We start from the raw sequence: 285,583 nt of genomic DNA, 5'->3' as shown, positions 1-285,583 counted from the left end.
GTACAGCTTCCCATATTAGGTGTAATACCACCATTGATTTTCCCCTATTAGTCTTTGTTAAATTTGCACTTTTCAAAAAATTGTGCAGAATTTATCTTTGTTTCAAATAAAGAAATACTTGGCATGAGTAAAGTTTGATCCTGTCCAGTACTATAGAAAAAATTTCACATAACATTTCATTGCATATAAGAAAATAACCATCACTGGAAGTTAACCAATCAAATTTTCCCCCTTTTTTAACCTGTGTACAAGCTTTAGTAACCATGTAACCTCAAGTTTCCAAAATATTCTATAGAAACCCCAAATAAAAAAAAAAATGGTGCTTTGAAATTCCCAAGATATATGTTTATGACCCAGAAATGTTTTACTGCAATGAAATGTAGGATCAATTATCTACAACTGTCAAATTCAAGGGAATATTTTTTTTCGACCTATTTTCGTATGCAACCGGATGTGACGTACTATGATTTGGTGGTATTACACCTAAAGAAGACTTTTTTGTTAAATAAACTGAATGTGACTTTTTTCCTTTGTAATACTGGTTATTTCAAGCATTCCTGTCAAGTTTTGTCATAATTAGTTCAATAGTTTGAGAAAAATCTAGTATAATGTAAGACGACATCTACAGCGATTCGAGCTAAATTTCTTCGAAAAATCCAAACCAAGCCGCATCATGATAGAATATAGTGTGGACCAATAAATGATCAAATATTTATCTCATCTGCCTACAAACAGTTGAATATGATACAAAAGATGACTTTAGGATGATAAATACTACTAATGGACCTCTTTGTCTTCTTTATAAGGTCTCTTTTGGTCCATTTATACCTCTCATTTCCTCAAAATTTCTACTTTATAGGCCAATAAATAAAAATTTTGGGGTAACTTTCACTCATTTATGATAGAAATGTTATAATAAATGATTAATTGAAGTATTCAAGCTGAATGAACTATCCGTATAAAAGTTTACTGTCTCCAAGGAGGTTTCCATAAGTCCTTACGTAAAACTTAAATTTACGCCGCGTTCCAGAGAGGGACATAAAAAGCTTCTCTTTTGGTGAATAATTTGTTGTTACTGCTTTAAAAATAATTTCATTTACTTAAAACTATATATTTATTAAAGTATTTCTTAGGAAAAATTTTCTAGTATAGCAGAATATAAGAAAAAAGGAGAAAAAGCTCCCCAAAACTCTAAGTATGGCTTATTCTGTCAACTAATATTCATGGTAAAGTCCTATTTCAAGGAAATTTTCTCATAAAATGTGTTTTGGAGACTCAATCCACTCAGAATATTTCATTATTAGTAATATTTCACTTAAATAGCAAGAAATTTTAACACATGAGAGTACTCACAAGGTCAAAGGTGCATGTACAGCTTCCCATATTAGGTGTAATACCACCATTGATTTTCCCCTATTAGTCTTTGTTAAATTTGCACTTTTCAAAAAATTGTGCAGAATTTATCTTTGTTTCAAATAAAGAAATACTTGGCATGAGTAAAGTTTGATCCTGTCCAGTACTATAGAAAAAATTTCACATAACATTTCATTGCATATAAGAAAATAACCATCACTGGAAGTTAACCAATCAAATTTTCCCCCTTTTTTAACCTGTGTACAAGCTTTAGTAACCATGTAACCTCAAGTTTCCAAAATATTCTATAGAAACCCCAAATAAAAAAAAAAATGGTGCTTTGAAATTCCCAAGATATATGTTTATGACCCAGAAATGTTTTACTGCAATGAAATGTAGGATCAATTATCTACAACTGTCAAATTCAAGGGAATATTTTTTTTCGACCTATTTTCGTATGCAACCGGATGTGACGTACTATGATTTGGTGGTATTACACCTAAAGAAGACTTTTTTGTTAAATAAACTGAATGTGACTTTTTTCCTTTGTAATACTGGTTATTTCAAGCATTCCTGTCAAGTTTTGTCATAATTAGTTCAATAGTTTGAGAAAAATCTAGTATAATGTAAGACGACATCTACAGCGATTCGAGCTAAATTTCTTCGAAAAATCCAAACCAAGCCGCATCATGATAGAATATAGTGTGGACCAATAAATGATCAAATATTTATCTCATCTGCCTACAAACAGTTGAATATGATACAAAAGATGACTTTAGGATGATAAATACTACTAATGGACCTCTTTGTCTTCTTTATAAGGTCTCTTTTGGTCCATTTATACCTCTCATTTCCTCAAAATTTCTACTTTATAGGCCAATAAATAAAAATTTTGGGGTAACTTTCACTCATTTATGATAGAAATGTTATAATAAATGATTAATTGAAGTATTCAAGCTGAATGAACTATCCGTATAAAAGTTTACTGTCTCCAAGGAGGTTTCCATAAGTCCTTACGTAAAACTTAAATTTACGCCGCGTTCCAGAGAGGGACATAAAAAGCTTCTCTTTTGGTGAATAATTTGTTGTTACTGCTTTAAAAATAATTTCATTTACTTAAAACTATATATTTATTAAAGTATTTCTTAGGAAAAATTTTCTAGTATAGCAGAATATAAGAAAAAAGGAGAAAAAGCTCCCCAAAACTCTAAGTATGGCTTATTCTGTCAACTAATATTCATGGTAAAGTCCTATTTCAAGGAAATTTTCTCATAAAATGTGTTTTGGAGACTCAATCCACTCAGAATATTTCATTATTAGTAATATTTCACTTAAATAGCAAGAAATTTTAACACATGAGAGTACTCACAAGGTCAAAGGTGCATGTACAGCTTCCCATATTAGGTGTAATACCACCATTGATTTTCCCCTATTAGTCTTTGTTAAATTTGCACTTTTCAAAAAATTGTGCAGAATTTATCTTTGTTTCAAATAAAGAAATACTTGGCATGAGTAAAGTTTGATCCTGTCCAGTACTATAGAAAAAATTTCACATAACATTTCATTGCATATAAGAAAATAACCATCACTGGAAGTTAACCAATCAAATTTTCCCCCTTTTTTAACCTGTGTACAAGCTTTAGTAACCATGTAACCTCAAGTTTCCAAAATATTCTATAGAAACCCCAAATAAAAAAAAAAATGGTGCTTTGAAATTCCCAAGATATATGTTTATGACCCAGAAATGTTTTACTGCAATGAAATGTAGGATCAATTATCTACAACTGTCAAATTCAAGGGAATATTTTTTTTCGACCTATTTTCGTATGCAACCGGATGTGACGTACTATGATTTGGTGGTATTACACCTTAAGAAAAACTGAATTCAATTCTCTAGTAAGTAAAACTGATAATTAAATTCCATGCCCCCCCCCCCCCCTTTAAAAAGCGATTCGGACGCACTAAATTTATCAGTGGTTATTTCTTTTTTAATTCACAAACAAGCAATAGTACTCAAATAGATAAATAAGCTTTAATGGGCTATCTGTGTATAATTCATTAAATAAAAATGGATGTTTTTCTCTGACAAAATCGTGTAAATGTAGCCATTATTCTATTTGACAAAATTAAACATATACCAGTATTGCTAATTTGTCTCAAATACTCCAGGTTATATAAAAATCCGGTATCTTAGAACCAAAATGTTTACCAATATTTTCTTCAGAGTACCAATATACCGTATACAGAAAAAACTTTTTTAATGAAACCCACCAGGTGTGGGGTTACATGGACAATAATATTGCCGGGCTCCTTTTTAAAAAAATTGCCTTTTTTAGTAGAGTCCTCTCCTTTCCTACCACTCCCATCTGTATAAGTTACATTCCAATCAAACAAGGGAAACTCAAGTTTACATCTGGAAACTTATCATTTTCAAAAGTAACATAGTTTTAAAAAGTATAATAGACCTTGCACTTTGATCTATTGTTCCACAAATCAAAAGGCGTCTTCCCCTCCCATATATCTTCCATGTGTATAAGTTTTAATCCAAACAGAAACTTAAGTTTGCTTCTGGAAACCATTTTTCAATAATAATTCTTTTTTTTAGTTATGACCTTGAATTCGATAGGCTCCTTCTCCTTCTCTATATCTTCCATCTGTGCAAGTTTCATTACAATAATGCAAGAAAATGTCATGTTACCATCAGGAACGCACAGACGGACGGACAAAGCGATGCCTATGTGATCTCGACATGTTTTCGGTGCATCAAAAAGGAAATTTGGGCTATTCGTTTTTGACACCAGTACAAATCGACAAAAAAGAAAACACATATAGAGGTCAGCATATAGTCTTAAAAAATACAATGGATAACTGGGGGTCAAGATAAACAGAGAGCAACTCTTCAAGTAACCGAGGTAAAAGACGATATGTTGTTTACATCGGTAACCACAACTAGAGGCTCTAAAGAGCCTGTGTCGCTCACCTTGGTCTATGTGCATATTAAACAAAGGACACAGATGGATTCATGACAAAATTGTGTTTTGGTGATGGTGATGTGTTTTGGTGATGGTGATGTGTTTGTAGATCTTACTTTACTGAACATTCTTGCTCCTTACTATTATCTCTATCTATAATGAACTTGGCCCAGTAGATACAGTGGAAAATACTTTGTAAAAATTTACAAAAATTTACAAAATTTATGAAAATTGTAAAAAATTGACTATAAAGGGCAATAACTCCTTAAGGGGTCAATTAACAATTTTGGTCATGTTGCCTTATTTGTAGATCTAACTTTGCTCTACATTATTGCTGTTTACAGTTTATCTCTATCTATAATAATATTCAAGATAATAACCAAAAGCTGCAAAATTTTCTTAAAATTACCAATTCAGGGGCAGCAACCCAACAATGTGTTGCCTGATTGGTCTGAAAATTTCAGGGCAGATAGATCTTGACCTAATGAACAATTTTACCCCCATGTCAGATTTGCTCTAAATGCTTTGGTTTCAGAGATATGAGCCAAAAACTGCATTTTACCCTATGTACTATTTTTTAGCCATGTCGGCCATCTTGGTTCGCAGGCGGGGTCATCGGACACATTTTTTAAACTAGATACCCTAATGATGATTGTGGACAATTTTGGTTAAATTTGTCTTAGTAGTTTCAGAGGAGAAGATTTTTGTAAAAAATTACAAAAATTTACGAAAAATGGTTAAAAATTGACTATAAAGGGCAATAACTCCTTAAGGGGTCAACTGACAATTTTGGTCAAGTTGACTTATTTGTAGATCTTACTTTGCTGAACATTATTGCTGTTTACAGTTTATCTCTATCTATAATAATATTCAAGATGATAACCAAAAACGGCAAAATTTCCTTAAAATTACCAATTCAGGGGCAGCAACCCAACAATGTGTTGCCTGATTGGTCTGAAAATTTCAGGGCAGATAGATCTTGACCTAATGAACAATTTTACCCCCATGTCAGATTTGCTCTAAATGCTTTGGTTTCAGAGATATGAGCCAAAAACTGCATTTTACCCTATGTACTATTTTTTAGCCATGTCGGCCATCTTGGTTCGCAGGCGGGGTCATCGGACACATTTTTTAAACTAGATACCCTAATGATGATTGTGGACAATTTTGGTTAAATTTGTCTTAGTAGTTTCAGAGGAGAAGATTTTTGTAAAAAATTACAAAAATTTACGAAAAATGGTTAAAAATTGACTATAAAGGGCAATAACTCCTTAAGGGGTCAACTGACAATTTTGGTCAAGTTGACTTATTTGTAGATCTTACTTTGCTGAACATTATTGCTGTTTACAGTTTATCTCTATCTATAATAATATTCAAGATGATAACCAAAAACGGCAAAATTTCCTTAAAATTACCAATTCAGGGGCAGCAACCCAACAACAGGTTGTCCGATTCATCTGAAAATTTCAGGGCAGATAGATCTTGACCTAATAAACAATTTTACCCCATGTCAGATTTGCTCTAAATGCTTTGGTTTCAGAGATATAAGCCAAAATCTACATTTTACCCCTATGTTCTATTTTTAGCCATGGCGGCCATCTTGGTTGGTTGGCCGGGTCACCGGACACATTTTTAAAACTAAATACCCCAATGATGATTGTGGCCAAGTTTGGTCAAATTTGGCCCAGTAGTTTCAGAGGAGAAGATTTTTGTAAAAGTTTACGGACGACGGACGACGGACGCAAAGTGATGAGAAAAGCTCACTTGACCTTTCAGGTCAGGTGAGCTAAAAAATAAAGTAATTTCGACACTTCAGTTGAATATTATTTATTATGTTGTTTGAAATATGATGCACTGCATTGTTTCACTTTCAATATTAATTAAGAAAACTGACACAATACTATTTGTTGCATTTAGATAAATGAAAGCGCATCCGCATGAGTTTCTATCAAAAGGATTTGTAAAAGGTTCTGTGGTGTCTCGACTTGAACTGGTGTTATATATACAATATATGGACATTGTCGGGAAATATCATATGTATTTGTATGAGCTTTAGAAACAGGACGGAAAGCGAGGCTCGCCGAGCGTAGCGAATAATTTTGTTTATTTCCGACAATGTACATTTATTGTTTTAATCCTGTTATTTATACCTATATATTGCTTGTATCCTGTAATTTAAACCTATATGTTGTTTTTATCCTGTAATTTAAACCTATATATTGTTTTTATCCTGTAATTTAAACCTGGCGTTTTAAGGTTAAGTTGTTGAAATTCAAATAGTTGTTTCTGATTTTTCAAAGAAATTGACATAGTTTAAACGCGCACCGCGAAGAGAACTCCAAAATGAACTGTTATCCAAAAAGAAAAATTCACATAACCGTTTGCTCAAGACAAAAGCGGAGCAAGTTGACAACAGGAGACTTTATTTGTACAAGTACAAGTACAAATAAAGCAAACATTTATTTGTGTACATGTTATGTGTACAATAGATGGCTGATTGCAGGATAAAATTATGGTTGGTTTCCTCAATATAGAAGCGGAGTAACAGGAGACTTTATTTCTACAAGAACAAATAAAGCAAAATATTATTTGTGTACCTGTTATTTGTACAATAGTTGGCTGATTGCAGGATAAAATTAATAAACAAATACAAAATTTGCTCATGGAGCTATTTCTTGATTTGATCAAGAAGACGGAGAGGCGACACAAAAAAAAAGCCAGATCTCCTCATTTAGTATCATAGATGTTTTAATAAAGCTTTACATAAATAAAGCTAATACTAACAATGAACACAGCCCTTTCATGGATCTTGATTCGGGAAGCTTAATACCAAAATTTATGATAAAAGAGATGCAATCTAATTAAAATATAGAACTCGGATTTCGTTATACTGCAGCAGTATAACGAAATCCGAGTTCTATATTTTAATTAGATTGAAAGAGATGATTTTTTCATTTCCTATTGTTAATTATCCATTTTTAGATGGTGACGTTCCCTTGTCACCATCTTATGGTGTTTATATATCTCAACTTGTTCGATTCGCTCGTGTACCTAACAACGTATTTGATTTCAACGAAAGAAATCTCTGTATTACTGAAAAATTATTACACCAGGGTTTTCGATATCACAAACTAGTCAAAACATTTACTAAATTTTATCATCGGTACAAGGACATCATTCGTAAATATAAATCAACATGCAGACATCTTATACGTTCAGGTATTTCGGATCCAATATTTTATGGTAATATTCTTTACAAAGCACAAAAATGTCGGCAATCACCTCAAAAGCTAACCAAACCTTTAAACAGACTTATTCGGAAGGGATATAGTTACGATACTGTTGTCAGGTCATTAAGAATTGCATATTTTGGTATTAATATTGATTCACTCATAGAGTCTTTGCGTCGGAAAACACATTTATTCTAAAACCAGTTGTTGGCATGATACGGGTTATTAGATATCGGAAAGTGTGGTATGAGTGCCAATGAGACAACTCTCCATCCAAGTTACAATTTATAAAAGTAAACCATTAAAGGTCAATGTACGGCCTTCAACACGGAGCACTGGCTCACACCGAACAGCAAGCCCCAAAAAATTACTAGTGTAAAACCATTCAAACGGAAAAACAAACGGTCTAATCTATATAAAAACGAGAAACGAGAAACACGTATGAACTACATAAACAGACGACAACTACTGTAATCAGATTCCTGACTTAGGACAGGTGCAAACATTTGCAGCGGGATTAAACGTTTTAATGGTACCAAACCTTCTCGCTTTTCTGAAACAATAGTATAACATCACAACATAGAAAAACACACTATAAAATATCAATTGGAAGGCTTAACTCAATCAAAAAACGTAAATTAACACACAATGATTTATATGAACGAATAAATTTGACCTGTGACACCTGAATGCAAATACACAGTTAATAACAAATTACAAGGGATAAATAATTAAAGTCAAAAGTAAATAAACAGGTTTAAACAAAGTTAAAGTATGATATCACTGTGAAATTTCAAACAATTATAGAAAATCATCACTTTTGAAGAAACCTGCGTCATATTATACACAGGTAAATGAAAATAATTTTGTTGTTAAGTATACTTCTTCTTCTGTGTGTATAAAATCTTCCGTTTAGGAATACCAAGAAATTTCTTTAATATCAATAAAACTAATCTATCACTTGGTACATATGGGGTGAATATCAACAATAAAAATATACAATTAGTGCTAGATAAAACTTCCTGTACAGGTCCAAGAACAGCATCTAAGGAAAAATGAAATAATTTTGATGTTCATAGTACGAAGAAGTGAAAATTTGTAGTAATTAAATACCAAATAATCAAAGCTGGTATATAGACAAGATCCATGTTAACATTAAATAAAAAAAAAGCATTACAAATAGTATCAACAAGTCAAATTGAAAGAAAGTACGATTTAAGAGTACTCGCAGTTACTGACAGCTAGTTAAAAGCCAAAACAATTAATAATAAAAACATCATGCATCAGATGTTCTTCTCATATATTTTATGATGGTATGATACTAAACCCCTAATGGGAGGGATTGTACCTGATTTTCATAAGATGAAGACATAATCTTTCAACATTTTAATTGAGGTCTGGAGCTGGCATGTCAGTAACTGCGAGTAGTACTTTGTTAATTTATGTATCATTGTCATTTTGCTTAGTTTCTTTTGTTACCTATTCCGACATCGGACTCGGACTTCTTTTAAACTGAGTTTTACTGTGCGTATTGCTATGTGTTTCTTTATTCAACATTGGCTAGAGGTATAGGGGGAGGGAGGAGATCTCACAAAACATGTTTAACCCCGCCCCATTTTTGCGCCTGTCCCAAGTCAGGAGCCTCTGGCCTTTGTTATTCTTGTATGTTTTTTTTTTTTATTTTAGTTCCTTTATATATTTTGGAGTTTAGTGTGACGTCCATTTTCACTGAACCAGTACATTATTTTATTTAGGGGCCAGCTGAGGACCACCTCCGGGTGCGGGATTTTCTCGCTGCGTTGGAGACCCATTGGTGGCCTTCGGCTGTTGTCTGCTCTTTGGCCGGGTTGTTATATTCCCTATTTCTATTCTCAATTCTATTAGACACTTACATCCGTATATAAAAAAATTCCGATTTAGGGAATTGGATGACTTATATATTTCGTATAAAAGTGTCAGATTTATGGAATTGGTTTCCTTTTTATAAATATATCTATGTGTACTTATAAAGAACGTGTTAAGATATTCAAAACATGCGGTAAGATCAAAGAAACCTATTTGCTGTCAAATTTTGCGCAATTTTTTTTATTAGTATATAATAAAGGTTTGCTTCGACTTACCTCTATACAAACTCGAGATAAATGTTTGAAAGAAAGTATCAGTATGGTTGTGTATACTGAAATATAATATTACTATTTATCCACACTAATTAATCCATTAATGCACGGTCATGGTTATTACTATATGACCCGCTATTGCTGACGGTGCAATAAAATGAACAAACAATTCATAATTATGGTCAGACATATATTCCCATTATTATATCTCTGAATTTTCTTAAGAAACTTAAGGGATAATAATTTGCAAACATGCACCAAAATAAAAAGGATAGCGATTTCTGCTCCTCTCTGACTCTCGTCCAGCTACTAAAGGTAAAAGTGCGATAGTAAGGAAACAGACATGGGTTCAGAGAGAAAGCTAATGCAAGCAGAGAAAACTGTCCATCTTATTCACTGCGTGACTTCATCAGATGACAACACAAGTACTTAAAATCTCGGCTTAAAAAGGCGTACTAATTCAATTGAGTCACGGAATCGCGGACATTTGAATCGACTACTGGTTATGAACCCAAGCTACTCCATTAATATTTTAATGCGCTCAAAATACTAGCATCGAGGTATATCCTTATATAAAAACAAAGATATACATGAAAAATCGTAAGCTATTTTCAAAACACCAATTTTCAAAGTATTCCTCGTATCTATTAAAAGTCCCAGGTTAATACCATTTTCCGAAATGTAACAACTACGTTTTTAAGCCGTTTATTATCATGGGAATATCAATCTAAAATACCGTTTCTTCATGAACATAACGATTTCAAAGTTATCAATTATATCCAACCATTGAAGTGGATGATAAAGCTTCAATTCTGTCTGGAATGAGAATTTCAGTTGTGTTGACCATCTGGTTGATCTTATCTTGCCCGGTTTTTCTTGCTGTTTACTATTTCTCTTAAGTTCTCCAAAAGATAGCCAAAAAAGCAAAATCGGTGAAAATTTTCATAAATGCCAATATAGGAATCGATTGTTGTTTTCGGTCATGTTGCCTTAGCTGTTGTTTTTCACATCGCGATGACCATGAGGTCATTCCGATGTATTGTTGCCACAGAGATTTGACTGGTAACCGATCGTATAAATACGCGGACATCATCGAGTGCAAAATAACATTCCTTATCGCTTGTTATAAATTAATTTCTTCAATGAATACTCATAAAAATATTTCTTTTAGAACATTAATTAATAATATGAAAATGTTTTGTCGTTAGAAATATATATATAAGTAAAAAATCATTTATATCTTTGCACAAGTACAGAAAAATTGTGTTAACGCATGCGAAAGAATATCACATTCCAAGAACGTTTTGCGGGAAAATATGAATGACTACTCAAATCCAATCTATTAGAAAAATCGAATTATTACAGAAGAGTGTCCATCCTGCACTTGCACTGCACTATAGTTAGAATAGCAGAATAGAATGATATACAAATGGATGAAAATTACATATACATGTACCTGTTATATACAAATATTAATATAATATATAACAACAAACCAGAGTATACTGATTTGTATCACTACAATATAATAGTTATTACGGTGAGGTTGAATTCCCTGTCATTTATTCATCATCCACGCACGAACTTGATCTGAAAAAATATATCTCTGTACATTAACCTCACTTTCAGGTATAGATTTGAGATTTTTTTCTGAGACAAGTGCTTGTGAACATCCACAAGAACTTGCGGTCATCCGATGTTCAGTACTTCAGTACTTTGATTTTTTTTTGCTGTTGGCAGTATCTCTCTATCTAATATAATAAAAACAAATCGTAAGGGGTTCTGCGGAACCCTGTCTCTCGACTACGATTGCTGCTGTCTGTGTCAAAGTGTAAGGTTGACTTAAAATGTGAGTCCATTTATCAGTAAAATACAGATTTTTAAAAAAAATCAAATTTTTTCTTCAAATGCTATTTCTTGGTCTTGAAGATTAGCTTCTGTCCAAGTTTCAAAACAATCCATGAAGGTTTACAAACTTATGTCAAAATAATTGAATCCCAGACTGTCTTTAAATGTTAACCGTAAAAAACTAAGTCCATCTATCAGGCAAATACTAAAAATAAAAATGTATTTTCAAAAGCTTGCTTCAGACATTATCTCTTAATCATAAAAAAGCGTCTGCCAAAGTTTCATAAAATTCTATGAAGGTTTCACAAAGTATTTGATGTGTAACAAACTTTAACCCGAGACTGTATCTACTTGTTAACTGTAAAATAAACTAAGTCCATTTATCAGTAAAATACGGAAAAAAGAAAATAAATATTTTCAAAATTTTGCTCTGGATACTGTATTTTGGTCATAAACAAGCTTCTGTCCAAATTTCATAAAATTCCATGAAGGTTTGACAAAGTAATTGATAACTGAAAACCTTAACCCCTAGACTGAATTTGAGTTTTAACTGTAAAAGCAACTAAGTCCATTTATCAGTAAAATATGGAAAAATGAAAATAAATATTTTCAAAATTTTGCTCTGGATACTGTATTTTGGTCATAAACAAGCTTCTGTCCAAATTTCATAAAATTCCATGAAGGTTTGACAAAGTAATTGATAACTGAAAACTTTAACTCCTAGACTGAATTTGAGTTTTAACTGTAAAAGCAACTAAGTCCATTTATCAGTAAAATATGGAAAAATGAAAATAAATATTTTCAAAATTTTGCTCTGGATACTGTATTTTGGTCATAAACAAGCTTCTGTCCAAATTTCATAAAATTCCATGAAGGTTTGACAAAGTTATTGATGTATAAAAAACTTGAACCTCAGACTGAACCTAAATGTTGACGCCGCCGACGGAATCTAAGATCGCTATGTCTCGCTTTCGCGACATAAATGTCGCAGGCTCGACAATAAGAGGCTTCTAAGAGCTTGAATCGCTCACATGTCTTGAATTGAAACAATAGGCAAAAACTCAAATGTTCGTAAATACTACTAGAAGAGGCCAGCCAATGGTTTCTCTCATACTGGCATTCTTAAAGATCTTGTATACTGATCATTTTGCTGTAAACAGATTAACCATATCAATTGTATTTTTTCACGATTAGAGGCAAATCCTTGAAAATTGGTTAAAAATAGTATTTTAAGGTCAAAAACTCCGTTAAGGAGTCATTTGATAGTTACGGTCATATTGACATTTTTGTACATCTTTTAGATCTGATCATTTTGCTGTTCACATGTCCTACTTATATCTATTATAGTTTTTAAGATAATATTCAAAACTTGTCAAAATTCAAAATTTAAGAGCGATAACTCTAATAAGGAGTAATCCAATGTTTTCGGACATTGCAAATTTTTAAAGGTCTTGTATAATAACATTAAGTTAACGGTACCAATTTTTTCTACCTATCTTATATGTATATATATAAGTGCAATAACTCCTGTAATGAGTTATCTGGTAATGTGTTCTATTTTTAGCCATGGCGGTCAGTTTGTTGACTGACTAGGGAAAACCCAAATTTATACTTCATACCCTAAGAACCATTCATCCCAAGTTTAGTTGAAATTGGATCACTAATTTCAGAGGGGAAAATTTTCAAAAAAGAATATGAAAGAGAAATAAATCAGTAAAAAATCGTCATTAAGGTACAACTCCTAAAGGTGTCATCAAATTGTTTCGATTGGACTGGGACTATTATACTAACGTTAGTATAATAGTCCCAGGATTGGATCAGCATTTTTGTAGATCTTGTATTTCTGATTATTTATGCTGAATATCGTCTTAACATATCTGTTATATGAAAGACCAAAACAAATGAATTAGTTAAAATTGTCAAAGCTCTATCTCCAAAACTGTAGGAGGTGATAGCCGGACAAACCTTGATCTCTTCATGCAGCTAGTACCCAAAAAATGACATAGTCCAACTACCTGACATTTTCAGAATATTTAAAAGAAATCAAAATCCTGTGGCCATGCACACCTCCATTATGTGTATGAACATCCTACAAAATATTAAAGCTGTACCTCCAAAACTGCAGGAGGAGATAGCCGGAAAAACATGATCTCTTTATGCAGCTAGTACCAAAATAAAATGACTAAGTCCAACTACCTGTCACTTTCAGAATATTTGAAAAAAAAATCAAAATCCTGTGACCATGCACACCTTCATTATGTGTATGAACATCCCACAAAATATTAAAGTTGTACCTCCAAAACTGTAGGAGGAGATATCCGGACAAACAATGTATCCTAATCCGGACGGACGGACGGACGGACGAACGGACAGGGGTAAATTAATATGCCCCTCGACATTTTGTCGCGGGGGCATCAAAATCTAAATACATGTTTAGATTCAGCATATCAAAGAACCTCTTGAATTCATTTTTTGTTTAAATCCAACTAAGTTTAATTCTTGACTCTTTGGACCTTAATGTGACCCTATTTGAAAACAGGCCCTAAAATTAAAAATCTAAATACACGGTTAGATTCGGCATATCAAAGAACCACAAAAATTCTATTTTTGATAATATCAAATAACGATTTGGACCTCAATGTGGACCAATTCAAAAAACGTGACCAATGAAAAAAATTTTATGTGGATATCCACATCTATATATTATATCCTTATTAACTATTAAGTTTCATGAAATTTTGTTGTGTGGTTTCAGAGGAGTTGCAATGAAAGTGTTGCAGTAGTATATTTCGGCCAAAATTCTAAGTTCAAAGGGGAATACCTACTAGAAAAAAAATTGAATCATAATTGCCTGTTGATTGCACATCTACATAGCATGTTCTTATTATCTACAAAGTTTCATGAAATTCTGTTGTGTGGTTTAAGAGGAGTTGCAATGACAAGAACAGGACTGACGAACAGACGGACGGACTGGCGGGTCAAAAAAATTATACCCTACGCATTTCGTTGCGTGGGGTATAATTATATCTTTGAGGATGGTGATTTGAAGATGTCGCCTTTTTCAATATAAGCAAATATAATTGGGTAACTTTTAACCCAAATTCAAATTCGATCTGTATTTTGTGGTAATAAGCATTGTATATAAGTTTTATAACATTTGGTTGAGGCAAATGTGGCGTGGTCAATTACATCAAAGAGTTAATGGTCAATACTTAATCAGTTTAATGATCTTTCATCTTGATTAATGTGACAGTGTATACGGTATACGAGTTGCACAGTAGAGTTGCAATAACATTTATAAGTTTATCAAAATACTTTAAGACCATAAAGCAATGTTTAATCTAAACTTAGAACAGATGTTTATAGCACGATCTTGTGAGAAATATTATATTGGTCAGTAGTAGCTTGAAGTACCAAGTTGTATGTACGAACTTTAATTGGAAATTATAATTGTGAATATTTGTTATACATGTACTGTTATATGAAGATTATATATATGATTAAACATGTGAACATTAAACGGACTTCGTTATATAGACAGTTCTTAGTGAGCTTACGGAGAAACTTTACATTAGCTAGTTCCCTATGTTAACAGGAACATGGATTACGATCCCGGATACATAGATCTGAAATAATGACTAGGTACAAAATACAAAGAAGAAAGCCCCGTTACATAAACTAAAATTAGAGAACGGAAACCATTTTTGGGACGTACGGACAAGGGTAACACTTAATTTCCCACTTCCAATTATCTGATTGAGAGTTTTTGTCATCAAATTTAATAAGAAGTTTTTTTTTTTAAATGTGGATAGTGTCCACAAGTGGACACAGATGATGCCCCCGCTTGCATATCATATAGTTATAAAGGGACATAACTGAAGAACGGTAAAAGTGACGCTACCCAAATTTGAACTTGATCTGAGTTTTGTGGTAATAAGCACTGTGTGTAAGTCTCATAACATTTGGTTGAGGCTAACTTAAGTAGAGAACAGAAACCAAAAATTCAGCAATTTTTCTATTTGTAAACACGCATAACTCTAGAACGGTTGTGTATAAGTTTTATAACATTTGGTTGAGACAAACTAAAGTTAGAGAACGGAAACGAAAAATTCAGCAATTTTTATGTTTATAAAGGGACATAAAATGCTCCGCTGGGGCGCAGCTTGATACAACCGCAGAGGTCGAACCCTGAACAGTTGGGGCAAGTATGGACACAACATTCAAGCTTGATACAGCTCTGAATTTGGATTGTGATTAAATATTTGACAAAACATAGGTTTCTGACACAGAATGAATGTGGTCTAAGAACTTAAAAAATTTCAAACTTACCTATTCAAACCATGTCATTATTATTTGCTTTTATATATAAATCAGAAATAACCAATTTAAAATGGAAAATTTTAAAGAAAAAAAAAGGAAAAAAACGAAAAAAAAATCCCCCCCCCGAATTTTTTTGAACCCCCTTATGATTCATCACCCCCAAACTCAATAACAGCCTTCCCTTTGTGGTATGGTACCTTGCAGTACAATTTCAGAGAGATCCATACACTTGAACACAAGTTATTGTCTGGAAACTAGAAAAATGCTTGTTTTTGGCCCCAAATTCCTAAACGTTTTGGGCAATTACCCCCAAACTCAAACCCAGCTTTCCCTTTGTGATATGGAACCTTGTAGTACAATTTCATAAAGATCCATACACTTACACACAAGTTATTGTCCTGAAACTAGAAAAATGCTTGTTTTTTGCCCCTTTTTGGCCCCTTGTTCCTAAAATGTTGAGGCAATTACCCCCAAAATCAAGCCCATCCTTCCCTAGTGGAATGGTACCTTGCAGTACAATTTCAGAGAGATCCATACACTTGAACACAAGTTATTGTCTGGAAACTAGAAAAATGCTTATTTTTGGCCCCTTTTTCCTAAACGTTTTGGGCAGTTACCCCCAAACTCAATTCCAGCTTTCCCTTTGTGATATGGAACCTTGTAGTACAATTTCAGAAAGATCCAAACACTTACACACAAGTTATTGTCATGAAACTAGAAAAATGCTTGTTTTTTGCCCCTTTTTTGGCCCCTAATTCCTAAAATTTTGAGGCAATTACCCCCAAAATCAATCCCAGCATTCCCTTTGTGATATGGAACCTTGTGGTACAATGTCAGAGAGATCCATACACTAACACACAAGTTATGTCTGGAAGTTACAAAAATGCTTATTTTGGGCCCCTTTTTGGCCCCTAATTCCTTATCTGTTGGTACCATAACCTCCAAAATCAATCCCAACCTTCCTTTTGTGGTATTGAACCTTATGGTAAAATTTCATAGAGATCCATTCACTTAAACTAAAGTTAGAGTGCGAAAACCAATGTGTCTTCGGAAGACGACGCCAACGTCATACCAATATACGACCGCAAAATTTTTTTGCGGTCGTATAATAACTCAAGAATGGTAAAAGTGTTGCCACCAAATTTCGTACTTAATCTGTATTATGTAGTAATAAGCATTGTGTATAAGTTTCATAACATTTGGTTGAGGCAAACTAAAGTTAGAAAACGGAAACAAAAAATTTGTACTTGATCTTAGTTTTGTGGTAATGAATATTGTGTATAGGTTTCATAATGTTTGGTTGGGGCAAACTTAAGTTACAGAATGGAAACTAAAAATTTTGCAATCTTTCGATTTATAAAGGGGCATAACTCAATAATGGTTAAAGTGACACTACCCAAATTCAACTTGATCTGTGTTTTATCGGTGGAAGTCAAAATTAAACATTGCATTATATAAAGCATTGATTGTAGTTGATTCAACTATAATCATGGAAAAAGAAAGATAACTCCAATTTTAAAAATAACTTGATATTTAGAAAAAAATAAAAATTTAGCAATTTTTCCATTTCTAAAGGGCATAACTCTAGAACGATTAAAGTGACGCCACCAAAATTCAAACTTGATCTGTGTTTTGTGATAATGAGCATTGTGTATAAGTTTCATAACATTTGGTTAAGGCAAACTAAAGAAACAGAACGGAAACGAAAAATTCAGCAATTTTTCCATTTGTAAAGGGGCATAACTCTAGAACGGTAAAAGTGACGCCACCAAATTTCAAACTTGATCTGTGTTTTGTGGTAATAAGCATTGTGTATAAGTTTCATAACATTTGGTTGGGGTAAACTAAAGTTAGAGAACGGAAACGATAAATTCAGCAATTTTTCATTTGTAAAGGGGCATAACTCTAGAACGGTAAAAGTGACGCCACCAAATTCAAACTTAATCTGTGTTTTGTGGTAATAAGCATTGTGTTTAAGTTTCATAACATTTGGTTGAGACAAACTAAAGTAAGAGAACGGAAACCAATTTTGGGACGTACGTACAGACGGACAAGGGTAAAACTTAATGCCCCCTCCGCTACGGCGGGGGCATAAAAATAATTTGATGCTTGCATGGTATGAACCCCCCCCCCTTTTTCCCCCACACACAAGGTTAAATGGTCGTTCCTAACCAACATTTGAAAGGCCATGTGAACTCTTTTAGATCTCCGTCATACACATACAGTCTGAGATTGCTAATTTCACAACAGTAGACTCGGATACAGTGAATAAAGATAGAACTTAAGGTTTGTTGAATACAAGGATTAAAATCTAGTTACTTTAGTCACAAAAAATGTGTATAGTGAAGCAGCATGGAAGTTTCCACTCAACTATGAAAAACTTAAGGGTGCCTTATGTGTAGTGAACGAGCATTGATTATGGTGGATTGGTGTTAAACGTCAAGTGGCGGATATTAGACGCATATCAAAACATGTTGATGTGATATAAATATAAACCCTGCTTGGTAGGATTTTAAACGTGCTAGTTCACAATTTAAGACATGTCACCTTACACGGACACGTAATTCATTCTACTAATACTTCCAATTGTCGCCGTTTGACAAATTGTCATGCGTCAATTTGAAACGCCTTTCAATTCAAAATAATGAAAAAGTATTGGGGTCAATAATTGTCAGACACGCATATACTTCCAAAACCAGTCTTCCCACCAAATGTTGTTGACCATCATCTTGAACTTACGGTCCTGCATTCTGTCGATACTTATGTTTAGGCATTGCACAAGGTCTTGTTTTTCCACTGTTTAAGGCGTTTTAAACTAAACTCATTGGCTGTGTACTGATTGATATTTTAGTCTGGGAAATATTTTAGTTTTATTTGGCTTTGAACTAGCTTTTAGTAACTGTGAATACTCATAGACCGATACTTTGTGTCAGCCGTATTGTTAGAAGTGTTTTTGTGGTAAGTGTCGATCAGATATTAAAGGTCATTCCTTTTTTTTTTACTAATTTTTAAAGTTTATTCTTATGTTGTGTAATTACACCACTGTCCCATGTTAGGGGAGGGTTGAACGCTCGCAAACATGTTTAATCCTGTTCTATATGTGTCTGACCCAAATCAGGAGCATGTAAATTGGTTGATATCTATCACATTTCTCTTCGTTTATAGTTTTGTACATACATGTACATTATTGTTTTTTTTCTTATTTGCACATAAGCTGTTTGTTTTCTCGTTTTAATGGTTTTACATTTTGTCGTGTCGAGGCCTTTTATAGCTAATATTCATTGTTATAGGTCGTATCGTGAACTATAGTTGTTTACATCTATGTCATTTGGTCTCTGGTGGAAAGTTTCATTGGCGATCATATCACACCTTCTTATTTGTGTACTAATCGGAAACAACAAGGATGAAAATGGGGTCAATTAAAACATATTGTTTGGTGTCTAGTGGCAAATATCACATGCATATCAGGATTAGAACATGTCATAGCAATATCAATTAAAAACATTAATTTCTGAAATACAAATGAAAATTGTCCCATAGGGTAATTAAGTTGATCTAGTACTTAGTTTAAAAGTAGCAATCTATATTCAGATAAGATAGGATGATACATAGAAGTGATGTGTGTGACTTATAACAACAAATATACTTATATGCAAAGGGAATTAACTGTTATGTGTCTTACTTGGCTATCATACAGGCATTTCTAATCTTTCCTGTAATTCGTTTATCTCATTAAAAAGCTTCATATTTGAGTTACAGTTATTTTTTCTAGATATTATCTTATTCTTCAATGTTGTATATTGTAAATAAAAATGTTCCAGTTCTGATGACACAAAATACGCTCTGGTCCGTTTTTTATGCAATCAAAATAATTTCTTCCATATATTGATATACAGTTGAATAGTTCGTAAAATTAAGCAATGTTAAGAATACTTAATTTTCTCACGTACCTATGTAAACTTAAATCTCATTACGAATTCACATGCTTTTCAATGTTTCCAAAATGATTTCTTCAACGTTTTGCATCAAAATCTCCTATTATGTAGCTTAATAGTCGTGTATAATTCCCCCTTGCACATATAACCTGCCTAAACGACGGTTCGTTTAAGACTTTTTATGTGACCTAATGAAAATCAGCTTGAGAACAGGCCGTGCATCTGAGAGGCGGATTTAGGGAGGGTGCAGGATGGGCAGGATCCTACCCCCTGCTCATGGAGCTATATCTATAGTCAATGCATAGGCTTTTTACAGGTTCTAATAATGTTGTCTAGATTGGGGCACCCTCTTTTTCAAAATTCGCATGGAGTCCTAAATGCAGCATGCTAAAGCAACAAATAACAAGTTTTGGTTCAGCTAGGGACCTAACCCATAAACTCCCGTACTTGAAAACAAGACCACCGAGTCTTTTTGGTGTGTACTAAGGAACAGACCTAAGTGAAAGTAAAATATTGTATAGTCACTTGTCTATTGTTCAAGACCGTATATTGACTTCTTGATGAAAACTAGAGGCTCTAAAGAGCCTGTGTCGCTCACCTTGGTCTTTGTGCATATTAAACAAAGGACACAGATGGATTCATGACAAAATTGTGTTTTGGTGATGGTGATGTGTTTGTAGATCTTACTTTACTGAACATTCTTGCTCCTTACTATTATCTCTATCTATAATGAACTTGGCCCGGTAGTTACAGTGGAAAATACTTTGTAAAAAATTGACTATAAAGGGCAATAACTCCTTAAGGGGTCAATTGACAATTTTGGTCATGTTGCCTTATTTGTAGATCTAACTTTGCTGTACATTATTGCTGTTAACAGTTTATCTCTATCTATAACAATATTCAAGATAATAACCAAAAGCTGCAAAATTTTCTTAAAATTACCAATTCAGGGGCAGCAACCCAACAACGGGTTGCCTGATTGGTCTGAAAATTTCAGGGCAGATAGATCTTGACCTAATGAACAATTTTATCCTCATCAGATTTGCTCAAAATGCTTTGATTTCAGAGATATGAGCCAAAAACTGCATTTTATCCTATGTACTATTTTTTAGCCATGTCGGCCATCTTGGTTCGCGGGCGGGGTCATCGGACACATTTTTTAAACTAGATACCCTAATGATGATTGTGGACAAGTTTGGTTAAATTTGTCTTAGAAGTTTCAGAGAAGATTTTTGTAAAAAATTACAAAAAATGGTTAAAAATTGACTATAAAGGGCAATAACTCCTTAAGGGGTCAACTGACCATTTTGGTCAAGTTGACTTATTTGTAGATCTTACTTTGCTGAACATTATTGCTGTTTACAGTTTATCTCTATCTATAATAATGTTCAAGATAATAACCAATAAAATGCTTCGCTGGGCGCAGCTTGATACGACCGCAGAGGTCGAACCCTGAACAGTTGGGGCAAGTATGGACACAACATTCAAGCTTGATACAGCTCTGAATTTGGATTGTGATTAAATATTTGACACAGCATAGGTTTCTGACACAGAAAGAATGTGGTCTAAGAACTTCAATTTTTTTAACTTACCTTTTATGGTCCAATGCCCAAAATCAAAATACATGGCTAGATTCAGCATATCAAAGAACCCCATATATTCAATTTTTGTTGAAATCAAACAAAGTTTAATTTTGGACCCCAACTTGGACAAACTTGAAAACTGGTCCCATAATCAAAAATCTTAACACATGTTTAGATTCAGCATATCAAAGTACCCCAAGAATTCAATTTTTGTTAAAATCAAACTAAGTTTAATTTTGGACCCTTTGGACCTTAATGTAGACCAATTTAAAAAACGGGACCCAAAATTAAAAATCTAAAAACACGGTTAGATTTGGCATATCAAAGAACCCCAATAATTCAATTTTTGATGAAATCAAACAAAGTTTAATTTTGGACCCTTTTGACCTCAATATGAACCAATTTGATAGCGGGCCCACAAAATAAAAATCTAAATACATGGTAAGATTCAGCATATCAAAGAACCCCATATATTCAATTTTTGTTGAAATCAAACAAAGTTTAATTTTGGACCCCAATTTGGACCAACTTGAAAACTGGGCCAAAAATCTAAAATCTAAATACATGTTTAGATTCAGCATATCAAAGAACCCCATATATTCAATTTTTGTTGAAATCAAACAAAGTTTAATTTTGGACCCCAACTTGGACCAACTTGAAAACTGGTCCCATAATCAAAAATCTAAACACATGTTTAGATTCAGCATATCAAAGAACCCCAAAAATTCAATTTTTGTTAAAATCAAACTAAGTTTAATTTTGGACCCTTTGGACCTTAATGTAGACCAATTTAAAAAACGGGACCCAAAATTAAAAATCTAAAAACACGGTTAGATTTGGCATATCAAAGAACCCCAATAATTCAATTTTTGATGAAATCAAACAAAGTTTAATTTTGGACCCTTTTGACCTCAATATGAACCAATTTGATAGCGGGCCCACAAAATAAAAATCTAAATACATGGTAAGATTCAGCATATCAAAGAACCCCATATATTCAATTTTTGTTGAAATCAAACAAATTTAATTTTGGACCCCAATTTGGACCAACTTGAAAACTGGGCCAAAAATCTAAAATCTAAATACATGTTTAGATTCAGCATATCAAAGAACCCCATATATTCAATTTTTGTTGAAATCAAACAAAGTTTAATTTTGGACCCCAACTTGGACCAACTTGAAAACTGGTCCCATAATCAAAAATCTAAACACATGTTTAGATTCAGCATATCAAAGAACCCCAAAAATTCAATTTTTGTTAAAATCAAACTAAGTTTAATTTTGGACCCTTTGGACCTTAATGTAGACCAATTTAAAAAACGGGACCCAAAATTAAAAATCTAAATACACGGTTAGATTTGGCATATCAAAGAACCCCAATAATTCAATTTTTGATGAAATCAAACAAAGTTTAATTTTGCACCCTTTTGACCTCAATATGAACCAATTTGATAGCGGGCCCACAAATAAAAAATCTAAATACATGGTAAGATTCAGCATATCAAAGAACCCCATATATTCAATTTTTGTTGAAATCAAACAAATTTAATTTTGGACCCCAATTTGGACCAACTTGAAAACTGGGCCAAAAATCTAAAATCTAAATACATGTTTAGATTCAGCATATCAAAGAACCCCATATATTCAATTTTTGTTGAAATCAAACAAAGTTTAATTTTGGACCCCAACTTGGACCAACTTGAAAACTGGTCCCATAATCAAAAATCTAAACACATGTTTAGATTCAGCATATCAAAGAACCCCAAAAATTCAATTTTTGTTAAAATCAAACTAAGTTTAATTTTGGACCCTTTGGACCTTAATGTAGACCAATTTAAAAAACGGGACCCAAAATTAAAAATCTAAATACACGGTTAGATTTGGCATATCAAAGAACCCCAATAATTAAATTTTTGATGAAATCAAACAAAGTTTAATTTTGCACCCTTTTGACCTCAATATGAACCAATTTGATAGCGGGCCCACAAATAAAAAATCTAAATACATGGTAAGATTCAGCATATCAAAGAACCCCATATATTCAATTTTTGTTGAAATCAAACAAAGTTTAATTTTGGACCCCAATTTGGACCAACTTGAAAACTGGGCCAAAAATCTAAAATCTAAATACATGTTTAGATTCAGCATATCAAAGAACCCCATATATTCAATTTTTGTTGAAATCAAACAAAGTTTAATTTTGGACCCCAACTTGGACCAACTTGAAAACTGGGCCCATAATCAAAAATCTAAACACATGTTTAGATTCAGCATATCAAAGAACCCCAAGAATTCATTTTTTGTTAAAATCAAACTAAGTTTAATTTTGGACCCTTTGGACCTTAATGTAGACCAATTTAAAAACGGGACCCAAAATTAAAAATCTAAATACATGGTTAGATTTGGCATATCAAAGAACCCCAATAATTCAATTTTTGATGAAATCAAACAAAGTTTAATTTTGGACCCTTTTGACCTCAATATGAACCAATTTGATAGCGGGTCCACAAATAAAAAATCTAAATACATGGTTAGATTCAGCATATCAAAGAACCCCAAGAATTCAATTTTTGATGAAATCAAACAAAGTTTAATTTTGGACCCTTTTGACCTCAATGTGGACAAAGTTGATAACGGGGCCCAAAAATCAAAAATCTAAATACATGGTTAGATTCAGCATATCAAAGAAACCCATATATTCAATTTTTGTTGAAATCAAACAAAGTTTAATTTTGGACCCCGATTTGGACCAACTTGAAAAATGGGCCCATAATCAAAAATCTAAATACATGTTTAGATTCAGCATATCAAAGAACCCTAAAAATTCAATTTTTGTTAAAATCAAACTAAGTTTAATTTTGGACCCTTTTGACCTTAATGTAGACCAATTTGAAAACAGAACCAAAAATTAAGAATCTAAATACACGGTTAGATTCGGCATATCAAAGAACCCCAATAATTCAATTTTTGATGAAATCAAACAAAGTTAAATTTTGGACCCTTTGGACCTCAATGTGGACGAATTTAAAAACGGGGCCCAAAATCCAAAAACTTAATACACGGTTAGATTCAGCATATTAAAGAACCCCAAGAATTCAAGAATAAAACCCCATTGAAATTGATCAAGAAATAAGCAATTTATACAAGTATCTTCTTTTGCACAATACTGTGCAATTGAATATTTCTTGCTATTGTGCAATACTGTACAATTGACAATTTCTTGCTATTGCGCAATATTGTGCTATTGGATATTTCTTGCTATTGCGCAATACTGTGCAATTGAAGATTTCTTGCTATTGCGCAATACTGTACAATTGAAGATTTCTTGCAATTGTGCAATACTGTGCAATTGAAAATTTCTTGCTATTGCACAATACTTATTATATAATAATTTACACATCCTGTTTGGTGTGTATCTCCAACCATATCATTATTATTTGCTTTTAAATATTAATCAGAAATAACCAACTTAAAATGGAAAATTTTAAAAGAAAAAAAAAGGAAAAAAAGAAAAAAAAAGAAAAAAAAAAAATCCCCCCCCCCAATTTTTTGAACCCCCTTATGATTCATCACCCCCAAACTCAATCCCAGCCTTCCCTTTGTGGTATGGTACCTTGCAGTACAATTTCAGAGAGATCCATACACTTGAACACAAGTTATTGTCTGGAAACTAGAAAAATGCTTATTTTTGGCCCCTTTTTGGCCCCCAATTCCTAAACGTTTCGGGCAATTACCCCCAAACTCAATTCCAGCTTTCCCTTTGTGGTATGGAACCTTGTAGTACAATTTCAGAAATATCCAAACACTTACACACAAGTTATTGTCATGAAACTAGAAAAATGCTTGTTTTTTGCCCCTTTTTTTGCCCCTAATTCCTAAAATGTTGAGGCAATTACCCCCAAAATCAATTACAGCCTTCCCTTTGTGATATGGAACCTTGTGGTACAATGTCAGAGAGATCCATACACTTACACACAAGTTATTGTCTGGAAGTTACAAAAATGCTTATTTTTGGCCCCTTTTTGGCCCCTAATTCCTTAACTGTTGGTACCATAACCCCCAAAATCAATCCCAACCTTCCTTTCATGGTATTGAACCTTATGGTAAAATTTCATCGAGATCCATTCACTTAAACTAAAGTTAGAGTGCGAAAACCAATGTGTCTTCGGACGACGCCAGACGACGACGACGACGACGACAACGTCATACCAATATACGACCAAAAAATTTTCAATTTTTGCAGTCGTATAAAAACTGCAAAATTTCCTTAAAATTACCAATTCAGGGGCAGCAACCCAACAACGGGTTGCCTGATTGGTCTGAAAATTTCAGGGCAGATAGATCTTGACCTAATGAACAATTTTATTCTCATCAGATTTGCTCTTAATGCTTTGGTTTCAGAGATATGAGCCAAAAACTGCATTTTACCCTATGTACTATTTTTTAGCCATGTCGGCCATCTTGGTTCGCGGGCAGGGTCATCGGACACATTTTTTAAACTAGATACCCTAATGATGATTGTGGACAAGTTTGGTTAAATTTGTCTTAGTAGTTTCAGAAGAGAAGATTTTTGTAAAAGATTACAATAAAATGCTTCGCTGGGCGCAGCTTGATACGACCGCAGAGGTCGAACCCTGAACAGTTGGGGCAAGTATGGACACAACATTCAAGCTTGATACAGCTCTGAATTTGGATTGTGATTAAATATTTGACACAGCATAGGTTTCTGACACAGAAAGAATGTGGTCTAAGAACTTCAATTTTTTTAATTTACCTATTATGGTCCAATGTCCAAAATCAAAATACATGGTTAGATTCAGCATATCAAAGAACCCCATATATTCAATTTTTGTTGAAATCAAACAAAGTTTAATTTTGGACCCCAACTTGGACAAACTTGAAAACTGGTCCCATAATCAAAAATCTAAACACATGTTTAGATTCAGCATATCAAAGTACCCCAAGAATTCAATTTTTGTTAAAATCAAACTAAGTTTAATTTTGGACCCTTTGGACCTTAATGTAGACCAATTTAAAAAACGGGACCCAAAATTAAAAATCTAAAAACACGTTTAGATTTGGCATATCAAAGAACCCCAATAATTCAATTTTTGATGAAATCAAACAAAGTTTAATTTTGGACCCTTTTGACCACAATATGAACCAATTTGATAGCGGGCCTACAAAATAAAAATCTAAATACATGGTAAGATTCAGCATATCAAAGAACCCCAATAATTCAATTTTTGTTGAAATCAAACAAAGTTTAATTTTGGACCCCAATTTGGACCAACTTGAAAACTGGGCCAAAAATCAAAAATCTAAATACATGTTTAGATTCAGCATATCAAAGAACCCCATATATTCAATTTTTGTTGAAATCAAACAAAGTTTAATTATGGACCCCAACTTGGACCAACTTGAAAACTGGTCCCATAATCAAAAATCTAAACACATGTTTAGATTCAGCATATCAAAGAACCCCAAAAATTCAATTTTTGTTAAAATCAAACTAAGTTTAATTTTGGACCCTTTGGACCTTAATGTAGACCAATTTAAAAAACAGGACCCAAAATTAAAAATCTAAATATACGGTTAGATTTGGCATATCAAAGAACCCCAATAATTAAATTTTTGATGAAATCAAACAAAGTTTAATTTTGGACCCTTTTGACCTCAATATGAACCAATTTGATAGCGGGCCCACAAATAAAAAATCTAAATACATGGTAAGATTCAGCATATCAAAGAACCCCATATATTCAATTTTTGTTGAAATCAAACAAAGTTTAATTTTGGACCCCAATTTGGACCAACTTGAAAACTGGGCCAAAAATCTAAAATCTAAATACATGTTTAGATTCAGCATATCAAAGAACCCCATATATTAAATTTTTGTTGAAATCAAACAAAGTTTAATTTTGGACCCCAACTTGGACCAACTTGAAAACTGGGCCCATAATCAAAATTCTAAACACATGTTTAGATTCAGCATATCAAAGAACCCCAAGAATTCAATTTTTGTTAAAATCAAACTAAGTTTAATTTTGGACTCTTTGGACCTTAATGTAGACCAATTTATAAACGGGACCCAAAATTAAAAATCTAAATACACGGTTAGATTTGGCATATCAAAGAACCCCAATAATTCAATTTTTGATGAAATCAAACAAAGTTTAATTTTGGACCCTTTTGACCTCAATATGAACCAATCTGACAGCGGGTCCACAAATAAAAAATCTAAATACATGGTTAGATTCAGCATATCAAAGAACCCCAAGAATTCAATTTTTGATGAAATCAAACAAAGTTTAATTTTGGACCCTTTTGACCTCAATGTGGACAAAGTTGATAACGGGGCCCAAAAATCAAAAATCTAAATACATGGTTAGATTCAGCATATCAAAGAACCCCATATATTCAATTTTTGTTGAAATCAAACAAAGTTTAATTTTGGACCCCGATTTGGACCAACTTGAAAACTGGGCCCATAATCAAGAATCTAAATACACGGTTAGATTCGGCATATCAAAGAACCCCAATAATTCATTTTTGTTAAAATCAAACTAAGTTTAATTTTGGACCCTTTTGACCTTAATGTAGACCAATTTAAAAACGGGGCCCAAAATCCAAAAACTTAATACACGGTTAGATTCAGCATATTAAAGAACCCCAAGAATTCAAGAATAAAACCCCATTGAAATTGATCAAGAAATAAGCAATTTATACGAAGTATCTTCTTTTGCACAATACTGTGCAATTGAATATTTCTTGCTATTGTGCAATACTGTACAATTGACAATTTCTTGCTATTGCGCAATATTGTGCTATTGGATATTTCTTGCTATTGCGCAATACTGTGCAATTGAAGATTTCTTGCTATTGCGCAATACTGTGCAATTGAAGATTTCTTGCAATTGTGCAATACTGTGCAATTGAAAATTTCTTGCTATTGCACAATACTTATTATATAATAATTTACACATCCTGTTTGGTGTGTAACTCCTACCATATCATTATTATTTGCTTTTAAATATTAATCAGGAATAACCAACTTAAAATGGAAAATTTTAAAAGAAAAAAAAAAGGAAAAAAAGAAAAAAAAAGAAAAAAAAAAAATCCCCCCCCCAAATTTTTTGAACCCCCTTATGATTCATCACCCCCAAACTCAATCCCAGCCTTCCCTTTGTGGTATGGTACCTTGCAGTACAATTTCAGAGAGATCCATACACTTGAACACAAGTTATTGTCTGGAAACTAGAAAAATGCTTATTTTTGGCCCTTTTTTGGCCCCCAATTCCTAAACGTTTCAGGCAATTACCCCCAAACTCAATTCCAGCTTTCCCTTTGTGATATGGAACCTTGTAGTACAATTTCAGAAATATCCAAACACTTACACACAAGTTATTGTCATGAAACTAGAAAAATGCTTGTTTTTTGCCCCTTTTTTGGCCCCTAATTCCTAAAATTTTGAAGCAATTACCCCCAAAATCAATTACAGCCTTCCCTTTGTGATATGGAACCTTGTGGTACAATGTCAGAGAGATCCATACACTTACACACAAGTTATTGTCTGGAATTACAAAAATGCTTATTTTTGGCCCCTTTTTGGCCCCTAATTCCTTAACTGTTGGTACCATAACCCCCAAAATCAATCCCAACCTTCCTTTCGTGGTATTGAACCTTATGGTAAAATTTCATGGAGATCCATTCACTTAAACTAAAGTTAGAGTGCGAAAACCAATGTGTCTTCGGACGACGCCGGACGACGCCAGACGACGACGACGACGACGATGACGACGACGACGACGACGACGACGACGACGACGACGACGACGCCAACGTCATACCAATATACGACCAAAAAATTTTCAATTTTTGCGGTCGTATAAAAATTTACGAAAAATGGTTAAAAATTGACTATAAAGGGCAATAACTCCTATAGGGGTCAAATGACCATTTTGGTCAAGTTGACTTATTTGTAGATCTTACTTTGCTGAACATTATTGCTGTTTACAGTTTATCTCTATCTATAATAATGTTCAAGATAATAACCAAAAACGGCAAAATTTCCTTAAAATTACCAATTCAGGGGCAGCAACCCAACAACGGGTTGTCCGATTCATCTGAAAATTTCAGGGCAGATAGATCTTGACCGGATAAACAATTTTACCCCTGTCAGATTTGCTCTAAATGCTTTGGTTTCAGAGATATAAGCCAAAATCTACATTTTACCCCTATGTTCTATTTTTAGCCATGGCGGCCATCTTGGTTGGTTGGCCGGGTCACCGGACACATTTTTTTAAACTAGATACCCCAATGATGATTGTGGCCAAGTTTGGTCAAATTTGGCCCAGTAGTTTCAGAGGAGAAGATTTTTGTAAAAGTTTACGGACGACGGACGACGGACGACAAGTGATGAGAAAAGCTCACTTGACCTTTCAGGTCAGGTGAGCTAACAAGAAGCTAAGATGACAACCGATATGTCAGACAGATATATACAAAATGTATCACAACCACTCTCCTTTATACCAGAATTTGATACTCATATACTTACGATCTGGCATGTGTCATGTATATATACTGATTGATTGATTGGTATTTAATGCCAATTTCAGCACTATTGTGATATTTCGTGGCGGTAATTTTTATTTGTGACAGAAGCCGCAGTGCCCGGAGAGAACCACCGACCTTCGGAAGGAAAACTGACAATCCTAGTCAATTAAGATTGGAGTCGAGCGCACCTGCCACTTGTCGGATTCGGACTCGCAACCTCAGAAAACGAGGCACCTGTATATATACCTGAGAAAGTGTCCTCAACATGTAGGGCCGGGGGAAATAGCGCCAATATTTTATTTCAGATAAAAAGACATTAAAAATATATTGTCATTAGTATATTTGAACATCAGATTTTCGATCAGCAATAAATTTTAATTGCATGCTTTCAAATATCCCTATGGCCCATTTCAATTTAATACAAAATCGTGATGACTTTCAGATATGCAGTGGTGATTCTTCATAAATGTTTTTTTTTCCACCAAGGCGACATAAAGTGTTATAAACTATACATGTATGTATTAGATACATGTTGAGGGTGTTAGCCCGAATGGGTGTATCTCATTTACACCAAGATAATTATTGTCAATGCAGAATGATAGTTTTCAATAATTTAGGAGGGGGTCTTTCAGCGATTTGACCATGTGTTATTAAAAAGCATGATGAATGCAGGGTATCCAATTTCATTTAACGAAGTATCATGGTCAGTCTTTTATTATTTGAACATTTGCATCTTCCATGAATTGAGATCAATGCATCACTTTGATTATCTTTTTTGTAACAAAATTTACTTATGTTAGGTTTACATTTTTCCTTAATTTTATCAATTGTTTTGATATTTTTTTTTATTTTTCCTTGCAAAAAAAAATTGTTCCATTCTTAGGAATTTTATTTTCAGGTTTAAAGAACATGTGCTATACCTTCATAGCTCAGCATCTTTTATCTTCAGTAATACATGAATAGAGCGAAGAAATTATTAATTCCTTCTACTAAAGAAATTTTACGATTCAACTCCAACAACTTAGAAATACTGTTAGTCCAACTATTCATCACATTTTCACAGCTAATCAATTATTTTATTTTAAATACCTTTTCTCTGTCAAATAATTAACCCTGTCTAATCACATATGATATGATTGGATTTTTCAACTGTAAAAATAACTTGTGACCTCCAAATTCAATAAAATGCTCCGCTGGGCTTAGCTTGATACGACCGCAGAGGTCGAAACCCTGAACAGTTGGGGCAAGTATGGACACAACATTCAAGCTTGATACATCACTGAATTTGGATTGTGATTAAATATTTGACACAGCATAGGTTTCTGACACAGAATGAATGTGGTCTAAGAACTTAGAAAATCTTTAATTTACCTATTCAAACCATATCATTATTATTTGCTTTTATACCGGGTATATAAATCAGAAATAACCAATTTAAAATGGAAAATTTTAAAGAAAAAAAAATGAAAAAAAAATCCCTCCCCCAAATTTTTTGAACCCCCTTATGATTCATCACCCCCAAACTCAATCCCAGCCTTCCCTTTGTGGTATGGTACCTTGCAGTACAATTTCAGAGCGATCCATACACTTGAACACAAGTTATTGTCTGGAAACTAGAAAAATGCTTGTTTTAGGCCCCTTTTTGGCCCCAAATTCCTAAATGTTTTGGGCAATTACTGTGGATTCATTATTATTTGTTGGATACCAATTTTCGTGGGTTTCGTGGGTACAGGTGAACCACGAATTCAAATGTTCAACGAATTACAAATGCTAATTTGGCTTTGTATGCAGAGATTGGCAAAACCACGAAATCAAATATCCACGAAAATGCAAGTGTTCCTCAATCCACGAAAATTGATACCCACGAAAACAAATGAATCCACAGTACCCCCCAAACTCATTTCCAGCTTTCCCTTTGTGATATGGAACTTTGTAGTACAATTTCAGAAAGATCCATACACTGACACACAAGTTATTGTCATAAAACTAGAAAAATGCTTGTATTTGCCCCTTTTTTTGCCCCTAATTCCTAAAATTTTGAGGTAATTACCCCCAAAATCAAGCCCAGCATTCCCTTTGTAATATGGAACCTTGTGGTACAATGTCAGAGAGATCCATACACTAACACACAAGTTATGTCTGGAAGTTACAAAAATGCTTATTTTTGGCCCCTAACTCCTTAACTGTTGGTACCATAACCCCCATAATCAATCCAAACCTTCCTTTTGTGGTATTGAACCTTATGGTAAAATTTCATAGAGATCCATTCACTTAAACTAAAGTTAGAGTGCGAAAACCAATGTGTCTTCGGACGACGACGACGTTGCCAACGTCATACCAATATAGTATATACGACCGCAAAATTTTTTTGCGGTTGTATAAAACGGGGTTCTCAGTTTTTGGATAAGTCATGACATACATTACTTACCCAAGTTAGATATGCATCACTTATCAATACAAGTTCTTTCATAGAATATGTTGAAATGCTTGAATCAATTGTCTTGCAAAAAATGGATATATACAGAAATTTAACTACAGGTATTAAGTGTTTTCTCTACAAAGTTTTTAAAAGAAAGGACAAAAATTAAGGCATGCATCATTATCAAAAATCACAAAACTGACATTAAATTGCAAAAATAATTCTCCAACTAATTTATGACTAATCCCTCAGTGGCAGAAAAGTTGGCAACAACCATTTCAAGTATCATTAAAATTATTCAGGACTTTTAAACTGGAAAATCCCCCCTTTTTTAAAGAATAAAACCCAAAAACTCGGAAATGTAAAATCTAAAATTTATAAAATTCTAAAGGGACCTTACATCAATAGATATCAACAATTCATCAAAGTTTCATGAGTACTGCTGAAAGCATTTTTGAGTTATTGTCCGAAAACTGGAAAATCCCCCTTTTTTTTATGAATAAAACCCTGTAACTTGGAAACATAAAATCTAAAATTTATAAAAATCAAAAGGGAGCTCATGTCAATAGATATAAATAATTAACCAACATTTCTTGCAAGTTGGGGAAAGCATTCTTGAGTTATTGTCCGAAAACTGGAAAATCCCCCTTTTTTTAATGAATAAAACCCCATAACTTGGAAATGTAAAATCTAAAATTTATAAAAAATGAAAGGGAGCTCACATCAATAGATATAAACAATTCACCAAAGTTTTATGCAAATTGGTTAAAGCGTTTTTGAGTTAATGTCCGACATGTTGACAAGGGACGGACATCAGTATACCATAATACGTCCCATAAACGGGCGTATAAAAATTCAGCAATTTTTCTATTTGTAAACACGCATAACTCTAGAACGTTGTGTATAAGTTTTATAACATTTGGTTGAGACAAACTAAAGTTAGAGAACGGAAACACAAATTTCAGCACTTTTTATGTTTATAAAGGGACATAACTCAAGAATGGAAAAAAGTGTTGCCACCAAATTTCCTACTTAATCTGTATTATGTAGTAATAAGCATTGTGTATAAATTTCATAACATTTGGTTGAGGCAAACTAAAGTTAGAAAACAGAAACAAACAATTTGTACTTGATCTTAGTTTTGTGGTAATGAATATTGTGTATAGGTTTCATAATGTTTGGTTGGGGCAAACTTAAGTTACAGAATGGAAACTAAAAATTTTGCAATCTTTCGATTTATAAAGGGGCATAACTCAATAATGGTTAAAGTGACACTACCCAAATTCAACTTGATCTGTGTTTTATCAGTGGAAGTCAAAATTAAACATTGCATTGTATTAAGCATTGATTGTAGTTGATTCAACTATAATCATGGACAAAGGAAGAAAACTCCAATTTTAAAAATAACTTGAAATTTAGAAGATATAAAAATTTTGCAATTTTTCCATTTATAAAGGGGCATAACTTTAGAACGGTTAAAGTGACGCCACCAAAATAAACATGATCTGTGTTTTGTGGTAATAAGCATTGTGTATAAGTTTCATAACATTTGGTTGAGGCAAACTTAAGGTAGAGAACTGAAACTAAAAATTTTGCAATTTTTCCAATTATAAAGGGGCATAACTCTAGAGCGGTTAAAGTGACGCCACCAAAATTCAAACTTGATCTGTGTTTTGTGGTAATAAGCATTGTGTATAAGTTTCATAACATTTGGTTGAGGCAAACTTAAGGTAGAGAACTGAAACTAAAAATTTTGCAATTTTTCCATTTATAAAGGGGCATAACTCTAGAACGGTTAAAGTGACGCCACCAAAATTCAAACTTGATCTGTGTTTTGTGGTAATAAGCATTGTGTATAAGTTTCATAACATTTGGTTGAGGCAAACTTAAGTAATAGAACGGAAACTAAAAATTTTGCAATTTTTCCATTTGTAAAGGGTCATAACTCTAGAACGGTAAAAGTGACGCCACCAAAATTCAAACTTGATCTGTGTTTTGTGGTAATAAGCATTGTGTATAAGTTTCATAACATTTGGTTGAGGCAAACTGAAGTTAGAGAAAGGAAACCAACTTTGGGACATACGTACGTACAGAGGGACAAGGGTACAGCGGGGGCATAAAAATAATTCCTATATACATGTACATCCCTTAACTTCATTCAAAGGGGAAGGGAGCACATGCACTTGTTTCTATCCATGGGAAGAACCACTATCAACGTATATTTAGGAGCAAATATAAGTTGATAGTGGTTCTTCCCATGGATAGAAACAAGTGCCTGTGGACAAACAAATGGTGGAAGGGAGTGCGAAATACATGATTTTCTAATAATTGTGTTGTGAGCAACAGTGAACGGGAAAACTCAACAATCCAGAAAATATACACTCTCTTTATTCAATTCTTATATACAAATAATGTGCATAATTCCCTTATATATCCTGGAAGACAATTAATTACACTGACGTATAAATTTAAGTATCTTAAAGGTGTGAACCTTCAACATGGAAGATAATAAGCAGAATATTGACTATCAGAACATAAATAATAATACAGGTTAATTACACACATATTACAAGATTACTTTTATGGTACTGAGTCAATATTATTGATTTTATTCTGACAATATATCTGAAAACAACAATAATATGGTATCTATTAGTCTTCCAAGTTTTACCTCATAAACTAATAAAACAGCCAGGTTTACAAAATATCCTAATTGAACAGCACCAATGTTTTAATGGATAGAAAGACATTAATAATATATTGTCACCAGTGTACTTGAAAATCTGATTTTTGATCAGCAATAAATTTTAATTGCATGCTTTCAAATATCCCTATGGCCCATGTCAATTTGATACAAAATCTTGACGACTGTCAGATATAGGTAGTGATGGTTCTTAAAAATTGTATTTTCCCAATCAAGGTGACATAAATTGGTATAAACTATATATGTATGTATCATTGTAAGTCTTTTATTGTTTGAACATTTGCATCTGGCTGAATTGAGATCTATGCATCATCACTTTGAGCATCTGTTTTGTAACAGAAATAAAACAACCTTAAACCTTTCTGCAAACTTAACAAATAACTTTGAAAAACTCAAACTTTATCAGTATGAATTAACTTCTTTCCAGTCTATAATTTCCCTGAATTGTATTTGCATTGCATTGTTATTTCAAAAATCTTTAAAGTGTTTTTTAATTACCTTTTCCCATTTTGTAACAACCAAAGAATATGATGTATATGCTGATGCAGACAAATATAAGTATCTGTATACAAAGGTAATCCACTACATTCAAAGACAACTAATTAAAATGAACAAAATATTCTTTAAACGAAAAAACAAATATTCTTCAAAAAATTAAAATATAATTTTTCATGCTAATGGAAAACACCAAAAAAAAAAAATTTGCATGTAAAGAGACACCTTAATGTATCTTTATAGATGTAACCATGTCCTTCAAACTAATTTTAAATTACAATAAGGCTTAAACAATCTGTATGATAAAATCCAAAAGCTTGAAATTAATATCTTCTGGCTTGAGTTTATTTACAAGATAAGTACCCTAGAAAATTAAGTTCTCATTTTTTCAATTACCTAAATGGAATTTTTTTAAATCAATATGTTTGGGTAGTTATGCAATTGTATATGATTTCTTTACATGCAAATGCATACCGGTATTGTAATATACTAGTATCTAAGATGGAATATGTGTTTATTTCAAATTGAAGCAAGATTGCTAAAATTTTATTATGGTTTGGAGACTTTTCAACTTTCTTCCAGTACAAATATTGCCAAAGAACAATATCAAACTATAACGTCAAATTATACATTAACCAACCAAATCTTAAAACTTTTCCTGAATGCTATTTTTTTCTTTCTTTTTATTTGGGTGGTTGGTAGTGGGGGCATCAATCCTTGTAGAATCATATAGAAATGCCTTCAGAAATTGTCAATATTATTTGAGGAACACATATTTCATCTTACAGATATTACTGGTGATCATCTGTGGATAGGATATGTAAATCAAAATCATACAATTACAACAAGTATGAACATGCAAACTAAATCCATGTAGACTCTTAAAATCATCTTGTAATTCTTATTTGAAAAGTTAATGAAACATGAAATTGCATGTAACTTTATGAAGAAACATATCAAAACACATGTAATGAAGTAACTTTTTAAATATTCACTATACCTATTATTTTTTGGCCATGTGGCTATAGATATTTATGAACTAGTAACTGCCAGAAATTACAAAAATTTTAACAATTCTTTTTTTCTTCTTTCCAATCAACTGTTGATATTTTTTCTTAATATCTTTTTGATAAGACAATAATGACTGAATTGACAGTATGGTGAATAAATATAAAAGCTATTTAGTACATTATAAAAATTAACAGTGTAATATACAGGGCAGGTAAATCCCAATCAGATCTTCCATGACAACAAAATTCACTATGTCTACCATGTGCACCATTTAAATGTTGATACATTTTTAAATTCATTGAAGTCATAATATTGTACATGTTTTCTTGTCCTTGAAAGGGTTATCTTTCACAGGATGAATCAATGGGTCATCTGCCATTCTTTGATTACAAAAATGTATCATTTCTGGTAAAGTTTTTGTCATTCTGACTCTATCGATTTTGAGGTGGTATGTCATTTGTTCCCGTTGATTTTTCAGCTTGATAATTTGATCATTCTTTGATTGGAAAGGCATGGTGTTAGGAGTCACAGTTCCAAAACCTGTACAGGAAAAACAACATCAAATATCATGCAAACAGAAAAATTACAACACACATAACAGTAAACTTCAGTAACAATGGGTTTTAAAATTTTTTTTTATTTTAAGAACCCATTTGAATACACACTACCCCCCCCCCTGAATATGAAGTAAAATATGTTCGTTTTATTTTCTGTAATTCATATTGAACTGTTTAAAGATGTCAAAATTTTGCTTTATGTAAAAACTAATTGTAGCCAAATACCGAACATATAAATAGTTGCTTTAGAAGATAATTCTCAACACCAGGAATTACTGAAGTTTTGGAAATAAAACTAAATAAGTACAGAAGGTATATTTCTAAAAACCAAGAAGACCTGGGTTCATGGTAGCATGCTTGACTCAAATGCAGGTTATTGGTTCTATCCTCAGATGGGTAAATGCTTGGTACTTGCTGCTTCTCACACTTACATTAAAAATACAGCAAACATTGATGTTTTTATTCAGAATGAAAAAATTTGAGAATGCTGATTTGTATTCCAGAACTTACTCTGTACAAACACATTTAAAACCCACCCTGTATGTTTGCTTGGTACATACCATGTCATATGTCTAAATAAACATTTAATAATTGCCGATGGACATACAAGTCATAATCAGCAATATATTTTGACCACAGATAGTCAGCTTTTGAAAAAAACAAAAGTAGAACAGAAACAAAATGAATCACAATGATGATTTAGCGATTGTGCTCTTCGGTGGATGGCACATTGCTCATCTCAACTGCATGCTAAACTGTAGTGGTATGTAACCACAAGTCAATATTTTCTCATGAAACAAAATAAAATCCTCCATAAGGTGCAGCTTGATACGACCACCGATTTTGAACCCTGAACAGTTGAGGCAAGTATGGACACAACATTCAAGCTTGATACAGCTCCGAATTTGGATTGTGATTAGATATTCGATACAGCATAGGTTTCTGACACAGAATGAAAGTGGTCTAAGAAATTAAAAATTTGAAAATGGACATTTACCTATTATGGTCCAATATCCCATATCTAAATACATGGTTGATTCAGCATACCAAAGAACCCCATGAATTCCAATTTTTTTGAATTCAAACAAAGTTTAATTTTGGACCCTTTGGACCTGAATGTGGATCAATTTAAAAAAGGGGCCGAAAATCCAAAATCTAAATACACGTTAGATTCAATATTTTAAAGAACCCCAAGAATTCAAAACTTTGAAAATAAACCCCATTGAAATTGGTCAAGAATTTATACAAAGTATTAGAAAAGTATTGCTTTTGGTCCCTATATATAGCTAATCCCTAAAATTCAATTCCAACCTTCCTTTTGTGGTATGGGACCTTGTGGTACAATTTAATAGAGATCCATACACTTATACTCAAGTTATTGTCTGAAAACCAAATGGAGTCATACCATTATATGACCGCAAAAATTTTGTGCCAAAAGTCGCATAAAAAAATCAACAACCGGGTCAACTGTGATTATATATTGTTATATATAAATGTCTATAATAACTGAGAGTCTGAAAAATTAAACCTCACTGTATCTTGAAGTTCTTATTCTAAATGTGGACCACAAAATCACTTTAACCACAGACTGAACCTTATTGTTGACAACTTCAGAATGTATGATTGATTGTATGTCTTGATTCAGCGACAATAAATACCTATCACTGTTCTCTGATAAAAACCACAAAAAAAAAGAAAAACAATTATGCTAAGTATTATTTCCATGTATGCTAATGCACATAGTTTTTTAGATACTGTTAGAATTTTATTTATAGGGTACATAAAATATATTTTTAACACATGTCCACTCTTTAAAAGAATCTTTGCAAAAATGATATTATTAAAAGACGACTGTTTAATTCATAAAGGATAGAAATTAAAACCTTTTCATTACAATTGTTAACCATGCTATTTGTCTTTGTCATTCTATCTTGCATGTGTCATGCATTTACCGAAGCTATCTAAAAACACTAATGCATGTAAAGCATTTACATACATGACATATACATGTACATGTATAACAATGCATGTCAGAGACAATACAAAAATAGTGAGTTGTGTAAACATTTGTACACATGCTTTCAAAGTTGCTCCTGTTTTACTCTTCTTATATTTACTTGGCTTTGACACCCTTTACTGCTTTAAGCCAGTTTTGAAATCACAAAAGATTTTGCTATAAATAGGATCAGACCGCTTTTTAATAAACTGTTTCGCTGAGCACAGCTGGATACGCCCGCAGAGGTCCAACCCTGGACAGTTGGGGCAAAAATGGACACAATATTCAAGCTTGATACAAGTCTGAATTTGGATTGTAATTAAATATTTGACATATTATAGGTTTCTGAATAAATGTAGTCAAAGAACTTGAAATTGGATGTATGGATTGAATTTATATTCAATTAAAGATTTCTTGCTGTTGTGCAATACACTGTGCTGTTGCGCAATACCTAGTACATGTAAATCTGTTGTCAGACTATAAACAAATAAAGTTCAATTTCTTCTCAATGTCATATTTGAAATTTATGAAAATCAATAGGGAGATTACATTTATAGCTATAAATAATTCACCAAAGTTTCATGAGAACTGCTGAAAGCATTTTTGAGTTATTGTCCAAAAACTAGAAAATCCCCCCTTTTTTAATGAATAAAACCCCATAACTCAGAAATGTAAAATCTAAAATTTATAAAATTCAAAAGGGAGCTTACATCAACAGATATAAACAATTCACCAAAATTTCTTGCAAATTGGTGAAAGCATTCTCGAGTTATTGTCGGAAAACTGTAAAATCCCACCTTTTTTAATGAATAAAACCCCAAAACTCAGAAACGGTAAATCTGAAATTTATAAAAAATGAAAGGGATCTCACGTCAATAGATATAAACAATTCACCAAAGTTTCATGCATATTGGTTAAAGCTTTTTTGAGCTAATGTCTGACATGTTGACGATGGACAGTCGGACAACGGTATACCATAATACGTCCCGTAAACGGGTGTATAAAAAATCCAGAACCTGCACACATGCAAATACAATGTATTGTATGTACTACACAAAATTGTGAACTACTTACCGGTACCTAGACTATCTAGATGTTACCACACAGTTTGGACTAGATCCTCTACCTGAAATGTAAATCTAACTTATTAGTTGTTGAATGGAATCATTCCCTGAATGTAAAAGTTTCCTCTAAGGAGGTACATATATGTTCTCCTTTAGACTCAATGTTACTTGATATGATATTAACTAATTCTTCTCAAACAAACATTTAGGGGGGTTAAAGTGTTAGCAGAAAAACTGGTTAGATGACAGCATTGTGGTCGTCACTGTTAACAAATATTCTATATGAAAGAAATGAAATAGTTGAAAGGATTTTCATTTGTTGGTACTATTATCATCCAAGTAAATTAAAGGTACATCACTATATAAGGACAATTTCAAATTTAAACTTATTATGGTTAAAGTTATATATTAATAGTTAACATCTCAATTCTTGTTTGAGAAACAACAAAAATTCTTTTAAATACAATAGACTCTTGTCTTAATTTAAAGGTGGACTTCACTTTTAGGGCACCCTTTAATTTGTACAGATATAAACAAGGCACTGTTCAATGTGGATAGGGATTTAATCAAAATATACCATCTTTTCATATTTACTGTTAAGAAATAAAGATACATATATGTGTATAATGTTACTAATTAAATTCCTTTTGTAATAAAATTATTACTGCTAGACTCAATTAATAGAATCTTGATAGTGCAACTACCTCATTAATCTTTTTCAGTCGAGTTTTTTCTTCTTTTTGATCAAATAGGTGTTGATTTTAGGTACAAAAAAACATGATCAGTTAACATGTCTAATTATCTATTATGAAAAATAGAGAATACCACACAGCTGTTCATGCATGTGGTGGTGTTGTAGATGCAATCAAAACTATATCAGCTATTCTCTTTTAACTTTAATTTTATTAAGATAACAACAGTAAGAAAGCTATCGGAAATTCACAATCAATCTGACATCTCATCCGAACGATTAGTTGAAGTGGTCACACTTAAAATGAAAATATAAACAAACAGCTGATTGGTTATGTAATGTTTATCCTACATGTATGCATTTAAAATTAGAATTCAAACCATTGCCCAGTTCCCCTTTAATCGTCTACATTTCAAAATTTGAAGAGGTACAGTAGTGTTTCCTGCAGCTTTTTTCTCAGAAGGCACTCTTAGCACAATTGGCTACACTTTTAAGGGCACGCTTCGCGCGGAGGACTACACTTATAGGGCACTAGTACTCTTTACATAGACTTAAAGGCACTGTAATAGATAGGGATTTAATGGAACATACAATTGTTTCATATTTATTGGTAAGAAATAAAGATATGTATATTCATGATATTAGGTTGTTAACTTAATCCCTTTTTGTAATAAAATTATCACTTCTAGACTCAGCTAATAGGATGTTTATCATGTTCATTGTGCAACTGCCTCATTTCAATCAATAACTCCAGTTATAAACTTTAATACTGGATCACTGAGACTGATTGTCTAAGGATGTGTCGTGAAAGTGGACTTTGCATGACCAAGAGAATATGCACAAAAGATGTGCCAAATACCTTTTGGATCTCGCATGTTTATACCAATCAAAGCTACCTTGGCTCATAACTGTACAAACAGTTTTAGAATATTCAAAGATTGTATAGCAAGACTGACTATACATACAATGTACATGTATTCTTCTGCTTTTCATCTTTTTTCCATCTGTGTTTTTTTGTGTGTTTTTTTTTTTTTTGAAAGGTTGTTGATTTTTTTGTACTATTCAAAACTATATGAGCTATATTCTTAACTCTAATTTTATTAAGATAACAAAAGTATTATGTCGGTTAAAAGCTCATTAGAGCTTATGTTATGTCCTTGTTTGTATACTATGCCGACTCTAAATAAAGCTTATTTATATGAAAGCCGTCGTAAATTCACACCCAATCCGACATCTCGACCGACGGAATAGTATATATAGAAAATATAAACAAACTGTGGTAATGTTCATCCCATTCATCGTAAAATTATAATACAAACAATCGCCTGGTTCCCTTTTAAATTGTCTACATTTTGATATTGTAGAGGTACAAATCGATGTTTCCTATTAGATACAATCATCAATCGTATTTGTACTCTGTCGCTTCAAAACTGTTCAAACATTACGAAATTCAATAAAGTGTTGGCCATTGAAATTTTGATTTTGGTTCCAAGGGAAATAACTCGAAATGGTCTTGCTAAAAGATGAATTGCGGAACCGATATTAAATCACGACGGGGCGTTCTAAAATACGATGGAAAAGGGACATGGCGCCAAATTTTTTTCCTTAAAAGGGCAGGGCGTCAAGAAAACAAGGCATGGCGCCATACCAAGCCAAAACATCCTGCAGGAAACACTATACAGAGTCGATATTGTCCTTATTTGATTTAATCATCAACCATATTTGTATTCAGTTGCTTACCAAATTCAATAAAATGTCTGCTATATAAATTTTGATTTCCTCCAGAGGGAAATAACTTGAAATGATCATATTAAAGGATGAAAGACAGAACCGATTTTAAATTTGGCAGGGCATTATAAAATACGACACAAAAGGGGCATGGTGCCAAATGTTTCACAAAGAAGTACAGGGTGTCAAGAAAACACAACAGGACATGGTGCCCTCCTGAAACACCCTGTAAGAAACACTTTCTTAAAATAACATAGTCATATATATGCATAGACTTTTATGCAAGTAACCTTATGAAAATAAGCAACATCTAAAATACACAAGAAAATGTTTATAAATGTATGTTGCTGTCAGTACGTCTTTTCTGTTTTCGTTGTGTGTTAGGATTGGTCTCTCACTGACGAATAACCTACATCCTTTATATCTTATACATGTACAGACCAAATATGCATGTTGGATCATCGGAATATCCATGATATTTTGGCCACTGGACATTGAGCAAGTAACAACCAATCAATGTTTAAGAGTTTCACAAGTTTGTTCCAAAATGTTCATATTATTACACTGAATTTTTGCTGTCCCATGGACAATGCCTTGGAAATGAAATATGTGCACAGAAATAAACCCAATTAACTGTTTATTGGTGTATTATCTATATGTACATTTACACCGGTAGTATTGCTTTGAAAAATGCTCTCAAATGTCTGCCATGCACCACATAATTACCTAGTGAAAAAAAACACTGGTAAAAATGGAAATTGTAAAATCTTGTTAAACATGTTTACATAATGTATATTTGTGTGACAAAATTTCCACATATTATGACATTGTTGTTTATAATGTCATGTATCATGTATATGTTGTTTATCCACAATATCAGTAACCTAGTTGACAAAATGGATATCTTTCAAGCATCAAATAAGGTAATTAAACATTATTTAAACTACAGTTTTTGACATTTCTACCTCTTAAAAGATTATTAAGATGCATATTAGATCAAGTCTATTCAAAGCCCCACCCAGATGTTCACTTTCTACCAAGTATAAATTGTTGAAGTCTTACTCTTTGACGAATAAACAATAAAGATCATAGTTTGCGATCGTAAACGATATGGTTAACGCAGAAACCTATGCTACCATTTTAGCAGTTCAAACATCATTATTTTTGACAGTTGTGTGCATAAATTTGTAAATATTCAATGTTGACAACGGATAAAATCATACTATTATAATCACCTTTACACCCTACAAATACCGAAATCTCTCGCTTTTTGAGTCTGCTTTACTGACTAAAACAAACATTAAATGACATAAAGCTAGAATGAATTTCGGTCGCCGACAGGTGCTTGCTTTCTTTCCAAACCAAGTCAAAATGGCGACGTATTGATTTCGATAAACCTATAGTCTGTTTCCAACTTTGAGACTGGTTCCGATCTTTACCTCTTAAATATAGCACCCAATTTACCACCTTTAGCATCTGGAATATCTATCTTCCCTACCTAAGTGTGCTCTGAATTGTATGACAATGTGTAAAAAATACATTGGAAATTATTCATCTTAATCACATTTTCATGATTTTAGTCAAAGAACGGCATTTTTTGCTGTAACTTTACTTGTTATACTTATCTAATCTAAATAAATTTCGTCGGTGATTTGTTTATAAAAACTGGCACAAATTAAAGAATCTTCATACATATTCAAGCCAAATGTCATTTTAACGAGCATTCTGAGAGTATTGCATGATAATACATATCGCCCCATACCGGTTAAAAATTCATTGTAATGGAACAAAATGCTAACTTGATCTATAACTTGTCATGGTGTAAACTATATAACAAATATCAAGTCAATATCTTCAAGTATGACGAAAAAAAGTATGGAAAAACTGATTATTTAAGTGAATTTTCTTAGTCCAAGGACAATAACTCTGCATAAAATTATCAGACCGGAACAAAATTCGAACTTGATCTGTAACTTGTCATGAACAAACTATAAATTAATTATCAAATCAATATCTTCATGCATGACGAAAAAAAGTGCGGAAAACTGATTATTTGAGTGATTTTTTTTAGTCCAAGGACCATAAATCTGCACAAAATCATCAGACCGGAACAAAATTCGAACTTGATCTGTAACTCGTCATGATAAAACAATACATCATATATCAAATCAATATCTTCAAGCACGAAGAAAAAAAGTGCGGAAAACTGATTTGCCGGACTGTCGGATGGACAGATAGGCGGACGGAATGCAAACCTAAAGTCCCCTTCGACTACGTCGGTAGGGGACTAAAAAGAGGGGTCCATGAACTCGTTTTCAAGCCGATGATAAATCAGTCTGAATGATAAAAATCAGTCGAAAATGCATCTTTTCCCGATATGTGACAGTTTTGTACGTCGTGAAAAATAACATTTTACGTTAGCAACGTCATAACCTTCCCTGTAACTGTATCGTATGTCCTTTTTAAACTGTATACCTACCTAAAATATATTTTTCTACTAGCTGTATACCGTAACTTGAAAATAATGAGATTATGTCATTATGTATAACGCGGGACATATCAGAGATTGATTTGAACAACTTGAGTGAAAATAGGTTGAAATATGAACGAATATTTACAATATGTAACATGAATCAAAATTTAAGCATAAATGAATATATATATGGTATTCATCACAACAAGCGCCTTGTATGCAACTACAACTGAGCTTGGGCACAGTGTCTATATGAGCGGCAAAATATTGTCCCCAAGACAATATTTCATGACTTTGTATCATGAAATTTTGTCCCCTATCTATGAAATATTGTCCAGAGAATGACAAATTTTCATATGAAATTTTGTCCATATGTAGACAATATTTCATAGATGAATAGCAGAAATTTTGTCTTGTTAAAGGGAGGTTATCAACAATTACGTTTTGTAAATATTAAGACATTATTTCATAGATGGGTTGTCATGAAATTTTGTCTCAATATTTCATTGGGAACAAATGTTACATATACAGCCATACCTGATAAGGATTTGAAATCTGAAATAGATCAAGGATTTGTATAGTAAGATTGTACGACTATTGTAAAAAAAAAAGTCCCATATTTTTATTAATGTATAAGTTTTATCGTTACTGTAATTTATCGCTTGCGCTTATACCTAAACATGAGACTTGTATTTGTTAATCCTGTAGCATTTATAGCAGTCTCAGCGTACCCACAGGCTCTTTTATTTTCCTTTTATTTTTTGTGTTTAGTTTTTTAGTAAACATTCGTTAATTTTTAAACTTATTTTCACTTAATTGATGCTCTTATCCAAGCGATATTTCAATAACAGTATAGTTGATATTATTTAACGACTTATACTAAGTCATGGTATTTAAATCTGAGATTACTCCGAGATTACTATACCACATATGTTAAAGTAATCTCAGTTTTGGTTAAAGAAATTAAGGAAATAAATTTTACAGAACTGATTATTTATTCAAAAGATTTTTCGAGTTTTTTTTTTTGTCGAGCCTGCGACTTCTGTCGCAGAAAGCTCGACATAGGGATAGTGATCCGGCGGCGGCGGCGACTAACTACTTAAAAGCTTTCTATTTTAGAAGGTGGAAGACCTGGATACTTTATACTTTGTATATAGATGCCTTATGTTATGAAGTTTCCGTCTGTCATATGTCCATTGTCCTTTACCCCATTTTCATGTTTCAGCGACTACTAGAAAAAAAAGTTAAGATTTTTTGTTATGTTAATTTCTCTCTTATAATGAGTAATATGATAACTTTATTTAGTATGTGCGTACCTTGCCTGTCAGACAGTTTTCATCTGACCTCCACCTCATTTCATGGATCAGTGAACAAGGTTAAGTTTTCCTGGTCAGTCCATATATCAGATACTATAAGCTATAGCGTCTACTATATTTGGTGAATGAAATGATTGTAAGGTGTACATGTCCAACTGGCAGGTGTCATCTGACCTTGACCTCATCTTCATGGTTCAGTGGTTAAAGTTAAGTTTTTTGTTTTGATCTTTTTTTCTCATATTATAGGCAATAGGTCAACTATATTTGCTGTATGGAAATATTTTACGATGTACATATCAGTCTGGCACGTTTTATTTGACCTTAGCCTGATTTTCAAGGTTCATTGCTCAGTGTTAAGTTTTTGTGTTTTGGTCTGGTTTTTAAAAAAACTATATGCAATAGGTCAACTATATTAAGTGTATGGAATTATGTCTGTCTGGCAGGTATCATCTTACCTTGACCTCATTTTCGTGGTTCATTGGTCAATGTTAAGTTTTCATGGTTAAGTTTGTTTCTTAGATACTATAAGCAATAGGTCAACTATATTTGGTGTATGGAATGATTGTAAGGTGTTTATATGTCTGTCTGGTAGGTATCATCTGACCTTGAAATCGTACTTTCTTGTTAATTTGACCTGTTGACACAATTAGTAATGCATTTCTGTTATTCAATGTTTACTTATTTTGTGTTATATCTCGTCTCACTATTCAAAAGTTTTAATATATACCACCTTTGATAAGTATGTAGTATGACGATAAATTTTCACTTCTGTTCTCGTACTCCTAATTACAAAATTATTATATCTAAATTACCTGTGTACGTTATTTTATTGAACGCCATTTTGTCCCAGGTTAGCGTTGTCTTTTTGACATTGTTCCTACATCTTTTTTTTATTAATATTGTATCTTTATTGTGTCATAGGTCAAACTTATTCGTTCAGTGTATGTTTACTTGTTTTTGTTTATATGTCTTTTTGATGGAGTTAAGCCATTTCAATTGGTATTTTATATTGGTTCTTTTTATGTTGTAATGTTACACTACTGTTTCAAGTTAGGGTGAAGGTTGGCGTCTGTTAAAACGTTTAAACCCGCTGCATTCGTATGCACCTGTCCTAAGTCAGGCCCCTTTTGTTAAGTGGTTGTCGTTTTTTGGTGTGGTTCATAAGTGTTTCTCGTTTCTCCTTTTATATATAGATTAGACCGGTGCGTTCCCTGTTTGAATTGTTTTACACTAGTCATTTTGGGGCCCTTTATAGCTGTTCGGTTTGAGCCAAGGCTCCGTGTTGATTGCCGTACTTTGACCTATAATTGTTTACTTTTTATACATTGTGACTTGGATGGAGAGTTGTCTCATTGGCACTCATACCACATCTTCTTATTAATATTGACCTCATTTTCATGGTTAAGTTTGTTTCTTAGATACTATAAGCAATCGGTCAACAATATTTAATGCATAGATTGATTGTAAGGTGAATGTGACTGTCTGGTAGGTATCATCTGCCCTTGACCTCATTTTCATGGTAAATTAGTCAGTGTTAAGTTTTCATGGTTTAGTTTGTTTCTTAGAAACTATAAGCAATTATTATAGGTCAACTATATTAATTTGATGTATGTAATGATTGTAAGTTGTACATGTATTTCCGGTTTGGTTTATCTGACCTTCACCTCATTTTCTTGGATCATGTCAGATTTATGTGATACTTGTAGTAAAGCTTTATATTTATAGGACTATCAACATAAAGCCAATTGTTAGTAAAGCAGGCGAGACATTTCAGCGTGTGCACTCTTGTTAAAACTCTTACTAGGGTTGTCTAGATTTTTGCAAATATATTATGTGAGGTCTTCTTTGTGCATTTACACTAAATGTTCATATCAGAATAGGGTCCGTTTGAATTTGCCTATTAACTTAAATCATGTATTTGTTTAGTAAGATATCAAACATCTGGACACACATAACATACTAGTGGACAATCAACATGGCTTCAGAGCAAAACGCAGCTGTGAAACAAAACTTCTTATATTAAGTCATGAACTACTCAGTTACCTTCATAACGGCATACAAACAGACCTTATAATTTTAGACTTCTCCAAGACATTTGACAAGGTACCTCACAAAAAAATTATTGAGGAAGATGGATAATTATGGCATAAGGGGAAATACCTGGAATTGGGTATCAGCCTTCCTTAATAATAGAACGCAACAGGTTGCCTTAGATGGGGAGGTATCTGGTCAAATGCCTGTGGTCAGTGGGGTGCCTCATGGCTCAGTCTTGGGTCCTCTTCTTTTCCTGATTTTCATAAATGATCTTCCTGCAACAGTAACATCAAAAACACGCTTGGGAACAGACTTGGGGTATGCAATTTCACCCAGAAAAATGCAATTCACTTACTGTAACAAGATCACAGTCACCTTACAAACATAACTATATACTTAAAGGCCACATGTTTTTGAATCCGACAACACAGCAAAATATTTATCTTGGTATCACCTTATCCAACAACATGTCTTGGGATACTCATACAAACAACATTACAGCTAAAGCAAATAAGATCTTGGGCTTTTTAAAAAGAAACCTAAAAATAAACCAAGAAGAAACAAAAAGTTTGGCTTATAAATCTATGGTACGTTCAAACCTAGAATATTGCTCTTCAGTTTGGTCTCCTTACACCCAAAAACAAAAAAAAAACAACATCGAAAAAGTACAGAGAAGGACAGCACGCTACGTCACCAACAGGTACCACAACACCTCACAACACTTCCATGATTGACCATCTTAAATGGAAGTCACTAGAAATTCATAGAAACATCAACCGAGTAACAATGATGTATAAAATCACACACCACCGTATAGCAGTAGACCCAAACCTTTACCTTTCACCACAGCCAGTCAAAAACACCAGATTCACAAATTCACTACAATATCAAACATTCAGCACCAGAGAACAGATTACTTTAAGTACAGCTTTTTCCCATACACAATTGTACTTTGGAATTCACTTCCACAAAACATCATCAGTGTCAACTCTTTGGATCAGTTTAAAATACTGATCCAAAGTCAGTATGTTTAAATATCTACCCTGTTTGTATATATATGTAAATGTGTTTATTTTTATTTTTGCACAAAATTATTTTTGATTATTGCACTCTTCAAATTGTTATCTTTTAATTAGTGTCTGTTGTCGATGCGCCGACGTATAGTCATCAATGTGCTGATGGATCATCGTACGATGTATATACAAATTGCATAAAAATCCTTGCTCAAATCAAAATTGAAACTCTGTGCTACATATTAATCGATTCTGTTGATATTTCAGCATACAGATTTGTAGACGGTAAATTGCACATTGCTAGAAAACAAAGAAATATTGATGTCAACCTGAGACTCGAGACTACTACAACACAGTAGTCTATACGTGCCAACGGTAAATTTGGTAATAATTTAATACAAATAGACTGGGACTATTATAGTCCCAGAAATAGACGGGTCCCGGTAAAGTGAGAAACGGAACAGAAACGAAACAGAGCGAAACGAAACGAAACATGGCGAAACGAAACGAAACACAGCGAAACGAAACGAAACACGACGAAACGGAACGAAACATGTAAATTGAGAAACGAAACACAACGAAACGAAACAAAATCTGTATTTTGAGGAACGACCTATAGAAAATCTTCCTGACATAGCCGAATATCAATGTGGGTTTAGAGGGCCCTTTTGATTGATATCATCTAATCGTTTGCTTAAAAATCGTCAAAAAACAACATTGGTGGTATGTTTATCTTTTCGGACAATTGTGCCTCACCCTTTCCTTAAACTCTGGATCTGTCTCTGCTTTTTTTATACATGTATATGTATACAAAAGATCTCGTTTAATCCAAAGAGAACGTGTGATTAACGGTTTATTCGAACACACTTAACACACTGTGATTAACTTCACTGATTGCCGCACTAGAAAGAACGCATTACATACCAGTTCTATTGTGCTTTGTATTTTTCTATGCTTTATAGTCCCACACATTGTTATCATTAATAATATTATGATATATTAGTATGTATAACTTTTCATTCGATCACGTCTGTTAATATCATTGTATATGCAATAATCTTCAATAGGTTTTTATCATTTATTGTTTATGAGTTTGTGCCAAGAAAGGTATTTGATTCATGAATGAAACACTTACATGTACGTATCCCAAGTGAAATAACCATAGCCAAAATATGGAAATGGTATGGACACTTTGCCATACATAACTTTAGGTAGTAGGATCCAAATGTTCAAGTTGGATGCATTCACCCTATATGTGGCTACAACATTGTCAAGTCCGACCTGGGACGTCAAAGGGGGGATTGACCATGTTGCGACCTGACGTCTCTTTTGAAAGTACATGTGACCTTTAAAATGTTTAAACCGGGAATCAAATCAGTTTAGAACTGAATAGTTTGCTTAAAAGTGACCTGGTGACCCGAGGCAATTTTTAATCGTGACCTTGTGATCTAAAGTGGTACTGGAGCACAGTCACTTTTCTCCTTTTATTCATACAATATTGTATGTTCGACTCGTCATGTTCTACTTTCTTTTTTAAACTTACGGTACCGAATATTGTGTTTTATTATTCGCCATTTATCTTGACAGACGCGTGTTACTAGGTATAGTATCTACCACATTTTCAAAAGATAAGCTACGAAGTACATACGGCATCTACATACAGTTGAAGTCGATGGTACCTGTTGTAAGTAGTTTAAAAGGTTAATATGAATTGAACTTGTATTGAACGAGATTATGTCTTGCCTGATTTGCAACAAAATGAAAGAAGAAGAATGTCATCATGGTCATGGACTGCCATAATAAAAAATCTTTGAAACTTAAAAACAAAAGAAGAAACGAATACAAACTAGAATATGTTTTAGTGACGAATTAGAAATGGACATATTGTGTAGACACCTATCTATTGTTGAAATTATACTATATGTTGCCTTCTAGATGTCCTTAGTTTGTTCTTGTCGTTTGGTTGCTGTCTTATTGACGTGTGACCTACATTTCATACAGTTTCAGTTCCGTTGAGTGTACTTTTGAATCGGTGCATGAAAAATCATAACTAAACTGGTTATTGTGTATAGATTAATTGTGAACCAAAGAGAGATGTACACAGACACTTGTTTCTATCAATATGTAATACACATGAATAGTCGACCTTCCCATTTGGAGATGTACCTAAATTAAAAATATTAATATGTAAACAGAAAATAATGTTACACTTTTCAATCTCTAACTTCCCCTCCCTCCATTTTTTTTTTTTACTGTATCAATATTAAAGACATGTCGCTTCTAAACAAAATCTGATTGATCTGTAGCTTATCCCCCAAACCTGCTTTGATACAAACTTAAATATGTTCCTCGATCATTAAATTCGATCCCAAAACTTAAAAGACATACATATCTAAATAGTCGTAATTAATTCCATTGAGCACGAAACTATAATCCAAATCAAATTTTATTTATTTGGATATTCTAAAATACATTTCTTTTTCCGCAGAAATTACAAAAAAAAAAAATATTATTATCTGGTTTGACTGGGAAATACTGATTTAAGATGATACATTGTACACAAAATATTATAAAATATTATGTCCCACCCTTTGAGTGGAAAACATATCATGTTTTAGCATAAAATCGTCTATTTTGGAGTGAAAAAAATTGGATGATTTAAATAAATTAGATGTTTTTGATGGTCTTTTGGATTCTGTTGACAGTTTTGACTTTTCTACTCTAATTAAATGGTCGTTTGGAAGATCTGAATGCGAATTTTCTACTCTTTACACTACACCTCCACACAATCTTATCAAACAAAAGTTTTCTTATTTAATTAAATGGTCGTTTGGTAAATCTGAATGCAAATATATTTGCTGCCATTCATTTAAAGCCTTCTTCTTTAATGTGAAAGGTAAATATGCTAGATATACTTACTGGAGGTGGAATGAGATGATTGAAGCTGTTAATTTCCCCTTGATAATATTTATGTACGTTTTGGCAACAAAGTTTATCGACAGGTTGTAGGTATTCCAATGGGCACTAATTGCGCCCCTTTAATAGCAGACTTGTTTTTGTACTGTTATGAATCATAGTTTATGACCACACTAATTAAAGACCCGTCAAAATTGCATTTAACTGATAAATTCAACAACACTTACCTTTATCTTGATGATATTTTTTCGTTAAAAAATCAAGAATTTTCTAAATATACTGCCGAAATTTACGACAAAAGGGACGATTTTTCGTTCCCGATTGTTATTTTTCCCTTTTTGGATGGTGATGTTCCATTGGCACCATCTTATGGTGTTTTAATTTCACAACTCGTTCGCTATGCCCGTGTCTGTTGTGACGTTTTTGATTTTAACGAACGTAATCTATGTATTACTGGTAAATTATTAAGCCAGGGATTTCGTTACCACAAATTACTTAAAACCTTTACTAAATTCTTCCATAGATATAAAGATTTGGTTTTGAAGTTCAAATGGGATAGCACATCCTAATTTTTATGGAAATGTTGTTTACCGTGCCCGGAAATTTAGAAACGATCCTGGTAAACTTGTCGATCCGTTAAATAAACTTATTCTAAAAGGTTACCAATTCAACACTGTAATTAGATCATTGAAAACTGTTTTATTGGTATCAATATTGATTTTGTTGTCAGTAAATTAAAAGCAAACTAAATATTATTGTTATATAATTCATATACACATTCATGGATCTACAATCTGTCGATACCTGTATCTTGGCATTACACAAGGTCGTGTTTTTCCTCTGACTGTTTATGACGTCTGTGCACTAAATCCATTGGATGTTGGATGCGTACAGATTGATAATTAAGTCTTAGATGCATGATTTTTTTATTACTTGTTAGTGGCTTTGAACTAGCTGTCAGTAACTTCGAGTACTCTCAGATCAGTACTTAGTGTCTTTTTGTTGTTGGGATATACAAGTACCCAGCCACGTCCACTCTGTGTTTTTGTTAGATGAATGTTATTTGTATCCATCTGATGAGTTAAGCCTTTTTCAACTGATTTTTATAGTTCGTTCTTATGTTGTACTGTTACACCACTGTCCCAGGTTAGGGGGGGGGGGGGGATCCCGCTTACATGTTTAACCCCGCCACATTCTGTATGAATGTGCCTGTCCCAAGTCAAGAGCCTGTAATTCAGTGGTAGTCAATTGTTGAAGTGTTACATATTTGTTTTTTGTTCATTTTTTGTATATAAATTAGGCCGATAGTTTTCTCGTTTGAATTGATTTACATTTGTACGTCATTTCGGGGCCTTTTATAGCTGACTATGCGATATGGGCTTTGCTTATTGTTGAAGGCCGTACGGTGACCTATAGTTGTTAATTACTATGTCATTTGGTCACTTGTGGAGAGTTGCCTCAATGACAATCATATCACATCTTCTTTTTTATATTCGCTACATGTACACTCGGTGATATTTTTTAAATTAAATATATGGAGTTACACTCCTTTCAAAATCGAGGGTCCGCCCCTAAAGGTAAGAGTACTTTTGAACTGTGCAGTATATCTGAGGTAGTAAATGCATACCTTTGCTGTGCATTATCCAGATTATAGCACAGTAAGAACAAAGAGATTTTACTCATGTCATGTGTTAAGTATCCATATGACAATATGACTCGCTTAAAATATCAAATTTTCATGTTCATTGAATTGCAAATTATGGTTCAAATTCCTAATTTGGCATACATTTCAAAAAGAACATGTCATAATGAACATGTGAATAGGATCAAGTTGACATAAACACAACTCCATTGTAATTTAATCTATCTTAACAAACAGAATAAACCTAGTATCGGACGGACTGACGGACGGCAGCACAGACCAGAAAAGATTATGCCCCACTACCGTAGGCGGTACATACAAATCCTAGTCACAAAGGTAAGAATGGCCAATTTTGTTTGAGGCTGATATTCAGACGATCCCCAGTAACAGCTATTTTAATTTCAATGTTCCCTCATTGTTGCACGTGACAAGAAGCCTTGATATTAGAACAGGCTCTGTAGCATAGCTGACGCACCTAAGCCTCACATTTAACAAAACAAGTTGACTAATTGCAACTAATGCACGAAGATACCAATGTAAATGACGAGTAATTTTTTCAAAGTTGAGTGGAATATTCGGTGTCTTCGGCTATGCACATATCTCGTCAGGAAGATTTTCTATATGTCGTTCCTCAAAATACAGATTTTGTTTCGTTTCGTAGTGTTTCGTTTCTCAATTTACATGTTTCGTTTCGTTTCGTCGTGTTTCGTTTCGTTTCGCCATGTTTCGTTTCGTTTCGCTCTGTTTCGTTTCTGTTCCGTTTCTCACTTTACCGGGACCCGAAATAGACAGTAAATACGAAACACAAAAATTTAAAAACATTGATAAACAAAATTTTAATCTGCTAACCGAGTCTCTGTGGTCCCAGCTGATATCCTAGCTTCTACTGCCTGGGACTATATTATACTAATAATAGTCTCAGTCCTCTATCGAAATCTTATTGTTAAAAATAAATGGGAAAAAATCTGCGTCCATGACCAAAGCGCATGCGTCCCTGGTTCGCGTTATTAGTGTCTACTTGGGCCAGGAATTACAGGGCTAGAAGAGGCGCACTTTGCAATTTGGTCTAGATAACATGCCAAATTGATCGGGATTGGTTTCAGATGGCCGGAATGTTTCAGAAAATATAGTACTAGACTGATTCCCTGTCCCTATCTGTTTCTCTCATATACCCGTATGTTGCAAGGGAGAGAACCAGCCTAATATAGTACTTCCGGTTTAAAAACTTACTTCCTGTGATGAAAAATTGGTACGAACTTTTGAACAGTTTGACTAAAATTCAAAGAAACTATTAGTGCTTGTTGTTTGTGTTATACAATTAATTTCATTTCTGTGATGATAAAATAATTTTAATGACACACACTCCGTATATATACCCAATTACCTTTTATATTCGTAAACGCAAGCAATGTTTCAACTTTCATTTTTCATTTTTATCATCACGCGTGAAAGTCAGCGAAAAATAATGAATAATAGAAAATCCGTTACTCCAGATAATTTTAATATGACAATATAACTTTTTATATGCCTTCATTACTAAAGAAGATAGTCTGTAATAAATTTTTATACAGATAAAGGAAGGACATCCAACACCTGAAATTAAATCACGTCATAATTTTCTTAAGAATAATCTGGATGCAAGTTAACTGTATTATGTATATCATTGAAAACTTGTATTATGTCAATCGCACCAAAATTTACAAACTCAGAGTCACACCATTGTCAATTTTTACAAATCTAAAGTCGTATCTATCCAAACTCATATTGGCTAGAGGTATAGGGGGAGGGTTGAGATCTCATAAACATGTTTAACCCCGCCGCATTTTTTGCGCCTGTCCCAAGTCAGGAGCCTCTAGCCTTTGTTAGTCTTGTATTATTTTTAATTTTAGTTTCTTGTGTACAATTTGGATTTTAGTATGGCGTTCATTATCACTGAACTAGTATATATATTTGTTTAGGGGCCAGCTGAAGGACGCCTCCGGGTGGGGGAATTTCTTGCTGCATTGAAGACCTGTTGGTGACCTTCTGCTGTTGTCTGTTCTATGGTCGGGTTGTTGTCTCTTTGACACATTCCCCATTTCCATTCTCAATTTTATCATACATTGTTTCGTCATAATCATCCTTAAAATGTACCATAGGCATAGTCATAGATGACTTTCGAACTCGTGCACTATCCCATAAATTTCCTATATGTATGTCACAATGCTAATGTTATTATGTCACAGTAAGAACCTTTTCATTACATAACCAATCAACATAAATATGCTGTGTATGTGCTTGAAAACATTTTGATTACAAAATGTATATGTGTAAATAAATTATCAGGTTGGGGTGGATCCTCATAAATGGGTACTTCCAGCAGACAGTATCCTCATTTATGGGTATTATACATGTACCCTAAAGCGGGTATCAATTTTCAGTGATTAAAATATAAACTTTGGATTTACAGATATTTTCTGTCCTGGCGCAAATATTCGGGTAAAGGACAACATTTTGCCTATTGATGACTGAAATAATCGGAAATATCATCAGGATAAAAGTTAACAGCCTGCAAAAAGTAGGATTTTTGGAGGCCATTATATTTTTATTCAGTTCTCATTTGAACTATTGTCTTAAAGGAATTATTTATATGAATATTTGCGCCATGACAGCTATCATGATGAAATTCAAAATTTGATTTTTTGTCACTGTAAATTGATACTCGATTTTGGGTATAATACCCATAAATAAGGATAGTACCCATTTATTAGGATCTCACCAACCTGTTTACATGTTGTATGTTGATGAAATTGTCAACAATAAAACATATATATATATATAAAATGTATGCTGTGTATGTGCTTGATATGGACTTTGCTCATTGTTGTAGGCCGTACGGTGACCTATAGTTGTTAATTTCTGTGTCATTTGGTCTCTTGTTGAGAGATGTCTCATTGGCAATCATACCACATCTTCTTTTTATATTGAAACCATTTAGATACTATGTGATTTGTTGTTGATGTTAGATGTTATGAATACATTAATAAAAGATCACTCTTTGTTTTCATGATCCCATTATACCTATATATATATATATAGCTACTAGTCAGGTAATAATCAGATGAACATCATATACTACACACATATAAACAAAGCTTACTTTAGGGTTACAATTTGGTCAGATTACATTCAAATTATTCAATTTCAAAGATGCTCCACTACAAATGAACTTTTGATTTATTCAGTTGTATTTGAAAATATATTTTCAAGTTTTAACAGTTTCATACCAACACATGATCAATGCGGGTGCATTTAAATGAGTTCTTACAAATTGTAGTGGCATGAGTTTGCAGATGTACAAATGTACGAGTTGCCTGTTGGTCGTACAGGTTGACATTGGTACAAATTTACAATGGTACACCTTTCATGAGTTAAATATACAGTTAACTCTTGTTAATCTCGAACTCGGTGGAGTCGAAATTTAAGATGAGTCGAAGTTTTCCCATCGTCCCGAACTTTGTTCCCCATAAATATAGGTGTTTTGACTCCTGGTGAGTCGAAATTTTTTGACTCTAACCAAATTTACGGTCCCAAAGTTTAACAAAAGCATTCAAACTGCATTTATTATCTCGAACTATAAAGACACATATGTTAAAACAAGACCTTGAGGATTTAAATGGATTGAAGAGTTCATCTGACAATACACTTGTAATTAAATTTCTGGTCACTGACCACTGTATATTGATTTATAACATTCTTTTTAACAAGCGTTTACCTAAGATTATCTTTGCTCACCATGAAAAATATTTAGTGATAAATTTAATGAAAAATTATTTAAAATGTTCTAAAAACAATTAACTGTAATCATATTATATTAATGAGCTCGGTTGTGCATTAAGGAAGGATTAAGACTTGGTGATTAACTCAAAACTACTCAATCTGTGTCTTTCATCGTTTTGTATTTTCTCTTGCAGAAAAAGATTGAAATAAAAGAAAATGAAAAGAAATCTAAATTTTCTAAAATATCTTGTATACGAAAATGAACAATTTTGTCAACTTTAAATCATGCTAAGATTGCTTAGAAAATTACTCTTTAGGCTAAAAACGTCACGAAAAAATTGTAACTTTACAGAAATAAATAATAAAAAAATCATGTAATTTTCATAAAATTATTAAGATAAAAGACTAACATATAGATCCATTTATCTCAGTCCAGAATATTGGTCCCCTACCCTTATTCATCTAGATTTATTTTAGCCTTACCAAGCTAAGCAAGAGATGTGTCCATTGGTCTTTCAAACTTCTGGTGTTTGTTTGAGTTGAACTACGGGTATCTCGAAATATTTCTCTGGTCTGGCTGACTTAGAGGAAACGAGAGTCAACTGTACTATAAATAAATAATTCCAATCCAATTTTGATTATTAAAAAAAAATGTTTTTTAAATGATTCAAGTCATACCTGTCAAATGTGACAGTAAACATGTACCCATGAATTTTATTGCATTGAGGAAAACAGTATCTTGTCAAAATGTGTTCAGATATTTTAAGTTTTTAAAGAACATGCTTCTTTAGGAGAGTAAATCTCCCTCAAATGAAGGATTTTTGCAGTGTAAAAAAATCATTTGATTGTGAATAAATACATTATACATTATATTTAAGATATCACAATGACATACTAAAGAAAAATACAAATAATAAAAAAATTACTTGTATCCTTCAAGGGAATATGTCTGTAATAGTAAATATTTTGGTGAGAGAATTTTTATGCCCCATTTATGGGCATTATGTTTTTCTGTCTGTGCATCCGTTCGTTCGTTCATTCGTTCGTCCGTCCGTTCTTCCGTCTGTCCCGTTAAAGTTTTTAGTCCAGGTAGTTTTTGATGAACATGATGAAGTTGAAGTCCAATCAACTTGAAACTTAGTACACATAGTCTCTATGATATGATCTTTCTAATTTTAATGCCAAATTAGAGTTTTGACCCCAATTTCACGGTCCACTGAACATAGAAAATGATAGTGCTAGTGTGGCATCCATGTACTATGGACACATTCTTGTTTTGGGATAATTTTATGCAAAAAAATAAAAGAAATTCATCAATTTAAGGGGTAAGAAGACAACTATAATAAAATTTTCAATACTTTGAAAATATCCGTCACTCGAGGAATATTTACTCATTTTGGTAGCTATTCTCTTTTTTGAGATGGGGTGCTGAATTTAAAGATTAGTGTGAAATTTATTCAATGGTAAAAATGTGCACATTTCTTCAAAATATTCACAAAAATGTGAACTACATGTACTGGTATGTAATGAAAAATATTTTCTATCATTTCTTTTTTAAGTGTATACCGGCTCATTGAATGGAGCTGATGTTGTATGGTGATCTGTTCTCAATGAAACTTTCTCAGGTTAGAATCTAGTACTCCTCCCCAAAATCAAATCAATTAACACCAAAAGAACTGAAAACCAGATTAAAAGATACTGTTATTCTCTATGCTTAATGGCAGCTACATGTACCTTGTCACAGAAGTGCACAAACCATGTTCAGGTAAGGCTTTGGTTACAGATACAAGCAGTAATTTTGATGAATGAATTGTATAGTGTTGCTCTCTTTTATTTTTTGTAAGCAGATAATTTAAAGAAAGATGTTTGGTGGAACCTCAGCATTCAGCACAACAGCAAGTACCAATGCTAATGCAATGAAAGATGTGGAGGTATGGTTATACATGTACAAAGACATTCAAATTATGTTGTTACATAAAACAACCACTTATTTATCATGTTTATCATTCCATTGAATTATGTGTTGGAAAATAGTAGAATGAAAAAGTACAGCATTTAAACTTATAGAACTTATCAAAGTAACACATGTAAATATTCTTTTTATCCAGAACGGATAATTTTATTAATCAGATCTGCGGGATATGTATCTGGTAACAGATAACAGCCAGAAAGCTACAAAAGTAGCACCAAACTTGCATGACATCATTTTGCCGTGGAAGAAGAACGTCCATGAAGGACGGAACTAGTCGGGCAATAATATTATTTCAGGCATTGTTAATATTCTTACTGCACAGTTACCTAACTGATTAAAGTAATATATTATACTTTTGACAAATTAATAGTATAGGTTATGTCGAAAACACATAATTAGCAGCGCAGCAGGCGCTGTTAATTATGTGTTTACGGCATTACCTAAATGCTTTTATTTGTCATAAATTTATTTGCACTGAAACACATAATCAATAAAGAAAGCTCTATTAGAGCTATTGTGTTATTATTCATATAATATACATATTGTATTATATTATATAATGCTAAAAATGTTTTGTTATATGGCATGGAGCATATATTTTGAGATTATTTTTTAACAGGTTCAGAGTCCTCCAGATGATAGTGTGAGCTGTATTAAGTTCTCTCCAACATCAACAGGGACATCCAGTTTTTTTATTGCTGGGAGTTGGGATAATAATGTAAGCTAAATGATATACATGATTCAATTGAAGGTTTAAGAGGATGGATACAATTGTACTTTTACAATTTACATAGAACCTTTAAGGCTTGTTGTGTTCACAGTAGCATTGTTATACACATATTCAAAGTTCCTGAGTCAACATGCTTCACCCAGTGTAGTCTTGTATTTCTATTATATTTTGTTATAATGTGCCTTAGGGGCCAATATCATACCTGTACTTTTGATTTCTAAACTGTTAAAATCTCACTTCAGAAATATTTGTAGTCCTACTTGTTTTTTATCTGTAAGATTGGAATTTCCGAATTATATTTAGTCAACACCCTGAATAATGACTTTTCCAAACTGATTTTAGCCAACCTTATATGCTATCATAGAATAATTCCATTTATACAAGAAAACATGAATTGAATTTAGTTCCTTGTTACCTTTTTGGTTTAATATTTCAATGTTTTTAGTTTTAATTACCAAAAATATTGGACAGTAGAACAGATCACACCAACAACATAAGCTTGTTATGTCCAAACCAAGTTTTCTTCCTTAAAATTAGAATATTACAAACTGAATTAGGTGCATCTTTCCTGTCAACATTTTAAAAACTTGTATATATGATAATAAATTTTACCCTCACTCTAGAAGTGTGGGCTATAATGTAATAAGGGCCCTGCCGAATGGCGGCCGCCCTATAGTCATCAGTCTGTCCGTCCGTCCGTAACAAATCGTGTCTGCTCTATATCTAGAGAACCGTTATGATTTCAAAGTTTATACTTGACATGTATATTAACCAACACCAGAGGGTGTGTCATAATGTATGTTCAACTTCCTAGGTCAAAGGTCAAGGTCAAAAACTGGTTTTAGTTGACAACCCCATGTTCTATGGTAATATCGTGTCCGCTCTATATCTTGAAAACCGCGTCCGTCCGTCCGTAACAAATCGTGTCCGCTCTATATCTAGAGAACCGTTATGATTTCAAAGTTTATACTTGACATGTATATTAACCAACACCAGAGGGTGTGTCATAATGTATGTTCAACTTCCTAGGTCAAAGGTCAAGGTCAAAAACTGGTTTTAGTTGACAACCCCATGTCCTATGGTAAAGATCGTGTCCACTCTATATCTTGAGAACCGGTATGATTTCAAAGTTTATACTTGATATGTATATAAACCAACACCAGAGGGTGTGTCATAATTTATGTACAACTTCCTAGGTCAAAGGTCAAGGTCAAAAACTTTGGTTTCAGTTGACAACCCCATTTTCAATGATAAAGATACAAATTTTTTACCACACATTATTCACAGCGGGGCCCAGAGAGATGGCTCCCATCTCAATGATATCTAGTTACCTTGTTCATCCTTCCATTCATCCTACAAATATTTTCGTCACATTTTTCTCAGAGACTACTGAACAGAATGACTTCATATTTGGTCAGCAGCTTGAAATTGATGAGTTGTAAAGTGTGAGCACCTTTCAAATATTTCAGATAACTACTTTCTGTATGCCAATACTTTTGAATTTTTCAATATTTTGAATGACTTCATATTTGTTCAGCAGTTAAACAGCAGTTAAACAGTGAATAGTTGTTATGGTGTGCACTTTTCAGATTTGACAGACACCTCCTTCCTGTATTGGGGTACTTTGAATTAAGAAGGGGGTATGCTTATCACAACATCACACATATTCTTGTTATTTCTGACATTAGTAACTTAAAAATCAGTTTTCCAAATTTTTTGATGCATTGAATATTTCTTTTAAACCTTTGACTTGAAAGGAATGATATTTTTATATTTCTTCAATTGTTGAAAGATTTTTATAGTCGTATATTGGTATGATGTTGGCGTCGTCGTCGTTGTCGTCGTCCGAAGACACATTGGTTTTCGCACTCTAACTTAAGTTGAAGTGAATGGATCTCTATGAAATTTTACCATAAGGTTCAATACCACAAAAGGAAGGTTGGGATTGATTTTGGGGGTTATGGTACCAAAAGTTAAGGAATATGGGGCCAAAAATAAGCATTTTTGTAACTTCCAGACATAACTTGTGTGTTAGTGTATGGATCTCTCTGACATTGTACCACAAGGTTCCATATCACAAAGGGAATGCTGGGATTGATTTTGGGGGTAATTGCCTCAAAATTTTAGGAATTAGGGGCCAAAAAAGGGCAAAAACAAGCATTTTTCTAGTTTCATGATAATAATTTGTGTGTTAGTGTATGGATCTTTCTGAAATTGTACTACAAGGTTCCATATCACAAAAGAAAAGCGGGAATAGAGTTTGGGGATAATTGCCCAAAACGTTTAGGAATAAGGGGCCAAAAATAAGCATTTTTCTAGTTTCCAGACAATAACTTGTGTTCAAGTGTATGGATCTCTCTGAAATTGTACTGCAATGTACCATACCACAAAGGGAAGGCTGGGATTGATTTTTGGGGTAATTGCCTCAAAATATTAGGAATAAGGGGCCAAAAAGGGGCAAAAAACAAGCATTTTTCTAGTTTCAGGACAATAACTTGTGTGTAAGTGTAGGGATCTTTATGAAATTGTACTACAAGGTTCCATATCACAAAGGGAAAGCTGGGTTTGAGTTTGGGGGTAATTGTCCTAAATGTTTAGGAATTTGGGGCCAAAAAGGCGCCTAAAAACAAGCATTTTCTAGTTTCCAGACAATAACTTGTGTTCAAGTGTATGGATCTCTCTGAAATTGTACTGCAAGGTACCATACCACAAAGGGAAGGCTGAGATTTAGTTTGGGGGTGATGAATCATAAGGGGGTTAAAAAAATTTGGGGGAGGGATTTTTTTTTCTTTAAAATTTTCCATTTTAAATTGGTTATTTCTGATTTATATATAAAAGCAAATAATAATGATATGGTTTGAAAAGGTAAATTAAAATTTTTTAAGTTCTTGGACCAAATTCATTCTGTGTCAGAAACCTATGCTGTGTCAAATATTTAATCACAATCCAAATTCAGTGCTGTATCAAGCTTGAATGTTGTGTCCATACTTTCCCCAACTGTTCAGGGTTCGACCTCTGCGGTTGTATCAAGCTGCGCCCAGTGGAGCATTTTGTTGTGATTTATCTATATTAACGGAATAGGAATTTCTAGCTTGCTATTGTAAATTCAGAAATTATTGTGAGGTTTTTATAAAGCGAATAATGCAACTGGGTGAGTATTGCAATAATAAGAACTTGCATTCTGATAACTGAAACATAGACCTGTATGCAGATTTTTTCCAAATCCAAATAATTAAAGTCGCATATTGTCCGTTCTTGAAAAATCGCAATAATAAATGCATGCAATAATTTCTGAATATACAGTAGTTGATTTTAGCCCATTATGATTTTATTTTAAGTCCCATTTTGTGTAGCTTTAAGTTAAATGGTCTTGAAATTTTTTTCTGTTAGCTTGCTTCATGTATATTAAGTTGTTTTATTTGATCCCTTAACTACATGATATATCTTGTATATATGTCATCTTCTCATGTAATGAACTTCTCATGATACTTCAGGTCAGATGTTGGGAAGTAACACACCAAGGGCAGACAATACCTAAAGCTCAACAGACACATACAGGTCCTGTCTTAGACTGTGACTGGAGTGATGTAAGTACCTTAAGCTCAACAGACACATACAGGTCCTGTCTTAGACTGTGACTGGAGTGAGGTAAGTACCTTAAGCTCAACAGACACATACAGGTCCTGTCTTAGACTGTGACTGGAGTGATGTAAGTACCTTAAGCTCAACAGACACATACAAGTCCTGTCTAAGACTGTGACTGGAGTGAGGTAAGTAACTTAAGCTCAACAGACACATACAGGTCCTGTCTTAGACTGTGACTGGAGTGAGGTAAGTACCTTAAGCTCAACAGACACATACAGGTCCTGTCTTAGACTGTGACTGGAGTGAGGTAAGTACCTTAAGCTCAACAGACACATACAGGTCCTGTCTTAGACTGTGACTGGAATGATGTAAGTACCTTTAAAGAGAGGCGAAAGATACCAAAGGGACATTCAAAGTCGAAAATAAACTGACAACGCCATGGCTAAAAAAGAAAAAGACCAATAGACAAACAATAGTACACAAAACGCAACATAGAAAACTAAAGACTGAGCAACACGAACCCCACCAAACACTGGGGGTGATCTCAGGTGCTCCCAAAGGGTAAGCAGATCCTGCTCCACATGTGGCACCCATCCTTAAGCTCAACAGACACATATAGGTCCTGTCTTGTGAGGTAGACAAATGGTTATAATGAACTTTCTTGTAATAAAGCTTAAAGGTTTGCAGCAAAAGTTTTGTCTTGAATTGCCACAAAATTTATGTTTTCCATTAAATACAATGTTTCAATAAATATAATGTCTGTGAATGATGTTTCTTCATTGTATTGGTACAAAAAGACATTGTTGAAGGCAGTACCATGACCTTCTACATCATATGTTCTCATGAGAGTTGTCTCATTTGCAATCATACGACATTTTCTTATTTTCAGTTCCCTACCGACGAAGTCGAAGGAGACTAGGTTTGCACTCCATCTGTCTGTCTGTCCATCCGTCAGTCCGGCAAATCAGTTTTCCACACTTTTTTTCTGCTTGCTTGGAGATATTGATTTGATATTTGGTGTATTGTTTTATCATGACAAGTTACAAATTGAATACAAACTTTGTTGTGGTCTGATGATTTTGTGCAGAGTTATGGTCCTTGGACTTAGAAAATTCACTCAAATAATCAGTTTTCCACACTTTTTTTTCGTCATGCTTGAAGATATTGATTTGATAATTGGTATATAGTTTTATCATGACAAGTTACAGATTGAGTACGAATTTTGTTCTGGTCAGATGATTTTGTGCAGAGTTATGGTCCTTGGACTTAAAAAATTCATTTAAATAATCACTTTTTTTCGTCATGCTTGAAGATATTGACTTGATATTTGTTATATAGTTTACACCATGACAAGTTATAGATCAAGTTAGCATTTTGTTCCAATACAACGAATTTTTAACCAGTAGGGGACTATGTATTGCCAAGCAATACTCTCAGAATGCTTGTTATTTCTATTTTATGCATTTTCTTAGCTGGTTTGATATTATTGCATTTTGAAATTTCTTAATACATACCAATCTTTGGAAAAGGGGTGATAAACCTTAAACATAGGGCGAAAATGGAATAAATTTCAGGACATTTATTAACCTTACAATAAGTCTATCTACCTCTCTTTTTGCGTGAACCCCTGAGGGTTTCTTTCTATGGCCACCTTTCATATACATGCGCAATAGCTTATTATTTGACCTGTTGAATCGTTAGCATCTTAAAGTTGCTATAGAGATATGTTACATATGATGCGAAATTTATTATGACGCAAGCTACTTTAATAAGCATTTGAATACTTCCTTGCACGCAATTACAAGCTGCTAATATTTACCTTACAAATACGCGTAGTTATTCTTATTAGAGTCAAACGTTGAAACCAGCTGTGTTTAGATATGAGATAAGATTTCAAGTAAACAATGCGATTTATATTCGAAACGAGATTTGTTAAAACTAAAATCTATAAAAGAAGTATTACTAGCATTTCACTTAAGATTCCGAGTCTAGGGAAAAAGTTACATAATGTACTAAGCAGGCTATTTCATAATTTTCATACCTCAACGTCCTTGTGGGACTAACTAAAGGACAATACTGAAATTAAAATGAAGTCTTTCTTGCACTTTATTGAAATTTTACGTCTAGGATAGACCAAGGACGTATATAATCTAAATTGATATACGTCCTTGAATAGTTTTTATTATACGACCACAAAAAATTTTTGCGGTCGTATATTGGTATGACGTTGGCGTCGTCGTCGTCGTCGTTGTCCGGCGTCGTCGTCCGAAGACACATTGGTTTTCGCACTCTAACTTTAGTTTAAGTGAATGGATCTCTTTGAAATTTTACCATAAGGTTCAATACCACAAAAGGAAGGTGGGGATTGATTTTGGGGGTTATGGTACCAACAGTTAAGGAATTAGGGGCCAAAAATAAGCATTTTCTAGTTTCCAGACAATAACTGTGGAACGGTGTATGGATCTCTCTGAAATCATACTACAAGTTTCCATACCACAAAGGGATGGTTAGGATTTGCTTTGGGGGTTATGGCTCAAACCGTTTAGGAATTAGGGGCCAAAAAGGGGGAAAAACAAGGTTGTCCTGGTTAATGGACAAATACTTTAGTACAAAACATAATTTAAAGCAGTGTAAGGGAGATAAATCAAATACATCATTGAAATTATCTCCCTTACACTGCTTTTAAATTATGTATAAAGTAATGGTTAATGAACAATTAAGATAATTTAAAACAGTGTAAGGGAGGTAATCCAAATACAACGTTTTGGTTACTTCCCTTACACTGCTTTTAAATTATGTTTAAAGAAATGCATATTTATAAAGGAAGACCAGTAAAAATATCTGCAAATGTTGCATCTTTTTTTTTTACAAAAAAATCCATATGAAAGATTTGACACTATATTTTAAATTTTATTATAAAATAGATTAAGTTAGCACTATGGTAAATTTAAATGGGTAATTATGGTTGCAAACTCCATTGGAAATTTGAATTGGGATTATGACCATATCTTGAGGGAAAGAATTTTTTTGGGGGAAAAAAAAGGGGGGGGTGGTAAAAAGAAATTGGGGGGGTCAATTTTTTCTCATTTCAGATTTCAGAAATTAAAAAGAATTATTCTTCAAATATTATTTTTTTTTCTAATTTCAAATATTGAAAAATTTCAAGAAGTAATCTTTAATTGCACAGTATGGCGCATTAGATTTGTAAAATCTTTGACCACATTTATTTATTTGTTATGCTGAATCTAACCGTGTATTTAGATTTTTAATTTTGGGTCCAGTTTTTCAAATTGGTCTACATTAAGGTCCAAAGGGTCCAAAATTAAACTTTGTTTGATTTTAACAAAAATTGAATATATGGGTTCTTTGATATGCTGAATCTAAACATGTATTTAGATTTTTGATTTTTGGCCCAGTTTTCAAATTGGTCCAAATTGGGGTCCAAAATTAAACTTTGTTTGATTTCAACAAAAATTGAGTATATGGGGTTCTTTGATATGCTGAATCTAACCATGTATTTAGATTTTTTATTTGTGGACCCCGTTATCAAATTGGTTCATATTGAGGTCAAAAGGGTCCAAAATTAAACTTCGTTTGATTTCATCAAAAATTGAATTATTGGGGTTCTTTGATATGCCAAATATAACCGTGTATTTAGATTTTTAATTTTGGGTCCTGTTTTTTAAATTGGTCTACATTAAGGTCCAAAGGGTCCAAAATTAAACTTAGTTTGATTTTAACAAAAATTGAATTCTTGGGGTTCTATGATATGCTGAATCTAAACATGTGTTTAGATTTTTGATTATGGGCCCAGTTTTCAAGTTGGTCCAAGTTGGGGTCCAAAATTAAACTTTGTTTGATTTCAACAAAAATTGAATATATGGGGTTCTTTGATATGCTGAATCTAAACATGTATTTATATTTTAGATTTTTGGCCCAGTTTTCAAGTTGGTCCAAGTTGGGGTCCAAAATTAAACTTTGTTTGATTTCAACAAAAATTGAATATATTGGGTTCTTTGATATGCTGAATCTAACCATGTATTTAGATTTTTTATTTGTGGGCCCGCTATCAAATTGGTTCATATTTAGGTCAAAAGGGTCCAAAATTAAACTTTGTTTGATTTCATCAAAAATTGTCTTATTGGGGTTCTTTGATATGCCAAATCTAACCGTGTTTTTAGATTCTTAATTTTGGGTCCCGTTTTTTAAATTGGTCTACATTAAGGTCCAAGGGGTCCAAAATTAAACTTGGTTTGATTTTAACAAAAATTGAATTCTTGGGGTTCTTTGATATGCTGAATCTAAACATGTGTTTATATTTTTGATTATGGGCTCAGTTTTCAAGTTGGTCCAAGTTGGGGTTCAAAATTAAACTTTTTTTGATTTCAACAAAAATTGAATATATGGGGTTCTTTGATATGCTGAATCTAACCATGTATTTAGATTTTTTATTTGTGGGCCCTGCTATCAAATTGGTTCATATTGAGGTCAAAAGGGTCCAAAATTAAACTTTGTTTGATTTCATCAAAAATTGAATTATTGGGGTTCTTTGATATTCCAAATCTTACCATCTATTTAGATTTTTAATTTTGGGTCCCGTTTTTTTAAATTGGTCTACATTAAGGTCCAAAGGGTCAAAAATTGAACTTAGTTTGATTTTAACAAAAATTGAATTCTTGGGGTTCTTTGATATGCTGAATCTAAACATGTGTTTAGATTTTTTATTATGGGCCCAGTTTTCAAGTTGGTCCAAGTTGGGGTCCAAAATTAAACTTTGTTTGATTTCAACAAAAATTGAATATATGGGGTTCTTTGATATGCTGAATCTAACCATGTATTTTGATTTTGGACATTGGACCATAATAGGTAAATTAAAAAAATTCAAGTTCTTAGACCACATTCTTTCTGTGTCAGAAACCTATGCTGTGTCAAATATTTAATCACAATCCAAATTCAGAGCTGTATCAAGCTTGAATGTTGTGTCCATACTTGCCCCAACTGTTCAGGGTTCGACCTCTGCGGTCGTATCAAGCTGCGCCCAGCGAAGCATTTTATTTTCTTTTAAAATTGCAATTTTCTTTGTTTAAATATTGCAACGTTATTTCCTTATCAAATGTCTATTAATTAATAGACACCGAGTGTTGACAGATGCAGGCAGAGATAAGAAAAATTAATTTCTATTTATAGTTATCTTGGTCAGGGAACAGATTATCTAACTATATGTTCGGCCTGTAGTAATTAATGTTCTTCAAAATGTTCGTCAAAATAAAAATAAATAATTATTATTTCATAAATACGATCAGATGATAAATTTTGAGGTATGTCCAGTGCACGATGTAGTGACGATATCGCCGATATTGTCAACTTCGTTCATGATTTATACCTGCTCGCAACATTGTCTTACTTGTTGTCTACATCGTTGATATCGCAGATATCGCAATGTTAACAACATCGTGACGACATCGTCTACATCGTCCCCCTTTCCTGTCTACATCGTTGACATCGCCTACATCGTTTTCAATTTCAAATAATGTATTTATATTACGCCTGTGTCAATGTTCTTAATAGTAGAACTTATTTTGACAGTTTTTTAATGTTTGCAAATCTCTATCCTCCTCCTCCTCCTTCTCCTCCTCCTCCTTCTCCTCCTCCTCCTTCTCCTCCTCCTCCTTCTTCTCCTCCTCCTCCTCATCCTCCTCCTCCTCCTCCTCCTCAACATCTTTGCGATGTTGACATTATAGATAACGTAGTAATACAGTGTTTTGACATTGTCTTTTTCGCGATGTCGGCAATGCCAACCATGCAGAGACAAGATGATGAAAGGATATCGACAAAGTAGTACAACACAATGTCGACATCGTTGTATTCAAAATTAACAATGTAAACACGAGTAATGTGTTAGTGATATCGGCAATGTCAACGATGTAGACAAGAGTATGAAACGATATCGACAACGTTAACGTTGTACAACATCGTGTCGACATTGTCTACTTCGCGATATCGTCAAAGTCAACAATGTAGACAAGAGTATGAAACGATATCGACAACATTGTACAATATTGTGTCGACATTGTCTACTTCGCGATATCGTCAATGTCAACGATGTAGATTAGAGTATGAATCGATATCGACAACGTTGTACAATATTGTGTCGACATTGCCTACTTTGCGATGTCGACAATATCGGTACTACTTTGTACACTGGACATGAATGTGAATTTTCGGTTTTAATATATTAAGTACGAAAATGTAAAATAGTGTAAGAAGATTTTGAGCCATCTCACTGATCAGTAAGCTACACAGTGCCCCCAAATGACCAGTATAAAACTATTCAGCAAGAGAGAAAAAGGATAGCCGAGTCAATGTAAGAAACCTACTAGGCAACTTCAGTTCAATTTCAATATCTCAATTATTCTAATGGATTTGTCAAATGTCAGGGAATATCTTTTTAAATGTGGTAGGAAGACAACTCTCCATCAAAACACAGTGTAGTCAAAATTAGCAATTATAGGTTATAATTCAGCCTTCAGCACAAAAGCTTGGCTCACATTGGACAGCATCCTCCCGAGGGCCCCAAAACACTGTTATTAATTAATTTAAACAGGAAAAAACAAACAGATCTAATTTAACTTCAAACCAGAAACAAAAAGCAAATATGAACTGCACCAAAAAATAGACAACCACTAAACAACATGCTTCGGACTTGGGACATGTGCTTATGAATACACCTGGTTTAAAAGAATTTACATACATACCATAAGACAGTAGTGTAATGTTACCATGTAAAAGACACCCTTTAATATTTAATGAAAAAATCGTGTTCAGATAAAAAAAAATCGTAAGGGTTCCGCGGAACCCAGTGTCTCGCCTACTTTTGCTGTAAATCGCAGGCTCAACAAAAATGAGGAAAAACATCAATAAAAATATTCCTCTCAATACTATTTTTTTTTATTATAAGAAGCTTCTGTCCAAGTTTGGTAAAAATCCAGGATAGTTTATAAATCTAAAAAATTTAACTTCAGACTGCATGTAATGTTAACTGGAAGAAAAACTAAGTCCATTTATAAGTTAAATACAGATAAACAGGTACAAAATTTTAACAAAAAATTTCCTTCTAGATACTAGCTTTTAATCATAAACAAGCTTCTGTCCAAGTTTGGTACAAATCCAGGATAGTATAAGAAAGTTATTAAAATTCAAAAAAAACTTTAACCTCAGAGTGAATGTATTGTATCCCAGCAGAAAACTAAGTCCATTTATAAGTAAAATACAAAAAAAATTGAATTTATTTTTACAAAATTTACTTCTGGATACTATCTTATGATCATAAACAAGCTTCTGTCCAAGTTTGGTACAAATCCAGGATTGTTTAAGAAAGTTATAATTTTACAAACTTTAACCACAGAGTGAATGTATTGTTTCCCAGCAGAAAAAACTAAGTCCATATATAAGTAAAATACGGAAAAATGGAATTTTATTCTTACAAAATTTACTTCTGGATACTATCTTATGATCATAAACAAGCTTCTGTCCAAGTTTGGTACAAATCCAGAATAGTTTAAGAAAATTATTAAAATTTCAAAAACTTTAACCACAGAGTGAATATTTGTGGACGCCACCGCCAACGACACCGACGGAATGTAGAATCGCTTTGTCTCGCTTTTTCGACTAAAGTCGAAGGCTCGACAAAAAGGAACACCTTACAACAGTTCATAACTGTGACCTTTAAACAAACTCATATTTAGGTGATGGGTATACTGATCAGTGGTAATTTCAGGTTTGACCATGCTAGTTTTTTTGTTGTTTTCAATTTTGTTTGTTTGTTTATAAGTACAAGGTGCATAAGCTGTTTTGTCTAGGCTATAAATATCTTTTTTAATGAATTGGTTGCGGTCATCAAGGTGAAGAGGATACAGTGCGATTCAAATTGTATATATTTACAATTAAACTTGCAGGCCTTTTTTCATGACCCACAATTTAAAATATAGAAAACATCAAAATAAAAAGGGACATCTGGAAAATATCTTCAAAGCGAGTTAAAGGTTTTAAAAGTGTTTGTTTTTAACAAAAGAGGTTTATCATCTAAAACTTTTAAAAGCATACACAAAGCACAGAACTTAAAATTGCCAATGCTTGCTACCCTAAGCATACAAAAACCTTGAAGAGAAGGAGTAAGGATCTTAATAATGATCAATATCAAGCCATTGTTCAAATAACCATGAACATATCTCAAATTCCAATGAAAACGGCTATTTTACAGGTTCATGTATTGCATTTCTTAATCACATATAATCATTAATTGATTAAATTTCTTCACATTTGCATTTGAACTTTAGCCTAAAAACTAACTCTAATTTAAAAACAAAAGCATCTTAGAATGGAACATCAAGTGGGTGACTTAACATGATGTCTTTTGGGAGAGAGGAGAGAAAAAAATATTCCTTTAACAAGAATATTTCACCCCACATTGAACAGTATTTACTTTAAGTAAACAGTCACTGTCAGTTTCTAATTCTTATATAACAAATATGATATAAAACAATAAATCTTTTTTTTTAAACAATTATCTTATATCTAATGCCAAACAAGCATTTGGGTTTACGATTGCATTTCTTTTTTTAAAGAAAGCAACTTGTTAATTCTTTGATTGATATGTTTATGCATTTGGCACAGTAAATATAAGGTTGTGTGAATAATGCTCAGTAGATTTAGATCATTGACAGACTTTCAGAATTCATTTTGTTGCAAGTTGTAAAAACTGTTACGTTATATATTTTACAGGATGGAACCAAAGTGTTTACTGCATCTGTTGATAAAACAGTCAAAATGTGGGACTTAAACAGTAACCAGGCTGTACAAGTAGCACAGGTAATTACTTTCTATATATGTACCTTTATGACGATCATATTATGGTATATCTTTGCCAGCTGTTTGTATGTCCAGCTAAAAACATATTACACACTAACTAAAGTATGCATAACTTCTATGTAATTTGGTCTCTGGTAGAGAGTTGTTGCATTGGCAAGCCTACCAAATCATATTTTTAAAATAATGGGATTAACTAAAACTTTTCCAACTGAATAAAAATGTATAAGTTTTAATCTTTGAATAAAAGTAAAAAAAAATTTTAAATGTTGAAACTCGTGTATGCTGTCATCAATTTTAGTTACCTTGATGTTCAAGTGTTGTGTGACTTCAATCATCAAGAACCAGACAGTTTTCACATGTTTCAATTTTGTATTAACCAGATTTTGGAAAGAAAAATCGGTTATTGATTTGGGGATGTACGACGGGCGGACAGGCGGCTGCTAAACAGTGTCCGTTCATTAACATGAAAACGCTTTGACGAAATTTAGATATGTTGTTTCCTGTGACTAAATGAAGGTCAAGTTCAATTTTGATGATTTTAACTTTTCTCGTTGTTGAGTTATAGCCCTTTCCAAAGAATTCAATTTTTTATGAAATTCTTATTAATTACTCCATTCTGTTCAAAGGGAAATAACTTTTTAAAGATTTTTAAAAGACATTGTATGAATGATAAATGATATTTTGGATATTTTTTTTCTTTTCTTTTGTAAATTGTTTGAAGAATTTCGTGGTAGGTTTGTTTGTTTTTCTGTATAAACTAATTTTCTGAATGCTATATATATAATTTTTTTTTGATAAAATGAACTCCTTTAATTAGATAATAATCTATTTTTATTAAAGGATATAGTTCATTACATTACATTGTGTAGATAAAGTTGTTGACATTGGTAGATATCTATCAAAGTTGTAGATCTATATTAGTTTGTGACAAATGAAAGAAAAAATATTTGGAACTATTAATTATATTCGATTATAATTTGAAAATAGATATACATTGTATAACATCATATCTAATTTAAGAAAATAGTGGTTAAATCATATCTAATATTAGAGAACTATGTGTTTATAATTTATTCAGTTTGAGTTATTTCCCTTTGAACAGAAAATTATATGGATAAAATTAAATTGTGTTTCATTTCAACATAAATTAAATATATATAGGGTTCTTTCAAATGCTGAATCTAAACCTGTATTTAAATATTAGACTTTTGGGCCCAGTTTTCAAGTTGGTCCAAATCAGGGTCCAAAATTAAACTTTGTTTGATTCAACAAAAATTGAAATTATTGGGTTCTTTGAAGTGCTGAATCTAACCATGTATTTTGCATTGTGGGCTTTATCAAATTGGCCCACATTGAGGTCCAAAGGGTCCTAAATTAAACTTTTGTTTGATTGCATCAAAAATTGAATTCTTGGGGTTCTTTGATATGCTGATTCTAACAATGTACATTTGTACTAAGATTTTGGATATTGGACCATAATATGTAATTAGATACTATAAGCAATAGGGCCACTATATGAATGTCCAATTTCAAATTTTTCAGTTCTTTGACCACATTCATTTTGTGTCACAAACCTATACTGTGTCAAATATTCAATCACAATCCAAATTCAGAGCTGTTTTAAGCTTAAATGTAGTGTCCATACATGCTCAACTGTTCAGGTTTCGACCTCTGCAGGAAATCTGGTTTGCTGTCACTCTGACAGCCTATGGTTCAAGTATGCTTTCACAAATCATTATGAAATTTTTACGCACTGTATTGTTCATTCAATAACACTGTATTCATTTTACTCTCACTGATTTGTAGACAGGCATATCACATATTCCTGACACACCTATTTACTTAGGGTAAAATACAGGCTACTGTAAATTCAGAATAAAATGTGTGTTTTTTTTTCTGTCAATGTATTTAAGTGATTTTAAGTTTAAGCTTGTATGATTAAATTTAATTGATTATTTCAAACATTAATGTGATAGATATGTTAAAAATTATTTTACTCAAGGATGGAACTGTTTTACTTTCAAAGTTGTATTTGCGTGATATTTATTAAGTACAGATTTTCTGTACACTCTCACCGTTATTTATTTTCATTTACACATGCTATTCGAACGTTTGGTTTAAACATACACAAGTTTCTAAATTTTTTTTTTTTTTGTGATTTTGACCTATTTAAACACTCGTGAAGTGTTCTAAAATCATTTACAAGCATTTTCAACTTTTATATGATAATGGAAAACAGGTTTTTCCATGAAAATACGGCAAACGATCACACTGTATGCCTTTAAAAGAAATCTAAGTTGGTGTGCAGTATAAAATTAAGGAGATATGGTATGAAGATTGCCAATGAGACATATATCCACCAGAGTTCAAATGATGAAGATAAAAGCAACTCTAGGTCACTGTACAGCCTTCAACAATATTAATGAGAAAAACTCATAGGGTATAGTCAGCTATAAAAGGCAGACATGAAAAATGTGAAACAATTTAAATGAGAAAACTCACAGCCTAATTTATACAATAAAATTTACAAAAAAACAAATGTGACCGACATGAACCAGTGGTGGGGTTAAGCATGATTGTGAGCATATAACCTTTCCATATCCCAGGACACTGGTGGACAGAACTGCACACTTTTTATGCCCCAGCCGAATTGGAGGGGGCATTAAGTTTTTCCCTTGTCCGTATATACGTACGTACGTCAATCAGTCCGTATGTCCCAATCAGTCCGTATGTCCCAAAGTTGGTTTCCATTCTCTAACTTTAGTTTGCCTCAACCAAATGTTATGAAATGTCTACAATATGCCTATAACCACAAAACACAGATCAAGTTTGAATTTTGGTGGCATCATTTTAACCGTTCTAGAGTTATGCTTCTTTACAAATGGAAAAATTGCTTAACTTTTCGTTCTGTTCTCTAACTTTAGTTTGCCTCAACCAAATGTTATGAAACTTACACTCAATGCTTATTACCACAAAATACAGATCAAGTTTGAATTTTGGTGGTGTCACTTTAACCATTCTAGAGTTATGCCCCTTTACAAATTGAAAAATTGCTGAATATTTCGTTTCTGTTTCCTAATTTTAGTTTGCCTCAACCAAATGTTATGAAAATTATACACAATGCTTATTACAAAGAAACACAGATCAAGTTTGAATTTTGGTGGAGTCACTTTAACCGTTCTAGAGTTTTGGCCCTTTACAAATGGAAAAATTGCTGAATTTTCCGTTTCCGTTCTCTAACTTTAGTTTGCCTCAACCAATTGTTATGAAAATTATACACAATGCTTATTACTACAATATACAGATCAAGAATGAATGTTGGGGGTGTCACTTTAACCGTTCTAGAGTTATGCCTCTTTCAAATGGAAAAATTGCTGAATTTTTTTTTTCCGTTCTCCAACTTAAGTTAACCTCAACCAAATGTTATGAAACTTATACACAATACTTATTACCACAACACTCAGATCAAGTACAAATTTGGGTAGCCTCACTTTTACTTTCTTCAGTTATGTCCCTTTATTACTTCATATGACATGCAAGCGGGGGCATCATCTGTGTCCCATGGACACATTCCCCATTTTTTCACTTAGTACTTAACATTATGTTGAGATTTTTCCTGATCAAAAGTGTAATTGAAAAACATATTAATCAACTCACTAAAATCAAGTTATATACAGAAACAAAAAGCTAACAATATCTACATTTTTTTTAGCACGATGCTCCTATAAAGACAGTTCATTGGATAAAGGCACCAAATTATTCCTGTATAATGACTGGTGGCTGGGACAAATTACTAAAAGTAAGATAATTGATGTATGACATTTACAGACAATAGCATAACCACAGACAAATCTCTTTCAGAAACATGTAGAAGAATGTCGATACCAGTTATAAACATTTAATTCTGTTAGATATAGTTTCAATCAACAAAGTGAAAGGGGAGAAAAATAAGGAAAGCTTATTTAATGTGAAATTTCTCATCTCTTGTGAGCACTTACAGAAAGATCTATAAGTGTATGTCTGATAGTCAATGAATAAAAGTATCTAAAACTCAAATGGCTACAATATTTAAAAAACCTTTTTGTTCTATGCAAAGCACAAGTTGGAATTCTACAATCGTCAGTAAATTTTTGAGATGATAAAAACCGGTTTGTACATATTCCCTTGCATATGAACATTACAAAAATAACTTATTACACCTCCCTCAATGTAGGAATCTGTCTGTCTTGGATGTAAAAATTGCTAACTCGCTACAACTCAACATTATCAAGCTGCAGTCCAAATATTAAACCATTCCCTTCAATAAGAGCAAAGAAAATGCTGATGAAAGTTTGCTCTGTAAGTGCAACTTAAAAGCAAAACATGCTTGCAATCAAAGGCATGGAAAACAAACCAAATAGATATGAACATTTAAGCATAAAGGTAAAAAAAAATAACAGATTAATAAAATACAAACCCAAAAGTTGTCACCCAAGTTAGATTTAACATTTGATTTTTTTTATTCTTCATCCAAATTAAAAAAGAAAAGCCCAGTAAAATCTTTAATTAATATTAATATAAACCTATTTTATATGTTTAGTTTTGGGATACAAGATCACCTACACCCATGGACACAATCCAGTTACCTGAGAGATGTTACTGTGCAGATGTTGTAAGTTACAGAATTAATTAACAGTTTATATTTGCTCCTTATCAATGTACAGAAAATATTTGCATCAATCCAGATTATGAAGAATTAAGATACACATGTCTACAGTCTTTGTTACCTTCAAATAGTCTGTTTGTCATGAATTTATTTATGTTTTATGCTGTGACTTTTGACCTAATATTATCACTAGATCAGCCTGAATCCAGGTAGCTTATGTTTATGGTAAACTATGTACAGTCTTCAATCAAAGATGCTTTAAATGCAAGAACACCTGAAGTGTAACAAATTTTAATGCAAAGATTTTTATTAGTTCATAAATGTTATGGTTTATTTGTTTTTACTGAGACTCTAAAGAGAGTAATGTATACATGAATAAGACAGCAATCAGACATCACAAAAAAAACAAAATATCTAAAGTTCAACATAAAGTTTTTCAATTATAGACAGATGTGGATTAATTTTAACAGAAGCTATGAAGCTCTGACATCAACACCAAATTCTCCAAATAACAAAAACACATGCCAATGTTGTCTTACGTTATCATGTAACACATGTAACAATATTCATTTATTAAATATTAGCTGTAAAAACTATATACCAGAAAATTAAACTGCAGATTGCTAAGTAATTCCAGCAGACAATGATAATGATGTTTTGTTTGGAGTTAATTAAGTTTTTACATGTTGGATTTCATCAATTTAGTAGCAAGTTTATTATAACTGTTTCAGCGTTACCCAATGGCTGTTGTAGGAACAGCTGGCAGAGAACTCATTATATACCAGCTAGAGAACAGACCTCAAGAGTTCAGCAGAATAGAATCACCATTAAAATTTCAGGTTGCTAACAAGAATCTCTTATTTTGTTATTTAAAAATTCTCAGAATCAAATGAAGCATACATGCCTTTAATTCACTAAGTACTCCATGTAAATTGTTTTGTATAAGTTATGTTCCATGTACAGTAAAACCTGCATCATACATCTTTATCACTGCACACAAGATCAAAAAGACACAGAATTTAATTTTCAGTAGGACAAATTTGTTTCCTAAAAATTCATTTATTTGACATTAATGACTTAAAAATTTTATTAAACACACACATATGTAATTTCACTAGTTTTCAGTCTGAATTTTTAATGATTCAACACTCAATGCAGTTAGCACCCACAGAATTCTAAACAACTTTTAATACTTGCTGTTTCAGCATAGATGCATCAGTATATTCCTTGACAAGAAGATCAACTCACCAACAGGTTTCGCATTAGGAAGTATTGAAGGGAGAGTAGCAATACATTACGTCAACCCAACCAATCCTAAAGATAACTTTACGTTCAAATGTCACAGATCTAATGGTGCCACAAATGGCATGCAGGATATATATGCTGTAGGTTAAAATTATGACTTTGTACTTCAGAGATAAATAAAAATACACACTTTATGAATTTTGTTATGTCAAAAGCACTTTTCTGGATTTACAATCATCTGGAATGCTCAAACCTAAAAATTTGAAAGTCAGGGATGTATTATGATGTAAAAATGTTGGGAGCTATATGATTTAAGGGACCAAAAGATGATTTATGTTGTCCATAAAAATTGTTGTTTTCAGTCTTTGTATAGCATTGAAGCATTAATTGATCAAAAGCCTCATAAATAACTATGGCTAATTATGATACACATGCCTATTCAGGGAATAAGCTTTAAAATTTCACTCATGGGGCCCAACTGACAAAATGTAGAAAATTTGTATTGACCATATGGGAATATTCTGTAAAAAGTTAGGGGCCCAGTCAAATTTTCAGTAGCATTGGCAACTGCCCCTGCTATTATTATGATTAGGTTTTTAATACAAGGATCACTTTTTTTTGTGTTTTTTTTTTTGATCACCAGATTATGTCCAGAGAAAGAACACAATTTTTCTGATTGTTTGAAAGAACATCAAAACTACAAATAAATTTTCTAAAATCTATAGGAGAAACAGATTCTATCTCTGGATCTATTATGATACTACCTATATCTCACTGCTCAAATTTCAAATTTTAATAACTATCACTTTCTTAAATTTAAAATCATTCACTTCCTTTAATGGAAAATTCTTGTATCATTGCATTTGGTGGTAAAATCTATGAACGTGATATATATTCACACTTTAAAATTGTATCATTTATTTCGTTTAGGTGAATGACATATCATTCCACCCTGTTCATGGTACCTTGGCAACAGTGGGTTCTGATTGTAAGTTCAGTTTCTGGGACAAAGATGCCAGAACTAAACTGAAGACATCAGAACTATTTGATCAGCCAATTACAGCATGTAACTTCAATTCACAAGGAACTGTTTTTGCTTATGCAACCAGTTATGATTGGTCAAAGGTTTGTACAAATAGTATTTATTTATATTAGGAAAGATATTGTGTTCATATATTTATTGTTCATTTCTGCATTGTAAATTTTAAGTTCAAAGTATTAAAAGAAATATTCTTATATGGGGAATCAATAAGCTGAACATTCCACATTAAAATTTGTCAAAAGATGTTTGATCATGATCCTGTGATTTCATGGCTGGAAATTCAAACTTAGTATTATAATTTGTAAAAAAAAACATTTATTTAATCATGACATCAATCAGATATTGTTATGGGAGCGTCCTGATTCAGTTGTTTCCAGCTGATTTCGTCCTGATTACGGTATCCCTTTCTCAATATGATTTTCATCTTATATGTATCGTTCACATGTTAAAAAAATGACAGACTCTGTACAGATAAGCCAAAACAATAAGTCCAGCTGCTTGTAAGGATTTGCTAAAACTTCATAATTTTATTTGTAAAGACTTAATTCACATATTTGTTCATTCCTAAATGATGTTGTAATGTTAATTAAGTCATGGGATAAAGTTGTTTATTTATCTCTACCCAGAATGCATTAGAAAGTTTATGGTGACATGTTTTTATGCCCCCGCCGTAGCAGTGGGGGCATTAAGTTTTACCCTTGTCCGTCTGTACCTTCGTACGTACGTCCCAAAATTGGTTTCCGTTCTCTAACTTGAGTTTGCCTCAACCAAATGTTATGAAACTTATACACAATGCTTATTACCACAAAACACAGTTCAAGTTTGAATTTTGGTTGCGTCACTTTAACCATCCCTTTATAACTATATGATATGCAAGCAGGGGCATCATCTGTGTCCACATGTGGACACTATCCACATTTATTGTTGCTAACTATAGCAGGATCTCAGAAGCTTTGACCTCAGGTGAAAGTATTGTCTTACTGTATATGATTTTTTATTCTTTCCCATAAAAATATCAGTTATAACATATCTGACATTTATGTCTATTTCATCATCAATCATCACAATTTTTAAATATATTCAGAGTTGTCTTTAGTTATTTAACTTCAATGGTTTACAGTCAAATATGCTAAAAATTTGGTTAGCAGATTTTGTTTAAAAATAACAGCTTTTGAATTGAAAATGAAAACAAAATAAAATTTTCTAGATAAGAATAACTTTGACCTGGTTGAATTGATAAAAAAAATAAAGTACAAAACTATTACTCCTACAACTAAGAGAACTGCATTAAAACAAGTATTCTTTCATTGCAATTATTGTTTTCCATTTACTCACATTAACAATTAGCCATTCAATTTCAGGGCCATGAAGGATTTGATCCTCAGAAGAAACCACACATTTTCCTACGATCTTGTTTTGATGAACTGAAACCTAGTATGAAGAAGTCATAAACATAACTGGTCATGTCCAACAAAATTGTTGAGTGTGGAAATCAGTACTTAATGTTAAGTACAAGACATGCCAGATTCAGTCATATATTGACTTGTCAATGAAAAATGTTGTATTGTTTTAGTGATTGTCTTTCAAGTCTTTTTTTTTTTTATAAGAACCATACTAAAGGAAAAAAAAGGTTAAAGTCATTCAAAGAGGTTTTTGGACTGACCATAGATAGTACCAGTACATTTCTCTTGTAAATTATTTTCATGGAATAAACCAAGTATATTTCCTGGCAATATCTCTACAAAATGTTGATTATTGATTGTGATATTCTAAAATATTCTTTTGGTACATCTATGATATCTGTAAACATAATATGGTATTTACTACCGGTACTATTATATAGTATTCAATGTTTTCAAGGTTATAGTTAAAAAATCAGTGGTTAGTGGATGCAAAGTTATCTTGAATAGCATTTTATAAATTACATTTATTAAAATATTAAGGAGGTATTTTATTGAAACACATTTGTATTAAAGAAAAACTGTATTCATTTTATTGTCAATGAATGTGGTCTTTACTGTCAATATTGTGTATTTCAAATTTTGTTTACAATATTTCTTGGGAAAAAATCAATTGATATTACATTTCTTTGGACATGATACAAATTACTTTAACTGAAAAATTCTTATTTTTGTAATTTTGCATCATTGTCATTACATAGTCATTTATTAAATGTATTTTTTTTTTGACGGACTATATTACAAAAACGATTATTTATAGCTACATAAATCTCCCAAACATGTATATAGTCACTTGCATGAATTGTTTTGAGGATTTTGGTATATGTGTTATATTGATCTTTTTTAGATTTCATAATGAATTGATGTTGAAAAAAACATTATAGCATTTCCCATCAGTTAGATGAAAATGTGTATTGTTTACCATATGATTGGTTTAAAAAAAAATTATGTTGTCAAATTTATTCCTTTATACTTTAATATGCCTTTATTTAAAGATCTTTGCTGATGATGCAGTGATGAATAGCAAAATTACATCTGTATCTTGAATAAATGGTTAAGTCCATATATTGTATTGTCTTTTTTGCCCTTAAGTAGTTGTGAAGAAATTGATGTATTGGTTATTCATTGTTTTGAATGTTTCTCCAAGTCATTCTTTATGTCTACGTTCAGAATTTGGACTCCCCAGCAAAACTGTGATTCTGTAATATCAGAAATTATTGCAAGGTTTTTATTAATGTGAATAATGCGACATTGTGAGTATGGCAATAATAACAACTCACATTCTGATATCTGGTACATATATTTGTATGCAGCTTTTCGTAATATTGCAATGATAAAATTCATCTCTTTAGACGACCGCAAAATTTTTGCGTTCGTATTATGTCGTGGCGATGTCTGCGTCATCGTCCGAAGACATTTTGGTTTGCAGACAAAACATGAGTATAAGTGTATAGAGCTCTATGAAATTCTAGCCCTAGGCTCCAATCGTCAAAAGGAAGGTTGGAATTGATTTAGAGGGTTACTGAAGTAGCTATTTAGTAATTAATGGCCAAAAAGGGGCCAAAAACAAGCTTTTTTCTGGTTAGCAGACAATAACTTGAGTATAAGTGTATGGATCTCTATAAAATTAAAGCACAAGGTTTCATACCAAAAAAGAAAGGTTGGAATTGATTTTGGGGGTTATTGTTGTAGCTGTTTAGTAATTAGGGGCTACAAAGGGGCCAAAAACAAGTATTTTTCTTGTTTCACTCAGGACTATAACTTGTGTATAAGTGTATGGATCTCTATGAAATTTTACCACAAGGTTCCATACCTCAAAAATGAAGGTTGGGATTGATTTTTGGGGTCATGGCCTAAATCCTTTAGGAATTAGGGGCCGAAAGGGGCCAAAGATATTTTGGTTCACAGACTATAACTAGGGTATTGGTGTATGGATCTCTATGAAATTTTAGCACTAGGTTCCATACCACAATAGGAAGGTTGGGGTTGATTTTGGGGGTTATTGTCGTAGCTGTTTAGTAATTAAGAGCCAAAAATAGGCCAAAAACAAGCATTTTTCTTGTATGCAGAAAATAACAAGTATAAAGGTATGGATCTCCATGAAATTTTAGCACAAGGTTCCATACCACAAAAAGAAGGTTGGGATTGATTTTGAGGGTTATTGTAGTAGCTGTTTGGTAATTAGGGGCTATAAAGGGGCCAAAAACAAGTATTTTTCTTCTTTCACTCAGGACTATAACTTGTGTATAAGTTTATGGATCTCTATGAAATTTTACCACAAGGTTCCATCACTCAAAAGGAAGGTTGGGATTGATTTTTGTGGTCATTTAGGAATTTGAGGCCAAAAAACTAGGATTTTCTGGACAATAACTTGAGTGTAAGTCTATTGAGGTCTGAAGGGTCCAAAATTAAACTTTGTTTAATTTCATCAAAAATTGAATTATTGGCGTTCTTTGATATGCTGAATATGATCATGTATTTAGATTTTTTGTCCCACGTGCAACCTGTTGCTGGGGACATTGAAATACCGGGTGTCCATCTGTCCTGCCTTGTTAGCGCTCTCACATGTACAATTCTTATCAGATTTTTATGAAACTTATATAATAGGTTTATATTAGAAATGTTTTGGATAGGTTTGAAAATCAGTGCCGATCAATTATTTTAAAAAGAGTTATGTCCCTTGGAAACATTAATTATATGGAAAATTGCATTGTTAGCGCTCTCATATGTACAATTTTTGTCAGAATTTTATGAAACTTATATCATGGGTTTATATAAGCAATGTTTTTGACACTTACGAAAACAAGTGCTGGGCAAATATTTTTAATGAGTTATGCCCCTTGGAAATATTAATTATGACGGAAATCGCATTGCATTGGCTCTGAAGCCTTCATTTCTCTTTAAAAGTTTTAAAGAAAGAAAAAAATGTGTTTATTTTAGTTATTGCCCTTGTACCTTAGATAGATAAAATATGTGCAACGTGGGAGACATTGTAACTCTGTTCTTTTATAAATTTGGGGTCTGTCTTCAAATTGGTTCATATTAAGGTCTAAAGGGTCCAAAATCAAACTTTGTTTGATTTCATCAAAAATTTAATTATTAGTGTTCTTTGATATGGCCAATCTTATAGTGTATTTAGATTTTTGATTTTGTGCGTGGTTGGTCCACCTTAAGGTCCAAAGTATCAACAATTAAACTAAGTTTGATTTTAACAAAAAATTGAATTTTTGTGGTTCTTTGATGTGCTGAATCTAAGAATATATTTAGATTTTTGATTTTGGGCACATTTTCAAGTTGGTCCAAATTGGGGTCCAAACTTTGTTTGAATTCATCAAAAATTGAATTATTGGTGTTCTTTGATATGCTGAATCTAACAGAATATTCTGATTTTTGATTTTGGGCCGGCTTTCAAACTGGTTTAGATTAAGGTCCAAAGGTTCAAAATTTGAATTATTGTGTTTCTTTGATATGTTGATTCTAACCATGTATTTAGATTTTGGATATTGGACCATAAAAGGTATATGTCCAATTTTAAATTTTTATGTTCTTAGTCCCTTTTTTATTCTGTGTAAGAAACTTATGCTATGTCAAATAATTAATCACAATCCAATTCAGTGATGCATTGCACAATTTATAGAAATTGAAAGTAGAATCATAGTTAAAAAAAGATCAGTATCATATTCTAATTTTAGAAATTATGTATAAATATTATAGTTTGAAATTTACTGTTAATTACTAGATATTTTGAAAAATAAAGGTTAGTTGTATAGATTTTTTAAGCGAACCCCTTTAAAAACTTAGCTAATTTTGTCCATCAAAAATAAATAAATTGAATTCTTGATGTACATGGATATGCTGAATCTAACTGTATTTTGATATTTGACCATAAAAGGTATAAGTCAATTTCAAATTTTTCAGTTCTTTGACCACATTCATTCTGTGTCAGAAACCTATACTGTGTCAAATATTTAATCACAATCCAAATTCAGTGCTGTATCAAGCTTGAATGTAGTGTCCATACTTGCTCCAACTATTCAGGGTTCGACCTCTGCGGTCGTATCCAGCTGCCCTCATTGGAGCATTTTATTGTTCATCCTTCAAAAATCGCAATAATAAATGCACACAATAATTTCTGAATACAGTAATTCATAGAGAAATTGTATTATGTCAGGATAATGAAGATATATGCAAATGTTGGGTCCTTGACCCTCAGTTTCTGTTTTGGAAAGTTGAAATATCTCTTAGGTCCTATATGGCTGTTAAAACACAGAAGTTTAAAGGGTGTCAAGTATTGTTAAATTACCAATTTAGTATGGTAAATGATTTTTAACTGCTTTAACTCTTTATATTGTTGTGTCTTATGTGCCTTATGTGTCCTTCTCTGTTTTTATTGTTGTGACAAGATCATGAAAGTTATAATGGATATATGGTCACGTTGAGACTTGGCTTTGATGACTTAGTGAAATGATTTTAAAAAAAATGAGAGTTATATGGCCAGGGTTGCAAAGTATGTGCAAAATCAATGTAAAATGGTTTACAATGTAGTGACTAAGTTCCAAAGTTCAGAAAAATAAGAAAAATTCCTCAAACAATTCCATAATAACAGTTGCGCTAATTCAGTATTTGTGAAATCTTTCTGTGAAGTTTCAGGTATCTGGGTTAAAAACTGTAGTAGGAGTTGATAACACAAAACTGATAATATCTTTTGTAAATTTTGCTGAAAAATGTTCCCAAAGTGGAAAAATTAGAAAAAAAATGTGACACAAATTCTACAATAGCATGTGCACAACTCCAACGTGTGTGCAATATTTCTGTGAAGTTTAAGTTATCTGGGTTAAAAACTAGGTAATACGATTACACAAAATAGGTACCCACTTCTCTTTGATCTTCTTCCCAAAATCACCATACTATGGGCAGTGTTGAACTTTGTCCATCTCAGGTAAAAATGACATAAACTTGACAAAATGTGAAATTGATATGAAAACAGTTTATAGGGCAAAGGATAGACAAAGATAACACAATATACAACATAAAAACTAAAGCCAGACTAGCCCTTAAAAGCAAATCTAGGGGTGAACTCAAGTGCTGCAGAACGGTAAACAGATCCTACTTCACTAGTGGCACCTGTCTCATTAATTTACTGGTGGGGCCAGGTGAGTTAAAAATGAGATTCGGATGAATTTATCAAAAACTGCAAATACATCACTAGATTTTTCTCGACTGGCGGCGATGAATGTGAGACATAGTGATGATAATTAGACAGCAGTGGCGATGGCATTCGCTATTTGCATAAAGCTTTATATTCAGTCCTGGATATTTTAAATCTTGTATACAGATTCCTTATGTTACGAGGTTTCTATATGTATATCTTTATTTCTCAAATACGAAATGGTACATGTATAGAGATAAGTTTTCCGTCTGACATATAACTGTTGTCCTAAATCTCATTTTCAGGTTTAGCGAATGCTTTAAAACACGAGTTTTACTGTGAAGTGATTTTTTTTCAGTTATTATGAGAAGTAGGAAAACTATATTTGGTATACATGTATATATATAATCATGAAAGATATACATGTCGGTCAGATAGGATTAATCTGTTCACCTTACATTGATCAGTGATCACAACGTTAAATTTTCTTGAATTGGTTTATTTCTGAGATATTGGAAAACGTAGGTGAACTATATTTGATGTATTAAATGATTGTAAGTTACACATGTGTCTGGCAGTGTTCATCTTACCTCGTTTATTTGTGTGTTTCTCTGTCCTGTATGTTCTTCCATTTATTTGTATTGTAGTCCTGTCATGTAATGTTGTCATTTTAGTGTTATATTTAACATTGCCATTAAAGCGGGAGGTTTGGCTAGCCACAAAACCAGGTTCAACCCACCATTTTTTCTTACAATGTCCTGTACCAAGTCATGAAAATTACCATTGTTATCTTATAGTTCGTTTCTGTGTGTGTTGCATTTTAGTGTTTCTGTTGTGTCTTTGTTCTCCTTTTATATTTGATGTGTTTTCCTCAGTTTTAGTTTGTAACCCGGATTTGTTTTTTCTCAATCGATTTATGAATTTCGAACAGCGGTATACTACTGTTGCCTTTACTTGACCTCATGTTCACGGTTCATTGGTCAAAGTTACGTTTTCAATGATTCCCTGATGCTTTAAGCAATGGCCACCTATATGGCATCATGATAGATGACTACAATATACTGTAAACCAACTTATTTTCGCGAGCGATTTATTTTCGCGACTTTCGCGAGTAGTTAAATAACGCGAATATAAATCGTCGCGAATATGTAAAACTTGGAAGTTTCCTTATTTAACTGCATCAATCAAATTTGAAAATCGCAATTAAATCGCCGCGAAGTGGGCTCATAAGGACTAAACGCGAAATAAAGTATCCGGGAAAATAAGTTGGTTTACAGTATTCAGTATTACGTCCCACTGCAAACAAGTTTCCATCTTGGTCTACGGAGATACCTAGTGGGTCAACAGCGCACTTGTATTACGGAATATCCACAGAAGCGGTCACAGATCAATTATAAAACTGATTATAATCAGTGACCGCTGTGGATAGTAAACTATAGTATCCTCACCAATAAACTACCACATCAAATTCACGACCGATAATCTTTTAAACAGTCGTGTTTAAATACACTAGTGATTTTTCTCCGAATTAAAAAAACCAACATAAATTTATCATATTATCATAAGAAAAGCCTAACCCTATATCTCATAGATAGTCTTATCACTTCGGATCTTCACAGGAAGATCGCCCATATGTTGAAGTTGTGCACCTGCTATTATGGAAAAGTAGTTTAAAGAATTATTAAGGATATTGCAACCCATTTGAAACTTTGACCAATTTTTAATTGTTACGGATATTCTGAAGAATTGGTAATTTCATATTGCATTAAACCCATATTTCAAAGATTCGAAAATTTTATTTTTATCTAAATCCTTTAAATTTCAATTTGGTCTTGGGAGTCTAGGCATAGAAAATCAAAACCTCATCAGTATTGGTAATTTTGAAGTGTTTCTCTTCAGAGTTTTCCTTCGACTTTAGTGTTTTATGACTTCCCGAATTACAAAATGTATCTCTATTAGTCTATTACATTAATGTAAAACAATGCCCACATTCGCGCACCAGAAAATATTGTTTTTTTTTCTTTTTTAAAATTTATATTCAATACATTTTAGAGTGGCATATACATCTGCTGGCACCCACCAGAATCCACCAATGCACAAGTCATGATTAAAATTCACCAATCAGACAACACACGTCTATGTCCACACTTGTAAACAAACATATTTTTCAATTGTTTTTATAGCAATCAATATGAGTCAATAAAGCAAATTTTGCTGTCTGATGATCAGTGATCAAGTCAACCTACTTGGACTGGTGTATACAAACAAAACATTAACAATTTAGTACCTTGGTATCACAATTTTAACACAACATTAAACAGAACGTTCCATTATTTACAGAGAAAAAGTCAGCATCTTTAAGACATGTTTTTGTCTGAAAGCTTGAACAATCATAATTATGTATGTTTATAATATGTGTTAATTTGAGAACAATGTAACAGAGGTTTTCGTCGTTCCTGTTATATTAAGAATTCGGGGGGTAACTCACTGGCTAGAGTCAACAAACCTAAGTTAAGCTTTACTGCACAACAATTACAATAAAAGTTCAACGGTAAATATTCCAAAAAGATAAAACAAATAGTAATTCCAATAAAGGTTCTATACTAAATACAATGAATGTCACTGTACTGAAATGCACGGCGTCAGTACAGCTTGACCGCTGGTATCTTATGTAAATTGTAAGTAAAGTTAAGTCTTCAATCAAAGACATGTGCTTTTACATGCAAGAAAACCTGAAGTGTAACAAATTTTAATGCAAAGATTTTTATTTATTCATTAATGTTATGGTTTATTTGTTTTTTACTGTGACTCTAAAGAGAGTAATGCTTAAATGAATAAGACAGCAACCAAACATCACACAAAAACCAAGATATCTAAAGTTCAACATAATTAATTTTTTTTCAATTATAGACAGATGTGGATTAATTTTAACAGAAGCTATGAAGCTCTGACATCAACACCAAATTCCCCAAATGACAAAAACACATGCCAATTTTTCCAGAAAAAAGGTTGTCTTACGTTGTCATGTAACACATGTAACAATATTCATTTATTAAATATTAGCTGTAAAAACTATTGAAATTTCAGGTTGCTAACAAGAAACTCTTATTTTGTTATTTAAAAATTCTCAGAAGCAAATGAAGCATAATTGCCTTAAATTCACTAAGTACTCCATGTTTTGTATAAGTTTAAATATTAAAAGAATTTAATTTTCAGCAGGACAAATTTGGTTCATAAAAAATAATTATTTGACATTAATGACTTGAAAATTTTATTAAACACACACATATGTAATTCACTAGTTTTCAGTCTGAATTTTAATTATTCAACACTTAATGCAGTTAGCACCTACAGAATTCTGAACAACTTTTAATACTTGCTGTTTTAGCATAGATGCATCAGTATATTCCTTGACAAGAAGATCAACTCACCAACAGGTTTCGCATTAGGAAGTATTGAAGGGAGTAGCAATACATTACGTCAACCCAACAAATCCTAAAGATAACTTTACCTTCAAATGTCACAGATCTAATGGTGCCATAAATGCATGCAGGATATATATGCTGTAGGTTAAATTATGACTTTGTACATCAGAGATAAATAAAAATACACACTTTATAAATTTTGTTGCGTCCAAAGCACTTTTCTGGATTTACAATCAACCAGAATACTCAGACCTAAACATTTGAAACTCAGGGATGTATTATGATGTAAAAATGTTGGGAGCTATATGACCAAAAGGGACCAAAAGATAAATTATGTTGTCAATAAAAATTGTTGTTTTCAGTCTTTATATAGCATTGAAGCATTAATTGATCAAAAGCCTCATAAATAACTATGGCTGATTATGATACACATGCCTATTCAGGGAATAAGTCTTAAAATTTCACTCATTGGGCCCAACTGACAAAATGTGAAAAATTTGTATTGACCATATGGAAATATTCTGTAAAAAGTTAGGGGCCCAGTCAAATTTTCAGTAGCATTGGTAACGGCCATGTAAAGCTTATTCCCTGCTATTATTATGATTAGGTTTTTGATACAAGGATCACTTTTTTTTTGTGTTTCTTTTTAGACCACCAGATTATGTCCAGAGAAAGAACACAATGTTTCTGATTGTTTGAAAGAACATCAAAACTACAAATAAATTTTCTAAAATCCATAGGAGAAACAGATTCTATCTCTGGATCTATTATGATACTACCTATATCTTACTTCTCAAATTTCAAATTTTTATAACTATCACTTTCTTAACTTTAAAATCAATCACTTCCTTTAATGGAAAATTATTGTATCATTGCATTTGGTGGTAAAATCTATGAACATGATATATATAACACATTTAAAAAAGTTTCATTTATTTCGTTTAGGTGAATGACATATCATTCCACCCTGTTCATGGTACCTTGACAACAGTGGGTTCTGATTGTAAGTTCAGTTTCTGGGACAAAGATGCCAGAACTAAACTGAAGACATCAGCACTATTTGATCAGCCAATTACAGCATGTAACTTCAATTCACAAGGAACTGTTTTTGCTTACGCAACCAGTTATGATTGGTCAAAGGTTCGTAGGAAAAATAGTGTGTTCATGTATTTATTGTTCATTTCTGCGTTGTAAAAGTTCAGCTTTGCCTGTAGGGATTTGCTAAAACTTCATAATTTTATGATTTGGAAATTAACAGATGCAACATATTTTGAATATGAAATGTTGTTACCCTTTAGATGAACAACACTTCTGTAAAGACTTAATTCACATATTTGTTCATCCCTAAATGATGTTGTAATGTTAATTAAGTCATGTGATAAAGTTGTTTATTCATCTCTACCCAGCATGCATTAGAAAGTTTATGGTGACATGTTTTTGTTGCTAACTATAGCAGGATCTCAGAAGCTTTGACCTCAGTTGAAAGTATTGTCATACTGTTTATAAGATTTTATAAATTCCCATAAAATATCATAACATGTCTGACACTTATGTCTATTTCATCATCAATCATCACAATTTTTAAATATATTCAGAGTTGTCTTTAGTTATTTGACTTCAATGGTTTACAGTCAAATATGCTAAAAATTTGGTTTGAAGATTTTGTTTAAAATTAATAGCTTTTGGATTGTAAATGAAAACAAAACAAAATTTTCTAGATTAGAATAACTTTGATCTGGTTGATTTGATAAAAAAAAAAAAAAGTACAAAAACTATTACTCCTACAACTAAGAGAACTGCATTAAGATCAGTATTCTTTCATTGCAATTATTGTTTTCCATTTACTCACATTAACAATTAGCCATTCAATTTCAGGGCCATGAAGGATTTGATCCTCATAAGAAACCACACATTTTCCTACGATCTTGTTTTGATGAACTGAAACCTAGTATGAAGAAGTCATAAACATAACTGGTCATGTCCAACAAAATTGTTGAGTGTGGAAATCAGTACTTAATGTTAAGTACAAGACATGCCAGATTGAATCATATATTGACTTGTCAATGAAAAATGTTGTATTGTTTTAGTGATTGTCTTTCAAGTCTTTTTTTATAAGAACCATACTAAAGAGAAAAAAAAAGGTTGAAAATAAAGGCAACAGTAGTATACCGCTATTCGAAATATCGATTGAGAAAAAAACAAATCCAGAATACAAACTTAAACTGAGGGAAACACATCAAATATAAGAGTAGAACAACGACACAACAAAAACTCAACACTAAAATGCAACACACACAGAAACGAACTATAATATCGCAATGGCCATTTTCCTGACTTGGTACAGGACATTTTAAGAAAAAAATGGTGGGTTGAACCTGGTTTTAAAGTCATTCAAAGAGGTTTTTCGACTGACCATAAATAGTACCGGTACATTGCTCTAGGTTAATTATTCTCATAGAATAAACCAAGTATATTTCCTGGCAATATCTCTACAAAATTATTAATTGTGGAATTTTAAAATATTCTTTTGGTATATCTTTAATATCTGTATACATAAAGTGGTTTTTACTACCGGTACTATTATATAGTATTAGATGTTTTCAAGGTTATAGTTAAAAATTGAGTGGTTAGTTGATGCAAAGTTATCTTAAATAGCATTTTATAAATTACATTTATTAAAATATTAAGGAAGTTACTTATTGACACACATTTGTATTAAAGAAAAACTGAATTTATTTTATTTTCAATGATTGCTGTCTCTACACTCAAAATTGTGTATTTCAAATATTTTGGTTATATTTTTGGGGAAAAAAATCAATTGATAATATATTTCTTTGGACGGGATACAAAATACTTTTAACATAAAAATTCTTATTGTAGTAGTTTTGCATCATTTTCATTTCATATAGTCATTTATTAAATGTAATCTTGTTTTTGACAGACTTACTTACACAAACGATTATTTATAGCTATATAAATCTACCAAACATGTATGTAGTCACTTGCATGATTTGTTTTGGGGATTTTGTTATATGTATTATTTTGATCATTTTGAGATTTCTTCATGACTTGATGTTGAAAAATACATTATAGCATTTCCTAGCAGTAAGATGAAAATTTATATTGTTAACAATATGATTGGTTTAACAAAAAGATTTCGTGTAAAATTTATTCCTTTTTACTTTAATATGTCGTTATTAAAAGATCTTTGCTTATTATGCACCGATAAATAGAAAAATAACTTCTGGATCTTGAACAAATGGTTAAGTCCATATATTGTATTGTCTCTTTTGCCCTAAAGTAGTTGTGAAAAAAATTGATGCATTGGTTATTCATTGTTTTGAATGTCTCTCCAAGTCATTCTTTAGGTCTAGGCCCACGTATTAGCGTTTAACCAATAATATTCCTAGAAGTTTATTGGAGGTAAGATAAAATGCTTTATAGGTGCAAATTAAGATCGAATTCATTGATCGTCTTTTGTTAAACTGTGCCCTATTCATCCTGTTTGTTCTGATTTTTTACAGTTAGTATAATATTTACAAAAACAATGATAATATGATACAACAAAACACAATCATTTTAATGGTATGAAAAAATTTTCATAGTTTGTCTATTATCAAACGCCCACAAAAATCCACATTTATCAATAGCGATAGGATTAGTCTCATATATATTTCCACCATATCTATTAATCAACAAGTTTCGCAGAAAAACACCATTTTCAGAAAAAATATCGATTACACCATTGTTGCAGTCCGCTACTAAAATATGTCCGTAATTATCAACAGTTAAACCTCGGAATCTTGCATTGGATCGTGTAAATGTGTTCAGAATTATTCCATGCTTATCAGTAATTACAATGGTATCATTGCGCCATGACATAATAAGATTTGAGTTCTTAGTTTCAGCTATTATATCTGTACTAGTAAAACTGTGAGTGTTCTGCAGTTTATTTTTTGGATCAGTGATTTTTATTTTGTTTTGAACACCTTGTTGTTCGGATACTTCACAGAATACGTTTTCCTCTTGATCATACACAAGTAAATTCCCATTTTGAATGAAACAACCAACCGATCCGTTTTGAAATGGAACTTTGAACCCTTCTTGATATTTCGTGTTTACTCTCTTCACTGCCGACTGTCCAGTCCAGAACCATAATTCATCTGCAGACTTTCTGAGCATTCTTCTGCTTTTAGTTGGTGATGCACAAGTAGAACGCACAATCCCATCGCGATTATAGAGACTGACTGAATCCCCCAAGAGTATCCACGTATCATCGCTATTTGCGGCAACAATATCTGTGATATTTTGTGAAAGTTGAAAGCTATGTACATTTTCTACCTTTGTGAACAGTTCAGGAATAGGCAATGGTGTATATTTAGGTGTTACAACATTTACCTCCGAATAAGTATTAACCTTTCCAAGCAATTTTTCTACGGTAGCTTCAGTGAATTCCTCACAGTCGTATTTCAACTTATGCAAAGTCAAAGGATTAACAGTTTTGTTCAGGACTTTGTCGAGTTGACTACCGACTGTAAAAAAATCCTCCATGATTTGTTTATCTGGAGACCTGGTGATGAAATCCTCTGATGTCTTGATGAGACCAGCCAATGACAATTGTTCTCTTTCTATCTCATTCAAGTACGTGTCCATTACTTTAACATCTTTCTTTTTAATCTTGTCGATTGTAGCCAAACTTTTGTTTGTCAGTACATCAACGGTATTACAAAATACATCTTTCATACTTGAAGTGTGTGCTATAATATCCTTTTTCACTATGTTAATGTGTTTGTAATAGTTATTTTCTTCTTGTTTGACTAACTCTGCAGTGTTCCCAAGAACCGATATTCTCGATTTCAAGCTTGCTGTTCTAGCCAGTAGAATTTTCTTCCTAGTCTCAATCAACAGCGTCAGGTTCTGGGTATCGTGCAAACCATGTGCCTTTTCTGAACACTCGCTACACAACAAGATATTACAGGCTTTGCAAAATATGGTCAACTCTTTTCTATGTTCCTCGCATTCGTTTACTGAATCTTCATCATGTTTGTTCGATTGATCTAATTTCAAGTTTTCAAGCGAGTGATTCTGTGACGTTTTAAGTTTCTTGTGGTAGTCACGACAGTTCAAGCATAAGTTTATCCTACAATCTAGACATTTAGCAACCACAAAATTTTCTTCCGAACATAATTCGCAAATGTCCGTTAATTCATTGTCACTGTGAGTTAGTTCAACCTTGAATGGATAAGATTTTAAACCACTTACCCCTTTTTCTGGTATAGAAATTTGAGTCCTACATAAAGGACAAGTCAAACAGTTATCAAGAACATCCAGTTTTTCGAGACACGGTGTGCAAAAAGTATGGAAACAGTCCAAAAGTCGCGGTTCTGTATACGGAGACAAGCAGATCCCACATTTTGATTCAATATCAGAATAGTTTCCATGCGCCATGTTAAATCGTTGCTCCTTGGCAACAAAACCAAACAAGGAAGTTCAAGTATATCCGAGTATTGTCTGTTCAAAAAGTTTGACCTCGTATTTTAAAAATAAATATACAAATGTATAGCTATGAGGGTCTGGATTTGGAGTCCTTAATTTCTGTAATCTTTAATTTCTTATGTCGTTTTTCTCTATCCTTTATATGCTTTGCTCAATATACTCTTTATATTCTAGCACCCCATTATTCTCTATTCTTTATTTGTTTGGCCTATTTTTCTCTATTCTATAATGTGTTTGTCCTCATTCTGCACTTTTGTCCATTATTCTCTATTCTGTAAACCCCACCCAGACCCCCAGCTATTGGTATCTCGGGGGGGGGGGGGGGGGGAGGGGGGCACTTCAATACTTAATAGATAGGGGTGCCGCTAGGATTCTGTCACCCCACCCGTTTCATATAAATTAGATCTTAAAAATGTATACCTTTTCATATATTGCGTGAGTAAAAATGTAACCTTTTCCCATATTGGTTGGGTTTCGTGTGGTGTTGGAAAAGTGATATATTTGAGGCTTAGATTCTTTATGTAATGTTTACTTACGGCTGTTAAAAAAATGACAGGGCTTTTCATATACAAGTTATTGGAACTTTATTGATCTTATCATATATTTTTGATAGTTTCCCCCACTTATTCACATATTTTCAAGCTGGAAAATGTGACCTATTCCAGCGGTATATCCTATCACCTTTTATATAAGCTGTGACAGTTTATCCAAATAAGCGTTGCAGTTGGTTCCGATCATTGGTAATAGGGGAGAATAGTTTCAATATTTGTTACCAGTGATACTAGATCTACTAGTCTTGTTAGAGACTGAACTGGTCCTTTAATTAGGCTGAAACAGGTCCACGAAACATAATTTGCAGCTGGAATATTTGTAAAAAAATCCCACATATGTAGTCTTGTGTTTGCATTTGTATTGGTAATGTGAATTGAATCTCATTTCATTTCAAAAACATTAGAATTTAGTCTCTAACCTATTGAAGACTTTCTTTTTCTTTAAAAGTCCGATTAAAATACAATCTTCATGTAAAAACAGGAAAGTTACATATAATTCATTTCAAATCTCAACTAACCTAATACGTTTTTTGATTGATCATCTTTGACATTAGAGTTGACCTGTTTTTACTCCAAAAGAAAGAAGATTGTTATGTTCCCCAGAAACATATAATATTTATAGTGCAGTTATTTTCATGCCCCCGCTGTAGCGGAGGGGCATTAAGTTTTACCCTTGTCCGTCTGTACGTACGTACGTACGTCCCAAAATTGGTTTCCGTTCTCTAACTTTAGTTTGCCTCAACCAAATGTTATGAAACTTTTACACAATGCTTATTACTACAAAACACAGATCAAGTTTGAATTTTAGTGGCGTCACTTTTACCGTTCTATAGTTATGCCCCTTTACAAATAGAAAAATTGCCGAATTTATCGTTTCCGTTCTCTAACATGAGTTTGCCTCAACTAAATGGTTTGAAACTTATACACAATGCTTATTACCACAAAACACAGATCAAGTTTGAATTTTGGTGGTGTCACTTTTACCGTTCTAGAGTTATGCCCCTTTACAAATAGAAAAATTGCCGAATTTATCGTTTCCGTTCTCTAACATGAGTTTGCCTCAACTAAATGGTTTGAAACTTATACACAATGCTTATTATCACAAAACACAGATCAAGTTTGAATTTTGGTGGTGTCACTTTTACAGTTCTAGAGTTATTCCCCTTTACAAATGGAAAAATTGCTGAATTTTTAGTTTCCGTTCTCTTACTTTAGTTTGCCTCAACCAAATGTTATGAAACTTATACATAATGCTTATTACCACAAAACACAGATCAAGTTTGAATTTTTGTGGCGTCACTTATACTGTTCTAGAGTTATGCCCCTTTACAAATGGAAAAATTGCTGAATTTTTCGTTTCTGTAATCTAGTTTTAGTTTGCCTCAACCAAATGTTATGAAACTTATACACAATGCTTATTACCTCAAAACACAGATCAAGTTTGAATTTTGGTGGTGTCACTTTAACCGTTCTAGAGTTATGCCCCTTTATAAATGGAAAAATTGAAAAAATTTTATTTTCTTCTTAATATCAAGTTATTTTTAAAATTGGAGTTATCTTCCTTTGTCCATGATTATAGTTGAATCAACTACAATCAATGTTTTATACAATGCAATGTTTAATTTTGACTTCCACTGATAAAACACAGATCAAGTTGAATTTGGGTAGTGTCACTTTAACTATTATTGAGTTATGCCCCTTTATAAATCTCAAGATTGCAAAATATTTAGTTTCCATTCTGTAACTTAAGTTTGCTCCAACCAAACATTATAAAACCTATACACAATATTACCACAAAACTAAGATCCGTTTTCTAACTTTAGTTTGCCTCAACCAAATGTTATGAAACTTATACACAATGCATATTACTACATAATACAGATTAAGTACGAAATTTGGTGGCGACACTTTTACCATTCTTGAGTTATGTCCCTTTATAAACATAAAAATTGCTGAATTTTGCATTCCCGTTCTCTAACTTTAGTTTGTCTCAACCAAATGTTATTAAACTTATACACAACCGTTCTAGAGTTATGCGTGTTTACAAACAGAAAATTTGCTGAATTTTTAGTTTCTGTTCTCTACTTAAGTTAGCCTCAACCAAATGTTATGAGACTTACACACAATGCTTATTACCACAAACCTCAGATCAAGTTCAAATTAGGGTAGCGTCACTTTTACCGTTCTTCAGTTAGAACTATATGATATGCAAGCGGAGGCATCATCTGTGTCCACATGTGGACACTATCCACATTTATTAAATTAAAAGTCCACTCATGGTACAATATATCTTTATAAATATATAGTGAATGGATATGATAAAATGTACTACATCTACAAAATAATATAAAAATTAAATGTATTGTTTGTATTGTCCATGAGTTTTCTTCCAAGTTATAAACCACTGAAGTACATACGCAACCTGCAAATGTAAAAATTATAAAATAACTTTTGTGAAAAGTAGTCCAAATCTATATTATATATCACAATGACATAGACCTGCGTGAATCGCTTATTTACATGACGTTCTGTCGGATTCTGGTTTGTTTAATTACGTGTTTAAAGTAATATCAATGCCCTTTTAATTTTTCAAATCTCAAGCATAAGTCATCTGATTAGTCAGTTTTAATCGGTTGTACGAATTAATTTCTGATTGTACCCTAAAAACTTCTTAAGGTTTTCAATTATTTTATATTGTAGATAAATAAGTGTGGACACAGATCAGTGTGGATAGTATGTTTGGATGTTTGACAGTGTTTTCTTAGATAAACAATAGACTTCAACACACTATACACAGCAAACTAATGAAAGAGCAACACGAACCTCACCAAAAAGTGATCTCATATGCTCCGGAAGGGTTAACAGATCCTGTTACACTAGTGGCATTGATCATGTTGCTTGAATAGTAGTTATGTAAAAGTAACAAAAATGATTATGCGAGTCTGGAGAAAACGTTTGAAACATTGACTCTGTCAGTACTACTTACATGAATACAAATGTCATTAAAGTTGGCTTTGAGTTTCTGTTTCCGCGGTAATGCATTTACTGAAAATATATAGACTACAATATCAAATGAAGTAGTACAAAAGGGATTAATGTAACCCAACTTCTTAAAGTCCGTTTAACCACAAGGGTATATCGAGGGGGAAAATGTTGGTAATATATAACCTTTGACATGCAACAATCTACATTAATCTCTTAAGTTGGACAATAACATTGCTGCTAAACAGTTCTTTCCCGAGATGTTTATTTACTTTTCCAACGGCTTACAATTGTCCGTCTTGTATTACACATGTTCGTGCTTATGAAAGGTATATTTCAATCTTATTAAAATACAGACCCTGTGGGTCCAAGGTTCGCTTACACATTCTGAAAGCGAAGCATGGACATTTTGATGTATATTTATGTCAATATTTAGGGCCATATATGAATTGACATATCAACCAAGTGAATTTTACATTAACGGTATGTAGAGAGTAATCTTTAGTATGTATTGTGTATGAATACAAATTAAACTGTTTCAATCAAAGGCAAAGATACAATGCTATTTTATTACAATTTGTTGCATTCTTTGTACTACCGCGATGTGAAGAAACTTAATTACTAAACAATAGTTATATGAAGATGTGGTATGAGTGCCAATGAGACAACTCTCCATCCAAGTAAAAATTTATAAAAGTAAACCAATATAGGTCAAAAGACTATAGTATGGACAACACTGTATTGATTTGCTTTTATTTTAAAGTTTTTATTTATCTTATTTCTTGTTGGGGCAATCAAGTTATTTTATGCTTATATTTCAAACTACAACATTAAAAGACAATGTCTACATACAATGGTTGAAATGTAATTTTCACAGCTGAATATGTTTCATACCCTGTGCATATATATAGGAAGGAAAACCCTTTACTCAAAGCCCGATCACTTTGAATACAGATCCAGTTAGTGGAAACTTTTCCACATCTTCTTCAACACAACATGTAACGTATAGCTCGTCATTCTTTGTACCACCGAAACAACAAGATGTAATTCGTTGTGCAGGCATTTCAACTGTACTGATTTGTTTTCCTAAATATACAAACTGTATGCTTAATTGGCGTTTGATAAATCTGTGTACGTTGCATTCTGCTCAAAACAATAGTTCACATTATTAGTGACCACTGTGGATAGTAAACTAGCTAGTGATAGTAAATAGTAAACAAATGTTGTTTCTAGTATATTTATGTAAATCTAACACAGAAAAACACGAAAATACTCGGAAATTAAAATAAAATAAAAATAATAACAGATTTAGGAAAAAAGAGGACACACAAATGGTCTTGACCCCTAGTTCCTGTGACCCATATGAACTTAATCGAAGAGGCAACCTAAACTGATAAGTTACAACTTTCTTTTCAACAAGAAATGGGAATAAGGTGCATTAAACCTTCTAAATTAGATGGAAAACGGACAGAAGCAGAACTAGTGCACCTAATTTAATATAGATTTGCAATTCGTCAAAAAGAAAATTAGGAAAATTAACAACCATTTTTTTTTCATTTGCATCGATGAATAAAAAATCTACTTTTTAGATTGGAGTCGAGCTTTACCTGCTTTCGCCGTTGCCGATGCAGATAAAATATAACGGATAGTTTCTGCTAGAAATATCTTTCGATGGGGTAGTATAACCTTTGTTGAAACCTCAATGTAAAGAATTGAAGTTTGTCTGTGGTATCGACATTTTTACCCTTCATATCATTTTTTATTCATTTTTAGTCAAAATTTACTACACGTATTCCTATTCAAATATCATGTCTATATATTCTCAACTCATTTTGACCTGAATATGAATGAGATATTTGCCACAGGGCAGCAATTATCTTCTTTCAATCAATCGCATATCTATACTCGGTGGGGAATTTATTTGTATGTGCATGCTTATTTTAATGTAATATTGTTATCATTGTGTATACAGAAGATGATTTCATAAAATGATAAAATTTGTGTCTGATCCCATTTGTACCATTGATCAAATAAAATAATTATAAAATAACCAATTACACTAACAAACCTAAACTTAAGTCAGAATTTAGCAAGGACCATACAATATCATTGCAAAAGAGAGGCGAAAGATACCAAAGGGACATTCAAACTCATAAGTCAAAAATAAACTGACAACGCCATGGCAAAAAAAGAAAAAGACCAAAAGACAAACAACATTAAACAAAACACAACATAGAAAACTAAAAGACTGAGCAACACGAACCCCACCAAAAATCGGGGTGGATCTCATGTGCTCCGGAAGGGTAAGCAGATCCTGCTCCACATGTGGCACCTGTCGTGTTGCTAATGTAAGAACAAATCCGGTAATAAGACTAATTCGGTAGATCACATTCAAGGAAAAGAGGACGGGATTGTGGAAACGACAATTGGAACATATTCGTCATCATCTGTGAAACAGGTATTTCATGATGGTCAATAGTAATAGAATGTGACGAGTAAGATGGAAGACATACATGAAACAATCTTTAGAAATACTACAATGATGAAGCCAACATAAAACGATAAATTTTCATATTATTGCATAAAATAAAGATTCGATATCAATATTCTTAATTGAATTATTCAAATATAAATTAATTTAAACATAATCGAAAATTATGCGTATCAAAGGATATTTTTGAGGATTTCGGTAAATTTACAGTGGTTGATATCGACCTACGAGATATATAAATAAAATAAATTTATATTTGTACTTAAAACATATTTCAATGTTCCGTTCAAAACCTTATTTCGTCCCATTGGTATCCTCTATCTCTTTTGTTTTATATGTAATTAGGCATTTCTTATAGTTAGATTTCCATATTCCGAAATGAGTCTGTTTATGTACTGAACTGATTCTTTTAATATTAAAATAAGTCACTGAAAATAGCAAACCTGATTCAGGGTCAATTCTAATCACCCTTCCACCAAAGAAACATGCTATTCATAGCATACCGTCAGTGTCGATTGTCATACCGTCTGGAAATGGTGATCCGAATGGACCTTTTTCAAATTAAACTACAGTTCTTTGCCTACCTACATTGTAAAATAGAATTATTTAAATGTTTTTACACGACGAATAAGAACATATAAACAATTTATTACTCATCATGTTCCATATCAGGCTCAATATCATTCAAAGTCTCCAATGTCAATCAGCGTAAAAATGGAGGTCCAATGACGATACATACCGTTTTCGGGATTTATATGCAAAACTATGTGCAAAATCTTTTTTCAAACATTGCAATGCAAATCTTCTTTTTGCGGCAATAAAGGCATTTTACATCATTTCTCGCAAAATTTTTTAGTGTGTCTAGAGAATACAGTGATCCTTTTTCCTTTGGTATTAGAGCCAAATCTTTCCCGTTACCCATTGTACCTAAAACAGAAATATCCATTGTGTCTACAATAATTAAATAACAAATATCAAAGGAGAAGGATGGAACATATTATTGAAACGCTGATGTCCATCTGTTACAGTTATTTCAATGGTAAATAGTTTATGTTATTGTTAACATCAGAAACGGGTCAGAAACCCACTAGTCTAGGGTACTGAGATCTGTTACCATTGAAAGAAATGTGTGAGTGATTTGTTTATTTTACCAATATTATTGTTATACATTTAGCGTCATTTGTCCATAATGATTCCCCATTAAAAGATATGAATGTTAAATTTTGTTGCCTTATGGAATGGTTTATTTGTACACAATTTGTATACATTCGAATCCCAAATTATGCGATGTCATGACGTATTGGGCATTAGGAAAATATTGATATAAAAAATATCACTCGAGAGCCACAATGTGACCCTAATAGAACAAAATAGCTTTACATTATGTCGAGCGGCTGATATTTTACGATATCTATACGCAAAAGACTAGATAATCTGTTTGTCGTACCATTTCTTTTTTTCATTTATTGTTTTTTCCAAACGAAACTTCAAAAGTACTGTTTTCCTATTGTCACATCGCTGATAAATTCTCACGCACTTCACGTTGATAAGTTCTCGATCGTCAAGTCTCAAAGCCATTATAAAAAAAATACATAGCTACTGAGCAGGTTGACTCGATATTGAGCAGGAAAGTACGATAGCAGTGATTTTCATGTACATATCAAAACGCCATGCTTTTGGAACAATATACTATTAGGTATCAATTTCAATGAGCATGTTTACTTTCGGTCTTTTTATTTGGTCAAACGGGTAACTGTTTTAATGATTATTCCTAAATGTATGATAATAGATATAATATTCAACGATACCAATTTTATTTCATCTGTTGCTCATATCTACAAGTAATGCATCTTCCATGATGCTCGGGGTTAAAGCTGTAGAGCAAATTCAACCGAAAAGACCATGAGGATAGCAAAACTCGGAAAAAGAATCAGATCTTTGAAACTTTTCTTTATTCTTAAATAGGTTACCTAAGTTTTAAAACAGCATAATATGCCATGTTATAAAAGTATACTATTTTGTTTACATAATTTTTTACCAACCTGCCCATATCCTACCACGCGGATCGCATTTGCCATCATTGAATCTGTTGTCAAGTCCATCATCAACTTCATGTAATATTGTAGTATTCTCTGTGTTCCAATCCAAACGTGTAAGGGTCTTTCGAAGACCAATTATAACACCTCCTTTCGCCCATGGAACAACGAATCCGACGGTGTTATCTCAAATATAATAAGTAAAATTAAAAGCGAGAAATGAAACAGAGAGCATCATGGATTTCAAACACATGTGGGAAAATGATGCACTAATTTGTTCAATTTGTTTAGTAAAAGAAAAATCAAAAACAAGATTCCGACATATTCACAGAAAATACTTCCTTATAACGTCTTTAACGGTACAAATTTTACTTCATCAGGTGTGCATTTCAACAATTGTGTGATGGTGATGCTGGAGGTCAAATATTTGAAGGTCCGACACCTGATACAAACGTTGACGAGCCAATAAAAAATAAAAAAAGAAAAGACAAACTCAGACTTATAAATCTTGAAATTAGGACATCATATCCAATATATAAAATTGCGATATGGGTCTTACACATTGTCGAAGGCCGTACGGTGACCTATAGTTAAATTCTGTGTCATTTGGTCTCTTTTGGAGAGTTGTCTCATTGGCAATCATACCACATCTTCTTATTTTTATATTTACTATTTTTTTTAATGAAACCGTTCATAAATTCAACGAACACTGTGTTCAACGTTAGTTTTCTCGTTTGAATTGTTTTACACTGTCATTTCGGGGCCTTTAATAGGTGACTGTGCGGTATGGGCTTTGCTCATTGTTGAAGGCCGTACGGTGACCTATAGTTGTTAATTTCTGTGTCATTTGGTCTCTTGTGGAGAGTTGTCTCATTGGCAATCATACCACATCTTCTTTTTTATATTAAGTATAAAATTTGGTAACGTAAGGTAAATAGTAAAGGGACTAAAGTAATAAGATAAATAATACCTAGAACAATTTTTTGTTCATCACCAGTGACAGTGTTCCATCTGTGTATACAATAACTATTACTATTACTATCACAGATGTCAACAAAAAATAAGGACTGCGAATCTTCGTCCCAATGAGGTGCTTCACCTATTGTACTGCTTGCATTTTTTCTGACGACTTCAATCGGCATGGTCTACAGCTTTTATAACTTTAAAAAGACATTGATTCAGTATATACTCAACAACAATTAAACCTATATTTGTGTTGCATTAGACCTCCCACAAATGTGTTATATATAAATCAGTAACTGTCGTGATTTCCAGTGACCCTGTTTCTTAGAATTGTACATCTTATTCTGTATTCCATAGTTGTTTTTGACATGATATATTCCGAAGTATTTATTAATTATGTTAGGCTACTCTTTGTATTAGTATATACTATTAGTATAAAGCTTTATAACAGATAAAATATCGAATAATTCAACTTTACGCAAATCTTACTTTGTCAAAAACGCTCTTATTCTAAAAAATAGTGGACGGAAATTGACATCATCAAAATACTAATACTCGAATTTTTATTGAAATATTATCATTCTTTGCTAAACGAGTTGTTCTACACGGGCAGTCCTCGAGTAATCAATGGTTTTTAAATGAAAAATTTAAAAAAGATAGATCGATTTCACCTATCTCACTGAGCTTGAAGTAAAGGACACAACAGATACACATTGGCCTGTTTTATTTGGGACATGTACCTATAAAACGACCTCTTGAACACTTATGTTTAAGACATAAGATGGCCTCAGTTTTAAATTTGTGAATTTTCCAATTTTGTTGCCATATGCAGAAGATCTTGCATATGGACTTAGAACCTCTTTACTGTAAGTTGATACAATTCCTCCGAACTAAATTTCAATCAGATATTCATGACTAAGTAGTGCTGGCCTGAACTCGTTATTAAATACTATAAATATATGACAAAATGTTAATAGCGGTATTAACAATTTCTTGTGTGTGAAATATTCTTTGATAAGCTATAATCTTTGGAAGGTCAGTTTGTCTCAGTTGACAGTACATGGGTTTTCTACCCTTTTTACTGAACAACCACGCATTCTTATTTAAGACAAATGTTAATGAAATGGTCTTGAGACAAATTTTGGGTAATTATATCGGTTGCAGTCTTTACAATTCCCGTTTAATTATAAAACACAAATCGGACAGGCAAATAATTGAGTCAATTCATCAATTGATTACTTGATAGTTTTAGAAATGAAGTATATTGATAAGCGATTTTTATGGCGAAGGGAACTGACGTTGCCCCTCACATCGCAATGAATATGTTATGAATCCCAATTTATAGTAAAGATTCATACAAATTTATCAAAACAACACTGGATAGATATTTCATCAAAATAAGCAGATATTTAGCTATGTTGTCTGTAAACATTCCAGATCTTCAAAAACTTTCAATGAACTCATTACAGAATCAAACATTAACAGTGGCCGATCTCCTTTAATAGATATTGATTTTATAATTTCTCATAGTAGTATCCATATACCAACATATGTTATTAATATGATGACTTTTCTTTTCCAATTGTTAATTTTCCTTTCGTTGATAGTTCTATTTTCTCCTTCTTATTTATATTTTAACACGTTTACGGCCTGTATACAGATTCTAAGTCGATCAAAACTATTTTAAAAAATGCATTGCTTGTCTCGGGTAAAAAAACAATATTTAAGCTCGGCTTCAGAAAACAGGGAATTTTTGATGCACTCATTTGTACCTATCAATTCGCATAGTGTATTGCACAAAAGCAAAAAATTGAATATAAATTCAAATCATATAACCAATTTGAAGTTCTTCGACTACAGTTATTCTGTGTCAGAAACCTATTATGTGTCAAAAATTTAATTACAATCCAAATTCAGACCTGTATCAAGCGTGAATATTGTGTCCATTTTGGCCCCAACTTTTTAGGGTTGGACATCTGCGGTCGTATCCAGCTGCGCTTAGCGAAGCAATTTATTTTTTTTTTGCATTAAAATTGATATCGCACTTAATATTAAATGATAGCGTTAAAACTTATCAGTATACTCAAGGTCACTTTACGTGGATGGTGTTATCTCCAAATTGATACCGTTTTGTAAATACAGAATGTAATGTCTAGGCAGATTTAAATTAATATCATGTTTCTATTCAAATAAAATATTGAACGAAACAGCTTATTTACTTTTTTTAAATATGAAATAACTAGGACATTTAATTCACCGTAATAATTCCTATAAAGTTCCTTATGATTTTTTACAAAAAAATCTACTTGTTCAAATACTTTATCAAGTTCTAAATAAATAAACAAACTTTTAAAAATATCCGATTTAAATGGGTAGTATCATTCTTTATAAATTAGATTCGCTATGTAAACCGAACGAGAACAACAGTGATCGATGTTGCAGATAAGGAGAGAGACTTCTTATGTTATTATCAAGGTCTATAAACATGTGAAAACAATATGCAACAAATACTACCTTTTCTTCTTTGTACCCCTTTATATAATACTGCTCAATACTTTAATTATGTAGTTAGTTATATTAGGCGTTATTTAATCAAATATAAAAATATTGCAGTGATTTGTGATTTATACAATGAGCTGTCCAACCGATGTCGAAAACTAGTAAAGCCATTTGAATATATTTAAACAAATAAAGAGAAAAACATTTAGGAATCGCATGAATTTTAAACGGAGCGACACAATGTTCGTAGACATGATAAACATATTTATTCTGCTGATCCAGAGTGAATATAAATAAGATGTAGTATGAGTGCCAACAAGACAACTCTCCATCCAAGTCACAATGTATAAAAAGTTAACAATTATAGGTCAAAGTACGGCCTTCAACACGGAGCCTTGGCTCACACCGAACAGCAAGCTATAAAGGGCTCCAACATGACAAGTGTAAAACAATTCAAGCAGAAAAATCAACGGTCTTATCTATAAAAAACGAGAAACGAGAAACACCTATGAACCACACCAACAAACGACAACCACTGAACAACAGGCTCAAGACTTAGGACAGGCGCATAAAAATGCATCGAAATTTCAGTTGGATTTTACTGGTAATAAGTGACTCTTATTTGTTCACAATGCTCGAAGAAAAGAGGAGTATGAACATGTATCCATGCAAATATAAGGGCTAAACTAGACGACCATGAAGTCAGCCAGTGTTATCCCTAGGGCTTATTTGAAAGTAATGGGAAAAGTATTTTGAATCGAGGAGGATTTTTGAAGATTTTTCAGTGTCGATTTTGTCATGTGACAGATTGTGATTGTATTCAGATTGTATGAGATTATAACAGGGGTGGGGTTAAATAAATTGCATGTTTGAATCCAAATTTATTTGAAAAATAATAAATTCCTCACTGATGGCAAATGAAAATTAGTAAAAATAATAAAATCAACATTTTTTATGGAACAAAGAGAGGTGGATAATGGACGATCCTCTAAATACTTAAGCGATTAGAGGATGCCACACAGTCTATAGCAATACATGGCAAACTTTAAATACCCTTGTATTCCGATTCTAAATGTGCCTCCATTCTACCCTACACAGACAATCAAAGTAGTCACAGTAACAAAACAAGAATGGATTTTTAGGGTGCATCTGAGAGACCTGTTTTTTTCTGGGAAAATACGGTCATAATTTAGCCAACCATTGTGTCATTTTTTAATATGGAACTGATGTATAATTGTATAGTTTTCAAGGATAATGACTGTCATATATAAAAATATATTTTGCGAGACCTGCAGATATTTTTTTCTCAGACAAAAAGAAAAAAATAGAGTTTCATTATCAAGTAAACAAATTCTGGTTAACTTAAAATAAAACAAAAAAAGTAATCCTTTTTTTCTTACTTGAAATGCTTTCCGATAGTATCCAGGATATAGTTTTATAAGTCAACGAATTAATAGCGCACGCTATCAGAAACCTCTACATTTTTGTTTCTTTCAATGTTATACAATCCTCAGTTCTATGATTTTCCAAGAAGCGTCCTTTATCCACAATTTTTACAAACGACAGCAGACAACTCGCCAGATAAATGAAATATCTTGGTGATAATCCACGCATTGAACGCGCATCGCCTTTTCATCAACCTTTTTGAATCATTTTTGCTTTTGGTCTTGTTATTAACAAAATGTTCTTATTCATAATACTGTCCGGCAATAAAAAATATAATATTTTATCATATATTGGTTTGTGAGAAAAAACTAGGGTGGTGCGATACTTTTTTTCCAGGTGATTAAGGACGTTAAGCAACCAACAATCAATCAATCCAGGTGATTAAATTGAAACTATAGTGCATAACTAGTAGATGTAGTATCATTGTAAAGTCATTAAAAAGTCGAAATTGAGATATTTGACGTACTATGACCATTTAACTCGTAGCTTTTGGTAGAATTAATATGAGCCACAGCACAACCAAGAAGAATACTTATGGGCTTAGATGGTCCCTCTTGTATCACCTGTCTCTTTTTTTGAACACATTTACAACCTTGTATAATGATCTTGTACTTGCAGCAAAATGTTTCCTTTTAGTAAAGCTTTGGGTGCATATCGAAATGCTAATGAACAGAGCTCAAATTGAGGCTTTTTTTTTGCGGGGGGGGGGGGGGGGGGGGGGGGGGGGGATTCTTGCAGTTTTGCTTTAATGCAACAAGTTAGAAACACAAAAATATTAACCCTGATATCTAACGGACAAATTTCATGTGAACAACTGAAGAATTTATAGTACGTTTTGTCATTCGAATTCATGTTGGATAAAAGCTGACAAACATAAATTGTTTTGTTATAAATTAGGCCGTTAGTTTTCTAAATTGATTTGTTTCATATTTTTCATGTCGGGGCCTTTTACAGCCGACAATACGGTATGGATTTTTCTCATTGTTGAAGGCTGTAATAATTGCTTACATCCACTTCATTTGAACTTCGGTGGATAGTTGTCTGCTTGGCAATCATGCCACATCTCCGGCTTATTTTTATATACCATCACGTATTATACTTCCAAGGTCAAGAAATTTGATAGATTTAAGAATTTTGAAAATAAAATGCATTGCAAGTAAACTATAGAAATTCTACACCTCATGACCTTAAAGGCCAGACAAAATAAAAGTTAACTATTTCTTGTCATAAATGATATTTTGGTACAAATAAAATAAAATGATGTATTCTTGTCATAAATGATATTTTGGGTACAAATAAAACAAAATAATGCTATACTGTTCGATATTAAGGTCCATGCGATGTTTGCTTGATCATTTATCCCTCGTACATCACTGCTGGACAACCTTTAATGCCTAGTCCAGTTACTCTAAATATCGAACCAGACAAAGGAAACTTGGATAATTCGTCTAATGTACACCCATGTCGACTACATGTTACGTACATATCGTCATACTCTTTACCACCAAAACAAACTGATGTGGTCCTTAGTCCTGGTACCTCTACTGTCTGAATTTGCTTACCTTGAAAAAAATAAACAGCTTCTATATTCAAATTTGAACAGAAATTAGTATTTTTCGAAGAAAAACAACTAACATAACAATGAAATCACACGAATATCTAAGTGTTATCTGTTTTCAGTTTTACAAAATTATTTGGAGAAAATAATGTAAAAAAATGTTTAAACGCTGTACAAACAACACAAAAATGTTAACTTGAGTTGGATGTGTACGGATTGATACTTTAAAGTTTTGACTGTGAGAACACGATTATTTATAAGCCGATATAAAGTATTGTCTGTATTGATGAGTACACTTTCGAATACTTAAAAAAAACATGAAACCAGCTTGCCGTTTTTATATATTTATTTTATTTTTTACCTCAGTATGTATTATTTTATAAAATTATAGACGAATAACTATTTTTACGAAATCGTCTGAAAAAGACTATTTACCGGTTACTAGTTTCGAAAACTACTATTGAAATAACTTGGTATGAACTATTTACTGAAAGCAAACATTTTCCCGTAGAACGACTATTTACCGGTTTCAAAAACTATTTACAGAAGCAAATATTTTCCCGTTCTTTTTGTATTATAAAACACCTATTTCGCGGAGGGAAATTGTTTGTTTTGAGGGGGACAATAACCTTGCTATCATATAACAACTGAGCAGAAACATATGCGTGGTCGAAAATGGCCATAACCGGCTTATCAATAACTCTCATTGTTTTGCTTTTTTTTTTTAACTAATTATAAAATTATTTTGTAGTTAGAATTTGTTTATGCAGACCCTTTTAACTTGTTTCTTCTTTACTGTACGTGCATAAGAAGTCTTGCTATTCGAATTACAACAAATCTTTAATAATTTAAACACAAACCTGTCTCAGGATCGTATCGTGCTACCCTTCCACCATAAAAACATGCCACCCATAATTTCCCTTCACTATCAATTGCCATACCGTCCGGATATCCTAACGTGCGTTCTGTGTCTGGTGGCAACTGTACAACGATTCTTTGATTACCTTATAATAAAATGGCATATTTTAGCATGCATATGTTATCTCATAAATGTTTCATAACTATCTTCTGACTTAGTTAAGCAAATGCAATATACTAGTATCTTTTTATATTCGTCTCTGTTTTCTGTCAGTAAATTATTTCTTTTAACAGAAACAATTCGTTCATATTTTACTAAAAAAAATCAAATTTTCCAAAAAGTGCTGACACACGATTCTATGAAAAAATGGAAAAAATTATGAATGTAGGATGATACAACATTTTGAGGCACAGAAAGAACGACACTACCGAGGCTAAAGTAAGGGAAAATCAGACAGAAAACCCACATTTCACAATCATTACATAGAAAACTAGAGCGTTAGAAACAGGAACCGATTAATAACCAGTTGTGAACAATGACCCTCCGGTAGGGTGAGCAGTTCCCGTTCCTCTGTAGACTTATTCAGTGAGTGTCAATTTCAGTGGAAAAAAGACGGACCTGTCTACTTGGATATGACAAATGGAACTAATTTGTTTAAATTTATGATACCAATACCTCATTTGAAAGAGCTATATATGTCTTTGTCACTAAGAACCCTTGGCTTAGAAGCTTCCCTTCAGGCAGCTGTCATATATAAAAGAATATCAGACAAGAAACACGAAATCTCTTTATACTGTGTCAAAATATATATTTACCATATGCAAGATGCTGTTTAAATGTCAGTTCATATCACTGGAAAGTTTTAAAATGGTTTTGTAATCAACTCTTTTGTCCTTAAGTTTAGTTTTAACCGTTCCTCATTGAATTTTCTATTTCTGTGCTGCAGATTGCCCAATAATCTCGATTAGTGAAATAACAAGATACAGAAATACGGAAAATAATCAATTCAGAAGACGATCTTAACATAAGAAAGTAGGAATTAGAAAACAAAAACACAGGTACAATTAAAAACAGTATGAAATAATATCACATCACATGATGATAAAAACATTGATAGCGAACTCAAATTATTTAAATTGCTGAAGTAAAATTCATGCTTTTCCAGACTGTAATATCAGTCGACGTGCTAACAAGATAATTTCATGCAGCAACGTCAATTAAAAGATAGTTCAGAAACAGCACAATGTTGTTACCTATTTCTTGTGCAATTTTCAAAGTAAATATTGCAAAACAATTTAATATAAAAAAAATGAACCCATGTGTCCCAGAATGGTAAGCAGTGGTGAATCGATATCAATTTTAACACACAAAGAAAGAAAAGACGCATTGATATGACAGCACGGTTTAATTATAGCCTTCTTAATGAGGTCTTTAAAAAAAACCAATTCATATGCATGTATGTTTTAAATAATATTACAAGAAAACCATGTTTTAAAACACGTTCAGTGTGTTTTCTACTTACTGGGGCTTCCACTGTCGATATCATAGTCAAAGGCATAAACACATCTTGGTGTAGAATCAATGTAATACATAGTCTTGTTGTCAGTTGACCAGGCCAAACCATTGGAAATGCTCACTTTGTCAACATGTTTCTTGATAGAACCATCAGTATTAATACAATATAACGAGCCTTGTTCCTTTTCAACAACAGCTACCTGCTTCTCAAGTCCCATTGTACCTTTAATTATAAATGATAAATTTTATTAAATAATTATAATACCGCCATTATCCAATTGTTATTGAAAAAAGGGGTCAGTACATGCACATCCAACGACGTCATACATAGTCTGAGTAAAGTATGAACTTGCTAATAGCCAAAATATAGTGGTCATAACTGCATTGTAATACATATATTTATCGAAAGCAAAATCAATGCAATTATTCAAAGATTTACAAATAGAATTAAACGGCAATTACTGGGAATTCTCTTTTTTACAGAAACATTTAAAGGCCAGAATGTACATACAATCTTCTGAAATCCAAAAAAAAATAAATGATTACTAAAAAGTTTCATTGCAAAAAACAAGCAGAATCTTCACCTTAAAATATGAAGTCCGGCCATGTGAATGTTAAAAGTTTTTACAAAAGTAAATTTCAAATACCCTTGTGCGGTTAAAATAAATGGGAGCGTTATTGACTTCACTGTGACAGACACGAACGCTGCAACTGCTCTAATTCGATTTCTTATTCCTGCGCATTCACATTTATTAATAGATATTTTCATTTTTTACAGGTATGTATTTCCTTACGAATTTATCATCTACATCGAAGTTCTAACCAAAATACAAGCTATCCATTACAGAAGATGGTAGATAGCAAAAATTTCAATAGTATTTTTCAACGTCACATTTGAATGAATTTGCCTACCTGCCCATATTCTTCCCCGTGGATCACATTTTGCGTCATTAAATCTGGTGCTTTTATCCTGATCAACTTCGTGTAAAACAGTAACTTTCTTGGTATCCCATTCAAGACGAGCGATTGTCTGTCCCAAACCAATAATTACATCCCCTTTCTTTGACGGTATGACAAATCCTATTGTCTTCTCTAGATAGTAAAACATAAGGAAATCTTTTGATAATGCTTTAATTGCAGCCTTGTGTAACAAAAATAATGATATTTTTCAATAATGCTGTACTGCTTTGTGTGAACATAAGGATATCTTTTAATAATGATTTAGGCCTACTGCTTTGTGTAAAACAATATCTTTTGATAAGGCTATACTGCTTTGTGTAAAAATAAAGGACGTTTAGCATATTAAACTATATAAATCGTAAATTGTAAGAATGAAGGATTTTTAGTATATTTAACTCTATAAATCGTTAATTGTAAGAATCAAGTCTATGTCCAGACTCATTTGTGTGTCCTTTTATCAAATTTATTTCCTATCATATTACGTCAATGATATCACAAATATATGTCAATTCTTTTCTCAAATATGTGTCCTTTTCACCAGGATATGCCTATTCCTTCATTTCGAATGTATGTCCTTTCTTGCCATGTTTATGTTCAGCTCCAAATGTTTTACTTGGTCTTATTTTTTACCAACGAAGTTGAGGTAGGACTATATAGCTGTTGCTCATTCAGTAATCTTTATAGGTTTGATAATTTTAAAAAAATAATTTTGTATTGGGTAAACATCCATAGAACAGGAGTCCATCTGTAAACACATGCAAATCTAAGATACTATACACACATGTATATAATGTAGCCAAATGGTCAAATAAATTTGAGTAAAAAGAGAGTCTACCTTTAAAAAAAGGACATTATTTCATAACAATGTATGTAAACTTACTTTCTATCAATAAGGAGATGCCAACAATATGGCTATGTTTTACTTAAATAAACGTGCATTGATTTTATTGATTACTATAGTACTTGTTTTATTAACAGAATACCAAAATATGTCAGCGGTATATTTTAAGGGAGCCTATAAAGTACGAAACGAAAAGAAACAAAAAGAAACGAAATCAACGAAAACCAAATGAAAAGAACTAAAAATTTATAGAGTAGGTTATAATAACGAAACGAAATATATACACTCTCTCCTTTTTGCATTTAAAACCTTACAATGGATTGTTGATGGGAAGCATTTGGATGATAGTGATGAAGTAGTGTTTAACGTCCAGCGCCAATTATTACATGCATATCGGAACAAGTACACGTTATGGTGTTTATGGTATAAATTTAACTTGATTTATATTTCAATCATAAGGGTTCAATGGCACCCTTCTCAATTGTACTAGCTTAATTGGCCAAAAGGACCATCTGAGCTTTTGCCATTACTTTCCATCTTTCTGTCCGTCCATTCAGGTAAAGGAGTAGGTCCGGTAAGGGCCGATTTTGGCCTCAAAATTCAAGTTCATCTGATGAAAGATTTTGGACACTTTTTAAACACTTGAGTGTCTACTTCAGTCGATTCAATCAGTTTATGTGAAAGATTTGAACTGATTTAGTCATTAAAGACGCTCAAATTCAAGCTTGAATATGAAACATCTATCAAATATGCCATAATATGTCACTTTTCAGATGGTTTTTGTCAAAAATGAAAGTGGCCGCATCCGTGTTCATTCTCAACCTTTATATATGTAATGTATTATCATCAAATACAACTTACATTTAAATATTAAGAATGAACACAAATGCGGCCACTTCAATTTCAGACGGAAACCGTCTAAAAATTAACCAAAATGCTAAAACTTCGAAGATTTCAGTAATTTAGCATGACTTAATGATGCTAGTACCCGATACATGTGCATTGTATTGTCAAAAACAGCCCATATTTATGTAACAGAAGTATTCTTATTTCCAATAAATAGCTAAAAATTTACATTTTAACAATTTTGTAAAACTGCTATATTTTGGGGCCAAAAGGGGGTCTTACTGGGCCTACTCCTTTTACACATTGTCATCTCTGGAAACGTGAACCATATTATAGCCAAACAATGGTTCTAACCGCTTGAGTGGTCACGTGGTGGCGTGCTCGCTTCAATTGCAGGAATGAAATCGCCGTTCCGATACCTGGCAATGCCGTAGTCAAACGAGAACTTGAAAATTGTTATTTTCTGCTTCCCCACTATTAGCGGTATTATGGAAGAAGAGCAACAACTTGTCTGCTCAGAGTCGGAATAATGTGTCCTGGTATGGTGAAATTAGTTTAGTCTTGCGGACTGTTTACTGGTGCAGTAACACGTATAAAAGCCGTCTCATGATGTCTGTCTTGTATAAGTCAGGGTTCATATTCAAAACACCATAACGTGTTTTCGTTCCGATATACATGTAATATCTGTCACTGGACGTTAAACATTAATTCATCGCTATCATCCAAATGCTTCTTGTTAACAATCCATTCTAAGGTTTTAAATGCAAAAGGAAAGAAGATATATATTTCAATTCGTTATTATAATATATTTGATTAATTTTGATTTGATTTCGTTTGATTTCTATTCGTTTTGTTAATTCCTTTTTCAATTTGTTTTGTTTTTGTTTTGTTTTGTTCGTTGATTTCGATTCTTTTTGTTTCGTTTCTTTTCTTTTCGTTTCGTTTGGTTTCATTTCGTTTCGCACTTAATAGGCACCCATATTTGAAAGTAATTCTTCCTAACTATATATGAATACAATTTTATCAATCAAATAATCAAAGTTCTGCCATTAACACCCAAGTATCCGTTATTTGGAGAATTTCCTTTAAAAAATCTAAAGCGAAATTTTATAAGCAATTTAGAGTTTGACATATTGTGCATCGATGGTCTATTGTTGAAGACTGTTTGGTGACCTATAGATATCTTATAATTTTATATGTCATCGGACCATATCTCAATTTATTCAAAATAATAAAAAAAAATAAGGTTTTATATCTCGTTTCGAGACAATACCCACTTTTTTTGCACTATTAATATATGCATGAATTAGACAGAAAAAGTGACGGAGGGTTTATAAATCCATAATAAATTACACGAGACATTAGCGATTCTAATGGAGCAAAGTTTGAACGAACCAACTCTCACGCTTCTAACAACCATATAAATGCACTTTTAGACGAATATATCTTAATTTAACTTTTTATTTGACGAACATCGAGTCTGATGTAGAACGCTTGACCTCATCTAGTTTCTTTGTGTATCCCTTTACTCATTCTATTTCTTATGCATTTAATTCTATGGAAATGTGTAATAATGTGAATCCTTATACATAATAATCATTACCTAATTTAATTTTTTGAACCTGTCCTGTAACTGAGTTCCATCGAGATACACTTTTATCTTCTATATCAACATAGTATAGTGTCTGTGAAGCTTCGTCCCAATGAGGTCCTTCTCCAATTGTACTGCATGCATCCTTGACTGCTACTTCTAAAGGCATTTTTAACTAACCTGCTTCCTATACACAAATTTGAAATACGTAATAATTCAGTTTAACATTTTCATTTTGAATCATTCTAGCTATCTTGGTTCATGTGGTAAATGTGCTAATTTCAATGTTTCATTGAGTTCTGTATGAGTTGATTCAGGGGAATTAAACAGTGCAACCACTGCTATAAAATGTATCAAAATAAAAATACCTACATATTTATATTAACGTATATATCTGTAATATTTTTAGTAACGTACAAAGCAATATACAATTTCTTAATTTACATGTTTTCAAAGCCCCTCCCCCAAAACTAAACCAAATGCCTCTCCCCTAGAAGTAATCATTGACCATTGAAAAAGTTATAGATCTCAATGTGTTTGTTCGTCAATTTCGTTGTTTACGTATAAAAATAAGGGGATGTGGTTTGATTACCAATAAGACAACTACCCACTGAAGTTCAAATGACGTTGATGTAAGCAAATAAAATGTAAAATAATAAACGAACAACAAATCTTGCAGACAACAACCAACGAGACCACTAAATTTCAGCTTTTTTTCCATGCGTCTGACTTGGGACAAGCTCATAAGGAAACAACTTGGATGTTGTGTGTGGAAATTATCAAAAAAAAGATAGCAAAATTATGAAAAAAATTATCGGTCAAATTACTTTGCTATTTTTACCAAATTTCTGTTTTTCGATGTGAACAATTACAGGTCATTTTATCCTGCAACAATGAGCAAATAAGCTATAAAATGCCTAGGTATGACAAAGTGTGAAAGAATTCAAAAGTCAGAGAAAACAAATGACCTAGTTTATAGTAGTGATCATTCCTTTGGTCTATGAATAGTTGTCTCATTGACAACTCCTTATTTTCATATACATTAGATTGAACTATCCTTTACTCCAAATTATCTAATAATGGAGGAGCACTTTGGAGTTAGTAAAATGAGTGTGCAGTTAGTCAACCGATGAAATAGAAACAATTTCAGTGCTAAAACTAGGATGCATCTGAGCACCGCAAGATCGTTCTTGTTTTTGAAAATGTCAAACAAGTGAATGAAGTTGGAATAAGCCGGACTCTTTCAAGAATTAACACCAAACAGTTATCAGCGTCTGGGGCCTTGGCGGTCCGAAACGCCTGACTGAATACCGCCTCCTCCACAAAAATAAGTCTATTGTACTGACACTTTGTACTTCTATTTTGCGGATATTTATTGCTATAATAATTTGGAAAGTATACAAGTTGTATTATGTCAATTTTCGATATTCAATTCCTCTCAAACCGGATCTAGGAGCCATAAGCATTACACCATGTTGAAAGCAATGCATTACTGAACAAAGTACAGAACTATATACTTACTATCTTCGTCTCTCGTGTATGCCACCTTAGTAGTACGAACGAAAATACAATGTTATCAATTGACCTAGATAACCTTTATCTGCAATATCACTATGTCAATAGATAAAGAAGATTGGTGTGTGAGTCTTAAATTCATTATTTTAGGCTAAAAACTACAGTATAGAGAATTTATATAAATATCATATATATATTAAGTAAAGGTACGAAACTCACAAGGCCTAACAAACACCTAAAATTATGATACATTGTTCAACCTTATCATTATTTTTGTTAAATCTAAATTCAAGTTAATGGTAATTACGCCACTTCTCTACTTTTATGCCACAATTTAAAAACTGCATGCTCCTATTTTCATTAACATTTTTTTTTAAAGTTCACTTTTTATATCTTTTCTACATAACAAAAAGTTTGAAACAAAAAAATCTTTTTTTCATTTCAGATTTAGTCAAATACTAGAGTATCATCTTTCAAATTTCTTTTAGTCTAAACAATTAATAGTAATTGACCTTTCTGTTGAAAATCGATAACCATGAACAAATAAATTGGATTTACCATTTTATCAGAATTAATGTTATTTTTGTAAAATTTTGTGTTATATAACTTCAACCTGGCCTTGTGCAGAAAAATATTGAAAGAAACAATTGAATTTACACAAGAAACGAATACTTTCTGCATGCACACCTACTTTATAGTATTAGCTTAAGTCATGCCAGGTATTGTCATCACTTTCTGTACACTGTCTGTAAACTTTCCACATTTTAATATTTTGCAAAACCTTTCTTGCTTACTAAAAAAAAGTTGTCCGGAGTCTTCATGTTTGAAGCTCTTTGATGCAGTTAATTTTTTTTTGGGTATGAATCTTAATTTTTGGGTCAAAGATCAAAACCCTTATGGTACTGACTTGATATATATATCTTCCAAGGTTTATCACTACCTTTGATAGTTCAGACAACATAGTGCAGCGTAGTGATCATTCTTTAGTTCCTATCTAATCAATGTCATGTAATTCATTGATGATATGTTATACCTAGATATTTAAGTTATAAAATATGATTTGTATTTGAATTACCATACTTTTAACAAAAAACTGTTTTTATCATAAATTACATAAGTACTGCATGGCGTGTGAAACTGGTATAAAAACTACAAATGTACAATCATCAACCAAGTAAGATAACTCTAACTCAAATCAATAACTAGGTAAATACAATTCAATGTTTCATTTTAAATTCACAAAATTGCCAATTGAAAGCAATCTTTACCCTTCAGCGCTCACAAGCATTTTGATTAAATAGGTAAAAGGGCCAAAAGGGTATTCTGATTACACGAAATTACAAAGATCTTCTGAAGATTTCTTGGAATACAGATTTAGAATATAATAGGAATGATCCATCGATAGTCTAAACCAAATTTTGAATTTTGTTGCTGATCAAAATTTCAAATGGCCACCACAATTGAACAAAGTTTAACATACAACTTTACATACACACACATAGCTTCATCTCAAAAACCATCTAACACATTTAAACGTTGTACTTATGATACATGTTGTACAAAGGTGATCCTTTACTTATTTCCTTTTTTGTTGCCAAACCAAAATAAAAAACGACCACTACGGTAGAACAAAATAAAACCATACGAGATATACAAACCAACAGCATCTCGGAAACCATTTCTCACATTAAAACAAAATCATGCACCTCTGGTGTTCCTCTACTTATTGGATTTTTTGGTGCCTTTTCAAAACAAAGATGGTCACCACTTTGAAACATAAGAATCATGTTAGAAATCATAAATAGCTTCTTCACAGAGACATTCATGAACAATAACCAAATATTGAATAAATGATACTATGATGATTTTGAGTGTGTTGCTAATAATCTTAAATCAAGATGCATGGCTGTCACCATGGAACACAGTATAGCGTTCAATCCTACGAAAAAGACATATAAAAAGCTCAGAAAACATCTGGTAGGGAAATACATAAACTCTCTGAAAAAACATAATTATTACTATCCACATTGATCTGTGTCCACACAATAATAATATATTCATCAAAGTTATGTACGCCGGTATGTAAACATTACTACGTGTATATTTTTATAATAAATCTACTGTTGAATGTATATAATAGGTTAAATATTTTTCATTGATTGAGTTAGAACTGACTTTTTTTTTAAATAAGGTCAATTCAAATATTTCTTGCTCTAGTTTTGACCGTTGTGTGATTGTAAGATATTGGCATTCGAGGTTGGCTTTTGATCCAGCAAAGTTTTTCCACCCTCCCACCAGACAAAATGTATTTTTCTTATGTTATTTTTTTTGTATGATTAAGAATGTGTGAATAAACTAAATTTTAAATTTTCATTCAAAATTTGTATTTGCGTACATAAAAAAACATTGTTTTTATTCTTGTATAATTACATTACATGTATGTTTCAGTATAATACGTTATTTTGATTGGCTAACAGCAATCTCGCGTCATTCTGAAATTAACCTTCATTTCAAAATGAAATGGAACATTCATGACGACACGAATTTCCACAATAAAGTGCACAGGTAAATAAAAGAAAAACTTGATAGAAATCGTGTTTTCATGATCCTAGCTAAAAAATGTAATTATAAGTATTGAATGCTTCTTTTAGCAATTTTATAGGGTTGTAAAAGCAATGACCGTGCTTCAGCGCTTCATACAAAATGTACTTCGGTCAACGCTTTTACACCCCAATAAATTTACAAAAAGAAGCATTCAATTCTTCAATAGATTTTTGTTTTGTTTGTTACCTGTAACGGCCTAGGCAGACAGTAACTGATGAAATTTATTTTGCATTAGTCATTAGTCTTCAATAAATTAAAGCTTTGCTGCACACTGTCAGGTGTTGAGTTTATTTGGTAAAAAAATATGTTCGTTTGAATTTATGAATTAGAACATAAAGATAACGTGTTTGCTGCGTACGATCGTGTATTTCTTGATAGACCTTCACCGTCAAAATGTTTTGAAAGCATATCCCTTCTCGCATTTTTCCCTGCCTCAGGACGTGGGTCGTCTTTTCCTCTACATATATCCCCCCAGCCCCGTCTAGATCCGTTGTTTTTCACCGGGGAACAGCCAGTCGTGGCAGGATTTTTTCCACAGCCGCACTTTATGTCTATAACAGATAGTCGTTTTCAACATAATTGCTAGAACCGTATAATCTAGATAAAAATCGTCGTTTCAGGACAATACTTCATATAAAGATTCAACTATCTATAGATAATGTTGGAATGGTGATTGTTTTGGCTGTTTACAATTCCTATTTTTTGGAAGCAAAACGCCGAAACTGGTAAAATTTGCTATTTAGAGACAATTACTCCTGTAAGGCGTCTGACTATTTGAATCTTAATAGATGGTAAGTATAGGTCTCGATGTTTTGATTAATTTGCTACTATCAGATTGTCTCTATCTGTCATGTTAATTTTTCAAATATCCAACGATTAACTGCAATTTACAACTATTTTATCTTTACAGCCTAAGCTGTCATGCTTATTTGAGCGGCGGGCATAATAGACACAATTTTTTTTTAAAGTTAGACACCCTTAGGATGACTGTGGCAAACTTTGGCCAAGATTGACTATTTGGCTTCAGATGAGATTTATAAAAGAATGAACTACGACGGACGACGATGACGACGACAGACACCTATTGATTGCAATAGCGCACTTGTATCAATTCATTGCAAATACCAAGAAATAAACAGCTGGTGTGATGATGTATGGGCTCGTGGATTTAAAACAGATTAATAACCGTTCTTTACATTTTGTCTAAATTATCAGTTCCCTTCATTTCAGTTATTCTTTTTCTGTTATGTTTACTAAAATGTGTTGTTTAAAACCATTTTAAGTGTTTTCCAAAGAATATCAAAGTTCAATTTGTGTATAGTTTTGTTTTATTATGAGTGTTCTTTAGTCTTTGGGGATTTTTTTTGTTCAAAAATAAATTGGTGTTTCCTGTTTTTGTTTTTTGTACAAATGCGTCTCTGTCTATTTTCAGTGTACCATTACATCAAATGTACCATTTTCGTAAGTAATAATAACAACACTGATTTTGATGCTTGAAACAATTGAGGTTCATAAAAACCCATATCAAAAATATAATGCCCATACAAACTGTTATGATCAAAATGTTTATGCGATATTTTAAGTTTTACAGAAAGCAGCGCACAGTAAGTATACAAATCTGTGCTTATAATGACTATAATGATACTAAATATTAATAAAATTAACTCGTCAATATATGGTAAACATAGTGTATTCAACTATCCTTCAAACTTAAACGGCGGATTTCCTTTGGCTCCAAGATCAGTCACTTTGAATACAGATCCAGACAATGGAAACTTTGATAACTCTTCTTCAGGGCACCCGTGTCGACTGCATGTCACGAACATCTCATCGTAATCTGTACCTCCAAAACAGCAAGATGAGGTTCTGTATGCTGGCATGTGGATTACACTTAGACGTTTACCTTTAAAGAACAGAGAGGCAAATTTATAAATCATAAACTATACAAGTAGAAAAATTCTTTGTTCACAGGGCCTCTTTAAATTCAGTATCACTAATAACCATAATTGGCTTATCAGTAATAGGTAACATTTTTTTTAACGAAAAAGGAAACAGTTTATTGAAATGTTACAAAGGTGTGCACACCATTGAGCCAGAATCACGATACAAAACAAAAAAAAATACCCCCCCCCCCCCCAAATAAAACAAAACAAAAAGGGGTGGGTGGGTAAATAATGGATTGATTAGTTTAATTTAAATATCATCAGTATTTGCCAATGAGGTATCTATCCCACGACAAAAATAACTAAAAGATATTTATAGTCTTAAATGTAATTATAAAGTGACTGTCAAAGATCTGTCATCAATACGAAATTCTCCAAGTCAACAAAATTCCTAAGTATGCGACAAAGATGACCACTGACGAGAGGTTCCTTACTGTGAAGGAACATAAAACTAGTTCATGAGAGCCATGGTTTTATAATCTATTCTCAACGTTCACCTTACTGATTTTCATATTTGATAACATTTGTATATTGAGATATTCTATCTAATTCACGCTTTAATATAAGTTCCCACTAATTAACACAACCAGCAACCACGAGTGTGCAATGCTTTGATACTGTATGTACACCGTTCTGCATGTTTCATTCCAAATTTAGCATTGAATCAAACACAATATACTAAAAAGTCATATTCTAGAAAATGGACTATCTTGGCTTTGAGCGTTCCTGATGAAGGTAAATCCAGAAAGGCGCTTCGGACGCATGAAATTATTAAACGTGTTGTTTTCAATTTTTTACATCACTGGGTCGATACCTCTGCTGGTGGACTATCAGTCTCCGAGGGTATCATCAGCTCAGTAGTCAGTACTTCGGTACTGACATGATTTATAACAAACCTTTCTTAAATTGTCCGTTGTTAAATTTTGAAATTATAAAGAAACTAAGGTTTCAACTCCCTCAGGCAAAGTTGACTTTAGATGAATTTGGCTATTTGTTTTAGGTATTTTTGTCATATAGCTCTTCAACTGTTTCGGTACTTATACATCTCTCGGATTTCAAATTTTTGGCTTTGAGCGTTCCTGATGAAGGTAAATCCAGAAAAGCGCTTCGGACGCATGAAATTATTAAACGTGTTGTTTTCAATTTTTTAGTATCGGCAACAGTAAGCAGACACTCAAGTTATACATGAAATAGTGGTCACCGTACGTTAGGCAAACAAAATAAATATATATATCTTCCAAATAACCTGATATTACTTTCGGTTATATTTAAAGGAACATCAAAATAAGAATATACATGTGTATCATGATTGCCAATGAGGCAACAATCCACCAGAGAACAAAGCACGAAAATGTAAACAATTGTATGTCACCGTATATATACGGCCTTCAACAATGAACAAAACCAATACCGTATAGTAAGCTATAAAAGGCCCCGACTTGACAAAATGTAAATCAATGATAAAATAACAAACGAAAAACAAATATGACAGCTACTGAATTACAGGCTCTTGACTTGGGACAGCTAGCACATACAGAATGTGGCGGAGTTTAACATGTTTGCGAGCGCTCACCCCCTCTTAACCTGGGACAATGTTGCAAGGGAACAACATACAACAAATTGTAAAAATCTGATAGAAACGGCTTGACTCGCCTGGTCGGCACGAAGCAAAAAAAAACCTGCCAAAATGGTTAAGACAAAAGACAAAAAAGATAAAAGACCCAAAGAACCTATCTAACAGTACTCGCAATTACTGAAAGATAGTTCAAAGTCCATAAAAACTTATAATAAAATCATATTTTCCCAGAATACAATATCATTCAGTACACATTCAATATGTTTAGCATAAAGACGTCATACAAAGTCTGAGAAAGCATGACCTTGTGCAATGTATCGACAGGGTGTAGGACCATAACTGTACATAACGATATAGCAATACATATCTAGCTATTTTGCTGTATATTAATGACAATAAACAACACAACCGTAAACATTGAGTGTGGTATCTCGTTTGATATAAGATTTCTACAGGTACAGCCAAACTTCCAAACTATGATAGACTTTAGTAAAGGTTTGAAGAAATTTGTGATAACAAAATCCCTGACTTCATAATTTAATTTAAAACGTCACTACAGACACAGGCATAGCGAACGATTTTGAAAATGTACACATCGTGAGAAGGGGCCAAAGGAATATTCGAGTCAATATGAGAAAAATAATATTAGGAAACGAAAAATCGTCCCTTTGTCGTAAATAGTTTAACGTGTGAAACTGAAATATCCAAATCTATAGAGATAATGACATTTTTTGCTGTTTATATTAGATTTTTTTGAAAAAAAGTTCGCTTTAGTGATTGTCTGCAGTATAATTAAATTGACTGTTTAATAAAGCAATCACATCATCAATAAAATGGGACATAGACAGATCTGCAATCAATTAGGTTCATAACAATAAAGAAACAAGTTGTTATGAAAGTGGTGTAATTGGTGCCTATAGGAATACATACAAGATGTCGATAAAGTTTATTGCCGAAACTTACTTAAATGTTTACAAGGAGATAATTTACAGCTTTAATCAAGCTTCAAATAATATCACAATTTCGTAGTTTTAGTTTTCATCTTTGTAAGTTGTTTACATAATATGTATATATCTTTTCATTGTGTGCTAGTTTTCGTCTTTCGGGGTTTTCTTATTTATAGTTTACTTGTTATTGTCATTTCCCTTGTTACATAGATATTGCGTCTTTAATTTCACGAATTTCTACAAACCTGTGTCAGGATCGTATTGAACAACTCGTCCACCAAAGAAACAAGCTACCCATAATTTTCCATTCGTGTCCATAGTCATACCATCAGGAACTCCTAGTATACTCTCTGTTCCTGGCTCAAATTTAACCAGTGTCCGCTGGCTGGCTATAACAGAGATATATGAGATATATAACTACTTTTAACAATAATATAATGGCATTGTTTACAATGATTGATAATTCCACACCTCAAAAACGCTTAAAGTGACAGGGTATAGGTGTGTTACAAATAATCACAAACGTAGTTTCCTTAAACACCCTTTTATTCGATTTCGACCATATACAAAATGTATCGCACGTAAAGAAATATTTGCTCATCTTTCTTGGAGCATCTTATATCTATACCAGCTTTTGATCGACGTTCCTATCCAACCCCCCCCCCCCCCCCCCATTCGGGAGTACTCATTAATATCATTCCCGCTATTACTGGGAGATGTTTTCCCAAAAATTCGTAAACGTCTTGTATGTTACCTGACTTGTCTGTTTTGTGCATTGTCCTCTAAAATTCAATGTTTAATTACCCTATAAATATAGTAAATTAGGTATCTTCTTCTATGGCGGATCGTCCGGATCACATTCAATGCAATGTTATGCACGTTCGCTACAGCAACACATTGATGTTGGTTCACGTACTCAAGAGCAACGCATGACAATTAGCTTGTGAACCTGTAAGTAACACGTAACATAATGTTCGCGTACCTCTAGGGGTCGTGTACCTTACGAAACAAATACAAAAACCGTCACCCGTATTTAACTGACTTGTGGATTTCTGCATCACTAATAATTAATGATCTATTATCTTGGTATAGGTATAACCTGAAAAAATTATTGTCAAATATTGATGTGAGTATATGAGCAACATCGAAATAACCGTCTGTTGAGAGTTTTTTTTTTATCATTTTCTAGTACAAAACCTAGTTTATAACCTAGCATTAAGCTTTCGTTTGAAATCATTCAAGAATTAATTTTATTCCACCATATAGAGTTGTCGAGTAAAGTTCAATATAACTGCCATGGCCTACCATAATTATTGTTGAACAGTCGAGTTCATCAAAACATATCTTAAGGCTTTGATTTACTTCCATCTAACAACACGAACGCCTTCAAAATGTGCAATAATTGCAATACTTTGCTCAAGCATGCTGAATCGAACTGTTTGGCGTTGCTCTAGGTATGCGAACCAACAGCAACGCGTTACTCTTGCAAACGTGTCAAAGCATTGAGACCTAAATGACCCCTCACACTTCTACATGCCATCCAGTTTTAACACGCCTGCATATTTTGTGTGTAGCCTGTATTATTTTGAACTTCTTGGGCGTATACGCACTGAAAAGGTTCAAAACATGCAAGTTTACAACAAAAATTCTCATAAAACAAGTACTTTATACCTTAGGGAGATAAATCTTAGTAGGTGAAGTGCATTGTTTTTAACAGCATATTCCAAACATTTGTTTACATGTTAAGACTTCCCTTTCAGCAAAAGGTGTTTATTTTTAACAGTTAAAAAATGAATTGTGTTTTAATTCAAAAATTTATGATACCTATACAAATTCTACTTAATTAAACTTTCTAAAACCAAATTTATTTTGAAGCTTACAAAATTTACCTTGTTTTCTTTTAAAATCTGTTCTCACTTTTTAAAATAATTATTCGGTGTGCCATGGCTCTGATAAAAGAAATACTATAACAAAGGACCAATCAAAAACACAAGGAGAAGGACAAACAACAGCCCGAGAAAACTAAAAAGAACGAAAAGACAAACAACGGCCCAGTTGACAAAAAAAGAACTGAGCAAAATTAACCACATCAAAAAGTGAAATTGATAACAGGTGTTCTGGAAGGGTACATAATTCCTGCCAAACCAGTCCCACCCGTTGTGTTGCTCATGACAAGTAAAAAATGGTGATAACTCAAATTTGATGACAGTCAAAAAACGGTTATAGGAGACGGAAATGTGGCGACGACAAATTTAACCTTCTTTATTGGACATATCTACAGAAAAGTATAAGTACAAATATATTTGTATATGTAAAGGGTGATTATTTTGTTATCTGCCTTCATTTGTATGTTTCACAAGATTTTTAACTCATCCAATCAATATACAGATAAAACAAATTAGAATGTTTAAAATATTTCTAATTGTACTGTATCAAACAGTCCAATGATTTCCAAAACAGTTAATCATCAATGGAACGATAAGAAAAAACATGTATTTTTACTAGTTTCAATAATTTTACTAAGACATATTATGAATGTAAACATCTTTATGATACCAAACAATAGAGTACATTCTTTTTTTTTAATTAAGACACATTTGGCATGCAGATATACAATTAAGGCAAATAAAAACTTTCAATCTTGATGTCCATAATCTAACAACAAATAATGAACTACAAATACATATCAAAGTATACAAAATGTACTTTCAAAACATCATAAAACAAAAAAATAAAACTCATAATCTTTATTGTCTTTGTACATACACCCCTGTGGTAGACTATATTGATTGATTGTTGTTTGCTTAACGCCCAGTGGCAACTATTTCATGAGTGGTAGACTATAAGATAGTTATATGTTGTTATTATTTGTATTTGTCACAAGTATCATGTTTTACTTATATGACAATAAAGAATTATTATTTATAATATTATAACTTACAATCTAGTTAAAACACTATATATTATGTTGATATAATCTCTTTCCAGCAGTAAAATGAATGATATTCAAGTATTATCTTTCCAAAAAATCATGATTGATATACCAGTTGTTACTTACTAATAGTTCCACTGTTTATGTCATAGTCGAATACAAAAATACATCTTGGGATGGAGTCGATGAAGTACATGGACTTGTTGTCAGCTGACCAAGCTAACCCATTAGCACAGTCCAGGTTTTCTAAATGCTTCTTGACAGACCCGTCCGTGTCGAATGAATACAAAGAACCTTGACCTTTCTCTATTATACCTGGTGTATTTTCCATTCCTACCGTACCTATAATGAATGGTTGTGATTTTAAATTGTTCTTCAACACTATGTCATATATGATAAACCATTTGTGATTAAGTATACACCCGTTATGAGAGGTAGACTAATAGAATCTGAACAAATTGGTATACTTTACTGCATAAATTTCATGAAAATGTTTCATGTAGTTTTGGTTTAATTTAACACGAGAAAGTCTCCAACATGATATTTGCATAAATTATATCAACGTTTTTGAATAAACAAATTGTAGTTAAATATGTTTTGGGTAAAGATGTTGCTCATATCTAAATATTAACAGAAAGATATTAAACTGAGGCCATTTGGAATTTTTGCCTCAAAAGCAAGTTTTGAAAAACTGAAGCCAATATGGTATTTCAATATATATATCTATAGATTTGATTCCTGATATCGAAAAAAAGTAATGTTTTGTAAACATGTGCAAGATGCACTTTGTTAGATTTATAAATTACATGCGATATAAATACTTGATTTTGCCTTTATTTTATGTTGAACCTGATCAATTACTAGTACTTACCAGCCCATAACCGACCACGGGCATCACATTTTCCATCATTAAATCTGGTCGGTTTATTCTGATCCACTTCATGTAAAACAGTGACTTTCTTGCTGTCCCATTCCAGACGAGAGATTGTTTGTCCCAAACCAATTATAACATCACCCTTTTTTGACGGTATCACAAATCCTATTGTTTTGTCTGTAAATATAATTGTAAAACATTTATTATGTATATTTATCGTTTTTAATATTATACATTTACAGTCTAAAATAGTGAGCATGATTTTCCATAAAATGAATTCTTACAATTTAAAATATAATCACTTACATCTTACCCCAAAAAACAGCCGTTTTGGTCTTTGGGTTACTGTCTCATTTTTGAATATCCTGGATCACCTCTATAATTCTTAATAAAACATTTCGTACTTGATTAGCTATTTCTAACCTTTAGATTATTCATACAGAGTTTTCCCTCTTTAAAGTAAAAAAATACCATGCCTTTTTCTTTTCACAAACCGATTTTAATAAAAAAAAAACAAAAAAAAAAAACATCTTAACATATAATATTTTAGCACATGGAAAGATCGGTCGTGTTGAGTCAACAACTTGGAAATCGACCCAAAAATTACAAATTCATAAAAACTGCTCATTGGGTAAACTTTTCCTTGAACATACAGTACTTTGACACACAGCAATTCATGGCATACCTAGTGTGATCTTCTGCACTTCCTTTGTAACGGAGTTCCAGCGAAAAACACTGTTGGCATATATGTCTACATAAAACAGAGTGTTGGTAGCTTCGTCCCAGTGTGGACCTTCTCCTACTGTAACACAGGCATCTTTCACTATAATTTCTACGGGCATCTCTTTCCCTGTAATGCAGTAATAACTTATATTATGAATGTTACAGATCTGAAAATGTAATGCACATGGTAAATTTTGACGTGTTAACACTTTAACGACTCGGAAGTTACTTTGACATTCATGCTATAATATGCATGAAATAGTTTCCACTGGACGTTAAGCATACATCAATAAACCAATCATTACATCTATTTGTTTTTATGCTTTGTGTCTTAGATTGCTTTTAATAGCTTTTTTTTTTCTCGTATACGGGATCAGTAATTTGCACTATCTTCTCTGCTCGTAACATTGAGACTCTAAATGTTGCTCTAAGCATTTGCCTTTGTGGTGATAAATATATTTTGACCTTATGAATTGCAATGTATATGTAAAAACCAATGTCATTCGAATATGTCAAATGGATCAAAAAGGATCTTAAAATTGAAAAAAGACGCATACGAGAAAGGAAAATGTAACAAAATAAATACACGAAGGCACTTAGCATAATAAAATATGAGGAGATATTTTTCAACCGATTTCAAGTTTTGTTTTGTTTTGTGTGTTTAATCGGCGGGTGACATCCACAGACACTTGTCACTGAAAAAATATATACCTATATACTTTAATGTTATATTAAAGTATATAGATTAGATTGATAGAAAAAACAGAGACACCGTATATGGCTTCATGACAGACTAAGGGTTTAATTACTTTTGACGATTATTAGTCTTTATTTTTTTAACAGCGACGTAAACAAAACTCATCAGAGATATATAGATTCCATCACTACATCAAGTGTGTTACGATATTTCTCCACTCGAGACAGTTACAACTTTTCATATTTAAAGCGCGAGGCTTGCCGAGCTTTTTAAATAATTAAAATTTAACTGTTGAGAGTGGAGAAATATCGTAATACACGAGTTATAGTGGTGGAATCTGTTTCTCTTATGATTTTTAGACGATATCTAAACAAAGTTTATCCTTCCTTTTCAAAGATTTGCAGAAAGTTGTGTTCTTTATATGTGACGTCATCAGGCATGGTCGCCTTTTTTCATGACGTCACAATAGGAAATTCAGAAGAAACCAAGAAAATTTGACATCATAGATAAATTTCGACCAATCATTTGCCGAGAACAAAATTTTCTCTAGAGATGAGAAATCTTTTTCTCACGCTGATCAAGAAATGTGAAAAAAGCATGAAAGTTAGAGAAATCAAAAGACTCACCACTGGCACTCGAATCAAAAAAGTCAAAAGGCCAATATCAATAACGAAGTTGAAGAGGTTTGAGGACGAACGACTCGGAAAGATTTTGCCAAATACAGCTAAGGTAATCTGTTCCTGGGATAGATAGAACAATTCAAAGTTTTGTTAAAGATTAATTTATAGATATGAACATACCAATGATATCAGTCAGGTCTACACAGAAGTATTGACTACTTGGCTGGTGAAATGATCGGGGAAGAATCATTCTAAAAAGTTTAAAAGTTAAAAGTGTTAAAGAGTTTAAAATGCATCATGGCTCAAATTGTACAACCAAAAAGTATTGAGTTTTCACATTTTCTACTTTATTGACAGTGACGGTCATTTGAATGACAGACTGTGTGTCTGGTTGTACTCTACTCTAAGGGTTTTCCAAACACTCATTAGGCAAACAAGTGCTATCATATTTTAATTGTATCTTCCCATTTTTTGCCCCACTTAACAGTACTTCAGTCTGACAGATATCAGTTATAATATAATCAAACCCCTAATCTGTATGACGTCATGTGATCTATATCAGTCATTTTTGCAATGGTGTATCAAACAACTTATCAGTATTGCGTCATGTCACGACCTAACGTTAAAACATCTATTTGAGTATATAATATTTTGTGTATGAAATTATATTGTTGTCTCGGGTTGATACGAATTTGATATTGAAAAGGCCATATGATTTTCTCTATCTATTTGACGTATTTTCGATAAACCTTTAGACTTTAACGTGACAAAACGACCTCTTTTTGAGATATATATGTTGCCACATGTCTTGTTGAAAGATGTTGGTGTAAAAAAGAGAGGCGAAAGATACAAAATGGTCATTCAAACTCGTTAGTCGAAAACAAACTAACAACGCCCTGGCAAAAAAAAATCATAAACGACAAAATGACAAATAACTGTTTACAAAACACAACATAGAAAACTAAAGACTGATGAAACAAAAACCCCACCAAAACCCGGGGGTGATTACAGGTGCTCAGGAAGGGTAAGTAGATCCTGCTCGTCGTATTACTCACGTAAGTACGAGGTGACTTTTATCTTAAAGATTATCGTATATCAAAGAAAATCTCAAGGACAGTTTGTGTACTTGTTTGTATTATTAATAATATCGTCGTAACAAATAACAATGGCGGTACGATATAGTCAACTTCACTGGCATAATGGCAAAAATTAGTACCAAGTGTAAGAGCTTTCTGTTGAATGGTCTCAGAGGAGTTGCATTCACATGGTGTTATTGTCAAAATACTCCGAATAATAATTAAAGTCCCATAACTCCCGTAAATATGGTGGGATCAACATGTTGGTACAATATAGTCAACTTCGCTTAATGGCTACCAAATCCTACCAAATATATGACAGCTTTCTGTCGAACGATCTCAAAAGAGTTGCAATTGTAAGGTGTTATTGTAACAATAGTCTAAAAAATAATCAAAGTCCCATAACTCCTGTAAAAATGTTCGAATCTTAATGGCAGTACAATATGGTCAACAACATATGATGGCAAACAATTCTACCAAGTATGAGAGCTTTCTGTTTAACTGACTCAGAGGAGTTGCATTCCCACAAGGTGGTATTGCCACAATACTCCAAAAAATCGTCAAAGTTCCATAACTCCTGTAAATATTGTTGGATCAACATTCTGGATTAATATGGTTACTTCACATATGTGACAGTTGATGGCTTCCAAACCTACCATATATATATGTATGTATGAGAGCTTTCAGTCAAATGGTCTTAGAGGAGTTGGGTTCAGAAGGTGTTATACTACTAAAATCAAATATTGAAAGTGCTATAACTTCCGTAAATATTATCAAATTAAAATGACGGTATAAAATGATCAGCTACACAAAATGGCAAACAATCCTACAAAGTATGAGAGAGTTACGGTCACAGTGTGTTATTGTTACAATGCAAAAAAAAAAAATATAGTCGAAGTCCCATAACTCCTGTAATGATAGTTTCAGAATGGCGGTACGATATGGTCAACTACACATGATGGCAAACAATTCTCTGAAGTATGAGAGCTTTCTGTTATATGAACTCGGTGAAATTGCGTTTACACTATGTCATTGTTACATGGTCAAAGTCAAATAATTCCCGTAAACGTTGTCAAATAAAACTGACGGTATAGCATGGTTAAGAGATGAAGTCGACAAATCACCATACCAAGTATGAAAGCTTTATATCAAACGGTCTTTAAGAATTGATGTTTTCGGACGGACGGACGGACAGAGATCATTACCATATCCCTGAGGCGCTACGCGCGGGGGACAATTAAAATTAATAATTTGGAATACTGTATAACTGCCGTTTACCCAACATTTCCTTTTACACATACAATGTATACAGTTTAAACTTGAAATCTGTTGACAAACAAACATCGGCATTGGTATTTCAAAATAAATGTACAGATTAAAATTAAAATATTATTAACAGAGAATTTCTTTTTTATTATCCGCTACTAACTTGTTAATGTCTTCCTGAGTAGAAAAAGCCTTCGGTTATGTTCTCAGTATATGACACCTCGCATGCACTTAGTAATATTCCACATGTCTTGACAGTTTTATTTATATCTTTATGGAAATATTGTTAAAATAAAAGTGGTAAACACTATTTTTTAATGGACTGCTCGACAATTATTTTCACTTAATGCGTGTACATACTGTGAAAAGAGGGCGGAAAGTTTTTTCTAAACAAATCTATGATAAATGCTGAAATATCTCTCCTGTATTATAATTGAATTAAATGTTGAAATTGTCTTACTACGTGTACCAACCATGATTATGAACTCGAAAACTAAAGACATGTTTCTTCCTCAAGTGATTTAAAATATCTATATATTCATTATGACCAAGGAGGTCAACATATATTTACAGTGACAACCCCCCCCCCCCCCCAAAAAAAAAAGAAGACAATATAGCTTCTGACAATTTTAGCTACATACGGTTTGTTTTCACCAACCCTCAATAAAGCTTTGCCCTGTAGTTGCAGGTGAACTTGATTTTTTAATTGGCTAATCAGACTCAAAGATTGCCTCTGGGGATCATAATTTTCATCTGATGGACACCAAATAAGAATCATTTGTTAAAGACCATCCATACCTATCCTCCCTTGAATGCTTGTTAAAATTGCCAAAGTAGTTCTAGATGAAAGAGGCATAAAAATGTAATTTCCCTTATGGTTCCAATGGGAACTGTGCACACAAATGCTGTAATATTTGTCACCTAATTACAACTGATGTAACATTAAAAGAGGACCGTCTGTACAAGGTCAACCAACTGAAGTTTCTAAAAATTTCGCCTTGTAGTTTCAGGGGAAAATACTTTCAAAATTGGCCTATAGGTATCAAAGATTGCCTTTGGAGGCCATGATCATTTGTAAAGGACCTTCAATGCACCATTATAACAAATTTTTTGTTAAAATTATCCGGGCGAGTAAATTCCGAGAAGAAGATGAAACTATCATTTTTCCATGCATATAGTTTCAATGAGCATCATGTGAAATTTTTGCCGTCATGTTTGCCAACCGATCAACAATAAACGAGGATCATTTGTAGAGTTGTTTCCAACCATCAATCTCATCAATCTTATATTGTTTCGTAACATTTTGCTTTGTAGTTCGGTAAGATTTGAAAAGTGGTCAATTTAAGGCAAAGATTGGCAGGCAATTTTCCTTTGGCGGCCACTGTTTTCATCCGACGATCAGTATCAACTGTGATTTTTTTTTATGAAAGACCTTGCGTTATTTATGCCTGCCAAATAGTTTTAGATGAGACGATGAAAATGTATTTTTTTTAACAACGGACGGTCGATGGACAAAAAGTGAAGACTATAGATCATGTAGCCCTATGGTCATGTGAGATGAATAGCAGCTCTGTTCATTAAAAAGATACAATCATTCGGTCTAAGTAGCGGTGATTTCATGTTAATTTGAGAGAACTTTGGCAATGGAAATTTCTGACATATTTAGTTTCAATTATAGTTTTCTTGAAGAAAACAATATTAGTATTCGCGTAGAAGGCGTACCATGAAATCATCCAAAACAAAAAATCACCTCTTTCCGCTCGGTAGAATATATTCCGTTTCTGGAATTACGTCCCCTTTAAAACGAGAGTGCACACGCTGAAATGTCTCGCCTTCTTTACTAACCATTAATTTTATATTGATAGTCCTAAATACAAAGCTTTACTACAAGTAACACATAAACTTAACATGATCCAAGAAAATGAGGTCAAGGTCAGATAAACCAAATGAGAAATACATGTACACCTTACAATCATTCAATAAACCAAACACAGTTGACCTATTGCTTATTGTTTCTAAGAAACAGTCTTAAACAAGAAAACTTAACATTGACCAATGAACCATGAAAATGAGGTCAAGGTCAGATGAATCATGCCAGACAGACATGTACACCTTACAATCAATTTAGGCATTAAATATAGTTGACCTATTGCTTATAGTATCTAAGAAACAAACTTAACCATGAAAACTTAACATTGACCAATGAACCATGAAAATGAGGTCAAGGTCAGATGATACCTGTCAGACAGACATATACACCTTACAATCCTTCCATACATCAAATATAGTTGATCTATTGCTTATAGTTGAAGAAAAACAGACCAAAACACAAAAACTTAACACTGAGAAATAAACCGTGAAAATGAGGTCAAGGTCAACTAAAACCTGTGAGACTGACATGTACATCATAAAATATTTCCATACACCATTTATAGTTGACCTATTGCATATAGTATTAGAAAAAAAGACCAAAACTCAAAAACTTAACTTTGACCACTGAACCATGCAAATGAGGTCAAGGTCAGATGACACCTACCAGTTGGACATGTACACCTTACAATCATTACATATACCAAATATAGTAGACCTACTGCTTATAGTATCTGATATATGGACTTGACCACGAAAACTTAACCTTGTTCACTGATCCATGAAATGAGGTCGAGGTCAAATGAAAATTGTCTGACGGGCATGAGGACCTTGCAAGGTACGCACATACTAAATATAGTTATCCTATTACTCATAATAAGAAAGAAATTAACATTACAAAAATGTTGACTTTTTTTCAAGTAGTCACTGAACCATGAAAATGAGGTCAAGGACAATGGACATATGACAGACGGAAACTTCGTAATATAAGGCAACTATATAGAAAGTATGAAGCAACTTAAGAAGTTAGCTAACGCCGCCGCCGCCGGATCACTATCCATATGTCGAGCTTTCTGCGACAAAAGTCGCAGGCTCGACAAAAATCCTGGATCCGCCCATTTACTATATCTTGATATCCATTAATAAGACAAAATATATTGTTTTTAACGTTTATGTGTATAAAAGAATGTTGTGCGTTTATATATACTATATACTGTATACAAGAATGTTGTGCGGTTATAAATACTATAAACAATAAAACCTAGACACCTGACAAGATTGTCTTTCGTGTATCATCTGTTTAGGGATTAATTTGTTTAGTTTAAATAAATGATTATTACCTCTTTTGTCGTTTCACGGATAATACCAACCATTAGAAAGGTAAGGCTGAAGTCGACAGCATCCCATCGTTAAACTAGAGGCTCCCAGGAAACTAACAAAATTATATACTACGATCATTACCGTTTATCGGGTACTTAAAATGAAATCGGCATGACAGGTAGGTAAATCTATTAGCAGTTACTTTAAATGCAGCTACTAATGTTTACAGTCCTTTTTGTTTCATGCATTGCTAATGCAATATGCCACATGGTTGTCAAATATCAATGACAATGAATCAAGTGCATTTACGTGTTTTCAAAATAAAATATATCAATGATAGCAAATTTCTTATAAAATACAGTAGGACCATCACTTTTAAAATTTCATAAAATATAGGCATGACTTGTTTGACCTTCTAACAAAAAAAAAACTCAACATTACTGTTGTTTAATAACTGTTATATACACATTTGGTCAATCAACATTGTTTTGCTATCGTGTACGGCAAACACTGACGGCAGATCTTGGCAACCGTAACCAATAATTAATACGGATTGAACGTCAAGTATCGACGATTTATTCAAAGAATTTGATTTTCTGTTCCCATCAATATGTTGATTACTATATAAATAGGCAGACAAGGGGTTTAAGTGAAATCATAAAAAATCAACTAAGTTAACCATTGGCACTGCAAGCAAAGTTCACAAAATAGTACCGACGTTTCCAAAATAAAGCATTGGCAAAGACTAATATTTGCTTAGGGAAACCCCAAAAATAAATAAGATAAAACAGCAAAATTGTAGGCGTATTATAAGGGGAAGATCTTTAGAAAGTTTTTAAAAGATATTTCGGCGGAATTCCGTTTACTAATGGGTAGCCCAGATAAACAATGGTAAATGTAATGATTTGTTAAGGGAAACCACAAAACAAACTGAAATAATGGGAAAAAGAGAAAGGAATACCTGGAGGAAAGGATGGGAGAAAGAACAGGATAAATCCCATCCGTTGTGCAGAATACTGAACACTCCTTTTAGTCTATCAGTTTGTGTTTCTCCCTTCTTCATGAATAGATATCGCCTCAGTGGCCTCGTGGTAATGTATTAGTCTCTAAAGCGGGAGGTTGTGGTTTCGAAAATCGGCCAGATCAAACCAAAGACTTTAAAGTTGGTATTTGCTGCTCCTCCGCTAAGCACGCGGCATTAAGGAGTAAGAACAAAGACTCGGAGTCATATTGTATCCGGATATGGTGACATATCTTCCTGCCAAAAATTTGGGGTTAAAACTGTTAAGACACGAAATAGGCTGTACGTAATTATTGCCTATAGTACATTCACCACAAAAGAAATAAAATAGAGAATAAAAAAGAGAAAAATTAATACAATTTTGTGCTTGGTGTCGTCCTGATGAGTCGAGCTATTTCTAACTGATTTTTGCATTTTGTTCTTATTTTGTTCTGTTACATCACTGTCCCAAGTTAGGAGAGGGTTAAAAACTCATAAACCTGGTTTACTCGGCCACATCCCATATGTGCATGTACCAAGTCCGGAGCCTATAATTCAGTTGTTACCTTATCGAGGCTTTTTATCGCTGACTATACGGTGTGGGTTTTACTCATTGTACAGGTACCTATAAATGCTTAAATCCATTTCATCTGGACTCTGTTGGATAGATGTCTCATTGTCAATCATACCACATCTCCTTATTTTATAAAAGTAAAATTCAAATAAATAATTTCTTATTAAAAAGGTTTCTGATTTTCAATCAATATATACAGTTGAGCTCTTCTATATACTGGTCTTCTTTATCCCTCATTTATTTTGGAGACGACATCTTAATATAAAGCAGGACTATGATCTAATGCAGGAATATAAACTTCTATTGAATATTATTAATGGGAATTTTGTAGATTGACTTGACCATGGGCACATTTGAAGTTTATTAAAAAAAAAACATATAGGGCGAAAAAATTGCGGTCTTTGGAAGATTTCTAAATTTGGTTTACATATAATTAAGAAGATGTGGTATGAGTGCCAATGAGACAACTTTTCATCCAAGTCACAATGTATAAAAAGTAAACAATTATAGGTCAAAGTACGGCCTTCAACACGGAGCCTTGGCTCACACCGAACAGCAAGCTATAAAGGGCCCCAAAATGAGTAGTGTAAAACAATTCAAACAGAAAACCAACGGTCTAATTTATATGAAAAACGAGAAAAGAGAAACACTTATGAACCACACCAATAAACGACAAGCACAGAACAACAGGCTTCTGACTTAGGACAGGTGCATAAAAAAGCAGCGGGTTTAAACGTCCAACCTTCGCCCTAACCTGAGACAGTAGTGTAACATTACAACATAAAAAGACTACCAAGATCAGTTGTTAGTGTTTGCCTGGGCTATACTGAACACTATATAAAAACATGCTAGTTTACCAAATCAAATCGTGTATACAACAGTAGTTAAATAACAGAAATGATTTTAATGACGTGAACTACATATATTTTTGAAACCATTTATGTGACGATCCAATTGTGATTTTTAACTCAACTTTGATGATCGATACTTCTGTTGATAAGTGAAGTCATTACCTCATTTTTGAACAAAACGCAGCGTGAAACATAAACTATTTTTATTGAAGTACTGTAAACAGGAGAAAACGCGAATTGATTTTCCATCCCGAAAAACAACTATTTCAAAGTAAGATCAATGCATTGGTTATGGAAGATTTGATGATTTTAAGACAAATTTAAGAAGTTTTTGTCGATTTTATCAGCTTTCGATACAAATTCGCATCTATTTTGAAAGAATTATTTAGTAATTTTTCTGAAAATAAAATAGATAAGTAATATGCATTATTTTTTCGATTTTCAGTTATAGTTCTACGAGTTGTATGCAAAATTTTACCAAAACCTGTGACATATCCGGTTTCATTTATGTACATTGCCCTCAAATAATAGAAGTAACACTACGACTAAAGACTGGTCAGTGGTATGAAATCAAAAGTTTGTGGCACGTATGTGTATCATATGTGCATGTTTTCCCATATTCTTACGCATATACAGATAAGGAGATGTGGGATACGATTGCCAATAAGACAACTATCATGTACAACGTCATGTTTTTCTCAGACTGTTTATCACGTCTTTAAACTGCATCCACGTCATTCGGTCTCGAGTGAATGTAAAAATAAAACCCAACTACATGAATCAAAAAGATAAGACACAAAGTACCAATCTAAGAGTACTTGCAGCAGTTACCGAAAGCTAGTTCAAAGCCAATGTCAACTTATAAATAAATCATATTTTTCCAGAATAAAATATCAATGTTTTTATCGATAAGGTATAGAACCACTAACTCGGGTCCGGTCTGAAAGATCAGACTGAAAGGAAAGTAACATATTTTAAACAAAATAGTTTCTACGCATAGCTGTAACTTTGTCAATAATATTATGTATTAAGTAAAATATTTGGTTAATTTTGTTATAAAATGAAAGCTTAAGGACTTTGAATCACTTTAGAACCCTTGTTGAAAGTTTGTTGTGAATAATAAAAAATTATATATGAAATTAAAATAGGGTGGTATATTTGTCCTGTTGTTCAGATCAAAAGTACCTGTTTTTTGTACAACCAAACTTCCAGTGCGCAATAATATTTTTTCAGCACAAGTCAGGATAAGGTATAGTTTTGACATGAAATGACTGTCACTTTATTTGAACTTTAGACCAAATAGCTATGAATGCTCGAAATTGCAGAATTTAACATAGAAAGCAATGGGTCTATGAATTAGTGGTTTTATTCCATAAAAACAACATTCAAAGAAATTACTACTGTAACAGTGTTAAATTGATATCCTTTAGCAATACATTTATTCAAAGGACCAATACGTTTATATGGGTCGTATCTAAGTTTACGGACTCAATAAACAACATTAACGTAAAAATTAGGATGTGGTATCCCGTTTGTAAAAAGTATGCTGTTTTGGCCAAAAAATATATACTTGTCACCTGCCTCCACGCAGAAAAAATAAGGTAGGTAGGTAGGTATATTTGTTTTTTTTTTTTTTTATTTCTTTAGACTATAAAAGGAAATGTTCTTGACTTAAAAAACGATGCTTAATCAAAAACAGTGTCTGGACAAAAATGTTCATAAATATAAAAATAAGAAGATGTGGTATGATTGCAAATACTACCACTCTCCACTAGAGATAAAATGACGTAGACGTTAGCAACTATAGGTCACCTATTTATATCTGAAATTGTATGATTTTTTTAAAAATAGATAGCTTAATTTATATTATCAATTGTTTATAATTATTCTAAAGATACGTGTAACGTGGTTATTCTTTTTACAGCTATCATGGCAGTCTTCCTGTGACGTCCATTTTCACCGAACTAGTACACATTTTTGTTTAGGGGGCAGCTGAAGCCCGCCTCCAGGTGCGGGATTTTCTCGCTGTATTGAAGACCCATTGGTGGCCTTCGGCTGTTTTGTGCTCTTTGGTCGGGTTGTTGTCTTTTTGACACATTCCCCTTTTCCATTCTCAATTCTATTCTTACATGAATTCTTTTAAAGCTTTTTTCTTATTTTTTTCCTGGGGGAATCAATTTCTACGAAAAAGGTCAAAGAAGAGGGTTGAGACATTACTTTTATACGCAACCTTACAAAGTACGTCCTAGGGCCGTAAGAGTTTAAATCAGGTGAGGCGTACGTCCTGAGACCATCCGGCGATTGAGACTCCATTAAAGGGAGTGCATAGATCGAAGCATGTAGTTTGTTTATTACAAACAAGATGGTATTTTCACGCATAAAAGGAAATATGGGTTAACTGATGACAATCAAACAAGAACCCAACAACACAGATCACCACCTTTAACAATGGCTGACCCATTAGACTAGCGCTTATAAGTCAAGATTTGATAATAAGATATAGGTCATACCAAACTTTGTTTTAAGAGAAATCAAAATCGATATCAGCAAGACAGTACATGAATAAGAAAAAGCTATAGCATGTATAGAATGTTTGCCTTTGAAGAAACAAGAAAAAATATTCTCGAACAAGGAACACTTATCAAAACCACGGTAGTTATATTGTCCGGCTAAGATCGTGTTTATTCGAGTGAATTGTTCCATTTTTTCGAGTGTAGACCAGGTTTTTTCGAGTGATATTACATACGATGAGATCGACTTACTGCTATTTCGCAAGTATAATAGTTTTGTTCACGACTTTTCATCTTCTTCTGAATACTATACATGTTTTGAGCACAAACGACGCGCAATTCCTTTGTTTTCATGACTGTTCATCTTATTCTGAATACAATACATTTTCAGAGCACAAACGACGCACAATTCCTGTGTAATTCGCTTACAATGCAGTGTTTTACATTGTCTGGGTTTTTTCGAGAGCAACATTTAAAACGTCCGAGTTTTTTAACAAATGGTCCTGTTTTTTTTATAGAAAATGTGAATGAGAAAGAAGACTTCTTGGCCTGATAAATTGGCCTTTTCTAGTTTATAACTGTAATCTATGAAGGTCGATATCTTATATACATTCCCAATAATTCACAACAGCATATTACAAAGTTGATCAAATTTATCCCTTTTCTGAAAAATTTAATGCTAATTTTCTGTTCTGGAAATATTTTACCTTAACCTTGCAGTATTAAGATAAATTAGAAATCATTGGATCCTTTATAAAAGTTAAAGGTCTTTAGAACCGAGTACATGGGACTCATATAATCTTTATAATATCATTTCAAGCTATATTTGTTTTTGCAGTCAATAATAATTCATGATTGATATAAATTCAGTGGCGAACCCCGGAGTTTAAAAAAAAATGGATAAGGAAACTAATGAAGTAAAAAATCAGAAGAATGCAATAGAAAGGAGGGGTACGGCTGGCCATAGGTCTCCTTTAGTAGAGTATAGTTGAATATTCGTGTTTGTATTGCAGTCTTCTGATTTTTTACTTCAATACCTTAGTTTCCTTATCCCAATTTGTTTAAACTCCTGGGTTCGCCACTGAATTTATATTATTTATATTAATCATAAATTATTATGCAATTAGAATGCAATACAAACACAAATATTCAACTATACTCTACTAAAAGAGACCTGTGGCCAGCCCCAACCCTCCCCGGCTATTCGTACATTTTAAATTTTATAGGTGAAATAGTAAAATTTTATGTTGGAGTTCCCAGAATTTTTATGTAAACAATGGGATTATGCAGGATTATGTTGTAACAAGACTACACTAATAAACCAAGGTAAATCCAGGTAAATCTTGTGGAAAATAAAGAAAAAGAATAATTTATATTCCAATATTTTATTTAATAATTTCATAGCACATTTTGTGTAAATAATATTCAAAAGCACAATGTGAATTTATAGGCACAATGTTATTCACAAGCAATTGAAATTATTTAGGTGAAACCATTAATATATACAAGTAAATAATATCAATTGAAATATAAATATATTAAAATTGTTCTGTAACCTTGTTTTTGGTGTTTGAAGTCTGTCATCTATTTCCCCGTATTTTCTCCTTCTTGGAACATGTTTCCCACCGGCTCTATGTTGGATAAGTGTGAGAGCATGGAAGGCTTCTTCTTGTCTCAACAACTTGATCATGCTGAAGATGTTTGGGTGAGGTGCCTTGACTAACTTCTTTAGTTTACTATGCCAACCTTCTAAATGATTTGTTGTTCTAGGACCTTCTGATTCGTAGTGATCCCATAGGCTTTGGTTGTTTTCTACCCAGTAGCTTGTTACATAGTATGTGAAGTTAAGAGTTGGTGTATCAGTATCTGTACATCGTCTACTCTGAAATGCTTTAACTACCTTTTCTTTAAAATAGCTTCTTTCCCAGACTTTTATATATATATTTTGACAGATACAATATATTACAAAGACACAGATATAGCACTAGACATAGTTTATAGACACTAAAATGATTTACATGTTTACTAAAAAAAATTATTTAAAAAATAAAATTATGAAAATTTTCATGATATTTTGATAATATGAATAGACTAGATTAAATAATGAGTGAAATTTAAATTGACTAGATTTTCACTGTAGCCTAATATCTTAGGATGACCCACAAAAGTTATTAAAACTTATTTCCAGTGGGGTCCTTTTATGACGAGACTTCCAGTTTACACCAAGGGTTGACACATAGAAAATAGAAAACACAAATCATTTAGAATTGATCACAGATAAATGGTCAAAGCCCCAGTATAATTACAGCCGATTGCATTGAGTGTGTAGGTAAAGGTAATATCTTTGACTAGCTTGCTTGCTAGCTGAACCATGAAGTCATTATTAGGTTAGGTAAACTATCCTCCTTTAAGAGTAGACTAGTCCGACAGATAACCAATCTATCTGTCTGTAGGACTAGGCTACTTCGAAAGGAGGGTGGTATACCTTACCTAATAATGACTTCACGGTTCAGCTAGCAAGCAAGCTAACCAAAGATATTACCCTTACCAACACACCCAATGCAATCGGCTGTAATAAAAAAACAAATTCACTATTACAGATGGATTTAAATTTATCCATCAAAAACTTTTTCACTTGTACTTTAAAATTATATTTTTTAGAGCAACTTTTAATCATGTCTGGTAACGAATTTCAGTCTTTTATTCCATTATAAAAGAAAGTGGTGGATTCACTCCCTTTAAATCTCGGTATATAAAAGTTTTTACTACTAGATCTTGTATTGAAAGATGTTTCATTTCTAACAAAATTAGTATGTAAATAATTTGGGCATATATTGTTAAAAATGTTGAAAACATGATTGAGTCTTAGTTGTTTGACTCTATTACTAATATTTAAAAAGCCCAATTTCTTAAATTCAATATATGTCACACTCTTTCTTAGATGTAATTGCAGAATAAATCTCACAATCTTATTTTGTGCCACTTAAAGTTTATTCTTCATTTGTTTTGATATACCTTCATACCAGCATGCACATGCATAGTCAAAATGAAATTGAATCAGAGAAGAGCACAATGTTTTCCTAGATTGAAAATTTAGACACTCTTTGTTTCTGTATAAAAATTTAAGCCTTCGATTGACTTTTTTCACTATAGAGTTGACAATAAAATCACCAGTTAGAAACTGATCAATTATTATTCCCAAATATTTTACAAAAGTTTTGGATTCAATATTTATACCATTACAGGAGATAGCAAAATCACCCGGTATTAAAGGCCGAAGTTTTCGACCAGGACCAAAAATTATACTCTCCGTCTTTCCCAAATGTAGGGACAATTTATTGTCAGTTAGCCAATCATGGCATGATTCCAGCATTCTGGATAATTTATGCGAGATGACCCCAGGGTCTATATGGGAAAAGTTTACATGCTTTTACTACTCTTTCTTTTAAATAATTATATTTTCAAGAAACTCCATTTTAGAAACACTTATTAATAACACTTGATAACGTTTTCAAACAACAACAAAACACACATATTTTTACATAAATTTCATATAAATAATTATTTTTATTTAATTTAAAACAGGTAAATTTACCTGTGACCTAATTTGACACTAATGACTAAAACAACATATTTTGCAATAACAACATCTATTGTTCTTCCCATAATCTCCCATGTAGGAATAGCCAGAATAGTAAAATACAAAATGTAGGAATAGCCAGAAGATACCCACAAAAATACCGTAACAAAAAAAAAAAAAAAAACACGCACACACACTTAATCCGTCCCTGCACTAGTTCCCATTGCCAAGAACATTTGAATAGAATGGAATATATAACTAAAAAATGAAATAAATATTCTTAAGCTTTATTCTGATGGAAAGAAGGCTTTAGCTAGATATAAACCAGGTTTAATCCACCCTTTTCTACATAAGGAAATGCCTGTACCAAGTCAGGAATATTACAGTTATTTCCCATTCGTTCTTTTGCTTTTGCCATTTTATAAAGGACTTACCGTTTTGAATTTCCCTTGGAGTTCGGTATTTTTGTTATTTTACTTTTTATTGTTGTGTGACCGAATATGCTTGACGAGGCTCCTATTCAAAGTAGTAGCATTTGTACATTGTTCTTGTTTCCCATTTCTAGAACGATGAAACAAATTACCATCAAATATAAAATTGTAAATGAAACATTTAGGATGCATTTTCACAGATACCCGCTTTACACACTATATGTGCGTACGTCTCAATCCAACATGTCTGTGCTCATATAAAGATTGTTTACATCACTAATATTTACTGTATGAAATCAGGGGCGGATCCAGCCATTTTTAAAAGGGGGTTCCCAACCCAGGATAAAGGGTGTGGGTTCCAACCATATGTCCCCATTCAAAAGCATTGATCGTAAAAAAAAAACCGGGCGTTCCAACCCCAGGAATCCCTCCCCCCTCTGGATCCGCCACTTCGGTACGCTTACATGAAGATTGTTTAATTCACGTAACTTTTCTGTATGGGATCGACATTGATAAACGTATTTCAGCATGTGAACATGGGTGTGGACATGTTAGATCGATTCAAACATACGTTAACCTGCGTGTGTTGAATACAGTGGGCGTGCGTGATATGAACAGTCTATACTTGGGCGCAGGCATGTTTGATCTATACAAATAAACGTATGCCGGTGTCTATGTATTTTATAAGATATGGTAAACAACAATATAATTATACAAATGAACGATCTTTTTTATGAAATGTACGTCTTAATACAACATTATGAAACTGGTTTAATGCATTGGTTTTGTGCTTTGAAAAGTACTTTATTTGAACCTCCTCATTGTTTTTTAAACGTGAATACACTAACATATAACATTTATCGACATAGGAATTTGCTTATCACTCGATAAAACCTGGACCGCACTAAAAAAACCTGGACTGCTCTCGAAAATACTCGGACATATAAACATTTATTTATTCTAAAAATGTCATTCTCAATGCAATAACAAGAATTATTATAAATTTTATGTATATCTTATGATATATAGATTCCATGTAGTATGCATTTCCTTTGATATTTACATTGGAATGTGTATAAAAAATGGTTTTATTCTATATTTCGGAATAAAACCATTGTAAGGCTAAACATGTTAAACTTTTATAACACTAAATAATATAGGGTTGGTAATATCTTTTTATAACAAATACTAACTTACCTTGTAAGATATTGTATATTAAGTTCAAGTATCTAATTCATGTCTTATTAGAAAAAAAGTCTGTTTCTTTACATTTTGGGTCAAATTCACCCGCAAATATGTGGTCGCACTCGAATAACCGCGATCAAATCAATCGAAAAAAACACGATCCCAGCCGGACACTTCTGCGAAAACCGATAGTTTAATATGTCGCCGAACCGATTGTGTGTGTAACACCAATACCAAATATCTACATCAGAAAGAGCAAATCATTGGGATTAAAAAAATGAACTAAACCAAGTTTTACTGCGCGCCAATCTAATCAATTTGATTATCAGTCTTGGAGTCTATGTCCCCAATCGGACGTTACTGTTTCTGTACATCCTGCAAACTCAAATGGACACTTTAAACAATATTAATTTAATGTTCTCAATCTGACAAGACATTATTGCTAAGCACAGCCTAAACCATAACTTACGGCAAAGAGTATATACTAGTAATTGGAAAATAATGAATCCGATGACACATATAGATTACAAATCTTAATAGAAATATCATGTCATATTTAAACAAAATTTATAAGAAAGTTTTTGGAGAAATCATAATTTAAAGCATGCAAAATATTTGAAGCGCCTTTTAAGTGCGTTCTATAACTTCTATACATTTAATATCTACCTCTATTTCACAATCAGTTTTAATTAATTGTATCTCTAGAAAAATAAATGCTTCAAATAAATATAAGGAAATGTGGTATATGATTGTCAATAAGACAGCTATATTCAAAGACCAAGGATGTAAACCACTACACTGGATCACCTTATAACCTTCAACACGGTGAGCAAAACCATAGTCACGCATTGCTCTGACGTCTGACTGCCTCTTTTAGGGCTTGCTAATCAGCGTGCCACAACAAGTAATAAAAATCCGTCAGATGTTAGAGCAATCTCGGACCAACAAAACCCATACCGTAAAATAAGCTATAAAAGACCCTGTGATAATTGTGAAACAATTCAAAAGAGAAAAAAATAAACAGTCTGACTTGTACTAAAAACAATCGATTCGTACGAAAAGAAATTATGGCAGACAGCATCCAACGACATCCACTGGATTATAGGTCACTGGCTTTGAACAGGCGCATAAAGAATGTGACGGGCTTAACATGTTTGTGGGCGCAGGCTCAAGCCTTTCCCTTATCTGTGACAGTGGTGCAACAGCACTACATAAGAACAAATAAAGAGTATCTGACATAACCCCAGTTTTGTGTGGTGTTCGTGTTGATCAGTCTTTAGATTTCTATCTATAGTGTTTTGCAGTTTTTTGTCATGGCGTTGTCAATTTCTCTTCCATTAATTAGTTTTGAATATCCCTTTGGTATCTTCCGCCTCTACTCCGGCCGCTTTACTCATCAGGTCGGTATTAAGCACGAAAATAATTGTAGAAAAAATACAAAAGACACAAAGTAACGATCTAAGAGTACTCACAATTAATGAAAGCTATATCTGAGAAAAGCATGATATTGTCATATATCTTTTTTTCTCTCAAAATTCTGATACAGTTCAAAATCTTAATATTCCCATTTAAAATCTAGAAGTTCTAAAGTGCTTGTGTCGCTCACTAGTCGTCCTGAACATGCATGAAATAGATGCCACTTGACGTTAAGCAATCAACAATCAATCAACAATGGTCACTCTCCAACATAGTGGACTAGAGTAGAACTCATGACAAACATCCCTTTTTTTGTTGATCTTGTATTGCTGATACATTTTTTCTGATTACAGTGTCTCTCTGTCTTCTTTAATTTTTGCCCAAAACACAAAATAGGATTTAAAAAAAAATCATTTAAGGGCAATCACTCCTATAAAGAATCTCTTAACGATTTCAGCAAAATTGTACGTATTTATAGATCTTGTCTTGCTGATCATTACTTGTAAAGTGTCTATCTTTCTTTATAGTTTTCAAAATAAAGGCAAAAATGAAAAATCGTCATTAAAGATTGATTGATTAGTTGTTGATTGCTTAACGTCCAGTGGCAAATATTTCATGCATAAAATTGAGAATGGAAATGTGGAATGTGTCAAAGAGACAACAAACCGACCAAAAAGCAGAAAACAGCCCAAGGTCACAAATGGGTCTTCAACACAGCGAGAAAATCCCGAATCCGGAGGCGGGCTTCAGCTCGCCCCTAAACAAAAACGTTTACTAGTTCAGTGAAAATGGACGTCACACTAAACTCCGAAACATATTATAAATGAACTAAAATTTAAAAAAAACATACAAGACTAACAAAGGCCAGAGGCTCCTGACTTGGGCAATGTTCAGGACGAGAACAAATTAACAATAAATACTTGGGCAATGTTCAGGACGAGAACATATTAACAATGAATACAATAGGTACTAGTATGTCTTGTAGTAGAGGCCGTCCGGGATGAAGGTCGTGGAAATTTCGACTGCTACTGGAAAATGAAGGTAAATGGTAGAGAAGCACTTCAACAAGGAGTCGACTGACGGTTTCTGCCATGTTGACAAGTTGTAGATCTTGTCTTGCTTGCTGATCATTTTTACTGTTTAAATTAATTAGTATCTTTCTATCTTTTATTGTTCAAGATAATAGGGAAACATGCCAAGAAATTGCCTCCGTAGAAATTTTGCAAACATCCCATAGAGCAAATTACATGGATGATTAATTTTGACCATTTGGTATATGGCTGTGTTTTAAGTGAGACGTACACGCGGGTCATAAATCAATTTCATACCCAAGAATGAAGGACACTAATGGCCGATTACCCTTATCAGCGACACCCGGGGTGCAATGTTTTTAATGATGTTCGATTAACATAGAAAGTAATGGGAAAATAAATGGGTACCCTTCATTAAGTCTTCATATTATTTTTATTAATCATCTGAATTCTTATTAACACATACGACCGAATTCTACATAGATTTACCTTTCTGGTGGTATTAAAAAATCCAGTTTATCTTATCTCATTGTTAGGTCTCCGATTTTTTGAAATTTCATTATCTAAATTCCCTTACTCACATCAGTAAATATCGATGAATTACCTCAAAAGAAACGAGACAGCAATAACTAAAAAAAATGAAGCACACTTAATATGCGGAGGAAATACTATTAACACATACTGTTGAATACTCCTGTCAATAAGCTACATTTTGATGTCAGAAAAGTCAGTTTAAATTAAGAAATTCTTAGGTCTCCGGCGTTTTGAAATGTTGTCTTTGAAAAAAATAACCAACACAAATACACGAAAACAACGTACATTAGCGAGATTATACTGTTATACATGTAAAATAAATTCTGGTTATTCTTAAATAAATGAAATAATACATAATAAGTTCAAATTCAAAGTGTTCACTGTGGCTATTTTTTATTGTTCAAATAAAACGATAAATATTGAATACAAAATAAAATTATATTTAATTATATTAAATTGTATTCGTCGGGATAGCTCATCTGTTCAAAGGACATAATGGAGTTTTACTATAAGGGTTCTTGTTCATTATAGTTCATAGTTCGTATAATTTCATAAAATAGAGACTATAAAGATATTTTTTATTCATATTTGGTGAAACGTATTTAATGATAAATGATAAAGTATACATTTACATTTAAATAATAATAAACGATTCGCTGTTTAATATTTTTTTTTCACCCGTAAAACATTTTTCCATCATTTGTATTTCGATAATATTTAAAGAAAATGAAAAGGTGGTATATCAAAAAAGTTCGAAATTGATATATTGTCAAATGAATTTTATTATCAGCAGGCACCCTGTCGCTTGATTGTCTTTCCTATCTCCAATTACGATGTCTTATATATGCTCAACAGGATGCCACTGTTTGTTTTATTAAATTGAATCTGATACAATACAACTTGTGTTAATTGGTGACATATGTATAATGAATGTAAATTTACATTCACGGTTTGTTGTGGAAGTATCATCCTGTAATGACATTACATCAATGTGGTGGAACTATTAAAACAAATTTGAGAACTCGAAAACTATAATGCAAAAAATATTTAAAATCACTCTTTTTAAGGGAATCGTGTTCCTCGCTCTTTAGTTTGACCATGGAAGTATATTGATTAGTGTTATCTATGTATAGATAGTTTAATTTGCTGCTTTTATTTTTTTATTTCTTCTTTTAATTTGTCATTTTCTATATATATGTTTTTTTTAATTACTTAATGGTGCAATACAAAACACATGTAAGTTGTCTCTCGGTCATTTTAGAAATACACTGTTCAAAATGTTCTTGTGTGAAAAAATGTAACGCTTACAACACATTGAATGTTGTTTCTGTTATAATGATGAATGTGTTGCCATTATAAATGAATATTAAAAAGCCGATTGCTGAAGACCTGGTGACAAGTTTTAATCTTATGCACAGCAAAACAGGCCCTTCTTCGTTGATATGTTGGGTTTTCCTTGTATTTCAAAACACACTTTGTCTGGTGCATATGCCACGACTCGTAAAAACTAACTTATATTTATTAATTTAGTTTTGTCCGACGAATTTGTGTCCCTGATTTTTTTTTAATTTAAATTTTCGATCTTTCTTGCTGTTTGGAAAATAATCTCAAACAAGAAAAATGTTTCCCAAGTTTTTATAATCAATTGTTCATGAACAATGTAAATTGCTTTTTTTAAAGGCGATTTATTTAGGGGGGGGTAAAAATTGCTGCAAGTTTTGTTTATTTGACATCGATTTTACATATATCTGTATTGGTCAATCAATTTTTCCCAAATTAAGTTAAGAGGGGGTGGGGATCAGTGAAAAAACTACGTGAATTAAGTTTGTTTATCCTACATTGAACTTTTGATGTCGTCCCTTATTGTCCTGTGAATTTTTATCCGTGACTTAATTCAGGCAAATTTTAAACCTTTCTTGCACTGTTGAAAATAAGGACAGAGGGACATCAGATATAAATACTGTTAGTATTAAATCGCACTGATAGCCGTTAGAAAATTTTTGATGGGTAAAAAGGGAGACCCACTATAAAAGCGCTTGCGACCTAACTCGCTTCATGATGATGTCTTTAGTTATTACAATTGATAAATCTTCACTTATCAATCAGAGAGAGAGCTCTACTTATCAATATCAATAAAAATATATTTTAACTGTTGAATGACTTATTCTTTAATTATTTAGTCTAAGAATTTATATCTTTAATTTTCACCAATTGTCTAAATTTGATTTATTGAACCTTTTTGTCTGCTTACGCCTTACCTAACTAAAGATGGTTGAGATATGTTTAGCCGTTTTTACATAAAACATTTAAAAAATGAAAAACATCTAGCTTGCAAGTTATTTCTTCAAAGACATAGATATAGCATCATTTTAAAGCAAATTATTTGTCCAAGGCATAAATGAATGATGTACTAAAATGAATGAATGTATATAGCCTATTGTTAGAAAGCAGGACAAACTTGTGTTTGCTGGTGTTAATATGTTCATAAAAAATACAGCTGATATTATGCCATATAATTATTTCATTACTAATTGTGATTAAACTGCAATAAGCTACGGTTCGGTACCAATTTCGTCGTCAGCTCTGTTGCATAAGGACAAATGAAAATATTAAATTTGTTGGTAACAAGGATGTCATATAACCTCCTAAATGGTATTTTTTAAGATATATGAACATCAAAACTCATGAGATACTTTTATGACTGTTTGTTAAAAAAAATATCATTCAAGATCAATTAACAAAAATTATGGATTTTTTCCCTAATTTTTCAAAATAATTCCCCCTTCGTACATTGATTTATAATCTCGACGAGGTTTTGATCTCAATATCATATTCCTTTTAAAGACCACTAACTCCAGTATCGTAATTTATAACTCCCGTGAAGACGCTAATTAATTTTTATCAGAGACATGTCTCTGTTGTATTTAACAAGATTAGTAAATGCAACGACATCTATTGGAAGGAGTTAAGAGTTATCGTTAATTATCTACTGTCCAATATAAACAGATTGGGTTATCTCGCTTGGAAATGTGACATATTCTTGCACATGATTGAATGAAATCAAATCTTTAACTACTAATGGATGCCGTAGGAGGTCGACCGGAATATTTAGCGAGGATTTCTTGGCATGTAACAGATAGAAAACTCAGGGTAAACATTCATAGAACCGAGACAAGGGGCAGTGGCAAATATTTCATGTATATTTTGAACACAAAGAGGATTACCCCGGTACCCTTTGCTAAAAATAATCTTCTTTTTCTTCTATTTGCCAACGGACTTTATGTTATGAATTGTAGTTTCATTTTCCATATTCGGTATTTATTCTAATTTAAGCTCAACGTAGTAAAAATCACGTGATTCAGGAATATAGTATCTTGGAGTTAGACTATTTCTTTCTTTTCGGGCGGGGACTCCAAGCAATCAACATGCATGTGTATAACGGCACTGTAGATTTTCTTATTAAATAAAAAAAGTTGCCGGTCCGGTACATGAATAGATCGGTTAGAAATCAAAGTTTTAATTTTAATTAGATTAGAGGATTGAAAATAGAGAGCACAAAAAAAGGGGGGGGGGGTGTTCCACAGGGAATATTTCCTTCTTATGAACTCTACATCTGAAAGGTTTAATTTTTTTTTATTTAATTGAAAGAGAGAAAAACAAATGTAAGACAAATTGTGAATGGTCTTTCTTCCTTTCTCCCATGCCAAGAAATTGCCTCCGTTGAAATTTTCAGCGGCAAACATCCCATAGAGCAAATTACATGGATGATTAATTTTGACCATTTGGTATATGACTGTGTTTTAAGTGAGACGTACACGCGGGTCATAAATTAATTTATTGAATGAAATCAAATCTTTAACTACTAATGGATGTCGTAGGAGGTCGACCGGAATATTTAGCGAGGATTTCTTGGCATGGACACTAGACATTGGTAAAAATCGTCATTAAAGAGCAAGAACTCCAATAAGAAGTCGACTGACGATTTCTGAAAGTTTTACTGATTTGCCTAGTAAATCTTGTCTTGCTGATCCCTATTGCGTTTTAAAGTTCGTCCCTTTCTATTATGGTTTTTTTCAGATATAAGGCATCAAGTCAAACAAATAATCATCATTAATGGGCAATAACTCCAATAAGGAGTCGTCTGACCATTTCGACCATGTGACTAATTTGTAGATCTTGTCTTGCTGATCATTATTGTTGTTTAAAGTTTCTATTGATATATCAAGATGATAAGCAAAAATGAAAAAAATGGAAACATTCGTCATTTAAGGGCAATCATACTCCTATGAGAAGTTGTCTGACAGTTTTGATGTAAATGGACAGTAAGTAGGTCTCAATATAATGAAAATTTCTGGCCGATTGATTGTTTTATGGTGGACTTTATTTTCCGTCACAACAGTAGTGTTTTTGGTATATATTTCATTATTACGTGTAGAGACATATAAGATAAGATAAGAATTTTATTAATCTAATCGAGAACCCATAAAGGGCATCATTTACAACAATATTAAGCATAATATGATTGGAAAAAAGAAAAACTAGATCCTAATATAATACTATCATATTATGGACAGGATCAGAGCCTAACACATCATGTGTCTTACATAACTTACTATAACAATAATTTCATAATAATTAAATATTATTTTATATATTTTGTATCCACCTGGATCTTATTACTAAACATATATATGACTCTGTTACATGTATATAAATTCGTAATATTTTATTTAGTTTTTCAACAATAATTTGTCAGAGGGCCTCAGGGAAGAGACATTACTTATTTGCTTATTTACTAACATAAGATAAAAAAAAAAAATTTCCGCCTGGACCGTTCTAACGTAACCCCCGTACTGACCCCCATGCAGTTAAATTTCCCATATTAAATATTAGATTATTATTTTTTTTGTATTTTTTGCAAAAATAAAAAAATATATATCATATTAAGAGTTAGAAGTGATAGATTTCGTGTAATGTTTAAAATAAACTTACTTAATCTGGTAATATATTATGTGTATATTCATCCGCTTGTTACTAAAATAAGCACTTCCGTCAGAAGGTGCAAAGTTTCATTTCCGCTGAACATTGCATTGGATGGTCGCAAGAAACAGAAACGACCAACGTCAAACAGGGTTGTGTGGGAATATCTCGTAGGGATTGAATTTTTCACTGAGGTCTACATACAGTAGACAAAATTACGCCGAAAAAGGTTTCAGTTGGTTGTGAGCCGTCAGTCCAGGTAAAATATTAGTCTTAGACTTAGAAAATTATAAGCTGATAACCTGACACTTTCAAACATGTGACATTTGCATGATCAACTTTATACACGTTAGATGTGCAACTGTAACGGTTTTCCGAATGAACTCATGCCTTTAATTGATATATAGGCACACATAACGAAGAAGTGAAGAATACGAGACTGATTTTTCAGATTTCTTCACTAATGTGGCAGTGACCAAATTAATATAAACCGGGAAAATATCCCTTTAAACATTATATGCACCATAACTTGGTATAGGAAGGCTCTTTAGATGGTCCACTAGTAAAATTATGTCTGACAGCCCTGTCCAATTTTCGAAATGGCCACAACAACCTTTGAGCAGTAGACTTCTCGTCAAAATGTAGGTTTAAAATCAGATCATGACCGATGCAGTGATTGTCCTAACTTTTTAAAAGTGGGGCCTGGGCCCTAGGTTATTGGGAAAAATGTGTTGTAGAATGTGTGAATAGTCTTTGCCAATTCCTGTAATTAGAGATCCATTTTTATAGTTGTCTCCCTTTAGGACTGACATACATTTTCATTGGTAATGGAGAGCTAGTGACAACCAATATTTTGAACAAAATGGTACAAACAATAAAATTAGCTAGTTGTGCCTCTGGTAAAGTTTTAAGGCATGGCAGGAACTAGATAATTAAATTTCAAATGCATTTTACATTTCAGAAAATTTAAACTTGTCTTGATTTTGAAATTCCTTTTTTTTCCGTTTCCCTGATAGTGCCAAAATAAACAAACACCTGAATTTCGCATTTGCTATGGTCTATTCATTTACTAATTTCAAATCATCTATTGTTGTGCAGTTATCAGGGGTTAAAAAAATTTGTTACAGCTCACTAGCCCAGGACTTATTGGTAGCAGGATTTTACTAGCCCTGTTGAAAGAGCTGCTAGCCCGAGTATACCTTACAAATTTAGAGTGGGTGTCCCTTGTTTTGAATGTGGCATTATACACGGTATTTGATAAAATAAATCAAATAAATTTTTTTTTAATTATAACAAGGATCTCTAGACATCTTTTTGGATATCCCTTGTACTATGGGTTGTTAAATATTTTCGGACACAGAAAACATGTTCATTGATCTTGTCATGTGAAACCAGTGGTTCAATTCGTATATTTGTTGTTCCCACATACAAAGCAGACTTTTTATCAGCGTGATCAGGAAAATAACGGCAATATTCACAAAACATCATCTCTTGTTTATCATCAGTAACAGTCGACCTTGCCCATGGGGAATCTTTCTGTCCATGACACTATAAATGTTTTTTTCCGCTTTTCCTGGTCGTATTTGGCATTTTTATGCCCCCGCCGTAGCGGTGGGGGCATTAAGTTTTACCCTTGTACGTATGTACGTCCGTCCGTACGTCCCAAAATTGGTTTCCGTTCTCTAACTTGAGTTTGCCTCAACCAAATGTTATGAAACTTATACACAATGCTTATTTTCACAAAACACAGATCAAGTTTGAATTTTGGTGGCGTCACTTTAACCGTTCTAGAGTTATGCCCCTTTATAAATGGAAAAATTGCAAAATTTTTAGTTTCCGTTCTCTAACTTAAGTTTGCCTCAACCAAATGTTATGAAACTTATACACAAGGCTTATTACCACAAAACTCAGATCAAGTTTGAATTTTGGTGGCGTCACTTCAACCGTTCTAGAGTTATGCCCCTTTATAAAGGGAAAAAATTGCAAAATTTTTATTTTCTTCTAAATATCAAGTTATTATACGACCGCAAAAATTAAAAATTTTTTGGTCGTATATTGGTATGACGTTGGCGTCGTCGTTGTCGTCGTCGTCGGCGTCGTCCGGCGTCGTCCGAAGACACATTGGTTTTCGCACTCTAACTTTAGTTTAAGTGAATGGATCTCCATGAAATTTCACCATAAGGTTCAATACCACGAAAGGAAGGTTGGGATTGATTTTGGGGGTTATGGTACCAACAGTTAAGGAATTAGGGGCCAAAAAGGGGCCAAAAATAAGCATTTTTGTAACTTTCAGACAATAACTTGTGTGTAAGTGTATGGATCTCTCTGACATTGTACCACAAGGTTCCATATCACAAAGGGAAGGCTGTAATTGATTTTGGGGGTAATTGCCTCAAAATTTTAGGAATTAGGGGCCAAAAAGGGGGCAAAAAACAAGCATTTTTCTAGTTTCATGACAATAACTTGTGTGTAAGTGTTTGGATATTTCTGAAATTGTACTACAAGGTTCCATATCACAAAGGGAAGGCTGGAATTGAGTTTGGGGGTAATTGCCCGAAACGTTTAGGAATTGGGGGCCAAAAAGGGGCCAAAAATAAGCATTTTTCTAGTTTCCAGACAATAACTTGTGTTCAAGTGTATGGATCTCTCTGAAATTGTACTGCAAGGTACCATACCACAAAGGGAAGGCTGGGATTGAGTTTGGGGGTGATGAATCATAAGGGGGTTCAAAAAATTTGGGGGGGGGGATTTTTTTTTTTTTTTCTTTTTTTCCTTTTTTTTTTCTTTTAAAATTTTCCATTTTAAGTTGGTTATTTCTGATTTATATTTAAAAGCAAATAATAATGATATGGTAGGAGATACACACCAAACAGGATGTGTAAATTATTATATAATAAGTATTGTGCAATAGCAAGAAATTTTCAATTGCACAGTATTGCACAATAGCAAGAAATCTTCAATTGCACAGTATTGCGCAATAGCAAGAAATCTTCAATTGCACAGTATTGCGCAATAGCAAGAAATATCCAATAGCACAATATTGCGCAATAGCAAGAAATTGTCAATTGTACAGTATTGCGCAATAGCAAGAAATATTCAATTGCACAGTATTGTGCAAAAGAAGATACTTCGTATAAATTGCTTGTTTCTTGATCAATTTCAATGGGGTTTTATTCTTGAATTCTTGGGGTTCTTTAATATGCTGAATCTAACCGTGTATTAAGTTTTTGGATTTTGGGCCCCGTTTTTAAATTGGTCCACATTGAGGTCCAAAGGGTCCAAAATTTAACTTTGTTTGATTTCATCAAAAATTGAATTATTGGGGTTCTATGATATGCCGAATCTAACCGTGTATTTAGATTTTTAATTTTTGGTCCCATTTTTTAAATTGGTCTACATTAAGGTCCAAAGGGTCCAAAATTAAACTTAGTTTGATTTTAACAAAAATTGGATTCTTGGGGTTCTTTGATATGCTGAATCTAAACATGTGTTTAGATTTTTGATTATGGGCCCAGTTTTCAAGTTGGTCCAAGTTGGGTCCAAAATTAAACTTTGTTTGATTTCAACAAAAATTGAATATATGGGGTTCTTTGATATGCTGAATCTAAACATGTATTTAGATTTTAGATTTTTGGCCCAGTTTTCAAGTTGGTCCAAATTGGGGTCCAAAATTAAACTTTGTTTGATTTCAACAAAAATTGAATATATGGGGTTCTTTGATATGCTGAATCTTACCATGTATTTAGATTTTTTATTTGTGGGCCCGCTATCAAATTGGTTCATATTGAGGTCAAAAGGGTCCAAAATTAAACTTTGTTTGATTTCATCAAAAATTGAATTATTTGGGTTCTTTGATATGCCAAATCTAACCGTGTATTTAGATTTTTAATTTTGGGTCCTGTTTTTTTAAATTGGTCTACATTAAGGTCCAAAGGGTCCAAAATTAAACTTAGTTTGATTTTAACAAAAATTGAATTTTTGAGGTTCTTTGATATGCTGAATCTAAACATGTGTTTAGATTTTTGATTATGAGACCAGTTTTCAAGTTGGTCCAAGTTGGGGTCCAAAATTAAACTTTGTTTGATTTCAACAAAAATTGAATATATGGGGTTCTTTGATATGCTGAATCTAAACATGTATTTAGATTTTTGGCCCAGTTTTCAAGTTGGTCCAAATTGGGGTCCAAAATTAAACTTTGTTTGATTTCAACAAAAATTGAATATATGGGGTTCTTTAATATGCTGAATCTTACCATGTATTTAGATTTTTTATTTGTGGGCCCGCTATCAAATTGGTTGATATTGAGGTCAAAAGGGTCCAAAATTAAACTTTGTTTGATTTCATCAAAAATTTAATTATTGGGGTTCTTTGATATGCCAAATCTAACCGTGTTTTTAGATTTTTAATTTTGGGTCCCGTTTTTTAAATTTGTCTACATTAAGGTCCAAAGGGTCCAAAATTAAACTTAGTTTGATTTTAACAAAAATTGAATTCTTCGGGTACTTTGATATGCTGAATCTAAACATGTGTTTAGATTTTTGATTATGGGACCAGTTTTCAAGTTTGTCCAAGTTGGGGTCCAAAATTAAACTTTGTTTGATTTCAACAAAAATTGAATATATGGGGTTCTTTGATATGCTGAATCTTACCATGTATTTTGATTTTGGACATTGGACCATAATAGGTAAATTAAAAAAATTGAAGTTCTTAGACCACATTCTTTCTGTGTCAGAAACCTATGATGTGTCAAATATTTAATCACAATCCAAATTCAGAGCTGTATCAAGCTTGAATGTTGTGTCCATACTTGCCCCAACTGTTCAGGGTTCGACCTCTGCGGTCGTATCAAGCTGCGCCCAGCGAAGCATTTTATTTTTAAAATTGGAGTTATCTTCCTTTGTCCATGATTATAGTTGAATCAACTACAATGAATGCTTTATACAATGCAATGTTTAATTTTGACTTCCACTGATAAAACACAGATCAAGTTGAATTTGGGTAATGTCACTTAAACCATTATTGAGTTATGCCCCTTTATAAATAGAAAAATTGCTGAATTTTTAGTTTCTGTTCCCTTCTTAAGTTAGCCTCAACCAAATGTTATGAGACTTACACACAAAACTCAGATCAAGTTCAAATTTGGGTAGCGTCACTTTTACTGTTCTTCAGTTATGTCCCTTTATAACTATATGATATGCAAGCGGGGGCATCATCTGTGTCCACATGTGGACACTATCCACATATTTTTGGGATAAATTTTCAGCCTCATTACCCCCTTCATCTACCGTTTTTCGTTTTGAAACTGACAAAGTTCCTATGGTGGCCGTACTAAAATGTTTAGAAATAATTTGTGCATGGTTTCAAGCTCAAATTAACAGCTGTCCGACAAGAAAGGTCAATATCGATCATTACATTATACACCCAAGTACCATTAATTGAAAATTTCGGCATAAGCAATGTACAATACCCCCTGTACTGAGAAATTGATATTGAAAGTACGTGAATTGCGATCAATACATGATACTGGTCCACCCAGAGTTAGTTGTTCTATTTTTAAAACATGTACAAAATCGGTTCAAATTCTTGGAATCCCGGATGACGTACGTAATTGAATCTGATTGGCTAAGATAGAATAGTGATGAGGGGATTTTCCACCTTCTTTTTTTGGAAATGCCAAGAATTGTTTGTTACTAGTCCGTCGGGCATATTCGGTTACAAGTTTTAATTGCCCGAAGTGTAAAAGTCTAGTGTCAGGCTAGTGGATTTTTTAACCCCTGGTTATCTTTTTTCCATCTATTGTCCATGTCAATTTAAACAACTCACTTACAAACATGTTTTTTTTACAATGCAAGACGCGACGTCCATACTGCCACGTCGTTCATAGGATGAATCGTCCAAACCTTGAAAAGATGTATCGTTCATACTTTCTAAAACACGTCGTCCATGGTTTTTTTTAGAAATTATACGTGCAGAAAATTCTTTTTAGAATGTTTTTAACTCAGTGTTGTCTGTTGATTCCTTGACTGTAACTTGGAATTTAGATCAGTACCGAAAAAGATGTAAATAAATTGTTATCACTGAATAGAAACATATATATATGTGATGATGGAACTATTTTTAAGTGGACATACACTACGGTCTGGTGCTGATAAACAATCATGTATGAACATTGGAAGCTTATTATATCCTGATGGTACTTACAAATAAAAATAATTATTTCTTTGGTTCATAAATTAAAATAAAAAAAACTTTATTGAATCTTGACTTTATTTTCAACTTTATTTATGTAACTAGAAGAAAATTCAAGCAATGCACAGGGCTCACACTACTTCAGAATCATAGGGAGAAGTGACTTCTCTTTTTGAAACTGATAGGGAGAAGTGGTGAGATATGAAAGAGAAATGATTGTTTGCTGGCGACACTACAATGTTTGGTTATTACTATGATATAAAGTGCCATGTGTATCCTATTCTTTTTTTGTATTGTTCAATTCATACCAGAGTATACAATTAAAGTAACAGTTGTTTCAATTTATGTCTTAAATAATCATTTATTATATACATTTGTACATGTAGTTGCACAGTTATATTTATATAAGTCCTCTTGTCAGAAAATACCAACAAAATATTTAGCACTAAAAAGAACTTTTTTTTATATCAAAAAGGAAGAGAAGGTATCATATATCAATTAAAATTCAATTAAAAAACTATTCTGTTTATCATGTTTATTAAATTCATTGTTTTTTTTATTAAAAAGATATATGAAGTTAACAAAGTTGAGCAATTTTAATCAATGAATTGAAGCAATGCATATACATGGAAATATATACATTCAACAAGGAGATCTAACCAATATGCTGTTAATGCGTGTGGAATGTGTAATTTTCCTTTTTGGAATCATATTCTGCTGTCGGCTGTGCCATTCTTGCGTCCAGAGTTACTATCATAAGAATACAGATTTCATTCATAGCTGGTCTGCTTCCGAAGAATCCCGCCTCCGATCTGTAATATCACTGGCGGACAAAGAAAATTTACGAAATAAACGATGTTTGACAAGCTATTTGGAACAGAATATGACGCTTTTAATGCAATAAATGGATTAAACATTATCTAAAGGCAATTTTCATCACGTTCTAATGAAAAAACAAACTTATTTTTCCGAAAATCAGAATGTTTTGATGTACGCTCTCAAGTAACAAGTACCGGAAGTGATAAATAGTTAGTCTATATGAAATAACATACATTGTACAACCAATCTGTAAAGTAAATACTTTCACCTCTTTTCTAAAGAAATAAATCGTTTATGTCCTTGAATTTCTTTACTTAGAAATGAAAACTTGCTGTTTCATTGATTTGGTATTAATTGAAAATTGACGATGACGAAAGTTACTATTGTGAAAACCAGGGCAAGTAGATATCGCTTTTGACGGTCGGGCAAAGCGAAGTGACGAACGGGGAAAGCGACTTCTTCACCCCAGTCGCCTGCTAGCGTGAGCCCTGAATGCACATATGTGATGTTGTCAATAATCACACATTATTCATAAAATAAAATTGTTTAAACAGACCGTTTTTGCCATATAAAAATAAGATGTGGTATGATTGCCAATATGACAACTCTCCACCAGAGACCAAATGATGTTGAAGTTAATAGCAATTATAGTTCATCCTACAGCTTCAACACGGAGCAAAAGCCCACACCGCATAGCAAGCTGCAAAGTGCCCCAAATGATAAGTTTAAAAAAAATTCCAATGTAAAAACCAACGTCCTGATTTTGGACAAAACTATACCGTTCTCTAACTTTAGTTTGCCTCAACTGAATGTTATGAAACTTTTGAACAATGCTTATTACCACAAAACTCAGATCAAGTACAAATTTGGGTAGCGACACTTTTACAGTTCTTGAGTTATGTCCATTTATAATGTTATATGCAAGCGGGAGCATCATCTGTTCCATGGACACATTCCCCATTTATTTTTTTATATGCAGAATCTAACCATGGAATTAGATTTTGGATATTGGACCATTAAGAAGATTAAATGTCCCATTTCAAATTTTTAACTTATCTAACCACATTTATTCTGTGTCAGAAATCTATAATGTGTCAAATATTTAATCACTATCCAGAGCTGTATCAAGCTTGAATATTGTGTCCATACTTGCCCCAACTGTTCAGAGTTCGACCTCTGCGGTCGTATCCAGCTGCTCCAGGCGGAGCACATTTTTTCGTCATGTTTAAAGATATTGATTTGATATTTGGTGTATAATTTTACCATGACAAGTTACAGATCAAGTTTGAATTTTGTTCCAGTCTGATGATTTCATGCAGAGTTATGGTCCTTGGGTGCAATTTATCAGTTTTCCGCATTATTTATGCCCCGCGCCGTAGCGGAGTGGCATTCAGTTATACCCTTGTCCGTCTGTACATCCTGAAATTGGTTTCCGTTCTCTAACTTTAGTTTGCCTCAACCAAATATTATGTATCTTATAGACAATGCTTATTGTCACAAAACACAGATCAAGTTTGAATTTTGGTGGCGTCACTTTTACCATTCTAGAGTAATGCCCCTTTACAAATGAAAAAAATGATGAATTTTTCATTTCAGTTCTCTAACTAAAGTTTGCCTCAACCAAATGATATGAAACTTATACACAATGCTTATTACCACAAAACTCAGATCAAGATGAATTTGGGTAGCATCACTTTTACAGTTCTTGAGTTATGTCCCTTTATAACGTTTTATGCAAGCGGGGGCATTATCTGTGTCCCATGGACACATTCCCCATTTATTTCGTCTTGCTTGAAGATATTTATTTGATATTTGGTATATAGTTTTACCATGACAAGTTGTAGATCAAGTTCAATTTTTTTCCATTCGGATGATCTTTTTGCAGTGTTATGGTCCTCAGACTTGGAAAATTCAGGCAAATAATCAGTATTTCCACACTTTCTTTCCGTCATGCTTGAAGATATTGATTTGATATTTGTTATATAGTTTACACCTTGACAAGTTATAGTCTTATAGATCAAGTTAGCATTTTGTTCCAGTACAATGATTTTTTAACCAGTAGGGGACTATGTATTGCCATGCAATACTCTCAGAATGCTTGTTAATATCACAAATGCAAAGTTTCTATGTATGTCATATTAACCTGGTATGAAAATACATAAATGGTCATGTTCTAATTTTACAAAAATGGGAAATGTGTATGTTCACCATCAAGATGAACACCAAAATATTGAAAAACTAGGCAGTTATAAGAAAAAAAAAACAGCTGAAAAAGTTGTTACTTGACAATTTTGTCACAGGTCTTCAAGTCATGCAAAATTTCTGAAACTATGATATAAACCAGCTGAGTAGTCTTACCTACATGTAATCAAGAAGATTAATTATCATTTTGGACATTTTTGAATTAAATTTATATTTAAAAGTCATAAATTCATGACTTAATATTGACAGCAACTATGTAAACATCAAGCAAAGTTTCAGCTTTACATCTTTTAAAGACATGCATACGCTGACATAATTAATGACAAACATTATCACTGACTGTTTGTTGACCTTGGACATTATATTTGAAATATTGTATCAGTACATTCATAATGTAGATTAAATTCACATGTTTTGAAATGAAAACAAAGATAAACAAAATTTAATTTGAAAACTATGGCAGTGATTTGTGATTGAATGTACATATAAATTTGATGTAAATGAATATCAAAAGAAATGTCTTGCACCAACTTCACTGTAGCAGTTAATTTACAAAAAAACATGTAAAGTTCTGTATAAATATTTAAAATACTTTCAGAGATGAGATAATTATACAACCAGTGTCCCATTTTCCAACTGGCAAGCCCATTTTATATGTCATTTTTAAAGTAAAAAGGCAGCTATAACAAATGTAATTTTACATATGATGCAATACTCTCAAAATTTCATCAAACTATTTTCAAACATTATTCATTTGCAAAGAATTTGATATGACTCTGATATGACTGAGTTATGACAAGGTAAGGGTTTTATAAGCTTTATTTTTCACTACTAAAACAGATTTTTGTACACTTTTGTTCTCTGGTGAAACATGATTTTCGTACACATTTTGTGTACATATAAAAGACCAGAAATAAAAAAGGGGGAATGATATTCAGGATGAACACACTGGATAGAGCAATACTCATAAAACCTGGGTTTTTGCAATGCCAACCCTATTCAGGTAGCATCACACTCAAGCGAAAAACTCTATTTCGCAAGGTTTGTTTATATTCTGCCATGTTTGTTATTGAAATTGTTGAGAGCGCTCATCATTTTTAAAACTAATGATATACCTTATCCATATTAATGCAACTTTTTTTCAAATCTAGTATAAACTGACAAATTTCAAAACTAAATGCTTCATTACAAATTTCTTGTTCCTTTTCACTGCATTGCATGAAATAAACTGGAATCTGCTTGAATTAAACGTAACAATAAAAGTGTATCAGTAAGCCAGGAACCAGCTTATGCATAAGAATGTATAAGTTACAAAATGTTATCGGTTATTCGTTCCATTTTGGTTTTCATACTGACGAATGTGTTTTGTTTAATCTTCAGATCTTACAAACATTAGTGTAATAGACATGTTAAACATTATTTTACTTAAGGATGGTACTGTTTTACTTTCAAAGTCGTATTCTCTTGATATCTATTAAGTACTTTTTTTCAATTTATACATGCTATTCGAACTTCCAGTTAAAACATACACAAGTTTCGCAATTGTCTTGTTTGTGTGAATTTGACTTATTTCAATACTCGTGAAGTGTTGTGGAATCATTTACACACATTTTCAACTTTTAATTGATGATGGAAAACAGATTTTTCCATGAAAATACCAAAAACAATCACACACGATTTGAAATTACTGATGTGTCATTAGATTACAAAAAGTTTTTTACCTGAATTCTTGTGGCTAAAAGGGGGTGCAGACAATGTACCAGTGAGAACTATACTAGGCTGATTACGGTAAAATTAAAAAGTGAATTTTTATACAACGGCAAACAAATTTTGCAATCGTATATTGGTATGACGTTGGCGTCGTCGTCGGTGTCCGGCGTTTTCGTCTGAAGACACATTGGTTTTCGCACTCTAACTTTAGTTTAAGTGAATGGATCTCTATGAAATTTTACCATAAGGTTCAATACCACAAAAGGAAGGTTGGGATTGATTTTGGGGGTTATGGTACCAACAGTTAAGGAATTAGGGGCCAAAAAGCGGCCAAAAATAAGCATTTTTGTAACTTCCAGACATAACTTGTGTGTTAGTGTATGGATCTCTGTGACATTGTACCACAAGGTTCCATATCATAAAGGGAATGCTGGGATTGATTTTGGGGGTAATTGCCTCAAAATTTTAGGAATTAGGGGCAAAAAAAGGGGCAAAAAACAAGCATTTTTATATGGACAAATACTTTAGTACAAAACATAATTTAAAGTAGTGTAAGGGAGATAAATCAAATACATCATTTGAATTACCTCCCTTACACTGCTTTTAAATTATATATAAAGTAATGGTTAATGAACAATTAAGACAATTTAAAACAGTGTAAGGGAGGTAATCCACATACAACATTTCGATTACTTCCCTTACACTGTTTTTATACGTCCGCAAAAAAATTTTTGTGGTCGTATATTGGTATGACGTTGGCATCGTCGTTGTCGTCCGGCGTCGTCGTCCAAAGACGCATTAGTTTTCGCACTCTAACTTTAGTTTAAGTGAATGGATCTCTATGAAATTTTACCATAAGGTTCAATACCACAAAAGGAAGGTGGGGATTGATTTTGGGGGTTATGGTACCAACAGTTAAGGAATAAGGGGCCAAAAAGGGGCCAAAAATAAGCATTTTCTAGATTCCAGACAATAACTGTGGAACGGTGTATGGATCTCTCTGAAATTATACTACAAGTTTCCATACCACAAAGGGATGGTTAGGATTTGCTTTGGGGGGTTATTGCTCAAACCGTTTAAGAATTAGGGGCAAAAAAGGGGGAAAAACAAGGTTGTCCTCATTAATGGACAAATACTTTAGTACAAAACATAATTTAAAGCAGTGTAAGGGAGATAAATCAAATACATCATTGACATTATCTCCCTTACACTGCTTTTAAATTATGTATAAAGTAATGGTTAATGAACAATTAAGATAATTTAAAACAGTGTAAGGGAGGTAATCAAAATACGTTTTGGTTACTTCCCTTACACTGCTTTTAAATTATGTTTAAAGAAATGCATATTTATAAAGGAAGACCAGTATGGCGCATTAGATTTGTAAAATCTTTGACCACATTTATTTATTTGTTATGCCGAATCTAACCGTGTATTTAGATTTTTAATTTTGGGTCCAGTTTTCAAATTGGTCTACATTTAAAGGTCCAAAGGGTCCAAAATTAAACTTTGTTTGATTTTAACAAAAATTGAATATATGGGGTTCTTTGTTATGCTGAATCTAAACATGTATTTAGATTTTTGATTTTTGGCCCAGTTTTCAAGTTGGTCCAAATTGGGGTCCAAAATAAAACTTTGTTTGATTTCAACAAAAATTGAATATATGGGGTTCTTTGATATGCTGCATCTAACCATGTATTTAGATTTTTTATTTGTGGACCCCGCTATCAAATTGGTTCATATTGAGGTCAAAAGGGTCCAAAATTAAACTTTGTTTGATTTCATCAAAAATTGAATTATTGGGGTTCTTTGATATGCTAAATCTAACCGTGTATTTAGATTTTTAATTTTGGGTCCCGTTTTTATACGACCGCAAAAAAATTTTTGTGGTCGTATATTGGTATGACGTTGTCGTCCGAAGACACATTGGTTTTTCGCACTCTAACTTTAGTTAAAGTGAATGGATCTCTATGAAATTTTACCACAAGGTTCAATACCACAAAAGGAAGGTTGGGATTGATTTTGGGGGTTATGGTTCCAACAGTAAAGGAATTAGGGGCCAAAAATAAGCATTTTTGTAACTTCCAGACATAACTTGTGTGTTAGTGTATGGATCTCTCTGACATTGTACCACAAGGTTCCATATCACAAAAGGAATGCTGGGATTGATTTTGGGGGTAATTGCCTCAAAATATTAGGAATTAGGGGCCAAAAAAGGGGCAAAAAAACAAGCATTTTTCTAGTTTCATGACAATAACTTGTGTGTAAGTGCATGGATCTTTCTGAAATTGTACTACAAGGTTCCATATCACAAAGGAAAAGCTGGAATTGAGTTTGGGGGTAATTGCCTCAATATTTTAGGAATTAGGGGCCAAAAAGGGGCAAAAAACAAGCATTTTTCTAGTTTCAGGACAATAACTTGTGTGTAAGTGTATGGATCTTTCTGATATTGTACTACAAGGTTCCATATCACAAAGGGAAAGTTGGAATTGAGTTTGGGGGTAATTGCCCGAATTGTTTAGGAATTTGGGGCCAAAAAGGGGCCAAAAAACACATTTTTCTAGTTTCCAGACAATTACTTGTGTTCAAGTGTATGGATCTCTCTGAAATTGTACTGCAAGGTACCATACCACAAAGGGAAGGCTGGGATTGAGTTTGGGGGTGATGAATCATAAGGGGGTTCAAAAAATTTGGGGGGGGGGGGGGGGTTTTCCTTTTTTTTCTTTTTTTTTTCTTTTAAAATTTTCCATTTTAAGTTGGTTATTTCTGATTTATATTTAAAAGCAAATAATAATGATATGGTAGGAGATACACACCAAACAGGATGTGTAAATTATTATATAATAAGTATTGTGCAATAGCAAGAAATTTTCAATTGCACGGTATTGCACAATAGCAAGAAATCTTCAATTGCACAGTATTGCGCAATAGCAAGAACTCTTCAATTGCACAGTATTGCGCAATAGCAAGAAATATCCAATAGCACAATATTGCGCAATAGCAAGAAATTATCAATTGTACAGTATTGCGCAATAGCAAGAAATATTTAATTGCACAGTATTGTGCAAAAGAAGATACTTTGTATAAATTGCTTATTTCTTGACCAATTTCAATGGGGTTTTATTCTTGAATTTTTGGGGTTCTTTAATATGCTGAATCTAACCGTGTATTTAGTTTTTATACGACCGCAAAAATTGAAAATTTTTTGGTCGTATATTGGTATGACGTTGGCGTCGTCGTCGTCTGGCATCGTCCGGCGTCGTCCGAAGACACATTGGTTTTCGCACTCTAACTTTAGTTTAAGTGAATGGATCTCCATGAAATTTTACCATAAGGTTCAATACCACGAAAGGAAGGTGGGGATTGATTTTGGGGGTTATGGTACCAACAGTTAAGGAATTAGGGGCCAAAAAGGGGCCAAAAATAAGCATTTTTGTAACTTCCAGACAATAACTTGTGTGTAAGTGTATGGATCTCTCTGACATTGTACCACAAGGTTCCATATCACAAAGGGAAGGCTGTAATTGATTTTGGGGGTAATTGCCTCAAAATTTTAGGAATTAGGGGCCAAAAAAGGGGCAAAAAAAAGCATTTTTATACGACCGCAAAAATTAAAAATTTTTTGGTCGTATATTGGTATGACGTTGGCGTCGTCGTCGTCCGGCGTCGTCGTCGTTGTCGTCGTCGTCGTCGTCGTCGTCTGGCGTCGTCCGGCGTCGTCCGAAGACACATTGGTTTTCGCACTCTAACTTTAGTTTAAGTGAATGGATCTCTATGAAATTTTACCACAAGGTTCAATACCACAAAAGGAAGGTTGGGATTGTTTTTGGGGGTTATGGTACCAACAGTAAAGGAATAAGGGGCCAAAAAGGGGCCAAAAATAAGCATTTTTGTAACTTCCAGACATAACTTGTGTGTTAGTGTATGGATCTCTCTGACATTGTACCACAAGGTTCCATATCACAAAAGGAATGCTGGGATTGATTTTGGGGGTAATTGCCTCAAAATTTTAGGAATTAGGGGCCAAAAAAGGGGCAAAAAACAAGCATTTTTCTAGTTTCATAACAATAACTTGTGTGTAAGTGTATGGATCTTTCTGAAATTGTACTACAAGGTTCCATATCACAAAGGGAAAGCTGGAATTGAGTTTGGGGGTAATTGCCTGAAACATTTAGGAATTGGGGGCCAAAAAGGGGCCAAAAATAAGCATTTTTCTAGTTTCCAGACAATAACTTGTGTTCAAGTGTATGGATCTCTCTGAAATTGTACTGCAATCATAAGGGGGTTCAAAACATTTGGGGGGGGGAATTTTTTTTTTTTCTTTTTTTTTCTTTTTTTCCTTTTTTTTTTCTTTTAAAATTTTCCATTTTAAGTTGGTTATTTCTGATTTATATTTAAAAGCAAATAATAATGATATGGTAGGAGATACACACCAAACAGGATGTGTAAATTATTATATAATAAGTATTGTGCAATAGCAAGAAATTTTCAATTGCGCAGTATTGCACAATAGCAAGAAATCTTCAATTGCACAGTATTGCGCAATAGCAAGAAATCTTCAATTTAACAGTATTGCGCAATAGCAAGAAATATCCAGTAGCACAATATTGCGCAATAGCAAGAAATTGTCAATTGTACAGTATTGCGCAATAGCAAGAAATATTCAATTGCACAGTATTGTGCAAAAGAAGATACTTCGTATAAATTGCTTATTTCTTGATCAATTTCAATGGGGTTTTATTCTTGAATTCTTGGGGTTCTTTAATATGCTGAATCTAACCGTGTATTAAGTTTTTGGATTTTGGGCCCCGTTTTTAAATTGGTCCACATTGAGGTCCAAAGGGTCCAAAATTAAACTTTGTTTGATTTCATCAAAAATTAAATTATTGGGGTTCTTTGATATGCCGAATCTAACCGTGTATTTAGATTTTTAATTTTGGGTCCCGTTTTTTAAATTTGTCTACATTAAGGTCCAAAGGGTCCAAAATTAAACTTAGTTTGATTTTAACAAAAATTGAATTCTTAGGGTTCTTTGATATGCTGAATCTAAACATGTGTTTAGATTTTTGATTATGGGCCCAGTTTTCAAGTTGGTCCAAGTTGGGGTCCAAAATTAAACTTTGTTTGATTTCAACAAAAATTGAATATATGGGGTTCTTTGATATGCTGAATCTAAACATGTATTTAGATTTTAGATTTTTGGCCCAGTTTTCAAGTTGGTCCAAATTGGGGTCCAAAATTAAACTTTGTTTGATTTCAACAAAAATTGAATATATGGGGTTCTTTGATATGCTGAATCTTACCATGTATTTAGATTTTTTATTTGTGGGCCCGCTATCAAATTGGTTCATATTGAGGTCAAAAGGGTCCAAAATTAAACTTTGTTTGATTTCATCAAAAATTGAATTATTGGGGTTCTTTGATATGCCAAATCTAACTGTGTTTTTAGATTTTTAATTAAGGTACCCGTTTTTTAAATTTGTCTACATTAAGGTCCAAAGGGTCCAAAATTAAACTTAGTTTGATTTTAACAAAAATTGAATTCTTCGGGTACTTTGATATGCTGAATCTAAACATGTGTTTAGATTTTTGATTATGGGACCAGTTTTCAAGTTTGTCCAAGTTGGGGTCCAAAATTAAACTTTGTTTGATTTCAACAAAAATTGAATATATGGGGTTCTTTGATATGCTGAATCTAACCATGTATTTTGATTTTGGACATTGGACCATAATAGGTAAATTAAAAAAATTGAAGTTCTTAGACCACATTCTTTCTGTGTCAGAAACCTATGCTGTGTCAAATATTTAATCACAATCCAAATTCAGAGCTGTATCAAGCTTGAATGTTGTGTCCATACTTGCCCCAACTGTTCAGGGTTCGACCTCTGCGGTCGTATCAAGCTGCGCCCAGCGAAGCATTTTATTAACCATTTTTCGTACATTTTTGTAATTTTTTACAAAAATCTTCTCCTCTGAAACTACTAAGACACATTTAACCAAACTTGTCCACAACCATCATTAGGGTATCTAGTTTAAAAAATGTGTCCGATGACCTCGCCCGCGAACCAAGATGGCCGACATGGCTAAAAAATAATACATAGGGTAAAATGCAGTTTTTGGCTCATATCTCTGAAACCAAAGCATTTAGAGCAAATCTGATGAGGATAAAATTGTTCATTAGGTCAAGATCTATCTGCCCTGAAATTTTCGGACCGATCAGGCAACACGTTGTTGGGTTGCTGCCCCTGAATTGGTAATTTTAAGAAAATTTTGCAGCTTTTGAATATTATCTTGAATATTATTATAGATAGAGATAAACTGTAAACGGCAATAATGTACAGCAAAGTTAGATCTACAAATAAGTCAACATGACCAAAATTGTCAATTGACCCTTTAAGGAGTTATTGCCCTTTATAGTCAATTTTTTACAATTTTCATAAATTTTGTAAATTTTTGTAAATTTTTACAAAATATTTTCCACTGTAACTACCGGGCCAAGTTCATTATAGATAGAGATAATAGAAAGGAGCAAGAATGTTCAGTAAAGTAAGATCTACAAACACATCACCATCACCAAAACACAATTTTGTCATGAATCCATCTGTGTCCTTTGTTTAATATGCACATAGACCAACATGACCAAGGTGAGCGACACAGGCTCTTTAGAGCCTCTAGTTTTTATGTACAAGTATACTAATTAGTAATAAAGAAATCAGAACAGTGTCCCTGAAAGTATTTCTTTTTTAGCTCACCTGACCTGAAAGGTCAAGTGAGCTTTTCTCATCACTTTGCGTCCGTCGTCCGTCGTCCATCGTCCGTAAACTTTTACAAAAATCTTCTCCTCTGAAACTACTGGGCCAAATTTAACCAAACTTGGCCACAATCATCATTGGGGTATCTAGTTTTAAAAATGTGTGGCGTGACCCGGTCAACCAACCAAGGTGGCCGCCACGGCTAAAAATAGAACATAGGGGTAAAATGCAGTTTTTAGCTTATAACTCAAAAACCAAAGCATTAAGAGCAAATCTGACATGGGGTAAAATTGTTCATCAGGTCAAGATCTATCTGCCATGAAATTTTCAGATGAATCGGACAACCTGTTATTGGGTTGCTGCCCCTGAATTGGTAATTTTAAGGAAATTTTGCTGTTTTTGGTTATTATCTTGAATATTATTATAGATAGAGATAAACTGTAAACAGCAATAATGTTCAGCAAAGTAAGATTTACAAATAAGTCAATATAACCGAAATGGTCAGTTGACCCCTTTAGGAGTAATTGCCCTTTATAGTCAATTTTTAACCATTTTTCGTAAATCTTAGTAATCTTTTACAAAAATCTTCTCCTCTGAAACAACTGGGCCAAATTAAACCAAACTTGGCCACAATCATCATTGGGGTATCTAGTTTAAAAAATGTGTGGCGTGACCTGGCCAACCAACCAAGATGGCCGCCACAGCTAAAAATAAAACATAGGGGTAAAATGAAGTTTTTGGCTTATAACTCAAAAACCAAAGCATTTAGAGCAAATCTGACACGAAGTAAAATTGTTTATCAGGTCAAGATCTATCTGCCCTGAAATTTTCAGATGAATCGAACAACCTGTTGTTGGGTTGCTGCCCCTGAATTGGTAATTTTAAGGAAATTTTGCTGTTTTTATACGACCGCAAAAAAATTTTGAGGTGGTATATTGGTATGACGTTGGCGTCGTCGTCGTCGTCGTCGTCGTCGTCCGAATACACAATGGTTTTCGCACTCTAACTTTAGTTTAAGTGAATGGATCTCTATGAAATTTTACCATAAGGTTCAATACCACAATAGGAAGGTGGGGATTGATTTTGGGGGTTATGGTACCAACAGTTAAGGAATTAGGGGCCAAAAAGGGGCCGAAAATAAGCATTTTTGTAACTTCCAGACATAACTTGTGTGTTAGCATATGGATCTCTTTGACATTGTACCACAAGATTCCATATCACAAAGGGTCAATGCTGGGATTGATTTTGGGGTTAATTGCCTCAAAATTTTAGGAATAAGGGGCCAAAAGGGGGCAAAAACAAGCATTTTTCTAGTTTCATGACAATAACTTGTGTGTTAGTGTATGGATCTTTCTGAAATTTTACTACAAGGTTCCATTTCACAAAGGGAAAGCTGGAATTGAGTGTTGTGGTAATTGCCCAAAACATTTAGTAATAAGGGGCCTAAAAAGGGGTTTAAAATAAGCATTTTTTAGTTTCTAGACAATAACTTGTGTTCAAGTGTATGGATCTCTCTAAAATTGTATTACAAGGTACCATACCACAAAGGCAAGGCTGTTATTGAGCTTGGTTTGGGGGGAAAGGGGGGTGGGGGTGATGAATCATAAGGGGGGCGGGGGTCAAAAAAGGGGTAATTTTTTTTTTTCCTTTTTTTTTTGTTTAAAATTTACATTTTAAGTTAGTTATTTTTTATCACGAAGAGAAAGTAGGAATTGAGTTTTGGGGTTAATTGCTCAAACATTTATGAATAAGGGGCCAAATATTGGTCGAAAATAAGGATTTTTTAGTTTGCAACAAAAACTTGTGTTCAAGTGTATGGATCTCTGTGAAGTTGTATTGCAATGTACCATACCACAAATTGAAGGTTGTGATTGAGGTGGGGGATGATAAATCAAAAGGGGGTTGAAAAAATGTGTGGGGGGTAGGATTTTTTTTTTTCCTTTTTTTTTCTTTAAAATTTTCCATTTAAAGATGGTTGTTTCAGATTTATATATGAAAGAAAATAATAATGATACGGTTATATATCATGAGGAATTGAAATTTAAAATTATGTATATTGGAAATTTAGGTTACATTGGAAAGTAATAATTGGCTTTGGGGGGGGGGGGGGGGGGGTGGTGGTGGTGGTTATGGCTCTAATGTTTAAGGAATAAGGGGAAAAAAGGTTAAAAAACAAGGGTTTCCATTTTAATAGACAAATAATTGAGTAAAGAACATTATTTAAAAGCAGTGTAAGGTTGGTAATTCAAACTCATTTAAATATCTCATCTACACTGCTTTTAAATTATGTAAATTGGAAATTTGCCAATAACTTTATTGTTAATAAATGCATTGGAAATTTGCCAACAATTTTAGTGTAATAAACTTCATTGGAAATTTGCCAATATAAAATTTTGCTGATGAAGGTTTTTTGTTTACCTTTAGCCTTGACTATGAAGTCATTTTCTATTTTTATAGCCTTATGATGTAGTTGAATTATTTAATACTTTTATGATGTGTTTAAATGGGGTTTTATCATGTTTATGGTTGCAAATTTATTGTTTTAGTATAATAAACTCCATTTAAAATTTGCCAATAAAAAAAATTTTTGTTTATTTTTAGCTATGATTATGATGTCATTTTCTATTTTACTTTTATGGTTGCAAAGAAATTTTTATTTTTAGATATTACTGTTAAATGATGCTGATTAAGGTTTTTGCTATGTTTAGCCATGACTATGATGTCATTTTCTATTTTAATATCTGTTATGATGTATTTAAATGGGCTTTTATGGTTACAAAGGAATTTTATTTTTAGATATTACTATAAAATGTTGCTGATGCTGATTAAGGATTTTGTTTATTTTTAGCCATGACTATGATGTCATTTTCTATTTTAATACCTTTATGATGTAATTTCCATTTTTAGATATTACTGTTAAATGATGCTGATTAAGGGTTTTTTGCTATGTTTAGCCATGACTATGATGTCATTTTCTATTTTAATATCTTTATGATGTATTTAAATGGGCTTTTATGGTTACAAAGGAATTTTATTTTTAGATATTACTTTAAATGTTGCTGATTAAGGATTTTTGTTTATTTTTAGCCATGACTATGATGTCACTTTCTATTTTAATACCTTTATGATGTATTTAAATGGGCTCCCATATATTTAGATTTTTGATTATTTATACATGTTACCAAATTGGTCCACATTGAACAAAAACGGTCCAAATTTCAACTTTATTACATTACATCAAACATTGAATTCTACATATTCTTTGATATATTGAAATTAACAAACAATTTAGTTTATGGATATTCCACCATAATAGGTAAATTAAATTTTTTCCAGTTCTTACACCACATTCATCCTGTGTCAGAAACCTATGCTGTGTCAAATATTTAATGACAATCCAAAGTCATAGCTGTATCAAGCTTGAATTTTGTGTCCATACTTGCCCCAACTGTTCAGGGTTCGACCTCTGCGGTCGTATCAAGCTGCGCCCCAGCGAAGCATTTTATTGGTTATTATCTTGAATATTATTATAGATAGAGATAAACTGTAAACAGCAATAATGTTCAGCAAAGTTAGATTAATAAATAAGTCAACATGACTGAAATGGTCAGTTGACCCCTTTAGGAGTTATTGCCCTTTATAGTCAATTTTTAACAATTTTTCGTAAATCTTAGTAATCTTTTACAAAAATCTTCTCCTCTGAAACTCCGTGGCCAAATTAAACCAAACTTGGCCACAATCATCATTTGGTTATCTAGTTTTAAAAATGTGTGGCGTGACCTGGTCAACCAACCAAGATGGCTGCCACGGCTAAAAATAGAACATAGGGGTAAAATTCAGTTTTTGGCTTTTAACTCAAAAACCAAAGCATTTAAAGCAAATCTGACATGAAGTAAAATTGTTTATCAGGTCAAGATCTATCTGCCCTGAAATTTTCAGATGAATCGGACAACCCGTTATTGGGTTGCTGCCCCTGAATTGGTAATTTTAAGGAAATTTTGCTGTTTTTGGTTATTATCTTGAATATTATTATAGATAGAGATAAACTGTAAACAGCAATAATGTTCAGCAAAGTAAGATTTACAAATAAGTCAATATAACCGAAATGGTCAGTTGACCCCTTTAGGAGTAATTGCCCTTTATAGTCAATTTTTAACCATTTTTCGTAAATCTTAGTAATCTTTTACAAAAATCTTCTCCTCTGAAACAACTGGGCCAAATTAAACCAAACTTGGCCACAATCATCATTTGGTTATCTAGTTTTGAAAATGTGTTGTGTGACCTGGTCAACCAACCAAGATGGCCGCCACGGCTAAAAATAGAACATAGGGGTAAAATTCAGTTTTTGGCTTTTAACTCAAAAACCAAAGCATTTAAAGCAAATCTGACATGAAGTAAAATTGTTTATCAGGTCAAGATCTATCTGCCCTGAAATTTTCAGATGATTCGGACAACCCGTTGTTGGGTTGCTGCCCCTGAATTGGTAATTTTAAGGTGATTTTGCTGTTTTTATACGACCGCAAAAATTGAAATTTTTTGGTCGTATATTGGTATGACGTTGGCGTCGTCGTCGTCGTCGTCGTCGTTGTCGTCGTCGTCGTCGTCGTCGTCGTCTGGCGTCGTCCGGCGTCGTCCGAAGACGCATTGGTTTTCGCACTCTAACTTTAGTTTAAGTGAATGGATCTCCATGAAATTTTACCATAAGGTTCAATACCACAAAAGGAAGGTGGGGATTGATTTTGGGGGTTATGGTACCAACAGTTAAGGAATTAGGGGCCAAAAAGGGGCCAAAAATAAGCATTTTTGTAACTTCCAGACAATAACTTGTGTGTAAGTGTATGGATCTCTCTGACATTGTACCACAAGGTTCCATATCACAAAGGGAAGGCTGTAATTGATTTTGGGGGTAATTGCCTCAAAATTTTAGGAATTAGGGGCCAAAAAAGGGGCAAAAAACAAGCATTTTTCTAGTTTCATGACAATAACTTGTGTGTAAGTGTTTGGATATTTCTGAAATTGTACTACAAGGTTCCATATCACAAAGGGAAAGCTGGAATTGAGTTTGGGGGTAATTGCCCGAAACGTTTAGGAATTGGGGGCCAAAAAGGGGCCAAAAATAAGCATTTTTCTAGTTTCCAGACAATAACTTGTGTTCAAATGTATGGATCTCTCTGAAATTGTACTGCAAGGTACCATACCACAAAGGGAAGGCTGGGATTGAGTTTGGGGGTGATGAATCATAAGGGGGTTCAAAACATTTGGGGGGGGGAATTTTTTTTTTTTCTTTTTTTTTCTTTTTTTCCTTTTTTTTTTCTTTTAAAATTTTCCATTTTAAGTTGGTTATTTCTGATTAATATTTAAAAGCAAATAATAATGATATGGTAGGAGATACACACCAAACAGGATGTGTAAATTATTATATAATAAGTATTGTGCAATAGCAAGAAATTTTCAATTGCACAGTATTGCACAATTGCAAGAAATCTTCAATTGCACAGTATTGCGCAATAGCAAGAAATCTTCAATTGCACAGTATTGCGCAATAGCAAGAAATATCCAATAGCACAATATTGCGCAATAGCAAGAAATTGTCAATTGTACAGTATTGCACAATAGCAAGAAATATTCAATTGCACAGTATTGTGCAAAAGAAGATACTTCGTATAAATTGCTTATTTCTTGATCAATTTCAATGGGGTTTTATTGTTGAATTCTTGGGGTTCTTTAATATGCTGAATCTAACCGTGTATTAAGTTTTTGGATTTTGGACCCCGTTTTTAAAATGGTCCACATTGAGGTCCAAAGGGTCCAAAATTTAACTTTGTTTGATTTCATCAAAAATTGAATTATTGGGGTTCTTTGATATGCCGAATCTAACCGTGTATTTAGATTCTTAATTTTTGGTTCCGTTTTCAAATTGGTCTACATTAAGGTCAAAAGGGTCCAAAATTAAACTTAGTTTGATTTTAACAAAAATTGAATTTTTAGGGTACTTTGATATGCTGAATCTAAACATGTATTTAGATTTTTGATTATCGGCCCAGTTTTCAAGTTGGTCCAAATCGGGGTCCAAAATTAAACTTTGTTTGATTTCAACAAAAATTGAATATATGGGGTTCTTTGATATGCTGAATCTAACCATGTATTTAGATTTTTGATTTTTGGGCCCCGTTATCAACTTTGTCCACATTGAGGTCAAAAGGGTCCAAAATTAAACTTTGTTTGATATCATCAAAAATTGAATTCTTGGGGTTCTTTGATATGCTGAATCTAACCATTTATTTAGATTTTTTATTTGTGGACCCGCTATCAAATTGGTTCATATTGAGGTCAAAAGGGTCCAAAATTAAACTTTGTTTGATTTCATCAAAAATTGAATTATTGGGGTTCTTTGATATGCCAAATCTAACCGTGTATTTAGATTTTTAATTTTGGCTCCCGTTTTTAAATTGGTCTAAATTAAGGTCCTAAGGATCCAAAATTAAACTTAGTTTGATTTTAACACAAATTGAATTCTTGAGGTTCTTTGATATGCTGAATCTAAACATGTGTTTAGATTTTTGATTATGGGCCCAGTTTTCAAGTTGGTCCAAGTTGGGGTCCAAAATTAAACTTTGTTTGATTTCAACAAAAATTGAATATATGGGGTTCTTTGATATGCTGAATCTAAACATGTATTTAGATTTAAGATTTTTGGCCCAGTTTTCAAGTTGGTCCAAATTGGGGTCCAAAATTAAACTTTGTTTGATTTCAACAAAAATTGAATATATGGGGTTCTTTGATATGCTGAATCTTACCATGTATTTAGATTTTTTATTTGTGGGCCCGCTATCAAATTGGTTCATATTGAGGTCAAAAGGGTCCAAAATTTAACTTTGTTTGATTTCATCAAAAATTTAATTATTGGGGTTCTTTGATATGCCAAATCTAACTGTGTATTTAGATTTTTAATTTTGGGTCCCGTTTTTTAAATTGGTCTACATTAAGGTCCAAAGGGTCCAAAATTTAACTTAGTTTGATTTTAACAAAAATTGAATTCTTGGGGTACTTTGATATGCTGAATCTAAACATGTGTTTAGATTTTTGATTATGGGACCAGTTTTCAAGTTTGTTCAAGTTGGGGTCCAAAATTAAACTTTGTTTGATTTCAACAAAAATTGAATATATGGGGTTCTTTGATATGCTGAATCTAACCATGTATTTTGATTTTGGACATTGGACCATAATAGGTAAATTAAAAAAATTGAAGTTCTTAGACCACATTCTTTCTGTGTCAGAACCTATGCTGTGTCAAATATTTAATCACAATCCAAATTCAGAGCTGTATCAAGCTTGAATGTTGTGTCCATACTTGCCCCAACTGTTCAGGGTTTCGACCTCTGCGGTCGTATCAAGCTGCGCCCAGCGAAGCATTTTATTGGTTATTATCTTGAATATTATTATAGATAGAGATAAACTGTAAAAAACAATAAATGTCGGCAAAGTAAGATCTACAAATAAGTCAACATGACCGAAATTGTCAGTTGACCCCTTTAGGAGTTATTGCCCTTTATAGTCAATTTTTAACCATTTTTTCGTAAATCTTAGTAATCTTTTACAAAAATCTTCTCCTCTGAAACTACTGGGCCAAGTTAATTATAGATAGAGATAATTGTAAGCAGGAAAAATGTTCAGTAAATTAAGATGTACAAACACATCACCATCACCAAAACACAATTTTGTCATGAATCCATCTGCGTCCTTTGTTTAATATTCACATAGACCAAGGTGAGCGACACAGGCTCTTTAGAGCCTCTAGTTTCGGAAAGGGAAGAAAATTTTTATTTTTCATAGCGCCAAATATTTCTTGTGAGTGCATATATCTTTTTTTCTGACATTCTGTTTCTACAATCAAAGGAATTACGATCATGACAATATTCAAGTTAATTGTGTACTTCTCAGTTCACATGCATTTATAATGCAATTGTGAACTCATAGTCTGAATATATATAATTTTTATACGACCGCAAAAAAATTTTTGGGATCGTATAATGGTATGTTGTCGTCGTCGTCCGAAGACACATTGGTTTCCAGACAATTACTTTAGTTTAAGTGAATGAATCTCTATGAAATTTTTGAAGACGGTTCAATACCACAAAAGGAAGGTTGGGATTGATTTTGGGGATGATGGACCTAACCGTTTAGGAATTAGGGGCCGAAAACAAGCATTTTTCTAGTTTCAGGATAATAACTTGTGTATAAGTATTTCGATTGCTCTAAAATTGTACCACAATGTTTAATACCACAAGTAGAAGGTTGGGATTCATCTTAGGGGTTATGGGGCCAACAGTTTAGGAATTAAGGGCCAAAAACAAGCATTTTTCTAGTTTCCAGACAATAACTTGTGTGTAAGTGTATGTATCTCTCTGACATTGTAACTCAAGGTTCCATATCACAAAGGGAAGTCTGGGATTGAGTTTGGGGTTAATTGCCCAAAACATGTAGGAATTAGGGGTCAAAAAGGGTCAAAAACAAGCATTTTTCTAGTTTCCAGACAATAACTTGTGTTTAAGTGTATGGATCTCTCTGAAATTGTACTACAAGGTTCCATACTACAAAGGAAAGGCTGGGATTGAGTAATTGGGTTATTGCTCCAAGGAGGGTTTCTAAAAGTTGGGGGGGGGGGGGGGATTTTTTTTCAAATTAATTTAGGGAATTCTTATTTTTTTTTCAAAATTTTTCCTATTTCGAATTTTTGAAAATTTTCAAGAAGAAATATTCCATTGCACAGTATTGTGCAATAGATTTGAAAGATCTTTGACCACATTAATTTTGTGTCAGAAACCTATATTATGTCAAAAATTGGATCACAATCAAAATTCAGACAGTATCAAGCTTGAATATTGTGTCCAAATTTGCCCCAACTGTTCAGGGTTCGACCTCTGTGGTCGTATCAGGCTGCGCTCAGCGAAGCATTTTATTATATATACATAGCATATAATCTTGTTTTAATTATTATATACTATCATTCCTTTCTTTCAGGGAGGTTTTACAAAGGTCTACTACATAGAAAGTCCAGAGGGGCTGCTTCGTCGAGGAGAAAAGTTTAACTTCAACGACGAACCACCGTGGGATCCCAGCTAATATTTGCTAAGTGCAGGTGTTCCTTCTGGCCAGGTAAATTCTGCAGCTGTATATGTAGATATAGATTACAGTTTTACATGTTTATATCTGATTATGATATAGTATCAAATATTTCATGTAGATTTCTATGAAAATTAGAAAAGGAATATTTGCCGATATTTTTACAGGTGTTTTCTCATAATTTTTACTAAAATCTTGAGCATTATAGATGAGGTAATGATTGCATCTTTACCGATATTGCATTCTTACATTCTCCTTAAAGATTGTCCTGCATTAAAGATGTTCTGTAAAGAAATAAAAATAGAACCCGCTGTTATTGATCTATAAATAGAAAATAAGATGTGGTATAATTGCCAATGAGACAACTCTCCACCAGAGACCAAATGTAAAGTGAAACATCAAACTGTATTGTTTATAAAACTGTTCAACATTATATTTATAATAAAAGTGTACTTCTGTGTCTTTGACCTGCAGTATTTACCAATTGCCACACCATTTCATTGACCTTGATACTTTCCGTATATTCAAACCTTACACAATTTTGTTTGACACAAGTGTTGAACCTCAGAAAATATACATCTTAGAAGTAAATGCATTTTTCATCAATCATAAAAATAAAATGTTTTTTTTTAACCAGCACAATTTTTATGCCCCCGCTGTTGCGGAGGGGGCATTAAGTTTATCCTTGTCCGTCGGTACGTCCCAAAGTTGGTTTCCGTTCTCTAACTTTAGTTTGCCTCAACCAAATATTATGAAACTCATACACAATGCTTATTACCACAAAATACAGACCAAGTTTGAATTTTGGTTGTGTCACTTTAACCGTTCTAGAGTTGTGCCCCTTTACAAAAGGAAATATTGCTGAATTTTTCGTTTCCGTTCTCTAACATAAGTTTACCTCAACCAAATGTAATGAAACTTATACACAATGCTTATTACCACAAAATACAGATCAAGTTTGAATTTTGGTTGTGTCACTTTAGTCGTTCTAGAGTTATGCCCCTTTACAAAAGGAAAAATTGCTGATTTTTTCATTTCCGTTCTCTAACTTAAGTTTGCCTCTACCAAATCTTATGAAACTTATACACCATGCCTATCACCACAAAATACAGATCAAGTTTGATTTTTGGTGGTGTCAGTTTTACTGTTCTAGAGTTATGCCCCTTTACAAAAGGAAAAAAATTGCTGAATTTTTCGTTTCCGTTCTCTAGTTTGCCTCAACCAAATATTATGAAACTTATATACAATACCTATTACTACAAAACTCAGATCAATAACAAATTTGGGTAGCGTCACTTTTACAGTTCTTCAGTTATGTCCCTTTATAACTTTATATGATATGCAAGAGGGGGCATGATCTGTGTCCCATGGACACATTCCCCATTTATCTGTTAATGGTTTTTATTCTGATTATGGTGTCTTTGGCACAGAAACAATCTCGTTAAATTACTTTAGCAATCCTAAAAGTGTTGTTGTTGTAACACAAGCAGTCTTCACATAAAATGTTTAATTTATAAAAGTCTTAAATCGTATTTTATTCTCCTGTCATGTTAAAAATGAAAACAAATCAGCCCAATCTTAATTACGAGAGTTACATAATGTACATCATATAGGTGATTAATTAGTAGGAGTCATTGTAACATTTGTTATAAAATTTATCCAGAAAGTAATCTATTGATAATGTTTGAATTCAAATAATAATTAATACCTTTTGAAAAGGTCATGTTTTTACAACAAATAATTGTTTGGCATATTGATGACCTCAAAGCTTGAAATAGAACAAGGGTTTCAAATTTACCCCTACACATACATTGAGGGAAAATAAATCAACATCACATTAAACTGTTTCAAACTTTATTTACCTTATACAAAACCAGAATATAAGATGTAAACCAAAATGAGAAGGCAAGCAAAAACAATTATTAGGAAGAATGTACTTGCCTTCATAGCCAGTTTTGGTACAAAATTGTAAGATTTTAGCCTGGCATATCTAGACGCCGATTTTAATCAATGTGTACTGGGTATATGCAATAAACCTAAAGGGCACTTGTCAGGCTATGCAAGTAACCAGATTTTTCAATGCCCCCCGCCGCTAGGCGAAGGGGGCATTAAGTGTTACCCTTGATTGTTCATCCGTCTTTCCATCCTTCCTTCTGTCCATCCCAAAGTTTTTCACATATTATAAGCAAGCTTGAGCAGGGCATTCGTATCCGCAGACACTTTCTTCTTTTATTAACATGGGAGAATAGATGGTTTTGTGCAGGAGAAAGTTATGTGATTAACTGGAGTTGACTATCATTAAACATAAATATAAAAATAAGGAGATGAGGTATGATTGCCAATGAGACAACTATCCACTATTCAAATAAAGTGGATGTAAGCAATTATAGACAAAGGTACATCCTTTAATAATGAGAAAAACCCATACCGCGTAGTTGGCTATAAAAGGCCTCGATATGAAAAATATGAAACCATTCAAATGAGAAAACTAACGGTCTAATTTATAACAAAACAATAAACGAAAAACAAATATGACAGACATGAACCAACGACAACCACTGAACTACAGGCTTCTGTAATAAAGTATGTATTCATCGAAAGCCCACCCCCTTTTAATCATTAAGCCAAACACAGTGTTTTTAATATCTTTTAGATAAATTCCATAAAGTTCTTAACTTGTGCACAGAATGGGCTTCCTTTCCTAAACTGTTCATAAAGTAAGATGTAAAATAATGCTTACAGAGGATTATTTATGAGACAGTTACCCTTTAAGTTTAAGATTAAAATTGATAAGCTTACAATTTCTGTTTTTAATGGGAATTTCATTGTTTTGTTTTTCAGACTGTTTGTACAACCTGATTACTATTTCTGGACTACGACTCACTTAACCAACCATGAAACATTATTTTGGTAGCAATACCATTGTTGATATAACATCACATCAGAAATCCATCAGTACTCATATTCAGAAGACAGTTGATAATCATCAACATGAGGTATTTATTTGGAAACATAGAGGATAATTTTCTTTTTTTTTGTCCCTACCATATTTTTGTTCCACACTACCTAGATAGTCCTGAGGTAGTGTGCTGCCCTAAGTGCAGTTTGTCATGGGTTCTGTCAATCTGAAGTCTTAAACTTGTATTTGGTGCTTTTCCACAATGCACACAGCATTTATGATGAGAGCAAAGACCACTCAGCATCGAGTCAGAATAATGTGTATGTAGGATGATGTGTCTTGCCATTGGCTAAAAAATTGTGAGCTAGCATGTTGAAAATCAGACCCAGCCTGTTGGTCTAGTTATAAGCAGGGTTTATTCATGTCTCATTAACATGATTTCCTTCATATGCATGTACAAAAAATGTAATACTTGCCACTGGAACTTGAAAAACCACCAATCAATGAATCTTTTCCACATTCTTCTCCACATTATCTGTTTCTATACTCTCTTCATACTAATCACCTTACACCATTAGCCCATCCATACCCTTTTTAAATTCAATAACAAATCAGTGTGAACTGAAAATTTTGTTTTAGTATATACATTTGTACATACTTGTGCTATGAAAACTGTAATTTACAATAAGAATGTATCATGTAAATCAGAGTGTTCTACTGATGCATAGCTTCTGGGAAGATGGTATCTAGGGGACCAGCAGTGGCAAGAATCCAGTAGATGTAATATAAACAAATGATACTAAGTACAACAATCCTGTACCACTTTTGTATTTGTAAACACTTCACATTTTATTCAATTCCTTTTACATTTGTACAATTTTCTTATCATCTATCTAATTTTGAATTTCACTAGAACCAGGGCTCTCATTAAGCATTTTTTGAAGGCAAGTCCAAGGACTTCGTAATTTTTTGCCATAACGAGTCCAACAGTGAGAAGATGAAATTTAATTGCTATTTCATTTATTATTTCAATCCCCACGACAAAATAGAGCAAGGAAATGGCATCAACTTTAGATTGTTTTTAAACTTTTGTCATTAAATGATGATATTTGTGCTCAGTTGATACAACATTTAACAATTTTGATGCATCTTTGGACTCACCAGTTTTGAAAATGATGAGTCCAGACAGATTTTCACGAGTCCAGGACTCATGGACTCGCTTTAGTAAGAACTTTGCAAATACCATTAAACATTCATTATTTGATTGTAGACAGGGCTGTGCTGGCCTCCAAAAGAGCCTGAAAAATCATCAGAACCATATTTTTGGCCTCTCAAATACAAATAAAATTTTGATATATGGTACTAAGTACTCGTTTATCTTATTAATGTACGATGTGATACGTTCTCAGCTCCTCCAAAGTTCTACTTACTGTTTGCCGAAAAATCATATCTTTAAAATGTCATGAACATACTGGGGATCTTTTTATTTTTCGTGGGTACCAATTTTTTGTGGATTGGGGAAAACTTGCATTTTCGTGGATATTTAATTTTGGTTTTTGCTGAAGTCTGCATATTTGTAATTCTTTGAAAATTTGAATTTCTGGTTCACCTGTACCGACAAAATCCTAGTTTTATGGTCATGATTATGTCACCAGTTACACCATGTAGTTGGGTATATTATGAAGATTATGAAGAATCCTCAATTTGACCTAGTTTTATGGTCATGATTATGTCATCAGGTAACTTGTAGGTTTGTGTATTATGAAGATGATGAAGAATCCTCAATTTTACCTAGTTTTATGGTCATGATTATGTCATCAGGTAACTTGTAGGTTAGTGTATTATGAAGATGATGAAGAATCCTCAATTTGACCTAGTTTTATAGTCATGATTATGTCATCAGTTAACCTGTAGTTGTGTGTATTATGATCATGTCAAGGAATCATCAATTAACCTAGTTTTAAGGTCACGATTATGTCATACGTTTACCTGTAGGCTTGTTATCCTTAAAAATGATAAAGATGAAAAGTGCATGTAGTTGTTTCATTGGTAATCATAGGACATTTCTCTCTTTGTATGTAATTCAGTGTGACAATTGATAAACAGTGTCATAACAAAAGAATTTATTAATTGATAACAATGATGTCTTTTTATAAGAATTGTAGTAAAGTATCTTTATTTGACATTTATATAGTTCATGTAGGTATGTTTTGTGTCTTTACATTCTTTTATATGTTTAAAGGAAGACGCATTCTTTATTGGTGACTTGGGTGACATCATCAAGAAACAGAAGTTATGGCAGGAATGTTTCCCAAGAGTTGAACCATTCTATGGTAATTAGTTTCATACTTGAAATTTACAATTGTACTAGAAATATAAACTCACTTCACTAATTTCAGTCCTCATGACACATTTCTGCAAATACAGTTGACCCTTATTATCTCGAAGTTGTCTGAACCCTAGAAATGTTTTGAGATACATTTAGTTTGACCCAAACAAATACTGGTAGTTTGACATATCCAGGAACACAAGTCCTACTCAACTTATGGAAAGGCTAAAACAAAATGGGCAGGATACGAGTCAGTTTGTTTACTCTGATCTTTTTCCGAAAAAAAATTACAAAAGATAAGACACAGATCGAGTAGTTTTAGTTGCTCCCTAAATCCTCACTTTTTCACAACCAAGCTCATAAATGTATGATTAGGGTTAATTGATAATGAAGCATAATAATTACATTTTCATAATCTAGAACAATGTTTCGCTAACTAATTACGACTAATTATGAAAGATGATCTAAGGTAAATCAAAACAGTAGTGTCACTCTATGACCTGAGATTCAATTACAGGTATTTTGTCAGATTAATTCTGCAATCCATTTAAATCCTACCATACCAACTAACCGTAAGATCTTTTATAGAAATCTAAGTTGTATTGTATATAACCTTTTCTTCCAACAAAATAAGTCCACAAGGAGTATATAACAAAATTATGATTATTCAAACAATGTTAAAAATACTACAAAGCTTTAAATATTTTAGAAAATGAAATGCAGTGTGACAGCTACAAGAAAGTGAAGCAGTACAGACATGACACATACAGGAGTTCCTTAAGATCATATAATTGACATCATTATGCCACAGACTTTAATAATTTATTATTAAAAAAGTGCTTTTGAATTTCTTACAGCTGTGAAATGCAATGACCATTATGCTGTTCTCAAATTGCTGGCTGATATGGGCCTCTCATTTGACTGTGCAAGCAAGGTATTTATTACAGAAATGATGTCTTTAGTGAAGTGCATGTTTGGCCTTTTTTGAGAGCTTAGTTTTAAGCAGGGTTTAAGCTAGGATTTTGAGGGCTTTAGTCACTTTTGCGCGGGATGAAAATCAACCTTATTTTGGTTAGCAGCAAGGGACCTAGGATGTATATTACTATCTAGACATCTTTGTCAGACTTTGAAGGACTTAGGCATACTAGGCAGTTACTGCATGATTTGAATGATGTGGCACTTTAATACGAAGATTATGATATAAGATCTAGAAATCTAGTTCACAATTTTACTTCAGCTAGTTTCAGGGTACATTCCTAATCAGCAAAAGTTGGGATCCATTTTTTTTTAAACCATGAATCACAGCATAAATGAACTTGTAAGGACTATTCCACTGCATTATTCATACTCATTATCCTTAAAAACGTTTTAAAGCGATATTTAGAATTAATTCTATAAAGTTGGAACCAAGGATTTGTACAAATCCTTATTGGAACAATTCTAATAACTTTAAATTGTAAATTTATCATGAATAGATCACGTTTACTTTCGATTTCCAAATGAAATAAAAACGGGAAGTGACAAGAGGATAATAAATTCAGAATGAATCCGGATTCATCTACGGATTGGCTTCGTGTTTAAAAAAGGCAGGAAATTATCATTTTTTAAATTAAATTTGCTAAATAAGAACTAGATTTGTCTCTCTCGTTTAGTTTGATACTTAATTATTTCGTATTTTACGTTTTAGTGTTTTTAAATTCATATTAATACTTTCGCGCATGCGCAGTTCATCGTAAAGGAAGCACCTTTTGACTCGTGAAAAACATTTCTGAATGTTATGAATAAAGTTCTATCTTTGTAATCGAAATTGTCGAAAGTTTTTGATTAAAAGCTATATCAAATATGACGAAAATATGTTCATTTGACGAAACTACGACAAGCGAACTGCAAATTGTGATCGTTTGAGAAATATTGAAATTAAAATGCGAACTGTCCGAGGGAAAACTCGAATGACGAAACTACGACAAACGAACTGCAAATTGTGCTTGTTTGATAAATATTGAAATTGAAATGCCGACTGACTGATTTTACTGGGGAAAATAATTATGATGATCAATTATGAGGTTGATAAATAATTAACGGATTAGTGACCCATCCGATGGCGATAAGCGGATTATCTGTAATCACAACTTCTAACACCTGTTAGAAATGTTAATTAGCTGAGGGTCATAAACTTGTCAGAAACAATAAGACAGGTAGAATTATAGTATTTTCATGCGAAATATTTTTACTCTTTCCAAATTTAAGTGACGAAATTGATTTGGAATACTTTCATCATTTTGAAAACTGTTTCGTAAATGACGAAAATGACGAGCGCTAGCAAAATCACTGGTTTTAAGAAATAACAGTACCGATGGAATAGTTGCATCAATTATTGTATCGACAGTCACAAATGCAGTTATAGTGGAAATGCAAAGCAGATATTTGTGACCGTTAAATTCCAATTGATGGTAACAACTCTTCAAACACAGTACTGTTATTCCTATTCGAAGGCAATACTAGTAAAATTTTTAAAGTCGACTGATTGCTGATACTGTGGATTCATTTATTTTTGGGGTACAATTAAGGAAATATTATAATATAAGTCTTAAGTAAAAATTCTTTTCTATATCTATGAATGTAATATAAGTATTTTGGCCTAACGAGTCTTTTGTAAAAATCTTTTCTATATCCTTGAATATAGTATAATTATTTCCTTCTAATCAGTCTTTAGTAAAAACCCTTTCTACATCTGAGAATGTAATATAAGTGTTTCCATTTCATCAGGAATTAGTAAGAGTCCTTTCTATATCTGTGAATATTATATAAGTATCTTGTTTTGTAGGCTGAGATCCAAAAAGTTCTAAAACTTGGAGTAGACCCATCAAGAATTGTATATGCTAATCCCTGTAAGCAGACATCTTTCATTAGATATGCTGCCAAGAATGACGTGTCATTGATGACCTTTGACAATGAGGATGAACTTGTAAAGGTCAAAGCAGTTTATCCTGCTGCCAGGTATAGTTTCATTACCAGAGTTGTTATCTACAACTTATACCATCATTCATGCATAATTAAAGAAATATTACTTGTCAATGTTAAAACCATTTAGAGGATCACAAAGACATCTTGTTTTCTTATGCTCCCCTCATTTGCTGGTTGAAATTCAATATGATGGAAAATTTATTCAGCATCATTATGATCATGGTTTTGCAAATGTTGTAAAATGAAAAAAAGTGACCATTCTAGTAACATAAAAAAAATATTTTGAAGAAGTGTTTTCATATTATAAAATTAGACTTGAGATATTTTTTGAAGGCTAAAACTTTAAAAATCATTATTAAAAGTAATTTATCATTCAGAAAAGAAACTTGTCATTGTTCAATTTGCTAACGGTAAACTGCAAAAAATATCAGCAATACAAGACTTACAAAAATTTCAAAATGACTGAAAAATTAATTGACTTCTTTAAGAAGTGATTGCCCTCAAATGCAGAATTTTAACCAATTTGAGCTTCTTTTATTAGGTTAGTTCTTCGGATACTACCACCATCTAATTTCAAAGTTCAATGTGAGCTAGGCATGAAGTTTGGATGTCTCCCTGGTAAAGCCTACCATCTGTTAGAAGCAGCTAGGAAGCTTGACTTAAATGTTGTAGGTGTCAGGTACGTTATAAGTACTATTTTAATTTTAAAAATGACCTGTAAGTGGAACCAATATATTTTAATGCCCCCACCGTAGCGGAGGGGGCATTAAGTTTTACTCCTGTCTGTACGTCCGTCCGTATGTCCCAAAATTGGTTTTCATTCTCTAACTTTAGTTTGCCTCAACCAAATGTTATGAAACTTATACACGATGCTTATTACCACAAAACACAGATCGAGTTTGAATTTTTATGGTGTCACTTTAGCCGTTCTACAGTTGTGCCCCTTTAGAAATGGAAAAAATTGCTGAATTTTTTATTTCCGTTCTCTAACTTAGATTGCCTCAACCAAATATTATGAAACTTATACACAATGCTTATTACCACAAAATACAGATCAAGTTTGAATTTTAATGGTGTCACTTTTACTGTTCTAGAGTTATGCCCCTTTACAAAAGGAAAAATTGCTGAATTTTTCGTTTCCGTTCTCTAATTTAAGTTTGCCTCAACCAAATGTTATGATACTTATGCACAATACTTATTACTACAAAATACAGATCAAGTTTGAATTTTGGTGGTGTCACTTTTACCGTTCTTCAGTTATGTCCCTTTATAACTTTATATGATATGCAAGCGGGGTCATCATAATTGTCCCATGGACACATTCCCCATTTAATTTCTTCATGCTTGGAGATATTGATTTGATATTTGGTGTGTTATTTTATCATGACAAGTTACAGATCAAGTTTGAGTTTTGTTCGGGTCTGATGATTTTGTGCAGAGTTATGGTCCTTGGACTAAGAAAATTCACTCAAATAATCAGTTTTCTGCACTTTTTTATACGACCAATTCACTCAAATAATCAGTTTTTTGCACTTTTTATATGACCGCAAAAAAATTTTTAGGTCGTCTATTGGTATCACAACATCGGCGTCAGCGTCGTCTGAAGACTTTTGGTTTCCAGACAATAACTTAAGTTTAAGTGTATGGATCTCTATGAAGTTTAAGTAAAAGGTTCAATACCACAAAAGGAAGGTTGGGATTGTTTTTGGGGGTGATGGTCCCAACCGTTAAGGAATTAGGGGCCAAAACAAGCATTTTTCTAGTTTCAGGACAATCACTTGTGTATAAGTATTTTGATCGTCTGAAATTGTACCAAAAGGTTCAATACCACAAGTAGAAATTTTGGATTCATTTTGGGGGTAATTGCCCAAACTGTTCAGGAATTAGGGGCCAAAACAAGCATAGTTTTCAGACAATAACTTGTGTTCAAGTGTATGGATGTCTCTTAAATTGTTCCGCATTTTATAAAAAGAACCACATTTTACAAAAAGAAAATTTTTCAAATATTTTTTGGGGGTCAATTTTTTTTTTCTTTCAAAATTTAAGAAATTATTTATTTTCCAAAAAAAAAATTGGGGGTCTTCAATTGAATATAAATTCATATAACCAATTTCAAGTTCTTTGACTATATTTAGTCTGTGTCAGAAACCTATAATGTATCATATATTTAATTACAATCCAAATTCAAACCTGTATTAAGCTTGAATATTGTGATATTTGCCCAAACTGTTCAGAGTTGGACCTCTGCGGTCGTATCCAGCTGCATTAGGGGAAGCACTTTATCTAATACTGTATGCAATAAGTCAACTATATTAAAAGCATGTAATGATTGTAAGGTGTACATGTCTCTCTGGAATTGTTCATCTGACCTTGACCTGATTTTCATGGTTCATTGATCAATGTTAAGTTTTCCTGGTTAAGTTTGTTTCTTAGATACTATATGCATTAGGTCAACTATATTTAAAGCATAGAATGATTGTAAGGTGTACATTTCTGTCTGGCAGAGTTCATCTGACCTTGACCTCATTTTCATGGTTCTTTGCTCATTATAAAGTTTTCATGGTTTGGTCTGTTTCTTGTATACTATAAGCAATCACTGCCTGTAACCGAGTACGGCAGAAAGTGATTATCCCCCGATTACAGTACTGATTTTCCCTGATTGATTACTGATTTTTCCCGATTTTCCTATGTAGAGAACATCAAAAGGGTAATTATATATGAATTAAAGAAAATCTGTGTCAATAATTATGCAACCTTCCTTTTCATTCATACATTTTTATCATTAACCTCCCATGGGCAATATGGATTTTGATGACCAATCCTAAAAATAGAAACTTTTCCGAAGCAAGGAAGTCATTGGAAGTGATTTTCTTATATTATTCAAATATCTAAATGTTATTTCTCTAATTATAGAATACTTTTTCAAATGTGCAAATTAAGTAAACTTAGAGCTGGAAGTACTTTTTTAAGGAGATTAGGAAAATACTAAAAAAAATATGATTTCAATTTCTGATGCAGTGTACTGATTGTCCACTATCAGTGTACAGATTGTCCCAGAGAAGATGAAGTTAATTACAGATTTTCCCCGATTTTCTTTTATAGTATCATAAGGAAAAAGGTTCATTCTAAGCTTTATTTTTAACTGTTACTTGCAAGAAAATATCAACATAGCTTTAATAGCTTTCTAAAAATGTCATCTTTGAAGAAATAGTAGCTCACCATCAGAAGACACATCCATCTGAAAAACTTGTCATTTGGAAAAGACTGGAAGAGGATGGTGAAAGATAACATACCATGCATTCATCCCAGAACTTCTTGACAGAGAAGGAAAAACTTTTATTTAAATACAAGATGAAAAAATTATAATTTGTAACTTATCAACAAATACACCACAAAAGATGATCAAAAAAGGCAAATCATCACAATCTCCAACCATTTCAGACAATTTATCAAATTCACCAAACTATGAATCCAGAAATATACAAACACTAAGTTATGAACCCCAAGCAAGAAGAAACCTGTTCAAAGTTTCTGAACCAACCAATCAAATATCAATGAACAAAAAGATCTCTAATTCAATTTTATATATAAATTTGTAGAATTACAGGTTTGCAGGAAAATTTTTCATATATTCCACTATTTTTATTAGCACATGCCTAAGTGTAATGAAGATCCACATATTAGCTTTATTTTTGAAGGATTAGCTTTTTCAAAATCGGGGACAACACAAGCTGATCGGGGAAAATCTGTACACCAAAGCTCAAGTTTAATTGCTAGTTTTTTCCCATTTAAATGCTTATTTTGTCCAAATTTCTACTTGCATTTTTCAGAATATTATATTTGAAAAAAATTTCATGAAAAAAAATCTAATTTATACTCCCAGTTTTCTAAAAGCAGACTAAAACAGATTTTTTTTTTACTCAAATCAGCTGCAACAGCATCAAAACAAAGAATAAGGAAGGTCGTGATGTAACTTCAAGGCAATCCCACCTCAGGATATCACTTACTAATGACTGCTGACCAGACAGAATAAATGATCTTTAACCAATTGATTAGTTCAAGCTACTTAAATTAAATAATAGAACTATAGTGTAAAATTTATCATGAAAAATCAGTACAAAATCGAGGAAAATCAGTACTATAATCGGGGGAAAATCACTTTCTGCTGTACTCGGTTATAGGTAGTGGCAATAGGTCAACTATATTTGGTGTATGGAATGTTTTATGGTGTACATGTATTTCTGGCTTGGTTTATCTGACCTTGACCTCATTTCTATGATCATGTTAAGTTTATGTGATACTTGTAGTAAAACTTTAGGACTATCGGCATGAAATCAATGGTCGGTAAAGCAGTCGAGACATTTCAGCATTTGCACTCTTGTTAATATACAGCCTATCTGCACTTCGTGCAAAATTGATTTCAGTCAACTCATTTACACTACAAAGAGAATCATGAATTAACTGTATTTATATGATATTCTGTTATTATTGCAGCTTTCATGTAGGAAGTGGCTGTCAGGAAGCAGAGGCATTTGAAGCTGCCATACAGCAGGCACGTGATGTGTTTGACATGGGACTAAGCATGGGATTTGATATGGACTTACTGGACATTGGAGGTGGCTTTCCAGGACATGAATGTGGAGGAGTTTCAATTGAAGAGGTATGTATTGCAACAAGAAAAGTTAAGCAAGAAATGTTTGCTTTAACCATTAACTATTAATTAAATATTTATACAGTACATGTATATATTTTTAAGTATAGATGCTGTATAGAAATGATAATTTTGTCAATAACATGTCCTAGACAAATTGTACAAAGTTTTAAAAAAGGCCACTATGAAAAAAACTAATTATTGTTTTCTTTTTAAAGATTGCTGAAGTAGTCAACGTAGCACTAGACAAATACTTCCCTGGGGATGGTGTCAGATTTATTGCTGAACCAGGACGTTTCTATGTTGCTTCAGCCTTCACCATATCTACTAACATCATAGCCAAGAGAATTGTGGCAAGAGATCAACTTGGAAACAGTAAGCATATATCATTTTTGTCTGTGACAAAGTTGCAGAATGTGACAGAATCTATCCGCTGAGTAAATTATTTGTATAAAGTTTTATATTTCAGAAGGTGGAAGAACTGGATGCTTCATACCTTGTATATAGATGCCTTATGTTAAGAAGTTTCTTTGACCTCATTTTCACCATTCAGCTATTGTTTAAAAAAAATCTTTTTGTTATGTGAATTTCTCATTTATTATGAGTATTTAAAAAATAAAATTTGGTATATATGAGATTTTGTTTAACCAATTGGCCTTCAAACATGTCTGGCAAGCATTGCTCTTAGAGGAAAGGAGTAGGTCCGGTAAGGGACGATTTTGGCCTCAAATTTCAGGTTCATCTGATGAAATATTTTGGACACTTTTTAAACACTCAAGTGTCTACTTTAGTAGATTCAATTAGATTATCTGAAAGATTTGGTCTGATTTAGTCACTAAAGACGCTCAAATTCAGGCTTAAATATTAAAAATCTATCAATTATGTCATAATATGACACTTTTCAGATGGTTTTTGTCAAAAATGAAAGTGGCCGCATTCGTGTTCATCCTCGACCTTTATATATGATATGTATTATCATCAAATACAACTTACATTTAAATATTAAGAATGAACACGAATGCGGCCACTTCCCTTTAAGACGAAAACCGTCTAAAAATTAACTCAAATGCTAAAATTGTGAAGATTTCATTTATTTAGCATGACTTAATGATGTTAGTACCCAATACATGTGTATTGTATTGTCAAAAACAGCCCATATTTATGTAACAGAAGTATTCTTCTTTCCAATAAATAGCTAAAAGTTTACATTTTAACAATTTTGTAAAACTGCTATATTTTGGGGCCAAAAAGGGGTCTTACTGGACCTACTCCTTTATCAAACAATTCAATCAAAAGATGATGTCTGAAAAATCATGTGGAATAACCTTCGACTTAAGATACTTGATTCATTTATGATCCCTTTTCAAAGGAGTAGGGGCATTAAGGCACAGTTTTGGCCCAAGAAAATAAAATGTTTGACAACTGTTTCAAATTTCCACATACTAATTGGAAATGTATAAAGTCAAGAAATATAAATGAAAAACATGAGATTTATTATCTGATGACGTCACAATTACGTCATAATATGTCCCGTTTTCATGAAAACAATGAAAAATACAGAATTCATGAAGTTTTCCATCATCATTTCCATTGCGGAAACATCGTGCGCAGCCAAGAAACAACAAAATGATTTAAGAGAAGCTTTATTATAACTGTTGACATAATCTCACCAAATATGAAGTTGTTTCTTGGGTGCGCACATACTTTACCAGTCTAAAATATACTTAAAATTTGATGAAAAACAAGGAAAATCAAGAAATTTTACCAAATATACAAATTTTGTCAATGTTTGTTGCCATGGTTACTCATTAAATATGAAATTTGTTTTTATTTTCTGAATTAATTTTTACCTTAGTCTTTTTATGACAAATTTACGAATATGTATGATAACTTTTAAATTTTCACTAATATTTGGGCCAAATAAGAGCCTTATTGCCCCTACTCCTTTAATTGTAGATAGCCGCAACACTTTTAAACATGACTGCAATTGTTTGTTGAATAATAGAAAATTTACAGTAACCCAAAACATATGGAAAATTTGACCCAAAAAATTTTAATAAAATAATCTAAAAATCATTGGTTAAATAAGTAGCAGTTTTATACTGTAACCTACTGGAACCACTGCCAGTGATACAGAGCTTGATCCTGAAGTTTTATGTAGTTACTTGTTGTATTTCTTCTTTCGCTGAGACTGTTAAGTTAATCAATAGACTAATAATACCTTCATGCTTAAAAAAAATTGAATGGTGAGGTAGTTCTAATTTTAAGAGTAATTAATTATCTAGAGAAAGAAAGTTTTTCTGAATTTAGAATAAGAATATGTAAAGGAATACATTGTACTTGGAAAGTATGCCAGAATTATACATGTGAACTACTTGAAAATGTTATAGCCAGTGATATAAGTAATAAACCTGAATAAAAACAAAACTCTTTGCAGTCTAAATAAAAATAAATATTTGTTGTGATTGGTCTTGTAATAAAACAAAAAATCTCCATAAAACTATTGATTACAATTTTATTTCAGATGCGGAACCTGTAGATTTCCCTACAGCTGACGATGAACCAGCCATGATGTATTATGTTAATGATGGGGTGTATGGATCCTTCAATTGTCTCTTGTATGACCATGCTGCTGTTGTACCAACACTGCTGAAGGTATATACACCTCAACATTTAACTCATAAAAATATATATAAATAACTGCAGACAAAAGTTAAAAGAGTGTCCTGCACTAGCATATTAAATTATTACCAATTGTTTCTAATTCAAAATTAAGATTAAACGAATGGGAATCTTAGGTTAGCAGCACGGGGTAATTAAAACAATTTTTCTTAAGTTTGTTATTTTTACATTCAGAAATATGATGATGACATGCTGTATACCAGTAGCATATGGGGACCAACATGTGACGGACTAGACTGTATCATGCCAGAATGTAAACTTCCTGAGCTTAGGAGTGGAGATTGGATATACTTCAGAGACATGGGAGCCTACACACTTGCTTCTGCCTCAGGTTTTAATGGCATGCCAGCACCAAATCAGTACTTTGTTTGTACAATGGATCTATGGTAAGTTGGTTATCTGCAGAATAAATCAACTACCAGTAATTTAGCACTATTTGAAAAAATAAGACAATGTATAAGTTAGTATAACCCAGAAAATTTTGAGTCTAATAATGAGTAATATTTTAGGGAAGTGTAAAATATTAAGAGGCAAGCAATATGATATCTCTTTCCTTTAAGGGAAGCAGCTGTAATGGTTTTTATATGCCCTTAAATGATTTTTATGCCCCTGTCGTAGCGGAGGGTCATTTAGTGTTATCCATGTCCGTCCGTCCAGAATGTCCCCAAAAATTGGTTTCCGTTCTCTAACTTTTGTTTGCCTCAACCAAATATTATAAAACTTATACACAATGCATATTACCACAAAACACAGATCACATTCAAAATTGGGTGGCATCACTTTTACCGTTCATGAGTTTTAACCCTTTATAAGTGGACAAATTGCTAAATCTGTCGTTTCCATTCTCTTAACTTTAGTTTGCCTCAACCAAATGTTATGAAACTTATGTTTATAATCACAAAATGGTCTTAACTACATGAATCCTGCATCTGTATGTGGAAGTTGACTCGTGTGTTTTTACAAGCGTAGGCATCTGTGGCCCATAGACACATTCTCCATTTATTTTATTATGGTTTATGATTGTTGTCTGTCCACTTAAGTCTTTTTGTAACTTTACACAATTTAGGTAATATTTGTTTGACAATATAAGAATAAGGAGGTGTGGTATGATTGCTAATGGGACAACTATCCACCAGAGGCCAAATGATGTAGATGTCAGCAACTACTGTATATAGTGACCTATATAGTTGCTTTCATAAAGTAAGAAATATACCAGGTGAGAAAACTTGGCATTCATTTGACACCACAAAGTTCCATTTGGATTTAGTTTATTATTTCAAGTCCTGAGCCCACATCCTGATAAGTTCTCTTTCTCATTTACTAACATATCCAAATACCCCAAAAATGTTTAAAATATAATTCTATTGGTTGTTTATTTAGGGAAGAAGTATACCCCAATTCTGAGATGGATGAAAAACCAGTGGAAAAGATGATACCAGTCATGAAACCTGGACATTATCGATATGAAACCATGAAGTTTAACCAGAATGCTCTTCCAGAAGGGATTACTGTTGGAGATTACGATGTTGACATGTAAACACCATTTATTGTTTTCTGTGAATCAGTACATTGTTTTGTGTTGCTTTCATTTTAAAACTGTATGTGAATGTTTTTTGATTATCAAGTGAACTCTTGTCCTGTAACCAAGACTTTCATATTCTAATTCATTCACTGATATAAAACATGTTTTTGGGGATAATTTTGAAATTGTATAAACATTATTAGGAATGACTATTGCTTTCAAACAATTTTCATGGGATCAGCATTATTTTATTTCATATTTTTACTTTTTATATGTACTCATCTATATATTTTTTTCTATATTTATTTTATTTATACAAGACCAGATAACAAAAAATATTCCTTTTACTTAAGTTAAATGAATTAGAATTTGAAATGACTGATTAAGTTACAAAATAACAAAACAGTTATCAGGCTGTACAGACTGTAGGATCACCTGCATCAGATCACCAGATTGGCCAGACATCATTAAATAAAGTGTTTTATTAAACAAAAATAGTTTCTTTTATGTTTTTAAATTGTTGTTTCTATGTCTTAACAGCACAGGAGAAAGATATGCTTGGGATCCATTCACCTGCACTGTAAACGTTTTAGCAAATATATTTTGCTTCAAATTTTGATGTAGTTCATTCATAATGTTCTGCTTAATCATAGCTGAAGCAATATCATATTAAACAGTATCCATTTTACAGCAATAGATGCACATGATGCTCGAGGCCAAAAAATCTTAAACCTAATGCAAATGTAGGAGCTGACAAAACCAAAAAATTGGAAAGTGTATTGCGGTACCCAGTGTCTCACCTGCAATTGCTGCTGTAGGTGTATAAGTGTAATGTTGACAGTAAAAGTTATTCCATTTATCAGTAAAATGCAGAAATTAAAAGGAAAAAAATCAAACTTCTTCTTTAGGTGCTATTTCTGGATTTTGAAGATAAACTTTTGTCCAAGTTTCAAACAATCCATGTTTGTTGGACATCAATTACTTTGTCAAATCTTCATTGAATTTTATAAAACTTTTGCAGAAGCTTTTTTATGATTTAGAGATTATGTCTGGTTTTTATACGACCGCAAAAAAATGTTGCAGTCGTATATTGGTATGACGTTGGCGTCGTCGTCGTCCGAAGACACATTGGTTTTCGCACTCTAACTTTAGTTTAAGTGAATGGATTTCTATGAAATTTTACCATAAGGTTCAATACCACAAAAGGAAGGTGGGGGTTATGGTACCAACAGTTAAGGAATTAGGGGCCAAAAATAAGCATTTTTGTAACTTCCAGACATAACTTGTGTGTTAGTGTATGGATCTCTCTGACATTGTACCACAAGGTTCCATATCACAGAGGGAATGCTGGGATTGATTATGGGGGTAATTGCCTCAAAAATTTAGGAATAAGGGGCCAAAAAGGGGCAAAAAACAAGCATTTTTCTAGTTTCATGACAATAACTTGTGTGTAAGTGTATGGATCTTTATAAAATTGTACTACAAGGTTCCATATCTCAAAGGGAAAGCTGGAATTGAGTTTGGGGGTAATTGCCAAAAACGATTAGGAATAAGGGGCCAAAAGGGGCCAAAAATAAGCATTTGTCTAGTTTCCAGACAATAACTTGTGTTCAAGTGTATGGATCTCTCTGAAATTGTACTGCAAGGTACCATACCACAAAGGGAAGGCTGGGATTGATTTTGGGGGCAATTCCCTCAAAATTTTAGGAATTAAGGGCCATAAAGGTGCAAAAAAACAAGCATTTTTCTAGTTTCAGGACAATAACTTGTGTGTAAGTGTATGGATCTTTATGAAATTGTACTGCAAGGTTCCATATCACAAAGGGAAAGCTGGGTTTGAGTTTGGGGGTAATAGCCCTAAATGTTTAGGAATTTGGGGCCAAAAAGGGGCAAAAAAACAAGCATTTTTCTAGTTTCCAGACAATAACTTGTGTTCAAGTGTATGGATCTCTCTGAAATTGTACTGCAAGGTACCATACCACAAAGGGAAGGCTGGGATTGAGTTTGGGGGTGATGAATCATAAGGGGCTTTGGAGAAGACGTTACTAAGTTGAAAAACTTGTGTCTAATCCATTTGTCATTTTTGAACAATAAAATATGTTTAAACTAAGGGGCTTCAAAAAATTTGGGGGGGGGGGGGATTTTTTTTTTCCTTTTTTTTTTTCTTTAAAATTTTCTATTTTAAATTGGTTATTTCTGATTTATATATAAAAGCAAATAATAATTCTATGGTTTGAATAGGTAAATTTAAAAAAATTAAGTTCTTAGACCACATTCATTCTGTGTCAGAAACCTATGCTGTGTCAAATATTTAATTACAATCCAAATTCAGTGCTGTATCAAGCTTGAATGTTGTGTCCATACTTGCCCCAACTGTTCGGGGTTCGACCTCTGCAGTCGTATCAAGCTGTGCCCCAGCGGAGCATTTTATTTTTTTTCATTTTTCAGTATTTTTCAGTATTTTATTTACTTACATACAGTACAGGTGGAATTACTGCAAACACCATCAATGTCCTCAGCCGAGGCCATCCATCATCATGTGTTTCGACCCCTAGCTCGGTACACTCTTAGGATGAGGGGTCCACAGTGGTGATCAATCACTGCGCATTGGTGGTGGGTTTCCAGCTTCTACTGTCTCTCTTCATCCATATCCAGCAAGACGCTTTCTCTGCTGCTTGGCCCAGTTTCTGAATTGATGCTCTTCTATTCTGGCCAGTCACTCCAATTGCAGAAAACATCCTCCACACTGACTGTGCAGGGAAGCCTCTGCAGCCAACCTCAACAGGAAAGTTCCATGTCTGCCATCCTCTATCTCTGCACTCTGCCAACAGTCCATCATATTTTGCCCTCTTTCTTTCATTGGCTTCGCCACATCTCTCCTCCCAGGGAACCGTCAACTCTATAATTACCACCTTTTTACTGCTGGTGGACCAGAGAACCATGTCTGGTCTCAGGTTAGTAGGTACAATATCAGGAAATTGCAACTTCTTTCCTAGATCTACTTCTAACTGCCAATCTCTCGCCTGATTTAGCATTCCTGATATATTCTTTTTACTTTTCTGGCCAACTTCTCCCTCCTTCACAAACTGGATCTTGATAGGTTTGTTTCTAATATGTTTTGCATCTTTCCTCTGTTTCTCTATAACTTCAGCAAGTTCCCGGAGTACTTGGTTGTGTCAACATGTATATCTCCCCTGTGTAAGAGCAATATTGCACCCTGAAAGTACATGTTGTAGAGTTCCTCTGTTTCCGCACAAGGGACAATCTGGTGTTTCTGAAAGTTTCCACCTGTGCAGATTTGTAGGTGTTGGTAACACATCATACACTGATCTTAGAAGGAACTGTAGTTGGTATTGAGGATATCGCCATATTTCTGACCATGTAAGGGATCGTTGTTCTAATTCCCATCTCGACCAAGCGCCTTGGCTCCCTAATTCTACTATCTTTGCATGGCTGTTTTCTTCTTCTCTAGATTTTATCTCTCTTTGGACTAGACTTCGTCTTTCTTGGGTGTTAGCGTTCTTCCAGTAGCAAGCTTTTGATGTACCAAGGCCCTGTCGTCCTACTGCCACTGTTCCTACGATATCTTTATGCCTCAATCTACTCTCTGCCTATGAAACTGCTTTGGAGGCTGACCACTTTCGTCCTGTTCTTACTTTGTCATCTCTAGATTCTTTCAGTGTCATCACAAGGCGAGTTTTGCTAACTTTGAATTATTCCACAATAGATGTTAATGGTAGCTGCAACTTAGCGGTCCTGCTGTACAGTCCTACAGTTGTAAAATTTGGAGGGACACCTAACCATTTCCTAAGGTGTCTGTTGATGGTTCTTTCAAGCTTCTCAACTGTTGTCAATGTAATTTCGTACAACATAAGTGGCCATGATATCCTTGGCAGGAGTCCATGTTGGTATATCCATGCCTTTAATTTCCCTGGTAGACCTGTCTTGTCAATGTTCCTCATTCCCTCTGAAACCTGTTGTTCGATTCTCCTGATATTGTTTTTGTCACTTAAATAGTCATCATACCACTTTCCTAAGCACTTGATGGGATTGTCAATTATTGATGGAATGACTTCTCCTTGCACCTTCAGTTCAACTTGGTGTGTGCTCTTCCCTTTTCTTATGATTAGAGCTCTAGACTTCTTTGGCTCGAAAGCCATCCTTGCCCATGTTATTGTCTCTTCCAAGGCCTTTAACACCCATCTAGCCTGGACATGGGTATCTGTAGTGATGGTTAAATCGTCCATGAACCCTCTATTTGGTGGTTGCCTAATGTCAGTTGATGTTTTTGGGCCTCTAGTTTCTCTCTCTCCAGATTTAATAATCATATTCATTCCCATGACAATCAAGATAACTGAGATGGTACATCCAGTAACTATTCCTTTTTGTAGTTTCTGCCATGTTGTAAATGTGCTTCGTTGTAAACCGCAGCTCAATCCCACTGAGATAACTTCTTATTACTCTCTTAAAGTGGTCGGGAATATGGTAATGATCTAGTGACTGCTGTATCAGCATATGAGGAACAGTACCATATGCATTGGCCAAATCTAACCATACTACTGTAAGATCTTTCTTGTTCACTTTGGCCTCTTGAATTAGTTGTGAAATGATGCTTGTATGTTCAATGCATCCTGAGAATCCTGGTACTCCGCCCTTCTGTACTGAAGTGTCTACATAGTTGTTATCTGTCATATATGATGTCATCCTTCTAGCCATGATAGAGAAAAAGATCTTTCCTTCTACATTTAGGAGGGAAATTGTCCGGAATTGTGTGATGTCTTCTGATTTTTCTTCTTTTGGAATAAAACACCCCTCTGCTTCCTGCCAACATGATGTTATCTTCCCTTTCCTCCACACCACTTTCAGTAGCCTCCACAGGTGTTTCAAAATCTTTGGACACTTCTTATATACCTTGTACGGGATGCCATTTGGTCCTGGTGATGATGCAGACCTAGCTTTCTTCACTACATCTGACACTTCTTTCCATGATGGTTCCTTAATGTTCATTGGTATTTTAGGTTCTGATACATTTTCTATCCTTTCGCAGTTTCCTAAATGTTCCCACTGCCTTTCGTCGCTGTGTGTCTCTGATAGATGTTTTTCCACTTCCTCTTTTGTGCTTTTTACTGATCCCGCCTTTGTTCCATCCAGTGTTGCTTTGGTGAACTTGTAGAGATTGGCAACAAACATTGCTCTCTTCTTCCATCTTTTTCTCCTTGCTTTCCTGATCCTTTCTGTTCTTTGTAGATTGTTTCTTCTCTCCCTCAGTATTGATCTTAGCTCATTCAGCCCATCTTTTTTTTCCTCGTTTGCTCTTCTATACTGCTTTGTGACATCATTTATTTTGGTTCTGAGTGTTTGTATTTCTTGTTGACGTCTGTTATGTTTAGTGTTTTCCTGAGTGCCTTCTCTGGTTTTGGTGTTACTAACTCCAAATCATTCTTGTCCTACTGCATATATAAATGTTGACAATGATGATATCTTTCTCCGTACATCTCCAGTTAGTGTGTTATCTAAGATCTTGTCTAGGTCTTCATCAAAGATCTCCCATCTCCTATCATCTGTTGGTGGCCATTGTATCTTTTCTTTCCTGCTGTCTGTTGACGGTACTGTTGATGTTTTCTGCTGGTTTTGATTCCATTGCTCCTCCTCAATGTTGATCTGAGTAGCTTCATAAGGTAAGAGGTCCTCAGCACTGTGGTGTGCTTCCTGTCTGTGGTACTCCGTCGTCTCATCAGTGTTAACTGTGCGTTCCCTCTGCTGCTTTCCAGATCCACACCTAGTTCTTGCCTGGTGTATCTTTAATCCTTTTAAGTTCTTGCAAACCTTCCCACAATGACACTTGGTTTCTGCCGTTGTTCCAGTCAAAGTCCGTTGGATTAGCCGAGTTGTTACCGTTTTGTCCTGCTCAATGGGTCTCTCATCCTCCCCCCTCTCGGAAGACCCTGGGGGTATTGCTCGTTATTCTGTGTTGTAGCTTGGTATGGTGTTCCTTCACAGGAACAGTGTGTTGGGGTGCCAACCCTTCACACCCTTGTTTCAGTCTTCCCTGAATGCCATCTGTCTCTCCAGACGTCACCATTCTATTCTTGGTTGTCAGCCAGTCTTTCCCAGCAGTCACTGGTAGGTCCAGATTACAAGTTACTTACATACAGTACTGGTGGAATTACTGCAAACACCATCAATGTCCTCAGCCGAGGCCATCCGTCATCATGTGTTTCGACCCCTAGCTCGGTACACTCTCAGGATGGGGGGTCCACAGTGGTGATCAATCACTGTGCATTGGTGGTGGGTTTCCAGCTACTACTGTCTCTCTTCATCCATATCCAGCAAGACGCTTTCTCTGCTGCTTGGCCCAGTTTCTGAATTGATGCTCTTCTATTCTGGCCAGTCACTCCACTTGCAGAAAACATTTTTGTCTTGCCTTGACGGAGTATAAAAGCGAGACATAGGTATGCTGTTTCCGACGGCAGCATCAACAATGTATTAGGTCTAGTTCATGGTGAACCACTAGTGGTAGGTCAATGATATTTGGTATGCAGTTGTGTTAGCATTGGCACATCTCATTACTATGGAGATTATTTGGCCCCGCCCCCTCAGTCAAGGTCTATTGACTTTGAAACTTTTCATAGTTTACATGTATTAGTTTGTGATTAGGTCAATTTATGAGGAACCACTAGTGGTAGGTCAATGATATTTGGTATGCAGTTGTATAAGCATTGGTATATCTCATTTTCATGGAGATTATTTGGCTCCGCCTCCTTAGTCATGGTCTATAGACTTTGAAAATTTTGCCAAGTTTACATGTATTAGTTTGCGATTAGGTCAGTTCAAGGGTAACCATTAGCGGTAGGCCAATGTTAATTGGTGTTCAGTTGTATAAGCATTAGCACATCTCATTTCCATGGATAATATTTGGCCCCGCCCCCTCAGTCATGGTCTATTTACTTTGAAACTTTTGCTTAGTTTACATGTATTAGTTTGTGATTAAATCAGTTTAAGATGAACTGCTAATGTTAAGTCAATGATATTTGGTATGCAAATTTATTGGCATTTGCAAGTATCCTTTCCATGGAGATTATATAGCCCCATCCCTGATCATGTTTCATTGACTTTGAAATTTTTACATAGTTTACAAGATAATGTTTGTGTTTAGGTTTGTTTAAAGGGAACGACTTATAATAAGTCAATGGTATTTGGTATGCAGTTGTATTAGCATTGGCACATCTCATTCCATGGAGATTGTTTAGCCATGTACCTTCAGTCATGGTTCATCGACTTTGAATATTTGCATAACTTACATGTTAAAGTATTGCTATTTTAATTTCAACATTTGTATTATCAAAATTACAAAAAGGCGAGACATATCTGTGTGATAACAGTTTATTTGAAGTTAATATTTACATGCATTGTGTCATAGATCAAATTTATTCGTTCAGTGTATGTTCAGTTGTTTTTATACGACCGCAAAAAATTGTTTGCGTCGTATAATGCTATGGTGTCGTTGGCGTCATCCGAAGACACATTTGGTGTCCGGACAATAACTTTAGTTTAAGTGAATGTAAGAAATTTTACCAGAAGGTTCAATACCACAAATAAAGGAAGGTTTGGATTTTTTGGGGGGTTTTGGTACAATATACCAACAGTTTAGGAATTAGGGGCCAAAAACAAGCATTTTTGTGGTTTCCTGACAATAACTTTTGTGTTAGTGTATAGATCTCTCAGAAATTGTAACACAAGGTTCCATATCGCAAAGGGAAGGCTGAGATTGAGTTTGGGGGTAATTGCCCCAAAGGTTCAGGAATAATGGGGCCAAAAAGGGGCCAAAAACATGCATTTTTATACGCCTGTTCTTCTAGTTTCACAAAGGGAAGGCTGGGATTAATTTGGGGGTAATTACTCCAAGGGGGAGGGGGTTCAAAAAGTTTGGGGGGATTTTTTTTTCCAATTTTTTTGGGGGATTCATATTTTTTTTCTTCAACATTTTTTGAAATTTCAAATGATTGCACAGTATTGCGAAATAGCAAGAAATCTTCAATTGCACAGTATTGCGCAATAGCAAGAAATCTTCAATTGCACAGTATTGCGCAATAGCAAGAAATCTTCAATTGCACAGTATTGTGCAATAGCAAGAAATCACCAATTATACAGCACAGTATTGCGCAACAACAGAGTATTGCGCAATAGCACAGTATTGCACAATAGCAAGAAATCTTCAATTGAAAATAAATACAAATCTTTTAACCAATTTCAATGGGATTCATTTAAAATCTTTAATTTTTGGGGGTTCTAACCTTGTATTACTTTTTTATACTACTGCAAAAAATTTTGCGATCGTATATTGGTATGACGTTGGCGTCGTCGTCGTCCGAAGACCTATTGGTTTTCACACAATAACTTTAGTTTAAGTGAATGGATTTCTATGAAATTTTACCATAAGGTTCAATACCACTAAAGGAAGGTTGGGATTGATTTTGGGGTTATGTTACCAACAGTTAAGGAATTGGGGGCCAAAAAAGGCCACAATAACTTGTAGAATGGTGTATGAATCTCTCTGAAATTATACCACAAGTTTCCATACCACAAAGGGATGGTTAGGATTGACTTTCGGGGGTTATGGTTCAAACTGTTTAGGAATTAGGGGCAAAAAAAGGGGAAAAACAAGAGTTTCCTGGTTAATGGACAATTTAAAAGCCGTGTAAGGGAGGTAATCCAAATACATTTAAAGTGTTAAAAAAAAAAATTGGATTTTCCAACATTGCTTTTAAATTATGTATAAAGGTGTATTGTCTTGAGGTGATTAGCTGTCAATTGATTTTTAGAAGTTACTATTAAAGGAATATTATTTTTAGCCATGATTTTGTATGTCATTTTCTATTTTAAGACTTTTATGATGTATTTAAATTGGTAATTATGGTTGCAAACTCCATTAGAAATTTGAATTGAGATTATGACCATATCTTGAGGGAAAGCATTTTGTTTTGGAAAAATGGGGGGATGTGAAAAAAAAATTGTGGGGGAGGGGGTAAAAAAGAAATTGTGGGGGGTAATTTTTTTCTCATTTCAGATTTCAGAAATTAAAAAGAAAATTTCTTCAAATATTTTTTTTTGCAAAATAAAAGGGGGGGGGGGGTAGATACGCAACAGCATGATGTATTGCACAAAAGCAAAAAATTGAATATAAATTCAAATCATATAACCAATTCTAAGTTCTTTGACTACAGTTATTCTGTGTCAGAAACCTATTATGATCCAAATTCAGACCTGTATCAAGCGCGAATATTGTGTCCATTTTTGCCCCAACTGTCCAGGGTTGGACCTCTGCGGTCGTATCCAGCCGCGCTCGGCGAAGCAATTTATTAAGATCTTTGACCACATTTATTTTGTGTTAGAAACCTATATTATGTCATAATTTGATCACAATCCAAATTCAGACAGTTTATCAAGCTTGAATATTGTGTCCAAACTTGCCCCAACTGTTCAGGGTTAGACCTCAGCGGTCGTATCTGGCTGCGCTCAGCGAAGCATTTTATTGTTAATATGTCTTTTGATTGAGTTAAGCCATTTCAATTGATATTTTATAGTGTGTCTTTCTATGTTGTGATGTTACACTATTGTTTCAGGTAGGGTGAAGGTTCGCGCCTATTAAAACATTTTAACATGCTGCATTTGTTTGCACCTGTCCTAAGTCAGGAACCTGATGTTCAGTGGTTGTCGTTTGTTGATGTGGTTCATAAGTGTTTCTCGTTTTTTATAAAGATTAGACCGTTGGTTTTCCTGTTTGAATGGTTTTACACTAGTCATTTTTGAGGCTCCGTGTTGAAGGCCGTACTTTGACCTATAATGGTTTACTTTTACAAATTGTGACTTGGATGGAGAGTTGTCTTATTGGCACATATACCACATTTTCTTGTATTTATATGCAGTGCATGTACAGGATTAAAAATTTTGACATGATAAATTTTTAAACCTTCCTGGATTGTTATGAAACTTGGACAGAAACTTATCTTCAAGATCCATTTATATATAGCATCTTGCACACTTCTTGCAGTCAACATTACACTTTTACACTGACATCAGTAATTGCAATTAGCCAATTCAAACTCATACCAAGTAAAGGTACAAAGCAATCAAATGAATGTAATTGGAGATACTATTTCATCTAGCTTTTTATATGATTTGCGGTCGTATAATGGTATGGCTATGTCATCGTCTTCATCGTCCAAAGAAATTTGGTTTCCAGACAATAACTTGAGTATAAGTTTATGGATCTCTATGAAATTGTACCACATGGTTCAATACCACAAAACTTTGTTTGATTTCAACAAAAATTTAAATCTTGGGGTTTTTTGATATGCTGAATCTAACCATGTATTTAGATTTTTTTATTTTGGGCCAGGTTTTCAAATGGTCAACATAAAGGTCCAAAGGGTCCAAAATTCAACTTTATTTGATTTCATCAAAAATTGAATTATTGGAGTTCTTTGATATGCCGAATCTAAACCTGTATTTAGATTTTCAATTGTGGGCCTTGTTTTCAATTTGGTCCCCATTAACGTCCAAAATTGAAATTTGTTTGATTTTAGCAAAAATTGAATTCTTGGGGTTCTTTGATATGCTGACGTTAAACATGTATTTAGATTTTTATACAACCGCAAAAAAATTTGGCCGTATAATGGTATGACGTTGTCGTCATCTGATTTCAAGATAACTTGAGTATAAGTGAATGGATCTCTATGAAATTGTACCACAAGGTTCCATACCATAAAAGTCAGGTTGGGATTGATTTTGGGGGTTATCTTCCTATCTGATTAGGAATTAGGGCAAAAAATATGTATTTTTCTTGTTTCAGGACAATAACTTGTGTATATGTGTATCGTTCTCTATAAAATTTTACCACAAGGTTCCATACCTCAAAAGGAATGTTGCGATTGATTTTGGGGGTTATTGCCAAAACCGTTTAGGAATTAGTAGCCAAAAAGGGACAAAAAAGAGGATTTTCTGGTTTCCAGACAATATCTTGAGTATAAGTCTATGGATCTCTATAAAATTGTACAACAAGGTTCCATACCAAAAAAGGAAGGTTGGGACTGATTTTGGGGGTTATGGCCTTAACTGTTTTAAGAAAAAGGGGCCAAAAACAACACTTTTCTAATACTATGTATAACTTGCTTATTTATCCTTAAAATATCTTTCAGTGCAATAACAAAAGTTGCATATAAAATTTAGTACAGATAAAAAAAAAACATTCAACTCTCTGAATATTGTATAATAGACAACAAAAATGCAGGTATATAAAAAAAACAATACCAAATTATAAATTATATTGTTACAAAGAACCAAATATACTTTTACAAAGAATCAAGTATACATTTTAAACTGGGTGGCAGACATTCAAGGTAAAAATCATAAAGCTACATCATAAATCACTTAGGAAGGCAAGATCTTCTGGGTAGATATCATACAGTTTAGGAAGACAAGATCTACCTTGTAGATATCATAAAGATTAGGAAGACAAAATCTTCTTGGAAGATATAAAAAAAATAGATTGACCAAAATCTTCTAGGAAGATATCATACAGCTGTATAATATACAGTTAAGGAAGACGAGATCTGGGTAAATAATATACAATTTAGGAAGATCAGATTTTCTGGGATGATTAAAAGATTAGGAAGATATCATACAGCTACATCATATACAATTAAGGAAGACTAGATCTTTTGTGTAGATATCATACAGTTTAGTAAGACAAGATCTTCTGGTTAGATATCATAAAGATTAGGAAGAAGAAACCTTCTGGCAAATATAACATATACAGTTTAGGAAGACGAGATCTTCTGGTAGATATCATACAGTTCAGGAAGACGAGATATTCAGTGTAGATATCATACAGTTTAGGAAGACTAGATCGTCATACAGTTTAGGAAGACGAAATCTTCTGGTTACATAAGAAGAAATTCTCTTGCAAGATATCATATACAGTTTAGGAAGACGTACGTGTACTTTTTTTTTATCATTTGTATGTAATATGTGGCGACATTTGCCTGTATGTTACTATGGTCAAATACACCTGCATTGCATAATATGTTATTATTAGCAAGGGCTTTTTAAGTGACAGAAGTTGTCATCTATGCTTGATTGATTGACGGCTGCTTAACATCCAGCGACAAACATTTCAAGCATATTCAGGACAGTTTTAAATGTCAGTTAGATATATAAATGTGCTTTACATACTTCGCCCTAAATTCCAGTGAGTGTTTGCTAGGTAGCTGTCCGAAGACATGTCACTCTAAACGTACATATTGTTCCGACTCCAAACTAAACGAAAGCCTTTTCCCAATCCTAAATGCCTCGAACTTGATGGAGAAACAGCAAATACCAGTTTTCAAGTCTGGGTGGGTCAAACACGTGACCTACCACAACATTGGCCATCAGAACAATTGTTTTTGAAAGGAGTGTTATAAAGAACTCACAAAACAAGGACATTTTAAATAACTATCTGTAAGGATACGGTGAGTAACATGTATTTTTCGGACGCAGTCAGTATAAGTTCGGTTGTTTACCCATTTACAAAGGACGCTTCACTATGGAAACGGCATGCATGATGTCACAAATCTTTATTCTGATTGGACGAACTAACGGAATTGAACATAAATCAACGAAAAAAGAAAATATATGCTACAATAAAAGGAAAACATTACGGACATTAAAATCAAACTTTAAAATGAAATTATCCAGATAAATAAAAAAAACAAAAAAACAAATACCACATAACAACTGTGAAATCTACCTCCAAAACACACATGACTTACAAAAAATAGTTATAAAGAAATGTTTGACAGCTCTTGACTCAGAAAACAACATATCTAAATTTGAAAAAATTTCGTCAAAGCGTTTTCATGTTAATGAACGGACACTGTTTGGCAGCCGCCCGCCCGCCCGCCCGTACATCCCCAAATCAATAACCGATTTTTCCTTCGAAAATCCGGTTAATAAATTCAAGTAAAGAAGTTTAATAAATTCAAGTAAAGAAGTTGTCATTATCATCACTTTCAAATTGTTTGGATTTTGTAGGCTTAGGTAAATATCACTGACGGGTTCTACCAGGTCAATTAGGATATTAGGCTATTAATAGCTCAGTGCTATAAATTATATCTTATTGACTAAAACTTCCAAGGCGTAATAACAATCTCAAAGAGTACAAAATATTATACTTGAAATGAAGAGCGTCAAAATACATATATCGGAAATTTAATTACTTGTCAAAAGCCGCGTGTATTAGATCTTCTCTCTTTGTCGTCCGTCCGTCCCCGATATATATACACACCGAAATAGGTTGTATCTCTAATTGTTAAAGTTGTTCTTTTACATTTCTTCATGGATATAAACGGTTTCAAGTTTGTTATTCATTTCAGATTGTTACCTACTAAAATCTTATGTGTATGTCTATTTCACAACTATATGTACTTCTTTATCTCTGAAAAATACTTATATATATACATTAGTTAAGTACCATGCAGTACAGATTTCAAATTCTCTAGAGAAAAGCGCATATACTCAACTTTCAGAATCGTCAGCCTTTTGCCGTCAAATAGTGTGCATTTTTTTTAAACTATGATTAAAATAAAACTGATAAAGATTCATGATTTGTTTTAAACTATATGCTCACATCTGAATGCGTCAGATATCTTTTTTAAAGATAGTACTTGTTTGGAATCAGTTTCCATAACAAAACAGGGTTATATCTGGGACAATTTTCGAAGATTCTAAAAATCTACTATTCGATTATCCCATGAAGAAAGTTTTTTTTCTCACCTTAATTAGAACACAAATTTAAATACAACGTATGACACTGAACAGTTTGGAAAGACTAGATCTTCTGGGTAGATTAAAGATTAGGAACACGAAATCTTCTGGGTAGATATCATACAGTTTAGGAAGAAGACATTTTCTTGGTAGATATCTTAAAGATTACGAAGACGAGATCTTCTTTGTAGATGTCATATAGTTAATAAAGCAGACGAGCTCTACTGGGAAGACATCATACAGCTCCATCATATACACTTTAGGAAGACGAGATCTTCTGGTAGATATCATACAGAAGTAACACAAAACAAAGACATTTTAAATAACCATTTATAAAGATACGGCGAGTAACATGTAATTTTTCGTACTCAGTTTCCTTTACAAAACAGGGTGATATTTGGGACAATTTCGAAGACTCTAAAAAAACTACTATTTAATTATCCCATGAAGAAAGTTTTTTCTCACCAAAATAAGAACACAAGATACATATGGAACAAACATTATAGTTAGAAGTCATCTCTTCGAAAGTTTTACGTATATCATCAATGAATTGTTCGACCGCTATGGAATATCTTTGCCACAGAATACCACGTATATATGCCACTTCTTGTAGCCATAATCCCGTCCCTCTCTCCTCGTTCATAACACCATTGAATGTGGCCTGTTTGATATGTACTTACCACGAGATACACGACGCATGACTATTAAAATAGGAACTGTTAATACTCTTCAAGAGTCCACCCAAAGTTAGCGGATATATATTTTAATTTTGTTTAATCATTGTAATTCTAATTTGTTTCGGTATGTCCTGTATATATATTTGTTTTAAAACGTTAGCACCAAAAGTTGCATGTTTACTAGCGATGTACATTTTACCGTATACTTGAAAAATCTAGCGGTATTTATATCCATAGAGTATCCTTGATATGTGTATGTAAAGCATAGAAAAGCCTTGGGTTATTAATAGCTTCGTGTCTTCAAAGGCTTGGTTTCCCCTTTCGGTCCAGAATTCAAATTTAACTTTTAAACAATTTGTTAACCAATTACACTAGCGCATTCATGTCAGATCAAAGCCTACAAGTGCAAACAAAATTAAAAACAACATTATTCTGAAAAATTATAGATTTTTTCGTTACATTCGACGATAGGGGAACGTACTACAACTTATTTTGTCGGATCAACATCTTCTCAAATCTGATCGATCTAATCTGGGACATATGTTCCATATCTAATTTTAATTTAGCTAAATTGAGAGAGAGATATATATATAATGAAATTGCTAGAAATGTAAGATACTAATACGAAGGTTTTATTTTGATTCGGTTCACATATAACAGTACAAACATAAGCTCTTGAGAGCTTTTTACCAAATATAAATAACATATATACATAACATTAAAACACAGAACATGCAGATAAGATATATAAGCAGCCATTATTATTTCAATGCATAGATACAACACAGACATATTGAAAATGCATGCAAAGGACTACTAAACTACACATCTAAACATGCCAAAAACTGAAGCATAACTTAAATTGAAGCACAACTAAAATTTAAGCACAAATAAAAAATAAAGCACACATGCAAAATGTACGGTATGATGCAAACATAAGGCTCTTGAATTGTGAAAAACTATTTAGTGCTCAGCTGAAAACTTTAAAAGTTTTCTTACCAAACTGTGTTGTTTTTACGTGTGGAATATCCAGTATATTACTATATCTGAAAGAACATTTACAATCTTTTATATTTAATTGATCATGTAAACAGACAGGTACTGATTTATTAACTATATTAAAAGTTTCAATTGCCATTGGTCTTTGTCTTTTTATATGCAGTGAAGGCATCTTAGCCTTTTCAAGCAACTATTGATATGAGCTTGAATGATCTTCATACACAAATCTTAGTGCTCTTTCTTGCACTTTTTCTAATTTTTTGATTTTTTCTCAGTACAAAAATGCCATGCCAAAGGGCAGAAATTGAAATTGCTCAAAATAAATGTATGGAATTTATCAAGCAGAATTTCATACGGTAGCTAGGCAATCAAAAGCCTTTGAAAGGTCCAATAGAACTGTAGCTATATATATACTGGTTATTATCTAATGCTGCACGCCAATCTTCTAGCAGACTCTTAACAGTGTGGTCTGCTGACACCCATGGCTACGTCTAAAAGCACATAGATAAGGATGAAATATATTTTTTTTTAAATCACCAAGTTGTATTTCAAACACATATTCATAAATTTTAGAATAAATAGTTAGAACACTGACAGTAGCCGCCTATAGTTGGCTTTGTCAAGTTGGTTATTTTTCAGTTTATTTTTTAAATTTTGTAATTGACGAACGAAAAATAAAATTGATCGAGACGAAAACCACTTCATATGGATTTGTCAAAATCGTAAAAGAGAAAGAGAAGCCGGCCTTGCGATAAAAGTATTAAAATGTATTATAGTGAAAGTGTTAAATAAAAATTGTTATTCAACAGCCTGAGTGAGTCTTTACACTTGAAATAATAAATATGTGTTTTCTTATAGTTCTTACATACATATGACTATCATTACATGCACTTTTATATCTTGTTATTCATATAAGCAGAAGTCCATTACTCTAGTTATGGACTTCTGATATAAGATGTCACTGAGTCATATATTTTATGCATTGTACTTTGTAGGAGTCATGTAGTCTTGTTATCTATTGTTATAATTGTATTTGTGCTAATGAATCGTCAGTGCGAGACCCTCATAGGTAGTCAATGTCGCTAAAGACCCCCTAAGTAATACTGCAGTGGCGGATCCAGAGGGGGGCGTAGAGGGCGTACGCCCCCCCTTTGCTTGCACTTTTTTTTTTTTTTTTTTTTTGTAAAATGATTAATCAGACTAGACTTCGTGAACTTTGCCACAGCAATATTATTTACCTACGAAAACATGTTTAACCCCACACTCCCCAGCCCATTAATAACATTGCTGAATAGTTATCCCCAGTAAGTAAGCTCTAGATATAGATTTAAAGTCTAAGGTACGGACCATTTGATCTTAGGGGGGAGTCTGAGATATTTTAGAGAAAAAATTCCGACCCTGATTTTTGCTTAAACAAAAATTCTGGCCGTATCTGGATTGAAAACAATAATCTTGTCCACTTTTTTGCTATTAGAAAAAAAATATTTTCAACAGAGTTACTTAGCATTACATGAACATGATGAATAAAAAACGGGCGTAATTTTATTTTTTTGGGGGGTTGCATGTGAATCCCATATCTGACCGGAATGTCTGTTTCGCCGAACTGATATACTGAATACTTTTTTCAAGGCCCGACTGGAGCATGCCTGCTGGGTGTGGCCTATATGTCTCCATGTGTCGACCGTCATTCACAACTTCATTGTCATCTCCGACTAATTCGTAGCCTTTGGTTGATTTGGAACCCCTCACTTCCCTTGTTGGGTGAAACATTTCAACCAAACATTTGGATGAAAATTGTTTGTTTGTCTTTCTTCGTGTCGGTCGTATTGTAAATTTCATTGAATAGCCGTATATCTTGTTTATAACAAGAAATCTGTGAGGTTATGCTAACTAACCATACAACAAACGAGAATTTTCCATGTCCATTCTTTACTGACAAATCCCACATCAAATATATCAATTAGTACATAGCTTTGGATCCATCCAATCATTTCATAATAGACAATTGATGGAGAGAATACGGCACCAAAAATGTCCAACCCCTACACTTTAACTATAAAATGCATTTTACACTTATTTTTTAGTCAAAAAAATTTTCGCATCGCTCCGCTCGGCGAACTTTAATACTACGCCCCCCTTTCCAAAATCCTGGATCCGCCCCTGTACTGTCTATTGTAACATTCATACATGATGCTCTTGACTTGTTGGTTTAAACATAGACATATATACACATATATATGTGTATATATGTCTCTGGTTTAAAGATTTTCAAGTTAAAGAAAATTTGATGGGCTTGTTTTTGACAGAGACATATAATACATTGTATTATATGTCTCTGTTTTTGAGAAATAAAAATAAAAATTACTTTTTTTCTCTGTGATATTTACGACTATTCTATACGTTTGAACCATGGAAGTATTATATTTGTACTTATGTCAAAATTTCTGAACCTTTTTAAAAAAAAAATCTGCCCGTAACATTTACCCATTTGAACCTCAACGGAATAAAAAAAAAGGGGATTATTTTGTATCAACACCGTTTTGTGTGCGTGTTTTTGTGGTGAATTTACAGTTCCATTATTATTTTCAATATATTCAAAGAAATAATCTTTTATTTTGAATCATCTTTTCTATAAAATACTTATAATTTATTCATTTTAGCAAATGTTGCACTATATCGCGGATGTATACATTTTTATACTGGTTACTTTTTACAAACAAACATTCTCCGTCCGATATCCTTTTAGAAACCAGTTTAAGATTTAAAGTAGTTCGTCAGAAAGCACGCGTTCCTTTTCCGATCAAGACACAGACAGAACACAGAATCAAGACAATGGCTCAGCAACAACAACAGCAAGAAACTTCTCTTGGAGAAGCAAGCTCTAGTTTGGTGGAGGCCATGAAAAGTGAAATAAGCCAACTGGATGCAAACTGCCAGCCACATGGAATAAGACTCTTAAACGATGGTAAATAATTAGAAACAAAAAAATAAATTTGTCACGCTGGTTTTCAACGTGCCGATTTCCATGAACGCTATCATTATTTCAGCCCCGTCTTTGGAGAGTAAATTTTGATTTAATTGCAGGTTTAAATTGATATTAACGGTGTTTCTTTATGTCTTAGAAAATTTTGCATCGATATGCGAGGTAGGGATTAATAAAATGGGAATCAAGTTACTTTGCATCGATATGCGAGGTAGGGATTAATAAAATGGGAATCAAGTTACTTTGCATCGATATGCGAGGTAGGGATTAATAAAATGGGAATCAAGTTACAAGTATCAGAGACATATATACCGTATTTATATGTCTCTGCATGTATATATGACTATGATTTATGACTGAACGAAATAAGTGGAGACATACATGTAAAAGTTAAAAATTTTATAATTAGATGATAGTACGAAGAAATTGAATATTCAAACCTAGATTAATGTCAGAGAAAATATCTAATGAAACGAAATATTTACATTTAAAAACATCCTATCCAAGACGACCTGAACATGGGTCATAAATTATTTAAATATTTTCTATTAACATAAGAATAATCTTTAATTCTACTATTTGCAAATGCAAGATTTTGTTTAAGAACCATAAGAGCTTCGGGTCAGCAGCTATGATGTCTTCAGTGGGCGGCCAATTAAGGAAATCACAAGGGACATAGAATCCCAAAAGCTGATAACCTTATCGTTATTTAGGAATCTGTGACACTTGAACTATTGACGCAATACATTTGTAACCGGAGAGCATGATTCTACTTACAAAATCATCTTTGTCTCCTCTGGGAATCGAACCGGGACCTCTGTGTTACAAGGCAGCGCGTATACCGACTTGGCTAAAGAAGTACTTCCTTAGATCAACTGCTTACGGCTGACTAAGTATCTACTAATGAAGGGAAGCAATCCCGTCACACTTCCCCCACCTCAAGAGTCATCATACCATCATGACTCTCACAACACATACCCTAGCTAGAATTCCTCTCTAACCACCATGGGTTTTTTATGTTGGGCGCCAAATGTTTCCGGAGAGCATGATTCTACTTGCATAATCGCATGTCTCCACCGGGACCTTTGTGTAACAAGGCAGTGCGTTAACTGACTGAGCTCAAGAAGTACTTCTTTAGATCAACCGCTTACGGCTGAATAAGTATCTACTAATGAAGGGAAGCAATCCTGTCACACATTATACAATAATCACTTTTCCCTTGTGGAGTCAGACATTTTATATTGTGACTTAAAATTATACGGGAACCTTTGTGAAATCCAGTAATGGCGGAAAAATAGCAATATGGTGTATTAGTTGGCGTTCCACCTTGTCCGGATCGCACCATTATCTTTAAAAAAAATTCTAAAACACAATTTTTTGAAAATCTACATGTAAAAATTGTTTACTGATTTGGGGCTTTCTGATGTGAGACAATCAATAATTAGCCAATCAGAATCATCTTCGCTAGCCAAGGGTTACGATCCACTTCCCTCCTCTCCACCCTTGGCAGATTAAGCCATCATTTGTGATAACAATGTTGCACCATCTTTGGTAGATTAAAGTCACGCCCATTCCTAATATATTATTCTTGACCAATGGTAGCACTTGAACTCTTCAATTTGGAGGTAAAAACATGGTAGCGTCTAGATTCTACACACTTGGTAAAGCAGGAAATGAAAATATACGTTTGACATTAATGCATTTGTGCAAGAAAAATACACAGGAACTTCTATTAGTTGATAAAAAACATTCAAATTGTCACTAAATATAGTCGTATCTTTAGGGATGTAAAGACTTGTTGCACAATAAGCATGTGGCAATTGTTTACATGCACTTTCTACATTTACACGTGATCATGTTATAGGTGCTTTTTGATTGGATGCAGTGAGTTTCGACTGCAACCAATGAAAATCATGACCTTGTGTCTCCGAATTTTTCTATCTCAATCCGCCAAGGGTGGAGAGGAGGGAAGTGGATCGTAACCCTTGGCTAGCGAAGATGATCAGAATTGGTATTTCTCGTGATTATGTCAAATTGAAAATGGCCAAGTTGTGGTTAGGGTATGTACGCATGTATAATACACAAGCAAGATTTGGTGATTACAATATTTTCTATAAAAAACACCATTGTATGGCAAATATAAAGTGAATTGTGAAATTTGTTTATTATAGTTCTTGGCAACGAACCAAACATGAATTTTAAAGGACCTTAAATATTTTTTGGATGGAGAGGAGGCTAAATTACAGCTACATGCATTACAAAAATAAACCTGCTTTCTGAATTCCAAGATGTTTTAATCCCTGTTTAAACAATAGTTCATTCAAATCAAAGGAATTTTAAATTACTGGGACGCAATTTTAAGGGCATATCTTATAAATATATGTTATTTGGTCTTTCTTTACAGAGGTGAAAAGAATAGAACAAGGAGGGCCAAAGAAACAAGTGCCACTAGTTGAAGCTCATCACAACCGCCCTCAGGCTGTTGCATTGAAAGTAAAGATACCTGTTTCAGATTTTCCAAAAGTGAGTAAAGTATTGTTAATTAATGTTGTTTTATTAGCTTAACTCCTTAGCTGAGCAGACTAGGATGGACTCAACTGCATTGCAAGTTTTCTAATAACCGGTTAACAGAAGTATCAAGAGAAATAGTCTGTGTGAACGTCCATGTATAAAAATGCATTAGACACTAAAGTTTGAAACACACTTTGCTATAAAGAAGGCAGTCATAATTAATAGGAATTAAATGATTTGTGCCATATTTTAACTTTTAAATTTCTTTTCAAAAGAGCCCAAAATAGAGACTATTATATAAACAATATTTGTACCTTTTAATTACAAAATAAAAAGCTCTAGTGTCTGTATGCAGAACATTTTCTGATATATATTTCGGGATGCTAATGTTTTTTTAGCGGAATGTTATATTCATACATGACACAATGGAGCAAGATAAACACAAGACCATAGTGCTGATAGAGATTGTCAATTCATCTTTATCAGTCTCCAGTCTTTGTTACAGTAATTCTCATGTCACAATATGTTAATGTGGTTCACATCTGGTCTGTTGGGTTGGAGTCAAAATAGTCTCTCCCGTTAAACATTCATATCTTCCAGACTACACGAAATGCGTCGGACCGTTGGACAAATCCAGTGAATAATGGATCGGTCTGGTAAAATTTTGTTGAAATCCGGTCCGAATGTCCGGTGTTGTTTATTTTTCATGGTTTTTCTAGCATTCTAGCAAAATTCCCAAACGATCTCAAAATTCATTTTCAATTATTATTCATGACAACGATGTTTATTTTGTTCAACCGCTAGCTTTATGCCGAAAATCGCCAACAAGTAATGTGAAAATCCGAGTTAAAACATATCTGACTGACGAAAACAACAATGGCTGCCATCAACCGGAAATGTAGACAATACCGGATCAGATTCCGGGAATGGATAAGGCAAATATTCCGGGTTTGCCGATCAAATACAATAAATAAATTTTTAAAAATCCAAGCAGGTCACAAAATACAGCTGTGAAATATAAACACTAGAATTGAAAACCAAGATATATGAAAAAGAGGGAAGAAACAGGAAATATTTTATACAGAAACTCTAAATAATTTTAGTTTACAAATAATTTTTTCAGGTCAAATCCATTAAAATATGACATTACTTTTCTTTATCACTGAAATGCATTCAGGCAATTGTGCACAACTTTCATCACTTTTACACTCTTGTCACATGATTTCGTTTTTGGAGAGGAGTAGGGCACAAGTTAACAACCTTTTGGGGGTAATTGCCTCAAAATATGCTGAATCTAACCATGTATTTTGATTTTTGGGCCCCTTTATCAAATTGGTCCACATTGAGGTCAAAAGGGTCCAAAATTAAACTTTGTTTGATTTCATCAAAAATTGAATTCTTTGGATTCTTTGATATGCTGAATCTAAACATGTATTAAGAATTTTGATTTCGGGCCCAGTTTTCAAGTTGGTCCTAATTGGGGTCCAAAATTAAACTTTGTTTGATTTCAACAAAGATTGAATATATGGGGTTCTTTGATATGCTGAATCTAACCATGTATTTTGATTTTTGGGTCCCGTTATCAAATTGGTCCACATTGAGGTCAAAAGGTTCCAAAATTAAACTTTTTTTGATTTCATCAAAAATTGAATTCTTTGGATTCTTTGATATGCTGAATCTAACCATGTATTTAGATTTTGGATATTGGACCATAATAGGTAAATTAAAAAATTTTAAGTTCTTAGACCACATTCATTCTTTGTCGGAAACCTATGCTGTGTCAAATATTTAATCACAATCCAAATTCAGAGCTGTATCAAGCTTGAATGTTGTGTCCATACTTGCCCCAACTGTTCAGGGTTCGACCTCTGTGGTCGTATCAAGCTGCGCCCAGCGGAGCATTTTATTTTATTTACTTCTTTTTTACCAATAATTTTCTGAATCAATGTCTTCATAACACAGTACCACAGTGTTAAAACAAAACAAGAGACATAAAAACTATAGTAACTAGAGCTAAGCCACGTGACACGACACAACTGATTGCATGAAATATTTCACCAAGAAGTCCACACGCGTTACCCTGGTGCTATCCAAAAATCCTGGAAAGAACACTGACGGTTACCCGACCGTCCCTATTTTTGGGTGCTGACCCTATGTCATTTTATTCAAAAATGAAATCGAAAGTGAAAGTACAAAGCCGGAAACACCTACTTTCAGTTTATAACAAAAGTGAAAGTATGTGCGTGATCATCTGAATGCTTTGATTTTTAAATCGCGGACTCGATATTGAAGCGTTTTTAAGATCTAGATCTCAATGGCAGCTTGCATGGCCCCATCAGGCTGAGGCAGCAAGCGTGGTCACATTAAAGTTAAAAAAATGCGACCACATGCTTACAAAATCTATTTTGACAACGTTACCAAACAAATTAATAATTGGTACCAATGTGTTTGATCTGTACCATAGTAAACAACCTGCAAAAACATACAAAGTAACGGTGACTTGGAAGACTGAAATTCAACAAGCCTTTACAAGGTGACGGTTATATTGTTGACGGGAACTTAACTGTTGGAGATGTTGTAGATAAATTCAATGTTAAATGTATAGATATTTTATGAGAGAAGGAGATCAACAATAATTTGGTATCTATTGTCCAAACAGCGGCAGACAATGCTACAAACACTGCAATAAATGTTTTTTCAAGTTATGATGGCTGGAGAACGAGCATACCCAACTTTTCTTAAATATTAAAAGTCATCTGACATCACCCTTTTGACACCTATCCCTGCAAATATATTTCAAACCAGGAATTGAACCTGTTAAAACCGGCATGTTTTTTTTTTTTCTAAGTGTCAGTACTTGTAGAGGTTAGCCAAGTACTGACAGATAGATAATTTCAGACTAACCTCTCATAAATAAATGTAAATACTACACATTTAATAATATGTATGGTCTGCAGGGGGGTCTACTCTTTATGTCTAATAAAGAAAACACAGCACCAAACTAGTGAGCAATGTTCCTGGGAAGGTTACTCATTATGGTATAAAAGAATTTAATTTATTAAAAGTTTAAGGCATCAAATTTGCAAAAGTGAAAGAAACATTCTTTAATACAAGGAGTTGGTACAACCCCCAAAACTTGAACCAGTACGTTCATATATATAAGTGCAGGTTTTGTCATCTTTCCTCGTTTCTGATGGGTCTTCTTGTTTTATATATATTGATTTTTCATACACCAGTACAGCATAATGAATTTATTTCTGCATATATGCCTGCATACATGTACATTAATAAACCTATATATTAGAAAGGACAAAACAATTTATTTTAAGTTTATATGACAGTAAAAAGTTAATATAGTCGCTAAATATTAGTTAAAACAACATGTAACATCATCACACATCTTGCCAAAAATAAAATGGAAATACCTACCTACCTACCCTATTTTTTTAAAGGATGTAACCTTAAACAGACATATATATTTTTTTGGCCTATAGACACTGCAACACTTTCTTCAGTGTTAAAGTTAGAAAATGATAAAAATGATCTTATAATATATGCATTTGTACATGTGCTTTGAAAAACATGTGGTATATATGTGTCTCGGCTAGGCTCGTAAAGAAAGTTATTTAATCCTCTCATCTTTATTTACAAGTACCTTAAAAATCTGAGTTTTGAATGTAGAAATTTAATTGGATGATTGCAAAGGAACAATTTTAACTTGATGGAAATCCATAGTAAAGAAATTTATCAATATTAATGTTTTCTGATATAATTTACAGTTCAATTTTGTTGGAAAACTGCTTGGTCCCAAAGGAATGTCATTAAAAAGACTGCAAGAGGAAACTGGAACAAAGATGTCTATTCTTGGTAAAGGATCAATGAGGGACAAAGGAAAGGTAATATAGAAATACATGTACTAAAGGGAGTCACATTTACACATTTGTGGCATATTCTCTAATGTTGGATTCCTCTTGAAAACTACCCAAAATAGAGACCCATAGAAAAAAAAAAATTTTGACCAATATTTGCACCCTGTGATAAGACGAAATAAAAGCTCTAGTGTCTGTATGCAGAAAATTTTCTGATATATATTTCGGGATGCTAAAGTTTTTTTAGCGGAATGTGATATTCATACATGACACAACGGAGCAAGATAAACACAAGACCATAGTGCTGATAGAGATTGTCAATTCATCTTTATCAGTCTCCAGTCTTTGTTACAGTATTTCTTTTGTCACAGTATGTCATATTATGTGTTTCAAATAATGCTGCAATGCCATAACTCTATTTATGAGTGTGGACTTTTGCAATAAATTAGCAATATTGAATCCTCGTAGAGAAGAATAAATATTTTCTGTTGTATAAATCTTAGTTTCTTGTCGTTTTAATAATAGAAATATGTCGGTTAATGGAGACATCTCTTCTTTGTAAACTATTACTTAGTGTGGGATCACACGGCATGGCCACATGTTGGTCTTATATTTATATATTTGTGTCACCTTAATCTGTTCTCCAGAATATGACTTAAAGGATCTATACTAAGCTGATTATGCCAGTGAATTCAAGGTTTTATTTACGTCTCAGTATACCAAGTTTATGTCATGGGGGGTATAATTAGTGAGCACAAGCTCTCAATTCTTGTTAGATGTGTTTTGATATATTTTTATAATTTTAGGAAGATGAGATGAGGAAAGAAGGTGGAAAATATGCTCATTTAAATGAAGATCTTCATTTGTTAATAGAAGTGTACAGTGAGATATCTGATTGTTATGCTCGTCTGTCTCATGCTCTGTCAGAAGTACAGAAATACCTCACACCAGTAAGTGGATAATGTAATGATTGTTGTAAAAGTCAGAGCTAGTTGATCTAGTACAGTAATTATCTTTTCATCAAAGTTCATAATGTAAAATCTACATTCCAGCCCTTTACACTGAAATGCAGTCAAGTTTAGCGATTGATAATTCATTGATAACATTCTGGCGTATCACAAACAAACAACTTGTAACATCTCATTTCATTGGCCGAAAGATTTAAATACAACAACAATTGTAGTGTGCACGTGAATTGACACAGGTGACCGACAATGGAATGTACTACGTTACTACGAACGTAAAAAACAATGATTTTTGGTCGAAATAAATAAGTATTTTGTGAATTTCAAATAGTGGGGTCGAAATATTATACTTATAATTTGTGTTAAGTAATATTCTTTATGCATGCAGCACTTGTACCGCACTATGAAAAATATAAGGATAAAATAAAATACATGTGCCGCTTTTATATGGATGAATGTATGAACCACTTTAATTTCTTTCATATTGAAGCTAGGTTATTATCCTGACAATGTCGTAGTTACTTATAATAAGGATCTCATAATACTGATCCATTTCAAATTTATGATGGGTTGCACATTCCTCTTTTACTGTTTTCATGCTATAAAACGAAAATAAAGTAGCTAAGCGTTTGGTCATTCAGAAATAACGTGTCATAAACTAGCAAATTGTCCCCAAAAGATCGTATCATGTGTGCACCTGAATATAGATGTACTATCATGGTCACCACGAAATTCAAATGAATTCAGTGAAGGCATGTTGGTGTAAAAAGGATTGAAATGTTTCATCTGCGAAGATTTTTTTTTTTTTTTGCATGTGTGGAACTAAAAAATAAATAAATACTTGTGAGAAATGTCGTAGTTTGTAAGGAACTATATAAATGTACTGTTTTCGATTTTAATTGGTTGAAAATTTATCCTTTAATTTCATACCGTAAGAATAGAGCTTTGCATAACATTGTTGAACTATCCGCCAAAGTAACGTGTGGCATGCGTGCGTATTTAAAATGAAATACAAAATCATACATGTAGGATAAACGAAATATTAAGAAATTAAGGATGACTACTGTAAAAGTATGTACAAAAATGGAGTCACCTTTTATCAATACATTTAGTGAATAACCACACTTGTTTAAAACTGATTGTTTTCTATGCAACTATTTAAATATTTACAATATATAATTTTCAACCGAGGATAGCAAAACAGTTAATTATAAATTAAGGAAGTATATCGCTGGAGTTTATAAAGTACATTTCCTTCCACTGTGCCATGGTTTGCCATCTCCATTTTATCTCTAAACAAAGCATGGCTGGTTACATGTTCTGAATTTACTTAGAATTTCAGGATTTTTTTTCAAAATCAAGTAAACTGAATCAGAAAAAAAAATCACACTATCCTAAAACTTATGAAAGAATATGAATAATGAACATGACAGTTTATAACACAAACCCATTTACTATAAAAATCGAGCAATATCTTTAGTATGTAATTTGGTTATTTTTGTAGTTAAGTACGGCTTCATTTCAAGTACAACGTTAATTCATCAAGTCCATTGAATAAAAGATAAGGCAGGGTGAGCAACTTGACAAAAAAAGGCAGGATGACGATTTATGTAAAAAAATCAGGATAAATAAATATAGTCAGGACCTAACAGACTGAAAAATAGAAAGACAGGACAGAGATAACAACTAAAAAAAATGCAGGACAAAATGTTTCATCCAAGTCCCCCACCCCCAATCAAAATAAAATGGTAGCTCCATTAATCCAGAACCAATTGAGAGGAGACAGTTGAATTCAATATTTCGACGTGACTGTTAAGATCAAAGTTTAAAATTTTACATGCACATGTATAAAAGCTAGAATTGCCATGGGATAATCAAGAACTCAATCATGTACGTGAATACGACGATGGAAGTTTTTAACGACCTTGACCGGCTACGTGATTACTGATCAATCCATTCAGCTTTATAGTATGCTTGTTCTATTTTCGCTGGTGTGAGGTCGAAGGTTTGAATTGACCAATGAAAACGATCGTTCCATAACGAGTTAATCTAATAAAGTTTGTTTGACTGATTATGTTGCACGACCTTTCGCTAAGCTTGGCCGCAGTTCAGTGTAATGTGTGTGTAAGTGTGCTTCAGTGTTGCAGCTGTTGAACCTTGATATGATACAATGTTGCAACTGTTGAGCCTTGATATGATACATGTATAATCAAACTAACCTGGTAGTCACTTGTATGTTATAGAAGTCCATATATTAATGTCATTTGGTGTCTTGTGGAAAGTTGTCTCGTAGGCTATCATACCGCATCATCATCTTTTAGAATAAATGCATCAGAAAAAAAAATTGTCAGATTGGAAACAGATTCACATGTTAATTACTAAAAGTTGTTCTACAATGTTCTTTTAAATGACTTCGTTCATTACTATTTAAATTATGCAATATGTAAATACTGCCATCCAAACTGATTAGAGATGAGTAATATTTGCTGCATGATCTGCATATCATGGTTTACTATTTTCAGGAGTATAATGATGAAATTACACAACAACAGATGCAGGAGATGAACTACATGTCAAATGGTTCACAGCCAGCTAGAGGTGGTGGAAGAGGAGGGGCACCTCCAGGTCGTGGAGCACCCAGAGGGGCACCTGCCCCAAGGGCAAGGTATTAATAGTTTTAAACTAAATTTGAAATGTAATTTTGTTTTCATGAGTAACGTGTACTTCATTTCTAGTTCAGCATGAATAATAAGATTAACTATGAAATAGATTTATTCATAAAGAAGTGGATCACTGCTTGTTTTCATCTCAAAAAGATAATTGTATACCAGATTTTCACAACTTAAAAAAAATACCAATAAAACAAAACTTTTCCCATAATTATGTTACTTATGAAATAATGTGTATTATATAGGTTTTAAAAATCAAAATTCATAGTTTCCTTGATATTGGAAAAAATTGATCTAGGTGCAACATAGTCAAGTTACTAAGCAGCGCAGCTCTCAAGTTTCAGTCTTCTTTGATAAACTCTTGAATCTACAGGTCGTAACAAATTTAAGTTGGATTCTGTTGGCCTGAAGAGAGATTTTTATAGGTCCGAAAGCAATTTTACAAGCCTGGGCTGGTGGGCCAGTGTTTAAGCGTGAAGACTGATGTTTTTAACAATTTTGATAATTGTTTGTCCTGTTTTTATAATGTGAAGTTTTAATTGATACATGTAATTTCAGGGGAGCACCTAGAGGTGCACCTGTTGGACGTGGAGCACCAAGAGGAGTTGCTGGTCGTGGTGCACCAGTTGGACGAGGAAGGGCTGCCCCTCCCCCTGTGGCCCCTGTTGCTCAAAGTCTTGAGACTGCTGGATATGATGATTATGGTGTTGGTGTAAGTTTAATAAATTAGTTTTAGAATGTATGTCCAAAAGTGACCATATCATAGTTAAATTTAAGAATGAATTGTTTGTGTTTCTATTTTTTTTTGTAGTTTAATAAATTAGTTTTATTGGCATGTAAAGGTGTTGAAAAAAGCATATGTATTGTTTTTATGCTTCATAATTTTAAAAAGAAAGTGGGCATTGTCAATTACTACACCAATAAAACTACAAAAATATGCATTCAATTCTAATTATATTTTGTAAACTTCAATTGAAACCTGTAAAAAATTACACTGTATATACTGTACATAAAAATCCCACTTTTAGATATGTTGAATGAACTTATAAATTCAATGCAGTTGAGGTAGTACTGGAGATATTTTGTTTATTGTATCCGAAAGATAAAAAAAAATGTCTTTCTTTTTTTTACAGGGTTATGAAGGTTATGCAGATCCATATGCCAGAGATCCATATGCAGAAAGTGGATATGGTGCAGGGTAAGATTTTAGCTAATTTGACATCCAATAATTTAATAAAATAATAAAGGATAAATGTCAACAAATTAGCAACCACAAGGTTTACTAGAAGGTTATTCTTTTAAGAGAAGACATTTTGGCCTCCCAACGATGAGCATTTGCACAAACCAATAGTACTCTGAACTAAATGTGAATATATTCACCAAAACCACTCAACACAATTCAACCAAACCTACATAGATTCTTCTGCAGGACATGGAGTTGAGCATCTGACATTTTATTTTTTTCATTTGTGATTTAGGAAGTTTCTCTTGCCAAATCACGGGTTTGTCATTTCTGATTATATTATTTGGAGACAGTGGGGGGATGTGTGTACTTGAATAACTGAACCATTTTTTAACAACCATTTAATTTATATCTGACAGATTTAAGTTTATTGTCAGGTACTGAAGTTGCTTAGATAAAAAAAATAACAAATATTTGATGAATATTGTAACCAGTACTTTTATGTAAAACTTGAAACTTTTTGTTGTCAGTCTTTCTGATTGATTATAGTTTTTGATCCTTTAGGTATATTCTTCACTTCTTTGACTATAGCATATTAAGAGTATGAAAAAACTATATAATTTAAATTTTCTGGTTTATTTTTCTAGTGACACTCAGTATTTTGATTATGGGCATGGTGCATCAGCAACCGCTTCATATGATGAATCTTATGGTAAGCCAGGTAGTGTATAATTAAATCATTCTTGTGATTTATAAAAGGCATTTTTTTTAAGAGAAAGTCTTAAAAAAGATCAGATCCTTTTCCCTAATTTTTTAATGAAGATTTCTTCAAAAATCAACATGCCAGTTGTTGAAATCATTATTTTATTTATAAAGCAAAATAAAAACTTGTTTCATTCAAACCCTGTTGATAGTTGTCTATTTGTTAATTGACAAATTGTGAGTAGCAAAATTCTAGTCTAGTTAATGTATATATTTTAAATATACAGAACATTTAAACTGGGAGAAAAGCAATAAAGATAATAGAGAGAAACTATAGTTGTATATTTTATTTTATTCCCTACAGCTGACAATTCTTGGGCTACAGGAGCTACAGCAGGAAAAGCTCCACCAACAGGTCGAGGTGGAAGAGGACAATATAGACCACATCCCTATGGAGCAGGCAGAGGGGGTTATTGAAATAGTTAATGGTTGTCTGTACCTGTGTATTGTCCGTCAAATTGGTGTTCTGTAAAGATACCTCAATAGAAATAATTGAGGTATATACTACATGCTGCAGTTTTATTTTTGCAACACCAAAATGAATATGAACATTAAATGGATAAAAGTAAACTTTAAAATTTACCTTGAAAGATTTTAAAGCTGAAATTGGACTATTTTTGTTAGTTTTGCCAAACTAATATTGTTTTAATTTGTAGTTTTAACAGGATTTTAATTGTTAAAACAATATGAAAAATTTAGTCACGGATCAAATGAAGATGTCATAATACCATAAGCCATTGTTGTAATAAATTCACCTTTCATATAATTTTGAGTCTTTGTTATATCCACAATATTACTGTAGAAATCCAATGTCTCAAATACCCTTCCTTACAAAGTAGGTTGTCCACAATAACATGAAATAATAAATATTAAAACCTTAATATATAATATTGTTTGTACGGTTTGAAACATCAGTGTTTTAAAAATCCTGTAAAAAGTTATGAGGCATTGGATTTTTTCTTAAATAAATAATAAAATGTATGATTGTGTAAATTGACCAAATTTACTTTTTCTTTCCAGTGTCAGAGAATTGTAAATGTAACATATTATGCCATGTTGTGTCATTTATGAAATAAAACATTATGTTATGAATATTGTATTATAAGTCGTGCATACAAAAGATAATTATTTTTCATGAGGAGTATAATTATAAAGGTCTTGAACATAGTAGGACTTTTTCCACATTAAAGAGATAAAAGTCACACAGTTTAAAAATACACAGCTTAACAGAAAGGCATGAATTCATGAAAGATTTCGTCTAAAAGCTCTCAACCGACTAATACTAAACAAAACCATAGAAGATGAATATAATGCTAGAACTATATGAACTAAAAGATGCGACTGCAGTTATCAGTAAAGTGATTACTTGCCAAAAATTGTTACCAGCTTAAACATTCACAGCTTAACAAAAATAAGTTACCTTTCATAAGACTGTTTTATGTATGATATTGAATGAAGGATACCACAAGAGCAAACCATAAACAATATGTAAATATGAAAATTGGACCTATTGAAAGTAATTTCCGATATTTTCACTTAGTTGCATTTAAGCAAAATGAATCCTTAATCTATTCTTCAAGAAATAGAATAAATGTGTCTTTATAGACATTGATAAAGTGAAAATTTTAAGTTATTTTTAATTTGGTCCATTGATGAAAGTAATAATATTGAGCCAGCAATAAATGAGCTAAAGTTAGACAGAAACCGATAACAATCATCCAGGGCACTACGTCTAGACCTTTGAAGAAAAATAACTACATACCTTTATGACTCTTATTAGAGAGTTAATACCTATTAAATGAACTGTAATATGAAAGATGTAAAATGTAGCTGTAAAAATATGATGAAGAAGAATCCCTTAAATATTTAAAGAAAGGAGAAAGCAACCCCTTGCAGAATTACCAGGTATAGTAGGAACACTGTTATGTCTGATATGTACAAATTAGTGGTCAGAATTATAAATTGCATATAAAATTAAATAGAAAAATGTATAAACAGCAGTTAAAAAGTTTTTGTTATACTAAAGTATTGTAATGTAGTGTTGATATAAATTATTTCATTTTGATAAACATAACTTTCTAGAAGTGTTGTCTTTTCTAATGTAACTAGTAAAGATATCGATTTCAAATTAAATGTAATATAAGTTATAACTGATATTTTAAAATAAGATGCAGCTGGGATAAGTGACATTCCATTGGAGCAATGAAACATCTTCAAATAGAACAAATTTAATTGGAAAAATTTTGATTCACTCTATTTCTGCGATGATGATTAACCATGGGACATTTATTTTTCACAGGTGCTTATATTGGTTCAAGCCAGGCGACAAAGAGAGTAGAGGTGTGTTAGTCCAAAAGGGATTAAATGAACAAGTGGAAAAGTAACCTAGTGACAATTTATATTGACATTCAAAACTTGTTGAACGTGATAAAATCAGTGTCCAAACAATAAAGAAAGAATGAGTGGACAAATAAAATATTCTTGCAGAGATGTTGCCTTTACTTCGTTGTCGTTTGAAGACATTTGCTTTCTATACAATAACTCTAGTGTAAGTGTATGGATCTCGATGAAATTTTACCACAAGGTTCCATACCACAAAAGGAAGGTTGTGATTGATTTTGGGGGTTATGGCCCAAACTGAATTGGAATTGGGGGCCAAAAAGGGAAAAAAAATCTAGGATTTTCTGGTTTCAGGACAATAACTTGAGTATAAGTCTATGGATCTCTATGAAATTGTACCACAAGGTTCCATAACAAAAAAGGAACATGTCCATAATCCCATTTTTAGCTCACCTGGCTCTTTGGGCCATGTGAGCTTTTCTCATCACTTGGCGTCTGTTGTCGGCGTCGTTAGCTTTTTATAAAAATCTTCTCCTCTGAAACCGCTTGGCCAAATTTAACCAAACTTGGCCACAATCATCATTAGGGTATCTAGTTTAAAAAATGTGTCCGATGACCCCGCCAACCAACCAAGATGGCCGCCATGGCTAAACATAGAACTTAGGGGTAAAATGTAGATTTTGGCTTATATCTCTGAAACCAAAGCATTTAGAGTAAAACTGATAATCAGGTCAAGATCTATCTGCCCTGAAATTTTCAGACAAATCTGACAACCTGTTGTTGGATTGCTGCCCCTGAATTGGTAATTATAAGGAAATTTTTCAGTTTTTGGTTATCTTGAATATTATTTTAGATAAAGATAAACTGTTAACAGCAATAATGTTCAGTAAAGTAAGATCTACAAATAAGTTGTCATGACCAAAATTGTCAGTCGACCCCTATAAGAGTTATTGCCCTTAATAGTCAATTTTTAACAATTTTTTGTAAATTTTTGTAATCTTTCACTAAAATCTTCTTCTCTGAAACTACTGAGACAAGTTTAACCATACTTGGCCATAATCATTATTAGGTATCTAGTTTAAAAAATTTGTCTGATGACCCCGCCTTCCAACATCATGGCCGATGGTTAAAAATAGAACATAGGGGGAAAATGCAGTTTTTATACGACCGCAAAAATTAAAAATTTTTTGGTCGTATATTGGTATGACGTTGGCGTCGTCCGAAGACACATTGGTTTTCGCACTCTAACTTTAGTTTAAGTGAATGGATCTCTATGAAATTTTACCATAAGGTTCAATACCACGAAAGGAAGGTTGGGATTGATTTTGGGGGTTATGGTACCAACAGTTAAGGAATTAAGGGCAAAAAATAAGCATTTTTGTAACTTCCAGACAATAACTTGTGTGTAAGTGTATGGATCTCTCTGACATTGTACCACAAGGTTCCATATCACAAAGGGAAGGCTGTAATTGATTTTGGGGGTAATTGCCTCAAAATTTTAGGAATTAGGGGCCAAAAAAAGGGGCAAAAAACAAGCATTTTTCTAGTTTCATGACGATAACTTGTAAGTGTTTGGATATTTCTGAAATTGTTCTACAAGGTTCCATATCACAAAGGAAAAGCTGGAATTGAGTTTGGGGGTAATTGCCCGACACGTTTAGGGATTGGGGGCCAAAAATAAGCATTTTTCTAGTATCCAGACAATAACTTGTGTTCAAGTGTATGGATCTCTCTGAAATTGTACTGCAAGGTACCATACCACAAAGGGAAGGCTGGGATTGAGTTTGGGGATGATGAATCATAAGGGGGTTCAAAAAATTTGGGGGGAGGATTTTTTTTTTTCTTATTTTTTCTTTTATTTTCTTTTTTTTTTTTTTCTTTTCCTTTTTTTTTTCTTTTAAAATTTTTCATCTTAAGTTGGTTATTTCTGATTTATATTTAAAAGCAAATAATGATGATATGGTAGGAGATACACACCAAACAGGATGTGTAAATTATTATATAATAAGTATTGTGCAATAGCAAGAAATTTTCAATTGCACAGTATTGCACAATAGCAAGAAATCTTCAATTGCACAGTATTGCGCAATAGCAAGAAATATCCAATAGCACAATTTTGCGCAATAGCAAGAAATTGTCAATTGTACAGTATTGCGCAATAGCAAGAAATATTCAATTGCACAGTATTGTGCAAAAGAAGATGCTTCATATAAATTGCTTATTTCTTGATCAATTTCAATGGGGTTTTATTCTTGAATTCTTGGTGTTCTTTTATATGCTGAATCTAACCGTGTATTAAGTTTTTGGATTTAAGGCCCCGTTTTTAAATTGGTCCACATTGAGGTCCAAAGGGTCCAAAATTTAACTTTGTTTGATTTCATCAAAAATTGAATTATTGGGGTTCTTTGATATGCCGAATCTAACCGTGTATTTAGATTCTTAATGTTTGGTTCCGTTTTCAAATTGGTCTACATAAAGGTCCAAAGGGTCCAAAATTAAACTTCGTTTGATTTTAACAAAAATTGAATTTTTAGGGTTCTTTGATATGCTGAATCTAAACATGTATTTAGATTTTTGATTATGGGCCCAGTTTTCAAGTTGGTCCAAATCGGGGTCCAAAATTAAACTTTGTTTGATTTCAACAAAAATTGAATATATGGGGTTCTTTGATATGCTGAATCTAACCATGTATTTAGATTTTTTATTTTTGGGCCCCGTTATCAACTTTGTCCACATTGAGATCAAAAGGGTCCAAAATTAAACTTTGTTTTATTTCATCAAAAATTGAATTCTTGAGGTTCTTTGATATGCTGAATCTAACCATGTATTTAGATTTTGGATATTGGACCATAATAGGTGAATGTCCAATTTAAAATTTTTAAGTTCTTAGACCACATTCATTCTGTGTCAGAAACCTATGCTGTGTCAAATATTTAATCACAATCCAAATTCAGAGCTGTATCAAGCTTGAATGTTGTGTCCATACTTGCCCCAACTGTTCAGGGTTCGACCTCTGCGGTCGTATCAAGCTGCGCCCTGCGGAGCATTTTATTGGTTTTTATACCTGAAACTAAAGCATTTAGAGCAAATCTGACAGATGGCAAAAATGTTCCTCAGATTTAGATTTATCTGCCCTGAAATTTTCAGACGAATCTGACAATCCGTTGTTGGGTTGCTGCCCCTAAGTTAGTAATTTTACAAAAATTTTGCAGTTTTTTTGTCGAGCCTGCGACTTTTGTTGCAGAAAGCTCGACATAGGGATAGTGATCCGGCGGCGGCATTAGCTTACTTCTTAAAAGCTTTATATTTTAGAAGGTGGAAGATCTGGATGCTTCATACTTTGTATATGGATGCCTCATGTTACGAAGTTTCGGTCAGTCACATGTCCAATGTCCTTGACCTCATTTTCATGGTTCAGTGACTACTTGAAAAAAAAGTTAAGATTTTTTGTAATGGTAAATTCTCTCTTATTATATGTAATAGGATAACTATATTTGGCATGTGCGTACCTTGGAAGGTCCTCATGCCCGTCAGACAGTTTTCACTTGACCTCGACCTCATTTCATGGATCAGTGAACAAGGTTAAGTTTTGGTGGTCAAGTCCATATCTCAGATACTATAAGCAATCGGTCTAGTATATTCGGTGTATGGAAGGACTGTAAGGTGTACATGTCCAACTGGCAGGTGTCATCTGACCTTGACCTCATTTTCATGGTTAAGTGGTTAAAGTCAAGTTTTTATACGACCGCAAAAAAAATTTTGAGGTCTTATATTGGTATGACGTTGTCGTCGTCCGAAGACACATTAGTTTTTGCACTCTAACTTTAGTTTAAGTGAATGGATCTCAATGAAATTTTACCATAAGGTTCAATACCACAAAAGGAAGGTGGGGATTGATTTTATGGGGTTATGGTACCAACAGTTAAGGAATTAGGGGCCAAAAATAAGCATTTTTGTAACTTCCAGACACAACTTGTGTGTAAGTGTATGGATCTTTCTGACATTGTACCACAATGTTCCATGCTGGGAATTGATTTTGGGGGTAATTCCCTCCAAATTTTAGGAATTAGGGGCCAAAAAGGGGCAAAAAACAAGCATTTTTCTAGTTTCATGACAAAAACTTGTGTGTAAGTGTATGGATCTCTCTGACATTGTATCACAAGGTTCCATATCATAAAGGGAATGCTGGGATTGATTTTGGGGGTAATTGCCTCCAAATTTTAGGAATTGGGGGCCAAAAAAGGGCAAAAAACAAGCATTTTTCTAGTTTCATGACAATAACTTGTGTGTAAGTGTATGGATCTTTATGAAATTGTATTACAAGGTTCCATATCACAAAGGGAAAGCTGGAATTGAGTATGGGGATAATTGACCAAAAAGCTTTGGAATAAGGGGCCAAAAAATAAGCATATTTCTAGTTTCCAGACAATAACTTGTGTTCAAGTGTATGGATCTCTCTGAAATTGTACTGCAAGGTACCAAACCACAAAGGGAGGGCTGGGATTGATTTTGGGGGTAATTCCCTCAAAATTTTAGGAATTGGGGCCATAAAAGGGCAAAAAAACAAGCATTTTTCTAGTTTCAGGACAATAACTTGTGTGTAAGTGTATGGATCTTTATGAAATTGTACTGCAAGGTTCCATATCACAAAGGGAAAGCTGGGTTTGAGTTTGGGGGTAAGTGCCCTAAACGTTTAGGAATTTGGGGCTAAAAAACAAACATTTTTCTTGTTTCCAGACAATAACTTGTGTTCAAGTGTATGGATCTCTCTGAAATTGTACTGCAAGGTACCATACCACAAAGGGAAGGCTGGGATTGAGTTTGGGGGTGATGAATCATTTGGGGGGGGGGGGGGGGGGGATTTTTTTATTCTTTTTTTTTTTCTTTAGAATTTTCCTTTTTAAATTGGTTATTTCTGATTTATATATAAAAGCAAATACTAATGATATGGTTTGAATAGGTAAATTAAAAAATTTTAAGTTCTTAGACCACTTTCATTCTGTGTCAGAAACCTATGCTGTGTCAAATATTTAATTACAATCCAAATTCAGTGCTGTATCAAGCTTGAATGTTGTGTCCATACTTGCCCCAACTGTTCAGGGTTCGACCTCTGCGGTCGTATCAAGCTGCGCCCCAGCGGAGCATTTTATTGTGTTTTGGTCTGTTTTTCTTATACTGTATGCAATAGGTCTAGCTGGCAGGTGTCATCTGACCTTGACCTCATTTTCATGGTTCAGTGGTCAAAGTTAAGTTTTTGAGTTTTGGTCTTTTTATGCCCCCGCCGTAGCGGAGGGGGCATTAAGTTTTACCCTTGTCCGTCTGTACGTACGTCCCGAAATTGGTTTCCGTTCTCTAACTTCAGTTTGCCTCAACCAAATGTTATGAAACTTATACACAATGCTTATTACCACAAAACACAGATCAAGTTTGAATTTTGGTGGCGTCACTTTAACCGATCTAGAGTTATGCCCCTTTATAAAAGGAAATATTGCAAAATTTTTAGTTTCCGTTCTCTAACTTAAGTTTGCCTCAACCAAATGTTATGAAACTTATACACAATGCTTATTACCACAAAACACAGATCAAGTTAGAATTTTGGTGGTGTCACTTTAACCAATCTAGAGTTATGCCCCTTTATAAAAGGAAAAATTGCAAAATTTTTATTTTCTTCTAAATATCAAGTTTATATAATATATTTTTTAAATTGGAGTTATCTTCCTTTGACCATGATTATAGTTGAATCAACTGCAATCATTGCTTTATACAATGCAATGTTTAATTTTGACTTCCACTGATAAAACACAAATCAAGTTGAATTTGGGTAGTGTCACTTTAACCATTATTGAGTTATGTCCCTTTATAAATAGAAAGATTGCAAAATTTTTTAGTTTCCATTCTGTAACTGAAGTTTTCCCCAGCCAAACATTATGAAACCTATACACAATATTCATTACCACAAAACTCAGTAAGGATCAAGTACAATTTTTTTGTTTCAGTTCTCTAACTTGAGTTTGCCTCAACCAAATGTTATGAAACTTATACACAATGCTTATTACTACATAATACAGATTAAGTACGAAATTAGGTGGCAACACTTTTACCATTCTAGAGTTATGTCCCTTTATAAACATAAAAATTGCTGAATTTTTTAGTTTGTCTCAACCAAATGTTGTAAAACTTATACACAACCGTTCTAGAGTTATGCGTGTTTACAAATAGAAAAATTGCTGAATTTTTAGTTTCTGTTCTCTACTTAAGTTAGCCTCAACCAAATGTTATGACACTTACACACAATGCTTATTACCACAAAACTCAGATCAAGTTCAAATTTGGGTAGCGTCACTTTTACCGTTCTTCAGTTATGTCCCTTTATAACTATATGATAAGCGGGGGCATCATCTGTGTCCAAATGTGGACACTATCCACATTTATTTTCTAATACTATATGCAATAGTTCAACTATATTTGGTGTATGGAAATATTTTATAATCTATATGTCAGTCACGCAGGTTTTATTTGACCTTGACCTCATTTTCAAGGTTCATTGCTCAGTGTTGAGTTTTTATGTTTTGGTCTGTTTTTCTTAAACAATAAGCAATAGGTCAGCTATATGTGTTGTATGGAAGAATTGTTAGCTGTACATGCCTGCCTAGCATGGTTCATCTGATCTTGACCTCATTTTCATGGTTCATTGGTCAATGTTTAGTTTACTTGGTTAATGTTAAGTTTATGTGACAGTTGTGATAAAGCTTTATATTTAGGGCTATCAACATAATATCAATGATTAGTAAAGAAGGCGAGACATTTCAGCGTGTGCACTCTTGTGTTATTATCTTAGATATCATTATAATATCTAATACCTAATACTATTAATAATGATTTTAACCTTATTTTACATGATTTCCAAAGCATCAGTAAATACAGGTGAGCGACACAGGCTCTTGAGAGCCTCTAGTTATAATACAAACGAGAATCAATCAATTTGCATGTTGACACACCTAGATAACCACGGACAAAAGCCATATTGAGCAAAGCATTGTCAACCTTATTCCCTAAGAATTCAAATATTTTTGCATAGTTATTGTTGCTTAAATATGCATTCACAACAAAAAGTACCGTAGGAAATTGCACACTTGGGAGTTAAAACTAATTTAAAAGATAAAGTAGCAAATATTGATATTGAAAGGTTGGAATTCCGGCTTGGTGTTCTGAAATTATGACCAAAGTGAAGGAAGCTGTAAATGGGTACTTCATATTGTTGTACTGTATATCAGTCCTAAGTTGTTTCATTCCCTTGCTCCCGCAATTGTAATAAACTGCTATCAACTTGATAGTCCAACAAATATTTTTTATCCCACTCTTTCAAAGAGAGGCGAAAGATACCAAAGGAACATTCAAACTCGAAAGTCAAAAATAAACTTATGCCTAAATAACAGTACACAGAACACTACATAGAAAACTAAAGACTGAGCAACATGAACCCCACCAAAAAACAAGGTGATCTCGGGTGCTCCTGAATGGTAACCAGATCCTGCTTCAGATGTGACACCCGTCGTGTTGCTCATGTTGGTGCAAACCCGGTAATAAGTCTCTGGTAGGTCACACGAAAAGGGGATGGGATTGTAACACAATTGAAAGTCATCTGTGAAACGGATATTCCATAACGGTCAACCAACTCATAATGGCGTCCGTCCGTAAAATTTACGAAGGGATGATTTCAACTTAACCACTTGGAACTCTTGGTTTAAAAGCTTCCCTTTGAGCAGCAACCCTCTATCAAGGAAATCATGATACGATATGAGATATCTACTCCGTATGCAGGCGCTGCTGGAATGTTGCTTCATAAAAATGACAATTGGGAAGCTCAAATCATCTCTTTCTCAAACTGCCCAACATAATGACTTTAAACACGTCTCCAATACTTTAGAACCTTATGATGACTTCATAATTATTAATGGGTCAGCAGCCCAACAGTGATGAGTTGTAACATGTGCGCTTTTCAGATCTGTTATACCTACTTCCTGTTTCTGATACTTTGAAGAACAAGATGGGAACATCGCAAATCTCGTTATCTCTATAAACATAACCAGTTGAAAAAAATCATAAGAATCTTATAGACGCTATAATTATATAAATACAGAGTGCACACAAGTTTTGTCTTGGTTCACTTTTGTCCTAATAGCCATTCAACTCGAAAAAGTAATTGTTTTCGATGACTCCTTGGAGATACTGAGGCAACTTTTTGCATATATTTATTTTGGAGTTTTAAGGTGATGGTTAACTGGCCTTGATGTTATTTTTTAAACTATGACATACTTGTATCAAACTAGTTCTGATAATACCCAATGGGGTTAGGTAGACCCCATAGGTATTTGACCAAAGGTCAACATCACAGCACCTATTGAAAATACTGAAAGCTTTGAAATTATCAAACCAACTTTGGTATAAGTTCAAAATACCATATCGAAAAACCAACTTACAGTAAGGAAGACGCTATTGAATATTGGGTAATTATATCAGAGGTTAGCAGCTATTGATATTCTGAAATTTTTGTTTCACTTCACTTTTTGTGATAATGCCTCATGGGATAAGGATCGTCCCCGGTGATTTTTCGGTCAATAGGTCTTAAGATCACAGCAGCTATTAATAAAATGGGTGGTTTCAGGTTTGAACCACTTGTAAATTACTTGGTTTGATAATGCCCAAATTATGTCTGAAAGATAAATGATTATAAGTTAAACAAAAGAAAAGACAAAATATGAAAACTAAATCCATTATATAAAAAAAGGAATCCAAGTAGTGAATACAGGAAGTGTATTTTTGAAATTAAGAATGAATCCCCATTTCAATAAATAAGCTTTTTAATTTGTTTATGTTGAAAAAGTACATTTCAATGCTCTCTATCGGAAAATATTAAATTATAAATCGAATTAAAATACACTCTACAACTTTTAATCTTCGGGTGTTATTATTCATGATAATTGTTTTCCAAATTAATAAGCAATTCTTATAGAGGATAAAAATAGTATACCTATGTTTCAACTTACAAAATGCCCCCAAAACAACCTTTTTGTCGAGCCTTCGACTTTTGTCGAAAAAGCGAGACATAGCGATCCTACATTCCGTCGGCGTCGTCGTCGTCGTCGTAGTCGTCGGCGGCGTCCACAAATATTCACTCTGTGGTTAAAGTTTTTGAAATTTTAATAACTTTCTTAAACTATCCTGAATTTCTACCAAACTTGGACAGAAGCTTGTTTATGATCATAAGATAATATTCAAAAGTAAATAAAATCCATTTTTTCTGTATTTTACTTATAAATGGACTTAGTTTTTCTGCCAAGAAACATTACATTCACTCTGTGGTTAAAGTTTTTGAAATTTTAATAACTTTCTTAAACTATCCTGGATTTCTACCAAACTTTGAAAGAAGCTTGTTTATGATTAAAAGATAGTATCCAGAAGGAAATTTTGTAAAAAAAAAAATCCATTTTTTCCGTATTTTACTTATAAATGGACTTAGTTTTTCTTCCAGTTAACATTACATACAGTCTGCAGTTAAAGTTTTTAAAACATTTATTAGATTCATAAACTATCATGGATTTGTACCAAACTTGGACAGAAGCTACTTACAATCAAAAGATGGTATAGAAAGGAATATTTTTATTAATTTTTTTCCTCATTTTTGTTGAGCCTGCGATTAACAGCAAAAGTAGGCGAGACACTGGGTTCCGTGGAACCCTTACGAATTTTTAGATTAATTTTTCGAGACAATAAAGATCTTAGTTTCGAGTCTATCTGTTTGGTTCCATGTTCTACAGGATAATTGATAAACTTTATTAGAAGAATCTTTATTTAGAAATTTCTTTCTGTTTTTAAAGATAAAACAAAAAAGGTGAAACATGTAACAGGGAACATTATTTGGTTTAGATATGAAATTGTTGTGCAAATTAAGGGACCCGCTATCATTGATTCACATTTAGCTCATTTTTGCTACTGAAAAAGAGCTTATCCTATGGTGGCTGGATGCGGCCATTTCGCCTTTTCGCGTTTTCCGTTTTCTCCTTTCACTTTCACGAGAAATCGAAATCGTGAATTCGGGAAATCTAGAAATTTTCCGATTTCTCAATTTCTCGATTTCGTGTTTGCAAAGTGAAAGGAGAAAACGCGAAAAGTAAAAATGGCCGATCCGGCCACCATATTATCCTTCTAAAGACCTGCAGTTAATGCAATTGTCAGCAAAAGAGCTTTATTAATGTTCTTTTTTGTCCACATCATACCTAAATATGATTTGAAATTATTCAAACTACTCTTCCAATCTCTCCCAGAGTGATTTCCATCACTTTGATTTTAGATATCAATAAGTTTGTCAAACCTACATGGAATTTTATTGTCTCGCCTGCAACGAAATTCGCAGTATGCGAGACATAGGTATTACAATGCGTAATACAATACTTTTATTGTTTCTATCTAACCATATGGTTTCCCACAAGGAAATTTAAAAAACATCTTAAAGTTTACCATAAAAGAAAGCTCCTTGAAATGATAAAATTGTATAATGCTTAATTATCATATATGAATTCCTCATTTTTCATTTATATAAAGTCTTGGGCATATTAGGTTTTCACTAACTTGTGTCTTCTAAAGAAAGTCTCTTATTACAATGTAAACATGCTTTAAACTCGAGCATTCATAACTATCATAACTATATATATATACATTGTACTTTAATACTTTAAATACTTTAAATGAACATTGCAAAATTTAAAGTGTTATTTATGAGTTTGATTTTTTTTCAGGAACTAGATCCTGGTATCTGGGATATAGCTGCATCAGATAAAGTTGCACCATATTTCAGAAGTTTTGTAAATACTTCCATGTATAGTGGCAAAAACAAGTACTTTGGTTGTACAAAATTCCACGACTATTTAACTAATGTTTTGAAAAATGAAATTGAGGCTACAGATACTGTGGATGGAAGAAATACAGCTCATAGGTATTCAGGGTAATGGAAAATCTTCCACAGTTGTTTATTTTGTACTTCAAGCTGTGTTAAAAATGGTAACCAGCAAGTTCATTATATTGATATGGATACTGTTGAAGATGAGATGAGACTTATGTAAGGTGACCAAGTACCTATCTTCGATGCAAAAACAAACACACTTTAATTATTGATCATGTTACTTTGTTTAATAGAAGTATTGTACATAAAATAGAAAAACAAGCATTAGGTGTAGAAGCAAAAGTACTTCTGATAGAAACTAGATTTCCAGCAAGTGCAAGAAGACATGATGCAGAATTTCATTTTAATAACAAATGGCAATCAAATAGGAGGGAATTCAAAACAATATGGATTGAATGTCTAAATAAAATACAGCTTAGAAAATCAAGACACTTTTATTGATGATCTGTATCATTATTGTACAGATAAGTTTATTCTTACACCAAGATTATTACAAAGAGTACGGAATTATGGCGCGGGAATAGTGGCGTTTTACTGCCATCGCATAATTCATTACGCCATCCAGAGACATATGAATACATATATATATATACTAGTATATATTTCTCTGTGTCATCACATAATTCAATTTATGCAATCGCATAATTCATTTATGCGATGGCATAATTATGGAATGGCATTATTATTCATGCGATTGCATAAATTTAATTATGCGATGGCATTAATCCCATTTATGCAATCTCATAAATATCTTTACATTTATGTAACTGCATATTTAGTTTTGCAATCGCGGAATACATATTTGTTGACCAATGAAAATTGATATATCATAGCAGAGACATATCAATATATATATAGTATGTATGTCTCTGATCATAGATTTAATCTTCCTTTGATTTTCAAAGAAAAGTCCGAGTACATACGAATGAACTTCCATTAAAGAAGCATCAAGTAATCGCTTTTCCAAAAAGCTTGCCGGTTTTTAGCTTATGTTGAAAATGGTTGTTTTTTGCTTTGTGTTTTCATCCATTCAGAATATTGCTCTGCATATAAATTGTAATGGGGTGAAAAAAGGTGGAATAGAGGAAAGGCCACTATAGTATTGTAAGGGTTGCCATTTTAATTTTGTTCTTTGTCATTTTTTGACTCCTGGAAAGGGCTTAATTTCTAAATCACTTGCGTGTTTGCCTGTACTTATTTCAATAAACTTTATTTAGCAATCAATTTTTCAGCAGACATGTCATTATTAACTCTCAGTTTGAGAAAAGTGTGATCAAGATCTTTTATTAATTGTCCCGATAAAACAACTCTCAAACGTTTTAGATCTCAATGAATCTTTATTATACCGGAAATTGTGCCTATAACTAAAACGTCTTGGAAGGCTTTTTTTTTTTTGCTGTGATGGCATCCAGCGCAAAAAAATAGACGTCATGAACGTTGCACGAAAATTAAAAGACATTGATGTGAACCTTTTGTGACTGATTCACTGTCTTCCTGTATATATTATCCCTCTGTTTTACTTGATATTCCCGATTTATTATACTCGCTTATGCTATAAATGGTTTACGGCTTTTAAAAAAGTATATAACTGGTTTGGTAATTGAGTCATTATAGATGGCCGATTATATAGAATAGCTTACCAAGACTGGAAGCCAGTACACATATCTTGGAAGCTCCAAAATCGAGAAGGAACAGCATCAAATGCCTTTGCAAACAACGCTTTATCAAAAAACAAAATTGAATCCATTTTTTCTTGACGATCCCTGCCAGGTGTTTGAATTTTATTTGAAAAAAATGCGTGTTTTAGCAAAATAAGCATTTGAAAATCATGATGCACGAAAAATAAAATAAGCAAAACTCGTTGAACGAGTCACCTGTCTTGCACGACTGAACGTCAAATAAAAATGTAAAAACGCATTAAACTTGAAATAAAAAACCGCGACCACATTGCACGAAAATAACCTTTTACCACCCTCTGTAACCTATCAAAAATCTAAATATCAAGTGCACAACTATATTTCCTTAGTAGATACTGTTCAAATTTGTTGAAATTTATTTCTTAAGAGTAGGAGAAAGTTACGGATAACATAGCATTTTGAAATCTCTATCGTTTCTTTCCTTTCAGAAACGAATGATGTGCGAACAAAACGTTGCAATATAAATGGCCCAAAGAGGTAATAATTTCATTTATAATTAGCTTAAAATTTGAATAACGATAGAACATTGGATTTTGTTGTAATTAACGATTGAATAAGGAACTCAGAACGTTTAAATTTTATTTTTTTGTAGATGCGTTCAACTTTATTTTGATGTATGACCTGAAACGTTGATGGCCATCATGCTGTATTACTATTAAACAGCTTATTTACATTTTGTCATATTTATATTCATATTTCGTTGATACGGAAGACTCTGCGAAAAAGTTGTCGCTACAGCTTATTTGCATATACAAAACAGTGGCAGATCCAAAAGGGGATGGGTTGGAACGCCCCTTTTTTACGATCAATGCTTTTGAATAGGAACATATGGTTGGATCCCCCCCCCCTTTATCCTGGGTTGGAACCACCTTTTAAAAATGGCTGGATCCGCCCCTGCAAAACAATGTTGTATTCACAATCGCAAAATAGGACAACTTACTAACCCTGAAATCATTTAACTAAATGTTTAGATCGATATTGTTCATACATCTCTGTCATTGTGCCTGTTCAATTTCTGTTTCTTTTTGTCTGTCAGGGAACTGTGTGACAATACCTCTAGTGTCAAATCGAATTTGTTCAAAAAATCAATTTGGTTTATTGAAAGTAAAAATTTGAGCTTTCATGACATTGTCTACGCTGAAACGGACATCTGGCTCAAGAGAATAAGAGAATCTCCACACAAAGTGTACAAGTACAAGTACAACAAAGCCAACTGGGAGGACATTAAAACTGACATAGGTATCATCCATAAAACAATCATTGACACCTACGATTCTCTTAGACACAAACGAGCTATGGGAAGTCTTTAAATCTAAACTCATCAACTCTGTCGAAAGAAATATTCCATCCAAGATCCTACGAAACAATCACCGATTACCGTGGATCTCTGACAAATTACGACGTCAAATAAACAAGATAAACAAACTACAAAAAGCGAAAAACAGCAAATACACTGAGAAATATAAAAAGATGAAAGCTCAGGTACAAAAAGAACAAATGAAAGCCTACTGGGAATATATTGACAAACTAATCTGCGATCTTCCCATCAATGAACCAGATATTCCAACACAAAACCAGAGTAAACCAAAAAAGCTTTTCTAATATATTAAGTCAATAAGAGCTGACAAGTCTGGCATCTCTGCACTAAAGAAAGACGTCAACATCATCACAGACACTACAGAGAAAGCAAATCTTTTAAATGAACAATTTCAATCTGTATTTACCCCAGTAACAAATGATCCAATACAAAACAAGGGCATCAGCACACATCCTAAGAAATGCAGACACAAATAGCACCAATTCTTTGCAAAATATTTCAAAAACCTTATAACACTGGAATCACACCTGACGACTGGAAACATGCTAGAGTTTCACCTGCATATAAAAAAAGGAGACAAACATAAACCTGTCAACTATAGGCCAATTTCATTAACTTGCATTTGCTGCAGGTTAATGGAGCACATAGTCACCTCACACATTATGAACCATCTTGAATCAAATAACATCTTGTACGACCTCCAACATGGCTTTCGGCACTCTCGATCTTGCGAAACACAACTTCTCTCCTTTATCCAAGAACTCCAATCCACAAACAATTCAAATACACAAACAGATCTTATAATAATGGACTTTGCAAAAGCCTTTGATAAAGTTTCACATCGTCACTTACTCTACAAATTAAATCATTTTGGTATCAATGGAAACACATTAAACTGGATCTCTGCATTTCTCTCCAATCGTACTCAGATAGTTGTCCTGGAGGGAAGATCATCAAGCACAGTCCCTGTCACCTCTGGGGTTCCACAAGATACTGTCTTAGGTCCAGTCATATTCTTGGCCTATATAAACGACTTTCCTGACTACCTTACTCATAGCAAACTAAGATTTTTGCAGATGACAGTATGATATATACATGCCAGTGAAATCCCAGGGTGACTGCCTCAAACTGCAAGCTGATCTTGATGCATCAGCGAAATGGGAAGTGGAATGGCTGATTGCCTTCCACCCAGATAAGTGTACTGTTCTCTCTGTCACAACTAAACGTCAACCTTTACAACATAACTACACCCTTCACAATATTTTTTTAGAAACTGTTACATCTAAATACCTAGGCATCACACTACAGTCAAACCTCAAAGTGGGACAAACATATAGATGACAATATCTCCAAAGCATATAGAACACTTGGCTTTCTTAGGAGAAACCTGAAAACATCTAACCAAAACATTAAGAGCCAGGCATACCAGCACTTGTCCGTCCCAAACTCGAGTACTCCTGCTCGGTTTGGGACCCCCACACCTCAGAATCTATCTCGAAGATAGAGATGGTATAAAGGAGAGCTGCTCGGTATGCCTGCAACAGGTATCATAACGCTAGCAGTGTATCAAACATGCGAAACACACTCAACTAGCCACAATTAACAACGCAGATTACGTGCACGCCTGGTTATGATGTACAAGATCACACATCATCTTGGTGCTATACCATCTAGCACAATTCTCATTCTATCAGACTCGAGAACCAGAATACATCATTCACACACTTTCAGACACATCTATACATTTAAAGACTCGTACAGATTTTCATTTTTCCCATACACAATAACGTAATGGAATCTTCTACCAACTACAGTTGTTCATTCACAGACAGTCGACACTTTCAGAGAGCAGCTCACATATGCTGTTCACTCCACTCATCTAAATAGCTTCATCTCCCGTACATAGTTTTAATCACTTCGCCTGTTCTTTGCACCGTGTCTTTTTGTAAATAACTTTATATTAACGTCTTGTAAATAAATAGGCCACGCATGCACCAGTTATGGATCATCTTTATTCAGATGGAAGACTGGAAAACTTAAAAGAAGAAACTGGTTCTATAGATTTGAAAGCTAGCTAGGTTAATTTGCAATTGCCTGTGAAGTTAATAAATCGAGGTCACACGATTCATGCATATGATAGCCTTTAAACAAAACGTGTGGTTCAATTGGTCTTCAAATCGCTTTCAGCTTCTGATAAAAAAATCGAATACAGGAATTATTAAAGGCTTTTCGGAAAAATAATTTTCAAACTGCCGTACACTTTTTTTAAATTAAATGTCATTTTACACGACAAATTCGTCCAGCAAGGGAGCACCCTTAAATTTTGAAAGGAGCAGTAATCAGGTTCTTGTATTGCACACCTTTTCCAGCGATATATACATACCTATATGTCTCTGCCTTTTCTCTGAGACTACTATAACACATGTGTTATAGTAGTCTCAGCTTTTCTAAAGAAACCATTTGTCAAAATGGAAGAGTCTTCTCTGAGTTTTCTCCTCAATGACTCCTTCATTAGTCAGTTATTTATTGTTTTCCACAGGAATGGTCTTCGTAGCACTTATATATTTATGGGTTATCAATGTAGATAAAACTCAAATCGTTTTATTATATCAGAGACATATAATACATTTGTATTATATATGTCTCTATTAATATTATACTGCCATATGGAACTGAGGACTTTCCATTTGATAATGTAGTGCTTGAACCTCGCATATTAATCATAAAAAAATTTGCAGACAAAAAGTATGAAATGAAAATGTTCCAACTTCGATATTGAGTATATTATATCTTTATTCCACATTAATGGCATATCATTTATCAAATTATCAGCCGTTGTTAAATTGTTAAATCCGTCATAAGATCAACAAATAGTTTAACTGTGGAGTTGTCGTTCCTTATCTCGTCTACATTTTCTGGCTAAAATCAATATAACAGCATTAACAATTAGTAATTTAAAAAAATAAATTGTCATTAAATCTTAAAAATTATAAAAAATGTAAGTCTCTTTCTATATATTTTGATTTATTAGTCACTGAATTATTATTGCAGTTTTTCAATTTTCATCTAACACCTTGTATATTGTAACAATTTTATGATTCAAGAAGTTACAATTTTTCAATCATAGCATACTTACCTGGTACAGGGAGCACCGTGATCAAAAAGGCGGTCTCCCCAGGTCGAGGCCTTTCCATTGCACTTCGGATAGGCTGAAGCTTGCGAATGCCCCAAATGTGGGCATCTCGGGTACGCAATTTTTCAGTGTGGGGGACTGCGTTCGCGCTAACCCCCGATTTTCAAAAGTTAACAGATGATCAACCTTTCCCTGATTATCAACTTGCCACCTTACTTTTGATAGCAAGTATAGATAACTGAATGTTGTGTGCAATTTATTTCATTACTAGCATAGTGCTAAGTGTGATAAAAGAGGGGGTGCTCATCTCCCAAATCCTGCTTTAAAGTAACTTAGTTTTTTCCAATTTTCCACTTTTTTGCCTGTTTTCCCAGATCCCACTTTTTTACCCCTACCAGAGACATATATACTTATTTATGCATTTATAACTCTGATTTTTAAAGAATGGACAAAAATGAGAGATTGATTATTGCCATTTACGGAAAATCTGCATACAGATATATTTATCATTTGTCAGAATGCAAGTTCTTATTATTGCAATACTCACCCAGTCCCATTAATAAAAACCTCACAATAATTTTTGACATTATCTTAACTACCATATTCATGCATTTTGACTGGTTGCATCTGACGATTAATGCAAATCTTAAAACTTGAGAAGCAGGTCCAGACACAGTATTTGCCTTGTGACTATGATCTTCTATAATACATGCTTCTTACTATGGACTTAAAATATTCCTGTTGATCAGTTTGAAAAGATGAATACAAAGTGCAAATTGAAACACTTTGGCCAATTGGTATTGTAAAAGGCCTTTTGAATAAGCACAGGTTAATGTTCTAGGCCACACCTTGTCAATTTGATACAGGCTTAAAAGCGTTATCAATCTTCTTCAGACTTGGACTACTCAAACTCCCAAGGAAAGCAGTGACCCCAAAAAATCCAGCTCAGCATGTTGGTGCAGTACCAAGACATGTTCTCGTCCTGATATATATGTTAAATTTGTCACTGGATATTAAACACTGATCCATCATCATCAAAGCTATTTATGTAAGCTTTATTTTAATGCCACAGCTTTGTCAAAAGATCACACAAATTTAACTTGTGTAAACATTTGTAGAGGGTCTTCAATAATATATCCCTGTAAGATTCAAAGTATTTTGCTTCATAGTTTCAGAGGAAAATGTTAGGAAAATTTGCAACAGAATCAAAGATTTGCTCCTTTAGCTTATCAAAACTAAATGAGGACGGTTTGTAAAGAAAGACCTTTGATACATCAGGAATCATTCCTGAAAAATTTTGATAATTCCTGCAAAGTTTGAATAAAATTAAATAAGTGGTTTCAGAGAAGATGGAAATGTAAAAAGAAAAAGAACACATAACAACAACAGAGCAAAAGTATGGTCAAAATGCCAGGGCTGGTGTGCTTAAAAAGTGATTATTGAGTTTTGTTTCTTAAAATAAACTGTAAAATTATCTAAGCTACTGTAAACCAACTAATTTTCACAACTTTCGCGAATAGAAAAATAACGCGAATATAAAAATAACGCGAATATAAATCGTCGCGAATATGTAAAACTTGGATCTTTCCTTAGTTAACTACGTCAAGTGAATTAGAAAATCGCGAAATTAAAACGCTGCGAAGTGGGCTAGAAATGGCTAAACGCTAAATAAAGTATCCGTGAAAATAAGTTGGTTTACAGTATCATGAATGTTTTATAAACACCCCTGAATAATTTCATAAAGAAATGGAACGACAAAAAGTGTAGTCAATCTTTATTTATCTATGTTTAACAGAAATAACATATTAAATGCCTTTCAGGCTGTAATAAATTAAACTGCCAGAATTTCTGGCTATCACAGACAAATAATAGGTACAAATCTTGAAAGTTTTTCATTATCACAGAATATCTAATTTCCTATAAAACATCAGTCATATCCATCCACCATACTGCAGTTTTCCGGGAAGGTAAACACTTGATAAGAAGATAGGTGATAGGGAGTCTAAGACCTGTATTTCAGCCTTCACTTTTAATTCCAACATAAGTTTAATCTGAAGCAGAGATCAAAACGATTAAAAAACACAGAAGGCAACAATTCTTTACAGAAACATAACATGATCCCTTTTCTTTGAATTAACTTTTGAGATTAATGCTTATTTTATGTGATTGCAAATTAACTTTTCATGTTGAATTTATTAAAGTTAATTTCTTCTTCCTCAATACTGTTACAGTGCTTATCCAATAGGCTTTACCTTTTCCTAATATTATTGAGCAATTTATAGATAGATATAAGAAGATGTGGTATGAGTGCCAATGAGACAACTCTCCATCCAAGTCACAATTTGTAAAAGTAAACCATTATAGGTCAAAGTACGCCTTGGCTCACGCCGAACAGCAAGCTTTTTTAAACTACTTTTTTAATGTTAAGGAAGAATTCTTCAAACTCAGATCAGAAGTAAAAAATTTCAGACAAAAGCCAAGGAAAGATGGTTGTTTGTATAAAGAATTTGTAGTCTTATTATCAAACTTGCATCCTTTTGTGGAAAAAAACCCTATTTCATCTTAGTATATAATTTTTTTTAAATGACAATGTGATATACAAAGTAGAAGATGTGGTATGCTTGCCAATGAGACAACTATTAATGTTACCAAAGGACCAGAATGTAGTCTACTGGTCATTGAACAGTTTTTAACAATGAGCAAAATCCATGTCATATATTAACGCAGTCCATATCCAAAAGTTCCATCTTATAGTAATTTCTGTTAAAAGGAAATGAATTTAAATTTTCAGATCTATTTTATCTATTATCAAAATGAAATAAAGAGAAAACAGTTTGTAAATAATTGTTTGCTGTGAAAGTACTTTAATTCGTGGGTATCAATTTTCGTGGTTAGAGCAAAAGTTACATGTTCGTGTGTTCTTAAATTCGCGGATTCTAGTTTTCTTAAGAACAAATTTAGAAACAAAGATTTTTGAAATTAATAACATGTTTTTTTATAATGATTTGTAGGATATTGCAAAATAAGGTGTCCATTTTCACTTACTTGTTCGTCTTTCATTACTGACAACATTCATCAAATTTTTAATTAAATAATTGCTATTGGAAATAAGATTAATCATCTATGCATATAAATTATCTTGATTGACGGAAATTCCAAAGTACACATTTTGATTGTTGCACACGTGTCATCATAAATGATGACAGTAATTAACCCGAGATTAAATGATCAACAGAGTAACAAACATCAAGGGTGTTAATTGGGCCATAAACATGTCACTTAAAAAACACGGTTCATAAAAATGCTACCAATGTACTTTGAATTGTAGAATTAATTCTTGTGAAATGAAAAAGCAAGCCCAATATGATTTTTTTTCGTATGAGAATTATGAGGAGATAAAATGAACAAGTCATCATCGCATATCATCACCGGAAGTCTGACTTTATTGGATCAAAACTAATTTTTCATGAGAATTAAAAGGTTAAATGTTGTACAGTTTAGGTTTTTAAAAGATTGAATGGGTAAAATCCTGTCTGTAGTTGTATATGTAGTTCATAGTGCATTTGCTGATATTCGATGTATTCTCTAGATTATATGCCCTTATCCATGCAGTCAAACCTACAAGGGGATCTTTCCATGTCTTGATTTGGACAACAGTTGTTATATTTCATTGGGACACTGAAATTCGTGGATAAAGCCATCCACGAAAACCATGAAAATTGGTATCCCACAGTATACGTGTTTCAAATTTAGTTCGTTAAAGGGAAAGTCCGCGATTTTTTACTTATCATCTAAATATGTTCATCTTAACATAAAAAACACATTCACAAAGTTTTAAATTTATATTCTTTCTTATAACGGAGAAAATCAAGTATTTGTAACTTTTTTGGTTGACCTACGTCACTGGGTTGTGACGTTTTAACCCGATTTGTTGAATCATGGGAAAAAATAAAATCTGTTAAAGTCTTAATTGCTTATCAGAATTTTACGTAATTAAAAGCGCACAGATGATCGTTGGTCGTAGTTAATAACCACAATATAAGAATGAAAGAAAATGAATATGTGTGTACCGTTTTGTATTGATTGAATAAAACTTCCTATATGAAGTTATCTAAATATAAATATTTTCGAATTAATTTCATAAATTATTGAGATTTTTTCATAAAATATCTATAGAACATTTTTACTGATATTGAACTGAAAATATTTTAAGTTTTATTTACCGTTATAACTTTGATAACCATTTCAATGCAAAATATTTGTGAACAGAGTGTGTATATTATTTTGTAAAGTCATTGTTTATTTCTCGATTTGAGGAGAATTCGTTTGAACTTTACCTTGCAGCAATTTAGCCTCAGGCGTACACAGGTGTGAATATTGTCATTTTGAATGGATTAACAGAAAGAGTATAGCGTGTTTAATATACCCAGATGAAATACCCGATGACAATGGAGAAACAATAATTAAATTGTATAAATTAATTGAAAATTAATAACATTCAACTTTTTAATTCCGGAAGTATTACAATATTAAAATGGAACAATTTTCGGTTACGTTCTATGCAATTAGCATAAAGTTAAGATATGAAGTTAAAAGAATAGTACTTTTAATCTTAAAAATTAAATGTTACATTTCCCAATTAATAATCATTGCACATCTGTTTAATTTACTTTACCGGAATTCTTTTACTTGTATTTAAATCTGGCGATGTTTAAATGCTAACAATCGTAAAACTATCGCAATTTTAAAGTTTTTAATTGAAAAAGTACAACAGTACAACATGTATGATTTTTTAAAATTTTCTTATTAACATTTCATTCTTACATAATTAAATTCATTTGAAAATCACTTAGAAAATTATTTGTGAAAAGAATACCAATTATCGTTTATTTCATTAATGAATATACATACATTATAAATCTAAGCTAATACATTAATTTATTTGAGGATTTTTTTTAGGATAGCCGTCATTAATTCAAATTAGTAATACAGTTGTTGTAATTAAAGGCATATCTTAGTAATGTATTACTGATATTGACGATTTTAGAACAGTTCGTCCAAACCAGGAACATATATATTGACAGTTAGATATACTGTTCCCAGTCCAAACCTCGTTGTTCTTGAAACAATCTTTACTAGTATACTTGTAAGTTTCCTGACGCATAAGCGCCATTGAGGATGAGCTCCAGAGATAGCAGACTAGTAGCGTATTTGTTTGTAAATTGGGGCAGGAGAGGCCATGCAACCACTTGTACAGATAAACAAGCTTATGTCGTCAACACTATCAGAAAGAGTTCCCATCGTCGGATGGGATATATGAAGGTTCCAAGAATGAACTATTGACATGTCTGACTCTGAACAGTTAGTAAACGGACTTAACAATGATCTATAGGCATCGACCGCTTGTTCTTGATATTTGAAACTGCATGCATATATACGTTTATGAGAGTGATTATTTATCTTGTGTCTGACGAAAACTAAATGCCTGCATGGTTATATCTTGCCATACGTTTGTATTGGTTTGGTGGGTGTTCACTCAGAATCGTAATTCAAAAATTGTGTTTGTGAGATGTAGATTCACTTCAATACCGAATTTCGTCTATATATTTCACAAGTGTATACCACGGAGAAGATCTGAAGGTATATTACTCCCATTTTGTTTGGGTGTGAACCATCGATGTTTACAGCAATATTTAATGAATAAGATGATGATGGTAGAAAGAACTATGAGCGTCATGTGGAAAATATTACATGCATGTCGGACCATGAGTTGTCAATCTGTATGAAAAGATTTCCAATACAACCATACTGAGTAGGAATTTTTACATGCTATACTCTCGTACTAGTATTACAGGGTACTTGTGTCGTTTAACTCAGACACACATCTTTTACTTTAAGATGTATGAAAGGTTCTAAATGTATATATGTATCTTAAATGTAACAATAATCAAACGCATATAGGCAATCACTAAAATGGTATGAAGTTTTTATACAGATTTATTCTTATTTAAACAATCATTAACAAACTAAATAAATTTAACAAAGTAACACCGTGACACTACGATATAACAAATGGGATACTAATTATTTTTAACCATGCTATGCAGAAACTTAACACATCAAGCAGGAACATATATATTTATATACTGTTCAGTGCACGTGAATACCAATAAGGAACACGATGTGTGAATTTGTATAACTAAAAATATCAAAGCGAGCAATAACTTTGTCAAGCAAACATTTCTTTTCACTATACCTCTCTTTATCTCCGCTCATTTACAATAACTATTTCGCTTTTCGTCGATCATTCTCTATATTGTTCTCTATTCGGTTATTTTTTTTCACTATGCCACTCTATCTCCGCTCCTTTTTCCCCTGTCGTCCTAATCCTTATAAAGATAGGGACATTAGACATATATAGAAGGGGCTCTCTTATCTTCAATGAATTAATATGGATAGTGACTATAAGTGCTGCATTACTTTATATATCTGCATGTTTGCCAATCGACAAAAGCTTGTATTTGCGTGAAGAATTTTTTTTTCTCAAAAATATGGTCCAGAATCATGACAAAACAATATTCATTTTACCAAAATGCTCATAGGTCATGTTTATAATTTGTTTAAACTTATTATCAGCAAAAATAGTGGATAATATTATTATAAGAACATCATTCATTAAAAGGTGGAATTATAATTTCAAACACACACACGATAAACAACGTTAGACACAAATATATGGTTCAATAAATGTTACCTGTGCACACCGGGTACCTCAATAAAGAGGCCATGCATGAACCTGTATTATATAATTGTGTAATACGAATTTTTAGTTGACAGGATGTCACTGGAATACCCAGGGACGTGTATCTAATATACGTCCTTGGAATACCTAACTGAATGTGTCGCTCTGACACGACATCTATCAATAATTCTGACATACCTATTATCAATTCGGGAGGAAGCCAAAATATATATATAATAAGATAACGTAAATAAAAATTACAGAAAAAAAACCTATAAATTTTTCACCGAACATACCAGAAAGAGTCACACATTTAACTGTAAAGCTTAGTGTCTTTATAAGTGACCGTTCCGAATTGATCCCGTATCAATTTGATATAATTTAAAGATTAGTTAAAAAAAAAAACACTTAATTTTAATAAAAAAAATTGAGATGTCCGATATTTCGATATTTACATATCTATAACCTGGGAATATTATACTATATCATTATCGTTAATTATCATAATTAAAAAAATGTTATTTTATATCGTATAACTTTATTAATTGAAAAATTATCTTGTCTAAATACGGAACTATTCTTTATACAAATAAATGCACTTTATATAAAAGAGGCATACTAATGAATCTTCTGTAAATCAGTGATTGTTACAAGAACACTGCATTTGTCTTTCTTATAATTGAAACTGTTCTTCCTCATCAAATCTATATTTTTTTATTCAACGAGATCTTATCATATAAGGATTTGATAACTATAGATGGGTTTATCTGTAGTTGACCTAGAAAACATGGGCGCATCCATAAACCTCTCGCGTGACCGATCCGCCATTACAACCGTGAAAAATAACGCACGTGTATTGATCAAAACATTATCGATTTTCTGTTTACATTTGTATTTCTTTCATTTTCTGATTTATTTTACTATGGATGCTGCTGAAAGTTATAAAAAACATGGAAGCATTTCTTGTGCAGTTAATAGTTGTATGAATAATCGTAAAAACTTCAGGTGTGGAAAAAATCAATATGCGAATTACACCAGTTGCACAATGACTGCCCTCGTTTGATTCCATATACGTCTTATGTGATGCCTTCAGACAAGCCAACAAACCTGAATGGATAAAAGCCGTATAAACATAAAAAATTTTGCATAAACAGGTTTTTGTATGGTCCGGACATATTTTTTTTTTTTTGGATGATGCGCCACTGCACACAATCCGTTTTTTTTTTAAAATAAAACTTGTTATGAAAGTAAAATAACACTGACCAATGTTTACACGTTGTAATACGACTGTTAAAACTTAAATTAATCTATAAAATTTAATCCGATGATTACAGTGCATCTACCTCTTTTTGTATAGAAGATCCACCGCGACATCAGATGCGGATCCAGGATTTTGAAAAAAAAGGGGGAGGGCGCGTACCCCCAAACTTTTGTAGTGGAAGCGGTAAAATGTCTGGATTAACCATAAATGAAGCTAATAACAATGAAACCTATCCCGAGGCTACATGTAGATATAATTGCAAGCAAATCAACCCTGAGTGTGAAGAGACGAACTTTTTTCATTCATGACTTCTATAGTATCTTTATGCTGCAAAATGGACAGTCCTTCCGACAATATTCACTCAGACAAAAATATTGTTAACAGAGGAGTAAGGAGTTCAAAATTAAATAAAAGGGGGGGACCTCGTCAGCCGTTGTAACTAAGTTTTCTTTACTTTAGTGGAATTACTACACAATTTAATTTTCAACTAAGATATTGCAGATCAGCTGTTACTCGATCGTACGGATGAGGTTTACACTTAGTTTGATATTTGGTTATTTGGGACGGCGCTTTAATATTTCGAAAAGTAAGGCTTGTAAAATATTTTATTCCTGGGTGCAGTTCTTGCTGAAAAATTAAAGGTTTTATATATATATATATATGTAGGTATGTACGTGTGCTTATGGTATATTTTCACTTTATTTTCTTTATAAGACGTATACAGTCGCTTTGAATTTACATGTTGGAGTCTTTGGTGGTTTAATGGAATTCATTTATATTAAGCACGGGCTGGATTATGATGTGGTATATACTATACATACTATAGTAGTTGTATGTCGAGAAATTTTTCTGCAAAAGAAATTGGAATCGAACACATAATAACTAAAGGAATACATAGGCCGTGAAAGTTCAAAACTTCTCAAGTTAAACCCATATTCTAATAGTAAAGGTATATCTACATATGTCCCGACGCATCGATAGCATATAGCGCAATTCATGCGGACACCAAAGTAATATGAAAATGTCACTCAATTTTTAGTATTATACTTGAGTCAAGCAAAAAGCACACAACTCTCGTCTCTGTTGGACCGTCTGATTAGTGGATTGTTAAATTTTAGGACTTTATCATTATAGGTCTGACCACAGAAATTTCTATGATTTGATAAAATTGCACCCTGGTTTTTCTGATATATCACATTCGACCGGTCAAGACTATTAATTTTTTTATTTATGTATGCGTTATAATTATATATATTATGATTGCCAAATGATTATAATCGACATGTAACCTGGGATTAGTATTCGTATAAAATTTATTATGTCCCGCGTGTAACATATCAAATTAATACATGGTTATATTTTAACTGAGGACACGACACCTGGCCTGCAATACACTTAGAATCCTTATCTAATTACTTTATTATTTATATAGCACATATTATTTTGCCGAGGTCAAGTACAACTTCACATTCTTGTGTTTACATTTAATTATATGCGGTCAGGGCATATAGATCTATATCTAATCGGAAACATTTGTGCCAAGGCAAATAAAACCATCGGATTTCTCAAAAGAAACCTCAATATCTCTAACAGCGATATCAAAGAAAAGGCCTACATCTCCCTCGTTAGACCAACAGTCGAGTATGCCAGCTCTCTATGGGATCCATACCTCCAAAAAGATAAACACAAGTTAGAAATGGTACAAAGGAGATCGGCCAGATATGTAACAAACCGGTACAGTAACAGATCATCCGTTACTGATATGTTGGAACAACTAAAGTGGACACCACTTGAAGATAGAAGGAGAAGCGCACGACTATCAATGCTGTATAAGATCAACAATCAGGAGGTCAACGTTGCAGCAAGCCACAAACTCGTTCCACCGGACAGGATCTCAAGAAATATGGGCACAAACTCTTTTCAGATCCCACAATGTAACACGACAACAAGGAAAGAGTCATTCTACCCGAGGACCATCAGGAATTGGAATGCCTTACCCTCCTCAGTTACATCTGTCAGCAGCCTTGAATCGTTCAAGAGACTCCTGACAAACAAATAAATCAAAAGCCCTTGTTTTTAATCCCCACTGTTAAATATTTGTATAGCACCTTTTTTGTTTGTTACTTTAATCAAAATTATATTTGCGCACACCCAAAAGTGACAGAATAGTCAACATGATGACGGTGGTCACTAACTGGTAGAAGTAGAAGTATATCTTGTTTATACTTTTTCACGGTTGTAATGGCGATCGTACTACGACGACGCCTAGGAGTCGCGTCACAAACTAAGGCAGATAATCGGAAAAACCTGTTTATAGCTACCAGAACTGCTAGGTTATTTTGTTATTAAAAAAGGATAATTACCATCGAATCTCCCTCGAAACAATATTGTTCAAAATGGTCTTCACACACCAACTTGTGCTTGCTATAGATGCAACTATTTGCTGTTAGTTTAAGGTTGTACAACCATGTCTGATACAATTCTTTCTTTTTTTGTGGGATTGGGAAAACTATGTAGACTTTTGTCATAACCTTGCCTGACAGAACAACCGTACGCTTGACAAGACATTTTGACACTGAATAAACGTCTACGGTAATTCCCAATTGATGATGGGAGTTTTTAACGCACGGTCGGTAAATCCCCGATTCTTTTTGTTCTTTGTGGTTTATAGATATCACGTGACTTTTTAGATCGAACATGCCGACAAGATGGCGATATGTCGAGAACTGATAGTGAATTTCAAAAATCGATTTTGATCTCTTTACATAGAGAATAAAAGTTTTTTATTTATGAACAAGTGGTTTTTTATGCTTAAAGAACAAAATATAAATTTTTCATTTTTTGGCGGAGTTTCCCTTTAACTTCAGGTTTTTTTTTGCTCATTCTGCTGTTAGATCATTTTTGGACCTTTCATCAATTATTTGGTGCATACGTCCTACTCCTGAATAAAAACATTATATTTATAGCCAACAGACATTCTGCAACCAACTCTTATCAACATTTTTTATATATGCAATTATTTCCCCTGTTTATAAATTTGCAAGGGCATGTAACTTTTATTTCACATGTTTAGCACTTATGCATAGTTCAAGTTATTAAAATGTTTTTCCTTCATTGTTAAATCCACCTTTATTTCATTTCTTCAATGCATACTACCAATTTATCACTACTTGAAATCTTTGAACCTTTCTTTCCAAATGATTCAAACTTTTTGCTAATATAAATACCTCCTTCTCCAGTCCTGGAAAACTTGACAAAAATGGCCTTGAAAGTAAGTCAGAAATTTTGTTTTTATCTCCACTTGTAAGTGATATGCAGTTATCTACATCTATCCCAAACCTATAACATAAATAAAAACTCCTGTCAGAAATATTTTAATGAGGATTAGTGTTGTTTTCATGAAATTTTCTAAGTTCTTTGGCAATAATTACCTAGTTCAAACTCATGATCATTTGTGATATGTAACTTCTCATTGATTATACAATTGCATGCTATACAATATACCTGCAAAGAGGCTCACAAGAGAAAATCAGCTATTGTTTTTATGAAAAATCAGAAATGGTGAAGTCTAATGGCTGTAATAAGGTCAATCAGAATGAAACTGAAACCTAATTTGAAACTTCTCATTCTTCAAAAAATATAAAATATCAGTTAAAGTTATGCAAGGAGTTTAGAAACTGAAACACAGTCGCAAGAGGAATGAACCCCCTTTTTTCTGTATATATATATTTTTTTAAATATTCCTTTATATTTTAACTTATTTAATGAAATTTAGACCTAGGTCAAGGTCAATTGAAGGCTGTCATATGCACTTTTTCATGTACATGTATAAATATAAACCAGAGGCTCTAAAGAGCCTTTATCGCTCATTTAATAAAGGCTACTCTCAAACATAGACGAGAATAGAATTCATGACAAAAATCTCTGTTTTGTTGATCTTGTATTACTGATCATTTAGTCTGTATAGTTTCTCTCTATCTTCTTTAGTTTTTGCTCAAAACACAAAAGAGGGTAAAAAAATCCTCATTTAAGGGCAATCACTCCTATAAAGAGTGACAGTCTACTGACTATATCGGCAAAATTTGAATTGTTAGTAGATCTTGCCTAGCTGATCATTTTTGTGATTTAAAGTGTCTATTTATCTATTATAATTTTTGTCATATAAGGCAAAACACCAAAAAAAAATAAAATCATCATTAAAGGGCAATAACTCCAATAAGGAGACGTTGGAAGATTTTCTCCGCTTGCCTTAATTGTAAATCTTGTCTTGCTGATCATTTTTGCTTATTTAAGTGTCTGTTTATCTATTATAAGTTTTTAGGAAATGAGGCAAAAACACAAAAAATTGGTAAAAAATCGTAATCAAAGGGCAATAACACTAATAAGGAGTCGACTGATGATTTCGACTATGCTGACTTATTTGTAGAACTTGTCTTGCTGATCATTTTTGCAATTTAAAGTTTCTCTCTATCTATCATAATTTTCAAGATGATAGGCAAAAATGAAAACAAAAAGTAAAATTTGTCATTTAAGGGCAATAACTCTTATAAGAAGTTGTCTTGACAGTTTAGACGTATACGTACAATTGGTAGAGCTCAACATTCTGAACATTTTTCGCTACTGTCAGATTTCTCTATTTGTAACAGTTTTCAAAATAATAGACAAAACTTGCATTTTTCTTCATGTTATATTTTAGCCATGTCAGGTGGGGTCATCAGACACATTTTTTAAACTAGATACCCCAATGATGATTGTGGCCAAGTTTGGTTAAATTTGGCCCAGTAGTTTCAGAGGAGAAGATTTTTGTAAAAGTTAACGACGACAGACGAAGACAACAGATGACAGACGCCAAGTGATGAGAAAAGCTGACTTGGCCCTTTTGGCCAGGTGAGCTAAAAAAAGTGTGAAAATGAGGTTGAATGCCATATGACACATATATCTATTTCACAAATATTGTTGAACGATAATGTTTAGTTGCTGATATAGATAAAATCCTAAAAATTTAACATGACAACTAGTGTGTGACAATGAGGTCAAGGTCATTTGACATGTCTGACATACAATTACTCCGAACAACAAATTTACATACCAGACATTGCTGACTTGTGAAGTATAGTTACTAAGATACAGAAATAGTACTAAAAACATGAAATGTCAGCAAGTTGTAAAGAAGATGTCAAAAAAGAAGAAAAAGTTAAAAGAACATAAATGATAGAAACAGTGTGAAGACACCACCTTATTATTTAAATAGACTATAGCTACCCAATGTATATATATGTCGAAACAGGTAAATTGGTCTTCAAAGATTATATCTGACATGTACAGTTCACAGAGAATTTAGTGAAAACAAAATAAACTGAATAAATAAAACAGTTTGTTTGTAGGAAATTATGATGTCATTTATGACAACCCATACCTTTTGATATCTGTTGGTAAAATACCAAGCCATCGAACAGAAGGTACAGCAAGATATTCTGACTCAAATGCTAAGGCCTGCAATTATAATCAATATGAATGATTTATTTTTTTAATTTCCATTGAATATCAGTTATGCAAGAAAAAGAAAATACTTTCCATACATAATACCAGAATTTCTATTGATTAAATCTTGTTTGTTTGATATTTATACATTATTGAACTAAATCTTGTAAGTTGTTTTTTTATTTTACATTTATATATATTAAGCAGAAGAATACATTGTCATAAGGAAAGATGCTACAATGAGAACAATTGGGTTTTATATAAAGTAATCAACCCTTTTCACAAAACAATTGTCAACAATAACTTTTTTGCAACACTGGAAATGTGTAAATAATAAAACATTTAAAAACAGACTTGACTACAATTCAATGGCTCTGAAATATTGTACTTTAATATCTTGTGTAATGCTTCCTTAATAAATTTCATCAACTGTCAGACTAAATTAGGCATAATTTTTAATCAATCAATACAAAAAATTTCAAAGAGAGGCAGTTTGAATGTATTTTGCATATGGTATGATGTAAAGCCATTACTGGAAGTAATCTAAAAACAAAAACAATATCAACAATTTTAAGAAGGATTATCATTTGTTTGTCTTTACAAAAAGCACTCATATAATATTAATTTGATTTGCTATATCACTGATTGATGGCATTGAAACTCATGTGTTGAATTTGGTCACTTGCCTTAGAACCATATTTGTAGATTAACATGATTTCTATTCCTGAAAAAGAAATATAATGTATCGTATATAAATCAATCAGATGGTTTATTTTAAGATGAGTGTTTACACAACACAACAACAAAATAAACATTTTTATGCACCTGTCCTAAGTCAGGAGCCTGTTGTTCCAGTGGTTGTCGTTTGTTTGTGTGGTTCATAAGTGTTTCTTGTTTCTTGTTTTTTATAGATTAGACCGTTGGTTTTCCTGTTTGAATTGTTTTACACTAGTCTTTTTGGGGCTTTTATAGCTTGCTGTTCGGTGTGAGCCAAGGCTCCATGTTGAAGGTTGTACTTTGACCTATAATTGTTTACTTTTTACACAATGTGACTTGGATGGATAGTTTGTCTCATTGGCACTCATAATACATCTTCTTATTTATATTATCCTATGAAGAGTACCCATAGTACAAAATGTATTATATGGAATAATTATACATGTCGGATTATAAAATTGACTTTTTACAGGCTAAAAAGTATGTAGAAGTGCAAGGTTTGGCATTCATTTCTACCCTGTTTTCTGGCGCAAGAAGTACAAATAATATTTGAGAAGAGGTTCTCTATTTATACTGCAACAGCTATGCTTTTCATTTTTGCAATAATAAAATATTCCATTAAATAATGGTTAGGATATTTAAATCAGAAGTCTTTAATATTCTGCAAACCTGTAATCCTTCATATCCTCAAAACTGAACTTCTACAAATCTATATTACTGTGAACATAAAAAATAAGGCTTTATATGGTCAGGGCTATTCCATTAACATGTATGTGGGAGGGTAGGAAGGGACTTTCAAAATATCCCTACAACCAAGAACCATTTTTTAGATAATTTTGCATAATGGTAATAGACGCATACTGAAAAAAGACCCATGACCCACATTCAATAATTAACCTTCCCTTCCTACCCTCCCACATACATTTTAATGGAATAGCCCTCAGTAACTTCTGTTTAAAATATTTTGACTCCGGTTATATGGCACCATTTTTTTTCATGTGATTCAACATACATTACTTCCAGTATATTCATTTCATATGGTACATCTAGAGACAACTATTTCTTGCAAAAAAATCCATTTGTTCTAAAAGTGCCAACATCTCAAAAACAAGTACTGTAAATTCAGAAATTAATGCGAGGTTTTTATTAATGCGAATAATGCGACTGAATGAGTATCGCAATAAAAAAATTCTTATATCTGATACATATAACTGCATGCACATTATCCTGAAATCGCAATAATAAATCTCGCATTTTAGTCCATTCTAGAAAATTCGCAATAATAAATGCACACAATAATTTCTGAATTTACAGTACACACTAACATCACGTTTAGTATTTAAACACTAACCATGAGGGTCAGCATCCACCAATGCCAGCATAGGTATATGGAATTTATCCCACAGAAGTTTCAACAGCAATCTTGTATTCATGTCAGGAAAACCTTTTGCCTTAATAAATAAGAACATGCAAAGCTGATTCAAACAAAACAAAGGTAATGAATGATAAGCACATTGGATTTTCATATATTGAATCCTTTCACATTTAAAAAGGAACATGTTGAAGGCCGTACGGTGACCTATAGTTGTTAATTTCTGTGTCATTTGGTCTCTTGTGGAGAGTTGTCTCATTGGCAATCATACCACATCTTCTTTTTTTTATATGGTCATACTTTTAGCATACAAGTTTTGAATCCTCAAAATATCAGATATGACATGTCAATGTCAATTTAAAAACAGGAGACTGAAATGTACAATATACAGTGATCACTGTCAAGATTCAGCATCCCGTCACAGTAAAACCTGACCAAGTTGAAATTTTTACATAACTTATCACAGCTCATGTATAATTGTGTTGTATCAAGTCCACTTCAATAGAGGCAGTAATTATAATTCTGGTGTCTCATCACATTTAGAGCTACTTTTCTAACCGACAGAAATTGGTAATTTACTTACAGTTACCAGTATACACTGCTTAAACTTCAGATGAAAGCCATCATCTAATAACTTTTGAAATGTAGCATCTTTCTCTATAATCAAGACAAACTTTGCATTTGTTTGTAGGAGTTAGAACTTTATTAAGGAAACAAAGTGCATGGTATATTTCTATATTAAATTTTGAAAAGGATAGCATATACAAGCTGAAGTCCACAAACTTTTCATTGAGTCCATTCCCATAAAGAAATTTATAAATAAAAACATGAAGCAGTAAAAATTAATTTTGTTAGGAAAAAATAAAAATCATTTTGAGAACATTCCTACACTAAGAAAGGAATCTGATTGCAAATTTAATCTTTTACACATTTCTGCCAATTGAACATGTTAAAATGAAAACTATTGTTTTGTTTTGACAGTTATATATTTATACAGATGTTTCTAGTTATTCCTTGAAAAAGAAATCTTGATGGATATTTCATATTTTCACATAAATCAGTTTATTATAAAAATCAAAGTTAAAGGCTGTTGAGATAATGCAAGTACAGTGTAAAAGAGGCATTGGGGTTTAATATTTAGTTTATTTAACACTAAGTTTTCAATTAAAAAATGCAATTTTTTCACCGCTAGCCTGCCCCTCTGAATCACCACACTCAAAAATAGAATAGAACAAAACTTTGGTGTTCTTGCAAGTTATGACAAATTTTAATATCTTTTATAAAGGATATAACTTATTCCCATTACATGTGATGGCACCATGACACCCTGAAAAAAGAAAAAAAGTTTAGAATGTTGTACATATGTATTTTAAGAGGAAGATAATATATTGGATGTATAAAATTCAATGAAAACTGCTGCCTATAAAGACTGCTTTTGTTTCTTTATGCATTTGAATATAAAATAATTTGCCAATATATCAAAACATTTACACTGAAAATTCTTCAAAATTACAGTAGTTGTCTTTGCAAGATAAATTATAAATTAACAGATCAACCAAGTCCTTAAATACATTTAATATAATATCTAAAATAACAGACACATCACAAATATAATGTGTATCAAATATCTTACAGAAAATATTAACTGTTTTATTTATTAATAACCTGCAATAACCTGTCAATTTCACTCAAATTTACCATAAATGTTAACTTCAGTTATCTCCCCTTTTCTGTTAAAAACTTATTTGCCTCATGCACTGTTCCATAATGTCTACTTTCTTTGAGTGAAGTTTTAGCGAAATCCATCTGACAGTTAAAGGAGTGTTATAAGTTTCACTGTAATACAGATTGATGACAGAAGGGAAAAAGTTATTTCTATCTAAAGAATTTTTTTAGAAAGGTGACCTATTCACATTATGGCAGAATTAAACACATTGAGGGGCAAGGGATGCACTTTTTAAAGACCCATACAGGTACCACCCATTAAAAACGTTTTCATTTTAATTATATGTCTTACAAAATTCTTAATAAAATGCAACCACCCATATTTAATTAATTTGAGTGTCTCCCATCTCCCCACCTGATAAATTTTGGAATAGCCCTTACTTGGGATATCATCTTTCTTGTCTTTTTCACTACAGGAGAAAATATAAGGAATTTTCAAAGGGTGGAAATTTGATGAAGTTTGCTCTTAGTTAGGATTTTCATGCTCCACTTAAAACAAGAATATACCTTACATTTTTTGTAGAATTACAATTGGTAAAATTTCCATCAGCATCTTGGAAAGACAAATCACCAGCAAGTAATCCTTTCGATGTTCCAAGCTAAAAGATTTAAAATACGCATTGTATCATTGATGCCAACTGTAGGAACTTGGAATTTTTTTTTTAAATATTTTAACCATCACATTTTAAATCTTAACATCAGCTCTCAAATAATAAAATAATATTTTTTGTTCCATGCAAGGATTTTTAAAGTCCAATAAATTTATGCACATTTATGTAACAAAAATCAAAGGTATGTTTTGGGGCTAACATGGCTCTTGATATTCACAGAGAATAATTTTTTTTACAATAATTTCTATATAAAGGCTTCATTAAAATGTAAACATCAGCTTGGCTTGCAGCATTTAGTCTGGATATGATATTATAATGGAAAATTACCAGATTGTTTTCAAATAACTTAGTCAATTTCAGTAATATTTTGGATAAATCAACATAGAGCACACATATTTTTTGTCAGCAAGTATTGTAAATTCAGAAATTATTGCAAGGCTTTTATTAATGCGATTAAAGCAACTGGGTAAGTATCGCAATAATATATAAACCATGAGAATGAAATTTTATTTTTACAAAAAAGCAGTTTTATTTAATTGAAATACAAAGATTTTTAAGGGAGATAATCCAAGACACTGCAAATTGAAGAAGTTATAAAATTTTGATTGTAGGTACCCATTTGGCCAATTTCTCCTTTTTAAAAAATATGTAAAGTTTACTATAGAGTTCAGAATGCCTTTATACCACATGAAGATGCCATCTTGGAATCTGTAACATACAAGATATGTTATCAACAGCTTCATCAACAGCTAACTGATTACCAAAAAATGTTGGATCCTGATAAAACAAATCTCTGAAAATAGACAAATAATGGCAAATAATATGTATTCAATGTTTTCAATAACAGTTCATCATTTCTGGTTCTTCAAAACAGAAAAAGTTTGTTTAAAAATTATCAATAACAAATCACTATACTACAACTTGTTGGAACTATGTATATCTCTCATACATTTTCTTCATATAGTATTGTACTTCTTAGAAAAGGTAGGGAATAATTATACATTGTACTTCTTTCTTTTACATCTTTTTTTTTCAATAATGGTACCATACCTTGCTCTAGAGTTGAATAATAAACAGCGGCGCCATGAGCGCATGATACGCCCGTCGTCTTGTGTGTGAATTTTTATGCAATAAGCATAAATAGTTTCTGACATACGGCGTGATTTGCGAAAACCCCCTTTTTTTTTTTTTACAAAAAACTCAATATCTCTAAAAATAAAATTTTGAATCAAAACCTAAAAGTATAGAGATCTTCAGATTAATATAACTAAGAAGTGTGTAAAATTTTAAGCAATAATCATAAATAGTTTTTGAGATACGGCGCGACATGTGAAAACCCTCCTTTTAAAAAAAAAAAATCAATATCTCAAAAATAAAATTTTGAATCAAAACCAAAAAGTATACAGATCTTTAGATTAATATAACTAAGAAGTGTGTAAAATTTTAAGCAATAATCATAAATCGTTTTTGAGATACGGCGCGACATGTGAAAAACCCCTCCCCCTTTTTTTACAAAATACTCAATAACTCAAAAATAAAATTTTGAATCATCACCAAAAAGTATACAGATCTTAAGGTTAATATAACTAAGAAGTGTGTAAAGTTTTAAGCAATAATCATAAACCGTTTTTGAGATACGGCGTGACATGTGAAAAACCCCTCCCCATTTTTTAACAAAATACTCAATATCTCTAAAATAAAATTTTGAATCATCAACAAAAAGTATACAGATCTTAAGATTAATATAACTAAGAAGTGTGTAAAGTTTTAAGCAATAATCATAAATTGTTTTTGAGAATGGTGCGACATGTGAAAAAAAAACACACACCTGTTTTAGTTACTAAGTCCTGTAACTCAAAAAGTTTTAATCTTATTTTCACCAAAAAGTATACAGATTGTTTGACCATCATAAGAAACAACTATGTTAAGTTTCATGAAATTTGGATAAGTCATTCTCAAGTTACGGTGCGACATGTTTACGCCGGACAGACAGACAGACGGACACCGGACATTTGTATACCATAATACGTCCCGTCAAAAAATGACAGGCGTATAAAAACAAGGTATGAATCACACCTTTATACATATATGTATATCCCTCTTCGGTATAGTAATATAAATATTGTTGTTCCTTTTATTCAATTCAAATGAAAAAAAAAATTTAAGGGAGATAATCCATATGGGTGAAAACATCCTATAAATATTAATAGATATGATAACATAAATATTGCCATTCTTAATCTTCTGGAAAAAATTACGCTTCTTATGATGTTATCATTGCATCATTTTTAAAGATTTTTTTTTCTGTAAATAATTATGATAAACTTCAGTTTTTCACTTAATAACCTATGTCCTTAGTCTTTAAAAATGTATTTTGCAACCAACTTTAATGACAATGTAGATGCCACATCTCCAATAGTCTCTATGAATTTGTTAACTACTTATTTTGACTTGTTTGATGTTCTATAACATTTATCCAATAAAGGCAAGCAAACACCCTTTCCATAAACCTTTGCAATAACCCTAAATGAATACAGTTTTACCTTTTGGTACAGTATTTGTCTGTTTGGACCAAGGTATACATGATAGACATTACTTTCATCATCAAGGCTACAATAGAAAATAATATAATATAATATAATATAATGCATACTTGAGATGTTGATAGAGATATAAAACTTTATGAAAAACTGATTAAATATCATATAATGTCGAAAAAGGAAAACAGTCATATGATAGTCTGACAGGTCTAATCTGTGTACTGTAAATTCAGAAATTATTGCGTGCATTTAATATTGCGATTTTGTCATTTTAGACTAAAATGCGATTTTAAATTTTGCGATATTGAGAAATATCCTGTTTAGTTCATAGAAAAAAAATTTCAGAATGCGAGTTTAAATTATTGCGATTATAACCCTGTTGCATTTTTCGCAATAATAAAAACATCACAATAATTTCTGAATTTACAGTATTATCATACAATACCAAGTGTTAATTATTACCAGAAAAGTAATGTAATCAGGATTTAGTAGCTAAATAACAAAGACCATGTGTCCATCTAGGACATTTGCATGTTCAGTGAACCAAGAAATTTTGGTCAAAATCCAAATAATGAATATGTGTATTGAGTTTCAAGTTATGTGACTAAAATGTACCTTAATCCAAAACTTGAACCTATTGCATTTCCATGTTTAGAGACATCAGGATCAAAACCCTAATTTGGCATACTAGTATATTTTAAATGGTTCACTTTATAATGAACATGTGTAATAAGTTTCAAATTGAGGTGACCTCAAACCAAAACTTTAACCTGATATGGAACAGACAGACGCACAAACCAGGAAACATAATGCCCCACTTACATATAGACTTGCATAAAAATACAATTACTAATAAGATATCATAGCGGTCAAAAAGTTTTTCACTGGTTTCAACATTTCATCATTACCATGTGAAAAGCATTGTATGGTATAGAAATTGAACATACCAAATTTTTTTGTTGATTGAGGAGATTCGTATCTGACAGTAGTCATTTTTGGATCATTCACCATCTGTAGGCCGATATTCTCTTTAAAACTGAAATATAAGCATATTTGCCATATAACTCATTAATATGAGCAAGACTTAGTGCAACCATGGCAATCTAGATGATGTTTAAGCAATTAATTGCTTGCCTAGCACATGTAGCCAAAACAAACAGTTTAGTCTTACCAGTTTTAATGTGCAATTGGTAAAACAAATATCAAAGTATTTAAAGTTCAGATTGTTCCCATGTATCATATCCTATCTATCTACCCAATTTTTGTACTAATTGCATATTGTGTAGTTATAAATCTTGTCTTGTCATTGTCTTGTCTGTATTAAACAATGCATCTTCCACCAAGGATTATTCAAGAAAAACCGTGATTTATATAGACAGGAAGACAGTGAATAATAATTAGTCATAAATCATTCACATCAAAGTCTTTATTTTTCATACAACGTTCATGACGGAAATTATTTCATGTTCAATGTAAAATTTTCTCATTTCATGTTTTTTTCGTGCAAGTACCCCCCTTTACAACCCTCTTAGATTTAACAATCTATTAAGCAAAAATACTGCTTTTTATAAAAGTACTATGATTGACTGATGTTTAATTAATGTCCATTGGTAAATACTCTTAAAACTTTAAAGCACATTTAGACAAAAAAATATAAAACAATAAATCAATCAGAAGCTAGTTTTCTAACCCTTGGGGCTAGCACATAGGTTAATTAGTGTATATGGTTTTGATAATTGGTTTTTGGATACCACTAATGACACAACATACATGTTAAACTCAGGTCATGAGATTAGGAAATTTTGGGAAGGAGTTTAGACCTCAGACAAGGAGGGTTTTTATCTATGAAATGAGACCCCTGAAAACAGGATTATTGTCGTCCCCATGGATGGTTCAGTTGTATGGCTCTATAAGCAACATGAAATATGCAGGACTTTAATTTATTGGAAGAATGTGAATACTCATCTGTTTCTGACATTGCTGTCTATGCACATGATGATTGCATAGATGCATACATTTACCTTATATTTTCCCATGTGGATCTATTGATATGTTTCATGGTGGGTGATTCTCCTGAGGACATCTGTCCCATAACATCATTCATGACGGTTTGTATCTTTAGTAACACATCAGATTTGCAAAGAATTCTGAAATGTATTGGTTCATTTAAATATATATAAATAAAAATGCTGAAGCTTTTAACAAATGTGTGTAAAAATAAATATAGGAATCACAAATTCAGGGCGGTTATTGATTTCTGTAGGTATGGGTCACTTTTCATGGGACCAAACAGTTCAAAGGTTAATGTTCTTAAGGATGTATTCTTCTGACGTTTCAGTCTAGTTGAAATCTCGTTCTGGAATTATTTCCAAAACATGTGATACAAGTGGAAAATATCAATGAATTTAAAAAATATTATAATCAAACTTAACTCTGTGAAAAAAATTGTGTATTTACAATAAGTATTTTTTGAGTAATAAAATTTTCAAATTTTATAACCAATCAAGTCAGTCTCATTAGCCAAAAATGTTGAGGAAATGGGTGAGGGGTACAAGAAATTATTTTACCAGATACATGTACATCCCATATCAAATTTTTCTTTTAAAATTTCTTAGATATGTACTTTTTTAATCATTTATAACAAAGAAGTTGAAATAAAAGGCTTTTTGTTCTAAAAAAAGAGAAAAATCTCAAATTCACAAAATTGACAACATGGTAAATTTGACACGAATAAGCAACAAAATTTTATAAAACTTTCTTATATATTAACACCTACCCATAGTTTTTTTAAGTTAAACTTATTCAGATTGGTCCACTTCATCTTTAGTGAAAGTATGAAAAAAAGTTTAATTGTGAAACTGCAATTTTTTTCATGATAAAAGCCCCAAAATGGGTAAAAATTGATGAAAAATGGGAAAATCATCAAAATTGGGTACTTTCAAATGGCTGTAGTAAATAAAGAAGTGCACACCATATGAATTTTTCTTCACCAATTATTTTTTTAGTCATATATGGCCCCTTGGAGGTGTACATCCTTAAAGAGGGTGAGTGATTGTTAGATAAGCACCAAAATCACAACTTCTGTATCTGTATGAGTACATTGAAGATGCCAATTCTGGCTTTTACTCAACTTTTCGACTGTTATTGTTAATATATCTCATTTAAATTGCGGGGAAAGGAAAAGGGGAAATTTTCATATTTAAATCACCAAATAGTGAATATATTAATTTGTTTTTCTCATTTCTGATGGTTTGGTATAATCCGTCCGATGCTGTATAAAAACAAAAGACGAATAAAAACAGTTCTCTAGTACAGATCAGTACAGTGTCGGAGGAAATGTTATTTTTTTCATGACATATGTCCTCATGTGATGTGTTTTTGTACTAATAACAATTTTCACTGCTTACGGTTTTCACTGTTGGAGTTTTTATTCATGTGTGTACTCAAATTTTAAAAGCATGTTCTGTCGAATGTTTTTAGGTATCTAGATTTTTTGTCAAGGCTTACTATGATTTTTTACTGTTTCCTATTACTTCACGATTTTCGAATGTCAAAAAAATGGCGTCATATGTTTTCGTATGAATTAAAAATTGGATCAGAATACGGACAGGAAATGACTATAAAATCCGGAAATGAGTATTTTCTAAAGTCGTGGTTCTGATGATCGCTTGAATCATGAAAAAAGTTATTGAATACTTTTCAGTACTAAAAATAATTAGTAAATAGTTTTAGGTTGGTGTTTCATGTGCTGAAATTGTAACATTGTGATTTATTTCAGATTGGCACTGGATTTCTACAAAGGACATTATTTTTTTTGAAAATAAAATGCAGTTTTCAAAATTTGGGATTAAAGGTAAAAAGTTAAGACTGTTTTCATCTTTATGTATCAAGGATGTATAAAAAGAATTGTCAATAGAATATTGAATAAATGGATTTTGAACAACCATTTTATATAAGAACCATGATAATTTTAAGTCGTTGGTTTGTAATAAAAATGACCAAAAAACCACATGACAGTCACATGTCTTGAAGATCCGGTGTCTGACAGGCAGACGATATAGCTATACTTCATGTAACCCCTCAGAATTTTTCTCAACAACTATTCTAGTGATGCGTATTTTTGACATTAAATAAAAATGGCTGACAGTGGCGGATCCAGAGGGGGCGTAGAGGGTGTACGCCCCCCCTTTTGCTTGCACTTTTTTTTTTTTTTTTTTGTGTAAAATGATTAATCAGACTAGACTTCGTGAACTTTGCCATTTCCCGTGTATTTTATTTTTATGCGACAATTCTTTACTTGTAAAGATATTTTTCGCTCGTATTTACTGTAATATATTATTGATTATGTCAAAGTCATGTTATTCTCTACGGTGGAGTTGACCAGTTCGTCGAAAAAAACGTCACTCAGTCATTTTGAAATTCAAATGGTAGTAACACATTGCTTAGGCTGAGGATGACGAGCATGACGCCTTCAAAGCGGCAAAGTATTTAGCAAGAACGTATTGACTTCTATTTCACAATTCCACCCAACAGAAAGTAATACTCTATTACACTCTCATGAAAAAAAAAAGTTCCACATCAATATTATTTACCTACGAAAACATGTTTAACCCCACACGCCCCAGCCCATTAATAACATTGCTGAATAGTGATCCCCAGTCAGTAAGCTCTAGATATAGATTTAAAGTCTAAGGTACGGACCATTTGATCTGAGGGGGCAGTCTGAGATATTTTAGAGAAAAAATTCTGACCCTGGTTTTTGCCTTAAATAAAAATTCTGGCCGTATCTGGAGTGAAAACAATAATCTTGTCCACTTTTTTTGTTATTAAAAAAAGTTATTTTTAACAGAATTATTTAGCATTAAATGAGGGTGGTAAAGGGTTATTTTCGTGCACCGTGATCGCCGTTTTTTATTTCACGTTCAGTTGTGCAAGACAGGTGCCTCGTTCAACGTGTTCTGCTTATTTAATTTTAATGTGCATCGTGATTTTCAAATGCTTATTTTGCGTGCTCGGTATTTTTCAAATAAAATTCAATTACTTGGCAGGGATCGTCAAGAAATACTTTTTTAAAAGCTGTAAACCATTTATATCATAAATGTGTATACTAAATCGGGAATAACAAGTAAAACAGAGAGTTTATATATACAAGAAGGCAGTGACTCAGTTACAAAAGGTTCACATCAAAGTCTTTATTTTTTTCTTGCAACGTTCATGACAGAAATTATTTCACGTTCAATGTGAAATTATGGCTTATTTCACGTTTTTTCCGTGCAAGCACCCCCCCCCCCCCCCCCCCCTCCCCCTTTACCACCCTCTTAAATGAACATGATGAATAAAAAACAGGCGCAATTCTTTTTTTGGGGGGTTGCATGTGAATTCCATATCTGACCGAAATGTCTGTTTCTCCATGTGTCGACCTTCATTCACAACTTCATTGTCATTTCCGACTAATTCGTAGCCTTTGGTTGATTTGGAACCCCTCACTTCCCTTGTTGGGTAAAACATTTCAACCAAACATTTGGATGAAAATTGCTTGTTTGTCTTTCTTCGTGTCGGTCATATAGTAAATTTCATTGAATAGCCGTAAATCTGTGAGGTTATGCTAACTTACCATACAACAAACGAGAATTTTCCATGTCCGTTTTTTACTGACAAATCCCACATCAAATATATTAATTAGTACATAGCTTTGGATCCATCCAATCATTTCATAATAGACAATTGATGGAGAGAATACGGCACCAGAAATGTCCAACCCCTACACTTTAACAATAAAATGCATTTTACACTTATTTTATGTTTTTTAGCCAAAAAAAATTTTCGCCCCCCCCCCCCTTTCCAAAATCCTGGATCCGCCCCTGGCTGAACAGGTAAGTTTCATTTAATTAGTTCTTACGTCTTTAAAAGCGACTTTCAATATGTCATACATTTGTCACGTTGTAGTGTTGTTGTTGTTCCAAATATAGAAACCGAAACACACGCCACAATGTACGCGTGTGCAGTCGAAACCGACGAAATGTGGTTGATACGAAAACATATGACGTACGAAAACATATGACACGACGATGAGTTTAGTAACGTGCATTTGTAAGACCTTTTTGGAACATTTGTCGTGTTGCTGTTTTCTTTTGGGAAACTGTGATATAGTTTATCAAGACAACTCCAAAATTCTGGACGTGCAATGGGGTCCATTTCGTCTGCTACCTCATTAAACCCGAGTAATTCCGAGTAGACGTGTTTGACATGGGTGCGTTCTATAGTATCACCTGAGACACACCTACTACTAATTTTTTGGGGGTGAAGGAGAGGCATGCATGATGGGCTTTTTCTTTGGGCAAACATTTGTTAAAAATTCTAATCAATAACAAACTATTTTTTGCAACATGCAGAGAGAACAATTAGAATTAATTTTCCCCACCTCCAATTAAAAATATTGTTTTAAAGAAATTTCGCATTAAACAATTTATGTAACAAAAGTTTATTAATTTAACCAGTTATGATTTCCCTTTTCAGTGTTATTTATTAGTTCATTGCTCTTTTGTATATCAAACCTCTAAGTAACTCTCGGATTCCTATGTTTGTTTTTGATCACTTCTAATGCGAGATAATTTTTCAATATGGTGAATCAAAAATATATTTGCTATCAAAAAATTATCATCACGTTACACCCCAGTTCTATTGTTATACTTCATAGTTTCTACTTCTGAAACAAGTGTGAATTGAATAGATCTATTGTTACGAAAAACAATGGATTTTGACCACAGGGTGTGACGAGCGGGGTTTCTGGAAACCCCTGCTTCTACATCCCGCAAACAAAGTCCATTGTTATTCGTAACAATAGAAATTGATTATGAACATAAGAAATTACTAATAGTGTTCACTTCAAATTGTTTCATGATATTAAAAAAAAACACATTTTAGGAAATTCCAATAAGCATCTATATGGAATACAAAAATAATCCTTCAAATACTTTTTTGCTTGAAGGTAATTTTTTTTTTATCCCAGTCATATGGTCTCTATTCTAAAGCATTGATCTTTAAAAAAAGAATTGGGATTCTAGCTCCCGGACCCACCTCCCCCGGTTACCCAGTGGCCGATCCGGGGTTGGGGGTTCCGCGGGTTGGACCCGACTTTAATTTAAAAGATCAATGCATTTGAATGGTTGGGCCCCCCTTTCTCTTGAGTTGGGAACCCCCGGCTGGATCAGCCCCTGATTGCCCCCCCCCCCCCCCCCCCCCCAAAAAAAAAGGGGAGTTCCTCAATATTAAATATTGTATGTTGAGCGTGTCTGGTAGTCGGGTTTCTAATGCAGACACACCTAATCCTTAGTATGTTCGAATATGAATCGGTTTGTTTATTCTCGAGATGAGGGGGGGGGGGGGGGATTTTGTTTTTGATAAAATCATAAGATATAAAATACAGTTATGATTACCTTTATTAGACTGATACAGGTAAGTACTTTGGGTTATAATATTGCCTTTATCTTTAGTCTCTTCTACCAAATCCCACGCTTGCCACAGAATGTCGTCCGTCTTATACCCGTCCATATTGACAACTGTATACCAGGAGCATGATGTAATTTTTTGTTTGTAATAAGAATACACGAAACAGTCAACCTTGACCTGCTGATCCATATTAGCACATGGATTTAACGGGAATATGCAAAACAACTTTGACATTTGTAAAATATACTCACTTGTCAAAGTTTGAACAAAGATAGCCAAAGAAAGGTTACTAGTGGGGTTTCATGTAATAAAATAATATTCTTATAAATCATGGTTTGATATTATCAATAAATATGCTATCGTGTTTTTTTTTCATTTAATAATCAATGTTAACAAATATAGGGTTTAGAATGGGGTGTAAGTTAGTTATACACCTCGGAATACGGTGTGTCTGGATAAGAAACCCCTCCGGCCTCCGACCGACGGGGTTTCTTATCCAGACACACCTATCCCTCGGTGTATAACTATTACTTAAACAGCTGCCTCGGTGGCCGAGTGGTCTAAGTAGTTACTACTGTAATCACTAGCCAGTCAACACTGAGGTTGTGATTTCGAACCCCGCTCGTGTGGGTGCACTCGACTCCAATCTTAATTGACTAGGATTGTCAGTTTTCCTATCGAAGGTCGGTAGTTTTCTCCGGGCACTCCGGTTTCATCCACCAATAAAAACTTGCCGCCACGAAATAGCCCAAAAAGCGGTGCTTCAAAGTGGCGTTAAAACACCAAAAATCAAAATCAAATCACGTTAAACAACCAGATTGGGGCCCAGAAAAGTGTTTCCTCTGATCAAGGTTTTGTTCAGTTCTGCCGGTATCTGAAAAGTCCACAATATTTTGAGTGTTGGAAGTCACTTACGTGTTTTTAGTTTTGAATAAGCGTTCATTCCTTGTGGGAATACGTAACCGATGGTTCAATAGCCGGCACCAATCCCTCAACCACTTTGTAAAACATAATCAACCTGTCTCGGGTGTTTCCTCCGTTCCTTGAAAGGTTCAAATTATAGTTGTGACACATCCCGTTTCTCTGGACTTGTGTAACCGTGCCGGTTTTTTTCTGTATACTTTCAATCTTCTCTATTTCATTGATTGTAATTGATGGATCCAAGGATTGGTATAGTGATCCTCACTATCAGATCCTTGATGGATCCCAAACAACAGCACCATTTTCCAATACAGCTCGTATCATGGCTAGGTAGGCTAGTTTCTTGCACTCAGATGGCATTGGAATTTTGGGTCCTTAATACTTTTCAACTGAGTACTTTATTTGGCCTTTTAACTTTTTTCATTCAAGCGTAACTGATGCGTATTGTAGACGAAACATGCGTCTGGAATAAAAAAAAACTATAAGCCTGGTATCGTTGATTTTATTTTGCTTAGGTTTCTTCTCAAAAGCCTGCTCTCTGTGCGGAGACCTGCTTTGCGAGTATTAATTTTTACTTACATGGCTTCTTTGATCTCGATCATCTGATGTATTAAGACCTATATGTTAAGGGGTTGTTAAAACTTGCTCAAATATATACGTGGTTATCTAGCTGATAGAATTGTCGTTTTTTGTGTTTTATACTAATTATGTGGCATTTTTAGCGTTAAATTGCATGCCCACACTTCCATCGCTTTAAGATCTTCCTCGAGAATTTTATGGATTTTAGTAGTATATTGGCTTCTCGATATAGTAGACAGTCCTATAATATAAAATCGTCAAAATATTTAAAATCTGCCAAGCCATGCCCAGCAATATTTTTAGTTATGACCATTTACCATTTCCTTTCCTAGAACCCTGGTTCCTCCTCTACAATGCCGGAGCCAAACTTGAAATTCTACCATTTCATTCATGGTTTGTTGATGCGGCAGAGAGATTGCATTGAATAACTTTTTGTCTTTCCTAGGACTTTAATAGTTAAATATACGTTATGGGCGGCTTTGCTATTATTGAAAGCCGCACGGTGGTCTATCCCTGCATGTCTTTAGTGAATAGTTATCATTGGAAACCATACTCAATCTTCTTTAAGACAAAATTAAAGCCGTCAGTGTTTGTTTGATAGTTTATGTTCGTTTGGGAGATACAATATACAGTGATGTGATTGATATTTTTTTGGGAATCAATACCCGCTTATTATAGGTTTGTGGCATGTTTTTACTTATATGAATTAATCAGTTTATCTAACAAAAGTGCAAATAGTATTTAAACGAAGTTTTCTCTCTAAATATTTCACATCTTTTTAATATACAAGTGCAATTTATCCCTATATTCTTATCTAAGCGTGATTGCTGTCACTTTCTTAACTTGATATTAGTATTGTAATGGGAATTTGCTATACCCATCGTCATGACAAACAGCTAAATAAGGTTAAAATTGTAACTACACTATTCTTCATTACTGAATCTTGCACTTATAGTAAATTATATAATGATTAGCAATATGTTTCTTTTATTTATTTTTATCATGATTATTTAAATTCTGTACAAGTTTACTTTGAGCATTGGAACAGATTGTTATTTCTAGCAATGTTTATGAAACTGTTGCATGCAATCCTATATGAAGTACAGTGGCCAATATCAGTGGCGGATCCAGAACTTTTCATAAGGGGGGGCCCGATGACTGACCTAAGGGGCGGGCCCGCTCCAGTCATGCTTCAGTGATTCCCTATATAATCAACCAAATTTTTAACACATAAGGGGAGGGGGGGGGGGGCCGGGCCCCCCAGGGCCCTCCCCTGGATCCGCCTATGAATAATTGAGTGTAGGACAGCATGATTTCTATTTCAGTAACCATTGATGACATTCTTTGATACTTTATTATTTAGTGCTGTTTTTGTTATCTGTAGTATTAAGTTTTTTTAGGTTTTCTATGTTCTTTTTTTACCATTCCAATTATCAAGATTAATAAAAAGTTCCGCTGGGCGCAGCTTGATACGACCGCAGAGGTCGAACCCTGAACAGTTGGGGCAAGTATGGACACAACATTCAAGCTTGATACCAGGCCTGGGGTAATGGTTATTTGTAATTGTAATGCATAGTAATATTACATTTTTTTGATGTAATGCAAAGTAATTTGTAATGCACATTTTCATGTAATGTAATGATTACTTTAGTTAGAAATCAGTGTAATGCCTCCATTACTGTACATTACTTTTCATTACAAATTGGTAAAATACATGAAATTGAAGAATATAGAAAAATAAAAATAAAAATTTAACAAAAACAAAAGAAAGTAGTGAATAAAACTATTGTCACAGTTAATTACTGTATTAAATCATTATAGATAGTTTGAGATTTTGGAAGGACAACATGGAAAATAATATATTAGACCAAATTGATTTACCACCTGACACTGGTAAAATTTTCATAAATCTATACACACCTTACATGTATTTCAATGAAAGATTGAATATGTCAATCAACATTTTTACACCAAACTGTTGTTTGGGTCCTGTCTGTGTTGTTATTTTACCTAATTAATATCAAAATGTTTTTATTGCAATCAAATCTTCTCAACTTATGTTTGTCCTCACAGAGCCCTTAGGCATTTAACAAGATAAGCCTTTAATGACAAATTATTATATCCCTTTGAAATCCCTTTATGATGTCTTAATGATTAAGTGATCAATGTTAGAAACAAAATTATATGATAATTTATTTAATTAACCAGTATTTGAAGTCTATGCCTCTAACACAGTATATATATGTACATATACCCCAGTAATATTTATCAATTTCTTATAAAAATCTGTCTTTGAAATGTTTTTAGTTTTTATATTGAAAAAGTAATGTGTAATGTAATGCATTACACAGGCAAAGTAATTGTAATGTAATGCATTACATGTGAGAAAAAATGTAATTGTAATTGTAATGGAAGAATCACAAAGTAATTGTAATGTAATGCATTACATTGCAATGTAATGGCCCCAGGCCTGCTTGATACAGCACTGAATTTGGATTGTGATTAAATATTTGACACAGCATAGGTTTCTGACACAGAATGAATGTGGTCCCAAGAACTTTAATTTTTTTAATTTACCTATTCAAACCATATCATTATTATTTGCTTTTATATATAAATCAGAATTAACCAATTTAAAATTGAAAATTCAAAAAAAAAAAAGGAAAAAAAAGGGAAAAAAAATCCCTCCCCCAAATTTTTTGAACCCCCTTATGATTCATCACCCCCAAACTCAATCCCAGCCTTCCCTTTGTGGTATGGTACCTTGCAGTACAATTTCAGAGAGATCCATACACTTGAACACGTATTGTCTGGAAACTAGAAAAATGCTTGTTTTTAGGCCCCTTTTTGGCCCCAAATTCCTAAACGTTTAGGGCTTTTACCCCCAAACTCAAACTCAGCTTTCCCTTTGTGATATGGAACCTTGTAGTACAATTTCATAAAGATACATACACTTACACACAAGTTATTGTCCATTTGTGGTATGGTACAATTTCAGAGAGATCCATACACTTGAACACAAGTTATTGTCTGGAAACTAGAAAAATGCTTATTTTTGGCCCCTTTTTGGCCCTTATTTCTAAACGTTTTGGGCAATTACCCCCAAACTCAATTCAAGCTTTCCCTTTGTGATATGGAACCTTGTAGTACAATTTCAGAAAGATCCATACACTTACACACAAGTTATTGTCCTGAAATTAGAAAAATGCTTGTTTTTTGCCCCTTTGTGGCCCCTTTTTCTTAAAATTTTGAGGCAATTACCCCCAAAATCAATCCCAGCCTTTCCTATGTGGTATGGTATCTTGCAGTACAATTTCAGAGAGATCCATACACTTGAACACAAGTTATTGTCCGGAAACTAGAAAAATGCTTATTTTTGGCCCCTTATTCCTAAACGTTTTGGGCAATTACCCCCAAACTCAATTCAAGCTTTCCCTTTGTGATATGGAACCTTGTAGTACAATTTCAGAAAGATCTATACACTTACACACAAGTTATTGTCCTGAAATTAGAAAAATGCTTGTTTTTTGCCCCTTTGTGGCCCCTTTTTCTTAAAATTTTGAGGCAATTACCCCCAAAATCAATCCCAGCCTTTCCTTTGTGGTATGGTATCTTGCAGTACAATTTCAGAGAGATCCATACACTTGAACACAAGTTATTGTCTGGAAACTAGAAAAATGCTTATTTTTGGCCCCTTATTCCTAAACATTTTGGGCAATTACCCCCAAACTCAATTCAAGCTTTCCCTTTGTGATATGGAACCTTGAAGTACAATTTCAGAAAGATCCATACACTTACACACAAGTTATTGTCATGAAACTAGAAAAATGCTTGTTTTTTGCCCCTTTTTTGGCCCCTAATTCCTAAAATTTTGAGGCAATTACCCCCAAAATCAATCCCAGCATTCCCTTTGTGATATGGAACCTCATGGTACAATGTCAGAGAGATCCATACACTAACACACAAGTTATGTCTGGAAGTTACAAAAATGCTTATTTTTGGCCCCTTTTGGGCCCCTAATTCCTTAACTGTTGGTACCACAACCCCCAAAATCAATCCCAACCTTCCTTTTGTGATATTGAACCTTATGGTAAAATTTCATAGAGATCCATTCACTTAAACTAAAGTTAGAGTGCGAAAACCAATGTGTCTTCGGACGACGACGCCAACGTCATACCAATATACAACCACAAAATTTTTTTTGCGGTCGTATAAAAAGGGGGATAACGAAGCTTTTGAAAAAGGGGTTTGGCCCAGAATTATTACCCCTGTCTTAAGTTAGGAACACTGTCAGTGGTTGTCTTTAGATACATCATAATGTTTATTTTTCCTTCAGGTAACTTGGTATTGATGACAGATTTTAGGTAGTCTCTGCAGAGTTTATTGACAATAGACATGTTAACTTGGGATGGTATAGATCTTAATTCATATATGGAATAGACTCTAGCTGAAGACCATACAATGTATGTTGACCTCTTGATGACATTTCGGTGTTCTTGAGTTGTTGTATTGCAACCATTGACATGTATCCCACATCCCTTATTATTTTTGTAAAGGTTATTCCCAGAAACTATTGTAAATTCAGAAATTATTGTGAGGTTTTTATTAATGCGAATAATGCGATTGGGTAAATATGGCAATAATAAGAACTCGCATTCTGATATCGGACACATATATATGCATGAAGCTTTTCCTGAAATCGCAATATTTAATCTCGCATTTTTGTTCAGTCTTCAAAAATCGCAATAATAAATGCACGCAATAATTTCTGAATTTATAGTAACCAACCAGGATGAAGATTTATCTTTGCATGTCATGTTTTGCTCTGTAAAGACATGTTCAAGTTGGTGGAGTAGTTTCAGAGAAGATGATTCAAACGTGAATTCCACAGGAATTAAGCCTGATTGATATCAATCAGATAAGGTATGGCATACAATAAGCATGAAAAGGGAACCTTGGAAAAGGGTCCTGTTAAATTCAAGAAGAAATGGCATTCATAGTACATGTTGTTTCTAAAGCACTGAAATATATGCTAAAGTTAAAATTAAAAATTGAAAGAGTAAACTTTTCTTTAAAGGACAATGACCATTATTTCTGTCAAAGGCATGAGTCAAATTTCCCCTCTGTTTCAGGGTCAATATAAAAAAAATTGTAAGGGTTCCGCGGAACCCAGTGTCTCGCCTACTTTTGGTCTTAATCGCAGGCTCAACAAAAACGAGGAAAAAAATTAATAAAAATATTCCTTTCTATACCATCTTTTGATTGTAAGTAGCTTCTGTCCAAGTTTGGTACAAATCCAGGATAGTTTATGAATCTAATAAATGTTTTAAAAACTTAAACTGCAGACTGTATGTAATGTTAACTGGAAGAAAAACTAAGTCCATTTATAAGTAAAATACGGAAAAAATTGAACAAAATTTTAACAAAATTTCCTTCTAGATACTAGCTTTTAATCATAAACAAGCTTCTGTCCAAGTTTGGTACAAATCCAGGATAGTTTAAGAAAGTTATTAAAATTTTAAAAACTTTAACCACAGAGTGAATGTAATGTTAACTGGCAGAAAAACTAAGTCCATTTATAAGTAAAATACGGAAAAAATGGAATTTTTTTTTTACAAAATTTACTTCTGGATACTATCTTTTAATCATAAACAAGCTTCTGTCCAAGTTTGGTAGAAATCCAGGATAGTTTAAGAAAGTTATTAAAATTTCAAAAACTTTAACCACAGAGTGAATGTAATGTTTCTTGGCAGAAAAACTAAGTCCATTTATAAGTAAAATACAGAAAAAATGGAATTTTTTTTTTACAAAATTTACTTTTGAATATTATCTTATGATCATAAACAAGCTTCTGTCCAAGTTTGGTAGAAATCCAGGATAGTTTAAGAAAGTTATTAAAATTTCAAAAACTTTAACCACAGAGTGAATATTTGTGGACGCCGCCGACGACGCCGACGCCGACGGAATGTAGGATCGCTATGTCTCGCTTTTTCGACAAAAGTCGAAGGCTCGACAACAAGAGGTTCCTACGAGCCTGAATTGCTCACCTGATTTTTTTTTTGTAGATCTTGCATCAATGATTATTTTGCTGTTTCATGTATATAAGACCCCGTTCACACTAGGACATTTAGATCGGTTTAAACTAGATTGGTTCACTTTAGATCGATTTAAAGGCCAATGTGAACGCTTTGAATCGATCTTTAATCGGTCTAAACTAAAACACCAAAAGAGGTAGTTTAGTTTGAATTGATCTAAAGTGAACCGATCTAACTTTAAATGTGAACGCAAAGATCGGTTTAAGGTAGATTCATGGTATACCGCCATCTTGGATTGTACAATCTCAGTACACAAATGGTCTAGTTACTTGCCAAATCTGCAAATTTGGAGACAGATTTGCAATTTAATGGTTAGATTGTTTATTTATATGAAGAAAACTTGGTGATTTATTGTATTATTCAAAATATTTAAACAAATATCAAATTTTGTGTTTTTAGAATCATTTCTTTCAAATAAGCCATTTAAGGGGAGATAACTCTTTAAGTAAAAAATATATACTGGACTGATAGGGAAATTTTTAATTTTTACATGTGGCAAGAAAACAAGTTCGGTGACACCATTTTTTCTTTTTATTTTCTTAAAACATATTATAAAACCTATCTTCTTACAATTTATTTCAAAATTCTATCTCATAGAAATTTTTTTATGCACACAAATGTGTTTTTTCATGAACAATCTAACCAAATTTAGGCAATTTTCAACGACTCATAGCTTGGAAAATAGCACGGTGACCCATACTTTTTATTATATTTTTGAAAAAAGCATAGTAAAATCTTCCTTTTGGCAAAGTATAAGAAAATTCTATCTCAAAAAGTATATACTTATGATCTACCTTAAACTAGAACGATTGAATCGAAAATAATTTATGCGCATGTATAGCGGCAAAACTACAAGTGTAATAACATAACATCCCTGTATATATCAGTTTAACCCATATTTCTCTGTTAACAGACCTTTGTGTACATGCAAGTAAATTTGATTAATTATTTTTATTTATACACAATGTTTACAGTTTTACGGGTAATTGTGTCAGATAGATTGCATTTTTACTTGTAGTGTGAACACAGTGGTTCAGATTAGACGGATAGAGATCATTATGATTAAAGATGATGTGAATGCTAACTGGTTTATTTAGATCGATTCAAATTTAGATCGATTAAAAAAAATGCTAGTGTGAACGGGGTCTTAATGTGTGTTTAAACATGCTTTTCAAACATTCTCTCTATCTATCATAGTTTCTGCGTAAAACGATTTTTCTTTGTAAAAATCATCTTTCAAGGACAATAACTCCTATAAGGAATCTATTGACATTTTCGGACAAGTTGACTTATTTGTAGGTCTTACTTTGCTGAACACTTGTGCAGTTTAAAATTTCTTTTTATCTATAATAGTTTTCAAGATAACCACCAAAAACTCTGAAATTTCATAAAAATTGTTATTTCAGGGGTAATAACTCCAAATTGGGTTGTCTGATTCATCTAAAAATTTCTTCACTTATTGGTCTTGACCTGCTGATCTTTTTTATCCACTTCAGTTTTGCTCTAACTGTTTTAGTTTTTTGGATAGAAGCCAAAAACTGCAATTTACCTCCATTTCCTACTTTTAGCCATGCAGGATATTTCTCTCTAGTATAATATTATCTAAATGACCATTCAAACTATGGTAAGATTTTTTTGCTCAAGATAATAGAAGATATGTCAAAATAATACAAAAGGTTTTAAGATGTTGAAAAGTGATTTAGGCAAAAAATAATAGAATAAGATGATCAATAATAATCATATATACATGTTCAAGTAACCAGATGATAAAGGTAATTAACTCTGGACTGGTAAATGTTAAAATAATATGGTTTAAAGTCCATGACAACGAGTAAAAC

General features: G+C 33.0%; 7 protein-coding genes, 3 long non-coding RNA genes, 1 other non-coding gene and 1 pseudogene across 17 annotated transcripts; 5 read left to right on the top strand and 7 right to left on the bottom strand.

The window, feature by feature from the left end:
- Window positions 1–34,703: 34,703 nt before the first annotated feature.
- LOC127706515 (uncharacterized) lies at window positions 34,704–43,987 on the bottom strand. Its single transcript, XR_007984499.1, has 3 exons — window positions 43,815–43,987; window positions 40,171–40,222; window positions 34,704–37,083 (listed from the first exon to the last, which is right to left on the bottom strand). It is a non-coding gene; the product is annotated as an uncharacterized LOC127706515 (long non-coding RNA).
- Window positions 43,988–55,146: 11,159 nt separating this feature from the next.
- On the top strand, window positions 55,147–91,987 carry LOC127706361 (mRNA export factor-like). 3 transcript variants are annotated; one of them, XM_052210951.1, is made up of 11 exons: window positions 55,147–55,222; window positions 59,580–59,663; window positions 60,324–60,422; window positions 63,929–64,021; window positions 72,801–72,887; window positions 76,600–76,686; window positions 77,467–77,538; window positions 78,264–78,371; window positions 78,738–78,917; window positions 90,799–90,993; window positions 91,729–91,987. In XM_052210951.1, exons 2-11 carry the CDS (start codon window positions 59,595–59,597, stop codon window positions 91,816–91,818), a joined length of 1,080 nt encoding a protein of 359 aa, XP_052066911.1. In that variant the 5' UTR covers window positions 55,147–55,222; window positions 59,580–59,594; the 3' UTR covers window positions 91,819–91,987. The 3 variants fall into 3 exon arrangements, with proteins under 3 accessions (XP_052066911.1, XP_052066905.1, XP_052066898.1); XM_052210945.1 differs by lacking the exon at window positions 90,799–90,993 and adding an exon at window positions 79,708–79,902 and having other exon boundaries at window positions 91,729–91,984; XM_052210938.1 differs by lacking the exons at window positions 90,799–90,993; window positions 91,729–91,987 and adding exons at window positions 79,708–79,902; window positions 81,181–82,342.
- A 1,420-nt stretch (window positions 91,988–93,407) lies between these two features.
- LOC127706155 (tripartite motif-containing protein 45-like) lies at window positions 93,408–95,323 on the bottom strand. Its single transcript, XM_052210608.1, has one exon. The coding sequence runs from the start codon at window positions 95,299–95,301 to the stop codon at window positions 93,433–93,435; it is 1,869 nt and encodes a 622-aa protein (XP_052066568.1). The 5' UTR covers window positions 95,302–95,323; the 3' UTR covers window positions 93,408–93,432.
- A 3,466-nt stretch (window positions 95,324–98,789) lies between these two features.
- Window positions 98,790–104,551, bottom strand: LOC127725241 (regucalcin-like; annotated as a pseudogene).
- Window positions 104,552–109,534: 4,983 nt separating this feature from the next.
- Window positions 109,535–118,063, bottom strand: LOC127706417 (regucalcin-like). Its single transcript, XM_052211043.1, has 6 exons — window positions 118,009–118,063; window positions 116,500–116,674; window positions 113,162–113,341; window positions 112,257–112,472; window positions 110,736–110,879; window positions 109,535–109,879 (listed from the first exon to the last, which is right to left on the bottom strand). The coding sequence occupies exons 2-6, from the start codon at window positions 116,654–116,656 to the stop codon at window positions 109,674–109,676; spliced, it is 903 nt and encodes a 300-aa protein (XP_052067003.1). The 5' UTR covers window positions 116,657–116,674; window positions 118,009–118,063; the 3' UTR covers window positions 109,535–109,673.
- Window positions 118,064–122,090: 4,027 nt separating this feature from the next.
- LOC127706412 (regucalcin-like) lies at window positions 122,091–154,640 on the bottom strand. Of its 2 annotated transcripts, none has more exons than XM_052211017.1 (6): window positions 154,554–154,640; window positions 129,564–129,728; window positions 128,876–129,055; window positions 128,131–128,346; window positions 125,318–125,461; window positions 122,091–122,509 (listed from the first exon to the last, which is right to left on the bottom strand). In XM_052211017.1, exons 2-6 carry the CDS (start codon window positions 129,718–129,720, stop codon window positions 122,304–122,306), a joined length of 903 nt encoding a protein of 300 aa, XP_052066977.1. In that variant the 5' UTR covers window positions 129,721–129,728; window positions 154,554–154,640; the 3' UTR covers window positions 122,091–122,303. The 2 variants fall into 2 exon arrangements, with proteins under 2 accessions (XP_052066977.1, XP_052066987.1); XM_052211027.1 differs by having other exon boundaries at window positions 129,564–129,768; window positions 154,554–154,608.
- Window positions 154,641–154,649: 9 nt separating this feature from the next.
- LOC127706277 (ornithine decarboxylase-like) lies at window positions 154,650–198,875 on the top strand. Its single transcript, XM_052210787.1, has 12 exons — window positions 154,650–154,800; window positions 181,232–181,366; window positions 184,175–184,329; window positions 186,475–186,565; window positions 187,419–187,495; window positions 189,386–189,558; window positions 190,067–190,204; window positions 194,020–194,185; window positions 194,395–194,551; window positions 196,701–196,831; window positions 197,033–197,244; window positions 198,239–198,875. Exons 3-12 carry the CDS (start codon window positions 184,228–184,230, stop codon window positions 198,393–198,395), a joined length of 1,404 nt encoding a protein of 467 aa, XP_052066747.1. The 5' UTR covers window positions 154,650–154,800; window positions 181,232–181,366; window positions 184,175–184,227; the 3' UTR covers window positions 198,396–198,875.
- Window positions 156,183–237,526, top strand: LOC127706520 (uncharacterized). Its single transcript, XR_007984500.1, has 3 exons — window positions 156,183–158,330; window positions 158,848–159,528; window positions 236,956–237,526. It is a non-coding gene; the product is annotated as an uncharacterized LOC127706520 (long non-coding RNA).
- Window positions 169,742–177,022, bottom strand: LOC127706539 (uncharacterized). Its single transcript, XR_007984536.1, has 3 exons — window positions 176,493–177,022; window positions 175,675–175,990; window positions 169,742–171,341 (listed from the first exon to the last, which is right to left on the bottom strand). It is a non-coding gene; the product is annotated as an uncharacterized LOC127706539 (long non-coding RNA).
- Window positions 216,621–231,294, top strand: LOC127706395 (KH domain-containing, RNA-binding, signal transduction-associated protein 2-like). Of its 3 annotated transcripts, none has more exons than XR_007984453.1 (10): window positions 216,621–216,827; window positions 219,250–219,368; window positions 223,136–223,252; window positions 224,032–224,175; window positions 226,713–226,855; window positions 227,418–227,571; window positions 227,993–228,057; window positions 228,690–228,754; window positions 229,109–229,301; window positions 231,104–231,294. XR_007984453.1 is itself a non-coding variant. In XM_052210987.1 (9 exons), the coding sequence occupies exons 1-9, from the start codon at window positions 216,695–216,697 to the stop codon at window positions 229,219–229,221; spliced, it is 1,053 nt and encodes a 350-aa protein (XP_052066947.1). In that variant the 5' UTR covers window positions 216,621–216,694; the 3' UTR covers window positions 229,222–231,294. The 3 variants fall into 3 exon arrangements, 1 of the variants encoding a protein (XP_052066947.1); XR_007984445.1 differs by having other exon boundaries at window positions 228,690–228,763; XM_052210987.1 differs by having other exon boundaries at window positions 229,109–231,294.
- Window positions 237,527–248,247: 10,721 nt separating the features above from the next.
- On the top strand, window positions 248,248–248,411 carry LOC127716731 (U1 spliceosomal RNA). The gene has a single exon (XR_007989106.1). It is a non-coding gene; the product is annotated as a U1 spliceosomal RNA (small nuclear RNA).
- Window positions 248,412–250,014: 1,603 nt separating this feature from the next.
- LOC127706328 (meiotic recombination protein SPO11-like) lies at window positions 250,015–274,933 on the bottom strand. Of its 2 annotated transcripts, none has more exons than XM_052210864.1 (13): window positions 274,799–274,933; window positions 270,723–270,848; window positions 269,649–269,737; window positions 268,705–268,771; window positions 266,846–266,954; window positions 266,063–266,149; window positions 265,116–265,152; window positions 264,409–264,518; window positions 263,805–263,904; window positions 262,423–262,460; window positions 261,672–261,748; window positions 259,483–259,594; window positions 250,015–250,303 (listed from the first exon to the last, which is right to left on the bottom strand). In XM_052210864.1, exons 1-13 carry the CDS (start codon window positions 274,894–274,896, stop codon window positions 250,184–250,186), a joined length of 1,170 nt encoding a protein of 389 aa, XP_052066824.1. In that variant the 5' UTR covers window positions 274,897–274,933; the 3' UTR covers window positions 250,015–250,183. The 2 variants fall into 2 exon arrangements, with proteins under 2 accessions (XP_052066824.1, XP_052066832.1); XM_052210872.1 differs by lacking the exon at window positions 274,799–274,933 and adding an exon at window positions 274,601–274,682.
- Window positions 274,934–285,583: the final 10,650 nt, after the last annotated feature.

Source organism: Mytilus californianus, unplaced genomic scaffold (assembly GCF_021869535.1).
Source record: "Mytilus californianus isolate M0D057914Y unplaced genomic scaffold, xbMytCali1.0.p SCAF_1, whole genome shotgun sequence".
Taxonomy (NCBI): domain Eukaryota; kingdom Metazoa; phylum Mollusca; class Bivalvia; order Mytilida; family Mytilidae; genus Mytilus; species Mytilus californianus.
This window is presented reverse-complemented; position numbering and strand designations above follow the sequence as displayed.

What these genes read in the sequence shown, in the direction of transcription:
- LOC127706328 (XM_052210864.1), bottom strand. Translation starts at nt 274,896, where the DNA reads ATGGACCCCATTGCACGTCCAGAATTTTGGAGTTGTCTTGATAAACTA. An exon ending in ACATGTAATGGGAATAAGTT is followed by an intron (nt 264,519 to 265,115) that starts ATATCCTTTATA and finishes TAAAGTTCTAAC; the next exon opens with TCCTACAAACAAATGCAAAG. An exon ending in GGTGGATGCTGACCCTCATG is followed by an intron (nt 262,461 to 263,804) that starts GTTAGTGTTTAA and finishes TTTCTTTTTCAG; the next exon opens with GAATAGAAATCATGTTAATC.
- LOC127706417 (XM_052211043.1), bottom strand. Translation starts at nt 116,656, where the DNA reads ATGCCTTTAGAAGTAGCAGTCAAGGATGCATGCAGTACAATTGGAGAA. An exon ending in ACGGGGAAGAATATGGGCAG is followed by an intron (nt 112,473 to 113,161) that starts GTAGGCAAATTC and finishes TTATAATTAAAG; the next exon opens with GTACAATGGGACTTGAGAAG. An exon ending in ACGATACGATCCTGAGACAG is followed by an intron (nt 109,880 to 110,735) that starts GTTTGTGTTTAA and finishes ATTTTTTTCAAG; the next exon opens with GTAAGCAAATTCAGACAGTA.
- LOC127706155 (XM_052210608.1), bottom strand. Translation starts at nt 95,301, where the DNA reads ATGGCGCATGGAAACTATTCTGATATTGAATCAAAATGTGGGATCTGC.
- LOC127706277 (XM_052210787.1), top strand. Translation starts at nt 184,228, where the DNA reads ATGAAACATTATTTTGGTAGCAATACCATTGTTGATATAACATCACAT. An exon ending in AAGAGATCAACTTGGAAACA is followed by an intron (nt 194,552 to 196,700) that starts GTAAGCATATAT and finishes ATTTTATTTCAG; the next exon opens with ATGCGGAACCTGTAGATTTC. An exon ending in GTTTGTACAATGGATCTATG is followed by an intron (nt 197,245 to 198,238) that starts GTAAGTTGGTTA and finishes TTGTTTATTTAG; the next exon opens with GGAAGAAGTATACCCCAATT.
- LOC127706361 (XM_052210951.1), top strand. Translation starts at nt 59,595, where the DNA reads ATGTTTGGTGGAACCTCAGCATTCAGCACAACAGCAAGTACCAATGCT. An exon ending in AATCACCATTAAAATTTCAG is followed by an intron (nt 78,372 to 78,737) that starts GTTGCTAACAAG and finishes TTGCTGTTTCAG; the next exon opens with CATAGATGCATCAGTATATT. An exon ending in CCAGTTATGATTGGTCAAAG is followed by an intron (nt 90,994 to 91,728) that starts GTTCGTAGGAAA and finishes ATTCAATTTCAG; the next exon opens with GGCCATGAAGGATTTGATCC.
- LOC127706395 (XM_052210987.1), top strand. Translation starts at nt 216,695, where the DNA reads ATGGCTCAGCAACAACAACAGCAAGAAACTTCTCTTGGAGAAGCAAGC. An exon ending in CTGTTTCAGATTTTCCAAAA is followed by an intron (nt 219,369 to 223,135) that starts GTGAGTAAAGTA and finishes TATAATTTACAG; the next exon opens with TTCAATTTTGTTGGAAAACT. An exon ending in TACAGAAATACCTCACACCA is followed by an intron (nt 224,176 to 226,712) that starts GTAAGTGGATAA and finishes TACTATTTTCAG; the next exon opens with GAGTATAATGATGAAATTAC.
- LOC127706412 (XM_052211017.1), bottom strand. Translation starts at nt 129,720, where the DNA reads ATGCCCGTAGAAATTATAGTGAAAGATGCCTGTGTTACAGTAGGAGAA. An exon ending in CCGTGGTCGGTTATGGGCTG is followed by an intron (nt 128,347 to 128,875) that starts GTAAGTACTAGT and finishes CATTCATTATAG; the next exon opens with GTACGGTAGGAATGGAAAAT. An exon ending in CATAAACAGTGGAACTATTA is followed by an intron (nt 125,462 to 128,130) that starts GTAAGTAACAAC and finishes TCTCTGTTATAG; the next exon opens with CCAGCCAGCGGACACTGGTT.